General features: G+C 40.4%; 2 protein-coding genes across 10 annotated transcripts in view; both read left to right on the top strand.

Annotated features, from left to right (window-relative positions):
• The first annotated feature begins 40,893 nt into the window (after positions 1 to 40,893).
• CHN1 (chimerin 1) lies at positions 40,894 to 236,353 on the top strand. Of its 9 annotated transcripts, none has more exons than XM_072751978.1 (13): positions 40,894 to 41,405; positions 92,483 to 92,521; positions 97,242 to 97,297; positions 116,437 to 116,468; positions 118,757 to 118,870; positions 155,942 to 156,230; positions 187,670 to 187,747; positions 211,926 to 212,010; positions 222,696 to 222,869; positions 223,633 to 223,710; positions 227,009 to 227,146; positions 234,267 to 234,372; positions 235,566 to 236,353. In XM_072751978.1, exons 1-13 carry the CDS (start codon positions 41,387 to 41,389, stop codon positions 235,735 to 235,737), a joined length of 1,380 nt encoding a protein of 459 aa, XP_072608079.1. In that variant the 5' UTR covers positions 40,894 to 41,386; the 3' UTR covers positions 235,738 to 236,353. The 9 variants fall into 9 exon arrangements, with proteins under 9 accessions (XP_072608079.1, XP_072608078.1, XP_072608080.1 ...); XM_072751979.1 differs by having other exon boundaries at positions 41,303 to 41,415; XM_072751977.1 differs by lacking the exon at positions 187,670 to 187,747 and having other exon boundaries at positions 41,113 to 41,405.
• A 43,174-nt stretch (positions 236,354 to 279,527) lies between these two features.
• Positions 279,528 to 283,417, top strand: part of CHRNA1 (cholinergic receptor nicotinic alpha 1 subunit) — a 17,945-nt gene continuing 14,055 nt past the window's right edge. Inside the window, exon 1 of the mRNA XM_025994006.2 lies at positions 279,528 to 279,648. Within this exon, the coding sequence (XP_025849791.2) occupies positions 279,606 to 279,648 (43 nt within the window). The 5' untranslated portion in view covers positions 279,528 to 279,605. The remainder of the gene's footprint in view (positions 279,649 to 283,417) is intronic.

Here is a 283,417-nt window from a genome sequence, read left to right as displayed (position 1 = left end):
GTTATAAGTAGGGAGACTTAATTAGTAATCAATAACCTCACAACAAACAAAAGTCCAAAACCAAATTGGCAAATTCTACAAAACATTTAAAGACAATAACACTCCTCAAATTCTTCCAAAAAATAGAAGAGGGGGAACACTTCCCAACTCATTTTGCAAGGCCAGCATTATTCTGATGCCAAGACCAAACAAGGATGCCACGAGAAAATACAGTTCCAATATCCTTTATGAACATAGATTCAAAATCTTCAACAAAATATTAGCAAACCAAACTCAGCAAAACATTAAAAGAATCACACAGGGGCATTTGGGTGACTCAGTCAGTGAAGCATCTGACTCTTGATTTCAGCTCAGGTCATGATCTCAGGGTCCTAAGATCAAGTCCCACGTTGGGCCTCACATTCAGCTTGGGGTCTGCTTATCCCTCTCCCTCTGCTCCTTCCCCTGCTCTCACATTTGCTCTCTCTCTCTCATAAATAAAAATAAAATCTGAAAAAAAAAAAAAGAATCATACATCATGATCAAATGATATTTATACCAGGGATGCAAGTGTGGCTCACTGTCTGCAAACCAATCAGTGTGAGATACCACATTAACAAGATGAAGGCTAAAAATCCTATCACCATCTCAAAAGACACAGAAAAAGCATTTGACAAAATTAAACATCCATTTATGATAAAACCTCTCAACAAAGTGAATATATAGGAAACGTACCTTGACATGGTAAAAGTCATATATGACAAGGGCACAACTAACATCGTACTCAGGAGTGAAAAGCTACAAGCTTTTCCTGTAAGATCAAGAACAAGGTAAAGAGGCCTACTTTTGCTCTTTCATTCAACATAGTACTGGAAATCCTAGCCAGAGCAAGTAGGCAAGACAAAAAAAATGAATCCAAATTGCAAAGGAAGAAATAAAATTGTCACTATTTACAGGTGAGCCCTAGAAAACCCTAAAGACTCCACCAAAACAACAACAAAACTGTTAGAACTAATAATTGAAATCAGTAAAGTTGCAGTATATAAAATGAATACAGAAAGATCTGTTGCATTTCTATACACTAATAATGAAGAAAGAGAATGTAAGAAAGTTATCCCATTTATCATTGCATCAAAAAGAATAAAATACCTAGGAATAAATTTAACCAAGGAGGCAAAGAACCTATCTGAAAACTATACAATATTGATGAAAGAAATTGAAGAAGACACAGATAAATGGAAAGAGACTGAAATAATTAAATTGTTAAAATGTCCTGATATTGTTGAAATGTCCATACTGCCTAAAGTAATCTATAGACTCACTGCAATCCCTATCAAAATTCCACAGGAATAGAAAAAAAATAATTCTAAAATGTGTATGGAACCACAAAAGACCCCAATTAGCTAAAGCAATCCTGAGAAAGAAGAGCAAAGCTGGGGTATCATTCTCCTTGATTTCAAACTACATTATAAAGCTATAATAATCAAAACAGTATGATTGGCATAAAAACAGACACAGATCAATGGAAGAGAAGGGAGAGCCCAGAAATACAGTCACACAAATAAGGTCAATTAATTTACACAAGGGAGCCAAGAATATACAATGGGAAAAGGACAGTCTCTTCAAGAAATGGTGTGGGAAGAGCTGGAGAGCCACATGCGAAAGAATGAAACTGAACAATATCTTAAACCATTCACTAAAATTAATTCCTAAAACTCTTAGGAGAAAATATAGGCAGTAAGCTCTTTGACATCAGTCTTGGTGATGAGTGTTTGGATTTGACATCAAAGCAAAGGCAGCAAAAGCAAAAATAAACAAGTGGGCCTACATCAAACTGAAAGGTTTCTGTACAGCAACGTAAACCCTCAACAAAATGAGAAGGCAGGCTATGGAATGGGAAAGAATATTTGCAAATCATATGTCTGGTCGGGAGAAATAGCAAAAATATATCAAGAACTCATACCAAGCAAGTATAAGGTCTCCTACTCAATAGCAAAAACCCAAAATCTGATATAAAAATGGCAGAGGAAACATATTTTTTCAAAGAAGACCTACAGACGGCCAATATCACAAATCAGCAAGGAAATACAAATTAAAACCACAATGAGGTATCACTTTAGAATGGATATTATCAGAAAAATAAGTGTTGATGAGTACGTGGAGAAAAGGGAACCCTTGTGCACTGTTGGGAATGTACATTGGGGTGGCTATTGTGGAACAGTATAGAGGGTCCTCGAAACAACAACAAATAGAAATATATGGTGCACAATTCCACTTCTGAGTATTTATCCAAAGAAAATTAAAATACTAACTTGAAAAAATATATGCCCCCTCATGTTCATTACAGCATTGCTTAGAAGAGCCAATATATGGAAACTACTTAAGTGTTCACAGATGGATGAGTGTGTATGTATATCCAATGTACACACACACACACACACACACACACACACACCCAATGGAGTACTATTATAAAGAAGGAAATCTTGCCATTTGTGACAACATGGATGACCCTTGAGGGCATTATGCTAAATGACATAGGTCAGATAGACCTAGACAAATACTGTATGATCTCACTTTTATGTACAATCTTAAAAAATAAAGTCAAAACAGAAAAACCTCCTGAGAATAGATTGATGGTTGCCAGATTTGGGGCTGTGGGGAGGTGGGCAAAATGGGTGCAAGGGGTCAAAATGTATAAACTCCGTATCCAGTGAGGATAGAATGTACAGCATGGTGACTATAGTTAATAATATTGTACTGCGTATTTGAAAGTTGCTTAGAGGATAAATATTCAAAGTTCTTAGCCGAAGAAAAAATTTTTATAACCATGTGTGGTGATGGATGTTAACTAGACTTACTGTGGTGATCATTTTGCAATATATACAAATATTAAATCACTATGTTGTACAACTAAAACTAATATGTTAAATGTCAATGGTAACTCAATAAAACAGATCATTGAGTAAAAGATGCATTCATTTTTCTATTTGTACAACAAATTACCACCGACTTATCAGCTTACAACGATACTTATTTGTTATCTCAGTTTTTGTTTTTTTTTTTAGGCCAGAAGTCTGGGCATTGACAGAACTGGCTTCTCTGTTTTGAGTGTCACAGGCTGAAATCAAGGTGTTGGCTGGGCCGGTAATCTCAATCGAGGTTCTATATCCTCTCCCAAGCTCACTGCTTATTTACAGAATTCAGTCTCTCTCTCTCTCTCTTTTTTAAGGTTTTATTTATTTATTGGTGAGACAGAGAGAGAGAGGGGGGCAGAGACACAGGCAGAGGGAGAAGCAGGCTCCATGCAGGGAGCCCGACGTGGGACTCGATCCCGGGTCTCCAGGATCACACCCTAGGCTGAAGGCGGCGCTAAACCACTGAGCCAACCTGGGCTGCCCAGAATTCAGTTTCTTAGTTGTAGGACTGAGATCACTCAAACACCATGACCAAATTCCTGTTCCCTATGTTACTTCTCATGAGGCTGTTTGTAATCTTAAATAATTGCAAATCCTTACAGCAAGAGCACATTTACTTGACTAACATTTGAAAGAAATGGCCAGTGATTTGATGCCCTAAACTGCCACTGTGGAGATTTTCTCTTGTGTTCATCATGCTTCCGAGGTCCATTCTTTCATTTGAGTGAAATATAAATACTCCTTTGGACAGAGGAGGGATACCGACCCAGTACTACATCATCCTCCTTCAAGACAAACCAAAATAGCCCCAGTTTAAGCAACTCATCTCAAAATATAGAACTTCTTTCTAAAACTTAAAACAACTTTGTATCTTCCTAAAGGGAAAGTCTATTAGAAAAATTGTGTTTAGAAGGAAAGCCATAGTTAGGATTTTTTTTTGTAGGAATTTTTTTTTTAAGATTCTATTAATTTGAGAGAGAGAGACCGCGTGAGCGAGGAGAGGGGCAGACAGCAGAGGGAGAAGCAGACCCCCCCACTAAGCAGCAGTCCCGATGCTGGACTCGATCCCAAGATCCTGGGATCAGGACCTGAACCAAAGGCAGACGTCAACCGACTGAACAACCCAGGCACCCCCAGATTAGGAATTTTAAAAAATAATTTCAAGATTTTAAGATCAGGTGTATCTAACTCTAAATTAGATTATATTTATGTTCTACTTGAACAACAAGCAGAAGCCATTAAGAAATTCACTACAAAAGCATTGCATGAGAACCCAATGAATATTAAACAAGCATTAAAATCATGATTTATGTTCTAATTATAACCATGTAAAAAGATGCATAGGGTAAGATGAAATAAATATATTTTAAACGAAAATAAAACTAGTGCTTCTGCTTTCCTCATTAACTTTTTTGTTTTTAATATTGGAATTCTAGGTTTATTATCGTTGGGGAGAACTTCAGGATGGCAGATAGAGCTAATGTGGAATACAACTCTGTCTCTTCCCCATACATAAAAATAGGTATATAATATTTGTGTGTGTGTGTGTGTGTGTGTGTTTAATTTTAGAGAGCATGTGACGATGGGGAGGGCACAGGGAGGGGAGGGAGAGAAAGGATCCTAAGCAGGCTCCACACCCAGAGCAAGCCCAATATAGGGCTCAATCTCATAACCCTGAGATCCTGAGATCCTGACCTGAGCTGAAATCAAGAAATTTTTAAAAATAATTTCAAGGGATTCCTGGGTGGCGCAGCGGTTTAGCGCCTGCCTTTGGCCCAGGGCGCGATCCTGGAGACCCGGGATCAAATCCCACGTCAGGCTCCCGGTGCATGGAGCCTGCTTCTCCCTCTACCTATGTCTCTGCCTCTCTCTCTCTCTCTCTCTCTCTCTCTCTCTCTCTCTCTGTGACTATGATAAATAAATTTAAAAATTTTTTTAAATTTCAAGATCTTAAGATCAGGTCTATCTAACTCTATCAAGAGTTGGATGCTTAACTGACTGGGCCACCCAGGAGCCCCAATATTTGAAATATTTTATTTTTTATTTTTTGAAATATTTTAATACATAGCCAAGCTAGAGTGCAAAAAGAGTGTCACAGAAGAGTTGGATTTGCAGTTAGGTGTCCTTTGGAGCTCACCTGACATTATATAACAGACTTTTAATATACCTTGCCATCAGGAGGGCAGGTGTAGGGAGGGTGGCCAGTGACCATCCGAGAGTCCATGTGGCCTCTTAGCTCTCCCATCATCTTGAGCGCTCTTTGGACTCTATGCCGTTGCCATAGGCAGTTGGCTGGGCCCTCGTGCTCTGGGTCTGCAGTCACCTGCCATCACCCTTGCCAAAGAGGCTCCAGCCCAGGACCTCATCACCAGCCCGCCTCCTGCTACAAGAAGAGGAAGGGGCTCAGGCAAAGTGTGCGCAGCCCTGAGCCAGAGCTTCTCCTATAGCCAGATTTGCTCTGCTCATTTGGGCAGCAGGGGGGAGGGGGAGTGGGAGGTGTGGATTTGATCATTGATTTAGAAAGAGCTATTTAAACTGGGTAAGAGTAGGTTTGGGTACACTGGAGGGAAAGCCCCAAGTCCATCAGGCTGTGGGGTTTGGCGTAGAGTCCTGGGGTAAATGTTCAGTTCTCAAAGTCCTTTGTTTTGTTTCTTGCCAACTGCTTCCAAAGTGCGCACTCGTCCAGCGTCTGCTGTGGGATCATAGGGGCATCGTTGTCAGTGAGATAAATGTGGAATACATCGGGTGAGTCCCTCTGTTTGTTTCCCCAGGGGCCATAGGATCAGATGTTTTGTTTCGTGGAAGTCTAGAAGGGACTGGGGAAAGCAGACTGAGCTGTCATAGATGCTCCAACCTGAAAAAGAGTGAGGGGTGAGGGAGTTGGATGACATAAGATGACAGATAATGGGGCTCATTTGGGAGGGGGACAGGATTTGGGAGGCAGTAAAGATGCTTGGAGTCGGAGGGAAGCTATGAGGTCCCTGCCCTGTCACCCCTACTCCTCAGCAAAGTCAAAGAGCATCACAAAATGTGGAATGTTTGGAGTTCTTAGAACAACGGAGAAGGGATGGAGGAGCCTCACTGTGGGTCTAGTCTACACCTGAACCAAACAGAAGGGGAAAAGCAAACAAGAGAGCCTGCACAGCTGCGATATGTTATTTAGCATTTTCAAGCAAAGATATCAACGATTCTAAAAGAAAAAATGTAGGCCGCGTAGGTGGTTCAGTCAGTTAAGCGTCTGCCTTCAGCTTGGGTCATGAGGTCCTGGGATCGAGTCCCACGCCTAGCTCCCTGCTCAGTGGGGAGTCTGCTTCTCCCTCTGCCCCTGCTGCCCCCCCATCCTCTCTCTCTCTCTCTCTGAAATAAATAAAATCTTTAAAATAAAGAAAAAATGCACTCGTACTTAATTTCTGATTTTTATCAAGAAACTTGATACACTACATTAAAACAACATTACATTAAAAAAAAATCTGTTCAACCTGACAATCTTGGGAGACAGATACTGGCGTTAGGGGCAGAAGAGCCTCGGTTTAGAGGCTTGTCCAAGGTCGTGGGGCTGGTAAGTAGCAGAATTCAGGTTCCAACCCAGGTTGGACACAGAGAGAAAGGATGTCTTTGGGTTGATGCATAAAATCCTAGTTGCCATTTCTAGTGAGAGAAAAATGTTTTTATTTTACTTAAATAGTTCATTCTAGCTTGGAGTACTTTCATCGGAGATCCGTAATTTTGGTTTCTAATAAAGTTCGCCGAAACCAAGAGGCAGATGCTCCACCGACTAAGCCACCCAGACACCCCATTTTTAATGAAATAATGAAATTGCAGAAGACTTAGTATGTATACCTTAGGAGTGGTAGGCACTATTAAATAAGGAGGTAAAAAAAAAAAGCCAGTATTTTTTATGTAAAAGGGAATTTGATTTTTTAAGTACAAAATTTTCATTTTAAAAGGAAGATATAAAATTATAAACACAAAGTGATCTCTCCACCAGGCAACATTCATTCTTCTCATCCACATAGGGCTTGGCCCCCTGCATCATCCCACTCCCTGGATCCTTTCAAGGGCAGAAAAAAGAGAGACCTACTCATTTCCATTCCATTTAAAGACAAAGCGACAGTGTGCAACACTTTGGAAGCAGTTTCCATTTATACCATAGCTAGTCTAGAAAACTGGAGTTAGTGGGAAGGTAAATAGGGCTGAAATGCAGTTGGCAGCATGTTTACTTTCCAGTACATTTTCCTTCTGGAAGGAATCAAATGAAAATTTTACTTTTGAATTAATTGAACAAAACCCCACCTAGTGGTAGGTAGGTAGACATATTTTGAAAGTCCAGAGAACATAAGTTTCTTGTAGAAAATTTGGACTCCATTCACTATTGGTTTATTTTACCAGGTAACTTTAGTTTAATATTAAAACATTAAAGAGCTTACGTAGTTGGGGTTTGGGGCAGGCTTATGACTGTAAAAACCTGGACAGATGAAACCCTGTCGCACCAAGTATCATTGAATGCTCCTTGCTTTACGCATGGGTTCCAATAGCGTGTTCATAGCCAATGGGATAAACACAGTCTCCACTTTGAGGCTCCCCAAAATATCCTCCCCACATTTAAAATGTTGCATTTTCAAAGCGTGTGATGACAATTTGCCTTCTTGGGTGATCAAGGAGCCCTGCGGTGCCCCCTCTCTGTATGCACCCCAACCCCCATGTCACCGCCACCCCTTCCTCCTCCAGCCCTTTATCCATGTGCCATCTCTCTGAAGGCGATGGCCCTGCCCATGACCTCACAGATGAAAGGGAAGCCAGGGGCTGGGGAGGCACCCAACTCCCCACCCCTGAGTCTACACACTTAGGTACAGCTGGGCCCACTTGGTCTCCTCCCGTCCTGCTGTGGGAGCCCGGCCCGATGCTCGCATCTGCATCTGGGCATCTGTGCTCAGGCCACCCCAGGATGGCCCTCCCTCTGTGCTCCCCGCTTTCCCCCCCACTGACTCCCCAGGCTGCGGCCTGCGACGATGGGACGTCTCTCCCGTCCTAGAGACAGACAAACCTCACACTTCCTCAGTGACTGCCTCTGCTTTTAGCCCTATTCCCTTCCTTGCAGGTTGCTGGCCCTTCCCGCCTCCAGCCACGGCCTGCCTGCCTCAGTGGGCTGGAATCTGGGCTCCCAGGGCCCCCCTGCAGCATTTGCTCAAGCACTCGGTCCTTCCTTACTGGAGGGATTTCGTGCCTCCACTTCTCTAATGTCACACTCCCCTGCTTTCCCCCGTCCCTCTCACCCTTTACGCCTCGTCTGCTCCCCCTCGGAACACTGGCGTGCCTTGGAGACGGCCCTCGACTCTTCCAGACGTTCTCCTGGGAGTTTAACCCACCCCTGGCCTAATTTACTGGTGGACTGGAGTCTGCAACCTCTTAGTACCTCTCCCATATACAACCACCTCGTCGTTCCACATATCTAGAACATTCTTGTCATTGTCCATTGATACTCTGCCTTGTTGTAAAATGGAATTGAGGAGTCAGTGTGCGTGTGCAAAAGCCAGAACTGTGCCACATATTACACTGAGCACTTTACCCAAATTACCTCACTTGAAGGCCCCAAACAAATTCATGAGTAAACTTCTATTTATTTTCTCTATTTTGCTGATTATAAGCAAGGCTCGGGGCAGATAAATAATTTTCCCAGGGTCACACAGGAAGTGACAGAGCTAGGGTTCTGTACCGGGTAACGTGTAATATTAAGTGATAGGCTTTTCCTTTCTTGACCCTCACCCTCTCCCCCAACCATCAAGCAGAACAGTTTTCTCTTTTTTTTTTTTTTAAAGATTTATTTATTTATGATAGACAGAGAGAGAGAGAGAGGCAGAGACACAGGAGGAGGGAGAAGCAGGCCCCATGCCGGGAGCCCGATGTGGGACTCGATCCCGGGACTCCAGGATCGCGCCCTGGGCCGAAGGCAGGCGCTAAACCGCTGAGCCACCCAGGGATCCCCCGCAGAACAGTTTTCTAAGGGCATGAGCGACCGAGGACTGATGGATCCAGTTTTTTATTTATTTATTTATTTATTTATTTATTTATTTATTTATTTAATTTTGTTTTTTTTTTTTTTTTGATGGATCCAGTTTAGAACAAGGAAGTTACAGCTTGGTTTTAACTTTCAAAACTGGCCTTTTACAGCCACGTGTAGAAGAGCTAGTCACGGGTTTCTTTTTTTTTAAATTTTTTTAATTTATTTATGATAGTCACAGAGAGAGAGAAAGAGAGAGGCAGAGACACAGGCAGAGGGAGAAGCAGGCTCCATGCAGGGAGCCCGACGTGGGATTCGATCCCGGGACTCCAGGATTACGACCTGGGCCAAAGGCAGGCTCTAAACCACTGCGCCACCCAGGGATCCCTAGTCACGGGTTTCCACCGCAAGAATGAAGCACTTGAATGAGGCGAGGATTCTCGCGACGCGTCCAAACACTGAGAATTAAATTTGGAAACTGAATCACAGAGCATAGGAAGAGCTCCTGAGAAGACCACTGCAGAATGGGGCATAAAGGTCATGCTTTCTGGGTTAGGAAGGAACTTGGAGAGATTGGGACGGAGGGGGCGCGTACTCAACACATGTGAGGGTCTGTTCCTTGACCCCCACTTTGGGGCCAAAATTCTGATGCAAGGGGGTGATGATGGCCGGCAGATAGATTTGGAGAAACTCAAAGCAGATGGCCTTGTTTCCTGATTTCCAGGACATGGGGAAAAACAAAAAATGGTGCTAAGCCTCCTGGAGATGCCTTGTTTAGGATGGTGCCAGAACAATATGATCTCGGGAAGCGGGTTAGCAGTGGATGGCAGGACTGTCTGCAGGGCAGCTTCACCGGGGCCCAGACCCTCCAGAATAGGACAAGGAATCCAGCTGGGAGGACCTGGACTGCGAAGAAGGGGCCCGGAAGTGCTGAGAGACTTGAGAGCCTGGAAAAGTGGCAGGGTCACTCGGGCAGGACCCACCAATGGCACACGGCCAGGGGGCGCCAGGCCACACGGCAGACAAGACCTCAAAGGATACCGACCAAGACAGGATGACAGCTTAGGGACTGGGCCATCCTTCCTCGGTGCCATTATGAAATTTGAGCCTTGTCCTGAGCCCAAATGTCACTTGGGAAGAGCAAGGTGGAGGCAGGCAAACCCCCTGAAAGGTGGACACTCCCACCAAAGGAAGCTGGAAACTTAGCAGAGGCTGGTGCTCAGGAGAGAGGCATCTAGGCGAGAGCGGACGAAGAATTCTAGGCCCAGAACCGTCGGCCGCGAGAAAGTCCCCCAGGTCACGTGTCCTCTGGAGCTGTCCTTGTTTTTCTGCTTTGTCCTTGCAGTGACCATCACCGGAAGGCTGGTGGCCAACGGTCCTGGACATGGTTGGAGTGGGAGTCTCCCCACGGCTGCTCATATTAAATTAGCAAAGTTTTCCTCATTTTATTCTTTGGAAGACTGGAGATCAAGAATCCCTTTGGCGGTAGGAAGAAATAAAATTTAAAAGCTACTTAATTTGAAACGTGGATTGGGAGAGTGTGTCTTTGAGTGTTTCTGGCTGTAACCAAACAGCTCGGGGGAAGGTACGGGGAACTGGCTGCTCCTCTCAGCGTCCACTGAGTTCTTGCCTGAAACCCTACGTCCCTCTTCGAGCTTATGTTCTGGAGGATCCTTGCTCAATGCCTCATCACCGTGAGCGGCCTGTGTGTGGCTATTCCTCAAGACCCAAAGGCATGGGAGTGAGGAGAACACCACAAAACCAGTAGTAGGCTGAGCAAGTCCTGAGGACTGGACCTCAGGTGGTGAGCAGACACCAGGCCCGTCCTCCCACTTGCGTCCCCACCGTCTTCTTTGTCCAGTGAGTCCTGACTCTGCTCAGGACTCAGGCATCTGTGCACTTCAGGGAACTCTGCACACACAGACACACACACACACACACACACACACACACACACACACACCCCAGAGCCATCGCTGTAATCCCAGGCCCTTTGGCAGCAGCGGCCTAATTTCTATTCAGTAATGTAAATTAGGGGAGGCCCCGGGAGAGTTGGGGAGGGCATCTGTACTCACTGGCTGGGGCTGCTGGATGGCAGAAACGACATTTATCGTCTCATCGAAATCCAAAATCAAGGTGGTGGGCAGGGCTGGGTCCTTGTGAAGGATGTGAGGAGGCGTCGGGCCGCGCTTCTCTCCTCGCCTCAGAGGTGGCCGTCTTCATGTTCACATGTTCTCCCTGTGTCTTCACATGATCTTCCCTCAGCGCGTTTCTCCCTGTCCAGACTCCCCACCCCCTTCTACAAGGGGGGTCATATTGAATTAGGTCCCATTGTAACCTGATTACCTCTCAAGACTGAACCTCCAAATAAGGTCACAGTCTGAGGTCCTGGGGGTTAGGACTTCAACACGGGAACTTTGAAGGGACACAGTTCCACCCATAACAGCATTTCTTCCAGCCTTTGGACATCGTGGAGTCTATGTGCACCAGGCTGCCTTGTCGTTTTATTACGTCCCTTGGTAGGACCTGAAGCTTCTGTCCCTCTAACCCACAAGTGTGGGCTGATAACTGAGGGACGTCACCTTCATGCTGAGATCTCAGCTCAGCTTCCATGGCCCCACCGTGGGCCATCCTGACCCAAAACTGCCCCGCCCCCTTTGGAACTCCCTGCTCAAACATCCTTCTCTTTGACCTTAAGCTCTTATTCCTTCCTCCCTGCCTATTTCCCATCAGCCCCTCCTCCCCTGCCTCCACTGTCTCTTCTAAGATGCCATGCCTGTCATTTCAATCACACTCTTTCCAAGATTTTTAAGCTCATGTTCTTGAACTTCTGCTGCCCTGTGTGGCAAAGCCCCAACTCTGCATTCTGGTTGCCTGCTTGTCGCCCTGTGCTGACATCCAGCCTGGGGAGCACGACCAAGGACTTCAGGACCACCAGTGTTTGCTGACCACCCGATGACATCCTTAATCCTTCTTCCCATAATTATGTAAGTAATTCCAGTCCTCTCCTTTTGTGAACAAAAGCCTTCCCCTGACTTCGTGTCTCTACTGTCACCCTACTACACCTCCCCTTCTTAATCAGACAATTTTAAAGGGCTTCCTTCCATGCGCCCCTCCAGTCTGGCCTTAATCGATGCCCTTCCACTGATTCTGTATTGCCAAGATTTCCAGCTGCCCTCGTGGTGCCACATCTAATGAACATTTTCCACCCTTTATTACACTTGGCATATCAGGAGCATGCCATGCCACTGGCCATCACTTCTTCCTAAGATATAATCTCTTCTTTTGACTTCTAGATCACTGTACTCTCCTTGTTTTTCCTCCACCTCTCTTAGACTTCTTAATAGGTTTTTATTCTTATAATCCCCAAATGTCTCTTCCAGAACCTTTCTTCTTTTTCTACTCTAGACACTCTCCCTGGATGATCATTCCCACTCCTAATGGCTCCAGGTACATCTATACACTGATGATTCTGCATCTCCATCTCTAGCTCAGTCTCTGTCCTGAGCTCTAGACTCAGATTTTCAACTGCCCGATGAAGACCTCCACTTGGGCATTACCCAGGCGCTCTAGAATTTTGCTCATCAACTGAACCCATCGTCCTCTCTCATAAAGTCTGTTCTTCTCATTTCTCCTGTTTCAATAGATGGCACCCCCTTGGCGTAATGACTCTAAAAGCAGATCAGTTAGGTTTGCAGCACAACCCCACTACCTTCTAAGCTGGTAACCTTGGGCAAGTTACTTAACTTCTTTGTGTCTTGCTTCTCTAATTCCTAAAATATGAGTAATGATACTTCCTCCATGTGAAGATCGCGGTGAGTTTAAATGCACATAAAACACTACGAACCATTCCTGGCATATGCTGCATCCCAGGGAATTTTAGCTGTTGATGCAATTGCCCACATAAGAGGCCTGGGACTCAGTCTTCACGTCTACAGCTCATGCACTTGAATCTATTCATGAGGAGTGAAAGGGAGGGAGTTATCAATAAAAGTAAAAGTGACTGCATTTCCACGGCCACTACCTTCATTCAAGCAGGAATCACCAGGGAAGCCCAGCTCCTGCACCATCAGGCCCAGCAACCCCTTGGAAGGTTCGCAGTACTGCCCTGTGGATATTTGGTGTCCCTGGGATCTGGGGGGAAAGAGCCCAAGTCTGCCAGAAGGGAGGAGTGGATAGCGAGCTCTAAGGTGGCCAGAGGAGACCAAGAAGAGAAACTGGTCCTGACTAGCTAGCTGACGAGGTCACACATTAGCTCAGGGCCTTGCTGTCCCAGTGAATAATTTCTCAGTGGCCCCTTCATCCTTATGTTACTGCCCAAGAGTTCAAGTCGCAGGTGGCAGCATCTGGTTGTCTGGGCCCAGGGCCCCAGCGGCCTGTGCCAACTCCCAGGGCATGGAGTCCCCTTTGGGTTCTGGAGTGGGAAGGAGGAGACGCCAACCAACCAACGCTGGAGACATGGAAGACTCACCCAACATAGAAAGTTTGGGTGGTGGGTGGACAACGGAACTAACGAGCATCCGTAGCAGTGAAAGTGGTGCAATGGGAACATCAGAAACAAAACTGAGGGAGCCTGGGGGGCTCAGTGGTTGAGCGTCTGCCTTTGGCCCCGGTGGTGATCCTGAGGCCCAGGGATCGAGGCCCGCATCGAGGTCCGGGGGGAGCCGGCCTGGAGGGGGGCCTGCTTCTCCCCCTGTGTCTCGGCCTCCCTCTTAAAAGAAAGACAGAGGGATCCCTGGGTGGCGCAGCGGTTTGGCGCCTGCCTTTGGCCCAGGGCACGATCCTGGAGTCCCGGGATCGAATCCCAGTTCGCGCTCCCGGTGCATGGAGCCTGCTTCTCCCTCTGCCTGTGTCTCTGCCTCTCTCTCTCTGTGTGAGTATCATAAATTTAAAAAAAAAAAAAAAAAAGAAAGACAAAACGGAGTGATTCCCGGAGCCAGAACTGCCTGGGCTGCCTGCCTCCAGGCTGACCGGTCTGGGAAATGCAGGGACGTCACTGGCGGGGGTGGGAACGGGCTGCGGGGCTGCGGGCAGGTAACCTCAGGTAACCTCAGGTAACCTCGGGGGAGCTCGGGGGAGGGGGATCCGGGGCGGGGGGGGGGGGGTGGGGACCCGGGGGGTGGCCCGTGCTCCCCGCCGGCGCGCTCGGGGACTGGCGGGGGCAGCGGGGTCCACCGGCTCCTTCACCGCCTCCCGGGCGGCCCTTCTCCCCTCCTGCCCTGTCTGGGTCCAGCCCTGCCTCCTCCTGCCGCCGCTGCGCGAGTCACTGGGACAAGCCCAGCCCAACGCGCTTAGAAATAGTTTAATATGGTTTTTTAAAGATTTTATTTATTTACTTATTTATCATCTATCTATCCACTTATCTATTTATCTATTTATCCATCTACTCATCTATCTATCCATCTATTTATCTATTCATCTATCTATTTATTTATCTATCCATTTATCTATTTATCATCTATTTATCCATTTATCTATCCATTCATCTATTTATCCATCTATTCATCTATTTATTTATCCATCTATTTATCTATTTATTTATCCATCTATTTGTTTATTTATCCATCTATTTATCCATCTATCTATCTATCTACCTATCTATCTATCTATTTACTCATGAGAGACACAGAGAGAGAAGCAGAGACATAGACATGCAGGACTCAATCCCAGCACCCTGGGATTACACCCTGAGCTGAAAGCAGATGCTCAACCCCTGAACTGTCCAGTGCCCCTGACTGTGATCTTCAAAAAAAAAAAAAATTTTTTTTGAGGCTTGACTATATCAAGTAAAATAGATCTTAAGTGTAGAGCTTGGAGAGGTTTTATGGATTTACGTACTCAGGTAACCACCACCCAGGTCTAGATACACTGGTGATTGGACTTGAGTGTGTGAGTCAATTGGAGCAAATTCCTCCCGATGTGAGGCTGGGGGGTGGGGTGGGGAAGAGAAGCAGTGGTTCTCGAATGTTATCGAGCATCAGAATCAGCTGGAGGACTTGTTAAAACACGGATTGCTGGGCTTCACCCCAGAGTTTATGATTCAGTATGTCTGGGGTGGGCTGAGAATTTGCAGGCCTAACAAGTTCCCAGGTGATGCTGAGCTTTCGTTTAGGGCCGCACTTAGAGAACTCCTGGGCTCAGGAATTGCCAGGACAAGTTAGGTAAGCTGCTTGGTATTTATAACCATACAAAGAAGAAAAGCCCATTAGCAGAACAGTTTTAATTAAAATGTTTCAGCCAGGTATTTGGCTGATGGTCTTTAGACTCTGGCCTTCTATTGTCTGTCCCAGAACTCTGATGATCCAGTCTGTTTCTAGCAAAGGGATCAACAAAGTTACAAGCGTAGATTGGATCAGTACAAGCTCAGAGAGCTCAAAAGGATCAGTAGGCTTTTAAAAACGAGAAGATCCATTTTACTCTTTTAGAGTCAGAGGAGTGGTATTTATAAATTGTTTTGAGATCCTCAGAGGATTAACCAGTCAGCACCTATTGTTAGGACACTTTAAACATTTTTAAAAGGAGCACTGTGGCGTAATAAGAAATAGATATTTGGCTTTTGTCCCCACTTCCTGACACACAGCTCCTCAAACCCTCGGAATCTCTAGAGAGTTCCGAGTGTCTTTTGTATGCTCATGAGATGATTGGTATCTGGGGCAGAGTGGGGGCTAGATAGCTTCAGGATGGGTACTGGTTGACCAAGACATAATTGGAGGGTTGGGACTTTTTATCTCTACCAGTCCCCCTTGCCTCATCCCTGACCTCTGAGATGGGGAAGGGACTGGAGATTGAGTTTAATCACCAATGGCCAATGATTTCATCAATCATGCCTACATAATTAGACCTTCATAAAAAACCCTAAACCATGGAGTTCAGAGAGTTTGCAGGTTGGTGAACACGTCAGGGCACTGGGAGGGTGGCCCTCCAGAGAGGGCAGGAAGCCCCTTCCCACATCTTTCCCTGTGCATCTCTTCTAGTTGGCTGTCTTGAGTTGCATCCTTTATGATAAACCAGTAATAGTGAAGTGCTTTTCTAGGTTCTGTGAGCCACTCTACCAAATCATCAAACCTGAGGAGGGAATCATTGGAACCCCCAGCTGATAGCTGGTTGGTTGGTCAGAAGTACAGGTGACCATCTCAGACTTTTGGCTGGGCAGTCCTATAAGGTCTGTGCTAACTCCTGGTAGTTAGCATCAGAACTGAGTTGTAGAACATCTAGATGTTGTCTAGAGATTTAGAAGATCAATTGATGATATGGAAAAAAGACCCCCCACATTTGGTGTCAGAAGAGTTGCGAGTAAAAACAGCTCAAGCACATTTAATAAATGTAAAACTAACCACGTAAAATGTGCATTTTTCTTTTTATATTCAATTTCTGAATCTAGAAGGTTTTTTCATAACTTTCTTTCCAAATATTCCAGATTTTCCTTATAATGATTATATATTACTTTAATCAGAAAAATCAGAAAAAAACATGCGCCAAAACAAAAACAGAATTTCCAGGAAAAGCAACAATAGAGGCCTGAGAAGTTTCAATTGTTGCCTCTATTTGGGTAAACAGCTATATTTAATTAAGAATTTCTGTATTGCAAGATATTTATTTTTCATCTATCTAATATCTATTTATCTATCATCTATCTATCTATCTATCTATCATCTATCTATCTATCTCAAAGTGTCCATGGGCTGTTTTTTCACTGTTATTTAGTCTACAATGTATAAGAAATAGGTTCTTAAAAAAAATAGACTTTTAAACAATAGTCTTAATCTTCTACTTTCCTATTTTTTTCTCTTTTTAAAAAGCAGCATGAAGGGGCCCTGGGTGACTCAGTGGTTGGGCATCTGTCTGCCTTTGGCTCAGGTCATGATCCCAGGGCCCAGGGAGCTGCACTGGGCTCCCTGCTCAGTGGAGAATCTGCTTCTCCCTCTCCCTCTCCTCCTCCCCCTGCTCGTGCTCTCTCTCTCTCTCTCTCTGCCTCTCTTTCTCTCAGGTAAATAAAATCTCTAAAAAATAAAAAATAAAAAAGCAGCATGGAGAGGTTGGAGCAGTGTTTGGAAAGGATGGATGGGAAGGAAGGTGTTTTGTGTTTTTTTTTTAAAGAAAAAGTGAAAAAGTTCACTGTGGAATAAACATTCATTCAGGCCCCCCTGATTTATTTTAATTCCTTTGTGTTTACTTAGTGTAGGCTCTGCTGGCCAGTGATCGTCCTGTGAGCAAACATTCTGGAACCTCTTTGGAAAGAAATGTACTTGCAAGACAAGATTTGCCCATCAACCCTATCTTCCGTGCCTCCAGGGCTGAGAGGGAAGTGACCAAAATGAAAAAACCACAGGCAGATGGATCACAAGGCTTCATCTTAACACCACACCAGGACGCAACCAGTGCTGGACTCCGCGTTCTTCAGAGGCTGTGACCACAGGTAAAAAGCAATAGTGAACGTAGATTCAACACTAACCACCAGGGCACAATCCTGAAGATGGGATGGGCTGGAGGCAATCAGCCCCTGGGTGTGTGTGTGTGGCAACATGGCTCTTCATGGCTCTCAAAAGGCCCCATTGGGCAAAAGGTGACCAACATATGCAGCTCCTACTGTTTTTCAAAGTTGCAGTTCATGGATCAAGTATTTGGTTAACCCCCTTTAAATCTAAAAAAGCAAACAAAAAACTCAACAAGTAGAATCATGTATTTTTAGAGTCTGAAATGAAAAGGAGCAATCCTGGATGATCCATCCCTCCCACGATTCTTTGCTCATGCCCCTAAACTCGTGGTCACCCAGCTCCTCTCGGGGTCAGGGGCTTGCAGCTTTGCAAGGCAGCCCTCACTACCACCAGACAGCTCTCCTGGGAAGGAGCACATCCCCGTGCTGGGCTGGGTCTGCCCCCTGGGGCCTTCCACCCTGGGCTTCTGGAGCTTGTCGGATGGAGGCCGCCACAGGACGGTATCTGAGGATGGTCTTCTCTGGGTCTCCGGTCATTCAGAGCAAGCATTTTGAAGGCTCTCAACTGTTTTCAGATTACATGTTTGCTACCTCCCTGCCTTGCCTCTCCCGCCCCACGAGGCTCTCGAGCCTGCCCAAGTGCTGGGTGGGTCCTCTCCGTGATGAGCGGAGGGCCCAAGGGGTATAATCTTCTTTAATTGACATTACTGCTAGCAACTCGGTCTAATCTTTGGAAGCTTTATGATAGCCTTGCCATTCTACGACTTCTAGATGAACCTGTAGTCAGCTAACGTGCCTCTCCCCAAACTCAGAATCTTTATTAAGTGAACTTCTATTAAGCCACCTGATGTTCCACTATTTGAGCCAGAGTATGGGTCTTTATATGTGCCTGGTTAAAGAGTAAAAAACTGATTGTCAGGGAAAGTAGGCATTTCATCTAAGACCCCATGACTCGGGATCCCTGGGTGGCGCAGTGGTTTGGCGCTTGCCTTTGGCCCAGGGCGCGATCCTGGAGACCCGGGATCGAATCCCACATCAGGCTCCCGGTGCATGGAGCCTGCTTCTCCCTCTGCCTATGTCTCTGCCTCTCTCTCTCTCTCTCTGTGACTATCATAAATAAATAAAAATTTAAAAAAAATTAAAAAAAAAAAAAAAGACCCCATGACTCGTAAGTAAGGGTTTAGCACATCATCCCGTGATTGCATATCAAAGTCTTTTTCAGTCTTGACTCTCTCATCCAAAAAAGTATCCATATCACAAAACAAGAATTAAACACACACACACACACACACACATACACACACCCCAGCCTTGCATGCATCAGGCATTATTTAAGTGCTTTTTATAAATTAACTAAAGGAAGCCTCATAACTTTATGAGGTTGGTCCTATCATCATCCACATTTGAGGTTTACGAAGGTTTAAGACACAGAGAAATTAATGAATTTCCCAAGGTCACATTGCTGATAAGTGGCAGAGCTAAGATTCACACCCAGGCAGCCTGGCCTAGGAAGTGGTCTGCCTTGCAAAACAACCTTTCCAGTTTCCTGTTGTTTACAGCTTTATAAAAATGTCTCTGATTTTAAGATGTGGTAGTTGATTTACTCAGCATTGCTGATTTCCAGGCCTCATGTGTGGCTCTGGGTACCCATGTAGGACAGACAAGGGGAGGGTTGAGCATAGGGCGATTTTCAATCACTGATAACTGATTTATCAGTTTTAAGTGATAGAAACCTGATTCCCAACTAGATTAAGCTTAAAAGGGGAGGTTTATTGGCTCATGTATCCAAAATAGAAGAAGAACAGATCTTGGTTTAGAGGCAATAGGATCTAAAAGCAAAGATGCTGTAGTTAGGGTGTGGGTGGGGTTTGTTGCCTGAAGAGGTGAGGGAAATCCTGCCAGGCAGAGGTAAACAAGAACCACCTATAGAAGAGGGACCCTGGTCTCTGGTTACCAGCAACAGGCCTATTCTAGTACCTGGAGGATAAAAGAAATGTATTAGAAGGCATAGGGTGGCTTTTAGAATCATAAAATCAGCTAAAGAACCAGATTCATGGGGAACCTGGTGGTTCAGTGGTTGAGCCTCTGCCTTCAACTCAGGTCGTGATCCTGGGGTCCTGGGATCGAGTCCCACATTGGGCTTCTTGCAGGGGGCCTGCTTCTCCCTCTGCCTGTGTCTCTGCCTCTCTCGGTATCTCTGTTGAATTAATAAATAAAATCTTTAAAAAAAAAAAAAGAACCAAATTCACCAGGAACAATAAATAAGGCAGCTTGAGGGAACCCAAGTGGCATGAGATTAACCGATAGGCATCTTTCCTAAAATGAATGAGCACCAGTTTCCCCCCACCCCATGTATCTTCACTCAAAATTAGTGAGCTACCTCTGCACACCTATTAGAGGGGCTAAAATGAAAAAGACTGGTCATACCAAGTGTTGACGAGTGTGTGCAGAAATATGAGCTCTCACATGTTGTCAGTGGGAATGTAAAATTGCACAAACTCTTTCCAAAACAGTTTAGTTATTTCTCAAAAAGTTAAGTGTGCATTTATCATCTGACCCAAACATTCTACTTCTAGGTGTTTACCTAAGAGAAATAGAAGCATGTGTGTATACTAACACGCGTACATGAATGTCCACAGCACTTTGTTCATTATAGCCCCCCAGGGGAAACAACCCAAATGCGCATCAAAAGTCAATGAATAAACCGGTATATGCACATGTTGGGATACTACTCAGCAATAAAAAAGAATGAACTCTTGGGATTCCTGGGTGGCTCAGTGGTTTAGCACCTGCCTTCGGCCCAGAGCATGATCCTGGAGACTTGGGATCGAGTCCAACATCGGGCTCCCTGCATGGAGCCTGCTTCTCCCTCTGCCTGTGTCTCTGCCCCTCTCTCTCTCTCTCTGTGTGTGTGTCTGTGTCTCTCATGAATAAATAAAATCCTTAAAAAAAAAAAGAATGAACTCTTGATGCACACAATGCGATAAATGAATCTAAAATAATTATGCTGAGTGAAAGGAGCCAGTCAAGAGGTTACATAATGTATGATTCAATTTGTGTAAAATTCTAGGAAGTACAAACAAATCTATCAGGACAGAAAGGAGATGAGTAGTTTTCTGGGGAGAGCAGCTTAGAAGAAGAAATTAGGAGAACAAGAAAACTTTTCGAGGTGACAGATATGTTTATTATCTTGACTGTGATGATGGTTTCATGGCCATATGCCTATGTCTCATTGTTGCAGAGCATATAAATACATAGTTTGTCATATGTCAGTCATACCTCAAAAAAGCTGTTAAAAATGTTCTCTACAAAGTCTCCATTAAAGATTTAAAGAAAGAGATGATAATTTTCCTCTCCTGATCACCACTATTGGAGAAACTATTAAATGTATTTTAATTTCTTAACATGTCTTTGGTAGGTTAGTCTTTGGAGTATTGGCTCCAGTGGGTGTGGAATGTCCTGGGGGAAGACAGCATTTAGTTCATGGTTTCATACAGCCCCGCATACTTCCTTTTTTTTTTTTTAAGGTTTTATTTATTTATTCATGAGAGACACACAGAGAGAGGGAGAGACACAGGCAGAGGGAGAAGCAGACTCCCTGTGGGGAGCCCAATGCAGGACTCGATCCCAGGACCCTGGGATCACCCTGAGCTGAAGGCAGATGCTCAACCGCTGAGTCACCCAGGGATCCCAGGCCCACACACTTCTACACAGAAAACTTGTAAATTAGTAAATCAAAATTTTTATGTTTGTAGAAACATTAGAAATCATCTAGTTCAATTGTGATATTGAATAAGTGAAGAAAATTGAGAGTCAGAGAAATCATTTGCCTACAGTTATTTGGCCAGTTTAAAAAAATCGTGGTGTAGTTACTTAATTAAAAAATTGGGGCAGCCAGGGTGGCTCAGCAGTTTAGCGCCACCTTCAGCCCAGGGCATGAACCTGGAGACCCGGGATCGAGTCCCACGTCGGGCTCCCTGCATGGAGCCTGCTTCTATCTCTGCCTGTGTCTCTGTCTCTCTCTCTCTCTGTGTGTCTCTCATGAATAAATAAAATCTTTAAAAAAAATGATTACACTGGGCAAATGAAAAGCCCCCTCAAAATAATTACTAACAACAATCTGGACAGATTATTTTATTTTGTTTGGTTGGTTGGTTTCGGCCTCTTCAATAATGTCCGTGACGTATTCAGTCTGGAGACACTCCCTCCCCATAGGAAAGAGCTGGAAAGACGTGGAGTCCCTTGGCTGATAACACCTTTCTGAATTCAGCTGTTTCTCCACCAAGGTTTGGACACGGATTCCTCAAACACGGTGGCCTGGTGGTAGCTCCCATCTTCTTTGTGTCAATGAACCACTAGGGACAGTAATCATGTTTGTCTGATTCCACCATTTGGCCTTTAAATTATTTTTTCTTTATCTGAGTATAGTGGACACACATGGTTACTTTAGTTTAGGTGTACACCGTAGTGAGTCAGCTTCTCTGTAGGTTATGCTCTGCCCGTGGCAAGTGTAGCTACCACCTGTTACCATATGATACTTTCACAGTATCATCAACTATAATCCCTATGCTGTGCCTTTTGTTCTCACGACTTATTTATCCCATAACTAGAAGCCTATATCTCCCACTGCCCTTCACTCATTATACCCATCCCCACCCCCTTCTCCCTGGAAACCATGAATTTGCCCTCTGTATTTATAGGTCTGATTCTGCTTTTTGTTTGTTTATTCATTTTTTGGTTAGAGTCCACATTTAAGTGGAATAATATGGTATTTGTCTTTCTCAGTCTGACTTATTTCACTTAGTATAATGCCCTTTAGGTCCTTCCATATTGTCACAAATGGTAACATCCCATCCTTTCCTATGGCTAATATTCCATTGTGTCTTCTTTACCCATTCATCTATTGATGGACACTAGTTTGCTTCCATATTTTGGCCTTTGTAAACAACGCTGCAATAAACACAGGGATGCCTATATCTTTTCAAAATAGTGTCTTCATTTTCTGTGGGTAAACACCTAGTAGTAGGATTATGGGATCATATGGGGTAACTATTTTTAATTTTCTGAGGAAGCTCCATACTGTTTTCTGCAGTAGCTGCACCAGTTTGCATTCCCAGCAATAGTGCACGAGGGTTCCTTTTTCTCCACCTCCTTGCTAACACTTATTTCTAGTCTTTTTTTATTTTACCCAATCTGACAGGTGTGAGGTGATATCTCACTGTTGTTTTGATTTGTATTTCCCTGATGATCAGTGATATGGAACATCTTTTCCTGTGTCTGTTTGCCATATGCATGTCTTCTTTGGAAAAATGTCTGTTCAAAAAAAAAAAGAAAAGAAAAAAAAAGAAAAATGTCTGTTCAGGTCCCCTACTCATGTTTAAATCAGATTTTGTGTGTGTGTGTGTGTGTGTGTGTTCCTTTGGCATGTTTTTTTAATTTGTAAAGAACAACAATAACAACAAAACAAAACCAAGAGAAGTTTCCAACAATTAGATCAACATTATTTAAAAAGCGGTACTCATCGAAACTTTAAACAATATATCTAGTATATTTCAATAACAATTTTGGCACAACTTTAGCTTTTTTCCTAATTATGTTTTGCAGACAAGTGGCTAACCATTTGCAATATAAAATAAAATGATACTTCTGAAGCATACCCCACACAACACTTGTTTTCAGAAGTATGGAAAATGTAAAGTAGTAGTACATGGAAGTACTAGACTAAACAATGGAGGAATGTGAGTTATACCTCCTTTGTGGTATATGCTCAGTGCATGTTCTCTATGCCCTTTGAGAACTCCCCTTTCTCCACGTGCCCCCACCCCGCAAGATGAGCCCTTTAGAGTCTGTGATTCCAACACTCCCTGGACACAGCTTATGTTTTTGGATTAGAGGCAGGGGTGCAATAGGCCAATATATGGGTGGACTGTGTGAATGAGCTTCTCTTTCCCATGGGTTAAAATTGAGGTAAAGGGATGCTGGCCCACTCGTCAGTGGTGCCAGAACTGGGGTGGCCACAATGTGGATGAACAGTATATCAGAGAAGAAGAGGGAAGAGTGTAGTGGGTGCTCAGAGAGAAGCAGAGGGGAGAAGTGAAGAGAAGGAAGCAGGTGAGAATGAAGCAGCTCTGAGAAATGGGAAAGACACTTTGGCTCCAGGTAGGGTTTTATTTCTGGGTTCCAGAATCTCATGTGGCCTGGTTAAATCTCCTGCCTCCAGGTTCCACTTTAGATTTCAAGTATCATAATTAATTTCCCTTTCGTTCAACTAGCTTCTATGCCTGGCAAATTAAAAAACCCTGAACTGAAGCAATCATCCTGGCAAAATTCTCAGTAGGCTATCACAAGCAGAACCCCTAACAGAAAATTTCTCTGAAAAGAAAAAAAAAAGTCTGTCCTCATAAAAATTAAAGATTTCTCTAAGAAAATCACACACAGGATTAAATTAGAAGAAGATTTGGGGACAGAGAACTATCTCTACGACAGAGTAGGAGCTACATTGTTACTGTCATTGGAAATCCACTGCGACAGGTAAATATGCTAAGGGCAACATCAGCAAAGATCTCAAAATAGACCATTTCCAATAGAAGAAATACAAGCAACCGATTTATATATAAAATGTTCAAGTCCCAAAAAAAAAAACAAAACCTAATCCAACAATGATGAAATAGTGTTTTTGGTGTAGCAGGGTAGGCAGGCGGCCTCCTAACTGGGCCCCACTTCCAATGTTGCCTTCACTGTGGTTTTCTTTTCTTTTCTTTTTTTTTATTTTATTTACTTATGATAGTCATACAGAGAGAGAGAGGCAGAGACACAGGCAGAGGGAGAAGCAGGCTCCATGCACCAGGAGCCCGAAGTGGGATTCGATCCCGGGTCTTGAGGATCCCGCCCTGGGCCAAAGGCAGGTGCTAAACCGCTGCGCCACCCAGGGATCCCCACTGTGGTTTTCTTAAACACAGCGGCCAGAGGGTGCCTCTTGAATCCTGAGACCAAGTCACACCTTTATGCCACCCCTGCCTCTGGTTCCTGTCTTGGCTAGATAAGTCCATCCCCCCCAGGACCGCGAAGCAGCCCCCATCACCTCACCAACTGCATCTCCCACTCCAGCCGGCTGCCAGGCTGTGGCCCTTTGAACACACGAGGTGTGATTCAGGCTCTAGAACCTGCTCAAAATGCTCTTCCCCCAGATAGCCTCCTTCCTTTATCTCTTTCAAGTCTTTGCTGGCAAGTCACCATCTCAGGAAGGGGTTCCCGATCCCCTATGCTGACGGTGGGCCCCCCTCTCCCCCTGAGCGCCCACCTCCCTCCCTGCTGGACGTGGAGCCTTTACCACCTTCTGGTCCACAGGGGGCTTATTCACCTACTTCCCTCGTTGCCTGTCTCTTCATCCCGAGAACCCGGCTCCCCCAGGGCACGGATTTGCCCCTAGCCCTTGGCACGCAGCCCTGCATATAGCAGGCGCTCAGAACCCACTTGCTGAATGAATGAATGAACTTTAAAAAGCATACAATCAGGGGATCCCTGGGTGGCGCAGCGGTTTGGCGCCTGCCTTTGGCCCAGGGCGCGATCCTGGAGACCCGGGATCGAATCCCACATCGGGCTCCTGGTGCATGGAGCCTGCCTCTCCCTCTGCCTGTGTCTCTGCCTCTCTCTCTCTCTGTGTGACTATCATAAATAAATAAATAAAATTAAAAAAAAAAAAAGAATTGGACTGGTTAAGAAATTATTAAAAAAAAAAAAAAAAAGAGCATACAATCAGTGTTGGGCCAGGAGCGGGAAGTCGGCACTTTCACACACTGTCCCTGAGGATGTAAACCGGTGCAATGTTTCTGAAGGATGAGGTGGCAATAGGGGCCAAATGCTTAAAGATGTGTATCTCTTGTAGAACATTAATTTTACTTCTAGAAATTTATCATAAGGAGGGGCGCCTGGGAAAAAAAAGGAGGGGCGCCTGGGTGGCTCAGTGGTTGAGCATCTGCCTTTGGCTCAGGTCATGATCCTGGGGTCCTGGGATCGAGTCCTGCGCCGGGCTTCCTGCATGGAGCCTGCTTCTCCCTCTGCCTTTGTCTCTGCCTCTCTCTCTGGGTCTCCCATGAATAATGAATAAAATCTTAAAAAAAAAAAAAAAAAGCATAATAGGTGATCCCTGGGTGGCTCAGCGGTTTAGTACCTGCCTTCAGCCAGGATGTGATCCTGGAGACCCTGGATCGAGTCCCACATCGGGCTCCCTGCATGGAGCCTGCTTCTCCCTCTGCCTGTGTCTTTGCCTCTCTCTCCGTGTCTCTCATGAATAAAAGAAATTTGTCATAAGGAAATAATATATTAGTTAGAACCTTTTGCTTACAAAAAACAAGAAGCCACTTAGGCCAGTTTAAGTAATAATGGTGAAGTGATTTAATACAAAGGTACATTATAAGCCGCGTTACAAAGGAAGAAAGGGAGAATGCATTATGATTATGTGGGACGTTTAGACATCTCTGTCCCCCCCAGTGTCCCCAGGACACTGTCAGAGACAGAGTTTTGCACACAGAAGGCTTAGTGGCCAGTGCTCTTTGAACCAATACTGTAAGAGCATGAGGAAAGGAGGACTGGGAAGAAGGCAAAGCCGACCTGTGACACCAATGCCACAGTCAGTGGCACGGGGAGCTCCGGAGTTGTCCCATGTGGAGGAAAAGAGCCAGGCTTTTATACCCACATATCAAACAGTCTTCGGACTTAGGTTGCCCCTACAGAGGATGGGTGACCTTGGCCCAGGCAAGTCCTTCAGCCCAAGGGCAGGGCCTGGGAAGTGACCCAGCTGTGAGCCATCAGCAACACACATTCCTGGCATCTGGGAGAAGGGACCCCTCGTCCCCATGGGAGGACCTGGACAGTGCTCCACAGCATGTCCCCTACCTATGGAATTTAAAGAAAGCTTTGAAAAAAAATGTGAAAAAATAAAGAAAGCTTTGTTCTTCCAAGCCTTAGAATAATTGGAACCAGACACCTGGATGTCGACAGGCCCTCTCTCTCACCTTTACTGTTTTCTGTCTTTCTTTTCTTTTCTTTTTTTTTTTTTTTTTTTACCTTTACTGTTTTCGATGCACCTCCTTCACTCTGGACTGTTTTCCCTTTCTTGTTCCACGTGGTCAAAAGCTGTTTCCAGCATCCCCCAATTTAACCATTACGGCTCCATCCTCAGCAAGTAACCCAGGACGTCCCAGCTCGGTCCGTGTCTACTCACTGACCCACCAATGACTACGGGAGGGGGGAAATGCAGGATACAAACATGTTGTACCATTTCGATTCGAGGAGGCAGAAAAATGGACAAACCCAGGCCTGCATGTGCCATATCGATAGAGTCAGGAAAAAACCCTCAAAGAATATAAAGTGAAATGTTAACAGTGGTTCTTTTTTAATGGTGGTGGTAGAATTAACAACGGTTTCTCTCTCCTCTTTTTCTTTTTAAAGTTTTATTTACTTATTATTAAGACAGAGAGAGAGAGAGAGGCAGAGACACAGGCAGAGGGAGGAGCAGGCTCCATGCAGGGAGCCCGACGTGGGACTCGATCCCGGGTCTCCAGGATCACGCCTTGGGCGGAAGGGGGTGCTAAACCGCTGAGCCACCCGGGCTGCCCTCTCTCTGCTTTTTCTTTTTGCATGGGTGTCTTTGTAACCATCACGTGTAGAAAAATATTTTTGTAACTGAAAATAGTTTTTAGAGGCACCTGGGTGGCTCAGTTAAGCGTCTGACTCGCAAGTTTGGCTCAGGTCACTGTCTCAGGGTCCTGGGATCGAGCCCCACATAGGGCTCCAGGCTCAGTGCAGAGTCTGCTTGTCCCTCTCCCTCTGCCCTTCCTCACCTTGTTCTCTCTCTCTCTTCTTCTAAGATAGGTAGATGATAGATATATAGGAAAATATCTTTTTTTTAAAAAAGTAAACAGTTTTTAAAAGGAAGAAGTAGGCACCTGTCTCTGGCCCTTTACATAAAAAGGTATAGAAAGACTATTCATATAAAGTAGATTTTCCGGCAACTGGAGTGAAAAAAAAAAAAAAACTGACTTGGCTTTGCAAAGCTTATTCCACCAAGCTGCAAACAAACTAAACATGGAAAAACCACTACTCAGCAGTTACAATTAACCTTCTTACATCTCAGCACTCCTTAATCCTCTCAAGTCAAGTGATCACACTCTACGCACAAACTTGGAACAAAACCTTCTATTTGCTTTTGCCAAAATGTAAACCATTGATGAGAATGTTATCAATACTGGAGCATGCTACCCCCTAGGAGGTCCAGCACACAGTCTATTTGGGGTCACTCTATTGGCTTTTATATTTACATTAATATAGTCAGCTGGTGTTTACTGAGTAACTATGTGCTGCAAAATATAAAGAAATACATGGGGCGCCTGGGTGGCTCAGTGGGTTAAATATCCGACTCTTGGTTTCAGCTCAGGTCATGATCTCAGGGTGGTGAGATTGAGCCCTGTGTTGAGCTCTGTGCTTAGCAGAGTCAGCTCTCTCTAGATAGATAGATGATAGATGATAGATAGATAGATAGATAGAATCTTTAAAAAAAAAAAAAAAAGAAAAACACAACAGAACCCTACTCATAATCAGCTAAGGATCCAGTAGGTAGAAAGAGATAGAATGCATGTGTGTGTATGTGTTATTCACAAATATACATTCACAAGTATATATGTTATATATATGTGTGTGTACATACACACTCAAATAATTAATTATAATAAATTGTAAAATATATTTAGATCCATACCTGTACGTGAAGGGGACAGCATTCTCTGGGAATTAAAAGGATTGGTGACTTCTGGGTGGGCCGCTTAAAGGAGAATTTCAGTGTCAATGACTGGGGCTCTCAGCTGAACAAAACCATTATACATTCATTTGTTTGGATGGTTTTGTCTGTTTTAACCAAGCATCTGTATGAGCGTATCCCTATACTGCCATGGTCTCTGCACAGGCTTAAAAACTAAAAGGAGGCCAGAAAGAAGAATTGGTATTAAATATTTTCAATTAAATGAAACTCTAACTCCAGTTGTAGGGGAGGGAAAAGAAAGGTGAAGTTGTAAGACCCCTGGGGGGCACTGGGAGAGTGGAAAGGACTTTAGAATGTTGTATGGTGTCAAGCCTGACTTTCTCACTCAGAGATGCCTGGATCTGACCCTGATTACTAGAAGACAGGCAAGCACCAGTTCTTCCCTGAAGGAGATTTGTCTGCTTTAAAAAAAAAAAAAAAATGGCTGGAGAAATGAATTAGCTGTTTCATTCCATTAAGTAATGGGATAAAAATGCATGTTGAATGGTAGAAAGCCTAATGTTTCCCATCATAGTTGGAGAGGCAAAAAAAAAAAAAAAAAAAAAAAAAAAAAGGCTTTTAGGATTAAAAGGAGACTGCTTCAATTGCAGGGACGAACTAAATGCACTAATGTGCCTGGGATGAAAGGGGGGAGGGGGGGATGGGGGTGGGGGATACTGGGGAGGGGGTGGGGGGGAGGGGAGGACCTGGAAGAGGAACATTCACATTCTGAACGTTTTCTTCTTTTTGCTGGACCAGTGCTCTACTTCACCCCATCTGTCTCTGGGGGTTATCTTTCTCCAACTCACATTGTTCTCCAGAGGAAACACAGGAAACGCAGGAAGACAGACCCTGAGACAGCTGGTTTCCCTTCATAGCTCCAGAGGCACTAGGCGCCTACAACATTTTTAAAGCTGGGAATCAGAGTAACCCAGAAAATAGGGAGCATTGGGCAGCCTGGGTGGCTCAGTGGTTTGGCGCCTGCCTTGGGCTCAGGGCCTGATCCTTGGATCCTGGGTCCCAGGATCGAGTCCCACATGGGGCTCCCTGCATGGAGCCTGCTTCTCCCTCTGCCTGTGTCTCTGCCTCTCTCTCTGTGTCTCTCATGAATAAATAAATAAAATCTTAAAAAAAAAAAAAGAAAAGAAAAGAAGGAGCATTAATGAAGTCTCTCGTGGATAGAATAAACACTCAATAGGGAGTTACTTATTCTACCTCAGATGAAAAACTTTCAATCTTACTTGTAAATTGTAAAATACATTTCATCCTGACCCTCATCGGCTCCAGAACCTACCTCTTTTGACCACTTGTAATTCGGGTGAGCAACGTTTAGGTGTCCTGGTGGCACCGACAGTCGGGGCCAGGCAGGTTTTAAGGATTCTTCTTCTTATCTCTACTGCTTAGCGGGCTGCCTCCCCAAGGTCGCCCTCACCCAAGAGGTTTCAGGGCAGGCTGTCTCCAGGCACTTTAAAAAAATTTACCCCCCCCCCCCGTTCCTCCAATTATATGATGTTCCTTTCATTTGGTCTGCCCAAAACATATGAAAAACTTCTATCAAAGCACTTTGTAAAATCTTGAGTTCCTAATAGGTGTTTTGGATGTACACGCTGTTTGCTTTATTAATTGGACTCTGTGTTTTTGAGTATCTGAGCTCCTGGCACATCATCATCATCATCAATAAATGTTTTGCCAAATGAAAACATGTGTAATTTCTAAACTGGATTAAAATTGGAGCATCAGCTCTAAACTCAATTTTTTTTAATAGCAAAATATTTATTTATGGCATTAGGCTAACTTTTATCATAAAGGGTCCTCAACAAGCAAACTATACCAATGTGTATGAATATGTTAATGATAACAATTATCTCTGGGTAGACCTTTTTCTAGAGAATGGTGGTGTGCTCTAGTTAACCAACTGTTGGAGCTCTGAGGTGGAAGTCCTGAACTCTAAGATCCCCCTTGCCCCATAAGGTTGCTGTGAGGTTCAAATGACAAGATGTACGCAAAGCATATCACACAGTTGCCACACTCATTTTAAGCTGGGAGCAAAATTCACTAGAATTTTGTCTTGACCATCTTTGTCACCATCTTTCTTTCTTCTTTCTTTCTTTCTTTCTTTCTTTCTTTCTTTCTTTCTTTTTTCTTTCTTTCTTTTTAATTTATTTATTCATGGGAGACACAGAGAGAGAGCAGGGACACAGGCAGAGGGAGAGGCAGGCTCCATGTGGGGAGCCCAATATGGGACTCGATCCAGAAACTCTGGGATCAGGCCCTGAGCCACCCAGGCGTTACACCATCTCACTTTCTAATAAAAAGGCCAAATTGCTGTGTGTGTGTGTGTGTGTGTGTGTGTGTGTGTGTGTGTTTCAGAATCAAGGTTAATGGACAGAGACTAGAACTGAGAGGCAGGAGGATGGAGAGCAAGATTCTTGCCTGCTATACCAGTTCCTGAATCTTCCGAATAGTGAGGAATTTAGGTGCCAGGTGAAGGTTAAGGAGAGTAAACAGAAACAGAGAGACCAGTGTGCAACCCATAGGGAATAGGGTTGGGGGAGAGTGCAGGAAGCCCATATACTGAGGGCTGGGAGAGAATTTCGGAAGCTCCAGAGCGCTCTACTCCAAAACGGTTGTGGGATATGATAAGAAAAGGGGAAAGGGAGTTTCAAGAAGTGTTCCTGGGAGGGATGCAGTAGATACCCTATAATATTTTTCATGAAATGCGAATAGAGGCTATAGCTCTTTTTTAGTTACTTTGGCCAGATAGACTCTTGCTCAGAATGCAGCTGTAGGCCATTTGGGGTCTTGGAGTAGATATGTCTTAGGATTAACTCTATCATTTTTAGCCTGTTATTAACATAAGTGAATATTTACCCATCCCTGAATATTGTTTATATGAAAATAAACCCTACTGGTTCATCACATATGACCAGAATTAGAATCCCAGTTGAGGCTCAGCTGGAAATCCTAAAACATGCAGAAAATAATTTTCTTGATGTTGAATCCACTGTATATTTTGAAAGAGATTTGAATTATTTGAAACTGGAAAATTGATGACAAAACACGTGGCTAACTTAATGAAAAAAATCCAACTGTTTCGTTGGCACTACATAATAGTATAAGCACATTTTGCAAAATAGTCAATTACAATTTTTGTTTCCTACAGGTTGTGTCAGTGATGTCACCATGCCTGTAAGTAGTCTGGGAAGCAAATATATATGAAGTTCAAGAGTCGGGCATTGCTTTTATATATGGGAAAAGATAGACTAGTGAGGAGAGGACTTGTTGGCATAAGACTGGGTGCTTACTGTCAGAGAAAATCAGGCTTTTTACTGAATATTGAGGAAGGTAATCCTCATAGAGAGAGGAAGAAGTACCATATTTATTACATGTCCACTCTGTGCTTTATTTAATCCCCAGAGTGACCCTAAAAGGCAAACATGTGTGAGTTGCCTGCCCAGCCCCTTCTTTCCCCTCCAAGCTCTGTATTAGGTTTTCTTTAAGGAATTCACCTCAGCCAAGGGTTAATTCACTCAGTTTTGGGTAACCTGTGATTGACGTCTACTCACCCCTTCTCTCTGGCCACAGCAATGACTCATGGATGAGCATGTATTCCAACTCAGGCCAATGAGGGTGAGATACTCCAGGACTCCCACTTCCTTTGGATGGAGAGGTAAGACTGTATGATGTCTAGGACCCCTGAAGCCATTTTGCTACCACAAGGGGAGAGTCTGGAAGATGCCATGAATGGCGGGGATTCTGTGTTCTATAAAGACAGTGAGGGGCACCTGGGTGGCTCAGTGGTTGAGTATCTGCCTTCTGCTCAAAGTGTGATTCCCCAGGGTCCTGGGATCAAGTCCCACATCAGACTCCCTACAGGGAGCCTGCTTCTCTCTCTGCCCCCATCTGCCTCTCTCTGTGTGTCTCTCATGAAAAAATAAATAAAATCTTTTTAAAAAAGTGACATTGCATGGCTGAATCAGCCTTCCCTATAACTCACTTTGACTGTGGGTTTGTCCGTGTCAGGGCCAATAAATTTCCTTTGTTTGTTTGAGCTGATTGGAATTAAATTTTCTGTCAACTGCAATCAAAATGTTGTAAACCAAGTGATGCAGAGAGTACCTCTATTTTTCAGAGGAGGAAACTGAAGTCCTAAAAAATTTAAATCTGTCTCCAGTCACATAGATAGTGAGAGGTGAAGCCTACATTTGACGCCAGATCTTTCTTTCTCTCTCTTTAATTAATTAATTAATTAATTAATTAATTTATAATTTTACTTATTTGTTCAAAGAGACAGAGAGAGAGAGAGAGAGAGAGAGGCAGAGACACAGGCAGAGGGAGAAGCAGGCTCCGTGTAGGGAGCCCGGCGTGGGACTCGATCCGGGGTCTCCAAGATCAGGCCAACCGCTGAGCCACCCAGGGATCCCCCCCCACCCCGCTTTTTAAAGATTTTATTTATTTATTCATGAGAGACTGCTGAGCCACCTGGGCTGCTCCTCTCTCTCTTTTTTAAAAAGATTACTTATTTATTTGAGAAGAGAGAGTACACAAGGGTGGGGGGTGGGGTGGGGTGGGGGGTGCTGAGGGAGATGGAGAATCCCAAGCAGACTCTGCTGAGCATTGACCCCAATGTGGGCTGGATCTCAAGGTCCTGCAATCATGACCTGAACCTAAATTGAGGGTTGGACATTTAACCAGCTGAGCTACCCAGGGACCCCTGAAGCCAGATCTTTCTGACCAGCGTCTTTCAAGATGTACTGTGGCATTGGAGAAGTTCCAGGGAGGTAGCAGATGAAAACTTCCCACTCTCAAACCCAGATTCAGTCAAATCCAGTGTTTTATAAGCTATGTGTTTTATAGGCTATTGTTTCCACTCAATATTAAGAGGAAATGTTCAAAATGTTCAAAAACTTTTTCTATCATGCTTAGTTTCTAAGTTGTAGAAAGGTCCACTCTAGTGCTAGCCCTTTCTTCCCTTTATAGCTAGTATTCTTTTTTTTTTTTTTTTTTTTTTTTTTTGAGATTTTATTTAGAGAGAGAATGAGAGATAGCATGAACAGGGGAAGGAGCAGAGGGGAGAGAGAGAAGCAGACTCTCCACTGAGTGGGGCGCCTGCTTGGGACTCGATCCCAGGACCTCAGGAGCATCACCTGAGCCAAAGGCAGACGCTTGACCAACTCAGCCACCCACGTGCCCCTATAGGTAGTACTCTTTATTCCCAATTCTATAAAAGTTAGACTCATTTTCCCAGGATATCAGAGGTATTGAGTGACATTTCCTGGAACCGTTTAAAGATGAGGCTCTCTCAAAGTTCAGACCAGAATTCTTAGTACTTGATAACAATAGCAATAATAAGTATGCAGGGCTTGAAGTAAGAGCCACTTTAATTGTTTTTCTCCATTCAACCTATTTTACACACAGATAATCAGATTCATCTCTCTGAAGGTCGCCTTGACCATACCACTTCACAAATATTTGCCCTGGTTTCCTGTCCATACCAGCAACCTCCAAAGTAAATACCCCAAGACTTCCATCATCTTACGAAAAAGTAGAACTTCCATGTATAGTTATTAGTTATTTTTACAAATGGGGAGGATATTAAGCTTTATTAGTATTTTATGTATAGATTGACACAGACTCGCTTACTCAATTTGTATGTTGGAAAATCCCACATCCCATACATCACGTACAAGTTATCCTGGGGGAAGAGAGGGAATTCCACTATAGGGTGGGGTTGCCAGTACAACTGACTCATCTTTTCCCATTTGGCTCATTGCAACTTACTGCTATTTACATGGCCAAGTTAGTTGGATTTATGGGTTATATGCTTTTTAACCAAACTAAACTTTACCAAATGAACAGATGCCTTTAAAAGATTCTTTTAAAGAAATCATGTATCGAAAATCATAGTAATAATACAAGCACAAGTAAATCTAAAAGAAATAGCAGAACTTAAATGATTCCTACACTTGGTGCAAGCTCTTTGTCAGGTTGTAAAGTAAAATAATGATGATATAATAAGATCTGATTAGAAGTTGACCAGAAATTCAGAAATTATCAGAGAGACTTTAAAATATGGATTTATAGGGTGCCTGGGTGGCTCAGTTGGTTAAGGATCTGCCTTTAGCCCAGGTCATGATCACGGGGTCCTGGGATCAAGTCCTGCACTGGGTCTGCAGGGAGCCTGCTTCTCCCTCTGCCTATGTCTCTGCCTCTCTCTCTGTTTCTCTCATGAAAAAATAAATATTTAAAAAATTTTTAAATAAAATCTTTATTAAACTTCACCTTAAGAGTATATTGTGCCTTGAGTTATTAGCTTACAACAATAGTACATGTTTGTGCATGGGGGTATATTCATATATTTTCACATATTGGTGGGTAGTAAATAATTTGTTACTGGAAAATAGAGCATGAAAAAATTTGAGGCCAGACTTTTGCATAATGAATCCAAATATCCTGTTATCTTAAGTCCTTATAGAAAGCCTGCAGGGTTCAGATAACATAATAAGTATTGAGGCGACAGTTTGGCCTTCTCTATATGTCCCTGACCTACATGTCTAGCCTCTCACAAGTCCTTGCTACAGCCATATTGTCCTGTCCACAATTCTTCTCTGATTTCCCACCTCTTTCCCCAAGATTTTCGTCATGCTCTTCTCTCTTACCTAAACCCCACTTTTCCCTTTCTCTATTCTGTTTGCCTAATTTCTGTCCATACTTCAAAGCATAGCTTCAAACTTCATGAAGCCTTCATCCATTTTATCAGCTGGAAATAATTTTTCTCTGCTCTGAACTTCCACAATATTCAATCTCTATCCTCGTATGGCCTTGTCATTTCCCCATTTACAAGGATTCTCCTCAAGGACTGCAAATTTCTAAAGATCTGAACACATGTCTCGTTCATCGTTGACTCCTTTGATAGAATTCTAGCACAATGCCTTGTATATCATAGGTCCTTAGTAAATACTTGTTGACTGAATGAAGGATGGATGACCGAATTCCAATCGGTGCATTGTCTGATGTGTTCTATTTTACAACAGTATACAAAGGAGTTTTATGAAAAATCCATCATGGGAGTAGACAAGATTTGAGCCCAGATTGTGATTTTAATCATGGAAATACACTTCTCTTTTTAGCTCTGTTATTTAATTAGAGATTGTGTAATTCTCACCCAGAGTTCCAAGCTATTTAGCTGATTTATAACTCACAATGTAATCAACTTGAATAAGTCATCTTATTGTGGACACCCACATTAACCAGAAGAACCGTGGCCATATTAGGGAGATTTGATTTGCAGCCAAATCTCCTTATACCCTCTTGAAAACAAAACTGGCAGAAATCCAACTGCTCAAGTCAAATAGACATTTAGCTTACGCTGTGCATTAGATATGCCTGGTGACCTCAGAAAAATACACACAAATGGAAATGCTGGCTTAAAGTACTATAATATGATTATAGTTCAGACACAAACTTTTACTTGAGGGCAGCCATAATTGCTGTACTTTTAGCTAATGTGCACTTGAAAATGTACTTGCTTTTAAGCCTATAAAAAATTCCAAAGGATATGCTATACTATTTACCAGGAAATAAGTAGTCTCTTAAACATGTATTGAAAACAGACCTCTTTTACCCTTTCTTTTTCCTTGGCCACTCCAAACCAGTGGTCATTTTCGACATTTCAAAAAAATCCTAACACAAAGTTAAAAAACAATAGGACCTGTGGCATTTAGAAGATTCAGACCTAGGGCTCATAGTAATACCTATGGTCCCATCACGTATTGAACTAAAATTTCCTTTAAGCTGAGCAGTTAACAAGAAATCCATTATCTTGGGTCAGGGATAGAAGACCTTTACGGCCTGCTTTTGAGTTCCAATTTCCTTTCCCTTCATACCTACCCCCCCACACACACATCCTTTCTAAAAACACTTTCATTTCACTTTGGAAGTGATATAATAAGGGCTGAATATAAACACTGCTCAGTAATATACAATTCCAAATCTGTGCCTAGCCAGCCAAAAGCTACCTCCCCGTTTAGCATAATTTCGGTGGGATTATTTTCTGCTGCTTGATAAGAAACACTGCAGGCAAATTGAGAAAGTTTTCAATTCTTAAGGATTCTTATGTATTTCTTCAAATTTTACTTCATTTCTAAGATCCAGGATTGCTCCTGCGTATATAATTTAGGCACCCTCTGGTGGTCAGTAGAACACCACTAACTCTCCTAAACATTACTCTGAATTATTTAATCTTAAAGGCCAAATTTACAATTATGACATACATTTTTTTCCTGAATAGTTTTGTCATCTAAATCTTCTCAAATCAAATACTACTTCCATTTCCTGTATGTATATGCCTTTACCCTATGAAAGTGCTATATATATATATATATATATATATATATATTTATTTATTTATTTTTAAAGATTTATTTATTTATTAGAGACACACACAGAGAGAGAGAGAGAGAGAGAGGCAGAGACACAGGCAGAGGGAGAAGCAAGAGGGAGAAGCAGGCTCCATGCAGGGAGCCTGATGTGGGACTTGATCCTGGGTCTCCAGGATCAAGCCCTGGCCCGAAGGCAGCTCTAAACCGCTGAGCCACCGGGGCTGCCCCGAAAGTGCTATTTATAAAGTCGTGAAATGCCCTGCAAATATTAGGCAAGATACTAATTCAGAAATATAAAGATTGCTTTATCTTCAGAAAGGTAATAGTGGGGGACTTGTCTGAATTAGAGGAAACATTACTAAAACATTGTTAAATTATTAAATTATTAAGGAAAACCTTATTAAAAATAGACCCAAATCCACTCTAAGCACATTCACACCATAGAAATAAATACTCTAACTGGTAACATAGAGAGACAGTGTACATCAGTATAACTCAGGAATAAAAAAAGTGTTTCTATCACATTTGTAGACATATGCTCTGTGAGATTTTCTTCAACAGCAAACTTCTGCACTATTTTGGGAACAGTGCTAATAGCACTGGTATTCCTAGTGTTTAAAGCTGTGTTGACATGATAAAGTGCTATAATTTCAACTTGTTATCGTGAAGCAGAAACCGCCTCATTAATTTCTGCTTCATTCAAAACTGAGGAACAAATCAATGTTTACCAGTGGGAACAAAGCTAAATGAGTAACAAAAAAGAAAACCCCAAACACTTGCAATATGTCATTAGTTTAAAATGTAGAAAAGAATTTTAGAGCATTGCTTAAATTCTGTTTAGTCCACAAAACTTACATAAAAATGAGAAACTGTTTTAGTAAATCTGACATGGATTGCTCAGTGCACACTTTTATTTTAATCCTGTTAAACCTGAGAAAGGGCATATAATAAATATAACATTAGTGTCACATACTGTGGATGAAATCATAGTATCAATATTTTAATAAAATATGACTTTATTGTACCGTCTTTATGAAAATGTGACCTATGGCTTTAGACTCACCAGGCATCCCGCTCGTTAAATATACTGAATACATAAATGATATACTAAATATTCAAATAAAAATATCTTCTCTGTTTTATCCATAATCCAGTTAATTTAAATATTTTAAAATATTGCAGAATGACAGCTAAACCTAAAAAAAAGACATTAAAAAGACATTAGAGATAGCCCCGTCCCTTTATTTTACAAATAGGAAGAACCAGAAAGAGTAAAACATTGGTCTAAAAATCTGACAACAGATCTGGCCATTCTAGGTGTTAAACACAAAACTAAATCTTTGAATGAAAACATAAATGTTGTAAAAGTCAACTTACTCTTCGCCTTTTTAAATAAACAACCTAAGGTACCACCCACAATAATCATCTCCAAGTGGTTAACGCCCTTCCTTACACTGAATCTGTGGTTGAAAGCCTATTGCTTTACTTCCAGCTAGGTGAGAACAGCAACACTCTGTATTCCTCGTTAGAGAATACGACATAAAAATGAATCTTATTTTCAAGGCATGGCACTCTGATCAAGTAGAGAAAGCATTTTGTTATTAGGAAGTCAATTGAATCACTGTGGAAAGCTAGATGTTTAGGGAAAGAAACATAGTACATTGAGCTGTATTGCTTCAAACAGTATCCTAAAAACCTCTCTTGCAAGGGATGTGTGTGTGTGTGTGAGTGTGTGTGTGTGTTCTGGGTATAGGAGTGCCCAGACTTGTATAGAAAAGAGCAAGAGGAGGGAAGAATGTCCCCACCTGAATCTAAGCTGGGTCTATCACTAAGGTTCAGCTGTGTGCAGCCACAACGGGTGGGTGCAAGGCTGGTCCCGTAACCAAAGCTTGGCTGTATAATGGGAATGTGAGTGTGAACACAGGATTGCTAATTTCCCTCGGATGCGCCCCAGGATAACCCCCCAGGGGACAGAGAGAATTACCAGCCAACCCAGCTGTACCAGCCAAACACTGATGCTCTGGTACCTCTCTAAGAGAGTTTAACAAAGAGAAGAGAAAAAAGCACTTTTTCTCTCAACCTGATTGGACACATAGTTCTGAGTTGAAGAGCATGTGAATAAAGGCCCTTTGAGACAAAAATTCAACTTCCCAAATTACAAGAAGACCCACACATGCAAAATGACTGAAGACAAAATGGTCCCCTTGCCACTCTGCTTCTAATACTAAGCAGAGTTTTCTTTTTAAATTCAAACCATGTATCCTCTAAATTGGTGGGGGATGGAGGGTGGGGGAGGTGGTCAGGGAGAAACACCAGATGCCTCAGATTTTCCTCTTCGTTCTGCCACTAAAAGGTGAACACATTTGGGAAAATCTTTTGACTGCTGGGCCCTCAATATCCTTATCTTTAAATCAGGGGAGTTTGGTCCTTTCCTGTTCAAAGATCCATGCTTCCATGTGAAAGGTAAAAAATTCAAAGTATAAAAGTAAAACTGAGATTACAAAGGGTATCTGGGTCCCTGAATAGGCCATAATCCCTCTGAGATCGTGGGAAGCAATTCTGGTGAGTGTATAATATGTATGTAAGCATTTTCCAGGAAGAGGGACAGTATTTTCATCAGAGCCTTAAAGGGAAATTAAGTTCCAAAAAAGGTTGAAGATCACTGGTTGAGGCAGCAAATGCTGTCTTTCATTTCTGATTTATCTGATTTGCAGAGCAGATCAGCAGCAATCTTTACATGGTTATAAAATCTGTCCCACAAAGCCTTCTTAAGTATCTCATTTATCTTCACGAGCTGTGTGTTTATGATTTTTCATGAGCAGCAAGGCCGTTCAGAATCAAGAGCCCTTTTCATTAAAGACTTAAAATTGTGGGGATTTCAACGTTTATTTTGATATTAGTAGCTGAAGGAGAGCCATGTTAGTTCATCAGAAAATTTCAAGCATGCAGAATCTGATACCTTTGCATGTTCAGGTTGAATTATTTTACTATTTCTTTTTTCTAGAGTTAACTGACGTGAAACAAAAGGCTTGGCTCCTCCTCCCAACTGGCTTTTCTTTTTCTTCTGATGTGAGTCTGTTGTGAAATGATGATGAATTAACTGTGGTTCTGTTTGTAGTAGTAATTGTAATTTTTGTAAGGATTTGATCCTCAAGACACATTCAGTAGAAGATATATTTATATAATATTCTAATAAGAATTAGTTGAAAATCAGAGAGAAGCAGAAAATGACATTAGGGAATCTGAGGACCTGTTAAGAGGAAAGATGATTTAGGAAGACATGAGAACCAAAGAGAAAATCTACAGGATTAGATGCTGAAACAGTAACCAATCCCTAAGAGACACAAGAAACGGGTTTTTTTTTTTTTTTAACAGAGGGAACACACATAGCAAGTAGAGAATACTGAATTTTCGAATACATTAAATGAAAACGACACAAAAACCTCATAACCGAGCTTTTCAAGAGCATCTCTTGTGGCTGATCATCTCAAGGCGTTATATGGCTTTTCGGTAATTAAGGCAAAGACAGAGGCGAGCGGAAAATATCTTAGAAAGAAGGATGTTGCCAGTGATTATCAGATAAATGCAAAAAGCTCAGGGGAACAATCTTTTGTGGTATAGAAGTGCCAATCAGTGCGAAACGTCCATTTTTTTCCCCTGAGATAATATCAAAGAGGCATCAAGTAAAAGCAAGAAAATTAGATTTTAGCATTGGCCTTGTATCAAATTATTGCAGGTAATCCCTTGCTGCTTCTTAAACGACTCCCGTCCCCTCCGATCAGTGGCCCCCGAGGCTCCGAAGTCCCGGCGGGAAGGCCGGGCCCAGCCGAGGCCCGAGCCCCAGGTCACGCGCTGCAGACCCGCGCCCACCCCGAGGGTGATCCGTCCTCGCGCGAACCCGGCCCGGCATGACCCTCCCGGCTTGGGGACGGCAGTTCGCGGAGCATCCTCCTCTTTCGAGTAACAGCTCGGCCCTCGTCCTCTCCGCGCCTCCACAAATCCCATTCAAGAAAAATCGCAGGGATTTCGGCCCCCGCCCCCGCCCCGCCAGGCTCCCGGAGGCCGCCTCCCAGCGGGCGGCGGCGGCGGCTCCTCCCAGCCCCAGGGCAGGAGGGGCGCGCGCCCCCGAGCCGCGGCCCCCGGCGCGCGCCCGTTGCTATGGGAACGCAGCGGCCAGGCCCCCGGCGCGCGCACCCGTTGCTATGGGGACGCAGCGGCCCGGCTCCCGGCGCGCGCCTCCGAGCCGCGGCCCCCGGCGCGCGCACCCGTTGCTATGGGGACGCAGCGGCCGCGGCCCCCGGGCGCGCGCCCGTTGCTATGGAAACGTAGCGGCCCGGCCCCCGGCGCGCGCCTCCGAGCCGCGCCCCCCAGGCGCGCGCCCGTTGCCATGGGGACGCAGCGGCCCGGCCGCCCGCGGGGGTCGCGCGAGGAGGCGCAGGGGCAGATCCGGGGGGGGAGACGCTGTCGCAAGATGGCGCCGGCGAGGCCGCGGGCTGCGGAGTGAGCGCGCCCCGCCGGGGGCCCCGCGAGGCTGCTCCTCCTCCCCGCCGCCGCCGCCGCCGCCGCCGCGCCCCCCGCCTCGCAGGTACCGCCGCCCGCGCGCTCCGCGTGGCGCACAGATGGCCGCGACAAGTGCCGGCTCGCCTCGGGCTAGCGGGTCTGCCCCGGCGCGGGTGCGCCCGCCGCGAACGCACACATAACTTTTTGTGGCCGCGCGCCCCGGCCTGCAGCGTCCCCGCGCGCCCGCGCCCCACCACGCCCCTCCGGTCCCCGCGCCCTCCGCGCTGCGAGCGCTCCGGGCCGCGGCGCTCATCTCCGGGCGGCCGGGAGGAGCGCGTGCGCCGGCGGGAGGCGGCGGCGAGCGGCCGGGAGCGCCGTACGATGGCCCTGACCCTGTTCGGTGAGTGCAGGTGGGCCGCGCCCCGGGGAGGCGGGGGGCGCCGGGGGGCGCCGGGGGGCGGCGGGGCTCGCGGCCGGCCGGGCGGGGCGGGGCGGGGCGGGGGCGCGGGCCGGCTCCCTCGCGCCTCTCCATTGTCTCCTCCGCAGGCAGGGCCGCTGGGCGTGTGCTCCCCGGGCCGGCTCCGCGCCGCCAGCCTCCGTCCGCCCGCCCTGGCCGATGGGTGACCCGAGGCCGCTCTAACGTGCCGGCTTGGGAGCCAAGTGAGCGGGGGGGGCCTCCAGACCTAACGTGTCTCAAGTCAGTGAATGAAGATCCTGGAAAGTTTATTTATTTCCGAGCAGGATGTCTGTGCATCCCAGCCTCCCCGGAAAATTGCCAGAGGCAGGCGCGCTGAGCCTTGTTGGGTTTTGGGACGGCTTATTTATTTTTTATTTATTTATTTGGAGCCCGGGATAAGTGGTGAACCGAATATTTGTTACAATGGAAAATGTTTGCGCTGACAGATAACGAGAGCACGCAAGGAGAAAGTTGGTTTCTGGGTGATAAGTGATCTCGGGAGAATAACTTTGAGGGTATTAGGAAAGAAATGGGATTTCTGTGATGTAATTACTGCAACACTATTGTTTCAGTGGTTAAGACTTGAAGGTGGTGTCCCCCCCCCCCCCCGCCTGGAGTCTGTGATGACAATGGATGGGTTGGGAAGAAGGGCTGAAAAGATACAATGTTTCCAATTGCCGACGCAGACCGTGGAGGACACGCACCTCCCTTTAAGAAAACTCCGTATGTGGGAATTTAGATGTTCAAAGTAGTGTGTATGGTCTGTACTGATGGGACACTGCTGGCCACCGGGGCGGTGTAAGTAAGTGACTCACAAGATGAAGTTTCCAGTTACATTTTAATTGCATCATTTGATCAAGTTATAGGCATCACATACCACAAATGCTTTTTCATATAAATACTGAGAGTGAATCAATCTGCTAGAATCAAAGAGTTACCCTTATTTAGCCACCTTATTGTATACATTACATTTAGATGCAGGCAGGTTATATTTTCTAATGGCCCTTTTGTGGCAGAAGCGAGCCTAGAACACAGTTTGCCAGTCTGCAGTCTGGGGTATGTTTACTTTGCCGGAATACCCACAGTACTAGAAATGGCATTTTTTTTTTTTAAGATTTTGTTTATTTATTCATGAGAGACAGAGAGGCAGAGACACAGGCAGAGGGAGAAGCAGGCTCCATGCAGGGAGCCCGACGTGGGACTCGATCTTGGGTCCCCAGGATCACGCCCTGGGCCACCCAGGGATCCCCATCCCTAGGTGCTTTAAAAAATGTTTCTTCTTTCTCTGAAAGAAATAAAAATCTCACTGTTGTTTTTCTAATACTTTGTGTCTCATCTGCACCATCTAGTAGAGCATTTTTTTCCCTTAAGTGTGGACTTCTTTTTGTACAAAAGTTAAAAATGGTGGATGGCTTAAATCATAGTTGATATTTTCTTTTGAAGAAGCGTTTCTCTTATACTGTTGTAGCTGATACACAGCAGTAATATTTCCAGGAGTAAATTTCCCCTTAGACGAGAGGTTTCTTTGTTTTTGTTTTTTCACGAAATTCATTTTCCTTTTTAGTTTTTTATTTTTATTTTTAAGATTTACTTATTTATTCATAAGAGACAGAGAGAGAGAAAGAGAGAAAGAAAGAGAAAGAGAGAGAAAGAGAGAGAGGGAGGCAGGTTCCTTGTGGGGGGGGGGGGGCGGGAGCCCGATGTGGGACTGGATCTCCAGGCCTGGGATCACGCCCTGAGCCCCTGAGCCGAGGGCAGACGCTCAACCGCTGAGCCACCCAGGTGCCCCTCATTTTCCTTTTTAAAGAGTCTGCATTTTCAGGTGTGTTTTCAAAGGTAAGGTTTATGAATCAGCCACTTTTCTTCGAATGCTGACATTCTCAGTGAATAAACAAATTAGGGAGAAGCAGAGTAAGGGATAAGGTTCTAAGGATTCCTAAATTATTAAATCTTGAACTACGTAAGTAGGGATGGGGAAAGGAAGGGCATGGATTTGACCTCAAGAAGAAGCTAAAAGAAACAACTCCCACCGCTCAGAATGAATAAAGTGTCTTTAAGATTTTAAAGTCAGCTTGTGGAAAAATAGAATTTAATTTACAAAATCTAATTTGGTTGCAGGTTTTTAAGAATAATTTCCCTGTTATAAAGGAAACTACACCTGTGTGCAGAGGCTGTTTTTCAGTAATGAGAGATAGAGTAGTAGTTGTTGCACACTACTCATCAGTCATCTCTGTCCAAAATGTAGATTCCTGGGGTGCCCGGGTGGCTCAGTTGGTTAAGTTTGTCTTCAGCTCAGGTCATGGTCCCGGGTCCTGGGATCAAGCCCCATATCAGCTTCCCTGCTCAGTGAGGAGTCTGTTTTTCTCTCTCTCTCTAGCCCCCCCTCCCCGCTATTGTGCACATGTGCACTCCCTTTTTCTCTCTTTCTTTTTCTTTCTCAAATGAATAATTTAAAAAAATGTAGATTCCATTGCCCCTAGGTCCACAGAATCTGCATTTCTAGAAGAAGGGGATTTTAAAGGGACTCCCCTGTGATTCTGTTATCCTTAAATTTGAGAACCATTGTATTAAATACGGGATTGCTCCTATATGCCCAATTCAGAATAGCCTTTGTTTATATTAAGAGCAGTCCCCACCATTAGAAGAAATAGATTTTATTTTAGATATGACAGTTGATCCATTAACAACATGAGGATTAAGGGTGCTGATCCCCAACACAGTCCAAAATCTAAGCGTTAGCTTTTAACTCCCCAAAAACCTAATAGCCTGCTGTTGAGTGGAAGCCTTGCCAGTAACATAAGCAGTTGATTACCACATATTTTCTATGTTATACATATCATATGTTGTATTTTTACAATAAAGTCAGCTAATGAAAAGAAAATGTTATTAAGAAAATCAGAGGAAAGTACATTTATCAGTACTGTACTGGTTTTATGAAAAGTCTACATATAAGTAGTTCTGTTCAAGAGTCAGCTGTACTACTGTTTGTTTTTGTTTTTAAAGATTTTATTTATTTATTCATGAGAGACACAGGGAGAGAGAGAGAAGCAGAGGGAGAAGCAGGCTCCATGCAAGGAGCCCGACGTGGGATTCGATCCCAGGACTCCAGGATCACGCCCTGGGCCAAAGGCAGGCACTTAACCGCTGAGCCACCCGGGGATCCCCTGTACTACTGCTTTTAAAAAGATTTATTTGTTATTTTAGAGAGAGGGAGAGAGAACATGCACTCACATGGACGTAGGAGGAGGGTGTACGAGGGAGGGGTAAAGGGAGAAAGAATCTCAAGCAGACTCCCTGCTGAGCATGGAGCCCAACACGGGGCTCCATCTCATGACCCTGAGATCATAACCTGAGTCAAAACCAAAAGTCAGATGCTTACCCAACTGAGCCACCCAGGCGCCCCAACTGTACTACTTTTTAACTAGTCAGAAGTACCTCGTATCCCTTTATATTTCCTCTTAATAACCAACTTAGAGCAGAGGAGCAATGAGATAATAAAGTTTTGTGAGATAATAGTAAAGAGGAAATAGGGACCAGAAACTGGACACATGTAACTAAACAGTTATCAGCGTCAGAGCTCAATAGAGATCCTCCCAAAGCAACCACTGCCAGGACCCTATCTTGTCTATCATGGGTGTGTTAGTTGGTAAGGCCAGTGTCCTAAGTCCGCTTGGACTTCTGGAGTGAAATACCATAAAGTGAGTGGCTTACGTGACAGACATTTATTTCCTGAAGTTTTGGAGGCTGGGAATTCCAAGACCAGTGAGCAGCATATTCACTTCCTGATGAGGGCACTCTTTCTGGTTTACAGACATCCCTCTTTTTGCTGTGTCTTCCTGTGGTGGAGAGAGGGAAAGCAAGGTCTCCAGTCTCTTCTATGGGCACTGATCTCATCATGTGAACCCCACCCTCATGACATCATCTCACCTCATTTCTCCCCAGAGGCTCATCTCTGCAGATAACATCACATTGGGGTTAGGGCATCAACATAGGAATTTATTGGAGTACACAATTCAGTGCATAGCTGCCAGCAATAGAGCCTAGTTTGTTTTTTTAAGATTTATTTTATTTTCCTTAGAAAGTGCAGGTTGTGGTGGGGGGGATGGGGCAGAAAGAATCATGACCCTGAGATCATGACCCGAGTCAAAATCAAGAGGAGGGCACTCAACTGACCTAGCCACCCAGGTGCCCTTAGGTTGTTGGTTTTATTTTTCTTTATGTTTTCCATTCGCATCCAGGTTTTGTTTTTGTCATTGTAAAGAATGTTCTTTTATAGGATGTTAGTGAAAGCTTCATTTAAAAAAAATGAGAACCTCTAAAATTACCTAATACAATTTTACATCGATATATTTAACTTTCTTTTACCTAAGTACGTTGTAGCAACTCAGAAATACTTGACAAGTTAAGTTGAAGAGTGACAACTGTCTTACCTTTTGTCTTCACTATTAATCACCTTTGCAGCTTAAAAAGATATTTTTAATGCACATTTCTGTTTTATCTGTGATAGAAGAACTAGATCCCAATATTTCCTGATTTTACAGTCCCATTTGGGAGTTGAAAATATGCATTTTTGAAGGTTCAGGTATTTGCTGGCATTTTTCTCCACCTTGTAGATGAGTATGCCTCTGTTATCTGCTTCAATTCAAATAATTTTTAAATCCTCAAATCCTAAACATCATCCAAATGTAATTCATACTCTGCTCACTCACCTTGCTCGTCTGTTCAACATAAATCTACAACAATGTGCAAGAGACCTGGTCCCTGTCTTCTTGGAGCTTATATTCCAGAGCTATAGTGTATGCACCTAACTACCTATTTCCAATAGGATTTCTTTTTTTTTTTTTTTAGATCTTTCCTGATAGAGAAGCACATGTTCTCTAACAATTGCTGGACTAGAAACAAAGTCTCAGGTCATCTAATTTAGGACTTTATAGCTCGTTTACCTAACAAACGCCTTGACTGTCTATACCAATAAAGCCCTATTTGACAGAGCTGGGTGAAAAAGCATCCTGCCAGGTTATCCTTTGGCAGGTATGTCTGTCATTTATAGCTAAATGGGGCTGTGGTTTACAGCTCAGACAAATGCTGAGACTGGGAACTCGGTTAAAATCCAGCTGGGCTGGCTGGACCCTGAATAACTCTATCTGGGTAGAACTAGCTCAGGCGTTGCCCCCTCACCCCTTTTTTTTCTTTTTCCTTTCATACCAGTCACTATCATCACTGCCACAGATCCCTTCTGATACTTAAGAATTCACTGTGACCTCTGACCTCCTTTTTGCAGACTCTCATACTGCCATGGAAACCTTTTCATTTTGCTGCCTGCCGTACCTGCCTTTCGGCATCTTTCTGGAGATCCTTTGGAGCAGTTAAATGGTTAATGGTGCCTTCTTTGTGATAGGTGGAAAAATTTCTAATTTTCTATGACTGTCCTGACATTAATTTTTTTTTCTTTTCTAACGTAATCTCTACACTCAGTGTGGGGCTCGAACTCACAACCCCCAGATCACAAGTTGCATGCTCTACCCGCTGCGCCAGCCAGGTGTCCCTAAAACTTGTTTTTAAAAAGACAAATCAGCTGCATTTTCACTATGATTTATTTGCCCTAAAGCTAATTTTATGGGAAACTCTACTTGAATACAGTCTTTGCTCACATTTTTGTTTTTCATATGTTGCTCATCTAAGAACAGGAGAGGGACTTACCTAAGCAGCAGGGTGGTCTAGTGGTGAGAGCACAGCTACTTTTCTTAGAATGTTTCATCTTTTCAGCTGTCATTAAGATCACCATCCTTATGTAAATACTTGTGCATATTCTCTTACTGGTATCAAAAGCTTAATATTTTAGCTTTAAAATTTTCTTTTAATATGTGGAGATTTAATACTATGTAAGAGAGATAAAAGAATTATAGTTGCCATAACTCTGATAGTTACCATCTGTGTACAGTATAAAAGGAATATTGGTAATGTAGTCTTTTGAATGACATCTGTCCCTGCAGTAACAATCCTATTAGCATCCTGATCTTTGAAGATAGAGTGATATGTATAATTTATAAAAATGTGACATAATTTGTCAATAAGAGTTTCAATTTCTTTTAGATCAATATTTGTCTACCTTTAAAAAAAAATCCCACCCTTGTTAAGAAGATTTTTTGTCTTTTTGGGTTTAAAAATTTTTTTATTTATTCATTTGAGAAAGAGAGACACACAGAGAAGACAGAGCAGCAGGAGTGGGACAGAGGGAGAGAGGAAGCTGACTCTGCTGAGCGCAGCACCTGAGGTTATGACCTGAGCCAAAGTCAGGCTTAACCGATTGAGCCACCCAGACGGCTAGGCACTTTTTCTTAATTGTTTTTCTTCATGAGAATCTCTATAGTAATAGTAATATCCTTTGACATGAGTAATTGATGTTTTCTCAGTTTTATATAAAGTATCAGTAGTAGCACCTTTAAAAAAGTTTATTATTGGGCAGCCCAGGTAGCTCAGCAGTTTAGTGCCGCCTTCAGCCCAGGGTGTGATCCTGGAGACCCGGGATCGAGTTCCATGTCAGGCTCCCTGCATGGAGCCTGCTTCTCCCTCTGCCTGTGTCTATGCCTCTCTCTCTCTTTCTGTGTCTCTCATGAATAAATAAATAAAATCTTTAAAAAATATAAAAATAAAAAACGTTATTATTCGTTTGTAATATATAAACTAAATGAAGTCACTGAACTTTCTGCCCAAACCCAACTCAAGACAAATCGTTGAGCCTGGCTTTACCAGTCATAAGTTATTCCTACATAGTAAATGATTCCCATAACCTTTGATTTTTATTTATTAATATAATCTTACTATCCTTCAAAAGCATAGGGGTGCCTGGGTGGCTTACTTGGTTAAGTGTCTAACTCTTGATTTCAGCTCCGGTCATGACCTCAGAGTGATGGGATCAGCCCTGTGTCAGGAGTCTGCTTAAGATTCTCTCTCTTAAAAAAAACAAAAAAGAAAGAAAGAAACTAAGAAACAGAATGGTGTGAGTGTATTTTACACTGAAAAGTTATATTGAAAAAAAAACCCATATTTGATAGAAAAATAGTTATATTATACTTTCTTAGTTTGGCTCCTTATTTCTAAAAACCATAATGAACACTTTGTGAATATACTAAAAAAAACCATTTCCCTGTATATGTTAAAGACTGAATTTTATGGTGTGTGAATTCTGTTTCAATTGAAACATTATTAATTTAAAAATTACCTGGAGGGGGGAGGACCAGATGGAACAGAAGAAAGGTTTACTTCACTTAAACTTTAAAAAACAGAAATGACTATTTTAAAAATAATGGTTTTATATCCAGGAACCTTTTAGAACTTTTCACATTTTTAGAAAGTTTTTTTTCCTCTTTTATTCTCCAAGAAACTAAAACAAAACAAAAAATTGATAGTGTAGAAATGCTCATGCCTGTTTGAATAGTTGTTTTAAATTTAGAAAAGTAAGCATTTCTTGGAAAGAATTAATGCAGACAGTTGAGGAATTTGTGGGAAGGGAAGATGAGTCAGGCCCCGGTGTGGGCCCTCTGCTTAGTAGCCTGGCAGGGGGCCACCTCATTGTGTTTCCTCTAGCTGCTCCGAAGGTTGTCCTTTCCCTTTCCACTTGGACTTTTTAACCTTTGGATTTCATCGGGACCATGTATATCTCATGGTGTAAAACAAATAGAAGAAAAGATGTAGTCCAAGAATTGTATCTCTGCATGAATAGATTTTCGTGACCACAGACTTGACCTTTTCTTTAAATTGCTAATCTCTTTTTTTTTAGAGTTCTGTTTATTTGTTTGAGAGAGAGGGAGAGCGTGGGCAAGTGCACTCTGATGAGCAGGGGGAGGGACAGAGAGAGAGGAAGAGAGGAAATCAAGTGGACATGCACTGAGCACAGAGCCCCCTGCGGGGCTTGAACCCAGGTCCCTGAGATCAGGGCATGAGCCCGATAGGTAAGCGGCATAGGTATCCATTTGAGCAGTGTATAAATATCTGGCTGACTGAAGTATTTCCCCTGCAGACCTTCCGTAGTGAATGCATTTAATATCATGATACTACAATTATTTATTTATTTTTTTTAATTTTTAATTTTATTTATTTATGATAGTCATACAGAGAGAAAGAGAGAGAGGCAGAGACACAGGCAGAGGGAGAAGCAGGCTCCATGCGCCGGGAGCCTGATGTGGGATTCGATCCCGGGTCTCCAGGATCGCGCCCTGGGCCAAAGGCAGGAGCCAAACCGCTGCGCCACCCAGGGATCCCATGATACTACAATTAAAGCATGGATCCTTAGCATGTTACCTGTGAGGAATAACATGCTAGTTCTAGATACTTAACCTTCACATAGCATGAGGGAATGACTGTAATTTATGGACGGAGGATCTTAAAGTAGACAGGGCAAGCATTTTGATTGAGGGAGCTGTGCTATAAGAGAAAGTGCTGGTTTTTAGGTAGGGGGTACGGCATTACTAAGAAGGACCTGAGGTAGGTGGTGTAATAAGCAGAACAATGTAAGAGCCCAGGGCGTTTGGGATCAGGGGCAAGGAATGGATGTACCATAGAGTGAGAGAAGGAAGGAGGAACAGGAGGTATACTGTTTCCTAATTTTTCTGAAGATAGCTCTGAGGCTTGGGATGGGTCTTCTTATTTTGTGATTTGTTTACTCATCTATTGAAGAAATCGAGGACCTAAAATGTGCCAGGTATGTATTAGTTCCTGTCCTCAAGGAACTTATGTTTGCAGTGGAAGGAGACAGACAATAAAAAATGTATAGTGTGGGGGCGCCTGGGGGAGGGGTGCATAGTTGGTTAAGCGTTCGACTCTTGGCTTCGGCTTAGGTCCTGATCTCAGGGAGCCCTGGGTCAGCTCCACGCTCAGCAGAGTCTGCTTGAATTCCTCTCTCGTTCCCTCTGCCCCTCCCCATTGCATGCTTCCAGGTGTGCACTCCCTCTCTCTAAAATGAATAAATCTTTAAAAAAATGTTACTGTGCCAGGTGGTTTGTGCTATGAAGAAGTATAAAGCAGGATGAGGAGGTGGAGCTAGCTCTGTGCAGCATGGTCAGGGAAGGCCTCACAGCCAAGTGGATTTGGAGCAGAGATTCAAAGGATGTGAGGGAATGAGTCCCACATTCCTTGCCTCATGAAATGAACTTTGAGGTGGGAGTATGTGGGGGAAAGAAGGGCAACATGGCTGGAGCAGAGTAAGCCAGGGGGAGGTAATAGGAGATGAGACAGAGAGGTCCCTGGGGAATGGAGGAGTCTTGGGGTCACTATGTAGGGCCTTATAAACAAACCATGGTAAGGATCAGATTTTACTGTGTGGGATGGGGAGCTTGTGGAGGATACTTCTATAGTGTGCAGTGTAGAGGGAAGGGCTTGGATTTTGGTGTAAAGGGCTCTGTTTAATCTTTTTTCTGCCAAGTGTCAGCTCTATGTTCTAGTCTCATTTTCATTATATGTAAACCAGGTCTATTAATTCCCTTCTTCCTTCTGTGTGGAAATAAATGAGATCATGTGTGTAAGGTTCCTGATACAGTGGTGAAGACACATAGTAGCTAATATTGTTACTGATATTATTGTTGATATTAGCAAAGATCCAAGATAGCAGTTGTTTTCACAAGTCTGTTGACCTACTTGAGAAAATGGTTCTGCAATATTTCTGTTTATGTGTGTGGCTAAATATGTGCCACATGCCATTTTAGACTTTGGTAATGCTCTGGTAGAAACCTAGTCCAGGGACATACATTGAATACCAGATAGGGGCAGCCCCGGTGGCCCTGTGGTTTAGCGCCACCTTCGGCCTGGGGTGTGATCCTGGAGACCCGGGATTGAGTCTCACGTCAAGGTCCCTGTATGGAGCCCGCTTCTCCCTCTGCCTGTGTCTCTGCCTCTCTCTTTTTCTGTCATGAATAAATAAAATCTTAAAAAAAAAAAAAAGAATACCAGATAAACTTCTGATAGCTCTGAACAGTTGATATTTCCTGTTGTACTCTGAAATGTAAAGTACACTGACCAATCAGCAATGCTTCTCCTTTGGGTGATGATCTAGATTCTAATCAGATCTAGCCCCTGCCGCTTAGCCCTTAAAATATATCAAGGAGTATAAGCTCAATGTTTGCTATGTCCCAGGTATTCAGTCCAGGTTTACTGAGTGAATAAGTATAGTGATAGTGATGGACTATCATCTATATACTTATCATCTATATACTTATATACTTATCCTGTATACGAATATCTATATATTTATCCTGTATACGAATCAGTTTGTTTATATGTTTATTTTTTTAGAGAGAGAATGCACATGTGCCTGAAGGGGGGCCAGAGGGAAAGGGAGAGAGAATCTCAAGGAGACTTCCTGCAAGGTGCAAAGCCAGACTCGGGGCTCGATCCCATGACCCTGAGATCATGACCTGAGCCGAAATCAAGAGTTGGACACTTAACTAACTGAGCCACCCAGGCACCCCTCCTTGAGTCAGCTTAAACATTTGCTTTCATTTATCTTTTTTCTTCCTTTATTATTTTGGATTATTTTTGTGTCAGAGTCCATAATTGGAAATTATGCCTCTTAGAATTTGGTTAGTCTAACAGTGGGTCCCTGTCACCATTAAGATTAAGTCCAAATTTCCTAGTTTGAATATAAGGCTTTTTGAATAGGACCCCTGCTTACTTGTCTGGCCTCATCTCCTCTTCTTTCCTCCTCAGAGGTTGTGCTTCGGCTGTACTGGACTACTTGAAGTTTCCAGAAGGGATTGTAGTTAGTGTGCCTCTGGCACAGTCATTTCCCAAAGCTGTTCTTTGCACTTGCTTACCTCTACACACTTTGCAAAACTCAGCCTGAATAGTCTCCCTTTGTGAGTTAGTTACACCTTTGCTGCATCCATTGTGTCCCGTACACTTCTCTTTCCTACCACTTACCCTGTGGTGATAGGGTGGTCCGTAGATGGATTCTCTTGCCTTCCCTGTTAGATGAAGCTCCCTGACGTGAAAGCTGTAGATTTCTTCTGTGTATCCTTAACAACTGCGAGTGTCTGATGCATCCAAGCTACTCAATAAATGCTTGAATGAATGTTGCATATTACAGAAGTCTGCTGGATTTCTTAAATTTGGGAGTTAATTTTAAGGCCTCAATTCATGTACACACCTTCTACTGTTCACTTCTTTGTTCATTTGTTTTTTTTTTTTTTAATGCAGTAAATGTGCCATTCTCTCATCTGATGGTTCCATACTATAATACGGATTTCCCAAGTGGAAGCTCACAAGGGCTTGAGTAAAATGGAAATCTCTCTGGGAGCAGATTCTTTGAGGTTTTAACTGTAGTATTACTAACCATCGGCAGATGTTTCTAAATTATTTGGCATAATTAGATAACAAATTCCACTTCATTAAACTATTGTTCCTTTTCATTTCAACAGTACAAAGGAATTGCACATAAATTAGCTTGGTTTGTTCTCGTTTTACTCTCACGGTAGGGAACATAATCGAATAGGAATTCAGTATGAAAATGGCTAACTTAACCTTTTAGAGGTCTGAAAATGAAAACATACCATCTTTCTCTCATAATAATAAATCTGCATGCTACATAGACATTCCTGCTATTGTCATATGGGTATTAGAAGAGTAGATACAAACAGCAGTTTAAACATTCATATTTTTAAACGAATCAAAGAAAAAAAAAATTTTTTTTTTTCAAAGAAAAATTTTTGTTACTTCTTAATACCTCTCCTTGTTCCAGAAAGAATTGAAGTGGTCTACAAAAAAGCATAATGCAAGAGGACTGAAGACAATAAGCAGAGGAATTTGTTTTTCTCTGTCTTGTCTCATTAGTTTCCTCCTCTGCCCTGGACCACTTCCCTTACATTCCAGCCAAGCTTTCCTAGTCAACATGAGAAAGCCTTTCCTCAACTTTGGAACCCTCTGAAGTACCAGCGTGAGTTATTAGCGTTTTATGGGCCCTACCTCCTCTTCCTTGCATGGCTGCTTCCTCCTCCACCCTGTCTACCCTGTCTCCTCCCAGCCAGTGGGGGACTGTAATAGGTGCTTGGGAATATCATTAAGCACTAGAGAAAAAGAAAGGTGGGCAACTCTGATGAACAAAGGATTTCTGACACTGGTTTAAAGAACAAGGAAGACTCAGGACTACCGTGATAGGTGTCAAGACTAGAACAATAAGAGAAAGAGATGGGGCTTACCTCTGAGTATGAGAGCAGGGAGGATCTATAGTGGTGTGTGTGTGTGTGTGTGTGTGTGTCACAGGATGGAAAACGGCTAAGGGGAGACAGGGGAGGGGGAATTCTTGCTAAACTGACCCAACAGGATTTTTGGTGAGGACGGGCCAGAATGATGAGATATCAGGGCTCAGGGGTGAGGAATTTGATTGGATAGCGAAGGTAGGAGGATTCTCTCTAAACTGCCATAGCAGATTTCTTGCTCAAAGGACTTTGCAGGGCCTGGTGCAGCCTGGGGACAGGGCCGAGGCTGAAGAGAGTTTGGGATAGCCTGACTCAGGTTTGGTCAAGTAGTGCCTCCTGTCACAGCTACTACCTCATTTTCGGCTTCTGTTTCGCCTAAGTGCTTCATTAGTTAGTAGCCAGTAATCAGTGGCTTTCCTGCAGTCCTCATATTTGATCTTTCTGCACATTTCTGCACTCTCTGCCATTTTTGAAAGAATGTATTTATTTATTTTAGAGAGAGAGAGAGAATGCAGTGGGGAGGGGCAGAGGGAGAGGGAGGGAGTCTCAAGCAGACTCCACACACAGCATGGAGCCTGATGTGGGGCTTGATCTCATGATTCTGAGATCACAACCTGAGCTGAAACCAAGAGACGCTCAAACAACTGTGCCACCCAGGTGCCCCTCTTTGCTATTTTTGACTGCTGCTGCTTGCAACTTTTTTCTCTTGTCTTTCAAGACATTGTGTTCTGCTACTCCTTTTCTTCCCCTTTCACTATGCCTCAGTTTCTTCTTTTTGCTGCCCGAAATGTCTGCTTTTCAAGAACTGGCCTCCCTTCCTTACTCGGGAGTATTCAAACTTCCACAATGTATACTGTGTGGGTGATTCCTAAGTCTCTGTCTCCAGCCCTGCCCTGGCACCCCCTCTACATCTCAATCAGGATTTCTTTTTCTTTTTCTTTTTCTTTTTCTTTTTCTTTTTCTTTTTCTTTTTCTTTTTCTTTCTCTTCTTCTTTTTCTTTTTCTTTTTCTTTTCTTACCCGTGAGAGACACAGAAAGAAGCAGAGATCTAGGTAGAGGGAGAAGCACACTCCCCATGGGGAGCCTGATGTAGGACTTGATCCCAGGACCCGAGGATCATGAACTGAGCCAAAGGCAGGTGCACAACCACTGAGCTACCCAGGTGCCCCTCTGTCAGGATTTCTTGTGGACTCCAGGTGGCACATGTTCCCAGCACCAGATCCTTAGCTTGCCTTCTTCCATCCTCCCTCCCTTGCCTCTGTATCCTGTCAACTCCTGCCGATTCTTCTTTGCACAAGCTTCCCTATCAGTTCCCTTCTCTGTATTTGCAGCACTTGCTCTGTCCTTCCGTTCAGTACTGCAGTCTGTACCCCTTGCCCCCTGCCACCCATTCAAAATGAATCCCTTGTCTTCTGAATTCTTTATCATTTTATCTGCACATCTCCTGTGGTGTTTGCCAGGGTGTTCCTTTCACAGTAGTTATGTATCCTTCTGTCTTTCTAGGCTGATGATTTCTGTTAGGTAAGACTCATTCATTCTTACTTTGTCCTCAGTGCTTAGCATAGTGCTTCACATGTAGTAAGTGCTCAAAAAATATTCAAGTGAATAAATATTTCTTAAACCATGGTACTTAACTTCTTTAGTTTATTTTTAATTTTTTTAGAAGATTTTATTTTTAAGTAATCTCTATACCCAGTGTGGAGCTTCAAGTCATAACCTGGATATCAAGAGTCACGTGTTTTATCAATGGAGCCAGCCAGGCACCCTGGTACTTCCGTAGTTTAACAATTTTCAGGCTAGAGACCTAGAGCACTCATTAGTCTTTCCTATAGCTTTACAATGTGTTAATCAAGTTAGCAATAGCAAACATATCTCGAAATCTGTCTTAGATTGTTTTTGTTGTCTAATTATCTTCAGTCTTTAAAGGAGGCAACATATATATTATATGCAAAATAAGTTAAAAAATATATATTCCTGCAGTATTGTTGCATGTTAAGGGCAGGACATATTTACTTAGGGATTGGTTGATTTTGTCAACGTAACTTTTTTGAAAAGTTTTTGGTGAAATTCTCGTTGGATTTTCTTTAAAGATTTTATTTACTCAGGAGAGACACACAGGCAGAGACACAGGCAGAGGGAGAAGCAGGCTCCCTGTGGGGAGTCTGATGCAGGACTTGATTCCAGGACCCTGGGATTACAACCTGAGCTGAAGGCAGATGCTCAACCCCTGAGCCACCCAAGTACCCCTCTGGCTGGATTTATACTGCTTTATATTCTTTAAAGAAAAAGTCTCTTTATCCTTCTTCCAACTTTCAAAGCAGAGTTGAGAAAGAACACTAAACAGGATCTGCAAACACAGGACTTGTTCATCCAGGTTCATCAATTGGTCCTTTTAATGTTGCTAGGTGTCCCGTATTGAACTGGAAACCAAAACCTTCTGGACAGACCAAACTAAATGTAAGAGGAATGTTGGGTACTTCTGGTTTGATATCTCTTCTCCATTTTTTTGTTTTTTGTTTTCAATCTTTTCAGGATACTAGCAAGAAGATGGTGAGGGCATGCTGTTCTTTGTTTGAGCCTCCCTTGTAGATGGTGGTGGGTTAGCCAGGTTCATAGGACATTTGCATATTAGTCCTCCATTTAAAAAAATGGCTCGTTCAGTGTCTTTAAATTTACTGAGTAGAAGGCACAAAGCAGTGGACCAGAAAGCTTACGCTATTGATTGTTTTTCAGATGTGCTGAAACCAAAAAGAAAGAGGAAGTCAGTAGTCTATGGGACATTTCACATATTTCTAACAACAGTTTATTTAATTGTGAAAAAAAATATTGGTGAAATTGACTTTGCGACTCTTATAAGTTGCTTTTGGTGATGCAGCCTGTTTGAGTCTTTGGATGGCACTTGCTAGTATTCTTAGGCTTGGATGTTGTAAGGATGCTCATTATATATGTGTGCAAAATAAGTTAAATATGGGAGCCACAAAAATGTTGTTTTCTTTTTAATCCACCACAATATTTAGAAGTTGACTGGACACTTTCAGTTATTTTTTTTTTTTAAGATTTTATTTATCTGTGAGACACACACACACACACACACAGAGAGAGAGAGAGAGAGAGAGAGAGGCAGAGACACAGGCAGAGGGAGAAGCAGTCTCCCTGCGGGGAGCCCGACGTGGGACTCAATCCTGGAACTTTGGGATCACGCCCTTGGCCAAAGGCAGACACTCAACCACTGAGCCACCCAGGCACCCCTCAGTTATCTTTTTGAATGAGAAATGATCCTCAACTTTTGTCCGTTCACTCTTTTAGTCGAAATTAAAAGGATTAGTTATTTCAAAAGAACAAGAAAAAGGAACATTAATGATACAGTAATAAAAAGAAGGAAGGAAACAGACATGGCTATAGACTTGCAGAATACTTAAAGGCCTGTCATCCTCAATTTTTCAGACAGATGGCTCTGCAGTTCTCTGGAGGCACCCAGGCCTCTTTCTTGTGCCGCCCCCTTCCCTGCTGTTCTTGGTCTCTCCAGACAGGGGAGCTCTTGCTCTCTCTCTTTTAGATGTTTTCTGGGAGTCCCTAATCCCAGTGTCCCACCCTGGTCGGGAGGGAGGGAGCACTGACTGCCCACGGGTCTTAGGATTTACTCCTTTGGGGCGAGACCTCATTCAGCTCAAGGTGCCTTCTGATTTCACTCTTCTAATCAGTTTTTTTTTCCTTTCATCTGTTTTTCAAGTATCATAATTGACCTTAGGAAAACAAAGGCATTTGAAAATTGAAAAACAATTTTTGGAAATAATTTTCACTTAATCAAAAATTGATGAAGGTCTCCATAGAAAGCATCCAATATTTTCGGCTTATAATGAGCTATTTTCTGTTACCAGGAAAGAAGGAAAATTAGTATGTGTTAAGTGTATTAATATTAGTTTGCAAAAGAACTGTTCTGAGGTAGTTTTTTCACTAGTAAAATTACATTTAAAGTGAATGTGCAGTTTTAATATGTTGCTTACTATGTATTTTCAGCTGCTATAATTAGATGGCAAGGTATAAATTTGTTAAAGTTGACATTTATTTATTTTAAAATTTAAACAGAAAGCTTATGGAAGTATAATTAAGCTTCATTTAAGTAACAATACCTAGATTAAGAGACTAAGAATTTATCGTAGGTGAATTTCATCTAAATTTTTTATTGAGAATCTGCAACAATGTGTAGTAATAAACACCATCAAGTAGTGCTTTTTAAAAGCTTTATGATTTTAAGGCAGACTTAGAAGTGGTAATATAAACTGAAGTGAATGAAGTCTACCACTTTAAACTGTCATGTTCTGTATTTCAAACCTATTTCTGTGGGTTACATCTATTTCCAACTTTTCCTAATTACAAAAAAATCTCAAATTTTTCCTAATTACCAAAAATACAAAAAAAAAAAAAAAAAAAAAAAACCAAAAAACCAAAACCCACCAAACTTGGGTGAACTCTGGTATATTTAACAGTGTATTTATTATTGTTTTGTATACTTTCTCTTTTCTAAAGAACTCAAGAGGGGAAGTATAATAAGCTTCACATTTTATTTCCCAGTGAGTTATAAAAAGATTCACAGTCCTTGAGAAAGCCTCTATAGAGTATTATGTATCATATTGTCATAAGGCAGATAAATATATTATGGTAGTTATGTTGTAAATAATCACTTATAAAACTCAAATAAGAAAGAGAAATCATTAGCAATACTAGCAAAATGGAATGCTCTGGGAGAATTTTATTAAAACAGATGTGGGAAGCTATAGAAATTAAAAATGCTGTCAAATCTTAAATCAACCTAGATTTTACCAAAGTCATGTTCACCCCCAGTCTCCCCCAAGTATTTATTTAGTCTTTTCCCCCCTCCCATAAAGAAAATGTTGAACCGTAACACAGATCTCCCTAGTTCTTCCCACCAATAGTAGGCTTGGGTTTTCTTCACAAAGCAGAAAGCTCTCTCAAAGTTTTGTATCTCAGAACAGCATTAAAAAAAAGATGAATATTCTGCAAACCTCCAGGTGTGGCTGCATTGTCAACCAATGTAGCAGGAGTGGAATTAAGTACCTTTCAAATAGAAAATTGGGGAAGGGTCCTTAAGCAGATGGTGTTGTTCCCTAGCATGACCTTGGATGTCATTATGCCCTTACTACCCCTCCATCCCCCCCCCAAAAAAGATTACCAGGAAAAAGAATTAAGGAGGAAAATTAAGGAAGTTAGAAAAAATTGTAAACTGAGACCCACAACTCAGTGGGCAGATAGGTAGCAGACAATAGGAGATGTTGAGGAATTTCCAATTTTAATGTTGGGATTTAATTTGGGCCTTTAAAAAAAAAACACTCTGGGGGGCAAAGAAAACACATCTTTGGTCTAGTGGCAAGGCAACTCCAGGCTACTTGTTCATGTGGAATATTAATATTATTTCTTTAATATATGAAATAATACTATTTCTAAAGTCTAAAGAATCATGTAAACATGATTTTGGGGGCATTTTCTTTCCTTTTAGTCTTTCCTTTCTTTGGTTTGTTTTCGTTTTTTTCATATACTATGAACCTTAACTTATAACTTGCTTTGTATACTTTTACTTACAAGGCACACGGACATGCATGGCTCACATACACACACACACAAGGAATTTCTTAGTTCCACTGAATTGTAAAATTTCTTTTAAGATTTTATATATTTATTTGAGAAAGAGATTGAGAGAATGAGTGTGGGGAAGGGCAGAGAGAGAAACAGACTCCCTGACTCAATCCCGGGACCCTGGGATCATGACCTGAGCCAAAGGCAGGAGCTTAACCAATTGAGTCACCCAGGTGCCCTGAATTTTAGAATTCTTGCTAACTTTCTGATTTAACTTTTATAAACAACAAAAGGCCTCTATTTTGCAAGCCACTGTTCTATGACTTTGCTACCACACAAAATCAGAAAACTCATTCTGACTTCTCCATTGCCTAGATGCTTGTTTAATTCCTTTGGTATATATATTATCAAGCTTCCTTATTGTAAAATATATCTCTCCAGCCTTAATTCCTGAGGATGTTATAAAATGTGACAGTTAGGCTATAAATATATCAAGTGCTTTAGAAGAAAGATCTTACCCCATGTCCACAAGTGTACTTTATTACAGTTATTGGCATTTGGACCCTGGAAAATTAACCATTAGTGAATACTTTGATTTAAATTAAAAACACAAAAAAAATAAAAACATTTTGGATCTCAAAAATACTGTATTAAGTATAATAATTTGCTTCTGGAACTGAGTAAAAATATTTCCTAGGAACCCCACGAGATGGCGCTTGCCACCCTGTTTCCTCTGTTTTTCCTTACTCTAAGGAAATTCAGCAACAATGTAAGAAGGAACATCTAAATATTTATTTTAAATGTTAGAGTTTAGGTTTTCAGAAAGCTTGACTCTTTAAAATTGATGAGCTTCAGTTTAATATTTTGAAAAGTGTTCATTTTTATTACAGGAGTTAAGACTCTATTGAAGATTTTAAGGTTATTTTGGAAACACTGGGATCTGTGTAATATAAAAAAGGCTGCCTTCATTCCATTTGCCTTTAAACACTTATTTTTAAAGAATATATATGATTTATGAGATGTAGTTTATATGTGTAGCCTCTAAACATTTAAAATACTGACATTTATAAGGATCTGGTGATTAGTAATTATTCTAAAATAATTGTTCTGTTTGTTTAAAATCAGGAACGTATACTTGGAATATAGCTTAGTATTTCTAAGTAAGAATGAGATTTAATAAATGGAACGGTAATGAAGGGCAGCAGGAATTCACCCAATCATTATATGGATCCTTTTTACCCCTGTATATTTATTTATTTATTTATTTAATTTTTTTTTTAATTTTTATTTATTTATGATAGTCACAGAGAGAGAGAGAGAGAGGCAGAGACACAGGCAGAGGGAGAAGCAGGCTCCATGCACTGGGAGCCCGATGTGGGATTCGATCCCGGGTCTCCAGGATCGTGCCCTGGGCCAAAGGCAGGCGCCAAACCGCTGCGCCACCCAGGGATCCCTACCCCTGTATATTTAGTATGTAATTAACACTATTTTATTTTACACGGTTACTGTTTACATTATCATTGTTAGGGAAGGGAATTATATTGAAATCACGTTGAGGTTGCTAAGGGAAGTTTTATTTAAGATTTTCATTTATTCATGAGAGTCACAGAGAGAGGCAGAGACAGACATAGGCAGAGGGAGAAGCAGGCTCCCTGTGGGGAGCCCGATGTGGGACTGGATCCCAGGACGATGGGATCGCAACATGAGCCAAAGGCAGACGTTCAACCACTGAGTCACCCAGGTGTCCCAAGTTTTATTTATTTATTCTTGCTGAGGGAAGTTTTATATTTTTTTATTGTTTTCTGAAATCCCGATCATAATTTCAATGAAAACTATATCATAAAAGACTAAGGAAAGTGTATCCACTAAAATTTAGAGCTAATTAAGTTTAGGTCTGATTTTTTTTTTTCAGCCTCATCATAAAAGTGGTCAAGCATTAGAGTCAAAGGTATATTATGGAATAAGAACAGTAAAAGGAACCTACTGTTGAAAATGAAGTCAGACTTTTTGAAAAATTAAATTGAAGCTTATAACCAAATATTTTAGATGGTTGTGAAAGTAGTCATTTCTTTCACCATTCTTACAAAGGTCTGGGAAGAAGGAATCTATTATATATGAAGAAAGAATCACTCGTTTTCTTTTTTTAAACAATTATTGTATGTGCTGGCTGCTAAGCATACATAATATGTTCTGTGGGTAGGCTGCACGTTGAGGCTGTTCCTTTGTTAGCTTGCCCTTTTCTGTATCAAGGGTGCAGTGTTCAGTTTCATGTTGCCTTCATTCCCATCATACTGTTTGGTACAGGATCTATCTTAAATGGGCTTATAAAACACAGTCTCTTTAAAAGTCAATCATTTTCATTGAATGTATGCGAACATTGAATTTAAACTTAGTTTCTGAGCTAAGGAACTTTGTGAGAAACCTCGGTCAGAGAAATGTAATAGAGGAGCAGATGTAGCGGATGCACACATAGCACACAGTGCTGATTCATCCCCTGGCATCTTTGAATACTGAGATCTGAAGATTTTATTTTTAAAGTGCTATGATTTTCCATTGATGAAATGAAGATTGCACTTTCAAATGTGCCCATTTCCAGGGTTAAAAAAAACAAAATTTAACTGAGTACATATGAAGATCTAATTGTTTTTTTTCAAAGATTCATGAATCGATATCCCGTCTAGCAAATACAAAGGAGCTCCAAAGGGCTGCAGGAGAGGAAAGATTTTTAAAGGCAGAAAGAGTAGGACCAGGAGGGACCTGGGGGTGGGGGGGGAGGATTATTTCGGGCAAGGTTATCTCTCTTTGGGAGCCACAGGAGTTATCAGATGGATTACCTCACTAGTGCTGATCAGGAGATTCCAGACTGATAACCCATCAAGATTTCATTCTTGGGGAAGGTTGAAACTCCAGTTAGGAGTCTCAGTTTGGTGACAGTACTTAGTGCAAGTGACTTCATTTGGGGCCTGTAGGTTTTTTTTTAAGCATCAGGTTTTTTTCTATAATTAAATTTTTAAAAATCTGAAGATGAAAAAAAAAAGCAGTAGATTTCTTTTCTTCCATCTTTAGATTTATAGTACACATTTGAGAACAAAGGAAAATAGCTTAAACTAGAATGTGTTCTTTATGGGTCTTCTCCATCATATTTTTAGACATTGTAGATATGTAATTGTCAAGGAAAGGATTCACCTTGTCAGTTGGTCAGCTGATTGACTTGTTTTTTTTCTGAATGCATGAGTTCTGAAGTCTGATTCTAGACTTAGATATATTTATTTCTTCTATTCTCTATTCTCTAACTGTGGAATGCTCAATTTATATGTGGAACCTCCCTGAGATTTTTTGGCCTATAACAAACACTATTTGAGATAATTATTGCACCCTCCTCATACACGGTCAGTAGGACTACTGTTATTATACTAAGAACAGTGGAATTGTAAGGAGCTGTATTTATTTGTTCCTCAAGGAATTTTTTTTTGTTTTTATTTTTTATTTTTATTATTATATTTTTGCTGAAATTCTATTTTATTTTATTATTATTATTATTTTTAATAATAAATTTATTTTTTATTGGTGTTCAATTTACCAACATTCAGAATAACACCCAGTGCTCATCCTGTCAAGTGCCCCCCTCAGTGCCCGTCACCCATTCACCCCCACCCCCCGCCCTCCTCCCCTTCCATCACCCCTAGTTCGTTTCCCAGAGTTAGGAGTCTTTATGTTCTGTCTCCCTTTCTGATATTTCCCACACATTTCTTTTCCCTTCCCTTATATTCCCTTTCTATTATTTATATTCCCCAAATGAATGAGAACATACACTGTCCTTCTCCAATTGACTTACTTCACTCAGCATAATACCTTCCAGTTCCATCCACGTTGAAGCAAATGGTGAGTATTTGTCGTTTCTAATGGCTGAGTAATATTCCATTGTATACATAAACCACATCTTCTTTATCCATTCATCTTTCGATGGACACTGAGGCTTCTTTCACAGTTTGGCTATTGTGGCCATTGCTGCTAGAAACATCGGGGTGCAGGTGTCCCGGCGTTTCATTGCATCTGAATCTTTGGGGTAAATCCCCAACAGTGCAATTGCTAAGTCGTAGGGCAGGTCTATTTTTAACTCTTTGAGGAACCTCCACACAGTTTTCCAGAGCGGCTGCACCAGTTCACATTCCCACCAACAGTGCAGGAGGGTTCCCTTTTCTCCGCATCCTCTTCAACATTTGTGGTTTTCTGCCTTGTTAATTTTCCCCATTCTCACTGGTGTGAGGTGGTATCTCATTGTGGTTTTGATTTGTATTTCCCTGATGGCAAGTGATGCAGAGCATTTTCTCATGTGCATGTTGGCCATGTCCATGTCTTCCTCTGTGAGATTTCTCTTCATGTCTTTTGCCCATTTCATGATTGGATTGTTTGTTTCTTTGGTGTTGAGTTTAATAAGTTCTTTATAGATCTTGGAAACTAGCCCTTTATCTGATAGGTCATTTGCAAGTATCTTCTCCCATTCTGTAGGTTGCCTTTTAGTTTTGTTGACTGTATCCTTTGCTGTGCAAAAGCTTCTTATCTTGATGAAGTCCCAATAGTTCATTTTTGCTTTTGTTTCTTTTGCCTTCGTGGATGTATCTTGCAAAAAGTTACTGTGGCTGAGTTCAAAAAGGGTGTTGCCTGTGTTCTCCTCTAGGATTTTGATGGAATCTTGTCTTACATTTAGATCTTTCATCCATTTTGAGTTTATCTTTGTGTATGGTGAAAGAGAGTGGTCTAGTTTCATTCTTCTGCATGTGGATGTCCAATTTTCCCAGCACCATTTATTGAAGAGACTGTCTTTCTTCCAGTGGATAGTCTTTCCTCCTTTATCGAATATTAGTTGACCATAAAGTTCAGGGTCCACTTCTGGGTTCTCTATTCTGTTCCATTGATCTATGTGTCTGCGTTTGTGCCAGACCCACACTGTCTTGATGACCACAGCTTTGTAGTACAACCTGAAATTTGGCATTGTGATGCCCCCAGCTATGGTTTTCTTTTTTAAAATTCCCCTGGCTATTCGGGGTCTTTTCTGATTCCACACAAATCTTAAAATAATTTGTTCTAACTCTCTGAAGAAAGTCCATGGTATTTTGATAGGGATTGCATTAAATGTGTAAATTGCCCTGGGTACCATTGACATTTTCACAATATTAATTCTGCCAATCCATGAGCATGGAATATTTTTCCATCTCTTTGTGTCTTCCTCAATTTCTTTCAGAAGTGTTCTATAGTTTTTAGGGTATAGATCCTTTACCTCTTTGGTTAGGTTTATTCCTAGGTATCTTATGCTGTTGGGTGCAATTGTAAATGGGATTGACTCCTTAATTTCTCTTTCATCAGTCTCATTGTTAGTGTATAGAAATGCCATTGATTTCTGGGCATTGATTTTGTATCCTGCCACGCTACCAAATTGCTGTATGAGTTCTAGCAATCTTGGGGTGGAGGCTTTTGGGTTTTCTATGTAGAGTATCATGTCATCGGCAAAGAGTGTTTTTTTCATTTTAAAAGTGTAACATACAGAACGGAAAAATAGAAGATACACAGGCATGTTTAAGTAAAATACACAAATAAGTAAACAAATAAGTGAAATACAGGAGTCCTAAGCTTGGTAATTTACCACAAAATGAAGACACCTGTGTGACTAGTACTCTTATCAAGGAATGAACATTACTGAGCATCCTAGATAGACCCCTTTGGAGGGCCTTGGTCTGTCTCATCTGGCCTCCTCAGAGTTTATCACTATCCTTCCATTACTAGTGGCTAGCTTTACCCATTTTTTTTAACTTTTTTTTTTTTTGGTGTGTAAGAGAACATTATAAGAGAACATTGTATTTTTATTTTATTTTTCTAAAGATTTTATTTATTCATGATATATATAGAGAGAGGCAGAGACACAGGCAGAGGGAGAAGCAGGCTCCACACCGGGAGCCTGACGCAGGACTCGATCCCAGGACTCCAGGATCACACCCTGGGCTAAAGGCAGGCGCTGAACCACTGAGCCACCCAGGGATCCCCTGTATTTTTAAAATACATTCTTAAATGATAAGAACAGAATTTCATGGTATAAAACTGTTTTGAACTCATGAAAGATACTAGTACCAAGGCTATGTGCTGTTGCCTACAGGAAAAGTCTACAACAAACAACGTAACCTTACACATGTTTTCACACTTGTCACCAGTGGCAGAGGAGGATAAATGCGTGGGGTTAGAGATTGCTGGGGGACATTTCTGTGTCATAAACTGATACAACTAAAAGCATGATATTTCTTTGAACTAAATGTTATCTTAAAAATTAGGGAATTTTGATAGTCTCCATAATTTGTCCATTTTTCATATAATGTTTTTCCATATTAGAAAAGAAGCATCTACCAGTGCTTTCTTTAGTTAACGGAGAAAATGCTGATGAATTGAATCGTCACTTTTGAAGGGGAGGAGGATGGGGCCTTGGGGTAACTGGGTGATGGACACTGAGGAGGACGCTTGATGGGATGAGCACTGAGTGTTATACTGTGTGTTGGCAAATTGAATTTAAATGAAATATTTAAAAAAATGAATTGTCACTTTTGGAAAACTGCATTGAATTGAAGAGCGTTTAGATTCATATACGCATGTTCAAATGGGATGAATTTTTGTATTGCTTTGTGAGATGTGTTCGGGCAGGAAGGATGCTGAGGAGCTCAGATGTTGTTTTTGTGCTTCACTTACAGTTTCAATAAGTGTCATCTGAGAAGCTAAACTGCTTTTTGTATGGAAAACTGCAAGTCACTTATTCATAGGTTAACATCTTTTATTTTCTCAAAAATATTTGTTCAAGGAATACTTTCAGAGATGGAAGACAGTGGCTCTGTGAAAGATACAGTGGCTTCTGGGGTGCTCAGTGCCCTTGCTGCTGACAATCGTCCACAATGTTACCTGTCTTCTTTTTAGCCCAGTTTCTGGATATGTGCCCATGAATTTTTTAGTTGTTCTCAAAACTCTTGCTCTATCATCAAGCACTTTGCAAAATGACATGTCTACATAGATGTTATTATTATAAGTAAATGAACAAAGACCAACTTAATAAAATTCTCCAACTTGAAATTAAAGAGCCAGATTCTTCCTCAGCCAGCTGCGTAAGGAGGTATTTGAGCACATGAAAGGATGTCATTTGCTGATGGAAGCTTTCTCGAATTTGGTTCCCTCCTTTTGCCACATGTGGATTCGACTATAGTCAAAACACAAAATTTGACCAAATTTTACATTCAAGGTGATTCTTAAACTGACCTTTAGGGAAGTTTTAAACAGTTTTAAAATTGGCAAAATTAGCTTGTGGTCGAGCTTCTTACTTTATTGTTACTTGCTAAAATGTATTTATTGTTTAGTTGCAAAATATCTTTGGAATTTTGCCTTCCAAATTTATATGATTACAAACCACGACATGAGTGATAGCTGCATTGCGGCTATTTCTTATCCAGATCTTCCTTGCCTTACGATGAGATGATGTTCCCAATAAACCCATCACAAGTTGGGCAGCCTGGGTGGCTCAGTGGTTTAGCGCCGCCTTCAGCCCAGGGCCTGATCCTGGAGATCTGGGATCAAGTCCCATGTCGGGCTCCCACCGTGGAGCCTGCTTCTCCCTCTGCCTGTGTCTCTGCTTCTCTCTCTCTCTCTCTCTCTCTCTCTCTCTGTGTGTGTCTCTCATAAATAAGTAAATAAAATCTTAAAAATAAATAAATAAACCCATCACAAGTTGAAAATATCAGAGGTTGAAAATTCACTGAGTATACCTAACATACTTAATGTCATAGCTTTGCCTCGCTTACCTTAAGTGTGCTCCGAACACTTACGTTTGCTTGCAGTTGGATAGAATCCTCTAACACAAAGCCTATTTTATAATATTGACTATCTCATGTACTTTATTGAATACTGTACCGTAAATGAGAAACAGAATGGCTGTAAGCATATTGGTTCTTTGCCCGGCCTGATCGCTTGCTGACCGGGTGCTGTGGCTGCCACTGTGCAGCATCACAAGAGAGGGTCCTACACACCTGGCTGGCCCTGGAAAAGATCCAAATTCAAATCTGAAAGTTTGATTTTACTGAATGCAGATTGCTTTCTGCCACTGTGAAGTTGAAAAATCATTAAGGTGAACCATCTTATGTTGAAGAGTATCTGTATATTAAAAATATGAAGGTTTAGGTTCATTTGTTCACAACGATTTGACCATTTTAAAAATCATTTTTTAGGGACGCCTGGGTAGTTCAGCAGTTGAGTGTCTGCCCTTGGCTCAGGGCGTGATCCCGGGATCCTGGGATCGAGTCCCCCATTGGGCTCCCCTCAGGGAGCCTGCTTCTCCCTCTGCCTGTGTCTCTGCCTCTCTCTCTGTTATCTCTCATGAATAAATAAATCTTAAAAAAATTTTTTAAGTCATTTTTTAGTACATCTTATGCCTGTGAGATGATGAGTACAAATCATGACTGATTCATTAGTTGTGGTTGAGGAAAAACATAACATCCTAATCACCATTAGAAAACCAGGGATATACCTTATCTAAATTTTTTCTGATCATTTGTACTTCCAAATGCACAATAAGCTTAATTATGGATCCTCTTTAAAAAATCATGCCCCTATTTGAGAACAGCCTTTTTTAAAATTAAAATCATAATAAATACTGTAAAATTTCACCTGCAGAAATAGGACTTCAGGTACTTTTATGTTCTGGGAACTCAGAATGTCAGAGAAGTGGGGCTAAATGCAGTGTTTATAAACCTGATCAGTTGTAATTGTAGCAGCAGGAAATTGGACTGATGTGTGGGAGTTTGGGAGGGTTTTCATTTGTTTGTTTCAGGTAAATAAGCAAACAAAATGAACATGGATACTTAGGGTGAAAACTTTATTTTTCTTCTAAATCTTGCTGTTGGGTGCTCCTGCTCTCTTGATGGACTGAAGATAGCAGAGGTGGTGTTGGTCAGTGTTACCAGCCTGTCTTGTTTTCAGAGCACTAGCTTTTATTGTTCACTTACACGGGAGAGCAAGAATAATACCATCATAACATAAAAGTGCGAGTGGTCCCAGTTATGTTTTTATACAGAAGCATTTCTATCCTTAGGGCTTTCGAAACCTCCCTTTTCTCCAGGGAAGAGCTGGAATCTTCTGGGAATACAAACATTCCAAAATTAGAAATCTTGGCATAAAATTGCTCTAAAAAGAGGTGCCTTGCTAAACCTGTACAGCCTAACTATTGCTGTGTACCCTGTGGGATACAGGTGACCAGAACCTGTTAGCGGGCAGGTTTCCTGGGCTGACTGTAGAGAAAAAAGAGTGGAGAGGCCTGCGATTTTAGCTTGAGTGACATTATTAGGTTGTTCCTGCCTTCTATTAAAATAATATACTTAGCATATTATCCAGAATACCTCCCATTTAATCAAATTAAATAATTATTCTATTTATCAAGAACAAGTTATTATGGTTGATAATACCTCTCATTATTTTGTTTCCAGAGCTCGTCCTCTTTCATTGTAATCCCACCAAATCCTAAAATACACTGCACGTTCATGAAATTTAGTAAATGGCAAAGTTGGGATTGAAATTGGCTCACCTGGTATCCAGTAGCAACTCTGTGGTAACATATCTCAAACTACATTGTGATTATTTAATGTCTTTTTTCAGGCCTTGGCTATGGAATTCTCAAGTATAGGATTGTGTTCTATTCACATTCATTTCTAATTTAGCCCTAGCTCTCATCTGTAGTTGGTACTTGATACGTGTTTGATGAGTAGATGAATGGGATTTTATCTGTTTGAAAGTGATGAAGATTTTCTTCTCTTGAGTCACTAAAAGTTTGGCTATCATTTTGATTTCTAGACTATTTTAAAGCCATTTTATATTATATTTTATGAATTTATTAGTGTAGTCACTATGGAAAGGTAAGAGTATGCTGAGAACAATTTAAAATTATTGTATATCATTAGTTACATTTCACACTAGCTAGAATTTATTAAGATGTATTTGAAATCTAGAATCTTTATTGCATTTTGGTAAATGCCAGTGTAAGAAAAAGAACTAGAAGTAATGATAAACTAGAACTGATGAAAGATGGATTTGAAGCCTAGAATTAATATTTATCAAATGGCTACATCTCCTAATGTGATGCAGTGGTGAGTATAAATCATCTCTGCTGTAGTAGGCTTGCAGAAATGCTTTCCCTGAATACTGGCTGGCTTTGTGGATATTTGGACATGGCTCCTCCACACTCAGAAGAACCTTGCCTTTGGTTTAATGCTCTGCTGTTGCCATCTTGAAATTCTTAAATTTTGAACAAGGGACTTGAAAATTAGATAACAGGTTCTGATTTGAATCATGGTGAAATAATCACAGAAATATAGGATGAGGACATTCTACAAGATAAATGTTACAGATTTTTTTTTTTTTTTTTTTTTTTACAAATGTCATTGTCATGGAAGATTTTTTAAAAGGGTAGAGGAGCAAGAAGTGTTCTTGCCTAAAGACAAGGCAACCAAATGCGATGTGTGAACCTTAATTGGATCCTGTATCAAAAAACAAAAAAGGACATTTTTCATGTAATTGGGTATATTTGATGGTATGTTTAAATTTTGATTACCATCAGGGTCCCTTTTATTCAATATTAATTTTGGGGTTTCTTTTTTGAGAAGATCTGTTTGTTAGGGGTTTTCTAAAGAATGAAGGAAATTTTACCTTTTTAAAAAATAAAACAATATCTTGCAATTACCATATTGCAAGAAGAAACCATATGGGGTTTCTTTTTTTTTAAAAAAAAGATTTTATTTATTCATGAGAGACAGAGAGAGAGAGAGAGAGAGAGAGAGAGAGAGAGAGAGGCAGAGACACAGGCAGAGGGAGAAGCAGGCTCCATGCAGGGAGCCCGAGGTGGGACTGAATCCCGGGTCTCCAGGATCAGGCCCTGGGCTGAAGGCGGCGATAAACTACTGAGCCATTCAGGCTTCCACCATATAAATCTCAGATACATTAAGGGGTTTTTATGATTTTTTTTTTTGTATCTTAAAACATTTTGCCACTTTATCATTCTAGGAATTATTTCATCATTACTTTTCCTTTATTCCCAATTATGCTAAAAAAAACCTCTAATAAGAAAACAGAAGAACACTGTAGTTGTGGCATACATGCTCACTACTTTGTTTTTGTCCAGTTTCCTTACTTTGCTACCCAAAGTATTGTGTTGTCTTTTAAGAAGGTACAAAAGAAGGTATGGAGACGCTATCTTTGTAGTTGTGTTGTTTTAAAATTTCATTGAATACACTTCATTGAACACACATCATTGAACATAATTAGAAATGTAGACTTTTCTATTTCCTGCACATAATGGCAGAGCAAAACATTGTGACAGAGGAAGACATTTTGCAATAGATAAATCAGAAAGAAGATGAGCTCTGTCTGTGAGCTCTGCCACAGCTCATCTACAGCTCATCTACAGTATTCTAGACTGTAATGGTGATGGTTAAATTTATCATACAGAAGAAATCTCAGATTGTGAATTATCAAGTGATGATATCCAAGATCCGGGGTCAGCAAGTCAGCTTACTACCTGTTTTCTTTTTTTTTTTTTTTTAAGATTTTATTTATTTATTCACAAGAGACGCAGAGAGAGAGAGAGAGAGAGAGAGAGAGAGAGAGAGGCAGAGACACAGGCAGAGGGGAAGCAGGCTCCATGCAGGGAGCCCGACATGGGACTTGATCCTGGGTCTCCAAGATCACACTCTGGCTGAAGGCGGTGCTAAACCGCTGAGCCACCTGGGCTGCCCCTTACTACCTGTTTTCATAAGTAAAGTTTTATTGTGAAATACATGCCCATTTGTTCATATATTGTCTAGGGCTACTTTCCCACTCTGCAGGCAGAGTTACATAGTTGAGAGAGGTGGTTTGGCCGGCAAAGCTGAAAATATCTGGCTCCTTATGGAAAAAAATTACCAACTAAAGTGTTAGGTGCATTTTCTCAAACTCAAGAATTGGTGATGAACAGTATGTATCTAAAGAAAAAGGAAATAGCGTATTCATATCCAGTTAGTCATTCAATAGGAAGAATTTCATTGCTTCATTTTGTAGCAAGAATCTGGCCCATCCCATTCTGCTAATAGGACAATGGACATTATTTTTTCATTTTCCCTGAGGCTTATGCACAAAAATATACCTGATACAGTTTTTACATGGACATATGCCTGTGGTAGGTGTGTGTACAGAAGTGACAGGAAGGAAATAGATGGTGTAGGAATGATCAGTTTATTGGACTGGTCACTTTAATTAGTTTTTATGAATCTAAAAAGTTTTGCAGTTATGGAGCAAAGAAGATTACTCTCTTCAGCAAAATTATGAGCCATCTGATTTTTCAAAAGTGCTATGTTTTGAAGATGTAGGTGCAAGAGGAAAAACCAGAAATAGTTATAAACTAGAACATTAAGAAAATGTTTTTAAAATATGAAATACTGCATTTTGACAATTCAAGTGCCAGAAAAAGAACCAGTACAATGATAAGACAAATTCTTTTAGAGATGTACTTGAGACCTGGACTCTGTATTTATTAACATGGATATGTACGTGCATGTATGACTGCCAGTGAGCAATTGGTTGTATTCAAAGAATGATGTCTGCTTAAGGTATATTCAAAACAGAAAAATGCAGAATAAAATTTGGGTTTGCATGTTAAATTTTCATTAAATTTCTAATATGTTGTTTTTCACTGTCATTTCAGTCTTGAATTGGTAAATTATTCATAAAATGACCTAAATATACAAAAATTAAAAAGTTTCATGGACCCAGATAGTAAATTGGGTCCTGGTTTTTGGTTGATTTGGTTGTTTGTTGTGATGGTTGTTTTTCCTAGCTTACAAAGGGTTACTTTCTTGGGTATGATAACAGCATTATTTGTGTGTAGGAGGATGTTTTTATTTTCAGGATATACATGCTGAACTATTTATGAGTGAAATTTTATCTGAAATTGTTTTAGGGATATATAGGGAGAAGAGTATAGAAGTAAAATTTTTTTTTTTTTTTTAGAAGTAAAATTTTATCTGAAATTGTTTTAGGGATATATAGGGAGAAGAGTATAGAAGTAACAAATGGGCAAATGGGTTAACAATCAGTGAATTTAGATGAAAGATGCAGTAAAGAATGTACTATTCTTTCAATTTTTTATAGATTTGGATATTTTCAAAATAAAAAAAAATGAGAAAGGGTGGCTTAGTGGTTTAGTGCCTGCCTTTGGCCCAGGGCATGATCCTGGAGACCCAGGATCCAGTCCCACATCGGGCTCCCTGCATGGAGCCTGCTTCTCCCTCTGCCTGTGTCTCTGCCTCTCTCTGTGTGTGTATGTCTCTCATGAATAAATAAATAAAATCTTAAAAAAAAATGAGAAAAAAAATCCACGGAAATGAAAATTGGGTTCTCCAATAGATGAAAAAAGAACTCTTTCCCCTGCTTCCCTACCCTTTTCTTTTAGAGGAAAGACTTGTATTTATATTATAAATATATATAAAACCTATTTATTTATTTGTTTAACTTGATCTGATCGCATCAGCATTTTACTGCTGAGTAGTAGAGGAATAAAATGGTAAGGTGAATAATATGCATTTGTTTGCCACCAGGGGTTTTCTTAGAAATTCTTGTGCTTTCAAAAAATATTACATTTACCAGTAAAATGCAGAAATTTTCTTCCTTATCTATGAGGCAAGTTTGTTACAACAGTTAATGCGCAGTGGACAGGTTAGCTTGTGTCAATATGTTACCTGTCATTTTTATCATTTTTTTTATGGCTTGTTTACATAGAAAATATAGAGAATTTTCTTTAAAATTATAAGCACATGTTTTATATCAAGAACTCAGATTTTCTGAAATTGTTTTTTATGTATAAAACATGCATGAAAGAATCCAGTCTCACATATGTGTATGTATTAATGATATGAATGAAATTATATTACTTTGCCTTTATTTTTGAGCATTTCATTATTGTTGGAAAAATATTTACTATCAGCATATTTGCTTTGACTTTCAAAAGTATACCAAATATTTGAAAATTTATGAGAAAACAATTTGATCTGTCATTTGTGAGCTGTAAAAAAAACCATTTATTTTTGTTATGATATATCACAAGAATTTTAAGTCTTATTAGAGATAAATAATTCTCGCATACAGACTGATAAAGGCACATGCTTTTCCATTGCTGTCATTTCTCTGTGCTTGATGTTGCTTTGAATCAGATAAGTCTTTTTTCATTTTCCAGTGACAATGACCTTTTGTTTTCCAATCCGTAGTATTCAGGATCCTTGAGGGCATTCTAACAATGTTAGTGCAGTAAAGCATGCAGACGGTATTTCAAACAAAATGCTTGTTCACAGCTGTATGACATAAATCATTCAGTCTGCTTTTTCAGTAACAAATAATATTGCTTATTAGAAAGCTGCATCAAGTCTGGAGTTAAAAGAAGACTCTGTTTAGATATTTTAAAATAAACTGATTATCTGGCTTCCATTTTGGTAAAACTATTGGACTGTCACATTTCATGTGTGAAGTGTGGTGAGCCTTGGCTCAGTATTCTTTCTGAATCCTGAAGGAGAATTGAGGAGAAAAAAGACATGATATTTTTTTTTACTTAAGGACATTTAAAGGATGGTACCTTGAGAAATTTCTAGGTTTTGTGTTTACATGATAGGAGTCCTCACTTCCCATCGGAGCTGGTAGGAATTCACTGAGTTCTAGCTGTGTCTGTGTGCTGCTTTAACTCAAACATTTCTCCATACAGCTTTGATCAATACCTGGTTTTCCACTGGGCCCCATGCTTGATTTTATGTACTTGGATATTATCGTCATTGTGTATACATATAGTGGCATATATTTTCTATATTGTTAAATATATGATTGTCATGGGCATGGGGATTGATATCTTATCAGATAAATGTTGGCTGGAATGGAATTAGACAACTTTGACTCCAAATCAGATAGTCACTTTTTGTTAAACTGTTAGCCACTTATGCTGTAGAAGATGCTCAGTAGCTTCAGAAATGCTCATTGCAGAGTGACGGAAAGGAGTGTTATGTAGTGACTTCGATTATGGCATCTTATGTGTTCTGAAGATTATCTATGAAAATCTTACTGTGACATCCACATTTCTTTTCCTAGAAATTTCCTTAATGTCAGATACTTCAGGAATCAGGTTAAAAGTTTATTGCTAATAATGACAGCTAGTATTCATTTGCCGGGGGTGAGACTCACAATTAGTAAGTACTAGTAGAAGAGGCAGGTTTCCAAGCACCCAGAGCCCACACTTGTAACCAACCAGTACTGCCAAAGCTAGTAGCACAATGAGGCAGGTTCTCATTGTCCCTTCAGAAACTTAGGTGCCTGGCAGACAATGTATCATTCCTCTTCTTCCTGAGTACCCAAGGGTGAAGCATCCAGCCATCCTTGTTCTTTTGAGTGTTTGAGAGACTCATAAAGAAATATCCAGCAACTTTGTTTCTAGTCATTAATTTTCCAGACTCTGGTGGGTATATTGTCAGCTTCTGTTCTTGGTTTCTGCTCTAAGAAAATTGTATTTTGCGATCTGGCTTTGAGCAGCATCAGTTGGTCCATTGCTGTCATGCAGCAAGTCCGCCGTGCTCTGTGGAATCTAAAATACTAATAACTGTGTTTCATATACATGTTTTCTGTTTCATGATCCAGTAAAATGTTGAATCACTACAGTTCTATATACCATATGTTGAAGCATAGGCTGTGGTGGAAGGAGGCGTGATCATTGGACAGCATCCCACTCAGCTTTGGAAAATACCACTGAGCATAATCACTGTTATTCAGTATTTTCTTTCTGACCTTAGACTTTTAGTTTGATGGTCCCATGTAGAAGAATTTGTGATTGAGGAACTGAAGGATTCTAGTTTTAGGATAATCCTAGATCACTAGTGAAGCTATGAAAGCCCACTTAATTTTCTTTTTATAGTCAACTGAAATAAAATGAAGGTAGAAGACTAGAGAAAGAGAATATCAGTTAATTTTACATTCTTACATCCTAGGAACTTTTCAGGATCTCCTCAAATTTTGAGAATATGCTTGTAAATTTATTTTTTCCCATGTTGTTCATATTGTAAACATATTTTTAAACCTTCTCTCTGATAGTGCTGTCTAGTTTAATTCTTCATGGTCTCAGCACTGAACACATTAATACATAGGCGAACACTCTAACCTGACTTTATGACCTCCCTCCCAATAGAGCGAGGAGAACAGTTCTAAGACTTCACTGTTTTCTTTGTCCTAACCTCTGCTATTGTCTGAATGTTGCATTGCTGAACCATGACTACTGCTCAAGCACCACCCACTTCATCTTCTGTTTTCCTGCCTAGTCTTAGATCACTCATTTTTTAAATCATCCCTAGCAAAAGTGATTAATGGTTTAAATATTACAGAAGTAGAAATTTTAAGATGGTAGAAAGTATATCTGCATGTTCTTGCAGGAATTTTTAGCTTAGGAAAACTCAAAGCTGGGAAAGAATTACTGTTCTTGACCTTACAGGACTCCTTCGTAAAATACAGATATTAAATGCCCTTTTTGTCAGTAATCCAATCAAGATGACAGAACTTTAAGAAATCACCCTACTGTAGGACTGAGAGGGGAGGCACTTCTTGGAGTTGATAGATTTAACTTAAAAAAAAATTTGTTTTTCAGTAATCAACACCTAACATGGGGCTTGACCCTGGAACCCTGAGATCAAGAGTCCCATGCTCTACCAACTGAGCCAGCCAATTTAGCTCACTTTGATAGGTAGCAGCAACCAAAGTTGATAAATGGAAACTCTATTTGGATGTGACAACCAAAGAACATCCTTAACATTTAACTGAAAGTTGTACTCAAGGGATCCCTGGGTGGCTCAGTGGTTTAGCGCCTGCCTTTGGCCCAGGGTGTCATCCTGGAGTCTTGGGATCGAGTCCCACATCAGGCTCCCTGCATGGAGCCTGCTTCTCCCTCTGTTTGGGTCTCTGCTTCTCTCTCTCTCTGTATTTCTCATGAATAAATAAATAAAATCTTAAAAAAAAGAAAAAAGAAAGTTGTACTCAAGCTTGAGCTACAGGGAAACCAATAGCAGTCAGAGGACTTTAATAGTGTCAGGAATGAATCTGACCATAAGGGATTTATTAGCCTTAGAAGCTGGTCTTGAAGCTAAATATACATCTCAGGGTTTTATTGTTCAACAGCTTGTGATAGCTGTTGACCCTTGTAGGCTACCCTTGAAATATTTCCTGAAACATTTGCCTTCTGCCTCTGAGAAGTTGTCTTAGCTTTTTTCTTCACATGAACCTCCTTAGATTGTCTCCCTTCAATCCCCAATGCATTTATCCCCCCCCCTTTTTTTTGCTCCTTCTTAGTGCCTTCATATTTTTAAGTGCAGTCACTTGGCTTTGCATTGTTGGTCTTGTTTCTAACCTAGCATACCTTTATAATAGTATCAGTAGTGGCTAGGAGCATACGATCTAGAGTCAAAGTCTCAGCTCAAGTGCAGATTCTACTGCTTGTGACTTTAAGCAAATGCCTTCATCTCTCTTAAGTACTGGTTTTCTTACCTATAAAACAGTGATAGTAACAGCACTTTATAAAGTTGTTTTTGAGGCATAAATGAAATAAGTATCAAAACATTTAACAAGAACTGAGCACATTGTAAAGTGTTCATGCAACAGAATTTATGCTATCTACTAGTTATTGTCTTAGGCCAGTAGTTCTCAAACTTTTTAATCTCAGAACCTGTTTATACTCTTAAACATTATGTAGGAACCTAAGGACAAACCCACATTTGTTTATGTGGGTTATATGTATTACTGTTTACTGTATTTGAAAATAAAATGGAGAAGCTAAAAAAATTATCATTTGATTTAAAAATAATAATAAACCTATTACATGTTAGCATAAATAACATATTTTATGAAAATAGTTATTTTTAAAGTAGAAGAGTGGCATTCTTTTACATTTTTTCAAAGTCTTGGTGTTTGGCTAAAAAGAAGAAAACTTGTATCTGCAATCATTTGTTGTAATGTGTTGTTTATTTTTTTTAATTTTTAATTTTTGTAATGTGTTTTGATTAGAGTTTATGAAGAAAGTGACGTTATACAAGGATGTAGTTGGAAAAGAGGGAAGTATTTTAGTAATCTTTTGAAATAGTTGTGATTATTCTTTGATACTACACTAAAACTTGACAAGTGGTATTTTCTTCAAGGTCAGTTGCAATGTAGACTCTGACACCATATCACTGAAAATTTCATGCTGTTATATTGGGATTCCTGGGTGGATCAGCGGTTTAGCGCCTGCCTTTGGCCCAGGGCATGATCCTGGAGTCCCGGGATCGAGTCCCGTGTCAGGCTTCCCGCATGGAGCCTGCTTTTCCCTCCTCCTGTGTCTCTGCGCCTCTCTCTTTCTCTCTCTGTCTATCATAAATAAATAAATAAATCCTTTTAAAAAAAGAAAATTTCATGCTGTTATATTAAAACCCATTGGTCTATCTTGTACTTTGACTGGATCTTTAACCTATGCATGATAATGCCTTTGTAATTTCTTAAATATTAGCTCAATGAGCTGTGCAGATCTTACAGATGTTAGCACATTTCACCATACAACATATTAAAAAATCACATTCTTTAATATCACTATCCATTTTATCAGAAAAGTCTTTAAATATTAAAGTGTCAAGCTCACGGTAGTGATACAATTTTCTCCAATTTTTTTTTTAAAGATTTTATTTATTTATTCATGAGAGACACAGAGAGACAGGCAGAGACACAGGCCAAGGGAGAAGCAAGCTCCATGCAGGATGCCCGACACGGGACTCAATCCCAAGACTTTCGGATCACGCCCTGGGCTGAAGGCAGCGCCAAACCACTGGGCCACCGGGGCTGCCCAGTTTTCTCCAAAATTCTTTTTTGATGTGTTTATTTATTCATGAAAGACACACACACACACAGAGGCAGAGACACAGGCAGAGGGAGAAGCAAGCTCCATGCAGGATGCCCCATGTGGGACTCAATCCCAGGACTTCGGGATCACGAAAGGCAGATGCTCAACCGCTGAGCCACCCAGGCTTCCCATTTTCTCCAACATTTAATGTTCACTTGAAAGCTTGGATTTTATGGCTGGTAATAAATATTGTCAGTTACTGTCCTTGAAGTGACAAGGTAACTTTGTTTATTTTCGGGAAAATATCTACCAGATATCCAGGTCTGAATAGACATAGTATGTCAGTCATTCTTTCCAGTGAAATTGTGTTTTTGAAAATTGCAGCTAGTCCAGTTCACAACTTAAATGATCTCACATATTTTTTCCCAAGATGACATCATACTGTAGATATGCCTTATACACGCTTCCTGTTTTATCACACAATATTAAAAAAGGCACATACTCAAGGGTCAAGATATAGTACAATTAATGCACTTTAAACTGCTTTATCAAGGATATTTTTAAATGAAACTAAATTTGTTTTTAAGCCATGAGTATGTGTGGCAGTGAAGAATACAGTGACAGCTATTGTAGTTTGGTGCTCCTGCATTGTTTTGTGCCAAAGCTCAGCAGTTTTACCCTCCACAGCTTTTGCACTGATAGTGAGAAAAGCAAATAGCTTCTTAGTATACTTATGAAAATAGTTTTGATCTTGTGTATCCCCCTGAAAGAGTCTGACTGATCCACAGGAGTCCACAGACCACACTGAGAATCGCTGTTCCAGGCAATGTGAAAAATAGACAAGAATCTTTGCCCTCATGAAGCTTACATTCTAATGGGAAGAGATGAACAAAAGCCAACATAATTTGGTAAAATGTTCATATTTTGGATAGTGATAGGTACTAAAGAGAAAAAGTATGACAACTAATGAAAACAGAAGAATATGAATTGCCAGGGGATTTTGAACATTTTAGATAGAGTGAAGAGAAGGCCTCATTTAGAAGATGACTTTTGAGTAAAGAACTGAAATAGGTGAGGGAGCAAGTCAGGAGAACATTCCAGTCTGAGGGAGCAGTTAGCTGGAAGTGTTTCTTGAATGTTTAATAAATGGCAAGGAAACCAGAGACTGGAGAGGAGGAGTGGAGTGTGCAGTGAGGGGAGAAAAGTAGGAGGTGGACCTTGCAAGGTAAGGACAGGTCTTCTAGTATCTTGGGGGTCAGTGCTTTTGAATCATGGGCGTGCACATCAGCTAGGGGGCTTTTGACAATGCAGTATCTGATTTATAGAAGGGAATTGGGTCTTGTGGTTCTGCATTTGTAACAAATTACCAGCTGATGTCAATGTTGTGTTTCACTTTGAGTAGCAGTCTTGTAGGCAGTAGTAAAGAGTTTGGCTTTTAGTCTGAGTGACACAGGAAGCCATTGGGGAGAATCTATCAGAACAGTGTCATGTTCTGATGTGTGATTTAACATGGTCAGTTATAAATATTAATAAAGGTAGTGCATCTCTAAGCCCTTATCCAAAACCTCTGGTAACAGATATGCAGTAGAATTCAGAATTTTTCAGATTTTAGGAAGGTAATAGATTTTGTGTATATATATTTTCCAACCCCCCAGCATTGTCTGATATTAGCACTCTGTAATCACCCATTGATATTTCTGCAATGAAACAAATGAACAGTCACACTCAATGGAGTAAGTAAGGACTGCAAATATTCTTATATCCATTCAGGTGAGGTTTTTGCCATTGAATGCATTATAAAGAATTATGAAAATGCTTTTAGGTTCAGGTCAGACAAGTGTGTGTTGCCAAATGAGTTATAAAAATACTTTTACTTTTCAAAGCATATGGGTTTTAGAATTGAGAAAAGGTGGGCCTTTGTTATTATACTTTCAGGTAGTGCTCTTCATATCTTCACACTGCAGGAACTTTTAAGACAAATAAGTCTATTACATGTTCATTTTAGGCCTTGTTGGATGCAGCTGTCGACAAGAGAGAGCTTTCATACCCTGGGTCCTGCTCTCAAAGGAGGAAAAATAGGTACCTATAAATTCAGAGCACAAAGTCTCATTTCCAAAAAGTGTGTTTGCTTCTTGGCAGCTTCTACTGTCATGTGTGCAGTCAAAGCACATTTAATTGAAACATGCTGAGCATTTTATTATACCTTGGGACAGTTAGCATGTGCTTAGAATGATCCAACTCTGCTCATTTGTGGTTAACACAATATTGCTTCCATATCTGATTCTGCTTCCTTTCCTACAGCTTTGAGCTGCCTTATTCTACATTTGGCTCCACATCTTGAAATCTAAAGCAAATTTCTCTGTGTTCTTCACAATCCACTGTTCATTTGTTTTTTGTTTTGTTTGTTTTAAATGACTGGTTTTCTAAGAGAAGTCCAGTTTAAAAGAAGTATATTAAGAAATTATCAGTGATGAGATATGTTGTGATCTTTTCCCATCTCAGTTATCTGTCATGTTAAAGTATTAATAATGGAAGTATTATCTCTCTTTTCCATATAGGGTTTCATTTAAGGGTTAGTATATCCTCTGTTCTGACTACCTGTCCTCTTGATGAAGCTTGAAAACATTGACATAAGGCAAGACTTGAAAGGTTTCTGTTTCAATGCTTGCCGGCAAAATGACATGTTGACTCTCATCATTGGGAAATCCTAACTCTTACATGAATCTGTGTCCAAAAATAATGCACATTCTAATAAACACATTCTAGTGCAACTCCTAAGCCAGAGAATATGGCAATAGATTCCTTTTGCTGCAAAACTGTGTTGGTTTATGGGAAATATGTGAGTTAGGAATAATTGTCTCAAAGGATGCATAATAGCAAAGGGAAAAACATCGTTTGCAACTTTTCCTGTAAGGAAAGAACAAGGAGGATATACAGTGGACTCTTAGACATTGAGGAGATGGGGGTGCCCACCTCCCCCACCTCCAAACAGTTGGAAATCCAAGTGTAACTTTTGACTCCCCCAAAACTTAACTATAAAGCTTTACTAATAACATAGTTGATTAACAAATATTTTGTATATTATATGTATTATATATTGTATTTTTACAAGAAAGTAAGCTAAAGAAGATAAATTGTTAGTGAGAAAATCATAAGGAGGAGAAAATACATTTACAGTAATATACTGTATTGATCCCCTAAAAATCCACATGTGGTTGGACGTGTGCAGTTCAAACCCAGGTTGTTCAGGGGTCAACTGTATACTGTTTTGACTGAAGGAAATGAGGGCATTTGAGACAAGAGTTATGGTTCATAGATGACTGTCTAGGAAGCTCCCCACTAAAAGTGTAGTTTCAGTTGGTTATTTTCCAGAACTTCTATTTATAAAAAGCAAAAATTCTGAAAATTGAAAACACAAGAGTTTTCATGTGATTACATTTTTAATATCTGTAACTTCAAGTGCTCTGAAAAATTCTGAAAATTGAAAACACAAGAGTTTTCATGTGATTACATTTTTAATATCTGTAACTTCAAGTGCTCTGGATGGTTAAGTCTCCATTGTTGAATTTGGAAAAGTGTTAATCAGGTATATTCTTTTTATATGTGTGGTTCAATGTTTATACCACATGGTATATTCTTTTAAGGATGAATTACAAGGACTTCATAAAGAGTTAACTCATTGCAGTCTGATTTTAGAAGTGAGAGGTATAGAGAGACAAGTAGAAGGATATACTTTTTTGGTATTGTTGAATATTGTGTATTCTTGTTTTTGTGGTAGAGAACTTTAGGAAATGTGTCCTGTTATTAAAGGTGAATTTATTTTGCTTACCTAACAAAATCCAAATGAGAGCCATTTGAGAATGTTGAGATGTTATTGGGAGGCTTGGCAGGAGTTAAATCTTCTCTTGAAGTTCTCTGTCAGAAACCATGTGGTTTAGTGGGCCTGTCTGAGGACTTACTGTGCCAACATGCTAGGATAAACAGTATTAGAAATTATCAGATTCGTTAAAGAGAAAACCTCAGAGAGATATAACTTGCTGTTTAGAACAAAAAAATAGTAGGTTGGAAAAAGATGGTCCTTACCTTTGAATTGAGTTGAGTGACCCAGTTCCTGTGTATAGCTTTTTGTTTCCCAGTGTAGAGTGAAAAGTTTGAGTAAGCAGAAAGACTTTGTTTGTGCAGTCTGTTTGCTAGGTCTGCCAAATTGGTTAGAGGAAACATCGCTTAGGTCTTTAATAAGAGGCCAAACTTGAGTTATAAAAAGGAGGGGTTTCCAAGTTTGGTTCACATTTCATTCAGGAACCTTGGTTGGGCCAAGCTCTGGGTCCATGGTGAAGCGATGAACACTGTATTTACAAAATGTTTGTTTTTGGAGATCTTTGGTGAAGCTACATGTGGGCACTGTAGTTGTAGCCAGAAATTTTCTTCCATATAGTAGTGGTTCTGGGTCATTATTCTCTAAGGAATTAAAAACAATTATCTTTGGTTTTAAAAATAGTTTATTTCTGTCAGAATTGTATCATGACACATCAGTTTTCAACTTGGAACAGTTCTAAATGACTTTGTTTCTTCTAAGGGTAAATTTAACTGACCTGATTTGGCCATGACTTTGCAGAGTGAATTTTAATTAGCTTTGTTGAAATGCTTACTTCCCATGTTTGGAAACATTTTCTAGGAAAGAAGTTTAGTCAGGATATGAGACACCTAGAAATGTAGTGAAGCACTTTTTTTTATTTGTATCCTCATTAGTTTAAAATTGTATGTGTTATTATGAGCCTTTTAGTTTTTACCCTGAATTTTTGTATTCCAAGAGATTTATTTATATTTCTCCCCTTCCCCCAAAATATATTTCTTTTAGAGTAAGAGGTTTCATTCTTTTTTTCCGTGACTCTCTCAAATATTATCAATAGTAATTATTTGTTATTTATTGTGAATCTTTTTAAAAAGATCACTTTATAGTAACATAGGATTTGTGATCACAAGCATCTCATTATTTTAGTATGCCAAAATTTGGTACAGAAACAGAATAGCAACATGTCATTAATGCCTTTCGTTTTCTGATTAAAGCAGGACAGGGAATCTCTTGCCAGTTGGTTGAAAGGTGAATCTTCATTTAAAGGGAAGAAAAGCTTTTTTTCTTGTCAGTAAATGTCCTTCTTTTTACAGAAATTAAAATTGTTAATTTTCAAAATGAAGGCAGTTTGAAACAAATGTGCTTTAAAACATTAATCACAGTTTTTGAGTGTTCATGCCTCATTAGTCTAAACTTCATTTCAAAATGCAACATTTTTTTCTTTTTGAGAAAAATCCATCATATTGTTAAAAAGTTGCGAAAGCCTTTTTGGTTTGAGCTTAAAAAAATAAACAGCTTAAATTTAACATTCTAGTCTGTTCTTTAATGAACTATTTCTTTTTTAAAATAAAAAGTTAAGCAGATTTAAACTTAACCAGAAGAATATTGTTCCAAACTAAAGGATTCATATAACATAACTATAAAATGATATACAAACCATGTAATAAAAAGAATGAAATTTTTTTGTTGTTTTCTAAAGTCAGTCATTTTCAACAACACCCATAGATATGCTGGATGTAAATAGGATCCAACTGGAGAAAGCACAAAGATTTTACTCATTCTTTTACAATAAAACATTTTACAGTGTTTTAGGTTCAATCTAAAAATGCAGAATATTAGGATATTTATAAATAAATTTAATCTTGGGGGATCCCTGGGTGGCTCAGCGCTTTAGCGCCTGCCTTTGGCCCAGGGCGCGGTCCTGGAGTCCCGGGATCGGGTCCCACGTCGGGCTCCTGGCATGGAGCCTGCTTCTCCCTCCTCCTGTGTCTCTGTCTCTCTCTCTCTCTATGTCTGTCATAAATAAATAAGTAAATCTTAAAAAAAATAAATTTAATCTTGTCAATCAATAAATGAACACTTTGAGTACTTCCCAAATAGTCCTAATTATTGTGAGTTATGATATATCCTATCAAATATATTATCCCAGGTATATTTTACTAAGATTTTTAAATCATTGCTTAAAGATACAGATGAACATTTTGAAAATTTTAATATTAAAGGAAAAAATGAATGTCCTGAAAATAGAGAAAAAGGCATCACAGAAAAAAATTATAGGTAAAAGCAAATTTAACACTAGAGCTTGCTTAAAATCTGAATCTTTGAGTTTTGAAAAGGGAGAAAAAAATTGAATAACTTTCATAGACATGATAAAATAGGTAAAAGTAAGATCTCTTTGACTTCCAATTCTAGCAATTAACCAAAAGTAAAAGAAAATTTCATTATGAAACTGTTCTCTTTTCCTTAATGAATGTCTGCCGTTCAGCTGATTCAATTAGAACAGGAAAAAGAGGTAAATGAAGACCTGCGTTAGAGGTCCTGAAGGGCATTCAAAGACTATACAGGAGGATGGTGCCTTATAATGTATAAATTTGCCACAAAGCTTGTATCTGATTTCCAGGCCTCTCGGACTGGGAATAGGATTTCTCAGGTAGTGTATTCATTTCAAGAGATGACTCAAAAAATTAGCCTGTGGAGTTTGTTAAATTGGACTTTTTTCTATCTGAATCAGATTTCCCGGTTTTTTGTTCTTACAGATAGTTAATCTATATTTTTTGTTTTTTAAATAGTTTTTTTCCTCCTTAGTACATATGTAACATATTCATTAAATAATTTTTTTAAACCATGTAGACATATAAGACAAGTAAAAATCACCATCTAGAGAAGCCTTATTCCTCCTGGTTCTGGGAACAAATAACACCCAGTGGCTTAGGGGTTCCATTGTAAGTTAACTTCTCTCCTGTGATTCTAGAGAGACACCCATACACGGAGACATAGTCACTCACAACATTTTCTGTACTTGGTGGGTTGGATGAGGAACCTGGATGAGAAAGGCTGATCTAGAGATCACAACTGTTACTTAAATGATGTATGTTATTCTAGATCTTTCATATTTTCTCTCCCTGGCCTTCTGCCCCATATGTACACACACATCTTTGTTTTCATTTGTAAAAGTGCAGTCAGACTGAACATCCTGATCAACTTTGTCTCTTTTTTTCCTTTGTTTTCCTGTACTTGTTTGTATTTTGCTTATAGTCACAGAGAAGAACATCCCCAACAGAACTTGTCTTTTTACTTTGCTACTTGCTTAGACACAGTGCCATCCATCTGCCTTCTCAGACCTTGCCCACCACCTGTGACTTCTGAGCTCCTTACCACCACTACCGCCGCCACCACCACCTCCTCTGAGTCTTTGCTCCATCTGTTTTTCTGGCTGTTTTCTCCTACCTTTGGCCTTCCTGACGGTTGGCTTATTTTCTCTGACTCATGAGCATCGGTCTGGGCCTGACTACCCTTCTCCCTGCGGACATCAGAGTGTTTAGTGAGAAGTAAGTACCAAGCAGAAGAGAACACATTTCATTACTTTTAGATGCTTCCTGAACAACTCAGCCCTGGATCCCTGCAGTGCCCCATCTCTAGCTTTCCTCAACTTGTCTTTGATTTCACCCAGTCTACATTACTTGTGGTTCCTCAGATGCTCCTTTAACTCTGTTATGTCTGTGCTCTTATTCACTGTGTTCCTCTCTTTGGAATTCTGTTTTTCCTCTTACTTCCAGTCTCCTTCCCTTAGCCCCTTGACTTTAAAAATCATCTGTCTTGGGCAGCCCTGGTGGCTGGCTCAATGGTTTAGCACTGCCTTCAGCCCAGGGCCTGATCCTGGAGACGCGGGATCAAGTCCCATGTCGGGTTCCCTGCATGGAGCCTGCTTCTCCCTCTGCCTATCTCTGCCTCTCTCTCTCTCTCTCTCTCTGTCTCTCATGAATAAATAAATTTTAAAAATCTTAAAAAAAAAAATCATCTGTCTTTCAAAGCCCTCATCAGAGGATGCTGCCTCTGTTTTTTTCTTTTTTGGCAGTCTGGCTGAAAGTGGTTCCTTCTTTCCTTCTATTCTTTCATCAGTTCAGCAAATACTGTTCTTGCCAGGCATTTTGACAAAATGATAATGTGTAAAACTCTTATTATGTTTAAGGGTATTATGTATTATTCTTATTATGCTCATATATTATTTTTATTATATTACCTTGTTTGTATAATTATATCCATTTTATTTTCCTTACTTCCCTTGAAGACATAAATTACATATGGACCTACCTTGTAGCCAACATTTTTACACATAGAAGGTGTTTAATACGTATTTATTGAATGAATGAAACTTTCTGATTATATCAGCATTGTGTACGCCAGCATGACTTTGGGTTTTTTAACAAAATTACCTTTTGCATAGACAGAAAAGTATTACCTACACTTAAAGGCAAGGGAGAAAATCTTTTAATGGATTTTGTAGGTAGGTACTTAATTTAAACACTCATCCATATCATGCTAAGGTTATTTTAAGCAGCTGTCCCTGAGTTTGTAAAGATGGTTTATAAGGGGAGCTGTCCATGGATCATAGATTGTCTGGCTGTCATTCTCAGTTGTGCTCTAGTGATGGAAGTCTGTCACGTTTATGTGCTTGGTGTGGGTGGTTTTTCTGACCATCAAAACGAGGTGAGGGGAGCCCTTGAAACCTCCACCTGAAGGCAGATTACAGACATTTGGTGCTTATTGGCCTCAACTTCCTTTGAACAAGCTGAAAGGACTTTTAACTGCTAAAAGACCACATAATTTCCTCTCTTTTCTTCATTAATGTTTGTATTTCTTCTATCAGATGAAATGTATCTTAGCCTACCATACCCAGTATCCTAGATAAGGCAAGGAAACCATTGTTTAAAACAGTTGTTCTCGAAGTATGGTTTGGGGACCTTGGGGTCCCCAAGTTTTTTCTGGGTTCCCACAAAGTCAAAACAGAATAAGAGGACGTTATTTGCCTTTTTCACTTTCATTCTCTCACAAGTGTGTAGTTGAATCTTTTGGAAGATACATGGCAAGTGATATCACAATAGATTAAATACAGAGGCAGGTATGAAAATCTGTCTTCAATTAGAGCAGACATCAAAGAGATTTGCAAAATGTAAAACAAATTTTTTGATTTGAAAAATAAAGTAACCTTTTATAAAAGTGTTAAAATATAGTGGCCTTGTTATCCAGCAAATTAACTAAAATTTGTCAAATGAAAACAAAATTTGTCAGTTTAAATCTCTAATGTGGTTAATATCAGTAGATATTAGAAGCTCTTTAGAATCCATATTTTTTTAAAACAGAAGTTTGAGAATCACTGGTTTAAAAGATGTAAAATATTTAAAAGGGGATAGACTTTTTTTATTTTTTAAGGATTTTATTTATTTATTCATGAGAGACACAGAGAGAGAGAGAGAGGCAGAGACACAGGCAGAGGGAGAAGCAGACTCCATGTAGGGAGCATGATGCGGAACTTGATCCCGGGACTCCACGATCATGACCTGGGCTAAAGGCAGGCACTAATTACTGAGCTACCCAGGGATCCCCAAGGGGACAGACTTTTAAAAGATTATAAGATAAAGTCCATTTGATGTAGTCAAGGTGTCTTCAGACTGGAATATAATAATTGATCACACTGGGGGGGGCACCTGGATGGCTTAGTCTGTTAAGCATGTGCCTTCGGCCCAGGGTCCTGGGATCAAGCCCCAGTCGGGCTCACTGCTCAGCAGGGAGTCTGCTTCTGTCTCTCCTTCTCCCTCTGTGCCTGCTCGTACTCATACTCTCTCATTCTCTCTCTCTCTCAAATAAATAAAATCTTAAAAAAAATTATTGGTCATTTTGGTTTCTAGTTATTGGGCAGTTAGGTTGAATCCAGTTTTTTAGTCTTTTTTTTTTTTTTTAAGTTGGCTTATTTATTTTGAGAGAGAGACCAAGAGAGTGAGAGTAGTGCAGGAGGGGCAAAGGGAGAAGAAAAGAGACTCTCAAGTAGAGTCCGCATCAAGTGGCCTGATGTGGGGCTCAGTCTCATGACCCTGAGATCACAACCTGAGCTGAAACCAGGAGTTTGAGGCTTAACAGACTATACCACCCAGGCATACCCTAGTTTTTTAGTTTTTTATTATTTATTTATTTATTTATTTATTTATTTATTTATTTATTTTTTAAAGATTTTATTTATTTATTCATAGAGACACAGCTAGAGAGAGAGAGAGAGGCAGAGACACAGGCAGAGGGAGAAGCAGGCACCACACAGGGAGCCCGATGCGGGACTCGATCCCGGGTCTCCAGGATCACGCCCTGTGCTGCAGGCGGTGCTAAACCGCTGCACCACCAGGGCTGCCCATAGTTTTTTAGTTTTAAAAGTAATATTTCAGGGGCACCTGGGTGGCTTAGTCGGTTATAACACATCCAACTCTTTTTTTTTTTTTTTTAACACGTCCAACTCTTAATTTCGACCCAGGTCATGAGCTCTGAGTCATGAGATCGAGCCCTGTGTCAGACTCTGTCCTTAGCATGGGGTCTGCTTGGGATTCTCTCTCTGCCTCTCCCTCTGCCTCTCTTTCTCAATCTCTTTCTAAAGAATAAATAAAATCTTTTTAAAAAGTAATATTGCAGTGATATTCTTGTATACTGCTGTTTTCCAAACACCCTTAGTTGTTCTGCAGCCAGTTCCTGGGAAGAGAGCAGAACTGCTGGGTCACGAGGTATGCAGAAGGAGCCGGCATGACTGGTTACATAAATTCAGAGGCCATACGTGCTCCTCTGCTTGCTGTTGTTAATCAGTGTCCCAGTTAGCAGGAAGTCCAGGATCTTCCTCTGTAGACAGCCTCTTCCTGTGCGTCTGAACCCCAGGAGCTTACTCAGTCCCACGGTGGCCCCATCCTCTCCCAAATGCTGGAAAGAGAGAGAGAGCTGCACTATAATAATACACTGGCTGTCTTATCCTATCACTTTCTGTGAGTGTTAGAGACCAGCCCTGTATTGTTTGTTGAGAGTTGCTTGTCTGTTGCTGCTAGGATGCAGTTCATTAGTTCTTCTTATACTCAGTGATTCAGTGCCAGGGAGGTTGAGGACACTTCTCACATCAGTCCTGTGCTGGGTCAGTCTGTTCTCCCTAATAAACCCGTCAGCCCTTGTGTGGCCCTACATCACCAGTTTCAGTTAGTCCATTTTCAATGTCATTCTGTTTCAGGAGTGTCTCTGCCTTTTCTTGCCAGTGGAACTTGGTTTGGGCTATGAGTTTCATCTATAACAGAACTCCTTAACTTTGAATCTGGGGAATCAAAGATTTGGGGTAACGTTTCTTCTCTTCCACAAGGACCTAGGGTCCTGGCAAATCAGTCTCCCCAATTCTAGCAATGAATTCTGCTCACCAAGAGGCAGGGGGATTGTTTTTCTAAACCATCTAACTATGCTTCCTCCATGGGCTTCTTTCCCCTGAGTTCTGAGGACAGTGGTGCTTACCCATTGCCTAACTTGGTCAACAAAAAGACCAAGGTGACTTAAGGTCTCAACCTTTAAACATAAGAAAAATTGTCATAATTTTTAAGTGTTTTCTTCAAAGAGCAGCTTATTTGAGCTCTTCTGTTACAGATGCCCATCAAATACTTGTAAACATTTAGGATATGTATTGCTCATTGCGCTCCAGAGAGGTTGTGCCGGTTTATACTCCCATCAGCAAAAAAAATACATTACTAGGAAAAGACGTTTACAGCCCAAACTTCACTCTTAAAAGTCACTAATCATTAGAATTGTTTTAATATTAAAGGAAACTCAAACTTTTCTCCCACTATTTCTTATTTGCTAAATGATCATTTTATTTGGCCACAAAATTGTGATCTGTAGCATCTTGAATAATGGCCTTCTCTAATACAGTAGGTATATGAAGGAAGAACAAATAAGAGAATGCAGAGCTGAAATCATTGACAATGGCCTGAGGCTAATATGGCAACATCATTGTGTTTTTAAGTTCACTTTTGGCGAGGGCAGGAGAGGGTATTATTCACAAGGTCTCCTAAGTGCAGGGTGTTTTATGTAACAACACCTAATTTGCTCCTCATAACAGACCTGTGTTGTTACATTTTAGATGATGTTACTTTGTTTTATAAAGAATAAGATTCAAAGAGGTAGTAAATTTCCTAAAGTCACACAGATTTAAATAAAAGTTGATGTTTCCCTTAGAAAGCCCTATTTAGGATTAGATACACAATTCCCCAGAGGCAAGATTTTGGGATTTAGCCTCTTTCTCACCTTCTCCAAAGTCAAAGCAATCTACGGAAGGCTCTCACTGCTTCAGTACAGACTTTGCACAGGATTTGTGAGGAATTAGGGCCAACTGCAGAGTTTGAGGGCACGGTCCCAAAGGCTTCTCTTAATTCTGTCACCAACTGCAAGTTGGAAGGCATTCCCTCAAACCCCTCACAGGCTTGATAATTCACTGGGAGGACCCAGAGAACTCACTAAACACCGGTAATACCCGTAGTCATGACTTCTTACAGGGAAAGGTACTATAAAAATCAGCCAAGGGAAGAAGCACGTAAGGCAGGGGCCAGAAGTATAAAATGTGGAGCTTCCCTTATTGTCTCTGTTTAAAATGGCCCCACATGGAATCCCTGGGTGGCTTAGGGGTTAAGCGCCTGTGTTTGGCCCAGGGCGTGGTCCTGGAGTCCCCGGATCGAGTCCCCGGATCGAGTCCCACGTCGGGCTCACTGCGTGGAGCCTGCTTCTCCCTCAGCCTGTGTCTCTGCCTCTCTCTTTCTCTCTGTGTCTCTCATGAATAAATAAATAAAAATTAAAAAAAAAATAAAATGGCCCCATACATGGTGATGAAGTGCTGTCTGGGGTTCCTAAGCTCAGGAAGGCTGTGATGTATCTTATGGAGAAGACAAATAGGTTATAGTGCTGTTGGTTGTGAGTTCAGTGTTAATGAATCACAATATTTATGAAATCAGATGTCTTTAAACAGAAACACAAATAAAGCAAGGTTATATATTGATGGACCAATGAGAATGTTGTGACCAGAGACTTGCAGGAACCTAATCTTGTGTTGTCCCTTAGGAGCACAGTTCAGTATTCACTAATTCAGTGTTCAAGGTGACTGTATAGAGTATAACTACGATAAATAATGAGGGTGAACTCTATTTGCTGCATTACTTCATCACTCATTTATTCATGTAATCATTTATTCATTAAAAAAAGTATTTGAACACTCCTACTGAGTGCCAAGCAATTTCTACATGATTTAGAATTTCCTTTTTGTGTTCTTCTGCCTATCATTAGTAGTCTTGCTGTAGCCCTCTGACTCTAAATATTTGTGTGGTTTTTAAGTGAAGTGTTAGCATTTTAAAGGTTGAAGGGAAGGTTTTGAGTCTATTATCATTTTTAGTTAGCCTTACACATGCTAGATTCAGCCTTCTCAAGAAACTTACCAGAAATTTTCTTGCCTCCTTGGAGACAAAGATTTTTTAGACCAGATTCCTTAATGAGTTCGTGTTGGGTGCCAGCAGAACCAGGCGATGTCTCTGGCCACATATTCCCACGCCAAGATGCCATGTCTGCCAATTTAGCTACATGGTCTTGTATGCAGGGCCTTTGACCAGCAAAATTATTACTTAGCTGCACTTTACTGATGAGATGCCAGACCACACTGGTGCCTCTGCTTTTTCGAATTCCCCCATCTCCCTCATATGTTTGTATATTTGTCTCTTTCCATCCCCTCTTTCCACTGTCTCCTAAGTCCTCATTCAAGCAGAGTGAGGGGGAAATGGATGTGAAGAGCGGATGTTCCCCTCGGGTTTTTTGTGGTTCCCTGGATGCACGGTCTTCCAGTGGAATGCTTCTCATTTCTTGGTTTTGATTGTCCATGATGTATGAAGAAGTACCTTGCTGCTCTTCTCTCCTGATGTTAATAAAACCAGTTACACTGGAATCCTCCTAATTTCATTAGGAGGATGATGGGGGAGGTACATTTCCGATGGTTAAAAGTTTTATCTGGTCCATATTACTGAAAAAGAAAAATACCAGTGATTTCAGGAATCTTTTAGTGAAAAAGTCATAGAATTATGCCCAAAGATACAAAGACTTTATTGACTATAAGTGACTGTGAGAAATAGGTGCCTGCTATAAAAAATTAACCCTGGTGTTTTTAATGTGATAACCAGTTGAGTAAATATAATAACTTTCTTTGAACATCTTTGTGAAACTGTACTCCCAAGAAAGTAAGGACCAATACTAAAAAAATCTCTGAATGACCTTTAGAGTTTAACACAATGCCTAGGACACATAGACTTCAACAAATGTATGTTAAATATGTGATTAAATATATATTAACATAATTTAATGTATATGAAATATATGATTAAAGTAGACATATTCAGTAATGTTAATTCGGTGTTTATTCTTCCAGATACAGATGAATATAGACCTCCTGTTTGGAAATCTTACTGTAAGTATACAAATAATTTTAAATTGGGTGGGTTATAGTGCTTTATGAGTGATATGGAAATAAGATCATTAGATATGAATATTCATTTCATTTTATTCCCATTATTGAAAAATTAATTTACAGCAAGATTTGAGAATAGCATAGAAGAAGTAATTATGGGAAAACAGGAGTGTTTCCATAAGGTCTGTCTATGGTTTGCGTGTCTGGAATGCATCTCATCCATCTGCGTTAGCATGGAATTCCATATTGAACTTGAGGCCACTTGTTGACGTTGACTGATGAAAACTAATGCGAGGAGAAGCTCGCTAAGAATTCAAGCAATGTAATTATTCTTAGATCCTAATTCTTTGTATGAAAAAGGTCTGTGTAAATGATAAGTCAGGAGGCTATCTTGATAGAATAAGTGCGTGAAAAGAGGCAAAAGAAAAGTGGGTTTTTGTGCATGTTTAGTTTTTTAGGAATTGCTTCCCAAATATAAAAGAGAGGCATCTGAATTCTCTATTGCTCTTTAAACTTTGCATTAGCATAAAAATCTTTTCAGAAGAGTCTAGGTTCCTAGTCCTTTATTTTCCCTTCCTTGTTTCCTAGAGAATATTATTTCTTCAAGTAAAAGATATTTCAGATTTTTAAAAAGGGGAAGTAGGATTAATATAATCAAAGTAGCTTTAAAAAGAAATCCATGAATGCACTCCTGTAGATACCAGTACTGTAAGTTTTTGTTATCTGTGGAGTTGAATAAGCAACCTAAGAAACTTTTACTTTAAATATACATTATTAACATGTAAATGTTGAGTTATCCTGAATTTTGTTATTTATAAGTTGCTGGCTCGGATTCTTAGTTTTATGTTCCCAGAACAACAGGTAGTTTTATTTTAATAGGTTGCTACTTTGAGCTAATTATAGTAAGCAAAATATGAACAGTCTCTAAAAGTATTGCCATAGAGGCTGCTGGTACCTTCTGGGGAGTATAGTTCAAAGAATGTATAAAAATGACTAATGTTCTTTACTTCTTAAAGATTTTGTCTCATAATCCCATTGGCTAGAAGCCTATTTAAAGTTCTTGTCTGCATTTTCTGGTTTTTGATTCATCTTTGTTCCCTTTGCTCTGACTTGTACCTTGCACATTTTTTTGTGTATGAGCATCTAGGAAGCCTCCTACTGTTACTGAGTCATGGTGGTGGCTCTTTCCCCTTGAAGAATATTGGGGACTAAATGTATAGGCAATTTGTATTTTCTATGTCTCTGAATGTCTTATAGTAGCTATCATGTTTTTAAAATGGCTTCTTTTTTTGGGTGCTAGTTCTGCTTCTGAGTTTTATAGTTTCTTTTAGTAACCTCAGTGCTTGAGCTCCACATTATTCTAAAGCTCAACATATTCTGAGCTCAACATAATTCTAAAAACTTACATATATGAACCAGTAGGAAAATAGAACTAACAAGATGTTGAAGTTGAGGACTCTTTTTAAATATAGTTTTATTGCCTTTGTAAAAAAAAGATTTTATTTATCTATTTAGAGCGAGCAGGGGGCAGGGCAGAGAAAGAGAGAAAATCTTCAGACAGACTCCCTGCTGAGTGAAGACCCTGATGTGGAGCTCCATCTCACAGCCCTGAGATCGTGAACTGAGTCAAAATCAAAAGTTCAGTGCTTAACCGGCTGAGCCACCTGGGCACTCCAAGTTTTGTAGCTTTTTGATACAAATTACTTGACTTAAACCAGGGGCCTAACCAGTAATAAATGAGGCAAGTGAGCCAAGTGGTAATCAAGGGAAAACAGAGCAGGGATGCTCTGTTTGCAGGGCATAACACATAAGTAGCTCCCCTTTATAGAGTGCTTTGATGTTGTCAGATCTGATTTTTCAGAAGCGGAATTCTCTTTTGCCTTTGTTGATGTTAAATCACTTTTTAAATGTTTGAAAACACACTTAAGTTTAGAAAACAGCAAACCAAACACATGAGCTGATTTTGACCTCAAGATACCTACTTGTGATCTCTGAACTTATTAACAATGTTTTGTTACTATCTCCGGCTACCAAGAAATTCATTAATAAGTATATAAGCATTGACACTTAAAAGGTGATTGAAAAATTTAAGTACTTTGATCATATATCTTTTCATCTTGAATTTAGCAATTAATTTTTGGTAAATCATTTAATGATTGTGCAGTTTAAATTTCAGCTGAGGTCCAGTTTAAATACCAAGAATTTTAAATTAAGAGCCTGAATTAGTCTTTATTGCAGTGGTCTTTTTAATGATCTTTTTGATAAGTATTCCTTGAATTCATATGTTACATTCAGTTATACAATATCTGAAGGCCCCCCTTTATATATTATTTGTTAAATATAAGTCTTAAAGGTAGCAAACAAGGAAGCATTTGTGTAAAAATTATTCCTCTCCATGAAGCACAACTGTACCCTTTGAAATGTTGATTACAACAAAGGGTAAAATTTTCAAGTGATGATATCATCACTCCTTTTTTCAAAATCACTTATCTTATTGTTTGCTTAGTGAATAGGTAAATCCATTATTAGTGATAACCATATCACTATTATTTGTGCTTTGAATCAAAATCAATGTTTTATATTCTCTTGTAACTTTTAATGTTCTTCTTGACTACCATTCAGTTCTCATAATTGAGTTTCCATAGGTGACGATACTTTCCCAAGCATTTTCTTCACAAAGGAAAACAACTGATCTTTGAAGATTACTGATCAAAGCAGAATTGTGAACTGAATTTTCACATGGAATAGGTAGCAATATGGAGGAGTGGATCTGAAGAATCCTCCCTTTGTGCAAATCATGTGTTGGCTTCTCTTAGGAGGATAGAGACTTATCTGGGTGTATGTGGGTGCTACACGTGTTTAATCACTCTCAGGGCTGGAGTGCTCTTTCTCTGTGCTCTTTCTTCCCTTCTCTGAGGTCTCAGAACTACTCCCTCTATATCATCTCTTTAATCTATAACAACATATTCACAGGAATATTTTTGAAAAACTGACTTTCACAATAAAAAATGGATATCTAAAACTATTTATAATTTATGGCATCTCTCTTAGGCATTTTTGCAACCAGAAGGAAAAGGCAAAGGAATTAATTTCTATCAATAGAATTTCAAACATTGGTAAATGAGGGAGTGACCTTTATTTTTTGATTTTTAAGTAGGAAAGCTGTGTCTTCTTGGTATCTTTTAAATTATAACATTCCCCTGGTGTTATATTTTGATGATGAATTCAGGATGCATCCTAGTAACCAAATATTAATATTAATGTAAGAAATTATATGTATTAATATCAGTCATCTATATATAATAATAGCTGATCTTTATTGAGTGTTTTCTAGGTGTTAGCAACTATTTTATGTCACCTACATATAATGACTTATTCATCTTTTTCAGTAATCTGTGAAGTAAAAACTATTATTATCTCCACTTTACAAATGAGGGAAACTGAGGCACAGTATGTGGGGTTAGTGGCAGAGCCCCAGTGTTCAAATCCCAGGTGATCTGTTTCAAGAGTTCAGATTCCTAACTGCCATGGTACATCTTCCCTTTGCAAAGCAATACAGAACAGTAAAGTGTGTCTGCATATGTGCTCAGTGTGCATTTTGTATATATTCATGCATATAGTCTAATTATATGTGTGTGTATGTATAGTCTAATTGTGTGTATTTACATGTCCCTATGATATATACGAATGAATATGATCAGAGGTGGAGTCTATATAATGATGTCTAGTTGAAATTTAAGTCTTTCGTTATCTGACAGTGGCAGAAGTCTGGTTAGTTTGATGTTGACAAAATGTCTAAATATTTAAACATATTATTAACTTACATTCAGGTATATGTGATTATATATGTAGAAATAGAAGAAAAGTTCCCTCCAAGAGATAAACTTAGATATAAATAAGGAGAACCTCTCTAATGACTACCATTTTCTGTTCAGTCTTTTTTCATTACAGATCAGAAGGGCTGAAGTGGAGCTAGAATGTCATAGTATTGGTGTTATTTTCATGGGTTCATTTTCAGATACCCTAAAAATTACCCTTTCCTTGGCAAGAGGAATACCCGAATTCTTCCTTGTGCTGCATTTGCTCTAGTTGAAGAAGTGGAGGGTTACTTTGGCCCAGAAATTTTGTTTTTAGGGGAGATTATCTTTGAAGATAGATGTTTGCAATATAAATGGGGAGAAAAGCAGCACATCTGTTACTTCTAACATAAATCCTAATTTTAGTTTCAAGTTTGACATGTAATAATGTGCTTTCAGAATGTATAACCATTATTGGCTTAAATGAGAGACATGCTTTATGCAATACATCCACCAGGAATTGGGGAAAATAAAAGACCAGATTATGGAGAACATAGCCAAATACCCAGTACTGATTTGTTACAAGGTAAAAAGACATTTGTATGGATTTTGATTTTTCTATTTATGCTTGCTTTTGGGCTTTTACTAAATTTAGTTTACTTTCTTTGCATCGCTCTTAACAAATTTTAATTTAATAACAAATAGTACTATACCACATTTTTCTTGCGAATGTAAAAAAGCAGGCAGTTTGTGATTCCTAATATATTCCAACTTTCTGCAAAAGGGTAATTTAGGATTATTGTGATAGCAGAATATTAGAAAAAACCTAAATGATTGTCCATAGGAGACTAATTGAATAAACTATAACACTTAATAAGGAAGATTTCTATGAACTGATATGGAATGATTTACTGTCTTCACAGTGTATCAGTTGCAACAGGAAGCCCCTCATCCTCGAAGAATCACCTGTACTAATGAGGTGGGTGTGATGAAACTGTTACAACAAAATGTCTCTCAGTCATCTGTTTCCTAAACTTTGACCTTCCTCAGTAGCATGGTTATTTTTGGGGTTAACAAGGTATGTTAGTTATCATCGTGAAATTGTACTTGAATGCATTTTTCTTAACATTTTCCTCAATTGAAATAACTGCCATTTGGTTTTTAAAGATTTTATTTATTCATGAGAGACACAGAAGAGAGAGAGAGAGAGAGAGAGAGAGAGAGAGGCAGAGACACAGGCAAAGGGAGAAGCAGGCTCCATGCAGGAAGCCCGATGCAGGACTCAATCCCGGGACTCCAGAATGCCCTGAGCCAAAGGCAGATGCTTAGCCGCTGAGCCACCCAGGGATCCCCTAACTGCCACTTTTACTGGACTATTCAGAATATAGTATAGAATGTGATAGTATAGTTTTAAGTGATATTAGTATTCTCAGTTAAGTCATATTTTCTTCTTCCAATTTTTATTTTTTGTTCTTTTTGAAAACAAAATTTGAAGGCAGTACTGAAATAACTTTTCCATTAAGAAAATATTTAAATTTTGGTTTTAAAAATGAGCAGAAAACCTGAGCAGTTCACCAAAAAAGATATGACTTATCAAAATATATGAAATGATGTTCAGATTCATGAGCAATGAGGGGAAATACAAATTAAGATACACCAAGAAACCATTGTCACCTTTTCAAATTGGCAAAAATTCCAAAGATTAGAATATGTTTAGTTGGTAAGTCTGAAAAAACAAACACTCTCATACATTGCTTGATAGGAATGTGAAGTGCTACAATTTTATGAGAGTTTTGTAACACCTAATAAAACGTTGCCTGCATTTACCTTCCAGTCCAGGTTCAGTGATCTACCCTTATGGATTACCTGTACAAATAGGGAATTACATATGCCCAAAGTTGTTTACTATTGGATTGTTTATAATAGCACAAGATTAGGAAAAAACCTAAATATCTGTCCATAGGAGACTGAATAAACTGTGATATTAAAAAGAATAAGGAAGATTTCTATGAGTTGGTATGGAATGATTTCCAGATAGAAAAACATACATGTACAGACATTGGAGATGCTATGACTTCGGTTAGACCCACTGCAATAAAGAGAGTCGAATGAGTTTCTTTGTCTTCTAGTGCATATAAAAGTTATGTTTACCCTATACTGTAGTTTTTTAAGCATGCAGTAGCATTATGTCTGGAAACACAATGTATACAGCTTAATTTTTTTTTAAAGATGTTATTTATTTATTTATTCATGAGAAACACAAAGAGGCAGACATAGGCAGAGGGAGGAGCAGACTCCCTGTGGGGAGCCCCATGTGAGACTCGATCCTGGGACTCCGGGATCATGCCCTGAGCCAAAGGCAGATGCTCAACCCCTGAGCCACCCAGGCATTCCTACACACCTTCATTTAAAGATACTTTAAAATTGCTATAAATGCTGTCACTGAGCTTACAGTGAGTTCTAATCTCTTTGCTGGTGGAGGTCTATGCCTCTGTGCTAATGGCTGAGATCGATCAGGGTTGTGATTGCTGAAGGTGGAGTGGTGGTAGCAATGTCTTAAAACAAGGTAACAATGAATTTTCCCACATTGACAGACTGTTCTTTGATGAATGTTTCTCTGCAGCATGTGATGCTGCTCAATAGCATTTTATGCACAGGAGAACTTCTTTCAAGTCGAAGTCAGTACTCTCAAACCCTGCTGCCTCTTTGTCAACTAAGTTTATGTAATATTCTAAATCCTTTGCTGTCATTTTGATAGTCTTTGCAGCATCTTTATCAGGAGTAGATTCCATCTCAAGAAACCACTTTTCTTTGTTCATTCATAAAAAAGCAACTCCTCATTTGTTCAAGTTTTGTCATGAGATTGCAGCAGTTCAGTCACATGTTTGGGCTCTACTTCTAGTTCTCGTGCTATATCCACCACATCTGTAGTCACCTATAATGGGTCAGATCTGAGGAGTAGCAGGGGGATTGGGGAATGTCCTGTTGGTGGAGAAGTCAGAACATATCCCATGTAGCGATTAAGTTTTCTGTCTTCTATGGGTGCAGTTTGTGGCGCTCCAAAACAATTACAGTAGTGACACTGGAAATCACTGATTACTCCACTGAAGTCTTGAGCCGTCCTCAGGGTCATCCATGAGGGTGGGAATCGACTTCTCCCAAGCTCCTGTTCATGTTGATATTTTGACTTCTTTTCATGAATCATTAATGTACTTAATGACATCTAGATGGTGAGTCCTTTCCTGAAGGTTTTCAGTTTTCCATCAGAGGATTCACTATCTGTGGTAGCTATTGCCATATGAAATGCTGTTTCTTAAATGATGAGATTTGATAGTTAAAATGATTTCTTGTCCCATGGGCTGCAGAACGGATGTTACATTCGCAAGCATGAAAACATCAGTGTTAGACTTATTGTACATCTCCATCAGAGCTCTTGGATGACCAAGTACATTGTCATTACTGCTCATTGAAAGGAATCTTTTTCTGGGCAGTAGGTCTCAACAGTGGGTTTAAAATATTCAATAATCCAAGTTGTAAACAGATGTGCTGTCATCCAGACTTTATGGTTCCATTTATAGAGTATTGGCAGAGCAATTTGAGAGCATAATTCTTAAGGGCCCTAGGATTTTCAGTGGTAAGTGAGCATTGGCTTCAACTTAAAATCACCAGCTGCATTAGCCCCAAAGAAGAATCAGCTTGTTTTTTGAAGCTTTGAAACCAGGCATTGACTTCTTTCTAGCCATGAAAGTCCAGATGGCATCTTTTTTAAAATACAAGGCTGTTTCATCTACATTAAAAATCTATTGTTTGGTGTAGCCACCTTCATTAATGACCCTAGCTAGATCCTTCTGGAGAATTTACTACAGCTTTCACGTCAGCACTTACTGCTTTACCTTGCATTTTTATGCTGTGGAGATGACTCTTTCCTTAAACCTCACAAACCAACTCGGCTTGCTTCCAACTTTTCTTCTGAAGCCTCCTCACCTCCCTCAGCCTTCAGAGAATTGAGAGCTAGAGCCTTGTTCTGGATCAGGCAGGCTTGTTCTGATCAGATCAGGCTTTAGCTTAAGGGAATGTAGTTGGTTTGATCTTCTGTCCAGACCACTAAAACTTTCTCCATTATGAGCAATAAGGTTGTTTTGCTTTCTTACAATTCATGTGTTCACTAGAGTAACACTTTTAATTTCCTTCAAGAATTTTTCCTTTGCATTCACAGCTTGGTTAACTGGCACAAGAGGCCTAGCTTTTGGCTTGTCTTGGCTTTCGACATGCCTTCTTCACTAAGCTTAATCATTTCTAGCTTTTGCTTTAAAGTGAGAGATGTGTGACTTTTTCCCTTGAACTTAAGAGGTCACTGTAGGGTTATTAATTGGCCTAATTTCAATAGCATCAAGTTTCAGGGAATAGATCTGAGGAGTAGGAGGAAGATAGGGGAATGTCCTGTTGGTGGAGAAGTCAGAACACATCACATGTAACGATTAAGTTTGCTCTCTTCTATGGGTGCAATTTGTGGTGCTCCAAAACACTGAAAATCACTGATCACAGATCACCATAATAGATATGATAATAATAATGAAAAAGTTTGAAATATTGTGAGAATTGTGACACAGAGACACAGAGTAAGAAAATGCTGTTGGAAAATGAGCAAATAACCTTGTTTGATGCAGGTTTCCAGAAACCTTCAACTTGTAAAAAACACAGTATCTGTGAAGTGCAGTACAGTGAAGCACAATAAAATGAGGTATGCCTGTATGGTAATTGTACCTTTTTTAGAATTAAAAAGGGGGAAAATAAAAAAAAATCTGATTTTTGCAGAAGAGAAACACAGGAATAATTAACCCAGAGACCAGTGAAATAGTTATCTGTAAGGAGTGAGTAGGGGGCAGTGTGGGGAGGATAAGAATGGAAGTTAGACCCCTCTACAGATAAGTCTTTATAAAGTTGTGACTTTTAAGCTATGCAAATATTTCACATATTCACACAACAAAATTAAGTAAAAAGTGATTAAAAAGCAAACCTTAAGTTTGAATACAAATAGAAGCAAATGAACCTAACAAATTCATAACATACCCCCAAATTAATTTAAGTAACTTATAAATATTCTGATGGTATAGACTTGGGAGGAAATATTCTAAGAATCTTAACCTATGAACAGGTAATTTATTGTTGTTAGTGGTACTTATGTAGTAGTTGTAAAATTATTTTGTGTGTAGTATAGGACAGAGCAATGAGTAACTATATTGGATTTTGGGGAACCATTGTTTTGAGGAGATAAAAATATGGAGTAGTGGGAATTGAGAAGTACAGCATGGTTTTGAGTTTGAATTGGAGGTATTAATATGAACTCACAGATTTTAAAAAATATGTGTTCTATTTCAGTCCATGGAAAGGCATTAAAGGCAATGATGCCCTAGTAAGAATGAACATACTCAGTGCCAAAGTTTGGTTTCCAAAAAGTATTTTCTACTAAAGGTTGCCAGTGTTCCTTGGAGGAGTTCCTGATTCCAGAACATGGGGCAGTGAGATCCTAGAACATTTTATATCAGAAAGCAGGAAGAACTCAGAAATGGTTGGGGATATGTCAAAAGACCTAGCAGCCCACTTGAATGAAGGGTTCTCACAGGCCAAATTTGTGTGTAATTTGATATCAAAAAGAAAAATGATAGTAATGAACTATAACATACCAAGTGAAAAAATATGTTAGTCCATAATGATGCCCAAAAAAACTACCCCAATACAAAGAAAAAATGGGGGAGAGGGGCAGAATGTAGAGTTGTCCTTTACAGCAGAAGGGCGGCTAAGCATGTAGAGTGGTAATAATTCGTGCTAATCATTGAGTCCGGCAAAGATCAGTATTGGACATTAAAACCACTGAGTGAAAGATTGTAGGTGAAGAGGATATTTACATGATCTCAAGGTGTCACTCCACCAATTATTTATGAATTGCAAAGAGAAAGATACATTTTCATAGTGGAGAGGTCTGGCATCACACTCTCATTCGTGTGATCACATTTAGTATTACCTGTAATGGGTCAGATTGACAAGTGTGTCCTGAAGTGATGTAATGAGACATGTACAAAACCATCTATATAGTATTTCTGCCAAAATGCTTAACTTCTGTGTTTTAATGAAATGTGAATCAGACACATCCAAAATGTGTACATTCTATAAGACATCTGTCCCGCAAATGTCACATTCATAAAATAAATAACCCTGTTGGGATTATTCTAAAATGAAGGAGATGAAATGCCAACCAAATGTGGTACAGGTACCTTGATAGGGTCCTGAGATAGAGATCTCTCTCTCTTTCTATTTACAGCTGCATATTTTGGGTATAATTAGAGAAATTTGAATAAGAACTATATATTAGGTAATATGGAATCATAATAACTTTCTTAGATGATATACTATTAAAATAATTGCTTCTGTTTTAAAAAAAAAGTTGAAATGGATTTTGTTATTGTGAAGACTGGTTAAAAAATACTGAATAGCTTCGAAAGTATAATGTCATAACGTCATAAAAACAATTTATCAAATTAGGCAGGGTTTCATGAGATTATCTTTTAAAATGTCCTGTTGCAATTTAAATATTTGTAGATGTCCAGCCTGCATGTAGTGTTTAAAGATTGCATTTAATTGCTACTGTGCCATGATCAAGGATGATGAAATAATTTTATGTGTAGTGAGAATTTTTTAAAATGCTGTTTAATAAAACATTTCATTTTGTTTCCTTCTCTGACCAGACACAACCTTTTAAACTTTTAACAGAAAGTGAGACATTGGCAGTAGTTCAGTGAAAAGTCTAAAAGTATTAGTAACACAATTATCTTTATTGAGAAATATCTGTACCTTGCCTTTCTTGAAAGAATTTGATGACACACAAATGAAGACATAATAAAAGGAATAAAAAAAGAAAAGTTGAGGAAAAAAACCCAACAAATAAGCTAAGTGATTGCAGTGCTCACTGAGGATCAATAACATAGGGTGAAAAGGGAATCACAGTAATAAAGTATGTAACTCTTAAGGATCAGAAAGGCTAATAATAAGATCCAGTTTTTACCTGAGCTAAATTATTTTCAAAAAATCATGTGGTTGGGATGCCTGGGTGGCTCAGTGATTGAGCATCTGCTTTTGGCTTTGGGCCTGATCCTGCAGTCCCGGGATTGAGTCCCACATTGGGCTCCCTGCATGGAGCCTGCTTCTCCCTCGGCCCCTGTCTCTGCCTCTCTCTGTGTGTCTCGCATGGATAAATAAGTAAAATTTTTTAAAAAAAATAATCACGTGGCTTATTATGTGAAGTATGTTTATTGATGTTACATTGACCAACTGTAGTTTCATAGCCCATGTAAAAGTAGACTTACGATCATTTCTCATAGCAGCTGGTATAACATTAAGGAACAACAAATCACTGACACTAATTTTTAAAGGGCTAAACTGTTGTGGTCTAAGTATATAGGCTTCTGGTGATCTACTCTGATGTGAAGAGACCACATGAAATACTAGGAGATTGGCTGACTCATAGAGTCTCTGAAAATAATTTTTCTTGATTTAGTTTTGTGATGTGGTTGACCAAATACTGCCATCCATTGAAAAACAAGAGTGTCATGTTCTATACTGTTGGTTCAAGGAAGGCATATAAGCACTACGAAATGAAGGGTACAATTGAGATTTTCTTATTTAAATTGTTTTCACTCTGGTTAGTTTTCTTTCACAAGAAATTAGTAATCATGTTCTAAGGGCAAATTGGTGGGCAAGGAATGTTGCTCTGTGGGCAGAAGTGTTTGCTGTGGACTAGCTCTCTTATCACATTGTAACCACACTTGCATGTTGTTCAAAACTGATAATCTGTTAGCTATTCAACTTTGACAGCTTAATAAAGATTAATTATGCATGCATAATTAGTTAGCAAATTGGTAGTGATAACAACTTGTTTCTATATTTGACCAATCTCTTATGTTACCTAATGTCTTTCTGTTTTTACCAGGTGACAACTAAATCGCAATTAATAAAGATTGAGAAATGATCTCATTTTAAAGAAGTGACATTCCTACTCAACATTGCTCTAATGATTAAATTTATAAATGTAGATAATGAGTGTTTATGTCACTAATGCTGTTAATCTACTTATTTTGAGCAATATTTGGTCTCATTAAATTCCTGTAAAACAGTCAAATAACTTAGGTATCTATTTAAAATGAAAGTAAAGCATTAATCAGTGAAATGGAGCTAACATAAAAATACTTAAATAAAGGAAGTTTCAGTCTTAGTCTTGATTAAATGATAAATAGCTGGTTTGGGAGAATCATCTTGGGAGTGATGAGCACTAAAAGTAAAACTGTACTGAGCAACCAGTTGCTGTTCAATCTCAAATATTTAACTGAGGAATTGGATTTGGGACATTAAGCGCTAAGTGGCCACTGTGTTTTAAGGGGGAAAATGCAACAGGATTTAATTGCCACTGAAATGTGGAGAGAAAAAGAGAGAAGTTAATGCAGTAGATAAACTGACGGTTCTTTTAAATAAAAGTTATTAAATTATGTGGGTGCTAATTATAATCATATAAAAATGGTCCAGTGACACTGTCTTTAAGGAGATTTCTCTACTACAGTCGTAAGAAAGGGAGAGCTGACCCTGTTTGTGTGGACGTGCACATTGCCATTCCTTTTTTTTTTCTAATCCCATAGCATTGTATCACGGATTATAAATGCAGAGGCTGGGGAATTATGCATACCTAAAGGGAATATGTATTTAGTTACCAGCCATGTCTCGTGACCTTCTCTCGTGATCTAAGCCCTGAGCTCCAGTGATGACCACCGTATCCTGCTCTTCCTCAGCTAAATTTCTGTTAGCATTCATGAGACCAAGGTGTGTAGCACCTTATTTTAAAACCTGAATCCTTCAACTGTTAAATCATAAATTACTGAAGACAGAACTCGAAAAACACAATATATCTAATAGTGAGAAGTAACATAATTTGACAGAAAATAAAATTACATCTAATACACTTTTTTTAATTTCAGAAGATCTTACCAATTGCCATTGTGAATGTTAAAATATAGAACTTTTTTATTAAAGGCTATTGTTAGCAGAAAATTTTGAAATTTAAATACAAATAAATCTTTTTAAAGGGAAAAATGTGCAGGTCCATAACTGAGTGTTTTAAGCATGCTTTAGAGACTAAGCAAATACTTAAAAGCTTGAAAATGATTCTTAATATTGTTACAATGTAGTTTTATCTTATGGTAGAGTTAATTCTGAATTTATCACCTGAAGTGAAAGTCTTAAATACTCAGAATTACCCTGGAGATCCCTTATCACCTGTAAAGTAATGGTACATATGTTTGTGTATATAACTCTGGGTCAATATAGAAATGTATAAATAATATAATTCAATGATATAGCTTTCGATAATTTAAAAATATATACTTACGTGATTTTTAGTTATGTAAAAAGTGATTTTGTTATTTTATGTCAAGTAAGTGGTTGGATTCAAATAAATGTGTGTGTGTGCATGTGTGTGTGTGTAAAGAGATAAACACAGGTACAAATTATATAAGTATACAATATGTATATTTAAGTAGAGATATCAAAGAACTTTCATCTTTAGTTGATTCGTGCTAATATGGTATAAATCAAACTAGTTTGGTATTTGGGCATCCTTAAACATGGAGCCTTAATATGCATATGCTTTTTATTTTTTCTAGCAGTCCAATAGTGAGAATGTAGTTACGATTTTTAAATGCATAAACCAAATCTTTCTGTGACATATTTTTGGAGCTGGTGTTGTAGGGAGCTGGAAAGCATTCTTGAGGAAGCTTCTTAATATTATAACAACCACAGTTGTGTTTTACTAGGGTAAATGGGTAAAACAGACTGAGGCTGGACAGTATGCATCAAACAAGTTCAGTGCTGTTAGTGTAATGAGAAATATAGAGGAAGTTACATATGTTCTAATCTAGGCACAATACCGGTTAGATGTATATTTGTTATACGTTTGCTAGCACATGTTTTAAAAAGTCTCTCTCCAAATCTGATTATAGAAGTAGGATTGACTATAATCATTTCTTTACTGACTATCTCACTCCAGTAGATTATATTTGGCACCTGGCTGCCAATGACTTGTATGTAATAAAGACCCTAAATGTTTATTGAATGAATGAATGAATATTGTTGTGCAATATTTATTTTGCAACATAATGCTCTTGTATGGTTTACAAAAACGTATCTGTAGCTCTTAGGCTCCAGTCCTTTTTTGTGGCATGTGTGTATTCATGGAACCGTTATTCTCTGAGGGGCTTCTATCTGCTAAATCCTCAGGATTCAAGTCAAGTAAAGCAGGTCCCCTGTCCTCAAAGATCTTCCTGTCTAGGTGGAGGATGGGGCCGTGTATCCAGCATTACAGCTGATTTTGGTGGCAGTTCCCTTATTGTATGTGTGCAAGCGCAGAGTACTTGTGGGAGCATTGTGGATGCAACCACAGAGCCTGGGCAGGCATCACTAATAAAAACTTCTGTGTTCTAAGTGCAGACATTTGGAGTTTATCCTGATAGTTATGGGAAGATTTAGATTTAGGCATAGAAAGCACATTCTGTCTGTAATGTGGAAGATGGGCATTTTAGAGACAAAGATGGGGTTAAAAGGGATTACAGTAATCCTAGTGAAAAGTGATAAGGGCGTATCAAGTGTTTCTAGAGTAACAGAGAGGGTAGGAAATGGGAATACGTAAAGCAGTAGAATTCACAGGACTTTGGTGAGTAGATAGTCATGAGGTTGAATGAGAGAGAGAGAAGTCTCATAGATGTCGCTGAACCAGTCAGCTTCCTTCTCGTGATCTTCTCTGAAGTCAGACTTGCTTGACAAAACCACAACCCTGCTCCTGCCTACTTTGCATGTACTGTACTCCCAAGAGACTGAATATGGCTGGAGAAAAATGAAGTGCTCAACAGGCTTCACATTGAATTTATGAACCTCAACTTGATACTTACTGTTCCCTGGTAGGTATACTGTGCTTTCCCCTCAAACCTGTAATACCTTATTCCTCCCCTACTTCTCAGCTCATAATCTATATCCTACTTTATTCCTGATTGAAACAGTAGAGAACTCCCACGAATTTAGAATGCCACATCTACTCAGCCATTATCATTTGGATCCACTGTTCTGCATTCTTGCCTGTTATCATAGATGATGGGTAGCTCTCCACCACACCAGACCCCATTTCCTCTCATCTACTTAAGGACCTAATCCTAGAAATTACCTCTCTCCTTCATCATCAACAGTTTTTCTCTTTTTACATTAGGCCATGAACATTCCATTTTAATTATTTCACCCATCTTAAAAATTGTCTTGACCCTACTTTGTCCATCTGCTCTGCCCAATTCCTTAGTTCCCCTTTGTAGAAAACACTTGAAAGTACTGTCAATACTTGCTGTTTCCAATCCTGCTCCTCCTATTTTCTCTTAAACCCACTTTAGTCAGGCTGTTACCCACCACCACTCCATCAGAACTGTATAGCAAGGTCACCAATGACTTCCACCTTGCTCAGTCTAATGGTCTGTTCTTGTGCTTAACCTGTCAGCAGCATGAGGTGCAGAGGATGACTCTCAACTTGATACACTTTCCTCACTTCCTTTCTAAGACATTATCGACTTTTGGGTTTTCTCTTGCCTTCACAGTCACCTTTGCTGCTTCCTCTTCTCCCTGACCTGGATGTTCAGATGCTCCAGGACTCAGTGCTTGATCTTCATTTCTTTTCTGCTTGTATTTATTCCCTGATGTTGTTGCCAGTTTCAGGCTTTAATACAACTGACATTTCCAGTCCAGCCTCTTTCCCCAAGTTCCAGACCACGTTATCAGTTGCTTACTCTACATCCTTTCTCCCTTGATGTCATTTCAAATAACACATCCAGAACAGAACTGACATTTATCTTCCTCCCCAAACCTGCTTTTAGCAAAAAAGATTTCCACATGTTGGTTAATGGCAGTTCTTTCCAGTTGCCTAGATAAAAAACCATGTATCATCCTTGAGGGTTTTTTCTTTTTTTTCCTCTCACCATCCCATGATTAATTCATCAGGAAATCATACAGGGTCTATTTTCAGAATATGTGCACAATATGTTAAGAATCCTACCACTTCTTACTATTTCCATGGCTACCATTTGGGTATGAATTGTGGGAACTGCTAAGAGACCCACCAAAATCCATTCTTCCTTTCTTGAGAAACCTAGTTGGACTAAATTTCCCCATCTTCGTTTATATAGTTCTGTCCGTATGACAGTTTTCTCTTGTGGAATAGAAGTGAACTTAAGTGCAGGACCCATTAAAACTTCCCATTCTAATTTCCTCCATATTATGTTCCTTTCTGCTTGTATTTAGATAAAAACAGGGGACTTTCAAAAAGATGGTGTAGAGCTAAAAGAAAAGATGGAAGCTGTCTAGATGTAGAACAGTTGTCTTCCTGACCTGAATTACTTATCCAGGGATATTACACAAACAAAGAATAAACTTTTGTTGTGTCTAGTTAGTATGTATTTAAGTCATTTTGACATAGTAAATTATTCTGCCCCAAAGTACAGTCACCTCTCAATCGTGTAACTGAAATAGTTCTTACTGAACTTTCCCCTTTTGGTCTGTTCTCATCACAGAGTGTTCCCTTTAAAATTTCAGTCAGAGCTTGTCTCTTATCTACTCAGAACTGTGCATTGCTTCCAAGGCCCTACATGATCTCCTTATCATTTTATTTTTCTATGCTCATCTCCTACTGTCCTTTTCTCCCCCTGTCGTGCTTTGACCAAACCAGCTTTCTTGTTTTTCACATATGTTAGCTGTGCTCCTCTCTCCAAGCCCTTGCACCAACTCCTCTTTCTGGAATGTTCTTCTCTCTAATATCCAAATGGCTACTTCTTCATATGCTTCAAGTCTTGTCAAGTCTTCTCTTCTCAATGAGGCCCATCCTGACCACTGTATTTAAAATTATATTTTATCACACCCCCCAGCATTTACAAATCTTACTTATTCTACTTTGTTTTTATAACACTTTTCATTTTGTAATATAATATATAGTTTACTTATTATGTTTATTGTAATCTTCTCTTCCTTGAATATAAGCTCCATAGGATAGGATCTTGGTCTGGTTTGTTCTTCAGTATGTCCCAGGTTCCTTGAACATTCAGTGCTTGACACATAAGTAAAATGCTTAAATAAAGACTAAGTGACTTATTATTTCACTAATAAGTGAAAGAATGGGAGGTTTTATGTTTACTGTTTTATTTATTTTTTATTTTTAAAATCATTATTATTATTATTATTATTTGTTTACGCTGTTTTAGGGGACATACTTTGCTAGGTGGGAACACAAGAGTTTGTTTCAGAAGTGAGAGGAACGCACCATAATTGAAATTGTTAGCTTCACCACTGATTGCCACTATATGCTGACAGCCTATAGCTTAATTTTGATTCTATAAAAATAAAGATTATCATGCTCATAGATCTCTTAGATATTGTGACAGTCTGTTACCACTTACAATATACTTTGCAGCTGGAAAACATTTTTCAGTGAATGCGGAATAGTAATATTGAATTATTAAAACCAACTATTTTAAAATCATCCTATCACTCAAAAGCCTGTTTTCACCTTATTTTACTTTTGAAAAGCTCCCCACCATGGGCAGCCCTGGTGGCTCAGCGGTTTAGCGCTGCTTCAGCCCAGGGCCTAATCCTGGAGACCCGGGATTGAGTCCCATGTCAGGCTCCTTGTGTAGAACCTGCTTCTCCTCCCTCTGCCTGTGTCTCTGCCTCTCTCTCTCTCTGTGTCTCTCATGAATAAATAAAATATAAAAAAAAAAAAAAATGAAAAGCCCCCCCACCTTTTTGTCATCTTTTCCGATGACAAAGTTCTTTCCAGTTTAAAATTCATTGTTCAATAGGCACTTGGTTAGTAAGGTATGCTTTGATATCAAAATCTGTACCTTAAGGTAGAAGTATATTTATAAAATTGGGGATCACAAATACAATTCCAAATAGAATCCCTTTACCAGTTAACTGTTACATAAGCAGATTGGTGGTTTCCACCTCTTTACTCCTATAACCTAGAAGTGACTTGTATCCAAAGTAGGTAAATAGTGAATACAAATAATTTTTAAAAAATTTATCTGATACATTTTTTCATGTAGTCTACTGATAAAAAATATAATATCAGGAAACTGAACTGATTTTCAGCAAGTCACTAGTCATTAAAGAGCTTTTAAAAAAACCTCCATAAATATATATTCTTTACTGAATTTGTGAAATCTGGCAGTAAATAGAGAACTAACTGATAAGGTATGCTGAAGGTTAATGGTTTTCTTGGATAAGTCTAAAATACAGTGGGAAACAAGCTGTGTTCTTAGCACTTGTAACTTTGGTCTGAATATCATAAAAAATGTGACAGAATTGAGGAGGAAAGCAGGTACCTAGAAGTTTATTTTACTATTAATGGGGGATAAGAAGTTAAACAATCTTTGTAAGTTCCATAATATCTCTGATCTCATTTTTGTCACCTCTTCCCTACAAGTCATTTCCAGCTATGTAGCTCTTTGATGAGTACTTACTCTTCCACTATGTTGGCTCTGCTCTTTTTTTTTTTTAATTTTTGTAAGTATAATTTTTTTGTCTTGTTGAGGCTTAACTATTATCCACGTTGATATTTTCTATGGTGTAAAATGCAGTGAGAAAAAAACCCAGTATTTAGAAAATGTAGTGAAATAATTTGTACTTCACTGGCAAACTGCATTGTCTACATGTAGCACATCCTTCTGGGTTATTCAATTCCCATCTCCCATTATCTTTGAGTGGTTGTAAAACTCCTCCTCCTCTCTCTTCTTTCTTTTCTCCCTTTCCTCCTCCCTGACTTTAATATGGGAAACTAAAATAGATCCAAAGCTAGAGTTGACTTACTAGTTTTTAATTCAGAACCTACTACTGTATGAAGCAAATACCAAATGTACACTTTTCTCCCTTTCCCCCCTTCCATGCCTCCAAACTGAGGCATTTTGAAAAACCGTGCAAAACAATATCTTGATACTTGGAAAATTGTGCTTTTATGTGTAGCCTTTATATACATACTCTAGAAATACGTATTATTTCTTAAAATTTCATGTATGTATATCCTAACTTTTATAAGCATCGTAAAGACTTCCAGGCTAGGTTTAAATACTTGCCTCCAAGTACTTACTGCTGTTACAATGGGAACGAGGAGGAGATAATGATTTCCTGTGATGTCTGAGTAGGTTAATAGCCTTGTTATAAAAGAGCAGTACTAAACATTTTAGAAATTTTCTCAATGTTCTGCTTCATTGTTCAAGTGGTATTGCCTCCAGAAATATATATTCTTTAAATCTGAATTTATTTATTTATTTATTTATTTATTTTGTTAAAGCTTTTTTAAAAATTTTTTTATTTATTTATGATAGTCACACAGAGAGAGAGAGGCAGAGACATAGGCAGAGGGAGAAGCAGGCTCCATGCACCGGGAGCCCAACGTGGGACTCGATCCCGGGTCTCCAGGATCACGCCCTGGGCCAAAGGCAGGCGCTAAACTGCTACGCCACCCAGGGATCCCTAAATCTGAATTTAAATTGGAAAAATTTGGTGGGGGGATACAACTGTTCTAAACTATAGCCATGGGACAGAAGAAAAAAAAATAATCTGAGAAAAAAAATAATCTATAACATAGTGTGGGAGGAGGGAAGGGAATTAACATTTATAACATTTATAATACTTTTATTGTTTATTCCTCCTGTTTTCAGATTTCCTTTGGAGAGCAAGAAACATATATATTAAACAAGATCTTGTTTGTATAGACAATAAGATAATATTTGAAAGCGTGTAGTTGCTGAATTTGATTAAACTATTTTATATATGAAGAAAATAGTTCATAACACTGTTAAAAAAACAGTAAATGAAAAAATAATTCATTAGTCACAAAACTACAGTAAATGTTAATTTAACAAATACCATTGATACTTAAAATATTGTAAAATGATATCTACTACTTAGCTCTTGTATATACTGTGCACTTTATGTCATATTCAGTAATGGTAGATTAATTTACAGTTTTCTTTCTCTGGTGGCATGATCTACATCATAGCAACCAAGCTACAGCACCTTTTATTTCTAGTTGGGATCTGTTTTGTTTTTCCTCATTTCCCATTTTTCCTACCCATGATATGGTATATTAACTAGTAAACATAGAAAATTAGAGAAAGCAAAGCATATAATTCAACATAGGTGCTAATTTAAGATCCTTTTTCACTTAGTCACATTGACTTCAGCTACTTTTAATCTGTAAAGTCGACTATTATTGTGAACTTTATTTTTATTTTTTGAAACTTAGAAACAAGCATACAAATATTTGTATAAACATAAATATATTTTTATTATTGCATATAACATTTAAATTCCCAGTTGGATGTATTTGCAAGTAGATTAATTGGGATCATTAATAATCATTATTTATATTACTAACCCTTTTTTATTTGATTATCAGAATAATGCTATCATATCCGTGAATTTGAAAAGATTATTCTAGATCACAACTTAAGTAATGACATCTTACACATCAGCAAAAATCTAAATGCTGTTGTAAAGAAGGAAAACCTCTTCTCTCCTCTTAGGTTCAGTGTCTGGGGCCTACACATTGAACTGACAGAAGAGAGATTAATTGTGGAAGAGGTTTATTTCCTCTGCACACAGGAGAAGAGGGGCTCATAGCTGATAAATGAAAACCCCAAATGGCAATTTCAACTGGTGGCTTATATACCACTTTAACAAAGGGTGATAAGGTGTGGTGAAGAGACCAGGCAAAGCAAAAGGGGTTTGGGCCTCAGAGGGGTTAGGATGAGTTGTGGAATGGTGATTAGGAACTGTTTAGTAAGTAAGGGTATTTTGGTAAGGTTTCTTATGCAGACTCCAGTCATCTCAGTGGATAAGAGTTGTCCCTGGAATCATTGTGTTCTTCTCTCCCTGTTATGGGAGGGGGCACCTTTACAAAGGGAAATTTATGTCCTACTTTGAGGTGAAAGGGGGAGGGCCATTGTTCTTTCTTTATTTGTGGTTTCTTAATTGCCTTCAGCTCAAAATAATCCTTATGCTGAAGTGGCATATTCTGATATCCTTCACTATATAGATAGAAGAGAAAAAAAAGTCAGTTTAAACTTGTTTTATTTGATACTTCCATTATAGAAAAGCAGAAAATAGGCGATTGTTTTGTCAATTTATTTTGGACTTACTGCTTATTTTGACAGTATTGTATTAATCATCCAATGTTTACCTAATTTCCTTTTTTTAATTTTTAATTTTTTTAATTTAAAAAAATTTAAATTTTCCTAATTTCCTTTAGTTCAAAATTCTCTGGGCAAAGCAAAGTAATTATTCAACAGTGTAAGACCTAATCAATTGTTTTATGAAGATGAGTAGTTAGGTAATCAGTGGAAGCATTTTTGTGTACCTAATGTAGGAATATCAGATAATCAGTATTTGTCTTGGGTTGTAACACCATTGGACTGCTACACCATTTAAGGCCACCAGTACCTCAGCTACACCACTTCTTTGTACTGTCCAGAATGTCCATCATTGAATACAGTGTATTCAAGAACTTTCCTTTCTTTTTACTTCATTCCCATAGGCCTGATAAGCTTCTTTTACCTTCAGCCACCTGCAAAGATGTTAAGATTTGAGGGACCCTATTGAGGGAATATATCTTAATATGTCCAAGACTCTAAAATTACACAAAAATTAATCTTGATTTCTATTTTTAAAGGTGTTATCAGATAATATTAGCAATGCATAAATGCATTCTTTACTAAAAATTATGTTACAGATAATACTAAAGTCTTTCTTTTGCCTTCCCAATGGGCCCATCAGTTCAGTTCTCCCCAACCTTCCTGGAAGGAAACCATTTGAATTTGGTATATATTTTTCCAGATATCTCTCAATTTTGTAAATGTATATTAAAGTATAGTGTACTTGGGCTTTTCCTAAATGGTGCCATACTGTATAATTACTCCATGACTTACATTTATATTCAATGGTTTGTCTTGGTGACTTCTTCATGTTACTCCCTGTAGATCCACATCATTCTTCCAAACTGCATTTACTATAAATCAGCTTACTAATTCCCCTCTTGGTGTATATTACTGTAAATATATTTATTTTCATTTTAAAATTCTTTATTAAAATATTTTTAATCTGTTAAGTCTATTTTTATATCTTAAATTATTGAAACATAAATGACATACCATGCTGCATTAGTTTCAGGTATACAACATATTAATTCAAGTTTATAGATTACTCAGTGCTCACCACAACCAGTGTAGTCATCATCTGTCACCGTACAATGTTATTACAACATTATTGACTATATTCCCTATGCTGTACTTTCTATCTCCATCATTTATTTATTTTATAACTGGAAATTTGCACCTCTTAATCCTCTTTATTTCACCTGTCACCTCCCTCTTGCTCCCCTCTGGTGACCATGATTTTGTTCTCTGTATTTAAGAGTCTGTTCATTTTGTTTTTTTAAGATTCCACTTAAAAGTGAAATCATATGGTATTTATCTTTCTGTGTTCAACTTATTTCATTTTGCATAATATCTTCATGTTATTGCAAATGGCAAAATCTCATTCATTTTTATGGCTGTGTAATCATTGTGTGTGTGTGTGTGTGTGTGTGTGTGTGTACTACATTGTCTTTATCCATTCATCCATCACTGGACACTTGGGCTGCTTCCATAATTTGGTTATTGTAAATAACACTACAGTAAACATAGGGGTGCATATATCTTTTCATTGGGTAAATATCTGGTAGTGAATTATTGAATCTTATGATATATCTATTTTTAATTTTTTTTAAAGTAAGCTCTACACCTAATGTGGGACTTGAACTCATGACTCTAAGATCAAATGTCATACCCTCTACTGACTGGGCCAGCCAAGGTGCCCCTCTTTTTAAAATTTTTTAGGAACCTCCATACTGTTTTCCACAGCGGCTGCACCAGTTTGCGTTACCATGAACAGTGCATGAGGGTTCCTTTTTCTCCACATCCTCACCAAAACTTGTTTCTTGTGTTTCTTAGTCTATCCATCCTGACGGGTGTAAGGTGATAAATCTTATTGTGGTTCTGGTTTGCATTTCCCTGATAATTAGTGATGTCAGGCATCTTTTTATGTGTCTGTTTGTTATCTGTATATCTTCTTGGAAAAAGACATTCAGGACATCAGAACCCAGTTGAAATGTCACCTTCTCGGGGAGGCCTTTCCTGCCCACCCAATTTAAATACCTCATTAGCCCTCCCTTTCACATTATACGGACTTATTTTTTATTATAGCACTTATTACTACTTTCTATTTTACTGTTTGTTTTCTCGAAACTTCTTGTATGTCTCTAAGTTTCAAAAAGTAATGACAGTTTTTGTCTTATTACAGTAATATGTCCTCTTCTGGGTAGGACAGCACCTATCACACAATGAGCATACAGTAAATGTTTCTTGAATGTATGGGCCAGATACTCCCTTTCACTTTACTCCAGTACAAATTCTTTAGAATCCTTTCTGTGGAGTCTTTCTTTAGCCACAGCCAGCATACCTGCCATGCACTGCTGCGGGGAGGAGAGGGATAAAGTCTGGTGAAGGAAGAGCTGATGGAAGGAGAAAAGGGCAAGATTATATTGAGGTGTGAACAGAATGGAAAAGATGGAGTAACAGGAGAGAGAGGAAGGGAGAAAAAGCTACAATCTGTTCTGACACAATTGTGGCATTAAGTTTTATTTTACTTTTTTTGGATAAAATGATGTAAATATTTTTCAGATTCATAAAATCCTAGAAATGAAAGGTTAGATTTAATCCAACTCTTTTTACATACATAGCCCTTTTTAGATGAGAAATAGACCTGAGAGATGAAATGACAAGTCCGAATGGCACAGTTAACCTGCTGATAGAACTGGGACTCCAGTCTCTGATATTTTGAATCTTATTCTAATTCCTTTTCTTAATGTATGTTTTAATTTACCACATATACAAAATGTTGATTTAGGTTCTGAACATTTGCATCTTCACAAATATCTTTCTTTTCCTTCCCAAATAGGTGGAAAACAGACCAAAGTACTATGGAAGAGAGTAAGTATGGATTATGAGAAAACATTTTATAGATTGGAATATTTAAGAGAGACAGGTAAATGGATGCTTGTAGTAAAAATAAAAGCAAGATGGGAAAAAAAAGCAAGATGAAGGAAGTATTCAAGTTTGAATGAGTTAAGTTATTTTCTGTTTACAAATTATTCTAACTGGTGAAAATACGAAAAGTAAAGAGAATAGTGTAGAGAAGCAAATAACATGGAAAAATGTGTATATGGAATTATAAAATAAAGATGCAATTCATATAAATAATTAATCCTTGATGTGTATGAAGGAAAATGTATATATTTGTGTGTATATGTATTAAGCATGTCAATGTATATTTATGTAGGTACATACAGTGAGGGTAGGGTGGTTTATTGTATATTTATACTTTTATTTTCCAGATTTTCTATAAGTAAATTTATGCTATGCAGAAGTAACTAGTGTTAACAATCCAAAGTATTACCTTCTGAGGATCTATTTTCCTAATGGTCTTACAAAATTGAGATATTATAGATTTAATTTTATAGCCTGATTTTTCCACTTAATGAACATTTTTCTATTTTATGAAAAATGTTGTAGTAATTTTTTAAATGCTTAATTTTTCTGATTATAACGAAAAGAAATACAGCCCTTTGGAACAAAGAATAAAAATCACCTATAACCCAATCATTCCTCGAATAAGCCTTTTTCAAGACTTAAGATTATATCAGATAAACAATGACGTGTGTAGCAAGTATTTTAAATTTTTAAAAATTCTGTTTAAGTTTTCATAACTTTTGTGAATAGAACATAGAACATAGGCACTTATGAGTTGGGGAGAGCCACTGATGGTACTTATGGTTGTAATTTAGTCACTGCTGCTTTTGGCACTTAGTTTGCTTCTAAACTATATTATAAAATGATATTATCAGAAACATCTTAGTGCATAAAGTTTTTTCTGGGGTGGAAATTTCGGTTCAAATGGTATGAAGAGTTTTACAGATCTTTAAATAGCTTTGTCAGGTTCTGTTCCAAAGTCTGTATCCTTCATTGTGATTTTCTTTTAAAATAATTGAGTTTTTAAAAACAAATAAATATTAAATTTTACCAACTTTATTAACTGATGTCATGTAAACTTAAAACAATATGCCAATATGCTAATCTATGGTATGTGTTACTACCAGGCATAGGTTACCAGTAGTCTTCCTGCCTCTGGCAGAGTCTGATGGATCTGGTTCTGAATGATTGAGAGATATATGAAGATAAGAAATTCCCAGGGTCCACTTTTAAACCTAGCTGCTCTGATTATCATGAATTGAACATATGTACCATGAACTGTTTTAAGACCAAAATTGAGAAAGACTGAACCATTTCCATTATAAAAACTCCAAAAATTTGCCACTTGTCCACTAGTAAAGTCCCTACATTTTCAAGGTGCCATTTCATTCCAAAATCAAGTGACTGTTGTATTTTTCATACTAGTGAAAACCACACGGTATCACTTGAGCAGTCCCTCAATTCAGTTATTCTTGAATTACTGAAAGGACATAATATATGTGTAAGTTCTTTGTAAATTTTAATTTTAAATCACCATACAAATATATAAGATTTTTTTCCTTTTAATAGTAATCATTAGTCACCACTGACATTTTTTTTCAGTGTTTTATGTCAGAATGCTGTAGATGAATCTACTGTCTTTGTGTAAAGACTGTGTTATTTATGTTTTTTCTTCTTCCTGCTTTTTTCCCTGTTAATCAAAAATAGGATTTTAGCAGGGAGTGAAAGCAAGTATTACTGTTGTTTGCTTTTGGCCTGAGTATCCAGTGATGCAGATTATGCACATTATTGGGCAATCATGCCAATTAAGGGCAACCCAGGGTCCTGGGAAATTGCCAACTTAGACTGTGAGCCAGAATTCTGGAGCAGTGCCACTAGTGTGCAGGAAGGAAATGGGACACATTGCTGGATATTTGTTAGTATGTCCATATGGTCAGACAGCTACATGAGAAGGGAACGTCCTCTCGAGAGAGAGGTGGTTGATCTTCCCTTAGATGGATGTGAATTTTGATTTCAAAATTGTTAAATGAATTGGAGAGCTACTTTGGTATGGTTCTTGTTACCACAGGGAAGCTGGCCAGGGGCCAGGCCCAGAGAAACACAAGCAGAGTTAAACTCAACTGCTCCCCTTCGACTATATGGCAGTACTTTGTCTAGAAAATAACAGGAGAGCATGGAGGGGTTTATTTTATTTTGCTTTACTAAAAAAGGTAGAAAGCATTCAGTTTCTGAATTGACTTTTTTCTTAGATTTCACGGCATGATCTCCCGAGAAGAAGCAGACCAGCTCTTGAGTGTGGCAGAGGGGAGTTACCTTATTCGTGAGAGCCAGCGTCAGCCGGGAACCTACACTTTGGCTTTAAGGTTGGTCATGGACCTGTAATTATAACTGTGCTTCATTTAAAACCCTCTTAATAGAGGGCTTTAAATTTTAAAAGCATCCAGCATGTAATTGAATTGGTTCTTGTTTTCTTGGGACCTAATTACCATTTTAATAGCTTTGAGACCCTTAAAAAATTCCTCATGAATGGTAGCACTCAGTAATTAAGAATTGAAAAACTTTTAAAGCATTTTTATTGTAGCTGCTTTCTTCTATTTCATCTTACCCTTTCTGTCCCATCTGTCCTGCTGTGTCAATTCCCATCGATTTCTTGAATAAGGAAAGGAACTGAGAGAAAAGATCTTTGTACCTCATAAAATTAAAGCCAATATCATTTCTCTTACGTTGGCTTTTGGTTGAAGCAGCTTTTCTTGGGAGTTCTTGGCTCTTTCCTCTCAACTGAACTTTGCCTAGTATTTTGGCTCTTCTTAGCTTATAGTATAGTGCACAGAAACAGATATTTCCATGCCCTGCAGTAATAACAGAACAGTAATACAATAGCATGCTTACCCACTGGGCTTACTTCCTGCCAGGCCTTGGACCTCATTTAATCTTCTCAGCAACTCTAGGATGTGTGTACTGTTACTATCCTCACTTCACAGAGAAGGGAACCGAGGATGTAGAAGTGGAGTAACTTGGCCAGGGGGATACGTTTAGGAATTTGGGTAGCTGATATTTGAAGCCAGCTAATCTGGCTTCAGAGTCTAGGCTCTTAGTCACTCTCCATTGCTGCCTCTCCAAAGGCTTGGAATAATTATCCATTGTCTTTGTGCGTTCATTCATCCATTCTTTGGAAAAGACTTAAAAGTAGAGACTTCCTCAGAAGGGGGTCAGAGACATGGCAATTATTTGGGTAGCCACAATGAGAGAACAGGGAAGATGATGTTGTTGTTCTAATATGACCATGTTGAACTCCTTCTCTGATCACTCATGCCTGTTTGAGTTAGCAGGGACTGCTCTTAATCCCATCCACGAGACTTAATCTTTCTGTCAAAAATCTAGTATTGTTTTCTACCAAATTCTGAATCAGTTGTGCACTTGGAGAATAAAGCTTGTTTGCAGGTGCAGAAATTTGATTTTAATGGCAGATTATAAAATGTGAATCTTCCTTCAATTATTTAATTATGTTGTTTTTTGGTTTAAATTATGGTATATGGGGAAAAATTCTGGGCTGGAAATTCAAATACTTATTCATTTTACCACCAAATGAACTAAAGACCGATTCAGGTAAATCACAGAATTCCCTGAAGTCAGTTTTTTCTTCTTTTTATGGCAAGCATTCTGTAATTCTAAGATTCCATAACACTCCATTTCCCAATAGTCTGACTGTGTGTCTGGGGTAAGCGAGTGTACACATGAAGACATATGGACCAGAATAACGAAGAAGGACGTAGGATGAGGGAAATATAGATAGATATCTGCACAACACTGTCCTTTCCTTTTATTGCTATCTGCCCTAAATCGCTCCAAGGTCACATAGGGAGTTACAGAACTGAACTGGAGCTCAGTGTTGCCTCATTGCAAAGTTCAGGTACTTCATTATATCATATTGCCACTCACCGTCTAGCGTGGCTGTCCCTTACTTTTCACTGAAGGACATCAGTGAACATCCTAGGGCCAGGGGTTTAGTGTAGAGAAAAGTGGCACCTCAAGCTCCAAGGCTCTTCCTCCTTCCTACCTGTAGGAACTGTAGGAATACAGTAACTGTGTTTTTATAATATAATACAATATAATATAATCCTGTAATTTTATAATTACTTCCATCCAGTTGAGCCTAGGAAATCTGAGATAGAAATTGGAGAATAGATGAGCATGAGATGGATGGGAATGTTTTTAGTTCTTATATCTGGAGGAAACATACAGCCTTTCTTTTGTTATTGAAAATAACCATAAAACTATACATAGAAAAGAAATAGTAATGAGTAAAAGGGTCTGTAGTTGGAGTAGGGAATTTGTGAATATACACTGTAATTTACATGCTGAAATATGATCTTCCTGGATTTGAACTAGATGTTTAGCAGGAAAGTGTTAAGGAGAATATGAAAATAAGTTGTATTGATATATTGGATATTCCCCATTTGGACTGATGATTCTTCCAAGTCACATCAGTTTATTTTGTTTTCAACATTATGCATGATCTGTTTAGGGGAGGCAGTTTCATAATTTATAAACATCAATGTTCATTATGCATTTATTGTGTTAGCCATCAGCCCTAAAGTTAGCAACAACTGGGGCACCTGGGTGGCTCAGTGGTTAAGCGTCTGTCTTTGGCTCAAGTCATGATCCTGGGGTCCTGGGATCAAGTCCCACATCAGGCTCCTCATGGGGGTCCTGTTTCTCCCTCTGCCTATGTCTCTGCCTCTCTGTGTCGCTCATGAATAAATAAATAAAATCTTAAAAACAAGTCCTTGAATTCAAGTTGCTGCATTGGTACCTTAACTTTGTTGTGTCCAAAACTGAACTTGTCCATTTTCCTCCTAAGTACGCTGTAACATCTGTATTCCCTTTATTAGCTGGTGACACTATTATTTAGTCAGTCCACAAGACTGAAACCAAGACCTCACTTTTCTTTTTTTTCTTAGCTATATTAAGATGTTTGTGGGCCCTGGTAGTACTGCATTTAGAAGCCTTCATCTCACATTGTCTTAGACACCATATCCCATATCAAACATTTTTTTGGTGTTTATAAGTTTTTTAAAAAATACATAAGTTGCTTTTAAAATTAACTTTAGTTTTGAGTTTTCCTTTTGTATTTGGGGCGCACCTTTTCTTCTCTTTATATTCCATACTTTCTCATAGAATGGAAAGCCCATGGTACTGTGCCTATATTATCTCACGGTTAAGAGGACTTTGTCTTCTTGCTCATATCACACAGCCAAACCCAACAGCCTTTTATTTTTTCAGGATTTCTCAATTTTACCCTTCTTTTTGATTTCAAGACTAGTTCAGTAATTGCTTGGAAATCTCACTCTACCCAGCCTTGTACCCTCAAATGTATCTTACACAGTATCATTAATGACCAATCTTAAAATCAGATGCAGTGATCAGCAAAGTTGTGGTGTTGAGTGGGGCACAAGGTTTCAAAGATCATACCTCCCTCTATCATTGGCATCTCCCCAGTACTTGTGGGGCCTAATCCTTCAATGATGATCTTTATATATAATGTGAGGGTTTATGTAGGGGGGTATGTGTTGTATGTGTGCTGTCATGGTACCAATTTTCTGTAATCAGAAAAGAGATTCTCGTTGTACAGCTTGGGAGGTTGTCTGTATGTAATGTCTTACTTTTCTCTTGTGCAGCGTCTTCTCCTGTACCAGATCTCAGCCTGAATTTCAGGTCATGTTTTTCTGGCTTTTCTGCCTTTGCTCATGTTGACCACTTGGTTCAAGAAAAATGATTGTTGATCAGTGAAAGTTTTTTATACAATGGAAGCATATAGACAGGCATTCACATGGTTGGAATGTGTAGTTGAAGACAGAGTGCTAGCCCAAGCACTGGATTATATGTCACAAAGCATGAAGTATTTCAGTGACTTTGGGATTTTCTGTGTATTGATTTTGACAACATTTGGATTAGTTACAGTTGGATATATTGCAAATATCAAATAAAAAACCTAAGATAATTTAAGGAATTTGGTTTTGAAAACATTTTTTTATGATTTTCATAGTTTAGAACTAATTCTTTAAAAATATTTAAATGTCATTATATAATTTTTCTCACTAGAAGAAAAAATTAGGTTCAGTGTTATACATACAGAATGACAAGTGAAGAGAGATAGGACTAGTGCATGTTTTGTATTGTCCTTTTTGTTAAATGTTAAGAATATTTCATATTTTGTGTTACTTAGGTGCAAATTTTCATTTTTTTAAAATTCTAATTCTCTGATTAAATTCTCCATCTTTTCCTGTATTTTCTTAAACAATGACCTATCAAAACTGTTGTTTACTGCAAATAACTGATAGAGTTAAACAAACAGTGCACCATGAATTCTTGGAAATAGTGAAATAAGAAGATGTAAAGATCAGTGAAGAGCTAATATAAGTGATCATATGAAATGATCTTTTAAATATTCAGTATCTATTTTCTCTTGCCACTCCTATACCTGATAAGGTCTAAACAATTTCTGTATGTAGATCTAATGACAACACATTCAAAACTGGCTTTTTCACTATATTTACCTAAGATTTTCATATTTTTATGGAATTAATGTGAATGCAAAAAGGCCTTTACTATCTCAATAAATTTATAAATAACATTGTGATCCTCAATAGCTGTTTACCTTTCCTGCCTTAGCTTAAGTGTGCTAATGGGTGAATCACATAGCTTGCCTCTAGGATCTCACTGTTATTCTTCCTAAGCCATTCATTTAACGTAGGGCTAACTTGCTTGGATTCCATCCAAGAATTTTCTTGGAAATATTAAAATGCCTCTTTATATCAATGTTGCACATTTACTATGATATCAGGACTAAAGTTATGCATTACTTTGATTTATTATACTCTTTCATAACATTGGTTCTCTTGGATATACAAATATCCCTTTTTCTCAGTGGCCTGATCTGCTAAATTTATTCATTTTTACTGGCAAGAAAAATGTAATCTTAAGTATGTATTTTACTAAAACTAGAAAAGAAAGCTGGAAGAAGAAACATTTTTTAAAAGATTGAAAAAAATAAAAATAAATAAAAGTTTGATTGATTTGAGAGAGAGAGTGAGCGCAAGCGCACACGCCTGCATGAGCAAGCAGGGGGAGGGCCAGAGGGAGAATCCCAAGCAGATTCCTTGCTGAGTATGGAGGGCCACACTGGGCTTGATCTGAGATCAGGATCCTAGCTGAAACCAAGAGTCGGATGCTTAACTGACTGCACCACCTAGGTACCCTTGGAAGAACATTTAATGACCTAAACAGGAAAACTTCTGATTAACATACAGGTTGGAAGAGAAGAAGGTCAGAGGAAATAAGAAATTGAGATTTTAAAACATCTGTCACAAAATATAATTGCAATTACTGCTCTCACTGTTGGAACTTTGAAAATAGTTGTAGTAACTTAGAGCCTGACAAACATGAGTTCTAGTTCCCTGACCTTATTATATATATTTACCTCTCTGAGCTTTAGTTTACTATATGTAGAGTGGGGATTATAATCCCATTAGTTTGCAAAAGAGAACTTTTAAAAATCTGTAATTAGCACCATTTTAAGAATCAAATTCTCTATCAATTGAGACTTGCTCAGGTCCAAGTATTATCTGATTATCTGACATTCAAAATAAGCAAACTCTATTGCCTCAAACAATAAATTACTTAAGGAAATACCTCACATAATGAGAAATCCGGAAATGCAATAACATGGATGATCAGTACTCTATTGATGTTATCAAGGACTTGTTATCTTATTTCTATTCATGGCCACTCACAGCATCAGCTCCAGTCTAAGCCTGGCTTTTCTTATAGTCAAAAAGTGGCTGCCAGGGGCGATCAGAGTTGTATGCTTCCTTGTTTATGCCTAGCCACAGAGTACAGCAGAACCCCTCCCTTCTCATGCAGTAGGCATCCTTCCCTTCAAATTGACCAGGCCTTCTCAGGACTCCTTTTCCCACCCCTGAGCCAGTTGAAAAATCTGCAGGGAAATGCATGTGCTGATGCTTGCCTAACCGGCACATGCTTCTAGAGCTGGGAGATGGGCTCAGTTTCTTTTGGAAGATAAGGCTTGAGAGGAAGTCTGGATGACCAGACAAAATCTGGTTTTCTTTTCATGTTTTAAAGAAGGAAGGAAGGAAGGAAGGAAGGAAGGAAGGAAGGAAGGAAGAGAAAGAAAGAAAGAAAGAAAGAAAGAAAGAAAGAAAGAAAGAAAGAGAAAGAAAGAAAAAGAAAGAGAAGGAAGGAAAGAAAGAAAAGAAAGAGAGAGAAAGAAAGAAAGAAAGAAAAAAAGAAAGAAAAGAGAGAAAGAAAGAAAGAAAGAAAGAAAGAAAAAAAGAAAGAAAAGGAAGAAAGAAGGAAGGAAGTAGGTTGAATGAGGAGAGAAGATGGATAGCAGTTACATACTATAAATAACATCATGGGTAGTCATCAAAGTAGTTTCCTTGTTCTACAGTGAGGATCCATCTCTGCCATAATTCTTCAAATCTTTTAGTCCTGATCAATCTCTTATTAAAGTGGTATATCCAATTTTTAGCTTTGGTAAATAGTAAGAAAATCTGGTATTAGCTCCAAAGAAAGTTTTACATGAGGTGAGACACCAGAGTTTTGTAAATTCTGGGTTTTGATGTTCTTTTGCCTATAATGTTTTTCAAAACTTGATTTAAAATATTTTCCAAACTGACTTTAAAATAATTCAGTATTTTTTAAAAGATTTTTTAATTTATGTATTCATGAGAGACACAGAGCGAGAGAGAGGTAGAGACACAGGCAGAGGAAGAAGCAGGCTCTATGGTGGGACCCCGATGTGGGACTCGATCCCGGGTCTCCAGGATCACAACCCAGGCTGAAGGCGGTGCTAAACCACTGAGCCACCCAGGCTCCCTAATTCAGTATTTTAAAGGTGATTGGGAAACCTGATTATGTTAATAATTTTAGCACAGTGAAACCCATTGTACGTTGACTAATATATACCTTAAAATATTCCTGGTGTGTCATAAATATGTCAAGGCCTTTTGTTTGGAGACAGGAGCTTGGTTTTCACTGTTAAATTGGGTAATTAAAATAATCCCTCAGTCAACTGCCTCATCAAAAATAGTAGCATTTATTGAGCTTCTGTATCCTGTTGGTATTATCTACATGGGTCAAGAAAGACGACGTTTAAAGGTAGACTAGAGGTTTGCCAGGTTTGGCTCTTAAAGGTAGACTAGAGGTTTGCCAGGTAGAAGAATAGGATGTGATGAAAAACAAGCATTTAGGTAAGAAACAGCCAAGAAGGGAATATATAGAACAGCATGGAACATTTGGTGTATGGCAGGCTGCTGGGGTTTGGGGGTGCAGGAAGTTTTAGCAGTAAGTGTGCCAGGGAAGCCTGGTATTTCATCCTTAAGAATTTGGATTTTATCTGTAGAAAATGGGAGTCACTGAAGACTTTTAATAGAAGGTGATGGTTATGTTTGTAATTTGGAAGGATCATTGTGGGAAAGCAGTAAGAATAATTAGTGGAAAGGATAGTGGGAGCTAAGTTTTACCAGCATTATTTAGGTAATTAATTTGGCTACAGAAAAATAATGTTTAAAAGGGTTTCTAGATATCTTAATGGATTTTGAAGGGCTCCTGTTGAGGAGAAATGTTAGCTACAGATTTGGCAACACCAAAGACATTTCTTTTGAGTCTGACTCATTTTAGCTTCTCTAAATTGGAAGAAGAGCAAGATGACGTATGTGCAAGAGTCTTGATAATCCCTAAATTCTGTATCTGGATATTCCAGAGAATGCTTTATACCCACATTGTTTGGCACTTTCCTGTTAGTTTTGAGCTGACCACTAAGATAAGAGTTTTTGGAAAATTTTAGATAATGAAGAACAAACGAGAATTTAAAAACTGAGAAAGCATATTGTTAATATGTTTGAACATATTTATTATATATTTTATTGGGGCACCTGGCTGACTTAATTCAAAGAGCATGCAGCTCTTGATCTTGGGGTCATGAGTTTGAGCCCCATGTTGGGTATAGAGATTACTTAAATAAATTTTTTAATTAAAAAATATGTATATCTTATTTCTTATTCAATAAATTTTGAAATATGTATTGGTCTATGACAGTCTGAAAAATAAAATTCATTATATAGGACAGTGTATGGTATTATGCTACTTAGGTAAAATTATGTATCTGTTTGGTGTGTGTATATATATATGTAGAGAGAAGTCTAAAAGAATCTGAGTTGCCTGATATTTCTTTACAATGCATGTGTATCATTTTTATAGTCACACACAAAAAATACAATAGTGTGATTTTTATTTTGGGAAGAATCAAAGATGCTACTTGCAACCTTGGGTCAAAATGGAAGGTAATAAAAAAATGGAAGATAATAACTCCCAAATCTCTGAAGATTTAATTCTAAATGCAACGTATCAATTTATTTTAATAGTTGATTAGGAGAAGAATTGGTCAGTGTTGGGAGCAATAGAACGGAAGTCACAGAAGACAGTGTTCTAGAGTCCAGGGTCTATGGAACAGGGGAATCTTGGCCAACATTTGGTAGCACTATCTCTAGTATAGAGGTGAATTTGAGGAACCACGTGAGTGTCCCACTATTAAATATAATCAGTTCTTTCCAACTTTGGTTGTCAGAGTCTGTGAGTATTGTTTAAAGACTCTACTGCATTTCCCAAACTCAAGTGATTCTGAGACCCTATTCATGAAATCCCTCTGTGGAGCATACTTTGAGAGATTTTCCATTAAACAATTTGATTTACTCACATTCTATTGTTCTGGACTTCATGTTCACCAAGCACTCTGATTAATGGCTTTTCAAGTTATCTGTCTACAGGGAGAGGAAATTTTAAATATGTAGGTTGAGTATGAAGAGCCTGTGATATATTTCTCATTTTCAGTCAACAAATTAGAATTAATTGCTGGCAGCTGGGGTGGAGTGAACAAGAAAAAAAATCTACCAGGTTTCTTTTATTTGGTGAGTTCAGATAGATACCCTCCCCACTTTTTTTTTCTCTTTTTCACACGCCTTTTTGATAAATGAACCTAAAAGACTTTTTCTAAAATATTAGAGAAAAAAAAGTTAAGGGCTAATTGACTGATTTGTTTTATTCCCATTTTCTGGGTTTTTAAATTTTTTTTTCCTGGCCTGAAAAAAGATTTACCTCCTGTCCAAAGAGTATTCTGAAACTTCTACCTATATCAACCACTTAGTTTCCATATATTACAAAATTGCAACTCCCCCCCCCCGCTTTAACTTTATTCACAAGTCTTGGCTTTCCCATGTTATTGTATCTTACTCTTTAAAGAAAAGTTTTTAAAATTGTAATTAACATAGGAATTCACCCATTTAAAGTGTACAATTCAATGGGTTTTGATGCATTCACAAAATTATGTAATCAATTTTAGAACATTTAATTCATACCCATTTCTTTAAAAAGAAACTCCATACCCATTTGCAGTCACTTCTCACCATTGGCCTACTTTTGTCTCTATAGATTTATATATCCTGGACATTTCATATAAATGGAATCACATATAATATGTGGGTTTTTTGTGACTGACTTCTTTTCCTTAGCATGTTTTCAGGGTTCATCTGTGTTGTCACATATATCACTATAGTATTCTTTTTTATTAATGTATAACATTTGAATAATATTCCGATGTATGGATATAGACTACATTTTGTTTCTCCACTCATCAGTTGATGAACATTTGAGTTGTTTCCACTTTGGGGCTATTATGAATAACATTGCTATAAATATGTGAGTATGAATAATGTGTACAAGTTTTTGTGTAGACATACGTTTTCATTTCTCTTGAGTCGATACCTAGGAGTGAAATTGCTAGATCATATTGTGGCTCTATGTTTAACATTTTGAGGAACTGCTAAATTTTTCTCCAAAATGATTTTAGAATTTTATAATCCCACCTGTGATATATGAGGGTTCCAATTTCTTCATTCCTTGCCAACACTTGTTAGGATGTCTTTGACTTAAACAGCAGATATGGCATCCTCATGGGTGGAAGGTGGTACTGCATTGTGGTTTTGATGTGCACCTTACTCTGGAATGGTACTTCATTTGTCATGTTTTTTTTATGCTCAATATGGTTTTTATTCACTAGTATACTGTCTATTTAAGCTTCAGTTTCATCTCAAAAGTTATGCATACATTGCAGTGGATTTAAAACAGAAGGTAGAGAAATCAAAAAAGCTATTTCAAGATATTTTTGGTCTTTGTGTTCTTGAGGCACAACATAAGGCAAATTCCCCTGAGCATTTCATTGAGGGTGGAGTTGAATTTCAAGTATATTTTGGGGCTTGTTGACAGGAACTTTGATATGAGAGAGGTAACTGACTCTGATCATCTGCTTTGTAAAGGGAAACTGGAATCTGACTTATGTATCTACTTTAAGGTACAGAAGAAAACCTACCTGGTTCTCAATTTAAGATCTGTTCCTTGGTAACCAGATACTGCCCCAGAATGTGTTGCTAACATGCCTCCTTTCCTATGAATGACTTGGCATGTATAAGTGTCTTATTGATGGACTGAACGGTTTTATAAATATAAGAGTTAACATTTACTGAATATTTCCTGAGTCAGGCAGGCACTATGGTAAATACTTTATGTGCATTATCTTTCAGTATTTTCTGATACTTTTTCGTATTTTGGCACCCATTGAAAATTGTGATGTTCTATATGGCACGCTAAGGTAAAAGTACCATATTTACGTTAATGTGGGCTGATGTAACCAGCCCAAGGACTTCAGCTGCATCATACCTTCCCAGTCTCTAACATTTTTGATATCTTTTAACCTGCAACCTCCATTCAGGGCATACAGGTTGGAGAACCCGGTTTTATCTACAAAATAAGCCCATGTGGTAATAACTGTATTTTCTGCATTTTACAGATAAGGAAAACAAGGCTTAACTTGCTAAAAAACAAAAAGCTAAGAAATAGAAGATATAACGTTAAAAACAACATCCAAAGTAATGATTAACCATGCAGCACTTTTTATAAGTTGACAGGGGATTTGGCACGAAAGTAAACTCTTAGCTTTTAAATTAATGATTTTTTAAATAAAGATGTTTACGTTAACACATTATCATTTTTATAAAGCCTATCAACCCTGTTTCAGGCATTTTGGGATAAGATTACTTACACTAATCCTCAAGGGCTAACTTTTCACCATCACATGTTCCCTCTACACACAAAGAGAAAAGCAAAATCAAATATATATAAAGTTTAATTATTTAAGCTAAAATTTCATTATCAAATCATTTGGTGGTCATTTGTGCTTATAAAAATAATTTTATCCAAGCTTAGTGAGCTTGGATAAAGAAAAACAGCAGTAGTCATCTATAAAAATAATAGCATATTTGCATTTATGTAATTTACATCTATTACAATTATGAAACCAACACATGGATGTGGTTATATATTTTTTTCAAATAAGAGTTTATAAAAAAAAAAGAGTTTATATAATGCCAAATTACCTTACTTTCACACCACATACTTCTAGTTCCACTCCTTAGAAATGATGTCATTCTCAATTAGGTGTCATTCCAGAAATTTGTCATGCATAAAATAGACATATTTTTATGGCATGTATACATTATATTTTATGGCATGTTACATATGCATATATTTTTATGTAAAATAAAGTATTTTAAGTGATCACTCTTAGTGACTAACCATAGCAGTAAAGGTCATCTCTAGTCTTTTTTTTTTTTTTTTTAAGATTTTATTCATTTATTCATGAGAGACACAAGAGAGAGAGGCAGAGACATAGGCAGGCTCCATGCAAGGAGCCCAGTGTGGGACTTGATCCTGGAATTCTAGGATCATGCCCTGGGCCGAAGGGAGGCGCTCAACTGCTGAGCCACCCAGGTGTCCCCATCTCTAGTCTTTACAGAGACTTGCCCTCTTGTCTGTCTGGCAAAATAGTTAAGTAATAAATAGCCAATGCCTAACAAAAGCCATCAATACCTTGTTTGTTAGTTTTGATGGTTGGTAGTTTAAGAATGTTGAGCTAGATTCTGTGAATTTAGCTTCAGTTCCTATGATGGTGTTTGATGATTGGTGATGGAATGGAGGATGACAAAATGGGGCTCTTCTGTATCAGGTGCAGTTGTGATTTAATTTTTTGTGGCTTTGAGTTTGGAAAGCTGGTAAGCTTCTATTAAGAAAGAAATTCCTGTGAGAATGTGTTTTTATATGTATAGTGCTGAAGATTTAGTGTGAAGAAACTATTGTTACTGTATTTAAAAAATGATAAAAAAATCATTGAAGTAAAAAATGTAATTTGCTAATGATTGGAAAAAAAAACAGTAATTCTTAATTGAATCTCAGAGCATTGGGTTGACTCTTAAAGGTAAAATCAGCTAGAGTTCCTGGGTAAAGTCAGAGAATTACAGTACATACTGATAAGAGGTTTTCATATTTTTAAAAGATAAAAATTGGTTGAAAGCTTTTTTCATGTATAGGAAGAAGAATCAAAAAGAACTGGAGAAAGATTATGCTGCTGGTAGGCGTTGACGTGTAATGTACTATGAGTTCTTTTGATCTGATAGCTCATGATAGGTTTAGTTGGTTACCATGGTTTCGTTTCATTTCCTGCAAACCTTGTGCTATTTGGAATAAGTGGAAAATAATGTTCTACAGAATAATTTTTCAAAAATGTTTTTCTGCTTCTCTTAGTTAAGATTATGATCACTTTTGGGGAAGTTGTCTGGATGTAAGGGTAGGTGGTAACTCACATGACAATAGAATCTAGAAGCCTTGCAATATCAGAAAATTGATAAATGATAAAAAGGCTAGCATAGGGGATCCCTGGGTGGCTCAGCGGTTTCGTGCCTGCCTTTGGCCCAGGGCGTGATCCTGGAGTCCCGGGATCGAGTCCCACGTCGGGCTCCCGGCATGGAGCCTGCTTCTCCCTCTCTGCCTGTGTCTTTGCCTCTCTCTCTCTCTCTCTATCATAAATAAATAAAAATAAATCTTAAAAAAAAAAAGGCTAGCATAATTTACTTAAACATGTAATCACTTAACCATGTTATTAGTGCCATGAGCTTTTAAAAAATATTGGTATAATGATTCAGTTTATATGAAATACCTTCAGGTCAAGTATGCTTTAATAAAACAAACTATAGAAAATAATTGATACGACACAGTAAGAAGTAGATAGCATAAGGCATTCCCTACTTGAAAAAAGTAGATATATTCCTAAAAATGGGCTGCAAATTGAACCATATTGTAAATGTAGAAGCAGCTGTTTAAAGAGATGACTTTTTTCCTATTATGTATACAAAAAACATTTAAAAACATAGAAAAACAAAAAATAAACTTTTAATTTCACTACCCAGAGATAATCACAATTAAAGGTTGTAGTTTATGAAATTCTAGCACTTGCTAGGGTTTCATAAATCATAGAACCATCATAGGATGATTATATGGCTTACATAACCATAAAATGGTTTCAATCAGGTATACTATTTTATGGTATATTTTTTTCAGTTAGCTGTACATCAGGAACATTTTCCTTGTCAATAAAATGTGTTTTCTATTTGAATTAATTCTTCATAAGGCCAAGTTTCACCTCCTTCAATTTTTTAAAACCCTGATTTTCACTTACTATACTTATTTAAATGTGAGTCCATCATAAACCTTTTTTTTGTTAATGTGCACTATAGAAAATATGTAAAACGCAGAAAAGTAAGACAAGAAAAATATTACCTATAGTCTCACTGTCCCAAAAATAAATAGTATTTTTATCTTTTTTTGAAGTATTTTTTATTGTTCCTTTGTTGTTGTTGTTATTTAAATGTTGACCTGAAGATATTCTCCTGGGTGCTGGGGATACAAGGATGAACAAGACAGTCAAGATCCCTGGCCTTGTGGGGTTTACCAGGTAGTGAGACGGTTCAAATTTAACGCAGTTGTCCCAACACGTACAGTTAAAACTGGAAGTGAGCCCTATGGAGGGAAAGTGTAAGGTGCTAAGACTATTTTAAGGAGAATCTGATCTAAGACCACAGAATTAGAGTCGAAGAAGGCTCTTCTGAGAAGGTGAAGTCGGACATGAGAACTAAAGGCTGCGTGCAAGTGAACTAAGATAAAAGAATGGGAGGGTGGGGAGAGAATGACTGGACAGAGGAGCGTCCTGTGTGGTGGCTCTGTGCCTGAGGGGCGGACAGGAAGCTGGAGAGTGAAGGCGTGAGGCTTCCTGTCCACCATGTTAAAGGAGTTTGCTCTTCATCCTAAGAGCCATGGGCAACTGGGCCACGTTTTAAGCCAGGCTGTCATGTGACCGAAGTTTGAAATTTTTGTTGGCTTCAGTAGGAAAAACAGCCAGAGGAGGAATCACTAGCGTGGGCACAGAAGCTGATTATATTTCTTCTTAGCGACCTGATCATGTCCATTGTCCTATAAATTCCTTAATGTATTATGTGCGCATCCATTTATTACATTTACTGAGCATGTTTTCTCTAGTTTTGTTGGTTTTGACCTAAAAAATATTTTAATTTTTCACGTTCATAAAATCAGTGAATCTTTTTCTTAATGACTGTCTCCATTTTCCCTTAGCCGAGAGAATACTAATTCCATAAGAGATTTCAGAGCTAAATTTTAGGTTCTCTTCTGGGTTTTATGATGTATCTTACACATTTAACTTTTTAATCTCCCACTAATTTATTTTGGCATCATATGAGGTAAATATTTCCTAAACTGTATTCCATCTGTACTTTCTTCAAGATATTAATAGATGTCAGAGAAGTAAGGTAAGATAAATTTGGGAACTGGTGTATGCTATTTCCCTGTCTAGGAGATATTTTTAAGGCTCTGAGAAGTCTTACAGTAAAGCAAAATGAACACACATATACACCTACAAAACAATAATTGTTTCAACTTTCTGTAAGTATTTTCCTAATGTTTTACCACAAATAGCACTTATTAATATGTCACAGAATACCATAAAAGACATAATTCTAAGTAAATTTATTTGCTAATTGCTAATCAGTGGTTCAAGTTCTAAGGAGTCCTTTCTTTACCAACTGTGGAGATTATTTTTTTTTTCAAGACTTATTTATTATTTACCTGAGAAAGAAAGCATGCAAGTGAGGAGAATGGGAGAGGGTGAGAGAAACTCCAGCAGACTCCCCACCGAGCATGGAGCCCCAATGCGGGACTCTATCCCACAACCCTTGATATCATGACCTGAGCTGAAATATCATGTTGGATGCTTAACTAAGCCACCCAGGCGCCCCTGTGGGGGTTATTCTTTTTTTTTTTTTAATAGGTATTTTTTTTAAATTTATTTATTCAGAGAGAGAGAGAGACTGAGAGGCAGAGACACAGGCAGAGGGAGAAGCGGGCTCCATGCAGGGAGCCCGACGGAGGACTCGATCCTGGGTCTCCAGGATCAGACCCCGGGCTGCAGGCGGCACTAAACCGCTGCGCCACCGGGGGTGCCCTGTGGAGGTTATTCTTAACATCATACTGACAGTAGTACTGTGGACCTTCATAAGCTTTTCAAAATTGAATTTTTTTTTTCCTTTCCTTAAATCTTAGGGAGATGTAATCAGTCACGTAGACCAAGTATTGGTAATCTTTTTTCTGTAAAAGATCCAGCAGTAAATATTAAGGGCTTTGCAGGCCAGTGAGAGTATTTTGTTATGTAGGTAGTTATATAGCCCCTTAAAATGTAATCATTTAATTAGCCATACGAAAACAGATAGTTGCCTGGATTTGGCCAGTGAGCTATATTGCTGGACCCTGTGTAGACTATTCTCTGTGTCTATTACATTTGGCAAATTTTTGACCTCCTTATGCATTCTGTAGTTGATACATACATTGGGTCATGGCCACTAGAAGATATTTATGGGATGTTAATACTTTTACTTTCACTTTGCTTTTGTTGTTCAAATATAATTTCTATTTATCAGTTATTTTATTTTATTTATTTTATTTTATTTTATTTTATTTATTTATTTATTCATGAGAGACAGAGAGAGAGGCAGAGAGGGAGAAGCAGAGGGAAAAGCAGGCTCCATGCAGGGAGCCCCATGTGGGACTCAATCCCAGGACCCCAGGATCACGCGCCCTGGGCTGAAGGTGGCGCTAAACCGCTGAGCCGCCAGGGCTGCCCCTTATCAGTGATTTTAAAACCAATTATCAGTGATCTGAAAACTTATTCATACCATGACTCAAATTTGTCTAATTTGTATGTACCATGTCTTTTCTCTCCTGTGGGTCTACCTTTTTAGTTACCAATTTTTTTCTAATGTTGGCCTCCTATAACACTTTTTCATTCAGAAAGATCCAGGGCACCAGGGTGGCACAGTTGGTTAAGCACCTGACCCTTGATCTCAGCTCAGGTCTTGATCTCAAGGTTATGAGTTCAAGCCCTCCCTGCCAAAAGATCCTACCAGCTTAAAATGCACATTTAGAAGGAAAGAGAAAGGTGGCAACCACAGTAGGGGAGCCTATGAGACAAAGGAGCCTCTCCCACTGGCAAGCCAAGAAGCTTAAACCTGTGACTTCTCTGGAATTTTTTTGGGAATTGAATAAGTAAGTTCAATCCCCAGCAAAATAAATTATCATACTGTTGATTTTTACCATATTATTATAACAGATAAACGAAAGCATAATTTGGGGTGGTAGTATCCAGGTAGTGGAAAATATTTTAAGGACTTGCTGTTTGCATGTTATTTTAGCTCTTCATAGTATGAGTTCATAGAATGAATTTTTTTAAAAAAATGTATACTCTGGAGGGGCAGCCCAGGTGGCCCAGCGGTTTAGCGCTGCCTTCAGCCCAGGGTGTGATCCTGGGGTCCTGGGATTGAGTCCCACATGGGACTGGAGCCTGCTTCTCCCTCTGCCTGTGTCTCTGTCCCTCTCACACACTCTCTCTCTGTGTCTCTCATGAATAAATAAATAAAATCTTTAAAAAAAAAAAGTATGCTCTGGAAAACAGGACCTCAAATGAGAGGATCACCAAATAACAGAAATAAACGTAGACTATCTGTACAGTGAGGAATGAGAATTGGGATCAGGTTTGAGTATAAGTAACTGAATAAGAAGTTACACTTCCTTATTCAAAAATAGAATGTATTCTATATTCTAATTTTTCTCCTGCATTCAAGAAATCTTTTGAGGCTAGTGTGGCCTTTTTTTAACAAGGTAAGAGATCCAGACTAGTTCTGTCCTCCTGTTGCTTTCCTGTATGTGGCTTCCAAGTTTATCTCATGGTGACACCAGACTTCATATCCACATTCCAGCTGATAAAGCAGAAGTGGTTAAGATTCATACCACTTCCAGTTAATTCTCATTGGCTGCTCCTAAAAGCAAGGCAAAAGAAGCTGAGAAATGCGGTCTGCAGTTTAGGGAGCTAGGTTCACACCTGACGGGCAAAAGGGCCTATTATGGTGGAAGATGTTGAAAGACCATCTGTCTCTGGTGCAGACGGGTAAGATGAGTTTTTGTCAGATTGTATCTTATTTAGAGGCAGGTTGTTCATTTTGAGAAATAGTAAAAGCTGGATTTCCTTTCCTTCTGCCCCTCCCCCCTGCCCTTTCCGCCACATATCTCCTTTTATTGAAAGTCTCAGAAGAGAATAGTTTGTCATCAGTTCAGAGGAGCCTGTTCTCTCTAGGTTGCCCAAGCTATCTCGTCTAGTAAGCTTTCAGTTCCACTGTAGTTATTTGTGTGTGTGTGTGTGTGTTTTTTTTATCAAGTTATGTGGGTTTTTTTCTTTCCAAAATAGAAGTACATAACATCTCTAGATAGCCACTGGATAGTATGGGAGAGGAGGAATATTTTTTATTCTATGGAGCTGAACTTTGGAGTGTTTTAATTTTTTTTTATTCTCCTACCAATCAAACTAATGTATCTTAGAAATGTCTGGAAAAAAAATTCAGATATAGATACATGTATATCTCTCATATACACACTCTTACCCCACCACACATAGATTTCTTTCTCTAAAGATAATTTTGTTAGGATCCTAAGACAATATTGATCTTCCATCATTTATCCTGACAGTTGTTCAACAATATGCTTCCGTCCTGCCAAAATACAGAATGAATGCAGATTACAAGTACAAAATAATAATAATTCTTATTGAATAATAATTCAATAAGTATACAAAGTGATTAAGGTATTTATTTCAAGAGCTATCTTTCCATTCTCCAATTTCAGTGGATTTCAGAAACTGGAACATCCATTTTGAGTAAAAAAGATTCTTTGAATTAAGCACAAAGTTCCAAATAATTATCCAACTTTTTGTAGTCAGATTTTGCCAAAACACAGATTTCAGAATTTCATAACATACCAATTTTAGAATTTGCCAGATTATATCAGTGGAAAATGGGAAAAGAAAGTATCTTTCTTTGCTTTTCTCTTCCCTCTTCTATATTTTCATATTTATTTATAAATCATTTTACTAGAGTATATCTGTGATTTGAATGTTGATGTGACATTTATAATGTAGATAAAATATGATTTATACCATTATATATGGTAGATGATATACATTAAAATATAACTAGTTGAGCCTGACAGTTGACCAACAAATACAAGTTTTAAAGATTTATTGATGAGTAGAATTAAGTACAGTGATGTTAAAAGCAGATATATATTAAATTTCTCCACTTACCTAATTAAACTGCAGTCCCTGTGCCAGCCAAATGACACTTTCCAACAAAGTTTAGAAAGAGATGTTAAGTAGGTGACAATATGTCTTGAAAACAGATGAAATCAAGTATGTACTTATGATTGGGAAGAAGGAAGAGGACACAGATGAAGATGTGAAGGAAAGAGGTGTGTGGTTTTTTTCTTTTACCAACTTAATTTTTGTTAATATAGAGGGAAGTTAGTGAGTTACATAGCAGTATCCAGTTCTATCTCAGGAATGTAAACCGGGTTCTTTATACCCTACTGGGGTGGGCATGCAAAAATGAATGAATTAATGAATGATTTTGTCTCAATGGGTTGTCTTTTTGGTATTCCTAATCTACACCACATTTTCCTGAACTACTTGTATGTACACATACGTGTATTTTTTTTAACTCTCCTAACTTTCCAGTGTTGATTAAGTAATTGCTTACTTTGTGTATCTTGTTGTTTATCAGATTTCTAGAACTCTTTCATATTGCATGACAAAACTCTACCCATTTAAGGATGACTCTCCCCACCCCACTATTTGCCACCCCCCAGCTGCTGGCAACCACCAATCTCCTTTCTGTTTCTCTGAGTTTGCTTACTTTAGTTAACTCATGTAAGTAGAATTGTGCAGCATTTGCCTTTTTGTATTTGGCTCAGATTTTAATCCTTCCATCCTTTGATGGACATTGAAGTTGCTTTCACAGCTTGCCTATTGTGAATAATGCTGTAGTGTTCATGGATGTGCAAATATCTCTTGGAAGTCTGTTTTTAGTTCTTTTGGACATATACCCAAAAGTGGGATTGCTAGGTCATGTGGTAGTTCTATTTTTAATTTCTTGGGGAACTCCATACCATTTTCCATAGTGGTTGCATCATTTACAATCCTACCAACATTGCACAAGGGTTCCAATTTATCCACATACTCACCAACCCTTGTCATTTTGTTTTATTGATAGTGCCATCCTAACAGGTATAAGGTGATACCTCATTGTGTTTTTGATTTGTGTCTCTCTCTGATTAGTAAAGTTGAACATCTTTTCATATGCTTGTTGGCTATTTGTTTATCTTCCTTGGAAAACTGTTCAAGTCCTTTGTTTAATCAGGTCATTTTAAAATTACACTGCATGGGTTCTTTTTATATTCTGGATATTAACCCCTTATTTGATATGCAGTTTGCAAGTATTTTTCTCCCCTTCCATAAGGCTACCTTTTCACTCTATTGATTGCTTCCTTTTCTGTGCAGAAGTTTTTAAGTTTGATGTAGCCCCCTTTGTTTATTTTTGTTTTTGTTACTTTTGATGTTAAAGGCGAGAAATTGTGGCCTGTTCCACTGTCATGAAGCTTTCCCCTATGTTTTCTTATAGAGGCTATATAGTTTCAGGTCTTACATTTAGGTCTTTAATCCATTTTGGGTATATTGTATAAAATAAAGGTTCATTTTCATTCTTTTGTATGTGGATATCCAGTTTTCCCAGCACCATTTATTTGTTGAAAAGACTATCTTTGCCCCATTGTTTGACAAAGATTGTTTGACATAGATGAGGGTTTATTTCCGGGCTCTTTATTCTCTTGCTTTTGCCTGTATGTCTGTCTTTAGTGTGACTAAGTGCTTATTTATTTTGTTGATATTTTTTGACAAACTGACATTTAATTTCATTGATTTTCAGTCATTTTTATTTCTTTATTTTAATCTTTGTTCTGGTCTTTATTTCCTTCCTTTTATTAACTTTGAATTTAGGTTTTTTTTTTTCCTAATTCTTTGAGATGTAAAGTCAGGTTGTTGATTTCTTTTTTAATTTAGGTGTCTTCTACTATAAACTTTCCTCTTAGTACTTGGTGTTTTAGTTGTTATTTGTCTCAAAATATTTTCTGATTTCCCTTGTGATTTCTTCTTTGACCCATTGGTTATTTGTATGTTGTTCCATTTCCAAATACTTGTGAATTGTCCTATTTTCCTACTGCTGTTGACTTATAGTTTCATTCCATTGTGATTGGAAAAAATACTTAGTATGATTCCATCTTCTTAAATTTGTCAAGATTTCTTTTGTGCCCTAGCATGTAATATATCCTGGAGAATATTCTCTGTGTGCTTGAGAAGAACATGTATTCTCCTTTTGTTGAGTAGGTGTTCTGTGTGTGTGTGTTAGGTCCTGTCAGTCTGTAGTGCTGTTCAGGTCCTCCCTTGCCTTATTACTGTCTGGTTGTTCTGTCCATTATTGAAATCTTTACTAACACAGTGTTACTGTTTATTTCTCCCTTCAATTCTGTGAATGTTTGCTTCATACATTTGGGTGCCCTTGTGTTAGGAACATATATACTTAAAAAAAAAGATTTTATTTATTTATTCATGAGAGACACACACACAGAGAGAGAGAGAGAGAGAGAGAGGGCGAGAGAGGCAGAGACACAGGCAGAGGGAGAAGCAGGCTCCCTAAAGGGAGCCGGAGGTGGGACTGAATCTGGGTCTCCAGGATCACGCCCTGGGCTGAAGGCGGCGCTAAACAGCTGAGCCACCCGGACTGCCCATGTATGCTTTTTATAGACACTCATTATCTTTTGATTGGGGAGTTCAACCCATTTACATTTCAAGCAATTACTGATTGGGAAGAACTTACTCTTGCCACATTGTTAATTGTTTTCTCTGTCTTACAACTATTTTGTTTCTGTTTTTCTCTCTTGCTGCCTTCCTTCATGTTTCATTAATGTTTTTGGTCAGACATGCTTTGGTTCCTTTTTCATTTTCTTCTGTGTGTTTTGGTATTTGTGGTTACCATGAGGCTTATATGAAACATCTTATAAGGCTGATAAAACTTAACTTCAGGTGTATGCAAAAGCTCTTTTATATCTCATCACCTCCATTTATGTTACTGATTTCACAAACTACATCTTTACATATTGTGTGTCTGTTAACATAGTGTTATAATTATTTTTATGCTTTTGTCTTTTAAATTCATATCAAAATTAATAGTGCTTTATGCATCACTGTTACAGTATTACAGCATTCTGTATTTGTATAGTTACATTTACAGCAAGCTTCATATTTTCATATGCTTTCATGTTACTGTCTAGTGTCCTTTAGTTTCAACTTGAGGTCTTTAACATTTATTATAAAGCAGGTCTAGTGATTGTGAACTCCTTCAGCTTTTGTTTATCTGGGAAAGTATTTATTTCTCCTTCATTTTTGAAGGACATTTTTACCAGAAGTAGTATTCTCAGTGGCAGTATTTTTTTTTTTCTTTCAGCGATTTGAATATATCACCCCATTCTCACTGACCTGTAGAGTTTCTCTGAGAAAGCCACTGAGAGTATCATGGAAGCTCTCCTGTACATGATGAGCTGTTTTTCTTATGCTGCTCTTAATATTCTGTCTTTGTCTTTGACTTTTGACACTCTGATTATGATGTATCTTGGTATGAACCTCTTTTAGGTTCATCCTGGTTGGAGGTCTTTGAATTTCTTGAATTTGAGTGTTCATTTCCTTTCTCTGATATGGAACATTTTCAGTAATAAGTTCAAATAAGTTCTCTGTCCCTTTCTCTTCTGATTTGTGTAATGTATTTAGTGGTCCATTTGATGATCTACCATTAGTCTCTTAGGAGCTTTACTTCATTCTTTTTGTCTCTTTGTTCATGTTTCAGTAATTTAAAATGACTTGTCTTCAATTTTACTGATTCTTTTGCTTATTCAAATCTGATGCTGAACCTTTTTTAAAATCGAATAAATTTGACATGTAATGTATAAATTTGAAGTGTATTATTTTGATACATTTATATATTGTGATATAATTGCCATGGTAGTGATATTTATCACATTATATCAGTACAGTACAGCGCAGTAGATCTCTATGGCTTTATTTAGTACTCATTACAGATTTGTGGGGTTTTTAAAAAGATTTTATTTTATTATTTATTTGTGAGAGACACAGAGAGAGAGGCAGAGACAGGCAGAGGGAGAAGCAGGCTCCATGCAGGGAGCCCGACATGGGACTTGATCCCCAGTCTCCAGGATCAGGCCCTGGGCTGAAGGTGGGGCTAAACTGCTGAGCTACCTGGGCTGCCCTCATTACAGATTTGTACCTTTAAACACTGTGGGTCTTATCCCCTGCTTTTTATCCCTTGGTAACCACTATTTGACTATGTTTTTACAGGTTTGAATTTTTTAAATTCCATATGTAGGTGATATCATACATTTGTCTAACTTATCTCACTTAGTGCAATGTGCTCAAGGTTCATCCAGGTTGTCACAAATGGCAGGATATCCTTCTTTATTGTGGCTGGATAATATTCTACTGTGTATATGTACCACATCTTTCTTATCCATGTATCCATTGATGGATATTTGGGTTGTTTCTGTATTTTGGCTGTTGTGAATAATGTGATCAATGTGAAAGTGCATATATCTCATTAAGATCCTGTTTTTATTTCTCTGGGGTATATATCACGAAGTAGAATTGCTGCATTGTACAGTAGATCTATTTTTAATTTTTAAAAACAGATTTTATTTATTCGTGAGAGACACAGAGAGGTGAGACATAGGTAGAGGGAGAAACAGCCACCCAGGGGCCCCTCTATTTTTAATTTTGAGGACCCTCCATGTTTTTATAGTGGTTGGACCAATTTACATTCTCCCCACATTCTTGCCAGCACTTGGTCTTGTCTTCTTGATAGCAACCATCCTACAAGGTGTGGTTTTTTTATTTGCATTTCTTTGATGGTTAGTGATATTGAACATCTTTTCATCTGCCTATTGGCCATTTTCATGTCCTCTTTGGAAAAATTAGTTTAGTTCTTCTGCCCATTTTTAAGTTGTATTATTTGGGTTTTGTGGGGATTTGTTGTTGTTAAGTTTTATGAATTCTTTATATATTTTGAATATTAACCCCTTATTCAGTAGGTGGTTTGCAGAAATTTTCTCCTGTTCTGTAGGTTGTCTTTTCATTTTGTTAATTATTTCTTTTGCTGTATAAAGCTTTTGAAATTGATGTAGTCCCTTTTGTTTTGCTTTGGTGGTTTAGGCATTTGGTGTCATGTCCAAAAAGTCATTGCCAAGACCAATATCAATGAGCTTCTTCCCTATGTTTTTTTCCTAGAAGTGTATAGTATCAGTTTTTATGTTTAAGTCTCTGGTCCATTTTGAGTTAATTTTTGTTAGTCATGTGAATTAGAGGTCTAATCTCATTGTTCTGTATGTATTTCTCCAGTTTTCTCAGCATCATTTTTGTTACGGAGACTGCCCTTTCCCCGATTGATTATTCATGGATCCCTTGTTGAATATTAGTTGACCAAATTTTTATAATTATTCTGTAGCTCCAGAATTTCTGTTTGGTTCTCTTTAAAAGGTATATGTCTCTCCTATTGATATTCTCATTTTGTTCATGCATCATTTTCCTGACTTTATTTCATTTAATTGTCGTGCTCCCTTTAGATCATTGAGCTTCTTTAAGAAAATTATTTTTAATTCTTTGTTGTGTAATTAACAGATCTGTGTTTTTTGGGGGTTGGTTTCTGGGAATTTATTTTGTTTCATTGATTGGAACATGTTTCCCAGGTTCTTCCTGTGGTTTGTGGGTTTTTTCCCTGAGTTTTTTTGCATTTGTAAATATAGCCACTTCTGATCTTTACAGACAGGATTCATATGAAAGAAGACCTTCACTGATCAGCACAGGTATAGATTTTGGAGGCCTCTGACACCTCTTGGGAATTGTGACTTCTCAGAGCTATATGTACATGATTTCTCAATTAAAGAGGTTTGCCAGTTTCTTTTTCAGGATCTTGTAATCTTTTGTACCAGCTGGTATCTGTCTATGGTACCGCAGGGTCTTGGGCGCTACAGGAGCAAGCTGCCCTGTTTCTCCTGTTCTCATTAGCCTCCAGGCATCTGAAGTATACTAGCTTCCTGCAAGCTTCCCAAACCAGGCAAGACAAATACCATTCCCTTGGGAACTCCCTGAAAAGCCAGAACGTTAGATATATGCCCCACCCCTCTCCCTCCCTCCCAAGGGAGAAGCAACAAGTTGGGCACCTTCTCCCAATTGCACCAAGCCATGCCAGCCCATCTGTGACAACGGCAGGCTCTCTGATGCTACAGCAAGCTGCTCCCATTTTCCCTTGCCTTCAGAATCCCCCGGGCATCCAAACTATGCCAATTACCTTAGCATTCCGAATCAGGTGAGCTTAGTAACCAGTCCCTCAGGCAGCCCTCCAAAATGCCAGAATGTTGGACACATGTTCCACTCTTTTTCCTCCTCCCACCCTTAGGGGAGAAGCCACAAGCCAAACTGAACTATGTTGTCTTGGGGGGGGGGGGCAGTCATAGATAAAATGAAATAGCCCTTCTTATCTGTTCCAGTGAGGCTTTTCTTGGCTTTGCGCTTGCCTGGTGGTACTGCAGTTTCTTAAATGGGTTCTGGAGTTTTCATAAAAGAATTTTATTCCATGTGTCTTTCATAAAAGAATTTTATTCCATGTGTCTTTAATTCAATGGTTCTGTGGAGGAAAAAGGGCTGGAACTTCCTATTCATCCACCTTGCTCTTAGGTATCTTTTATATACATTACCTTTATCTTATTAAGTATACTGAATATACTGAGTGTTTCTTCTGGTGTATCCTTCCATTCTTCCATCCCTACCCCCTTGACTTGTCCTGTCTTTCCTGAGGCTAGTAGAACAGATCTCCTATGAATGTCTCATGATGTTCTGAGGCTAAAATAGCTGCCCTATGGCTCTTGTCATTGTTCTGAGTGCATGTTTCTTCCTCCTCCCGCTCCTCATCTGCTCATTTCAGACAATTGTGTTAGGTTTTGGCCCTGCTTCTGTTCTCAGTTGTAGTCATTTTCCAAGCTACAGATTGAATCATTCTGCTAGGTCTTTCAAAATTTTTCTTCAGAGTTCCATTAGATATTTGCTGCCAGGTTTTTAGGATCACTTAGAAATCTATTCATGACTCAGGTGTTTTTATTTTTAGGGATGGTACCTAATGTGCAAGATGATATCTGAGTTTCTATTGAATACATTTGTGCCTGGTACTGTTGATCACATGGTTATTCATTTATTTTGGAAAAAGATCTTCACATGTTCTCAGAGTATACGTAAGAACAAGTGACCACCTCCAGTCGTCTTTCTCCAGTGGACATCTGCTTACATGTCGGTCTTTACAAATGAATTGAAGTCCTCCAGGGCAGGAACTAAGTCTTGGTTTCTGTGAACCTTGTGCACTACTTGGTATATACTGGGATTATTTAATAAAATTGCATTGGAGAATTACCAAAGAATGCCTCCCTGTAACATCCTACTACACAGTTCTTTGTGTAAGTAGAAACTAAAGAACCATTTTTCATTCTATTTATTGATCTTATCTAAGAATCTCTTAAGTGGTCAGGTATTCATGATTCTTTTGCCATGTTCCTCTAAAAGATACATATCCAATTATTGGGCTTCTGATGATGATCTTTTTGACCCTGTGGTTTTAAATCAGCAAATATGGTTAGTGATTCAGAATGTGGCTTTGCAGTCAGACAGATATATTCATACTAGATATATTCATACTCTGGTACCAGCATTTTCTGTAAAACTTTGGGCAAATTACTTACCTCTCTTAAGTATCAGTTTCCTTATCAATAAAATGAGGATGTAATAACACTTCATACTATTAGAAGCGAAGGCATGCATAGTGGCTAGCATAGAACACTCAAAAATATTAAATAGTATTATAAAAATAAACACACATGGGGTGCTTGAGTGGCACAGTAAAGTGTTTGACTCTCAGTTTCTGCTCAGAGTCATGAGATTGAGTCCCACACAGAGCTTTGTGCTCAGCGCGGAGTCTGCTTAAGACTCCTCTCTCTCAGGGCAACCCTGGTGGCTCAGAGGTTTGGTGCTGCCTTCCGCCCAGGGTGTGATTCTGGGGACCTGGGACCAAGTCCCACATTGGGCTCCCTGCGTGGGGCCTACTTCTCCCTCTGCCTGTGTCTCTGTCTCTCTCTCTGTGTCTCATGAATAAATAAATAAAATCTTTTTTTTTAAATAAATAAAATCTTAAAAAAAAAAAAGACTCCTCTCTCTCTCTCTCTCTCTCTCTCTCTCTCACTCTCTCTGCCCTTTCCCCCAGCTTATGCATGCATGCATGCTGTGCTCTCTCAAATGAACAGATTTTCATTCATTTCATTCATTCATTTAAAAGTGAACAGAATGAATAGATATGTTGTGTATTACATTTTAAGCTTTTTGCTTATTAGCCATTAAAAGTCAGTGATTTGCAACCATGGCTATGTTGATAATTCTTTGTTTCCAACTAACAGGTTGATTATATTTGGTGGTTACATCTTAATTAGATGTAATTAGCTATTTAAGAACAACTCCAGAAACAAAAAAGCAATTACAAATTTCATTTATTGCTTTTCTACAGCCCTAATTCTTGATCTAGTTGCAGTTAAAATCCAATGAGAGCAGTATCTATCAGTTTAAAAGTGATGGTTTATATAATCTGAGACATCCAAACACAAAAAGAATATATGCTGTATGATTCCATTTACATAAAGTATAGAAAATTATGGTTCCAGAAAGAAGATAAGTGGTTGAATAGAATAAGGGACAAAAGGATAGGCTACAAAAGAACATGAGGATACTTTGGGGGTGTTGGAAATGTTCTGAATCTTGACTGTGATAGTATCTGTCAAAACTCATTAAATTATGCACTTCAAATGGATGCAAGTTTGTTGAATATAAATTATACATTAAGAAATTGATTTTTTAAGTGATACATTTTATTTAGTAATTTCTGATTGTTAATGACCACTAGATCATAAACGTAAAGATATATATTTAATCAAATTTAGGCTTACCTCCACTCATCTACAGTAACATCCTACTTATCTGAAAATCAGATTATTGGCAGCTTCAGCTCTTAGAAATATAGCTAGGAAGCTGGAAATCAGGGGAAATGCCTTTGAGTGGCTACATAGCTGCCACGGAGCCCATGTGTTGATTGCAAAGGAATAATAGTCAGTAATCCCCATTAGAGTATTTAATATATTTTGATATAAAATATTAATAAAGCCTTATATCTTTTCCCCAAGCTTACAGCCAATAAAGAGTAGCAAATTAGAAGGTGAACACAGTGGTACCCTGCAAAGAGGTTTTAAAAATATAAAACTAGATTCAAGAACTAAAAGTTCAATGATTGGGGGCAATGTAGATCCAGGAAAAGGCTAACTCAGTGCAAGCCTGTGGGATATTTCTGTATTCAAACACTAAGATTTTAGTCATATATTCATGATAATGAACCTTAATATTTAAGAAAATATTAAATCGTATTAATTAATAACTTTAATATTTAAAATGTTAAATCATAGTCCATGTGTGATACTTAGAATTGTATAATTTATACAGAAATAATTAAATAAAACATTTTGTGGTTTAAGAGAATTAATAGTAGGAATCTGAAAAGCATATATATAGAATGTGTGGGTATGTTTATGCACTTATGTATATATGTATACTGTTCTACAAACACACACATATGTAGCTCTGTGCTCTTGTAAACTTCTATTGTAGTGTGACTATTTATCCTGAAGTAGTAGAGTGATGGAAATAAGATTTTAATGAGCTGTTAGTGGGACTGATTACTAGCTCTTGAATAAGCCATATCCTTTTTTTTTTTTTTTTTTTTTTGGAGGTTTTATTTGAATTTAGAAATAGTGAAAGGGACTATAAGAGAAAGGAGGGAAACTGAGTGGTAATTAAGCCAAATCTGTTGTTAATTGTACAAATGTGCTGATTGGTTTTGGACCTATCCTTATTTTAAAAAGATTAAAATGTGTGTATAATACTCTTCTGTGTAAGCACATCCATTTATTTATTGGCTGGACATACTATTGTTTCTTTGATTTGCTGGTATAATGAAACAAGGTATGAAAAATGATTATAATTGGTTCACTGCATTAGAAGGGTTGGTTTTTATTTATTCCCAGTTATCAATATGGAAAACATTACAGTTCTATACATGACAAACACTATATCATGATAATTATCACATCTTTTTTAGTTATGCCCAACAAAATTAGTAATCTGCTTATATGTTGGTAATTCTACGTTACTCACATGTATTTTTTCGAGTTTTGTTGTTGTTACATTCAGCTGGCCAACTTAGGGGAAAGTATTAACGGACCCTTTATTAATTCTATTCAACAGCCACTTAGGGTCTAATATGTCCCAAGTACTATGCCAATCTCCTTTGCTTTCAAAGTAAAACTAATAACTGATTCTCAAGAGCTCAGGACTTGATAAAGTATTTGAACTATTTCTTATGGACAGTAATGAACCATTAACAATTTTCAAAAGGAAAAGTAGTGTGATAAGATCTCTCCTGGAACAAACTCAGGGCTGTAGGCAGAATGGGTGGAGTTTGTGTAGATTCAGAAAGATCATTCAATAAAGAAAAGTTTAAATGTAGAGGGAGATTGAAGAATTTCAGATAAATGAAAGAGTAGGCAGGGTTGCCTACGTGGGTGATGGGTCCATTAAGGGAAGTTGGAGAAGGAATGGTTTTCATTTCTTTTTCTTTTTTTTTTTTAAGATTTTATTTATTTATCCCTGAGAGATACAGAGAGAGAGAGAGAGAGGCAGAGACAAAGGCAGAGGGAGAAGCAGGCTCCATGCAGGGAGCCTGATGTGGGACTCGATCCTGGGACTCCAGGATCACACCCTGAGCCGAAGGCAGGTGCTCAACAGCTGAGCCACTCAGGCGTCTCAGGAATGGTTTTCTAAAGAGGGAGAAGAGATGACAGGATGGATTAGTTTGGTTGGGGACCTGCTGATATGGCAATGCGTAGAAATACTGGGGAGCACAGTACAGTTGGGCTAGGAGGCTTTCCAGAAAGACACTATAAAGCAGCTGATGCTAATGGAGAAAAAGAACCATTTTACTTTAAACAGTGGGTTGAATTTTTTTAAAATTTTGTATTGTTTGGAGCTTCAGCGTTGTTTTTATTAGCCTATTTTACTGTTTTGAAATTTGAATGTCTTTGTTATTGCATTGATAACATGAGGGAGTTGAATTAGACTAGTGTTTCCTAGACTTCAAGCCATATAGGAATTACCTCAGGATCTTGTTATCAATGCAGATTTTGAATCTGATGGTCTGGGGTAGAGACTGGGGGCCTGGGTTTCCAACAGTAGTAACAAAGAATTAGATAATCACAAAGGTCTCTTGTCTCTTCAGAGTCTCATTTTTCAGACTTAAGATTTTTGTAAAATAAGACAGAATTCTTATAATTTACTCATTCAACATACACTTTTATTTCATGATTGGTAGATGAGCCATAGTTATAGGTAAAGTTTACCAAAGCATAGAATTAATTAATAGCTCTGCCAGGCATTATATTTCCAGAAAATCAAGTTATCCTCTCTTCTTCCATATAGGTATGATTGGGCCATATGCGTTTTATTGTCTTTCTTTTTTTTAAAGGTTTTATTTATGTATTCATGAGAGACACAGAGAGAGGCAGACACTGGCAGAGGGAGAAGCAGGCTCCCTGTAGGGAGCCCGATAGGGGATTCGATCCCAGGACTCTGAGACCATGCCCTGAGCTGAAGGCAGACTCAACCACTAAGCCACCCAGGCATCGCTGCCTTTTATTATCTTAACATATCCTCATTTAAAAAATCTTTATTATAATTCAGTTAGCTATCAAATTGAACAGTACATTGAAATATGAGTTATGTTTTTTGATGATACAAAACTTCTACTTTGGAATGACATTAACATATACTTGCTCAAATAAATGATCTTTTCTAACCTCACTGAATCACTAGTCAGATAAAACAGTATCAGTGACTGTGTTACAAGTACAATGTACCAGTGAGTTTTTATTTGTTCTTGTTTTGACTGAGACATCCACTAACTTATCCTTGACATTCTGTATAACAATTGTTGTTTAAGAGATTATGATAGAAGGGAGAAAGGCTGTGAGTTGCAGGTTGGCAGGAATGAGTAGGTATGGAAAGAAGACAAGAGAGATTTTATAAATTTCAAGATGCAAGGTCCTCTCACTAAAATTACTAACAAAAGAGATTTTACCGGTGAATAAGCTGTTCCCTGAATTTAAGATACTTTTAAGGCTTGATCCTTTGGGCTCTATGAAGACCATTTAGTGTAATGGAACAGGTCATCAAGACTGGTTCCACTTTCCAGGCTTTCACTCGAATTGGGTTTCATTACAACAGTTCTGTTAATTGTTTCCTAAAGATATAGGAAGCTCATTCATCAGTGCATGATTAAGAAAGAGTCCCTGCATTTCATGGAAGTGAAATTCTGATAACTATAGTTCTTGTGTAAGAATGGTCACTTATTAATTTAAGTAAAATTCTAGGCATTTTTTTTTTTTAAGATTTTATTTGTTTATTCATGAGAGACACTGAGAGAGAGGCAGCAACATAGGCAGAAGGAGAAGCAGGCTCCTCCCAGGGAGCCTGATGTGAGGCTTGATCTCCGGACCAGGATCACGCCCTGAGCCAAAGGCAGACGCTCAACCACTGAGCCACCCAGGCGTCCCAAAATTATAGGCATTTCTTAAAGGCATCAATATTCTAAAAAGTTAAATTGCTGCTACATGCAGTATTATTTTTAAAAAGAGGCACCAAAAATCTGACATTAGTATTCACTGGCTTCTAAAGACTTTAGGGAAGCTATAACTTTATAACAAGACTCTCTCTGTTGTTTAAACGACAGCTTGTTTAGATAGAATATCCTCAGTGTATTTTCTCTTACCCTCGGTATTTCATAGTAATCCACTGTTTCTTGACATTTATTGTTAGTGTAGAAAAGTCTGAGAACAATCTTGCTCTCAATCCCTTATATGAAAGTGACACTGTTTCCTGCCTGGTTATCTGAAAAATTCTTTGTTTACTCTTCAAATTTAGTAATTTAAACCAGGATTTGTTTTAGTGTTGATAGTATTTTTATAAACTCATCCATGAAACAGAGTGTTCCTTCAGTCTTGAGATTCAGTTCCTTTTTCCTTTCCTGGAGTATTTCCCGAATTCTATTTCTGAATAATTTTTCTGTTCCGTGTGTTGGCATCTGAATTTGAGGTACAATTTTTATGTTGGATTCCTAGTCATCTGCATTTATCATGTACACTGCAATTGATTTACCCTTTTATTTTTTCTTAGCTATCCATTTAGTTGTTTAAGTCTTTTTTTTGTTGTTGTTAGTTGTTTAAGTCTTATCTCTATGCCATCGATTTGCTTTTCAATCCTGTTGATGCTATTTTCTGTCATTTCTAGTTATTTATTAGTTGTAGTAATTATATTGGTACTTGTTTTTTTTCTTAGCTCTATTATCTCACCTCATTCTCTTTAAAAACTCATCATTAAATTCTATTATTAAATTTATATTCTTAATGGGTGCCTGGATGGTTCAGTCGATGAGCATCCCAACTCCTGGTTTTGGTTCAGTTTTTCTATGTGTCCTATATTTGTTACTTTTTTATGGCATCCTAGTGTTTCTCCTTCAACTTTCTTTCATTTTGTTTATCTCTGTTCTTCGTGAGAGAGTCTTCCCTCAGACGTCAGGTGGGCCTTGGCTAACTGTTCATATTTGAGTTTATTTGGCACTAAAAAGCTGACTTGTAGTTCTGAGAGCTTGAAAGAAACCAGCCAAGTAGAGGATGATGTTTCTATTCTTAAGTCTTTTCAGTTGGGCGGATGCGATTTGCCAGAGCAAAATTTTCCAGTCTCCTATCGTGAAAAAGTGCAAGCCTTTTGAGAATCTGGCAGCAAAGAAAGATGGGGGATTCAATCTTCAATATGTAAAACTTTCACTTAATTTTCAGGGTAGCACCTCTCCCTTCAACACTGTCTAGTGTCCCCCAGTTCACAGTGTCCTTGTTTTATCCTATCCCAGAAAATAAGGTTTAGGTCTTCCACGAGAGTGGGGGAAGGGGTGGCACTGGAGAGAGAGGACCAGAAAAAATCGGTGGGGATGGTGGTGGATATCTTACCATTTCTTACGCAGACCTTCATCCAATTCTTCCATGTCAGTTCCACCTTCCAGAGCTTACCTCATGTCACCTTTGGAGGTTTAGTTAGGTGCGTTGGCTTGCTTCGTTCACTGAAGGTGATTTACTGTGCCAAGGGAATATCATCACGAGTTCACACATTTTAATACTGTTGCCTCATTTCACCCCCAAAATTACATGGCCAGATAGACAAATGTAGCATCCTAACAAAGGTTTCCGATGGAGAAAATATTTTTAAATTGCATATAGCTCCGTTCTCTCTTCCTAAGCCTTTCCTTTTTTTGGTATTTAACTGAATGCCTTGTCATATTCTTGTCTCTGTTCTAAACTTTCTTTCAAGAGTGTACTGACAATTAAATTTGTGAGATACTTGTATTTCATCATTTGATTAGCTTCTTTGACTTTGGTAAGCAATACACAAGTATGTATTTATGACAAATAAAACTGTTCTTGCATGTTGGTTTCTGGAAATAGTTCTAACATTTTATTGTTGACTTACACAAGTGTGTTGTATATGTTTCTTTGGTAAGAGAAAACATCTGTTAGCTTGGAGCTTTCCTTTGAAGAGATATTTTCAAATACTTTGACCTCAAATCAGAACTAATTTTTGGTTTTAGAAGAAGTAAAGCAAAATCCCAAAGGCTATTCCTTATACATATTTTCATCACTTTGTACCTCTAGACTGAGTTTTTTTTAGTACAATTTACTTCTAAAAAACAGGGTGGTATTAAGGGTTTTGTTCACTTTTTAAAGCTGTATGTTAGGATTATGTATTTTGAAATTCATCTGAATGCAGCTGGGTGCATTAAACAGTTCTTTAAAACATGAAGACCAAAACCTGAAATCACTGGAGAAAAATACATTTCTAGAAAGTGGTAATTATGTATTACAACAGTAGCAGTTCAAAGCAGATTATCCCAGTCTCTCTTCTCTATTTGTTAACTACAGTACCACTTTGAAGAAAATGAATTTTGTTGAACTCTCTAGGGGAGAGTTGGCCCTGTACAGCTTCAGATATGTTCACCAAAGAGTGAACAGCTATAAAAAAGCAAAGGCAAATGTAGATAATAAATATAAGAAAAAAATGAAAAGAAAAATTTTCCTATAGAAATGGAGGAAAATTGTTTAGCCTTAGCAGTTTTTACAAATCAGTGCTCTGTAGTGTGAAATTCAACTCTCGTCACCAGATCCATTTAATATGCCCCGCGTTTAGTATGACTACATTGGCTGACCTTTCGCCTTTGAATTCCAATACCTGACTCACAAGCCACAGTGCAAAGATACATTGCTTCTCTTTTCCTCCCCTCTTTGCATTCTGCTGTAGTTCCACTCTGTTACGACAGTAGTATAAACTTATTCAGGGACATCCGAAAAAATTCACAAAGAGGTCATCTTTGCCATGTGTTGACTATAAAACCAGCCAGTGCGGAGATGTTCCTATACAAGCTATTTGGATTACCAGTTATTTATTTAGCCTCCTACAATGCATATTTATTTTTTCTGTTTTACTTTATTGTTTGATACATGTTCTGTCATTCTCTGCAGAGGCCTAACAGTAGGAGAAAGGGAACTACAATTCATTGAACCTAGTATATGTATTTAGCTTTGACTTAAATATGTTTATGTAATCCTCACAACCAGGTAGAGAAAGATGATGTGATTCCTGTTCTCTAGATGCAGAATCTGAAGAAGGATTTTCTCAAATCACTCAGCTTAAAAAGTGGCCATTCCAGGATTTAAACTTATTTTGTCTGGTCCCAAAACCTAAGGTTTTCTGTTAAACACACAGGACCCACATTTTGCCTTTCTTTCCCTGGTCAAATCTAATTTCAAGGCTGCAAGGGTGCTTTTGTACTTGGGACATAAGCAGTAGTTCTGAGACCTTATTTAAGCAGGGAGTTCCTTGCTTTTCATATTGTGACAGAGACTTTGGATTGACTTGCTTTCACGAATCACTGCAAAGAAATGTACCTTTTCCATTTAAGATCAAGGCTATACACATTTTTATAATAATTTTTTAGAAATCAAACTGAAGATAAATTCTTTAAAATTCAGCATTTTGGAGCACCTGGCAGGCTCATTTGGTAGAACATATGACTCTTGACCTTGGGATCATGAGTTAGAACTCTCCATATTGAGGGCAGAGTTTACTTAAAAAAAAAAAAAAAACATAAAACAGACCTTTAAAAATAAAGAAATAAAATTCCTTGTTTCATCTTGTGTTTCTATTGGCTTGTTTTTATGTATATCTATTTCCTATTGAGGTAATCAAGGGAACAGGAACCTTATTCTGAACTATCTGGGTGTGTTGTTAAATGTTGCATAAATCGGGATCCCTGGGTGGCGCAGCGGTTTGGCGCCTGCCTTTGGCCCAGGGCGCGATCCTGGAGACCCGGGATCGAATCCCACGTCGGGCTCCCGGTGCATGGAGCCTGCTTCTCCCTCTGCCTGTGTCTCTGCCTCTCTCTCTCTCTCTCTCTCTGTGACTATCATAAATAAATAAAAAATTAAAAAAAAAAATGTTGCATAAATGACAGTCTGTAAGTGGCAAACTTTTGCAAGGAAGAATTCTTTCTTCGCCCTTTAGATTTGGCATCTCTCTTTTTATGGCTCTTATTTGTAGACGAGACACATCCATTCCCCACCCTCCTCAAAGATTTTCTGTCATGCCTTTCAAATCACAGAAGAGAAGACAAACTCTGCCGGTCTCTGCTGTGATGCTGTTCTTTATGTAACCTCCAAAGTGAAAGAGAGGGCGGTACAGGGTAGGCAAAGAAAGCATACAGTTCCTGTAGTGAAAATAATGCAGCTTTCTTAGAAAAAAATCAATCCTAATTCCAAAATGGAAATTCATTTTCTTGTCCTTTGAGGTTAAGTTTTAAATCAACCCATATTATGAATTACTTTAGTTATCTGATCACCTTCCTTAAGACTTGAAGTTTGATTGTACCTTAAGCCCAAAGCTGAAGTGCCAGCTGAGGAGGAATTGGGAATTGTATGTAGGGTCTCTTGAAGTTGCTGTGATAAAGAGAAAAGGACAAACTTACTTAGTCTTTTTTGCCCAATACCTAGAGGTGGCCAGGAAATCCTCTCCTTGGTTGGCTTAGGAATAGACCCATTGTGAAGAGGGACCCATTGTGAGATCTGCTTTTTCAGTCTAACCATCCCAACCCACATGAGGCTATTCCAGCCATCTTTTCTTCTGCCCAACATTCCCATACTGCTCAGATTTTAGAAGAAATTCAAGAGACAAATGCCTTCCACCACTGCTTGGATAGTCTTAAGTTTAAGTGTTATATGCACTGTAAAAATATAAGGCTCTGAAGGAGTAAAATGGACTAATCCTTCATTGAAATGCCTCTGAATATAATTGAAATATAAAGGGACTTCATGTTAAACAGTGTTATGAGTGATTATTTTAAGAATCTTATAAAAATTATAAAATGGCTCTCCATGTTTATTTCTCAAAAGCAGATATATATTAGCAAAAAGGAAATTATAAAAGCAGCATATTAAACTGAAAAAAACTTTTATATTTAATTTTGGTGTAGAAATTTTACCTTCCAGTTTTTTAGACTTTCATTATAATGAAAATTTACTCAGGAGAAATTTATAACATTACACGAAAGTAGAGAATGGGAAATTGGAATTATATGGATCATTCACTTGAGTATAAGTCAAAATATAATTGCTATTAAAGAACCAAAATGTGGATAAATTTTATTTTAGTAGAAGGGCCATCATGGTCATAATGCCAGGTTGGTTCTAGATTATCTGTTCTGGTTTGTTGTTGTTGTTCTGTGTGTTTTTAACAACAAAAAATAAATACACTATTTCTAATTTGTTTAGTTTTTAATTAGGCTCACTTGAGACCACCTTTGGGAAACCATGATACTGGCTGTTGGTGCCTGTTGGCATCAGCTTTCATAAAGTCAGGAAGCAAAATACTGAAATTATAAAACTAAAACCATTATTCTCCAGTTTTTAAAGTATGTCACCAAAGCATGACCCAAAAGTGAGAACAGGGAAAAAAAAAGTGAGAACCGAATATCTATAGTCTAGTAGTATATGACTTCTATGCCCTATATATATTGTAGATATTTCTTGTTTAGACTCAACAAGGAGACACAGAAAAATGACTCTGTAATAGGGAAGAGCAAGTCATTGACCCATGGCTAGAATTCACAAAAATATGTGTCTGTTGCTCTCTTGCCCTACTCTATGGCTCAGGTTCTGGAATCAGCTCTACTTTAAATGGGTTGCTGGCATCATACTTAGGTGAGCCCTAAAGGGAGCTTTCCCATTAAAAGACATGAATCATGGGGTCCGTAGTATGTTGAATATTTTTATTGATGAACTTGAAGAGAACATGTTAATATAGAAATTTCATCCATGATGGAGTTGACCAATTGAATATAGAATGTGTTCTAATAGGATATGGGCTTTGTTTTCCTTGTTTTTCCTACAGGATAATGAAGTGGTTTAAAAAGACAAACAAGAACATTTTTTTCCTTCTAGAGGAGACATGCTTTTGGCTAGTTATCCCTAGTTGTTGCAAATTCATTCTTTGTGTTAAAAAGTTTTATTTTCTATATTCCAGACGATTCATAGAAATTAGCCACAGTTTATTTAACAAAGAAGACACACACAAACAAAGCAATAGTTTTTTTTTTGTTCTTTTTTTCTTTTCAGAAAGAATTCAGTTGCTTACTTTTCTTAAAAACATCTTTCCCATTTCATTGAGGCAGATTTGGAAGTCAAACCAGAAACTTCAGGCTGTACTACGATGGAAAGCACTTCGTTGGGGAGAAGCGCTTTGAGTCCATCCACGATCTGGTGACTGATGGATTGATTACTCTCTATATTGAAACCAAGGCAGCAGAATACATTGCCAAGATGACGATAAACCCAATTTATGAGCACATAGGATACACAACCTTAAACAGAGAGCCAGCATACCAAAAACATATGCCAGTCCTGAAAGAGACACATGATGAGAGAGATTCTACAGGCCAGGATGGGGTGTCAGAGAAAAGGGTAAGCTACCATGAAACCACACTTGATCTTCTTCTGTTCGGGGTCTGTATGAAAAAGCCATGACTGCCAGAAGAGGCTGGCTTCACAGAGCTTTGAAAAAGATGTGCATTTTCCTTGATGTCTGGTTTCGTTGGTGCTGAGCTTTGCATATATCTAAACCTGGTTCAGTTATGTCAGGTAAATGCTTGTGTTCCCTATTATTTCCTATTTCATCAGTTTCATGGTTTAAAACTATGCTGAAAAAAATGCCCCCTAATTAAAAAAAAAAGTTCAGGGTTTTGGGTTAGAACCATAACTGTGGTCAAGAAAATATAGCTATATCCCATCAGAAATTGAGGGGGTCATGTAATCTATCAAAACTGCCTTTTCATTCCCTTTATAAATAGTTCTCTTCTTTAGCAAAATGATAGATATCCACACTTTAAAATACATAGGATTAAATTTAGTTTATCAATAACTATTACACTATTTTGAGAATCAGTCAGTCCTGAGTAGCAGGAGCGTTTGTCTCCTGCTGGACTCTTACGAAGTAATTGAATCAGAAGATTTATTTTAATTATAAAAGACAATTTAAGTTTTTCATTTGGCATATTTTATATTTAGTTAACATTAGAAGTTTCAAATCCTTAGCATTGATATTATTTTACTTTGAAAATTGTCCCTACTTGCCTCCTTATCCCCAAGAAAATGAGTCAAAGAATTTCCTGATGTTTTATTGTGTAGGATGTAGGTAGGAGAATTTTATGTATTCTAACTAGAATTATGTTGATCCATTCTTATATTTTTGAAACTCTCCAGTTGCCATGTTAAAGAAATGCAGTATTACATAGTGCTTTGAGCTTGGATTGTGTCACCAAATAGATTTGTGTGCAAATGCTGCCATTTTACCTGTTGTGTGAGCTTACTTCACGTCACTTAATTTATCTGTGCTTTGATGTTCTTATTTGCAAAATTGTAGTAATAATCAAGTTGTGAGAATTGATTTAAGGAGATAGTACGTGTTAGATAATCGAACAGTGATTGGCACATAGTAAGCACTCGAGTTTGGTGGTAATGTTACTTTAACAGCCATATTACCTCCAGGTAGTATCCTAAAATACTTCTAGTTGTCTTAAAGTATTTAGGTACAGAATGGAAACCTAAGATGTTCATTGTCTAGCCTGAATTTTAGTTTTTGGCAAATCTAACTCAATGTGGCACTTTGTGGGTACAGAGAAACCAACTTTTGAAATTATAGATTACAGAAAATGGTTTTCATATTTGTTAGGAACTCAGATCTTTTTTGGAAGTAACTAGAATTTAGAATCCTAAAAGCATGCTATATTTAATATTGTTCTTTTCACTCTCTAATTCCCATTTTCTCACTTTTGGTTATTTTCCATTCATGGCATCTTTCAATAATGCTTGCATTTAAGTATCTCTAATACTGAAAATATGTTTTATGCAACTATGATAAACTGTTCTAAGTTAACATTTGTGAAATATTTTTATAGTGTGTGCATGTGGGTTTTTTAGAGTTTATCAGCCTAATGATAACCTTTGTTAATGTGTTCTGGATATCCTTTTCAACATCAAGAGACTTCCGCTAACAACACTTAGCTATTTCTCATTGGACTGGTCGTTTAAACTCATAGGATCTTGGTTGTCCGTCCTACAAAGTGAAAATAGTATTCACAAAGGAAAGACACTGAGGTAGATAATGCCTAAAGGACCCTTTTAGCTCTAGGATCCACGATTCCCCGTGTATTCTGGCAACATTACATGTTAGATTGCCCGGATTGTCTTGTGCTGATGGCCAGTGATAGCCACATAGAGTGAAATAGCTGGCACTGGGAACTAGTTCTCTCCAGCAGTACATAATTAAGAATCATTTAAAAAATTACTCTTTGCTTTAAACTGCATGCATCTTAAATCTAGTTGGCTTAAAATCTACTCACTCAAAAATAGATTTATTTTATTTATAGGTGTCATCCAACAGGACAGGGATGATGACCTGTTCAAGAGCTTGAAACATTGATTCCCTGTCACAGTTGATGACATTTGTAAGTAAAGACAATCGTGTTTAATTGATTTAAAATATCTCTTGCCACTAGTATGATTTAGTAAATATTTTACTGGGTCCTGAATAGCTAAAGCCCATTTGTCCGTGAGGGGCTTGCCTTTTCTTCAGAGGCAAAAAGTGTTGATTTTGCAGGAGTTAGTACACTGTCATAGAAAGGTTTCTGGTATTGGAATTAAGAGCTAGATTCCAGTTTCTACAACAGGAATTGATTTTATGTGTCACTTTGGGCGAATTGCTTTACTTTTCTGAGACTGTATTTCCCCACTTTTAGCAAGAGAGCTTTAGACTAGATGATCTCCAAGATGTGGTTCTTGTTCTAGTCTGTGATCCTTCAAGGAGTGTAGGTGTACAAGAAAGAGAGAACACAGTACTAGAAATAGCACCATACTTGGGCCTTGAAAGGGGAGATCTATTTTTAGCGTATCTACCAATTGATTGTATCACTTTGGGACAATCTCCTAACCAGTCTGGACGGCAGATTCTTCATAGATAAGGGGTTTTCTATAAGACAGTACTTTTACAAGATTTTCATTATAAATACTTGCTGCAAAAAGGGCTTTGTGCTCAATCAAATAGGTTTGATTAAAAATAAAGTTTTTTTTTTTTTTTAACTTACCTGTTCCTTTTCTGTGGGCTTCTCAGTTTTGCTAATAACCTAGTATGTATTATGACTCCTAGAGTGTTCCCAAACTCATCTGGATCGCCCTGCCACTGTTCAGAAAATTATTTAGGAAAATAGTGTTTCATGAAATCCACTTGGGGAAATTCTGAACCAGATGATCTCTTAAGATCTTTTCTTGTTCTAAAAATCGTAGGATAAAAATTCTGGGTGGATTTTTTTTTTTTTTTCAGTACTTAAGGTGTAAGTTGAGCATCTGAGCTTTGTGGATCGTTGTCAGGATTGTTTTATGGCCAGGAAGTTTTTTGCCAAAGGAAATGAGACCTGAAGGTTCTTAGCTGTCTCTAGGAAATTTTGTGGCCTGCTGTGAGGGGAAAAAATTTTTTTGAGAGACATCTATGTCATTTTTTTCATTAACTGTTTAAGTTGCTTCTCCAGCTTGAAATATCAGAAATTTAAAATTATTTTTAAAAAACATTGAGAGAAATTTAATCATGAAGTTGTAGCATGTTGAAAAGCTGGACTTCCTTCTCTTGTAAAATGGCTTAACTTTAGCATCCAGACTGGCCATAAGCCCAGCTTTTATTAGTGGCTTTTTCAAAATTTATCTTGGAACTGTATTTGAATAGTTTCTTTTTCCAAGTTGTAAGTATAGTATGCTCGCTTCAACAGATACTGGACCAATGGCTGAATGCAACAGTTTTTATGATGATTTTATACTTATTAATAATATAATTTTAAATTCTCCAAAGCCATGCTTTTAAAAATGGCTCATAACTGTTAATAATATAAACTGTCAAATATGTAATTTGCATTTCAGAAACTATGCTATGAGTCAGAACTCTGAATCTGGCAAGAACTTCTTTACTTTTAGATTTAGTCTTTTAAGCCCAAAACTTTCTCCCATATAACAATGACCTGTGATGACAAGGGTGTGAAAAATCCATTTATTGGTTTTATGGAACTTTAGTAGGCCAAATAAACTTTATGTGTCTGTGTGTGTATATATGTATTTTTCTTCTCCTGGAAGTTTGAGATGGTTGCAGTGTTTTGCATACTGTCATAATAATTTATTCTTAAGGAATTTCTTTTATGTTTAAATTCCACTTTTTAAAGACTTCTTTGGAGAACACCAGACTGCATATGTATTGAAAGGCCTTGTAAAATATGAGGTTGAAATGTAATCAGGGCCTTGCCAAAAAACTGCCATACCTACTGGAATTCTCTGGGTACCTCTATGAAGTGACTATGAAGTCTATGTCCCTGGGAATGGTGAAAGGAGCACAGGAGGTCCTGTCTGCTAATTTTCTTAATTCTCCCACAAAGCAACCTTTCTAAAAGTTTTTACTTTGCTTTATGTTTGTAAAATATAAATATATACATTATTTATGTATTATTTGTATCCATATAATCCTAATGTAGAAATCAGCAGGAGAACCATACTTCAATTTCATCATTACAAAAGTAACAATATAAAAAACTGTTTGAATTCTTGATTCTGTGCTTTCCCACTTTGTAAGACCCATCTTTTCCCCCTTCCTTAATCCTCCCTAACCTGTGCTCCTCTTGTTCATCTCCTTTCTAACCCTACCTTATCAACATCCATCGCTCTCTTCCTAGTCAAATTTACATGCTCATGTTTCCCCTGTGGCTTGTTAAGGTTTGGATTGGTCATTCCAGGGGTGAACAGGCCCTTGGAGAACTGCCAGATGTGCCCAGGGTCATCTATTTATATTAAAAAGCCAGTTTAATAATTTATGAGGGAGACTACAGTTACTGTGCAGAACTTTCATAGTGGGTTTGTCCTCTGTTAATATCCTTCTTAAGACTCAAGTAGAGTAATGGGGTTCCTGGATGGCACAGGCAGTTGAGAATCCAAGTCTTGGTTTTGCCTCAGGTCATGAGTGCAAGGTCACTGGATTGAGCTCAGCATGCAGTCTGCTTGGGTTTCTCTTGCCCTCTCCCTCTACCCCAACCCCCTGTGCATGCACTTTCTCAAATAAATAAATCTTAAAAATAAAAACAAAAACAAAAAAAAGAAAGAAATCAAGTAGAGTTTTTTAAAAATCCTACATAGTCAGTATATAAGTATATATTAGTCTGTGTGGTCTTGAGCAAATCCTAAATCTCTCTGGGTCTCAGTTCACCTCAGTGTCTAAAAGTGCTTCCATATAATGCCACCACTTGGCTGGCATTATATGACTGTTGTCCTCTACTTTGCACACATAATGAACTTAAAAAGAAAACAATTTAAAATAAAATTTACAAAATAAGAATCATGTAGATGTTATATTGTACCTAATCAAAAATAAAATTAAATGCCTATATTTTGTATTTAGCCTATGGTTAAATAACATAAGGATATTTTTTTAAATAAATAGTTTTATATCACTGTTTTAAAAAAAAAAAAATGGATGTTTACATTGCTTGAAGTGTCCTCCAGGTCCACAAGATAACATCAGACGGTTCTTAATCCCTTCATCTGATAGTGGAGTTTCTCTTGTAGTAATGCTGTGATACCTCTAATTGTGTCTAATCTGGAGGCCTATGTCCTCATTTCTTTTCATCTCCATGAACTAACTCCTCTCCCATCAAAATTAATTGTGTTTAATTCAACATTTATTGCGTGCCACCTGTTTGTAAGGAAACAACCTAGGCTCTGGAAGGGATGAAAGATGTACAACATATAAGCCCTGTCTCAAAGAACTTACATGTTAATGTGTTCATTGTTTCTACCTTATTTAATTAGCACTTAGGTATATTGATAGCAAGAAGCAACCTGCCTATATAATCTGTATAGTATTACAGTTCAGTAGGTATTAAGTTGGATTTACTCTGATTTGAGTTTGCTTCTCTAAAAGCCCAGCAGATCACAGAAAACACTTTTATAGACAAACACTAGTTTTTCAGAATTATGAATCAGAAATCAATATGACATTCCATCATTTCACTACAGTTTCAAGTCTGAAGTCCCTCAGTATTGTTTCACTTCTGTTTCAGCACCTTGGATTTTATATACACAGTTGTTGATTAAACAAAGGAACAAACTAGTATATTTTATGAATTCAGCCAAATCCAAGGCCCTGATAGAATCAGTCCTGAGACAGGAAAGAAGGTAATTCAAGTTGATTTCCTACTTTATATTTTTTCTTTTAGGAACTCGGAATGCTTAGAATATTCCTAATTCCACAGATAAAGCATCTGAGGTACAAAAAAATTGTTTTTATGACATGAAATAGTTTGTGAAAGGTGGTGGCTAGATGCACCTTTTCAGGAATATGTACAAAGAAGCCAAGATGGTAGAGTGGCATCTCCCCATAGTTATCAGTCATGGGTTGGGGACAATCTAGACCCCACCAGAGAATCTAATAATGATTAAAGAAAACTGACATGGGGCCCAGAAAATTTTTTGTATGAATCTCATCTATTCTTCCATTTTATCACTCACAGAAAGGATTAGTAACTCAAGCCATTAGGGAAAACCAGATGGAAAGATGAAAACGGAAGATAAACATCAATTCCTCAGCTCCAAAAACCAGGCCAACAGAAGACCAAATTGTAGTTTACCAAGCCAGCTGCAGTTTTGGAAGATTTGTATATATGAGCCAATTAAACAAATAAAATCTTAAATTACTGGCTTGAGGGTTGGAAGAGGAAGCTATTAGAAATTCTTTCACAATTGCTATTTCAGAGTCTAGCGTTTTGGTAGGGGAATAGTCATTGATGGCTCATCCAGTTAACTTTGTGAAACAGAAATCAGCTCTGGTGGCTTTAGCAATCTGGGGTCCAAAATAAGTTGAGACTATCAAGCAATAATCTGGGTTTCCCGTGTTGCCCACAAACCAGTTCTATGGGCAATTCTTAAATTAAACTTTCTAATTTTAATAAATCCTTACATTATACCTCATGCTAAATGATTTGGATCTGTAGTGTTCATCTTCTGCTTTTTGCTCCATCATATTTCCCTTTATATTTGGAGTCCTTTTTTCTTTCTCTGATATTTAGACCTCTGGGAGACTGGCAAATCATAGCTATGCCCTGAACCTTTCCTTAGTCAAGTTATGAGAACGTAAGTGTTCTTATATGGCTTTATAAGTTAGTCCTTAACTCTTCTTGGGTCTCCTCTGAGTTACCACACATGCTCAAAAATTCCCAAACCTGGGCATTATATTGCAAAAATAGATGCTTTCAGTAAGAAATTCTAGGCATCAATAATGGCAACTGATCATGCTCTTGTTTATATGTCTTTTTAAGTGTGCTGTTAACATTAGTTCTTTGTTTCGTTCAGTAATTCAGATGAATCAGCTGTTATCCTCTATTTCCTTAGCTTCTAAAACCATTCCATGAAAATTCACTAAATGCTGTAGGTTTGCTGATGACCTAAACTTTACAGCTTAAACATTATCTTTGATAATTTCTTTTTTATTTGTTTTAGGAAGCTTTTTCTTTTTCTTTTTTTAAATTTTAATTCCGGTATAGTTAACATACAGTGTTACATTAGTTTCAGGTGTACAATGTAGTGTTCAACAATTCTATACATTACTCAGTGCTCAAATTAGTGTGCCCTTGGGACTCCTGGGTAGCTCAGTCCGTTAAGCGTCAGACTCTTTGATTTCTGCTCAGGTCATGATCCAGGGTCGTGAGATCAAGCTCTGAGTTGGGCTTTGTGCTATGCATGGAGCCTGCTTAAGAGTATCTCTCTCCCTCTTCCTCTGCCCCTCCCCACTCACATGTTCTCGCTTGCATGCTCTCTCTCTCTCTCTCTCAAAAAATATCATTAAGTTAAAAAAAATAAATGTACCCTTAATCCTCTTCAGCTATTTCACCACCCACCCATGCCTCCCCTCTGGTAAATATCTGTTTGTTCTCTATAGTTAAGGGATAGTTCCTCTGTCGTTTTTTTTGGTTTGTGTGTGTGTGTGTGTGTGTGTGTGTGTTTGTGTGTGTGTGTTTTTATTCATTTGGGTTTTTTCCTTCAATTCAACATTAGTGAAATCATGTGGTATTTATCTTTCTCTGACTGATTTAATTCACTTAGCATTTTTCCCGTTAGCTCCATTCATGTTGTTGCAAATGGCAAGATTTCATTCTTTTTTATGGTGGAGTAATATTCCATTGTGTGGTGTGTGTGTGTGTGTGTGTGTGTGTGTGTATACATTTTCTTTATCCATTCATTTATCAATGGACACTTGGGCTGTTCTCATAATTTGGCTATTGTTAATAATGCTGCAGTGAACATAGGGGTGCATATCTTTTCAAACTGGTGTTCTTGTATTGTTTGGGTAAATACCTAGTAGTTCAATTACTGGATCATAAGGTAATTCTATTACTAATTTAAAAAAATTATTACTAATTTTTTGAGGAACCTCCATACTGTTTTCCACAGTGGCTATACCAGTTTGCATCCCATCAACAGTGCATGAGGTTATCTTTCATAATTTCTAAGACACTGCATAAGCTTGTACTTACCAGCAGCATTTGATAAAAAGTTACCATTAGTATAAAGTTTCTCTCCAAAAGCAGAAGCTTTTATGCAAGCTGGAGATTATGTAGCACTATCTTAAAAGAGATTTACACTTTCTTCCACCCACTCAACAGAAGGAGATCCTGTTGTGGTTATAGTTTGCTTAATAACTTTAGAATGACTTTGGGCCACTGCCCAAGTTCATAGAAAAAAAAAGTATATTAACCTTATCCCTTGAGAAAGTCCTGTTTTCCCCTGTAACAGGGAAACTCTGCAAAAGAGCAAGCCATATCTCTTTATACTCTCATTTTCCAACAATGTTTTATAAGTCAACTTTATTGAGGTATAATTTATATACAGTAAAATGAGTTTGATGAGCTTTGACAAATAAACATACCTGTGTAACCACTGCTGCAGTCAAACAAAGAACATTTCATTACTCCATAAAGTTCCTAGTGCTTCTGTAAAAAATTGCACCCCTACCCCCGATCCAAGGGCAACCACTGATTAAATTTCTGTCATGACAAGAAATTGTTTTTAACTGTTGCTATGACAGGTGGCATCTATTTAATGTTTTATTTTTTCACACTTATAGCACTTTTTACCTTCATTTTGTCACTTTATTATAAATACATCATCTTAAATATCGTTCTTAATTTTAGATGTAAAATTTCCCATCATGTTCTTTTAGGGAAATATGGACAACAAAAGAATTATTGATGTGTTGTACCGATTGCAAGGCACTATAACTTGTTGACATTTTCAATCCTATCATGGACTTTTCACCTTTTATTCTACAATAAAGACTGAAATAAGTGTGGGTACACAATAAGAGGATTCTTAGGAAAGAAGCTCTGCTCTGCTCCATCTTGGACCTGAGCCAGAAGCGCTCAGCCAGCCCTCCTTTAATCACTAGCTGTCTCTTGGCCATTCCTCTCTGGAATAGGTCCCATGGCAGATGTTAGTCACAATCACAGTTGACAGGAAATACAGTGTCCCCAACTCTCTGAATGTGAACTGTACCATGTGGAACCAAGTATCACAATGAGAAAAACTGCCATTTCTGCTTTCCTCCTTTTAGTCTACTCAAAAGGGAAAAGGCATTGTTTGTGGCATTGGTATGACTTCAGAATTCCCTATGGCATACCACTAAAGCATTTTTTTTTTTTTTTTTTTGCTTTATTGAGACCAGTAAAGCATTTAGATGTCTTTCCCTATGATCTGTTAAGAACTAGCAGGTCCAACCCACTCAAGAATCCTGTAGACTAGAGTTCACCTCTGCCTGGTGCCAGGTGAAGCCTGTATAACAGGCTCCCATGTATGGGCTGTGGGTTGTAAAAAATTCCTGGAGAAATGTTTTTAAGTTTTCTCCTGTCTCTTAGAACTATTGGAATATGAGTGAATGAAGAAAATGCTGATATATACAGAACCTTGATTTCACTCTACTTTCTTAAAATAGATTTAATCATTTGCATATTAATTTTAGTAATCAATTTCAATGCAGTTTGATTAGAGTAGGCTCTCCAGTGATCTGGAACTGTTTTCTAAGCAAGTGGGTCTCAGGAGCTCAAAAACCTCTTCTTGTGACTCTTGGAATTCTACATGTTTTTTTGGCCACCTTTTGGGGGTCTAATGTTTCTTAAGACTGGGAAGACTGGGCATAACGGGAGAGAAAAGAGAGTACCAGAGTGTGAAAACAGTAGAGAATTGTAGAAAAGTTTTATTTACACTGACTAGTTCATGTCTGTCTGTATGTGTATATATATGTGTATATATATTTGTGAACAAGTCCAGTCATGTTATACCTCAAACTATTTTTTTTTAAGATTTTAGTTATTTATTTGAAGGAGACTGCGAGTGAGAGACAGCATGAGAGGGGGCAAATGGAGAGAGGGAAGCAGGCTTTCTGCTGAGGAGGGAGCCTGATGTGGGGCTTGATCCCAGGATCCTGGTCATGATCTGAGTTGAAGGTAGATGCTTACCTGACTGAGCCACCCAGGAACCCCCTAAAACTATTTTTAAATTTAAAAAAGGAACCATGTGCTGATATATCTAATTATTCAATTTAAGAGAATTTTCCCCCTAGTTTTAAAGGAATTTTCCCCCCTAGTCTTAAAGGAATGCATGTTCTTTATAAAACTTTTGAAAACTAGGAACTAAAAAAAAAAAAAATTCTTATAGCCCCACAAATATATGTTAACATTTTAGTGGATTTCCTTGTAGTCTTCCTATGCACAGATTATTATAAGCTTTTATGTTTTTTATTATATAAGTAATCCCTATTTATTTTCTACAAAATAATAAAATATTGAAAAAATAGCATTAAAATCACACCAAGTCCCACTATTGATGGATAATATAACCAGTAATACTCTGCTATTTATCCTTCTAGTTTGTGGGTATGTATGTGTGCCTGTGTGTGTCTGTGAGAGTGAAAAAGAGAGAGAAAACATGTTTCTTCTATATGAACTACTTTGTGATTTGCTTTACTATTAGGTTATGGTTTCATGTGGATGATATTTCTGCTCTATCATTTTAAATATCAGCATAACATTCCATTGTGTTTATATACAATATTTAGCCAATCTCTTAATATATTTTTTCATTCATTCATTTTATGAATATTTATTGAGTAGGTGATTTGGGCTCCTGTGGCCAATACCAAACAAGACAACCATGGATCTTCTCTAATTGTCTGTCATGTACACCAAGAATATTAAAAAGAAATTTAAAGACTATCGTCATGATTTTAAATGATGATGAGATGGGGGTACAGAGAGAAAAACTCTTTTACCAGGGAATTTTGTTCATAAATTATTGGTAACCAGTGCTTTTTTCCTGCAGGCTGTCTATGTTTTTATGATAAATCTTTCTTAAGTAATCTTTTTTCAAAAGCATTCAGTAAAAAGGTTTCCTTTGCTTACTCAGATTAGCATGATTTAGATTATACTAGTCATTTTAGTAGACTTTCTAAATTTCAAGTTTTTATTCCTGTTAACTGGCTTTATCCTTTCAAATAAAAGAGTTTTTCCAGAATATTCAGTGCTCCAAAAATCAGTATTTCTTCAGGATAATGATAACTAACCCCCAAAAATCTAAATTTATAAGTCAGTTAATATGAGGGATAATTTAAAAGCATTTACAGGGATCCCTGGGTGGCGCAGCGGTTTGGCGCCTGCCTTTGACCCAGGGCGCGATCCTGGAGACCCGGGATCGAATCCCACGTCAGGCTCCCGGTGCATGGAGCCTGTTTCTCCCTCTGCCTGTGTCTCTGCCTCTCTCTCTCTCTCTCTCTGTGACTATCATAAATAAATAAAAATTAAAAAAAAAATTTAAAAAAAAAAAAAAATAAAAGCATTTACAGTTGTTTTTCTTGGAATAGTCCATATCTTTTTTTTTTTTTTGGAATAGTCTGTATTTTTAAAATGTATAGGACTTTCATGTGAGAGAAACCTATTTCTAGATTTGTTGAATATAGAGTTGCACTTTAGCTTCATATATGATCACAGCCAAAGCTTCTCTACTCTTTAGAGCTCCCTAGTTATAAAATAATGAAACATTTTGAGGGTAAAGGACTTCCATAATTTATATCTGCGGTGTGCACTGGTATGGGGTGGAGGAGGGTGACCTTAGCTAAAACTATTATTTAAGCCAGAACTCTGTTGATATCTTGTTTACATAACATTCTATTTACCACTTATTTCAGTATGAATAGTGAATTTCCTTTGTTCCTTATAGATTAAGCCCCCCAAAATGCCTTTGCCTAATTAGTGATATGACAAATGCTTTTATTTGGAAGCAGTGTTTATTGTTACTGAGGAGGGGATAATTTTTTTTCGTATTTTTATTTTTTAGTTCATAGTGATAATGGATTCTAAACAAGTGTTTTTAATATTTTACTTTTGGTTTCATACAGAACTATTCTAAACTTTTAAGGTAAAAAAAATTTTTTTAAACAGAACTTAAATAGTAATGGATCTTTAACATTTGATCTGGTGTTAAGACTCATAAAAGATTTTCTGTAGCCATATATGCTAGTGTTTGATCTTAGCTTTGGAGCAGTCCACAGCATCTGGTTCATATGTTCTCTTTATGCTATTTCTTTCTTTATTTTTTCCTTATTTTTTGAGATTTATTTTTCAGAAAGATCTACCTTTGCTCCTCAAATAGAGGTATTTCAAAGGGAGCTTTGATTATCATGTTATCTCTTATTTATCCAGCCATTCCAACACACATGCAAAACAATTTTTTATTGGGCATCCCCTTGGGACAGGATGTCTGCCTGTCTTATGACTTTAATGATGTCACTTTGAGCACATCATTGACCTCTTCAGGCCTGAGTTGAAGAACCCAGCTTCGTAGATGACACTCAGGTCCCTTCTAGCTGTCGTGATTCGTCACACATAAGTTCTCTTTGTTAACCTTCAAGAGATTTTTCAGACTTAAGATTTTATACTTCTGAGAACTTACTATTCTAGGAGGAAGACAGGCTGAAAACATGCAGATTTAACTACAGGCTTGGCTCTCATACTAACAAGAACTGTAAATCTTTGAGCCAGTGACATAATTTCCTGTGACCTCAGGAAATTGAAGGTCTCTTCTAGCTCCCCAATAAACATGTCTAAAGGTTGTAAAACTAAAAATAATAATAGAAATAACTAACATTTATTGAGCCTCTATACATCAGAAAGTGTACTGAGTATTTCACCAGATTATCTGTTTTACTCTCTATAGCAGTCCTTTTGAAGGTGGGTATTATAACATGGGTATCTGAGATGATAGGGTTTATGGAGTATTATCAAGGGATTCTAGGGTGTGTTTTAATAGTGCATACTTTATTTTTAAGAATGAAATCACAAAGGACGACCAGACCCTTCCACCAAATAAATGCCCCTTGGTAGGTGTCATCATAGAGATTAAACATTGGACTGTGTGTTTAAACTAAGTAGGTAATTATATTTTAAGTAATTGGATTACTCAAAAAGGAAGAAGTTAAAACACCCTGGAGCCTGCCCAAAGGAAGTTGAAGCATGGTTTAAAATGGGTCCTTCACCAACTGAGGCTTGTCATGCTAGAACTGCAATGCTTAGGTTCAGCTTTTCTTTCTTTCTTTCTTTTTTTTTTTTTAAATAAACTCTTATCAAATGTTAAAAGAATAAAAAGCTTCCGATCTACAGAATAAGAAAACCTGTAACTTGAGTTTTTTAGTATAAAAAAATGAAACAAAGTGTTTCTCGCTACATTGTAGCTTGGTTCTCTAATGACTGCTTGTGTCAAATGCTGCCCTTCTTTATCTTTACCACAAAAATCCAAATAGTCTTGTTCCTTTCATAGGAACAACAAAAATAAGTAAGAAAGGATTTTATACTTAGGATAGCATAAATTATACATAAATTTGCAAAGCTGTCAATAATTTAACATGAATTTCAAATCAGTATATTTAATAGAACAGAATCTGTATAAATTTCATTAAACTTTTTCTGACTGAACCATATTAAATGATTAACATAGCTTATTTGTGTATTAATGAAATATACTTGCAACTAAGATTTTTGATATGCATGTTGCATTTATTATATTTAAGGAAAGTCAACACACTTTTTTACGTTTTCAGCAGTTGACTTAAATTCACGTTGACATCTTCAGGTTTTCATCATTCCACTCTTCAAAGTGCATATTAGCATTTCCTTGTCAAAGTTGAAGCTTACTTAGCTCTTTGAAACTGACAAAAGACCTCTGAGGTGACAGTCACCTCCTAAATAAATAAGATTGTGAGGGCAGTTGAAGTGTTTTTCAAATCAATACTCTAGAGACTGTATGTAAAACTGTAGAGAGTTTATTATAATTTAGAAGCAAAAATAAAAAGAAAAATGAAACAAAAATCCTCCCGTCTTTTTAACAGTTTGACAGTGGTATCGTTTTCCGTGGTATCTCTCAGAAGCAGGGAAACCAGTAACAATGAATAAGGATTAACGTTCATAACTGTAACAGAAAAAAATTATAGATATTATTACTAATGATAATACTTTTAAGAAATAAAGTAATGAAGAAAGTGAAAAAAAAAATAACTTTAATGTAAAATAAACTTTTGGGAAGTCCTAAAATATGCGGTCATAAATAGTTTTTGATCAAGTCAAATCAGATCAAGGTTCTCCCCAATGCGGGCAGCCCGGGTGGCTCAGCGGTTTAGTGCCGCCTTTGGCCCAGGGCATGATCCTAGAGTCCCGGGATCGAGTCCCATGTCAGGCTCCCAGCATGGAGCCTGCTTCTCCCTCTGCCTGTGTCTCTGCCTCTCTCTCCCTGTGTGTGTCTCTCATGAATAAATAAATGAAATCTTTAAAAAAAAAAAAAAGTTCTCACCAATGAAACTTTACATGTAATAGAGATGGCTACAGAAATTTTGATATAGCAGATTCAGTATGGGGTCCAGACACCCATTAATGTATGTGTTTTTTTTAAAATATTTTTTTGAGAGCGCACATCAGCTAGGGGTTGGGGTAGGGGGAAGACATGGGGGAGGGAGAGGGACAAGCGAGCAGACTCCCCATTGAGCACGGAGCCCACTCAGGGCTCCATCTCACGACTCTGAGATCATGACCTGAGCCAAAATCAAGAGTCAGATGCTTAACTGACTGAGCCACCCAAGCACCCCAATATATGTGTCTTTCTATATGAGAGAGAGAGGGATCCCTGGGTGGCGCATCGGTTTGGCGCCTGCCTTTGGCCCAGGGCCCGATCCTGGAAACCCGGGATCGAATCCCACATCGGGCTCCCGGTGCATGGAGCCTGCTTCTCCCTCTGCCTATGTCTCTGCCTCTCTCTCTCTCTGTGACTATCATAAATAAATTTAAAAAAAAAATTTATATGAGAGAGAGAGAGCAAGAGAGAGACTGAGACTGTGGGTATATATAGTGTGTGATATCCTGTTGCACAATAAAGATTATAAGTAATGGATTAAAATAGTGGTTCTCAAACATTTTGTACTGAGGAGTTCTTTACACTTTGAAAATTGTTGAAGACTTCAACAATTTGGGGTCATATCTATTGATATTTACTATATTGGAAATGAAAACAGATGTTTTAAATGTCTGTTAATTCATTTAAAAAACAATAAGCCCATTACATATTAATGTAATAGCATTATTATTAACATAATCATAGTTTATTAAACAAATTTAGTTAGAAGAGTGGCATTTTTTACATTTCTGTTAATCTCTTTAATGTCTTAATACTAAGGAAACTACTGGATTCTTATAAATGCTTCTGCATTCAGTCTGTGGTGATACGTTACTTTTTTTAAAAGAAAAGATTTATTCATTCATTTTGAAAGAAAGCAAGAGAGAGTGTGTGGGGGCAGTGGCAGAGGAACAGGGACAGGGAAACTTAAGCAAATTATGTGCAGAGCATGGAGCCCAATGTGGGGCTCAGTCCCACAGCCCTGAGATCACTACCTAAGCCAAAACCAAGAGTCAACATTTAACCAACTTGCACTTCCCTGGTGCTCCATATAATGTGTCCAAGCATGTGAAGAGACTCTGATCTCATACAAATAATATGCATTTGGAAAAGTAAGGAGTATTTGAATAGCCTTTTCAGATATTTGTGGATATTTGCCTTTGATATCTCACCAAAACTACATAAATGGTAATGTGTTTTTTAAATTAAAATATAGTGAACATACAATAATAATTCATTTCAAGTGTACAACATAGTGATTCAACATTTATTTACCTTACAAAATAATTGCCCTGAAAAGTCTGGTCACCATCTTTCATTATACAAAGTTATTGCAATATTACTGATTATATTCCCAGTGTTATACTTTGACTTATATATTTTATAACTGGAAATTTGTACATCTTAAATCCTCTCACCTTTTTTGTCCATCTCTCGACCCCACTCCCCTCTGACAACCACTGATTTCTTCTCTGTATTTATGAATCTGTTTCTGTTTTGTTAGCTTTTTAAGATTCCAGACACACACACACACGCACACGCACGCACACACACACACACACACACACACAAAAGATTCCAGATACAAGCGAAATTGTCCTTCTCTAACTTATTCCACTTAGCATAATACCTTCTAGGTCCATCCATGTTATTATAATAGCAAGATTTCATTCTTTTTTATGGCTGAGTAATATTCCATTGTGTATGTGTATATTTATGTGCCTGTGTGTCTGTGTGTGAGAGAGAGAGAACCTGAATAAGTGGCAATTTCTTAAAAGTTAACTTGCAGTGGTGTTAGCTGAAACCTTCATAATAAGCATATCTTCTTATTCTATTACACTAAAATCCATTGATCTATTTTGAACTCTGAATGGATCTTCCAACTATGCATAATTCTATAGTATCATGCATTGTTCATTTGGAAAATATTGGTTCACTGAGTTCTATAGGTCTCCTAAACATTGATAACATTTCTTTTTACTATGTCAAAAAATCATTTGTTAATATCATCATTGATCTCATCAAATAAGTCATTTGAGTAGTGGGAAGCAGGTGGTATGTTCAGGATGACAGATACAACATTTCCAAATTTCTTTTTTTTTTTTCACTTCAGTGTTCAAATGTTATCATTGAGAGTTGTTTTCTTTGAGGCAGCTGGCTCACTTTTCCTTTTTTGAGAAAATACCAAGTCTGAATAGCTAATATTTATGTTAATCACTCTTCCAAGTAAAAAAAGTGGTATTCCATGGGAAAAAACAGCTACCTTAGCTTACAACTCAAACAATACTTTTCTTTCTTTTTTTTTGATAAAGATCTTTTATTTGTTTATTTTTTAAAGATTTTATTTATTTATTCATGAGAGACACAGAGAGAGAGAAAGAGAGAGAGAGAGAGAGAGAGAGAGAGAGGCAGAGACACAGGCAGAGGGAGAAGCAGGCTCCATGCAGGTAGCCTGACGTGGGACTCGATCCTGGATCTCCAGGATCATGCCCTGGGCTGAAGGCGGCGCTGAACTGCTGGGCCACCAGGGCTGCCCCTAAACAATACTTTTCTTAAGAAAACCATCCCTAAAAGGAACTCACATACCTTTGACATCATTTTGAATGACGCTCTCTTTTCGAGAGTTTTTTTTAAATGTGGACATATAAAACTGTAAACTTAATGTAATCTACAGCAGAAACAACAGAGGAGACAGAGTTAAGAGGAAAAGTCTAAATATGTGACCCACAATAACTTAACATGCTATTCATTAAAAGCAGTACCATTGGTATAAAATAATGCATTAAATGCTATACTTAGTATTTCAAAGACTGGGTTCTTTTAAAAATGGAAACAACAAGGAAACATTATTCAACTGATGACATGGTTTGATATTTCTAACAGTGAAAAATGTAACAAAAGCATCCAAAGGAAAAAAATCTACAGCTGATCCTGCAGGAGGAGATATTTTAGGCAAGTTATTTTTTTAAGCATCGTACTTCTTATTTTAATGTCTTCCTTATTAAGACATGCAATTCAAAAATAGTTTCATCTTGCAGTTTTATAACAAGTTGTGAGTTTGAGTTCTTGGGAAGAAAATAATCGAACTTCAAACTAAGCTTACTAATGGTAGATACTTCCAAATTCCCTTTTCTTTCTAACATCATTACAGAGGGGGGTTTATTCATCCATAAATTTTCATTGCACTTTGCACTCTTCCTCGAGTAATAGTTGTTTTGGTCCTCCACATTAATTTAAGCACAGTGCTTCAACCACCTATGGAATTGAAAACTGCAGTTCATGCATCCTGACCATTTTTTATGTTTCAGGTGGCACCTGTTCTCTTAACACAACACATGTTTTTAATTCAGTCTCATTCTTGAGTCAGCTATGTTGCTAAGATACCTATGTTGTCACAAATTTCCAAATATGTTTTCAGTTCGTATTTGCATACATTTTGGCCGCCAAATGAGGAAACAGTATTTAAATTGCCCTTTTTTGCACCCCTGGCCAACGGTTACTTTTTTAAAACCCATGATAGGAGATATTTTAAGGAATGATCATTATGAGAAAATAGCCATTTTCTTTGTATCAAATATATTCTGACAGTATCATAAGCTTTGGAGGCTAGAATCATTCAGACAGGCATTCATTTAGGAGTCTGAAGAATTCAGTGAGTCTTACAACTGTGCCATGAACTTTGCTCATTCTTTCATCATTTATTTATTTTCATTCTTTCAACATTTAGCACCTACTTTGTTCCAAGCATTGTGTTAGGTGGTAAGACTGATGCCGATGAAAAATGGCAGTTTCAGTATCATTACTGAACCAACACCTAGTCTTGGAGAGCTCTCTGCATGTTAGGTACTGAAAATACATGCTTTACATACATTCCGTATATTCTATGTACATTATCTCATCTCATCCTCCAAACAATGCTATGAGGTAGGTATTCTTATTTCAATTTTACACATAAAGGACCTGAAGCTCCTCCCAAGATCCCATATCTACAATAAGTGGAGTGGAGATCTTTTACAGATTGTCTTTACTCAAGAGCCATGCTTTTAACTATTTAACTGTAGATAACACTGAATAGTTTTATTTTATTTTTTTTTATTTTTTTACTGAATAGTTTTAAAAAAATTTTTTATGGGTGCTTCCATGGCTCAGTTGGTTGGGTGTGCGACTCTTGAGTTTGGCTCAGGTCATGGGATTGAGCCCTGTGTCTGGTTCATGCTCAGCGTGCAGTCTGCTTGTCCCTCTCCCGCCCCTTCTGCCGCCCCTCTGCTTGTTGGCACGTGCTCTCTCTCCACCCCCCATGCATATATATGCATATATATATAAATATTAAAATTTTTAAAAAATTTCTTTCTTTATGAAAGGAGTTAGTTATTAGGCATATTGAGGAGGAAGGTCTTTTTGTTTTGTTTTGGTTTTGTTTGTTTTTTTTTTGTTTTTGTTTTTGTTTTGTTTTGTTTTGTTTTTGTTTTGAGGAGGAAAGTTTATAAACAGCAGCTCCCAGCTTGTCATTATTTCTGATCAAAGGGCTTGTGAGAGATGGTCAGCAAACAGCCCTGTGGTTTTGGTGTTGGAGGCTGCTGAAAGCATTCCCAGATTGGGAGAGAAAAGAGATCTGAGATGGAGAGATGTGTAGAAGTCACATGAAAGAGTCTCAGAAGGATTCTAAAAGGAGGAAACAGCTTGGAAAGAGGATATGGACATAGATTTCATAAGTAAATCCAACTTTTGTTAGAAAATGTGGTCATCAAGATTAAAATAGGATGGAATAAATCCATTACCCATCCAATACTTATCCCAATTATAATTGATTCATTATGTATTTATTTGTTTAATATCAGGTCCTTGTGAAAATAGCTCGGGCTCTATTCCCTAGTATTCACCAGTTTCATTAATGCCTAGAATATAGTAGATATTCAGTAAAATATTTTTTGAATGAAAGCTACTTAGGAGAACTTTGTATTGTACATATATGCTTTGGCCATTTCTATAATTTCTTTTAATGAACTAGTGGGCTCTGTGAAGTATTTATATTTTCTCAGGCCACATGTCCAGAACCCCAGATTCTTAATTTTCTTTTAAAGATTTTATTTATTATTTCATGAGAGACAAAGGCAGAGAGACAGAGAGGGCAAAGAGGCAGAGACACAGGCAGAGGGAGAAGGAGGCTCCCTGTGGGGGTCCCAATACAAGACTCCATCCCAGGATCCCAGGATCATGACCCGAGCCAAAGGCAGACACTCAACCACTGAACCACCCAGTCATCCCAGATTCTTAATTTTTTATACTATACTCTTTTACAGATAAAATACATCTAATCATGGAATCACTGCATTGGCCAGTTTGGAATCTCTGTTATCAATATAAGACTTAGTTAATTGTTTACCCCTGAGATTGAAATGGCTTTCCACCTTGTAAATTATGTATGTTTGGTAAATTTTAATGGAAAGCTTAATTACTTCTTTCTAAAGACAGCCTAATTAAGTTGCTCAGGAGACTACTCTTCAAATTCATTGGTTTGGAGGGTGTTTTTGTTGATTTGTTTTTATTTAAGGAACATGAAAAGCCAATGCAAAAACAAAAATAAAAATAAAAAGCAAGCTGCTCTATAACTCTTCTCGAAGCTCCAATAGACATTTGTCAAAGGGTCTGCGTGTATTTAATTAAGAACAACATATAACCTTACTCACCACCCTCCAAATAATGAAAAAGGCTTTTAATTGCCAGAAATTAATCACTGAGGCTGACCATATGTCTCTGTCAACCATTTGTCAGGTTTAGAACTGAATTGGGGGTGGTCATTTTCAGCTGCAAATATTTCTACTTGCTGTTGGTTCTGGGTCTTTGTAAGCCTGGGCCTTCCTAAGAGGAGAGTCAGTCTCATCCCATGTTAAGGGATCATAACCCTGGTCCCAGGGAAGCATAATGGGGCGAGAATACAGTACGAAGTCAGGCCTGAGTCTCCATCATGGCTCCTTTGCTTACTGATTATCTGCAAATGCCTTAACATCACAGAATTTTTCTTCTGAAGAGCAGGACTCTGAGGATGCAGGGCAGTAGTCTATGTGACAGAGCACTTTGTAGAATCTAAAGCTCTGTGTGTTACTGAGCTGGGAACAGCTAAAGAGCCAGACTTGGATTTTATTTTATTTTATTTTTAACCAAAATACGCAGAATACTCCCTCAGGTTCATTGAGGGAGAAAAATTGAGAATTTCCCATGGAGGCCAGTTTCAGCTTTTCATTAGGAAGAACCAAGAGTATTGTTATGATCATCACCATCCAGCCAATCATTGCCAGTGGCCGAATATTGGAGAGTGTTAGACTAGAATGTTTTATTGGGTAATTTTACGTATATTACATGTATATATTACTTTGTAATACATAACTCAGGATAAGAAAACATCTTTCATTTATTTTATCTTCCCCAGCACCTATTATATAAATTGTTATCAATACATCAGGGCTACGATCTAGTATTCTTTAAGAACTTGCAAGTGGAGACATAGGACTGTGTCTTAAGAACTAACTTTAAAATCACCATTTATATTTGAACAGAAATATGCAAAACCATCATAAAGAGACACCTGGAAAAAAACTAAGAGGTGGAAGTTGCTTAGGTCCATCTAAGCACTGATTTCAGACGAGGGGGGCCCCTCACCAACTGGACATTGAATGTTATCTGTTAGCAGGGCCATCCTAATTATATAGGATTAAACAAATGGCTTGACTGCATTCAGTACCACTTCAACTAACCCACTCCGCTTGTTCTGGTTCCTTTCTCATCAGCATCCTAATTATTTTTTTGTTTCCAGTATAGATATGTTATCAGAAAAGAGAATACTGGTGACTTGCTTTATGATAATTTTATCTCCTACCTTACTATAAACTAGACTACTGTCATTCTGCTTTTACCTTATCAGTTTTATGAGCTTGATGTTATAATGTCACTCTCTTGAGACATAGATGTGATCACCTTGAGTTTCTGAGCCTACATGGCTGGGTACCAGACAAAAGCCTGTAGCAAATTAGCCAGAGCTGCCTTGTGGGCACTGACTGAAGGGTATTTCCCAGTAGACACACCCAAGTCTTTATACCCCTGTGTGCTGAATGAGTATGAATCTTCCTTTTTCCTTTGACTTTCTATTACAAATATAGAGAACACCATGGAGTTCATTTAGTCGAGAAAAGTTCAGTGAGTTGGCTGGCATCCGTCAGAGCCAGTCTTGGAAACCGGGCTGTGTGCCATCCACCCCCCCACCTCCGCCCAGGGCCTGGTGTTCTTCGTGCAGAGTGCAAAACACTCCCTCAAAACCATTGCTTGGACAATTTGATCATTTCTGTTGTTTCTTGAAAGAATAAGGCAGGCAAGGCTGATCTTTTTTGTTTGCATTATGTTTTCAAATGTCCTATGTTTAAAATTAGTGAATATGAGTCTGTCAGGGAGCATGTTAGAGTATACAGAGTTTGGTGGTGTCAATGTTAGTATAACTTAAATTTATTATACACTGACATGAATGCAGTGATGTGCTTTATTATATGTTTAGATGGATATTATGTTAATGCTAGAGGAGCTATGTAATGAAGACCCAGTTAGGAATTATGATGTGACTCATGCCAGTAGCATAAAAATTTAGAGCCCTACCAGAATGTAAGAGTTTCCTGTGCAACATAAAAAGTTATTTATCCCAACATAACTAAAGGAATTTATAGAGTTCTGTATAGATGTCTTTACTGTTAGACTTAAAATGCTTTTGAAAATTTTGATTGATGAATATGGTAGGTACTATAAATTCAGATATAAGCAGTACGAAATAACTAGTGATCTGAAGGGTACCAGAATTTAAATGATCTAGAAATTTATTCAAATGATAGCCTTTCAGAATTGCATGTTAACAATAGGTAATATGAGAAGCAGGACAGTCTAGAGGAAAGACACAGAATTTGAAGTCACATAGGCCTGAGTTCAAATCCTATTCCTCCCACATATTGAATGACCTTGGGCAAGGTACTTAACCTCTCTAAACTGGTCTCATCATCTACAAAGTGAGAATTATAATGTCTGCCTTATTGATTGTTTTAACAAGCATCATCCATGTGAAGCATTTCCCAGTATAGTAACCTGCAGTTATCAGTTAACAAATGTAAGGAGACATGTTGTCACTAAGTACCTTGGAATATATTCCATTCTTGGATCTAATGGAAAGAATTTAGGTTATAAATTATAAATCAGGGGGAAAGGTATGAATAATCTGTATTTAGGGTGAGCCTTGCTTAAATCCACTAATCATGATATAACTTGATATTGGAGGTTTTGGGAAAGCTGTTTTTTTTTTAAATTGAATTATAGTTACCCACAATGTTACATTAGTTTCAGGGGTACAGCATAGTGATTCTACAACTCTATACATTATGCTGTGCTCACCACAAGTGTAGCTACCATCTGTCACTGTACTACTGTATTACAGTACCATTGACTCTATTCCCTGTGCTATACATTTCATCCCTGTGACTTAGTCATTCCTTAACTGGAGGCCTGTAGCTCCCACTTCCCTTCACACATTTTGCCCATCCCCTCCCTTTCTGGCAACCATCAGTTTGTTCTCTGTATTTATGGTCTATTTCTACTTTCATTTGTTTATTTTGTTTTGTTTTTTAGATTCCACATATAAGTGTAATTATATGGTATTTGTCTTTAACTCATTTTACCTAGCATAATTCCCTCTAGGTCCATCCATGTTGTTGCAAATGGCAAGATCTCGTTCTTTTTTATGGCTGAGTCGTAATACTTCATTGTATATGTGTGTGTATCTCACATCTTTTTCTCTATTCATCTATGGACAGACACTTGGTTACTTCCACATCTTGGTTATTGTAAACAATGCTACAGTAAACATAGGGGTACACGTATCTTTAAAAATTAGTGTTTTCATCTTTGGGGGGTTAATACCCAGTAGTGGAATTTCTGGATCATATGGTATTTTTAAGTTTTTGAGGAATCTCCATACTATTTTTCACAGTGATTGTACCATTTTATATTCCCACCAACAGAGCAGGAGGGTTCCTTTTCCTCCACATCCTCACCATTTGTTGTTTATCTTTTTTGACTCTAGTTATTCTAACAGGTGTGAGGTGATATCTCAATTTGGGTTTGATTTGCATTTCCCTGATGAGGAGTGATGTTGAACATCTTTTCATGTGTCTCTGGCCATCTATCTATCTTCTTTGGAAGAATGTCTGTTTAGATCCTCCACCCATTTTTAATCAGATTATTTGGCTTTTTGGTGTTGAGTTGTTGTATCAGTTCTTTATATATTTTGGATACTAACCTTTTATCAGATATGTCAATTGCAACTATCTTCCCTTCAGTAGGTTGCCTTTTCATTTTGTTGATGGGTTCCTTTGCTATGCAAAAGCTTTTTGTTTTGGTGTAATCCTAATAGTTAATTTTTCTTTTGTTTCACTGCCTGAGGAGACACATCTTAAAAATGTTGCTGAGGCCAATGTCAAAGAGATTATTCCCTATATCTTCTTTTAGTTTTGTTCTTTCAGATCTCACATTTAGGTCTTTACTCCATTTTGAGTTTATTTTTGTTTATGGTGTGCGAAAGGGCACCAGTTTCATTCTTTTACATGTAGCTGTCCAGTTTTCCCAACACCATTTATTAAAGAGGCTGTCTTTTCCCCATTGTAGATTCTTGTTTCCTTTGTCATGGATTAATGAACGATCCAAGCATGGCTTTATTTCTGGACTGTCCTGTTCCATTGATTTATGTCTGTTTTTGTGCCAGTCCCATACTCTCTTGATTACTTACTACAGATTTTTAGTATATTTTGAAATCTAGGGCTGTGATACCTCCAGCACTATTGTTCTTTCTCAAGATTGCTTTGGCTTTTCGGGGTGTTTTGTGGTTCCATACAAATTTTAGGACTATTTTTTCTACTTCTATGAACAATGCTATTGGTATTTTGATAGAGATTGCATTGAATCTATAGATTGCTTTGGGAAGTATAGATATTTTGACAATATTAATTCTTCCAGTTCATGCATGGAATGTTGTTCCATTTGTTTCTGTCATCCTCAGTTTCTTTCATCAGTGTTTTACAGTTTTTAGAGTATAGGTTTTCACCTCCTTGGTTAAGTTTATTCCTAGTTATTTTATTCTTTTTGGTACAGTTTTAAACAAAATTGTTTCCTTATTTCTCTTTCTAGGGCTGAATCTTTTTATATTGTAGTTTTTAATTTTTATTTTTTATTAGTTTCAGGGATAGAGTTTAGTGATTCATCAGTTGTGTTCTTTACATCAAGTGACGTCCGTAATGCCCATCACCCAGTTACCTCATCCCCCTACCTACCTCTGTTGTTTAAATTGTGGCCTGCTCACACTCCCTCAGTACTATCCCTTCCCACTACGGTTTGCAGTTTCAGGAGTAGCAGTTTTCTTCTTCCCATTCTCTGTGTAGTCTGTCCTTTGTTGTACAGAAGCTGTCCAGTCAACCCTCAGTTCTTGAGGAGGAGTTACACTACAAATAGGTGTAGATGTGGTATGTCCCTGGAGGAGGTGAGTGTAGGATCTTCCTATGTTACTATCCTTGACCCCAAAAATCAAAGTTGTGTTCTTAATATTTGAATGTTATTATTTTATAGAAATTGCAGAATTTTGCTAAAACTGAACCAGGTTTATCCAGTCGTTAATCCAGTTACTCTTCATCTCTCCAAGCCTCTGTGCCATGCCAACTAGAACTTTCCTTCATAGTGCTTTTCTGATGGAATGTTGACTATACTTAGTTAACTGGAACACTGTGTTCATGAGTCTGTGGCATCATGATGATATTCAAAGGAGGTGACTGTGTGAGGTCCTTCCAGTTTCCTAGAGAATACTCTTCTATTAATGAGTTCTGATGTTGAAAATTAGACTTATTCTTTTGGTTTAAATCTTGGTCCTGTATTAAAAACCAGGTATGGGGGATCCCTGGGTGGCTCAGCGGTTTAGAGCCTGCCTTCAGGCCAGGGTGTGATCCTGGAGACCCGGGATCGGGTCCCACGTCGGGCTCCCTGCATGGAGCCTGCTTCTCCCTCTGCCTGTGTCTCTGCCTCTCTATGTCTCTCATAAATAAATAAAATCTTAAAATAAATAAATAAATGAATGAATAAAAACCAGGTATCTGTGGAAAAGGAAGTATAATCAGTTATTTGTACTTTAGCATGAATAAGTTGATAAGACCCTTCCCTGTAAGCAGGTTTTAGTGGGAAAGTGGACAGAACGTGGATTCTCAGTTTGAGCCTGGGAGGTCAGATTGCCAGGGCAGGATAAAGTAAGGTTTGCAGAAGAGTGATGCTTGTGATGTGTCCTTAAAGCACCTGGTTACAACTTAACCTGAAGCTCACACTGCTTAGGCCAGTGTGCCTTGGGCCTCTTAACTATCTCAGAGTCCCACTAAATTAACCCTGATCTTGGAATTAGAAATCCTTAGATACAAGGAAAGGAGAGAAACTTCTACTTATTGATTATTGTCTGTCAGGAATAATGCAAAATGCTTCCCATATATTATCTCATATAATTCTATAATGTAAGTATTTTAAATCAGTTTTACACGTAAGGAAACAAGACTAAAAGAAATTAGTAACTTGACCAGGATATGTCACAGCCAGTAGATGACAGGGTTAAGATCAGCATTTTTGTCTGTCTCCACAACCTCTGATCCTATTATACTACACTTGGTAAAAATGAGAGATGAGTTTCACACAAATTATTTTTATTATTATTATTTTTTAAAGATTTATTTATTTATTTATTTATTTATTTATTTATTTATTTATTTATTTATGATAGACATATGGAGAGAGAAAGAGAGGCAGAGACACAGGAGGAGGGAGAAGCAGGCTCCATGCCAGGAGCCCGATGTGGGACTCGATCCCGGGACTCCAGGATCGCACCCTGGGCCAAAGGCGGGTGCTAAACTGCTGAGCCACCCAGGGATCCCCCAAATTATTTTTATTAGACAAACAACAGGTAATAGGGTTAGTGGTAGAAATTTCTTTATTTGAAAAACAGCAAATGTGTTCCCTCCCAAGGTCACTTATTTCCCCCTTCTGTTCCTTATTCCTCACACAACTGCCTCCTGCTACCCACACACCATTTCGTAGTCCATTTCTCTGTATTTTAGATGGTATGGATGGAGGTAGAAACAGAGGGTTGTGAACTGCCTGTTCTCCATTGCCTTCTCGAGGCTCATCACCCTCATACAGGAGAATGTACAAAAGTGCTATCAGTATCAGGGGTGGCCAGGGTTAGGTCTAGGGCAGGCCCAAGAGTTAGTCGAAATGAAAAAGTAGATACTGCTGCTATTTCCAGCAGGAATGACCTTGTGGGAGATGTGCCCTGTCAGTTTAGATCCCCACCCCACCCTCTTTCCTATCTTTCATGGAACCAGAATGTGAGGGGGCTATATCCCTAACACCTGGGTTCCTGGGTTTATTTCCTATTCCCATTATACGGTAGCAGAAAGAGATTCCAGACTTTAGAGACAAAACACAGGGATTCAGATCACAAACTTTTAACTTATTGACTGTGACCTTGAGCAAGCTACTCTATGAGCATTTCTTCCTCTGTAGAATGTTCATTATACAACATAATCCCAGGATTGGTGTGGCCAATAAATAATATCAAACATTGCTCTGACTTCTTACCAAATGCTGGTAATCTTTCCTTTCACACTTTCCACACCCCTCCCACTCCTGCTCCCTCAGCTAATATGCATGTCATCATATGCCTTATAAAAGATAGAATTAGAGTTTGAATTTGGGAGATTTGGTAAAGACCATAATCCAAAGGAAAGGGCAGGAGTTTCCAGGCATGTTTGTATGGTATAAACCAAAAGCAGATTGATCTATCAACTCCTTGAGAGCCGGAACCTATGTTTTACATTATACAGCATAACCTGCAGCTAAGGGTGCAGGGCACCCTTGTAATACTATCAATTAGTGAGTGTTTACTAGTAGGCAGTCTGTTCCTCTTTTATATGTCATCTCTTTTAAACTGCCCTGTTCATGTATGTAAATGAGGTAAGCAAGGCACCAAGCAAATCTCCCAAGATTAGGATTCAAACTTTAGTGTCTCTGATTTCAGATCCCATCTTTTTTTTTATTATAATACACTGCCCCTCAATAAAAATAGGTGCCTTCATTTGGTATTTTTTTTAACTACATACTTAATGGACCTTTATTTGTGTAAGCTACTATGCTAAATTCAAGGTATATACTAAGATGTGCAAGACCCAGCCTATATGAACAGCTACACAGGAATTGTGATATTAGATGGAGTGTGCTACATCTCACAATTAATGAGCAAGGGAAGGGTGCAGAAGTTCACAGATGGGTAAAGTCACACCTTATTGGTGCAGATCCTCAAAGGCCCCAGGAAGGAGGGCGTGTCTGAACAGCACCTCTAAGGCTGCGTTGCCTGTTGTGTGTACTGTGCGCTGAACTTGAAATCTAGGGATGTTAGCTAGCATTACTTTTTCTCTCCATCCGTTGTTGGATCCATACTCGAAAGGAGGAAATAACTAGGGAAACCACCTTCCAGAGAATCAGAGAGAAAAACAACTACCCTCAGTCTTCAAAATTTTCTTCTCATTTTTGGATTTGGGTGGATATAGCATAATGTTTAAGAGGCCAACTCTTAACTACAACCAACTAGCTGTGCAGAACGTTAACTTCTGTCGGCCTCTGTTCTTTCAACTATGAAGTGAGGATAATATATACCTCATGGGCATCTTTCTGTGGATTTAATGGGAATCTGTATGTAAAATGCTTAGCTTAGCTAGGGGCCTGGAATATGGATACTTAATAAAATAAATGATAGCTATCTAAATATGGCCAGAAAGGGATGCCTGGGTGGCTCAGTGGTTGAGCAACCTTCAGCTCAGGGTGTGATCCTGGACACAGGATCGAGTCTTACATCAGCCTCCCTGCAAGAAGCCTACTTCTCCCTCTGCCTGTGTTCTCTATCTCTCTCTCTGTGTCTTATGAATAAGTAAATACACTTTTTAAAAAATAAATAAATAAATAAATAAATATGGCCAGATAAGTATAAGGATGAGTAGTATATATTTGCCTAGAATATCAGAACATTGATAATAGTTCTAAATTTTAGAATTAGCAGTTCTTATGACTTGAGAGCTCCTGCAGCAAAATTAATGCAGAAGTTGCATTATTGCAAGTTACTGAAGGCATGATGTGGCCAGAAAACCCCTAGCCCTTTCAGGGTCACTAAGAACCTCATCCTTGACTATTGTTTTTCTATCTCCTGTTGCCCTAGGTAGCTGCCCAAATTGCAATTAATCCAGTATGTCTCGATTAGATACAAAAATTATTTGGGAAGAAAAGTGACTATGGAGTCTATGGTATACTTGTCTCTCAAAGACAAAATAAGCACTTTTGCCCAGGCGTGAATTTTCTCTGCTATCCATCTTTTTGTGCTTTGGTTGAATTTTAGTTACTAAACTGAATATCGGGATGGTCTATAACAAAGGATCTTGATCAGAAATAGGGAGGAAAAAAGGCTGCTTTGGATTCCGTGGGTGATTGTTTTCTTTAACATAGTAATGTAAACATTAAACATTATATAGAGAAAAAAATTTACTGTTAAACTTGCCTTTGGAATATTTTTCTAGTGTCTACTGAGAATCAGATAAATTTCACCTTAGGTTGTACATGACTAAAGGGTTGGTTGGCGTTTATATTTTTAGTCATCACATGACAAACTAGGTCTAAGCTGAAAAGTAATTTAGGTTAGGCAAGCAAAGTTCTTTCCATTGTATTTTCTCCTGGAACAGGAAGATTTTTTTGTTTTATTTAGTTACATAAGGGTATAAATTTGTGGAAATAAATACCTGTAGATGTAAATATTAAGTTCTGCCTTTTATTAGAAAATACTTCAAAAACTGTGTGTTTTTTTCCTTAATTTTTTTTTTAAGTAATCTCTACACCCAGCATGGGGCTCAAACTCACAACCCTGAGAACAAGAGTTGCATGCTCTCCCAACTGAACCAGCCAGATGTCCTTAGAAAGTTTTATTCTTTTAAAAAAACTTTCTAAGAAAAAAAATAAAAAATAAAGTATTTGGGGATGTTTAGAAAATCAGTCATCAGTATTCCTAATAGCTAGCATGGTTTAAGAATAACTTTATGTCCTAATTAAACTAGAATCTGCATTGGGCACATAGTCCCCAGTAGATTATGAAGTCTGAGATAAATTGTGGTAAGCAAATGGACTGAATTCATTAAAATATAGTTTTTGATTCTTTAAGCACAGTACAACAATTATTAGAATCATAATGGGTTAAACTTAATTACTATAACATGAGGAAAGAAATGGGAGATGTTTAGGGAACCAGTATGGGAAAACTTAGCTTCTTATAGCAGGTTAGCAAAAAGTATAGGTATTCCTCTTAAATGAAGCTGGGTTTAAGTCTCTTACCCAGCACCCTTCTCACTTTTTATATCAGCAAACAAATATCTAACTCAGACCTGTGTGCATGAGAAACTTTCCCTAGCTGGCTCCATGATCTGGCCTCAAGCTGTTTGAATTAAGAATGTTGAGACTAAATTAAAATAGAGATTGGATCATTTATGTATAGATTCACAACAAATTTCCTCCTTATAGGGAAACAAAAACTGACCACTTCCAGGTGTTAGCAGTATTATATGCACCCTCCTTATTCTACATGAAAATAGAGTGCTCCCATGTTAAAAGCCTTTTCTTTTTCATCAAAATACTTTCCAGTTTTTGTTCATCCTAAATAAAATTAGGTCCTTGTTAGCCAGTCTCAGTCTATAATGCACAAAGGAAGATATGGATTAACCTTTCATTAATTTACTAGGCAGTGATGGTAAATTCTTTTGAAATCTGGTGCTGTATGTTAATCTTCTTTTGCTTTTAATAGGTAAAAGAAATATTCCATTTTGTAATAATGCATGACTCATTCATGGCTCATTGTCTTCCCACTGATTTATTTTTTTCTTTTTTTTTTTTTTGCCTTGAGCCAGCAAGAAAATCTTACATGAGAGGGAGGAAAAGAGACAGAGTTGAGGAATACAATACTTAAATACTGTTGCTTGATGCTCATTGGTTCTCTCCTTTCTTACGGTGGCCAGTCTAATCCTGCCTTCCTTGTCAAATCCTTTCCCTCCCCACCCTCCCTGCTAGGGGCTCCACAGGGTGTCTGCTGCTAGAAGCTGACTGCAGGCAGTATGTAGGCATCTTTCATCCAGAATGGACAGTAATATATTGAATAGAGAAGGAAGCTTTTAGAAATGTATCATTTGTCAAAATTGCATGGCTTTTGAAAGGGGATAGAGAGATGCTGAATGTTCTGTGTGTCAGCATCGACTCTTTATTTCTGTTCAGACTCTTAAGTTTTCAGAAGCTTAAATATAGAGCCCTTTAAAAAAAAAAAAAAGAAGAAAGAAGAATTTTTCTGGTTAGTCGACCTCTTTTTAAGAAGTGCTTCATCATCCTCCTCCACCTCTCCGCGATGTTTCTCTGCAGCTCTCTGTAGATTAGGGTTCTGTGCCGGCTGCCAGAATGCTCATTTGTTAACTGAATAGAGTTCACCGACAGACACAGATCAATATAGGTTTTATTTCTTTCCTGTGAATTCCAAAATGCCATCCAAAGAGTCTTGGTCGGGTAGGAAAACTAATAGAGCTGCAGTTCACAAATCAAAACAAGAGGGCCGTCAGCAAGATTTATTGATAGCAGCCTTGGGAATGAAACTGGGTTCTCAAAAGTCGTCTGTGACAATCTGGCAACCTCTGAAACTCTTTGCTTATTCACAGTTGACATCACTTGTTAGAAGAGCAACTCTGAAAGAAAACGAGCAAATTCCAAAATATGAAAAGGTTCACAATTTCAAGGTAAGAATGTTTGTTTTTAACCTTTTCTTAGAAGAGAGAAAATGCACACTGCTTGCAGTATACAGTATTAGAGGAGTACCTTTGATGTCTTTTTAAAACTACGACGACTGGACTAACATGTTCTTGCTGTTTAAGGAATGAAGATGTTTTAAGCATGATTTTATTTAAGGAATAGCTGAGTAAAGCTCATAGAATCCAACTCCATTTTCTCTCATGCTGATTTAGTCTTCTACTTAATCAATGTACTCTCAATGGTACATGTCTGGACTGACCTTTAGAGGTCTCATTTAGTAATGATTTGGGCATTATTTTTATTTGTGATGCAAATATGTCTAACTACCTTTGTCAGATATTTCACGAAAGGATTAGATCTTATCTCCATTCCTTTCTGGTAAAAAGCTTTGGATATAAGAGGCGTGTGTTGTTGCATCTGGATTGAGCAGATGGTCTGCATTTCCCACAGTTTCTGTCTTTTCTCCTCTGTTAATGAACTGACCATGATGAAAGGAGGATGGCTACCACGGGACTGTTACTGCTGATACGAGCAGCCTCTCTTTACTTTTTGAGTATTGCTTTCCGTGTGTGTGTGTAATTATTGTGTTAATGTGTTTTACCAATTATACTTTGAATCCTCTTTCGTCAAGATGATATGTGTGTGGATTCAAGTTGCCTGGATGCATGGCATGATATAAGGCCTTGAAGTTGGGTCCTTTGCAGCCTACCTGGGAAAACATACCATGTGAGGCTGTGCATAAGAACACGCAGTTCCAGTTCGTGGGTAGATGCACCAGCATTTCTGCAGTCACTTTACAGTAGTTACACAACTTTATGATAAAGTTTTCTGTCATTAGTTCTAATGTTAGAGGGTATATGGTTTCATTTTATAGGCCATTATGGTTTCAAAAGATGATAGGCTGGAAACCTGGATAGCAGATATATTCATTCAGAATGTCTTCTCTGTAGCAGAAGATCTCATTTCAAATTTACAATTCATCCTGATTTTTAACACTAGCAATTATTTATTTTACTCAGCTGCTAAATCCCACACCCCAGTATGCTCTACTTTTTTTAGTGAGGAATAGATTCTTATGATCTTCAGATCATTTTGTGATAAAGAATAAATTCTAAACTGTTTAGGCTGTATAAAGATTGCTAATATTTGTAAACCAAATAGCTTTTTCTTCTCCCCCTTAAACATATTGTTAAGGACCCTACTTTTCAACTAGTATCTTTGATTTTAAATGAAATTGAGGCTATTCAGTATGTACATCCAGTCTCCACCACCTTGTCCATTTATGAAACTAAAACAGTACATGTGAGGTAGTAGGCCTCACTTTCTTCTTGCATGACAAATTGGTAAATTGAGTAAATTCTTTTGCAAATATAAAGTAATATGCATGTTAGTAAAAGAGCCATTGAGGTTTCTAAGCAAGAAACTATGCATACTGTTAAGAAATGGCTGAGATTTGAAAACATATCCCCAAAGATGTCCCCTGTAGTGTGTTTAGCAGGAACAGACTGACCTATTAATGATGCCATTTTAGTGCTAAGTCAAGTTCATTGATTGAAAGCAAATAGTAAGTCCGTTCAGGGATTTGCATAAACAAGCACATTCACTCTCTCTTTTCTGTGGTTTGGGGGTAGGGGGACTTGGCTGAATCTTCAAGTAATTTCTCAATTTTAATTTAACACATGGCTTTAATGAGCAAATTTTGAACAGCTAGAAAGTGCTGGCTTGGGGACCAGTTGTGACCCTTAGGTTGGTACCCAAACTGTTAGAAAGATACTGTGTGTTTTTTTTTTTAAAGTGTGTGGGGGGAGGGGTACATTAAAAAGAAGTCTGCTTCCTTCACTGGAGTTAAAAAATTGAAATCAGGTGGGCTGTTTTTTAAGAAGTATTAATGTTCAGGAAAGAGCTCATATTAGTGAAGTTCAATAACATATTTTTTACAGTTGCTAATAAGGTCAGAAGTCTCAATTTGACTCTTTCCATTGAAATTACTCCTTGTTATTTAAAAAATGTTTCTGTGGGGTGGCATTATAAAAAAGAGAAAAGAAAGGGGGGGGGTAGTCATACTTGACTTCCGAGAACATCCTCCCTCAAAGAATTCAGGCTCTGTGGCAGGAGCACTTCTCTCCCACACAAATGTTCACTTAGAAGGTCACGGCTTGAAATATGTAAGTATGTACAGTTCAGAGATTTATAGTAGGAAGAACCCTGAGCATTTATATGATGATAATCATTCATATGGCCTTACCCCCATTTTCTATGTTGGCAAAAGTGGATTCTGCTCTCCATGAGCCCACTCTCCAAAGCCTCCTTTCAATGTGGTTTTTTTTTGTGTCTTGAACTGCCTTGTTATGTAACATTGCTCCGTGATGTTGGACAGCAGCCAGATCTCATTTGAAAAGGTAAAGCCAAAAAGGCTTTATACCTTTGGTTGAAAGCACTCACCAAGCTGAGATCCAAAAGAAAAAAAAATCAACCAGGCCCTAACTCCAGACAGGTGTTTTAGGTTTTTTTTGTTGTTGTTGTTTTTAAAAAGAAAAAAATGAAACAAAGCAGGAAGGCTTCCCATTTACTGTTATGTAACACGGCCTTTTTAATTTTTTCTATTGTTATTTATAAGGATTTAATAAAGAATCTATCCCAAGAAACATAGTTGTCTCTCTCAGGGAGGTCATCATTTAAAAAATAAATGTACCACATCCTTTAAAGCTGATCATAATTTGTCAACATACCTTGGAGCAAAAATAATTTTAACTCTTTCCTGGATCAACGTCTCATTTTAAGAACTGCTCGTGTCCTAACACAACAGAGAGAACAAGTGTTAATTTCTTGAGCAAACTTAAAAACTAAACAAATAACCTCTGACATAAGACAGAGGCACTCCAGCAGCAGTGATTCTGTCCTTATATCCTACATCTGAGGTTCTGTGGATAGAATGATAACTGAGACCCGGCCCTGGCCCTCAGGAGCTTGCTTATCATTTCTATGACCTTGAGCAGACTGCTTTATCTTTAAATCCCGTGATTCTACATCAGAATTGAGTTCTAGTAGGTGTTGTGATTCTACATCAGAATTGAGTTCTAGTATGTGTTAGGTACTTGGTAGCTACTATTTTTGTTACCACAAATTACCCCTAAATGGATATTTTTTCTGAATCCATACCAAGACTTTTTCTTGCCCAGGTACAGAGGTCATGATGCAGTTGAGAACCCTGGCATGATTGTTGGGGCTAAAGAAAGCTCTTGCTTTTTTCTTAGCTCCCAGGCAGAGTTAGATGTTATGTAAGAGCAGTTGCATTTTCATGCACCACAGAGTACAGTGAAATCCTCTTGATGTCTCTTACTCCTTCCAGATTTAACTATTTGGTGTTTCATTTATAAAATAAAGTTAAGATTCCCTATAATGAGAACAGTCACAGGAAACCTGGCTACTTAGGCAAAGTAAGTAATTAAAAGAACATTATTACAATGAGAGAGTACTTTAAAATATGAGTTTAGTCCCTTTTTTTAAGGTAGTCTTGAAGTGGCGACTGGTTCATTTTAGAGTCTGATACTTGCATTCTGAATATAAATGAAAGATGTGACATATTAATAGATCTAATGTTTCCAAGATAATATGCAAGCAATGAATCCTGAAATGTGAATTGATACTGTAATTAAATGAGACTATAACATGAACCTTATAATATTTACTAAAATTACTGATTCAAAGTGATAATAGTGATCCTGGCAAAACAGTCATGCTGCTGTTCGATTAACTGAAGGATAGAAGTGGCCAGCTTGGCTGAAAGTGGACTTTCCTTCAAAGGACACGAACAGATTCAAGCCCCGTGGTCCTCATTTGATTCCCATTTGAGAATAAACACAAAATAAACCAACAAATTAAACATAGAGTTAGTATGAAATGTAGAATTAACTACTACATGATCTATAAGTTCTGTTATAGCTCTGAGATTCTCTTGGGGCAGTAGACTGGGTTAGTCAGTAGAACATGCAACTCTTGATCTCAGGGTTGTGCGTTCAAGCCCCAAAATGGGTGTAGAGATTGCTTAAAAATAAAAAGATCTTTAAAATTCAGATTAAATTATGTTGAGAAGCATTAGATTTGTTAATATAATTACTGTTTTCCACTTTTAAAACTTCATTAAGGCCCATATGAGGACAATATATTAATGTTCATTTTTAGAAAGAATTAAAATAACCTATATATGAAGGAATATTTTTAAAAACTGGTTATATCAACAGTCAGTGAACTACCATATTCACCGACTGGGCTACCTTTGTATTATCCCCACCAACCATCACACCACTACCATCCCCCGCTTTGCTCATTTTCACTCTTTTTTCCCCTTCCCTACATTTAGTAAAATGCAAATGTTCAAGACACATCAGCTGAATGACTAAATGACCATACAGTGCGACAGGAGGGACCTTGGTGGTGGTGGTGAGGGTTGTTGTTATTTTGAAATCACTTCTCGTGCAACAGGAAATTTCAACCTAAATATAGGTTCTTCTAATGATTTTAAGACCTATAATGTTGCAATTTTTTAAACGCAATAAAACTCAAAATATCGCGTTGTCTTATATTTGACTGGAGAATCTGTGTTCACATTGTAATTGCTCAGAAATTTGAGAATTGTTTTGAATTAATAGCATTATAAAAGAAGTTAAATGCAACATGAGTAATGGAAAAGGCAACCTAAAATGTCTCATTATTAAACATCATTGCCCTTCCTGTGGGTATAAACATGGAGTGTCTTTAAAGGAATAAGTGATTTCCTTCAAATATTTATTTCTTTATTTCTAGATTATACAAGTATATTTATATATTTCTGTGTATATACACACAGACAAAATTCCCAAGTCTTAATGTGGGTCACTTGCAAGAGGAGATAAAAATAACAAAGCTCAGTGCAGAGCGGGGGTTTCTCTCTCCTTAGGGCAGTCATGGAGGAAAGGTAGGAGATTGGACATGACCATCTGTAAGATCCCTGTAGGCATTGTTTCTGTTGCTGTTTGGTATGGTACTTAGCAGATGCTACAGAAGCCAAAAATGATAAACACACGTTAGCTACTTTGCTTTTTATCTCTGTCCCTAGTGGTGATGAGCAGGACCACAAAGACTCATCATGTATTTCCATCCAGGCCTCTCCATTGCCCCTCAGCAGCTTCAGCTTCATCTATCCTTTTTATGGTTTGTGTAATGCCAGCTGAGGAGCTGGTTATGACGCCTCAAGTACAAAACTAGATCATAAGGTCATTGGAAGGGCGACTGCCTGCCATTAATAATCCAAAAAGAAACATTTCACAAGCTTTGTACATAGTTGCTTATACTGCTTCGTGGCCATTTTATGAGGCTAGAGAGTTTAAAATGTTATACTTAAGAGAAACTCATGTTTTTTGGATTGGAAGAATATTGCTTAACCATACATACTACCCAAAGTGACCTTCAGAGCCAGTGCAATTCCTGTCATAATCTCCATGGCATTCTTTACAGAACTAGAAAAAGCCATCCTAAGAGTGGCATGGAACCAAAGCAATCTTGAGCAAGAACAAAGCTGGAGGCAACAGTGCTTTCTGATTTAAAAATCTATTACAAAACTATAGTAATCAAAACAGTATAGCACCGGCATAGAAACAGACATGTAAGGACACCTGGATGGCTCAGCGATTGAGCCTTTGGCTCAGGGCATGATCCCAGGGTCTTGGGATTGAGTCCTGCATCAGGCTCCCCGTAGGGAACCTGCTTTTCCTTCTGTGTGTCTCATGAATAAATAAATAAAATCTTAAAAAAACCCAGACATATAAACCAATGAAACAGCCCAGAAATAAATCCATGTATCTTCAGCCAACTGATTTTCAACCAGGGTGCCAAGTACACTAAATAATGACAGGATAATTTCTTCAGTAAATGATGTTGGGGAAACTGGATGTCCATATACCAAAAAAAAAAAAAAAAAAAAAAAAAGATGAAGAAGAAATTGGTCCCTTATTTCACACCATATACAATAATTCAACTCAAAATGGATTAAAGACTTAAATATTTAAGACCTGAAACTATAAAACTACTAGTAGAAAACATAGGAAAAAAGCTTGACATTGGTGTGGGCAGTGATTTTTTTGGATAGGACACTAAAAGCAAAGACAACAAAAACAAAAACGGACAAGTGGGATTACAGCAAACTTAAAAGCTTCTGCAGGGAAGCTGGTGGCTCAGTGGTTGAGCGTCTGTCTTCAGCTCAGGGCATGATCTGGGGTCCTGGGATCGAGTCCTGTATCGGGCTCCCTGCATGGAGCCTGCTTCTCCCTCTGACTGTGTCTCTGCCCCTCCCTCTCATTCTCTTTCTCTCATAAATAAATAAATAATATTTAAAATAAAAAATAAGTAAAAAGCTTCTGCACAGCAGAGGAAATAAATAATTGGTGGAATGAAAATGCAACCTATGGAATGGGAGAAAATATTTGCAAACTATATATCTGGTAAGAGGTTAGTATCCAAAATATATAAGGAATTCCTACCACTCAACAGCAAAAAGCAATCTGATTTCTCAAAAGATACACATGTGGCAAATAGATATGTTGAAGGATGCTCAGCATCACAAATCATCAGGGAAATACAAATCAAAGCCAAAGATGGCCAGTATTGGTGAGGATGTGGAGAAAGAGGAACCTTTGTACGTTGTTCATATGAATGTAAATTGATAGTCATTATGAAAAACAGCATGAAGCTTCCTCAAAAAATTAAAAATAAAACTACCTTATGATCCAGCAATAGGTTGCCTTTTCACCCTGGTTTCCTTTGCTATGCAGATTTATTATTAGATATAGTCCCAATTGTCTATTTTTGCTTATGCTACTTTAAAATTTGGAGAGATTTGGAAGTTTGTCTTTCTCACTAGGAGATTTTGGTAAAACTTATTAAGTGTACTATTTATTTTATGTAATTAAAAAGCAAATTTAAAAAAAGAGAACCTCAGGCCAGCCTTGAAATTAAAATATAGAGTTGTCACCCTTTTTTTTTTTTTTTTTTTTTAGAGAGAGGGAGAGAAAGAGTGTGCATGCGTGTCAGTAGGGGGAGGGGCAGAAGGAGGAGAGAAAGAATTCTAAGCTAAGCGTCCAGCCTGACATGGGGCTCTATCTCATGAGGCTGTGATCATGACCCAAGCCAAAATCAAGAGTCAGACACCCAAATGAATGAGCCACTCAGGCACCCCTAGGGTTATTACTTTTAAACATCTTAAGAGAGCCTGGCTCTTTTAACAGAACAAATTCTGATTCTTACTCCCAACCAATATCTTAATGTGAGATCCTCTGACAAACAAGTACACCTAACATTGTATTGATTATTTTTAGCATGTCTATCCTGCTGATAAGTTTAAGAAGATTTGGTATCTCTATGCAAATCAAAATCACAAGGAGATGAGCTATCACCTCATACCTGTCAGAATGGCTAAAATCAATAAGACAAACAAGTGTTGGCAAGGATATGGAAAAAAAGGAACCCTGGTGCACTGCTGGTGGAAATGTAAATTGGTGCAACCACTTTGGACAATGGCATGGAATTTCCTCAAAAGATTAAAAATAGAACTACCCTATAACACAGTATTTCCACTTCTAGGTACTTATCTGAGGAAAATGAAAACACTAATTCAGAGAGACATATTCATCCCTGTGTTCCTTGCAGCATTTTTTACAATAGGAAAGATATGGAAACAACCTAAATGTCTATCAGTAGATGAATGGCTAAAGAAGATGTGAGGTGTGTGTGTGTGTGTATGTGTAAAGTAGAATATTAGCCATAAAAAAATGAAATCTTGCCATTAGCAACAACATGGATGAACCTAGAGGATGTTACACTAAGACACAGAAATGCACACTATATTACTTTATTATATGCGGAATTTAAAATCAAAACGTCTCTTTTCCATGGCAACTCAGAGGTATAGGCTGCTTTAGGATGAAGCTGAACATTTCTCTTCCATTTATTGGCTGCCGGAAACTCAATGAAGTGGATGATGAACGCAAATTTCGTACCTTTTATGAGAAGCATATGGCCACAGATATTGGTCCTGATGCTCTGGGTGAACAGTGGAAAGGTTACATAGTCCACATCAGTGGTGGCAATGACAAGGCTTCCCCATGAATGGTGTCTTGATCCATGGCCATGTCCATCTGCTGCTGAGTAAGAGCCATTCCTACTACAAACCAAGGAGGACTGGAGAAAGAAAGTGCAAATCTGTTTGGGGTTGCATTGTGGACCCCAATCTCTGTGTTCTCAACCTGGTCATTGTTTAAAAAAAAAAGGAGAGGAGACAAAGGGATATTCCTGGACTCACTGAGATTATTGTGCCTCATTGCCCACGGTCCAGGAGAAAATCCAGCAGAATCCAGACTTTTCGTTCTGTCTGAAGAAGATGATGTCCATCGGTGTGTTATAAGAAAGCCCCTAAACAAAGTAGGTAAGAAACCTAGAACCAAAACACCAGTGATTCCATGTCATGTGACTCCACATGTCCTACAACACAAACATCTGCTTATTGCTCTAAAGATACAGCTTACTAAGAAAAATAGGGAAGAGGCTACAGAACATGCCAAATTTTTGACCAAGAGAATGAAGGAGGACAAAGAAAAACTGAACAGATTGCCAAGTTACAAAGGCTGTCCTCTCTGAGGTAGAAACCTCTAGATCTGAAGCCACTCAAAAGTGAGATTTTCTAAAATAAAAAAATTAAATGAACAAACAAAACTGAAACAAACTCAGATACAGAGAATAAACTGATGATTACTACAGGGTAGAGCAGTGGCAGGGATGAACAAAATAGGTGAAGGCAGTTAAGAGGTACAGTCTACCAGTTGTAAAATAAGAGATGGAGATGAAACGTGCAACGTAGCAAATCTAGCTGATAATATTGTCACAATTTTGTATGGTGGCAGATAGTACTAGACTGACTTAATGTGGTGACCATTTTGTAATATATACAAATATTGAAGCACTTTTTTGTATACCTAAAGCTAATACAACATTGTATGTCAGTTATTCTTCAATTTAGAAAAAAAATTGGGGGATCCCTGGGTGGCTCAGCAGTTTACTGCCACCTTCGGCCCAGGGCATGATCCTGGAGTCTCGGGATTGAGTCCCACGTCGGGCTCTCTGCACAGAGCCTGCTTCTCCCTCTTCCTATGTCTCTGCCCCTCTCTCTCTGTCTCTCATGAATAAATAAAATCTTTTTAAAAAATAAATAAAAATTTTTAAAAATTGGCATCTCCAAAATTTCTCTCAAAGTAGAGAACCAGCCTGGCATAGGACTCTCATTGCAATAATAAGATAAGGATATAGACCCATAGGAAGAACACACAATAATAAGTCACCTCTACAACAGTTCTGTTCTCTTAATACTTTATGTGGACACATAATAATCTAACCTTCAAGGATCAGTTTTTCACACGCTTGGGACACTTCGGTATGTTAAAGGCAACATTTTGTAGTCACTTGTTTCATAAATCCCTTCTTACCTTCCAGATTTAACTGAGGATTGAGTCTTAATTGTATTCTGGGTATTTTGTAATCTAATAGGATATATATATGTAATATTTTATATCTCTAATTTTTAAACCTTGTTTAATTTACAGTATAATTCATATTATACTGTCATACTTCATCTTCTTTGTGACCCACTATGTCAACATTCCTCAGAGGAAAGTCATCCTTAGGAGTGAAGTTTACCACGGCTTTAATAAGGTGGTGAAAGCATATGACTGAAGAATATGTACATGTCATAACGCCTTACCCAGTTACTGTCTATAGTGCCAAGTTCCCTAGATCTCCGTATACTTACTGTCATCATTAGGCAGCTTGCAGCTTTCATTATTCTTATGTAATAGTACATAATACAAAAATATAATTGGGCTCTTTGATGAAGGCAAAGGACAGAAGAGATACATGTGTGGAAGATAGGCCTACGAAAGATTTTTTTTTTTTTTAAGTGAAGAGAATACACAAAAACATAATTTTTCTTTCTTAAATATTTTATCAAGTACTGGTGGTATATGAGAAACCAGTACAAATTCTTTTTCCAACAAACATCATACCGGTAGTGTTTTTGTTTTTTTCAGGTTTCTTAACCCCTCTTCTTAAATTACCTTAAGATTCTTCTGGTTGCAAAATAGGAAGGCTAGAAAGAAAAAGGGAAATAGCCCAGTGATGTTACACTTCTAAGGAACATCTTCAACTGCTCACTTCAAAATTATTTTTATATTCTTTGGGGAGCAAAAATAGAGCTGGGTGTGTTTTTTAAGTTATGCAGCCATAAAAATTAGAACAAAATATATTCATTTTTAGGTCATGGATATCTGAGGATTCTTGTTGTATTAGGTGATATCCTTAAGTCTGTTGTATTAGAAATGACATACTTTGGCTAGTGATGTGAATGGATTTGCCCCAATCAGGCCTAAAATATTATGTTGACTCTTTCTGTTTTATAGAAATCCTTTTTGGAGCCCCAGCCCCTAATGTGCCACACCCAGATAACTGCTTATGGTTCTGCCTAATGAGCTTATAGAGTGCCCTTGCTCATAAAGAAAAGGTCCATCTCTAGGAAGCATGTGTTTTGTTTTGATGGTTGCTAGTATAGCTCATTATTCCACAGTTGGCTGACATTGTTTCAGTGTGCTTTTCAAAAATCTATTTGATTGATATTTACCATTTGATGGAACAGTTGAAGATTCTCCATTGCAAGTGTCAGAAAAACCAACTCATGCTTGCTAAGGCAAAAAAGGAATTTAATGGTTCACATAGTAGGAAAGGTCTGGTGGTGGTTGGTATCCTTTGACTTGGGGGCTTAAAATGGCACCAGAACCCTTTCTTCTGGCTCTGTCTTCATTGGCAGCCTTCCTGTGGTAACAAGACAGCCTGCAGAGGCTCCATTTAAATATTCTCTGATTCTAGTCAGCTCAAAATGAGACTGAAAGCAAAAGGTCTGGGCCTGGCAGGCATTTGCCCATTTATCTTATATGCCCATCTCTGAACCAGTAACTCTAGGCAGGAGAATGGAATGTGCTGATTGGCTTAGATCAAAGTCACATACTTTCTCCTGGATGGGGACAGTTTCATACAATTCATATGGGTTGAGAACTAGTACCCAGAGAGAAGACATTTATTCTTTGCAGCTAAAATAAGTGAATGAATGCATGCATGCATGCATGCCCACCCACAACACATTCAATGACAAGATGAAGTCACTAATTCTAAGACCCTAGTATACAACCTACTGAATACAAGTGTCAGTGTAACACTTTGCTGGAAGAGACATGTTCATAGAGCATGCTGACAAAAGAATCCTGAAGAAGTTCAGCCTTTATAAGGGACACTTGAGAATTACTAAATAATTTTGTATGTGTGGAAACTGAAGCCCAGAGAAATCCCAGGTTCAAGCTCACATGAAAGATAGATTTTAGAAATAAGAACATCTGAACTTCCACTTTTTATAACTTTTTAAATAACCAGAAAAGAAATATATAACACTACACTAGGATATTGAACAGGTAGTACAGTACTGTGATACTTCAAAAAAGGAACACAATAAGAGGAGTCTTAAGATTATTGTCATTTTCTGGTTGGAGGCAGTTTCTTGGCCACAACATACAGAGGGAGAATCTGAAGAGAACCCATTGGTCTAGCCAAGTTGAAGACAGAGATCAGAATTTGGTAAGGCAAAGCAGCTAAAATTTCTGGGGGATTGTCCCTGGGGGCACAGAGCTGTACACAGAGCTCTGGGGATCTACATAGGGGTCTTCTTGACTCTTAGAGCAAGTACTTATCTACATGATTATGAAAGGAGCCCATTTAAAAAGAAAAACTACCAGAAGGCAGTCGGCCAAACAATTACCGAAATTCACTAATTTCACTAATTTGGCAGAGGGCTGAGAATAGTTTTGCCCTCCTCCAGGAGGAGTAGAAAAAACGTGATATAATATATGAGGCATTGTTTAAAAGTCCTCAAAAGGATATTATCTCAGTAGCAGGACTAAATTAGCAATAAAGGCTGCAGTAAGGAAACTGAAGCTATTTAAAGAATCCAAGTGGAATCTCTAGAGATTAAAAATACATCTGAAATGGGGACAACTGGCTGGCTTAATCAGTGGAGCATGCGACTCTTGATCTCAGGGTTGTGAGCTCAAGCCCCATGTTGGGTGTAGAGATTACTTATAAAGATTTTATATTTATTTTATGATATGAAAAATACATTGGACAACATTAATGGCATATTAGGCATCAAAGAAGAAAATATTAGTGAACCAGAAGACACAGCAATATGGGTTGAGAAAATATCCAAAATGAAAGATTAAAAAATATATATAAGGAATTAACATAACATAGTGACTAGTGGAACAGTATCAGCATCTTACTTAAAAGTGTAATTGGAGTGCAACGGAGCAGTGGTGAGGGGCCAGGGAACAGTACAATTATTTGAAGATCTGATGATCAAAAAATTTATAATTCTGATGAAAACCTACAGATCCAAGAAGTATAGTGAACTAAAACCAGAAAAAATTATGAAGAAAACACCACCATGGCATATTATAATCAAATTGCTAAAAGCCAGTACTAAAGAGGAAATTATAAAAGCAGCTAGAAAGGAGAAAACCAGGTTATGGGAAAGAAAAATTTTATTCCTAAAATTTAGGACTTAGTACTTTTACTTCAGCCTGGAAGGAAATTGTTCATCCTTCACATAGGATATCAAAATGTGAAGAGGACATCGCTAAGATCTAGAAATTAAACGTGTATTCAGTTTCTCTTTAATTTTATTTTCATATTTCAGCTGCATGTTTATAATTTTATGGCTTTATATGATCTTAAATGTTCACACTCATACTCATACACAGAAATACAATGTACATTTTTTAAAAGAAAATTTGTATACTATTTTCTTTCTTAACTTTTTAAAAAAATTTTTAATTTTATGATAGTCACAGAGAGAGAGAGAGAGAGAGAGAGGCAGAGACATAGGCAGAGGGAGAAGCAGGCTCCATGCACCGGGAGCCCGATGTGGGATTCGATCCCGGGTCTCCAGGATCGCGCCCTGAGCCAAAGGCAGGTGCCAAACCGCTGCGCCACCCAGGGATCCCTCTTTATTAACTTCTTTAAAGGTTATTTCAGTGTAAGGAAAATACATCAAGGAAGAAACAAATTTTTTTTGTCACTGATATGCTTACATATTTTAGAAAGTTTTTTAAAAGGCGAGGGGTGGAGGGAAAGAATACATTTTACATAGAGATGAAAAATAATGACAATAGAGTTCTCATCAGAAACTATGCAAGACAACAGAGTGACATCTTCAAAGTACTCAACAAGAACTAAAAAAAACCCTACCAACCTAGAATTCTATACCCAGCAAAATGCCTTTCATAAATGAAGACAAAATATTTTCTTTTTAAACAAAGAAAAGCTGAGTGAATTCATCACCAGGAGATCTATTCTACAAGAATGTTAAAGAAGTTCTTCAGATAAAAGGAAAATAATACCAGATGGAAATTTAGATCTATACAAAAGAATAGAGAATGCCAGAAATGGTAAACATGTGGGTAAGTGTAAAAGATATTTTTTCTTTCATTTTAATGAATATTTATGATAATTGACTATTTAAAGCAAAAAATACCAATATTACATGGGTTATACAAGCATATGACCACAATAGCATTACCTACAGGATGAGGGAAGCATACTGTCCTAAGATTCTTACACTATACATGAAATGGTATAATATATATTTTTAAGATTTTATTTATTTATTCATGAGAGATACAGAGGGGGGGGGGGGGGGCGGAGAAACAGGCTCCATGCAGGGAGCCCAATGTGGGAGTTGATCCAGGGTCTCCAGGATCACACCCTGGGCTGAAGGGGGTGCTAAACCGCTGAGCACTGGGGCTGCCCCTGAAGTGGTATAATATTCTTTGAAGATAGACTGATGAGCTAAAGATATCCTATAGACCTTAGAGCAAACTCTAAAAAACTAAACAGTTATAAGCTATTTGTAGAGACAAAAGGGATCCATAAAATATGCAATTTATTAAAAAATATGGAAGAGAAAAAGGAACAAAAGAACAAAGTATGTAGAAAACAAAACGAAGATGGCAATTTTAAACCCAGTCATATTGATAGTTACCTCAAATAGAAATGGCCCAAATACTCCACTAAAAGGCAGAGGTGGTCAGATTGGATTAAAAAAAAACAAGATCCAACTATATACTATCCACAGAAACTCACTCTAAATATAGAGACCCAGAGAGATCAAAAGAAAACGATATACCATGGAGACAATAATTCAAAGAAAATTAGAGTGGTTATATAAAATACAGTGATTTTCAGAATAAAGAATATTAGTGGGAGAAGAGAGGGTAAAATTTATCAAGAGAACCTAATTTAAAATGTATATTCAGGGACGCCTGGGTGGCTCAGTGGTTGAGCGTCTGCCTTTGGCCCAGGGCGTGACCCTGGAGTCCCAGGATCAAGTCTGACATCGGGCTCCTTGCATGGAGCCTGCTTCTGCTTATGTCTCTGCCTCTCTCTCTCTGTCTCTCGTGAATGAATAAAATCTTTAAGATAAATAAATAAATAGAATGTATATTCAGCAAAAACAGAGGTTAAAAATACATAAAGAGCTAAAAAGTGAAATAGACAAATCTGCAATTGTAGATAGAGATCCCCACACTTGTTTCTCAGATAAACATTCTCAGTGATAGAACAGACAAACAGAACATTAGTAAAGAGAATTCTTGAACGACAGTGTCAACCAGTTTGGCCTGATTGATGTTCATAGAAGTATTCTACTCAGCAACAGAATGCATACACTATTCAAGTAAACATGGTACATTCACCAAGACCGTATTCTAGCCATAAAACAAGTCAATAAATGTAAATGGATTGAAATAATGCAAAAGCATATCGTTATACCACAAAAGAATTAAATTCAAAATGACACATATCTGAAAAATTTCCCACACATTTAGAAATTAAACAGCTTACTGCTCAATAATTCATGGATTAAAGGAGAAATCCCAAGAGACATTACAGATACTTTGAATAAAAAGAAAAATACAACATACCATGAATTTGTGAAATACAGCTAAAATAGTATTTATGGTGAAATTTTTACCACTAAATGCTTATTTTAGGAAAGAAAGTCTTAAGTCAATGAGTTAAGCTTCTACCTCAAACTAGAGAAAGACCTAATTAAACCAAATAATGGAAGGAAATATTAAAGGTAAGAGCAGCAATCAATGAAATAGAAGTAAAACTGTAGAGAAAATCTGAATCTCTTCCACTAGCCCTTTTTTTTCCACTGGAACTTTAAAAAGGGTTTTAACCACTAGTTTAATAGTTTCTTATGCATTTTATTCTAACCTTTTTCCTGGTTTATTCTAGAAATACTTCCGTTCATAATGTATGAACTTCAGATGACAACTGAAGCCAAAAAGAAACGGAAACCTGTTTGTGTGGAACTATTAATATTAGCACAATCTTGGCTTTAAGGAATTGTGGATCATAAGATAATGTGGATTGGTCTGAGGGTTCTGTTTCTTGGTATTCAGTTTACCTGTCTATACTATGTGTATAGATCATCTGTCAGTCAGCTGTGGATTGTACAGTGGTTTTTATTGCATAACCAAGTAGGATTCATTCACTTTCCTATCATATCTTCATAATACAACTTTATATTGATTGATTCATTGTGTTGATTTTTTAAAGTATTTTTTAAGTATCTTTAAATATTTTTACTGATACTTGAATGCAAACTTATTCATCCAAGCAATGAATCTAAACTTTCAAAGTAAAGTGTTTGAGATCATGGCATTTGACAGTTTTAAACTTTACCCATGATTCAGTTTAGACGTAAAGTTCTCATTAAAGCTCCTTGTGTAGGGCGGGGGGCGGGGGGGTGGCTGAAAGAAATTTGCTTCTAATCTTAAGCATTAAAATCAAGGGTTTTCTAATACTTGAAACACTCATATTTTGAAACAAAATATTTTTAAATTACTGATTATATTTTTTCGTATCCATTTTTATGTCATATATTCTACAGTCTGTACCTTGTAACACAATAAAAGTGAATAAATAAATGGAATCCCTAGAAACTTTTGATGGTTCTAAGTTCTGATCTGAACTTTGAAACTACTGCCTGATTCCTAGGTTTCAAATTGATGGCTCTGTGTCAAGAGCCATTCTGGCAGCTGAGAACAGAACACAGACACAAGAAACTGTTTGTGTTCTAGCATAAATATGGTTATGCGTGAGTCGAAGCTAGTTCACTTGGTCTACACAATTATTAACTCAGCTGCAATCTTTTTTTTTTAAAGGTTTTTTTAAATTTATTTATTCATAGAGACACAGCTAGAGAGAGAGGCAGAGACACAGGCAGAGGGAGAAGCAGGCACCATGCAGGGAGCCCAACATAGGACTTGATCCCGGGTCTCCAGGATCACGCCCTGGGCTGCAGGCGGCGCTAAACCACTGCGCCACCGGGGCTGCCCAACTCAGCTGCAATCTTAGAGAGATTTTTCCCTCGCTGAGATAGCGTTTATTTGGGAGGTGGGATGGGGAAAGGTGGATTATGAAGCAAACCATAAAGAAATTTAAACTCTGTAAATAAGGCCTGCATAGAATTAGGGGAAATGGATCGTATGAATGGAAAGAATCCCTTCCTTGTGCCTGTTTTCTTAGGGTGTCATTTTACATACCAATCAATAAAAACAATAAAACAAAATAAAAACAATAAATAAAATAAAAACAATTTTTATAGTATTTTGTATGTGGAAGAAGAACCCTATGCTACTGCCCTAATAACGGCCCTACTAGTTAAGTAAGACTAGTGTTACAGTGTACCAGTATGCCAGCTTTTTCCTACTGTTATTTCTCATATTCAAGGGGACATCCTTTATTTATGGTCTGGCCAGTGTCTGTCTAGCAGACTTTTATGGCATCTCCCTCAATTTTGAACAAATTTTTTTCATTCCTAGAACATTAGGTCACGATTTTCCGTCATCTGGCCCCCTCTCTGGAAGGATACTTCTGCTGTGTTAACTGTTGCGAGGTCAGTGTACACCTCCCAGAGCCCCTGCGCGCTTTCCCTTGGACGGTCCTCCTCTCGAGCTGCTGGTGGGGATGCTCCTCCACACAGTGCACCCATTCTGCCTGCTGGTGGCCGGGGTGTGCCCCCCCCACCCCGCACTCAGTTCCAGGCCCTGTGTCAGGGAGAGTTCAGTGCACTCCTTCCACCTTCCCTGCCCTTGGAACTACATTACACATCCTTGCTTCAGGACACGAAGAGTGGGCAGGGCCAACATGAGGTCAGTGCACCCAAACCGCACTGTTAGAGATTTTTGCACAAGAATTTTGAAGCCAGGGCGCCTGGGTGGCTCAGTCAGTTAAGTGTCAGCCTTTGGCTCAGGTCATGGTCCCAGGGTCCTGGGATCAACTTCTGCATCAGGCTCCCTGCTCAGCCAGGAGCCTGCTTCTCCCTCTGCCATTCCCTCTGCTTGTGCTCTTTCTCTTTCAAATAAATAAAATCCTTAAAAAAGAAAAATTTTGAGGCCACTAATAATTTTAATGAGATTCAACTAGATAATAAAAAGATATTGCCTTGATTCTAAAGATACTCCTACTTTGAAGAGCTGCTCCTCATTGTTTTGTTACATTTTTGCAGGAAACCCCTACAGTTTTATGTATTTGTTGCTAATGATCATAGCCAGTGTTATACATTCTCTCTGCCCATGACTTAACAGTATAAATCAAAATATTTTAACTGTAGTGGCAGAACCAGGACTAAAAGTCTAAATTTCAAATATTTTGGATCAAAATTAAGCCATCTTGGTGAGACTAAAATTGGTTCCAGAAAAGAGTACATTCTGGTTGCCCTAAAGATAAAAATTAGGGGGGAAAGGAGAAAAAGCCTTTCCTGCCCAGCTGCCTATCTACCTACGTTGCTTTTCATTTTGATTTTGATCATCTGTTCTCTTCCTTCATCACCCAGTACTAGGCTGCAGAACTGACTCACCAGAGCCTCTCAAATGTCAACCGCCTTCCCCCAAAGCAAAATTTCATTTCCCCAAATGTTTTTTGGGGGATTTTTGTTTGTTTGTTTGTTTGTTTGTTTGTTTTTAAAAGTAGGATCCACACCAGGTGTGGAGCCCAACACAGGGCTCAAACTCCTAGCCCTGAGATCAAGACCGGAGCTAAGATCAAGAGTCAAATGCTTAACCGACTGAGCCACCAGGCGCCCCTCCCTGAATGTCTTTATCGCCTCCAACATAGGTTCCATTTGCAGCAGGCTTTGCAGGCATGCTCCTTGGCTGTTGCGTGCACGCTTATTTCTAGAGGGTGTATTACGGCTTGGAAGGGATAATGAAGGTAGGCTGAAATTTTCTTTCTCTTCCCATAGCATAGATTTCTTTTCCTGTCCTTTTATTACTGACATTCAAACTGGAGATGCGAATGTCAGAAACATGAGAAGCTATGCTGGTTTTCCTGCAGAAGCTGGGGTTTGGGGCAGTGTAACAATAGGCCCAGGTGAGAAGAGTTCCGGTGTTCACATAACTCCAGCGCCCAGGAGACACGTGACCCTCAGCCTGTGCCATGGGGGCCCTCAGTGGCCCCCTCACCTCTTTCCTATGTGTCCTCAGTCTGGTTCTGACCAGTGCCTTCTCTGTGACGGACTTTTGGGATCCATTAATTAACACAGTCTTTCATCTCTGTTTCTAAGTGACATCAGGGATGTTAACATGAAGGGAGTTGTTGACAGGTGAAAAGCAACCTCAGATGTCATGGTAATAAAGTTGTCTTCATTCCAGTTGCAGAAGAGAAAAGGATTTTCAGACTAGTTGCAGTGCCCTTTGTTCATGAAGGTATAATTCATGCCATGTACTCTGTCACTTTCATTTGTCAAGATGTGCCAGAGGTTTGGAGGTGGCCTAGAAAAAAAATCTGTGGCCAACTTACAAAGTTGCTTTTCTCAGGACCATCCTTGACCTCCCCAATAACATCATACACTGAAGCTGATTGCTCTCTTGGATTATTTTACCAAAACACCCCCCCCAAAGAAATCTTTTTTTTTTTTTTTTTGGTAAATTGATCAAGTCATTTGTTCAAAGAGCTCTAAGGAAGAAATAGTGCTGGTCAGTTTCCCACTTTGTCACTAAGGTCACACAGAAACAGACTCTAAGAAACAGTAAAGATCAGTGGAGGTTATAGAATAAAGTAAGATACTACTAACATCTCATTCATCCTAAGACCACTGCCCATCAGCCTCAACTATAAGAAACACAGATAAGAAGCCAGAAGTTTGTTTTTCTTTTAAAAGGCCTTCAAAAGGAATATAGATGACCTGTGTTCTTGATTTACATCCAGTGCTCGCAGAGTTCTCGTACCAGATTACCTCATCTGCATCCAGGAATCAGTGAATGGGGGGAAAAAAGACAAGGCGGTAAGGAAGGAGGAGAAAGAGCTGACATGACAGCCTTGGAGAATAAGAAGAAACAGGAAAACTAAAACACAAACTTTTGAAAAACAAAAATCTAGAGCCATTTAGAATCGAAATCCAAGGAAAATGTCACTTAATGACTGTCTGCTAGTTATTTCTGTTATAGACATCGGTAATTCTGAACCCCCGAGTGCTGACCCCTGAGAAGGTACCTACTGTATTATAGGGCATTTCAGGCAAAAGTTGCCATCTATATGATGCCCCTTGAGAACCGCCCCAAGCCTTTCTTCCAGATTGCACCCCAGTTCTTTCTTAGCATCCTCCTAAGCAGAAAAAAATCCCCAAGATGCACCTTTTGACCTTTTACTTATTACAGTTTGAAGGCCTGTTACATTCCGATTTAATCACTTTTAAGACAGGTAATCAGAATTACCTAACCATATCTACTAAAACTATCTGCAGGTGTCCATGCCCTAGAGCCTTGTGTGCAGGCGCCGCACCCTATTTCCATTGTAGGGAGGAATAGCTCTTCAGTTGTCCTGCTCGAAGTTACACGGTTTGTGCAATTAATTTTTTTAAGGTATATTTTTCTGAATTGGTAAAATATCAGATATAAACATCACTGATTCTGTAAACCTGCATATAAAATAGAACATTTAGGTAAAGCACTTTTAAAAGTATTTATCACTTTTTCTTTAATATGCTTGGCATATTTATTGGATGACTTTAGTGTCATCCAGGAAAGAAGCTTGCTTTCAAGTCCAGCAGCCCTTCCCTGAGCTTCTGGGAAGCTCCAGTTGCTAGCCCTCCTTTTCACAGACTCCTCACCTGCTTAGTAAGTGAACCTCCATCATAATGCAGAGACCCTAGACAGCGACTCCCTTAGCCTTCTGGCCTCCAGGCCCTGTGACTCCTGCACAGCCATCTGCTTCCCTCCTTCCCTTTTCCCAATTTGGGGAATGGGGAAATAATTCCCTTATTCACAATTAACCCCTCCGCCCTAGATCCGATTTCCATTTGCCACCTTCAGGAACCTCACTCCGTGAGCTCCCTCCTTTCTCAGACATCTTCAGTCCTCCGTTGCCCTCTCTTCACCTCCAGACCTGTTCTGCTCTTGTCCCCCTGTTGATGCCCCTTCCCCACTCCTGTGCCTCTGATTCAGCTGCTTCCCAAGGCCTGGTGATTCCACCTCCTGCATAACTGCTTGTCCCCTTTCTCAGTCAGCGCTGCCAGAGTCCCAACCCACTCCGTCTGTACCTGGATTCCTGCCATACCTAGCCTCCTACCTACCTCCTGCCCCGCCAGCCTCGCCTGCCTGCGTCACTCACCTTCAGAATCTTCAGCGGCCCTGCGTTGCTCACTGGGCAGAGCATGAATCTGTAGGCATGGGAAAGGCCCCATCTCTCTTGACTCCTGCCACGTGCTCATCCCCACCTGGGCCCATGCTGAACTTTCTTATAAATCTCTAAGCATCCTGTTGCTTGGCTCAAGCCACGGACCCTTGGTTTCCTGGAACAGCCGTTCCTAATGCACCCCCTCCAACACGCACACTGCAGTCCTGCCCTGCAGGCCCCTCAGCTGGCCCATCTCTTGGGGTGCATCTTAAGCCTGCACGGTGCCCTTCCCCCAGCTCCCCATGCACTTTACCGGCACTTTCTCTGGAGCATTTCCACTAGTGAGAGAAACCTATGGTGAATTCCTTCAACCAGTATCCTTTTTATCTTTGTGTATGTCGTTACTTTAAAAATATTCACAAATAAATAAAAAGGACTACTGAATGAACTGTTTTGATGACCTCTAGGGGAATTAAAAAGGACAAAAAGGGGCAGCCCCGGTGGCGCAGCAGTTTAGTGCCACCTGCAGCCCAGGGTGTGATCCTGGAGACCCGGGATCGAGTCCCACGTCGGGCTCCCTGCAAGGAGCCTGCTTCTCCCTCTGCCTGTGTCTCTGCCTCTCTCTGTCTCTCTCATGAATAAAAAATAAATAAATAAAAAATAAAAAAGACAAAAAGGCTACAACATTCAGTTTTTACAAATACCGTCCATTGTGGAGTCACAAAACAAAATTTAAGAAATATGAATTTTAAGTATCAAGATTCAAAAGGGAATCCAGTGAAGTAGTTTAGTAAGCTTCTGGTGCTTTGGTGCCTCTTTCTAGAACCGTTTCCTGGAGAGCCGTATAATCTACCTTCCGACACCAGCAGCCCCACATGGCTCAGGATGCCTTTATAAAACGCCATCCAAGAAGGAAACATATGAGTAACAATTTCTTAATGATTGCTCTCTGAAATACACATGTGATCCTTTAGTCGGAGAGCCAGCCTGTCGCACCAAACTTTTCCATCAATACATGCCACATGAAGAAGTGTCCCAAGACTTTCCAGATGCCACGTTCACTGCTGCCGTTTTGAAGGCGAGGAAGGGAATCGGTTCTGTCATAACTTCTCAATACTCAGAGCTCTTTGCCATGAGCCCGGTTTTAAGTTCTTTCACATCATCTACTCTTGTCTTCACTCTCCCAAATGTAACTTTAAGACCCTTTATCATGAGATAACTGGCAGGTACAAGACTGGGACTTTCCTCCTCTATATTTCCAGCCCATTTCTGGTAACCTCATCAAGTGATACTGGAATATCCAAGATCTAGCAACATCTAAGCCAGTATGTATCCCAAAGACTTTCCCTAAAACTAACGTCATGATTCTATAGCTATTTCATGATTATGCAACTGTTTCTATACAAGTCAGTGCTTTTTCACTCATTCCCCTCAAAGCAAAGTAAGACTGCTACTTGATCCAGTTTTATTTCACTCAGAGAAATACAGACAGACACAAAGACATCACAGACTATCTGAATGTTGGTCTCGGGCTCTGCCTCAGAAACTCAAGGAAATGCTCTGAGTTTACAGGCACTGAGCATCATTACCAATCAGGAAGCAACTGCGTCTGCATTCCTGATGCTTTTCCATAAAAGAGATCATGGCCCGCTTTTCAAAAATCAACACATTTTGTACTCAAGCTCACTTGGAAGTGACCAGAGTCACAAGCGCATACCTACTTGGGAGGAACCAACACCAGGTTATTCATGAGAGCCATATTTGGCTATTTGGCTAGCATAAGTATTCTGAATCATGATACACCTTTTCTCATTGATTCTAATATGTGCTTCCCTGCCCCCCCCCCATTTTTTTTTAAAGTTAATTTTTTTTTTTTTTTTTTTTTTTTTTTTTTATGATAGAGAGAGAGAGAGAGAGAGAGAGAGAGGCAGAGACACAGGCAGAGGGAGAAGCAGGCTCCATGCACCGGGAGCCTGACGTGGGATTCGATCCCGGGTCTCCAGGATCGCGCCCTGGGCCAAAGGCAGGCGCCAAACCGCTGCGCCACCCAGGGATCCCCCCCCCCCCATTTTAACATGTCTGGAATTGGGATTTATCTTACAATCAGTGGCTTGTCATAATTTACTTGGCTTGGTTTTTCTAAATGGCATATATGCATCTTACATTCATACGAAGTCTTGTGTCCAATTGCATCTTAAGTTGGAAAAAATAAGTTATATTATCTTAAAAATCATTTACCTGTTTGACACATAAAAAGAACAGTAGCAAAAATGACAATCGTAGCAGTGAATTCTATTATTTGCCATATCTGTTTTAGCAGATATTTATGTTGGAGCCAAATTTTCACACTTTGTGATTTTTCACTCTTTTTATTTTTTTGAGGAAGTCATGCATAAATTATTTCAAGTACATGCACTTTGATACACATATCAGTGACTTCCTTACTCCCTTCTCCCTTTTTCTTTTATTTCTTGGGTGCATTTTCAGCCAATATTTACTCAGGAACTTTTTTTCCCTCCAAAATCTTAAGTGTTACTGATAAAGTTCCAATTTTTTTTTCTTTTATTCTTTAATACTTGGGGTTTAGATTCTTTGTTTCTCTTTTCTACCAATACTTTTTCATCTGAGTTAAGCTGGAATGGCTTCTCTTTCGTAAACATGGAAGTCTAGAAGTATCTTAGCATTTGAATCCTTTGGGGATTCCTTTCTTAGGGATAAAGGAATCAATGTTTTTGAGGCTGGAATGGTTTGTGCATAATTACTACACTCAGATAGGGTTTCTGATTAACTGTAGCTTCTGCAGTTTCTAAAAATATGTTCATTCCCTTAACTAACACAGTAAGTATCAAATGGTTTTGAATAGAAATTGGCCCTTTTTGATGATTCAGTTGTGACCAGTCACTGAGTATCACCTTAACCATCTGTGGCCCTAACTGTAGTCACAGATGATGGAAGATAGGTCATCTGACCAAATGCTTCTGGGACCCAGATACACACTCTACTTCACTCCTTCTCCTCCATGCCATAGCACTTGGAAAATGCCAGTATTTGTGTAACACATAGATGAGGCCTACGGCTGGAGGGGGCCCGTTGGAAAGCTACTGTAGAAATTGTTTTGCCAAGTAAATCACAGAATATTGGTTTGATTTATCATCATTTCTAAAACAAAGAGGAAACCAAGCTCTGAAAGAAACTTTAACTGCTTGTCGGTTCCACTCAACCAGAATTTTTCTAAATGTAACCATACCTCGCCCTTCGGTACTAACTGTGGTTTGCATTATAGTGCTTTGACGGAAAACAGGCTCATCGGCCACGTGTTCTCCCCTCTGGCCACTCTGTCACTCACTCCTCTTTTTTCAGGTCCATACATTCCGAGGGCCACACTGGTGTGAATACTGTGCTAACTTCATGTGGGGTCTCATTGCTCAGGGAGTGAAATGTGCAGGTAAGAGCTTTTCCCTTTCTGCTTTACTAGTTACAGTAAAAGAAGTAGAAGGAATAAGTTGTAAGGCGATTTGCTGGTATGCATATACAATAGGCTGGATCCTGGTTGCTCTTAACACACATGCAGTAGGCTAGATTTGCAAACAGCCACTTCGGAAATTGGCAGTTTATCTCCCCTTAACCTTCTTGACCTTAGTAGGCAGCAGGCTAGGGATCCAGTATTAGTCCATTAAAAAGTCAGAAGTTGTCCTGTTCAAAAAGTCTGATAAAAGGAGATAAAAGTAAGGCAGTTATATTTAACTCTTGCCTTTGATGTTACAGTAACTAAATTTATAAAAATGATTTTTTTAAGCAATGTACAGGGACCTATGATTGTTGCCTTGGAAACTGAATTTTAAAGATAACTTGTTAAGCTGAATTGTCCTTACTACATTTTTGCAAAATCAAATTGAAGCTTTAAAAAAAAAGAAAATCTATGACTATCTTCAAAGATGGGTACCAAATTCTGAAAAACCACTTAGTCAATAATCTTTTGTTTGTGACATTTTGAAATCTTGACTATGCCAAATCCTTTTTATAAAATATGACCATAGTAGTTTTAGATATAAATTTAGAAACTTTGAAGATTTACACATAAAGAACTAACAAACTCTGGGATTTATTGAAATGCTTTATGAAAATAAGTTGTTCACATCCTGTGAAATTCATTTGTATAGAACGATTATACCAAAAATTGGCCATTTATTCAAACTTCTTTAAATTCTGACATTGGCTTAAAAATAAACATTTAAATTATAGTGTTTGGTCATAGACATTTCTTTCCTGCCATTTAAATTGTAAAACTAAAAAATATATTCTTACATGTCTTTTAGCATGAGCTTAACACTTAAAAACATATACTAAGAGTAAAGTTTTTCAAAATGGTAACTGTCAAGCTTATCACTAAAAAATCTACATTTTCTTTGTGACATGATTTTTTTTATCTTAATTCCAGTATAATTAGCATACACGTATTGTTTTAGTTTCAGGTGCACAATATAGTGATTCGGCAATTCTGTACATTACTCAGTTCATCACTGTAAGAGTACTAGGATCCTCCTATTCTGCTGTCTTCCCCAGAGGTCCCCTGCGGCGTGTTTTGTTTTTTCTTTTTAAGATTTATTTGAGAGGATCCCTGGATGGCTCAGCAGTTTAGTGTCTGCCTTTGGCCCAGGGCATGATGCTGGAGTCCCGGGATCGAGTCGTATATACAGCTCCCTGCATGGAGCCTGCTTCTCCCTCTGCCTGTGTCACTGCCTCTCTCTCTCTGTCTCTCATGAAATGTATAAAAAAGATTTATTTGTGAGAAGGTGGCGGGGGAGGGACAGAAGAAGAGGGAGAGAGAATCTCAAGCAGACACCACACTTGCCAAGCACAGAGCCCGACACAGGACTTGATCTAGCGACCCTGAGATCATGACCTGAGTTGAAATCAAGAGTCAGATCCTCAACTGGCTGAGCCACCCAGGGGCTTCCCTTATGGCCTGATTTTTAATGGAATATTTTTATTGCCCATTATGTGCAGAAATTTTTAGGGTCTTATTTTTCTTCTAATTTGTTTTTTTTATTAGCAAGATACAATATGTATTGCATATTAATGTTCCAAGTCCTTCTTCTTCAGTTATTATTTCCTTAGTGTCACTAAGGCATGTTAAGGTTCTAGGCATACATCATTAGCCAGATTTATTCAAGGACCTCCCTGCCACACATGTGGATAAGAATTCCTCATGTGTTGACTTTAAACTGTGCAGAAGTCTCCATCGAAGAGAGCCTCAGCTCAGATGCAGTGATTCTTCCATCATCCTAGAGGGTTGGCAACCCCATTTGCAAGTCTCTGCTCAGAGAATAAATGAGGACAACCTTGTGTCATCCTTCTGACTAGTGGATACCGAGTCAGGATGAGATATCCTGATTAGGAAGGCTGAGGGGAAGCCTTTGAACTGAAGGGCAGAGCACATTGGAACCTAAAATGTTGATAGAGTAGTATTAAGACCATCCACACTGTGGGTTTTCAAAGGTAAATGGAATACTCTTTCCAGAGCACAAATCACCTGCTTAAGGAATGTGGGTCTTTTTTTTTTTTTTTTTGAATGTGGGTCTTAATAAGCATATTTTGCCTTTATGACACAGCCAGACCAGCCAGAACTTTGCAACAGTTTCTTAAACATTTTGTGACTGTCACTAACTTTAAAGCTTTTCTTTTACTGAAGTAATGATGTGTATCACTTATGTTTTGAAATATGAAGCCCATCTCCATAAGAATTCTGAGTTTGCTATGTTAGCAGAGAACTGGTACGTGGATGGATAATCTTTGACAATATGCTACAATCCCAAATCATGTTTGAAAGAAATGTTTTGGAACCTTTACAATATGTGATAATATGAACGAAAAGGAAAGAGAAAGTGATTCACCCCCCCACCCCAACACACAGCTGCCCACATTAGTAGCCTCCATAGCTTGTTGCATAATTGTGCAGGAATTGAAAGAAAAGCCTTAAGGAGATTTTTTATTTTTATGCCTTGTCTATAAAAGCATTATAGTCTATGTGATTTGAACCATATTAATTTGTATTTGAACAAGTCTTTTTTTTTTTTTTAATGCAGTGGTTGGCATTTGAATTAGTTCTGTTTTCTATGACAAATAATTCTTAGATCTGAAGTGGCTCATCTTGACCTTTGAGCCATCCACTTTAAAACAGAATGCAAAGAGTATAAAGAGAACTAACTATGTTGGCTTGAACAATGACTCCCTAAAGTCTACTTCCTAATCCCTGGAACCAGTGACTATGTTCCCTTTGATGGTAAAAAGGAGCATGGGATTAAAGGTCAGGGTTTGAGGTGAGGAGATTGCCCCAGATTGTTGGGATGGGCCCAGTATAACCACAGTCATGGGGGTCCTTACAAGAGGAGGCAGTCCCAGAACAAAGGACAGAAGCAGAGTGGAAAGAGGGAGAAGATGCTATGCTGCTAGCCTTGCAGATGGAGGAAGAGGGCCCAGGCCAAGGAATGTGGGCGGCCTGTAGAAGTGGAAAGGGAAGGAGCAAACACATTCTACCCTGGAGCCTCCACAAGGGGCACAGGCCTGCAAACTGGACTTCCAAGTACCAGAACTAGGACAAAGTCCTGTTGTGAGCCGCTGAGTTTGTGGTCATTTGTTACAGCAGCAACAGGAATGTACACTAGCCACTAAACACTCAAGATACTATTTCCAAATGAGAAGGGCAGGCTAACTGCCTATAGAAAAGGAATGTACTTATCTGCTTTTGAGCCCAAGACAGCTTGCTTTGTTCTGGTTTCTTTTTTCAAAATCCACCAAGGCAGAAGCGAGCTAGTCCAATTTTTCAGGGAGCATTCGCCAGAAGCATCAGTTTTGTATCCCACCCCCACCCCCTCGTTTTATTTTTTCTAAACATCATGTGAAATATTGAGTGGTGTTCCAGTCAGCAGGCTGGCAGTCACCGTAGGGATCGGGCTGGCCCCAGCTCCTAGCAGGCAAGCTGTCCCTTCCGAACCGTGAGCTCCAGGCCCACCACCCGGCCCGCCACCCCTGCCAGCCGGATTCCCCCAGCGGCTTGAATGTCCTCTTCCTCTACTTCCTCTACCCACGTCCCCTCCTGAGCCTTCTTTAAAGACTAAAAGGATGTCGCAGGGGAATATGGAACTACAGGTTGGGAGTGGTGCTCCTACTAAAATATTTATGAGCACAATAGGTGGGTTTGACAGTAAAATTCAAAGGATCATCGTTCAGACAGAATGTTTCCCCAAGCCATTTCCCCTTTCTCTCAGAAATGTAAGTTTATGGGTTAATATAATCTGTTGTTACATAATCATTGAGACTGCCAAACACCACCGCCCCCCCCCCCCCAAAAGACCATTATTCCACCAGCATTCCCGAATTGTCTTCACCTTAGCCTTGCCAGAGTAGTCAGAGAACTAAGCCAGATAACAATTGTAAATCACACATCAGCTTAGTGTTGGTTATCTATTCAAGTGACTCTTTTTCTCCAAGTGTCTCATTAGCATCGCTGTCACCTTCCCCCCTACCCCCCCCCCACCCTTGCAACAGGGAATGGGAGCAGTTCCTTCCTAGTAATAAGAGTGCATTCATTGCTTAAAATATACAAGCACTTAGGTTGAAGGAAAGGAGTGGAAGTATTTTAATTACTGCTTTGATTGATTGTACCTAAAAAGTTATGTTTATCTTTTATCTTTTTTAAGATCATATTTACTCATTTATTTGAGAGAGAGAGAGAGCACACATGGGGGTGGATGCAGAGGGGGAAGGAGAGGGAGAAAGAATCTTGAGCAGATTCGGTGCTGAGCACAGAGCCCCACACAGGGCTCAGTCTTACTACCCTGAGATCATGACCTGAGCCGAAACCAAGAATTGGACGCTTAACCAGCTGAGCCACCCAGATGCCCCTAGGTTTGTCCTTTTAAACCAGTGAGAAATTGATAAGACTTGCTTAGAAGTTTCATGCAGCAATATTTTCACAAATATCCAAAAGAACAAATTCTTCTTTTTAATTTTGCTTATGAAACTAATGACTTCTGATACATATTTGAATTGGGCTATTCCCACTTTCCCTGGATAGGGATTCAGAGGAGGGGACATCTAAGAGATAGGTTTTGAAATAAAAGTTTCATTTGCAATTACTTAAAATACAAAACACTCATGGAGCACCTGGGTGGCTTGGTCAGTAAGAGCATACAGCTCGATCTCTGGGTTGTGAGTTCAAGCCCATGTTGGATAGAGTACTTAAAAAAAAAATCTTTTTAAAAATTAAGTAAAGAGGCACACCTTGGTGGCTCAGTCGTTTAAGTGTCTGCCTTCAGCTCGGGTCATGATTCTGGAGTTCCATGATCAAGCCCAGCTCCTGCTCAGCAGGGAGCCTGCTTCTCCCTCTCCTGCCTGCTGCTCCACCTGCTTATGCCCTCTCTGTCACACCTTTTTTCTCTCTCAAATAAATAAAATCTTTAAAAACAAATAAAATGAACATTCGAAGAATGAATAATTATCTTTCCTTTCAAAACACACTATTAACATTACCCTTAATTCTATCAATTTAATGTAAATAATATCAGCTATTTTTTTTTCAAAAGATAGATGTTTGTGCTTTGTAGACATAAAATATATGTTTTGTAGAGAAATCGAGCCCCAGGAAATCTAAAATCTACGAGTTGCCTAAGTTAGTAGTCTAAGTAATAGAAACATTAATAAAGGACAGAATAAAATGCTATTTGGGTTTTTTCATTTTTCCTTTCATATGGTTTAGTCCATGCTTATTAACTTGAAGGATTAGGAGGGGAAAATGTGGTTTAATTATAGCATAAAAATAACCTACTAAACCAAGAAATGCAACAAATGAAATGACCTTTTATGGACTTTTGTTGTTTATACTGTTGAGCTTCCTTGGGAGAAATGGAACGATATAGGAGTTATATGGCTTTAATAAATAAGTATGAAAACCAAATAAAGTCTTAATGGCAAACTGAAATATTGATGTACTGCTAGTCCCTGCAGGAGCGATTTTCAGAGCAAGCTCAGAGCTGGTATATTGCACCGTGAACATAAGGGTATAAAGATGCTTTATTTTCATGACTTTGCCCTATCCTTTGGGCATCTGAAGGACTTCATATCCAATCCTGCCAAAAATTTGGCCTTTGAAATTTATTTCTAAAATTGAACAGAATATGTTGGTTGTTCCACAGTTTAATCTTACTCAAATGAAAGAAAGAATATCAACTTAGAAACGTTTCCCTCTTCCTTAATTCGTAAATCTGAGCTCAGTCATCACTTTACCCACTTTTCACAGAGTCACAAATAATCATAGGAACCTGCTGATGTTTAAGGTGGTAGATAACTCCAGTTATTCAAAGGAAAAAAGTTGGTATTAATATCAGGCCATTCGTGCCATTCACATGTTTTGATGTTGTGTCAAAATTTTACAGTTTCGCTTGCTGGTGAGTTTCCATTGGGAGTTTATACATAAGGAAAGATATGACAAAAACAAGACTATAATGGGTAGGTTTTATCACTGCTTTTTAAAGGATATCACTACTTTTTAAAAGTCTTGCCAATGATTTCACTCATATGTGGAATTTAAGAAATAAATGAAAAAAAAAAAGAAAGAAATGAGCAAAGGGAAAGGAGAGGCAAACCAAGAAACAGACTCTTAACTATAAAGAACATAGTGATGCTTACCAGAGGGGAGGTGGCAGAGGGGATGGGTAAAGTAGGTGATGGGGAGTGAGGGGGACGGGAGTGTTGTATGGAAGTGCTGAATCACTATATTGTACACCTGAAACTCGTATTATACTGTAAGTTAACTGTAATTAAAAACTTAAAAAAAATCAAAGTACACTGATATAAAAAAAATTCCTTGCCAAATCATATATATACAACAGTAAAATATAATAATGTCTTTTAAGCTCAAGTATATACAACTTGGGTACAATAAAAATTACTGAATAAGAGGTTGAAACTAGCAAATTCATCTTCAGGGCTAAAAACCATAACTCAGAGTGTGAGATGTACTGCTGGTAGCATGCCTCACTCAGGGGAAGAGCACAGGCTGGAAATCAGGGGGCCAAGGCTACATCTCAGTCCTACCACTTTCTGGCTGAGTAATCTGAACAAGTCATTTAGCCTCTTGGAGCTTTATTGCATTTGTAAGGTAAAGACCCTGGGCTAGGTGGTTACCAACAGCCCTTTCCAACTGGAGCTATCACTTCTCTATACACAAAGTATGAGGCACATCAACATTAATATTAAATTATAAAGCTTTGCTGACTTTTATACACTTAAAATACTATGTAAGGGTTCTTCTGGTTCTGGACGAGATGAATAAATAGATTTCATTTTGTTCCTCACAATAATAATAAAAAAAACTCCATACAAAATATTTAATTCAACTGTCAGAAAACTCTGAAAGTGGAGAAAGGCAGGCAGGCCAAACCAAGGAAGCCAGCAGCAAGTCGCCTGGTGGTTTGGGGTTGGTTTTTTCCCCCCTCCCATGAATCCCAGCCTGGGCAGTGGAGAAGCCCACAACCCATGAATGCCAACAGGCACAGACAAAAAATAACCCACGGCCTGTTCTTCCCAGCCAAAGCCCTGGAAAAAGGTAGCACAGCCAGCCAGACCTTCTCACCCTTCTTGCCATCCCGCAGGTGAACATCATGAACAAGCAGCAGTGCTGCTGCTGCCGTGGTCTGTGGGCAGAACCCTCTATCACCCCGCCCTGCAATCCCAAGGGTGTGCCTCTCCCCTGGGAATGAGTGGAGGCCTGTCATTCATCACTGCCTTGTAGGAAGAAAGCAATACCCCTCCTGGCTGAGCCTGTGGTGGCACCTAGACTTTCATCCCCACCATGTAGTAGGAGCAGCCCTGTCTTCATCCTGACCTGCAGTCATGAGGCAGCTGAGACCACGGTCAGAACTTGTCTTCCATGTGTACCCTAGAGTTCCATGTGGCACGGCATTCCTTCTCAACCAGGTCTCAGGGCAATGCCACCCTGGTTTCCGACTCCCCCCTGCAATAACTAAGAGGTGCCCCCCCTCCCGAATGTGGGGTACCATTCTGCCATTTAGGTAACATACAAGTAGGGTGGGCAAATTAGCACTGCAGTAGCATTACAAAGGCTTTGTAAATAAGTTGATACTTGAACCATGGCCTACAAATTGAGCCAGGACATGCATTCTAAATCCCAACAGGTTTAACTCTCTGCTAAAATGGTAATTTTCAATAGGAACCAGAGGCTTCTTATAACACTCATAATATCCAGGATTCAGTTCAAAACTAGACTTCATACTAAGAACCAGGAAAATTTCCACTCACGTGAGAAAAGACAAGCAACAGATGTCGATACTGAAATGACACAATTATCAGACACAGAAAGCGGCTACCATAATAATGCTCCAGCAAGCAATTAGAAACTCTTGAAACAATGAAAAATAGGAAATAGAAAATAAAGATAAGAGATAACTAAATGGAAATTTTAGAACTGAAAATTTTATTAATAAGCTCACCAGATTGATGGGCTCAGTAGCAGAATGGAGGTGACAGAGGAAGGAAGTGGTGAACCTAAAGATAGATCAGTAGAAATCCTCCAACTCAAACAAGAGAAAGAAAACAGTTTGAAAAGTGAACTGAGCCTCAGAGACCCGTAGCACAGAATAGCAAAGGATTTAACATTTACGTTGTTGGAGTCCCAGAAGAGGATGCGGGCTGAAAAAATATTTGAAAAATTAGTGACTGTGAAAACTCCCCAGATTTGGTAAAAGCAGAAGAATCAAGTACTGATTTGGAGACACTTTTAGGTAAATGAGATGTATTAGAACAGTAAATATGAGGAAGCAGCTGTAACCCCAGTCATCCAGGTCCTGCATTCACATGTGACAAACAGAACCGGCCCAGAATTCCACTTAGCTTCTGACCATAGCTGAGTAGGACAATACCATGTAACAAACCCTGGGATGCTACGTAGAACAGGCCTCTCAACTTCTTGATAATGACAATAACATAGTCCAGGTAAACACTTCTACTACACGTAAGAAATTGCATATATTAATATTGAAGCCTCACATGAACCTAATAATGGATAGACAATAGAGCTAATAATAAATATTATTCCTATTTTACATAACTGAAACACAGGAAAGGTAACTCGAAATTGCACAGCTAATGGATCATAGGGTAAAATCTAACTTATAAAAGTTATACAAAACATTAAAATGTTCAGGGGAAACAAAGTCTTCTAACTGGACATTTTGCCATTGATTTGCCTTATGATGGAATCCAAAATCTTACTGTATCTAATAGAGATACAAAGAGGAATTGGGGTTTTGGGTTAGGTTAGTCATTTGGACATTGTCTAACTATTACAGAATGTTGTTGGGTCATTTCCTCAGATAATATAGATCAAGCTCCATGCTCAGGAAGCCCATCTCCGTATTCAAAGAAGCAGCTATTATTCTTTCCTGATGAAAACATTTAGGTATTTGTTGGTACCGGCCCTGCCAAGCGAGTGCTGTTCTCTTACACGCACATGTGCAGAGACTGAGTGTCCCTCTACACCTAGCTTGTCTTTGCACATGGGAGGTGCTTGGCACTCAGGAATTCCTCCCTTTGAGTCACCACAGGCCTTATGTACTCATTGCAAGTTGGCAGTGTCTACATATTTAATGAAAGGATGATTCCATTTATAAATTTTGGCAAATGTTCCTTATCTCTGTATTATTACTTCCATCTATAACTAGATTGCACTATTACAATGATAATCACCAGCATTTGCTGGAAGAGCAAGCAAAACTAAAGTCTGCCCAGTGACCACAGGCAGTGGTCATGGCCTTGTAGGATTTTCAAATTGGCTTCATTAAGACCTGGATAGAATTGAATCAGATTTACAAGGGGTCAGCATCAAGTTCTTATGAAAAGCATCAAATATTTTTAAAAGCATAAAGATTATATTTATTTTAGTTAAATTACTCAGTGATGGTTTATCACTCTTCACTCTAATTGAGCTAAATAGTTGAATTCCTCTCTGTTTCTTCTAAAATTTTGTTGCTGGAAGTGCCTGGGTGGCTCAGTTGGTTGCACGTCTGCCTTCGGCTCAGATCATGATCCCAGGGTCCTGGGATCGAGCCCCACATCAGGCTCTCTGCTCAGTGGGGATCCTGTTTCTCCCCTGGCTTAAGCTCTCTCTGGCAAATAAATAAAGTATTAGAAAAAATAAAATTCCATTGTTGTCTTCTTGTTGGAAATCAAGTATCTCAAAATATTAACTAGAAGATGTTTGAGTTCTGGCATCTTAGAAGTTATAACTCAGTAAAATTACAAAGCAAAGGACAAGCTTCAGTAGAGGCAAGAAGGTATAGGTATGAAAACCATGGACCCTAGAATCATTCATTCGTAGGCTTGAATTTCAGCTCCACTACATACTACTACATGCATGACCTTGGGTATATTACCTAACACATGCTTGGTTTCATTGGATTTATAAAATGAGAAGGAAAATAGTACCTACTTCATAGAGTTTTGTGAGCCTAATGGAAATAATGTAAAGCACTTGAACTAGTGCTCAGCATCAGTAAGCTGGTGCTAATAGTAACAAATAATAACTATGGCTATTTTTAGCCACTAAATTTATTACATTATATCAAGGATTATGAATAGATACTTATGAGCAGCATGATTTTAAGAGGGTCCTAGGATGCTCTTACTTTTGGAGGTCTGATTCCTCTTCAAAGCAAATATATTAAAATGCAATTATATGTCCCACATCAAATACAATTTTTATGTAACTTTGTGGAAATGGATAATTTTAAGTTGCCTTATTGGCATAATATTACATTTTATAGATCTTTAACACATTAAGTTTGTTTTATTCAGGTTGGATCTCTCCTGAGATCATGTAACAAGTAAATGATGAAGGATGAGCTAGAGTGCTCATCTTCTGACTTAAAACCAAGATTTTTCCAAGAGAAAAGATGGGAGGAATGTTTTTCCACATTGCAGAAACTGCTGGAAGCTCATCCCCTTTTAAGCCTAATTCAAGCTGGATGGAGTGTCTTTTGCTAAAATAAACACTCCAGCATGCTCAAAATTCTGAAAACATTGATGAATTTTTCCTTTCTATATCTTTTTTAGATTGTGGTTTGAATGTTCATAAGCAGTGTTCCAAGATGGTCCCAAATGACTGTAAGCCAGACTTGAAACATGTCAAGAAGGTATACAGTTGTGACCTTACAACACTCGTGAAAGCCCATATCACTAAGCGACCAATGGTGGTGGACATGTGCATCAGGGAAATTGAATCTAGAGGTGAGGCCTTTCCAGTGTGGTTCAACAGTTGTAATGCACCGTGAATACAAGTCCTAACACCCTTCTGGGTGCCTCATGGCATAACCCAGTTGTCTACTCTAAGTTTAGGGGGGAGTGATTTCAGATGCCAAATGATCTGAAAGTCTGAAAGGAGTTAATTTAGCAAATAATGAACCAGCTTGATTTTAAAGGTACATTTTACTAGTTATAGGAAATATGCTTAAATATTTTTATGAATGACAATGCTTCTAGTCTATAAAGGTTGACACACAGAAAAAATGTAAAAAAAAAAAAAAAAAAGTAAAGAAAGAAAGAAAAAGAAAAAATGCTATGTCCAAGAAGCAAAGGTATAAATGCTCTATTAAAACTATCCTAGCCAAAAAACAGAGCTACATCCTAATTATTCTTTCCCATTTGGGAAACACTGATATGGGCCTATTAATGTGTATCTTAGTCTTTTGTTATATAAAAGAATTTATGATATAATTGGGGCGATTGATGAATTATTTCCCTTAAGACTCAATATATTTGATCTAATTAGACAAAGTGATGAGCCAAATTACAAATACTTAATTAACAGTAGGTCAGAGTTTAAAAACTGAGTGCAGTGGTTTTATTTTAGGAGAAAATGTGAAGAAGTTTCTAAACAAGTACATTTAATCATTCTTTCTCACACATTACTTCTCCAGCCTGAAGTATGGGAAGAAGTATGAAGAAAAGGCATAATTCCAAAGAAACTAATTAGTTCCCTTAATTTTTACAGGTCTTAATTCTGAAGGACTGTATCGAGTATCAGGATTTAGTGACTTAATTGAAGATGTCAAGATGGCTTTTGACAGAGGTATGTTCTTCAGCGTGTTCATCGACTTAGGGCGAGAGTGCTGTCTGCCAAGAAGGCACAATTCCTTATGTTATTCTTTGCATTATTTATCCAAGTCATTTATTATTATACCAAATAAAAAGTTAACTTATAATTTTACTTTTTTATTAGTATATTAAACCATTACATTTTGAGGTGAGAAAGAAAAATAAAATTTAACTATATAATCAGTATCTGAGCACACAAAGCTGGGCCATTTTCATAAAAGTATATGCAGAACAATTAAATTTACTAGAAATTATGGAGAAAATCAGGCAGGATGGTTGGGGGAATCTAAGTCATCACAGACCTCAGATTCCCAGGTTGGAGTTGGCCTCCCTAACTGCCTGTCATCCATGCATCCCTTCACCATGTTTGACTGAGTTAGAGACCCAGTGTAATGACTTAGGTTCCCCCACCACAGAAGCATTATTGATTTTAATAAATGTTACAAAGGAAAATATTAATAACTGTGGAAATTAACCTATTCCTTTGGGGTTTTGAGGGGGATGCTGGAGATCAGAAGAGACTTTTCCAGAGAAGAATAGAGGTTGGCCATATAATGGTTCAGTAGCAAAGAAAGGAGGTATGTAAAGACCCTGGCAAGAGAAGAGTCTGTGCAAAGGCCCTGAAGCTGTCTTTGTCAAGGCCCTGAAAAATGCTGTGGCTTAGAGAGTAAGAAGTGAAAGGAGAGTGGACTAAGATACAATGAATAGAATATCTTACTATAAAAAGAATTAGGGCAGCCCAGGTGGCTCAGCAGTTTAGTGCCACTTTCAGCCCAGGGCCTGATCCTGGAGACCCAGGATGGAGTTCCATGTCAGGCTTCCTGCATGGAGCCTGCATCTCCCTCTGCCCCTCTCCCTCTCTCTCTCATGAAAATAAATAAATAAGAAAAAGAAAGAAAAGAAAAGAAAGAGAGAGAGAGAGAGAGAGAGAGAGAGAGAGAGAAAGAAAGAGAAAGAAAGAGAAAGAAAGAAAGAAAGAAAAAGAAAGAAAGAAAGAAAGAAAGAAAGAAAGAAAGAAAGAAAGAAGAAAGAAAAAGGGAAAGGAAGGAAAGAAAGAAAGAAAAGAAAGAATTAGCTGAATGGTAGAAGGGTTCTCAGATTGACCTCCAAATTCGGTTTAACCTATCATGTAACTGAACTAGAAGATTGGGGACTCTATTGTCCAAACAGAAATTGGATGTGTGCCCTATAATGAGATAGAACATTTGAAATTTGGATTCTCATAAAAAAATAACTTCTAGTTGGTGGAAACAGGAACCATGTCTCAGGAGAGAATATACCCGTATTCTTTCTTCTTTCCTGAGTAAAAATTTTGATAGAGGTGATATCTGCCTTCATAATTCTTCTACTTTGCTTTTGTGCCCGCCCATCCCACATGGTCTTTGGGCCCCCACACCTACACATTTGCCTAAGGTCCTCCACTGAAGCCTTCTCCATTGCCTTTTCCTCTCAGAAAGTAGTCTATCCCAATGTGTATTGCCACTGCCTCTGATTTCAACCCTAGTGTGAAAGACATCAGTGATCTAATTCACACTTGAATGTGAACGTCTGATAGGCTGTGGTATTTTGCATTTAAAAGAGGCTTCTTAAAAAAAAAAAAAAAAAGAGGCTTCTTTAAAGAAAAACAGACTTCATTAGAGTAGTTTTAGGTTTACAGTTTTAGGTTAATGGTAGTATTAGCTTACAAAATTTCACCACAAGTACAGAGATTTCCCATATAACCTCTCCTCTCATGCCCCCCAACCCAGTTTCCCGTTATTATCATCTTGCATTAGTATAGAGTACATTTGTTACAACTGATGAACAGACACTGATACATGATGAATAACTAAAGTCAGCAGCTTACACTGAAGTTCACTTTTCATGTTGTGACAGTTCTGCGGGTTTGGCAAATGCACATGTCACACATCCACCGTTACAGTGGCACAAAGAACTTTGACCACCATAAAAATCTCCTCTGCATTACCTGTTCTTCCTTTCCTTTCTCCCCCTGAACCCCTGGCAACCACGGTTCTTTCTATTGACCTCCATAGTTTTACCTTTTCCAAAATGTCATATAGCTGGAATCAAGGAGTATGTAACTGTTTTTTGGACTAGTTTCCTTTACTCACTAGTATGCACTTAAAACTTTCCCATGCCTTTCATGGCTTGATAGCTCTTTTTTTGCTCTTGCTCAATAATATTCCTTTGTCTAGATATATCAGTTTATTCGCCTATTGAAGGACATCTGATTGCTTCCATTTTTTTTTTTTAGCAATCATGAATGAACATGGCTGTAAATATTTTGTGAGCACATTTTTGTGTGGACATAAGTAGTTTTCAGCTCTTCTGGGTAAATACCCAGGAGTGTGATTGCTGGATTATATGGTAAGAGTCTGTTTAGCTTTGTAAGAAACTGTCTATCCCCCAACGTGGCTGTACCATCTTGTGTTCCACCAGCAATAATTTACAGTTCCTCTAGCTCCTCATCCTGTCCAGCATTTGTCGTCAGGGTTCTGGATTTTAGCCACTCTAATATCTGTATAGGGAAGAGGCTGCTTTTTAAAATCAAGAGAAATTGTTCATAAGCCAAACGGAATAAAAGAAACCTAGCAATAATAAGATCAGTTCAGAGGAGGCATTAATTAAGTCTTTTGTAGATCAAAATCTCAGGTACTTTAACCAGTTACTAAATGCAGGGGAGTAAAGGAAGGCCCCACACCTCTAAAATACTCCTGTTTTATAACTTTTCTTTTTATTTCAACACTCTAAAGTCTTGTTCCATTTCACTCCTGCTTCTCACTCTCTGCCCACCCCCAGGGCACAGACAACATCCACACTTCACATTGGAGCCTGGGGGTGAGTCAGAGGTGGCCTCTTGTAAGTTAGGAGTGCCTTTCTTGTTATTTTTCACATTCTCTAGGTTTATTTTAAAAAGAAAGAAAAATAAAAATAAAAAAGAGAAAAAGCAATGCCACATTTACTCCCCTAGGAATTCTCAAATACTCCTGGAATCTATAAATATTGCCGTTGACCTCCGTCCTCTCATACTCCATCCCCCGCCTCCCTCCATTAAACCTGGGAAAAATAAGTAACCAGAATAGAAAATTAAAAAAAAAAAAAAAACAGATTTTGCTTTTCACAGAAAATTGATCATTTATATATATCCGCACACTGAATCTGATGTTAGAAACTGATGCATTGTTAATCTCTAAAGACTGTATAACAAAAATATATTAAAGAGGTACCCTGCGTCCAGATACTTACTCTTCTTTTTTTAACATCCTTCAAAGATGGCGAGAAAGCAGATATTTCCGTGAACATGTATGAAGATATCAACATTATCACCGGCGCGCTGAAACTGTACTTCAGGGATCTACCAATTCCACTCATCACGTATGACGCCTACCCCAAGTTTATAGAGTCCGCCAGTAAGTATGAGGGCAGCGACCCAAATCACCTGACAGCTGCCTCCTCATGCTGATCGCTACTCCTGTGTCCCTTGCCGAGTTTCTTGAATGCGTATTAGGTGTTTCCCCCCTCGCCTCTGTCCTCAGTTAATATGCTCATAAGAATTCTGAGCTCATCTCTAACATATGCTATTTAGGACTTCTTCCATCAGAAACTTCTTTGTCATGTGCTAATCCTCATTTTCCAAAGTAAGGTTTATACCAGGGCTCCTTAGATCCGGCCAACGCATCTACGAAATAAAAGTGAGCAACTAGAAAAAAGAAGATTGAAAAACAGGACCAAACTGTTTTGTTATTAGGTTCAGCTAAGCATAAAAGTTACTGTCAGCTCCCATAAAAGCTTCTAAATCCTTAACTTTCAATCTCTGTACTTATCCCATGACAGACCATTAACAAACAGTTTGGTAAACTGGCGCTGGTCCGTAGATCGTACTTTAAGGAGCACGGTTTTAGATCAAGAAGGGATTTTTTTAAGTTTTAGTTGAGATGCAAATGAGAAAAAGCAGAGGCTCCAATGCCAAATTTTATTTATGGCGTAAAGCTCATACCTGTAATTCACACTTCATTTTTTTTTTTTTAAAGAAGGGAATTTTTAACAGATTTTAAGTGTTGGCATTGCCATTTTTTAGAAAAGATAGGCTATTTCTGACATTTGCTTTTCTCTCTTAAAAACCATATGTTGTCTTGATCTTTAAATAATAACATCACTTTCTTAGTAACACTGATTTGCTTTTTGACTTGGAAATTTTGTGAAGTACAGACTTGCTTTGTTCTAATTTTTAGTTTCCCCTTCAGTGCTCTTGTTGAGAATTTCTGTGGTTAGTTCCCTGGAGCCCTCGTTTCTTGTGGGTCAGCCTAGCTCTCAGGTCGAGAACAGCCGGGAGAATCACACTGATTTGTACAAATTTCCATGTTAGGAGCCTGAACGACTCTAGATCTCGTCCACAGGAATTTAACTCCTCTCGTGTTGGGAGGGATTCAGTGCTGATCATGAAAATGGTCTGAGGGAACATGTGCGTTCTTGTTTCATGGTACAGATGTTTCCTCCCCAGAGAGATACGTCTGATCACCACAAACGTGGACAGCACCTGACACACTTGTATCACGAAGGGTGCCCGGTCGACAATGGCCCTGATCCCCAGGACAACACTGAGAGCTCAAGTGAACAATGTTCCTGTTCCTATGTCGCTCTTGAGTACAACTGAAGCTTGGCTTCTGTGCCTAAGCCAGGGGCACCCCATTAGCAGAGGACAAAGCCCATAATTCAAATCCAGGGCCTGAACTCTACACAACTGCCTTATCTTCGTAGAAAAATCTAAGCCTTCCGTATTGGGTTTCAAGGCCTCTTTCCCCACCGCCCTCCCAAGTTATTTCGCCTTGTTTCCCCACACCCACCTTGGTTTACCCTCTAGACCATCTGTCCGTGTTCTGGGGTTTCTATCTAAAACAGCCCTCCCTTTTGACATCAGCAAACCCCCTATTCTACCTCAAAGAGCTCTTCAAAGCACATCATGAGATAGAAACTTTCCTAAATCAAGGTAAATGCCCTCTTATAAATTCAACTCTTAGGATACATACAGTATCAATGTTTATTGTACGTGTTTGCTATTGATCTAATTGTTTAGGGAACATTGCATCCTTGTCCGTGTGGCTTCTAGTAGTAGAGTCTGCTTCATTCTTTGGACCCACAGATACAGCCTTTCTCTCATCTTTGTAGGCAGATAAAGGAGACAAGAGAAGTTTGGAGTCATAGAGCACATACTAGGTACCAGGAATCATGTCAGGCACTTTACAGCCACGATATCATTTTAGTTTAGTTTTATACCCAATGTGGGGCTCAAAGTCATGACCCTGAGATCAAGAGTTGCACGCTCTGGGATGCCTGGGTGGCTCAGCAGTTGGGCATCTGCCTTCAGCTCAGGGCGTGATCCTGAAGACCTGGGATCGAGTCCCGCATTGTACTCCCTACATGGAGCCTGCTTCTCCCTCTGCCTCTGTCTCTGCCCCTCTCTCTGTGTGTCTCTTGTGAATAAATAAGTCTTTAGAAAAAAAAAGTTGCACACTTTCTGAGTGAGTTAGCCAGGCACCTGCCAGGGTATCATTTTAGGAAGGACGTGTTATAGGGTATAAGTGAATTGTCCGAGGTCCGATCACTAGGAGTAGGTGGCCCTGTCATTCGGACCCACATCTGTCTGATGTCACAGCCCTCGCTCTCTCCACTCAGCCCACTGTCTGGCTTCCCCTGTGGAACAGGAACAGAAGATTACCCAGAGGAGGGAGGCAGGAGGGCAGGAACCCCTCCCAAATGATGGTCAGGGTTAGCTGGCCTTTACTTTCCTTTACTTTTTTAAGATTTTATTTACTTGAGAGAGAGAGAGATCACAAGCAAGGGGCAGAGGCAGAGTCTCCAGGGAGCAGGGAGCCCAATGCGGGACTCGATCCCAGGACCCCAGGATCATGACCTGAGCTGAAGGCAGATGCTTAGCCCCTGAGCCACACTGGCACCCTAGCGCTGGCCCTTCCTGACGCAGGCCCTCTTGAACCTTTTTATCACTCAGCCCCTAGGAAACATGGGCCCTGTCCTATAGGTCTCAGGTTTCTCTGGCATTTTTAGCATTTCTTGCCAACAAAAACTCGGGAGCTCACATTACAGCTCTCTCCGGCAGAGGCTGTCCGAGCTCTGCTGTTGCAGCCTCCCCCGGACAACCTGCAGCTGGAAGCTAGAGTGGCTGCAGGAAACAATAAAGGGACACAAGGGTGGTGGAGGCCAGGGTGCCCCATCTGAGAGCTTGAAGATCTTCAGGATCCCCTGGAACCAGCTGGAAGCCTCGCACTACCAAGCCCTTTTCCCCTCACTGCCTCTCCCCACCAGCTAAGACCTTGCTGCCCATCCAGAGGCCCGGGGACAGGTGCGCCTCACAGCCTGCTCAGGACGCCAGCGTTCAGGGACACTTCCTGGCCACGGCGGAAATGGCATCACGGGGACTCTGGCCAAGAACCTAAGAGCTCTGTTCCCAGAAGATCGTAGGAAATATGACTCAGTCAGTGTGTAACCTTGAGGGAGTCAGGTACTCTCAGAACTAAAACCCAGGGCTCTTTGTCCCACGCTACTTAAAACGTCCTGAAGGGAAACCTGGGGTGAGAAGTTGCAGAGTCCCCCTCAGCTCTGCCACTCACCCCGTCTGCTCGGCTGAGTCACCCTTCTTACCTTTGACCTCCCTAAAAGAACCAACGGGACTTGGGATCCCTGGGTGGCGCAGCGGTTCGGCGCGTGCCTTTGGCCCAGGGCGCGATCTTGGAGACCCGGGATCGAATCCCACATCGGGCTCCCGGTGCATGGAGCCTGCTTCTCCCTCTGCCTGTGTCTCTGCCTCTCTCTCTCTCTGTGACTATCATAAATAAATAATAATTTTAAGAAAAAAATTTAAAAAAAAAAAAGAACCAACGGGAAATACTTTAAAAAGAGCTTTTAACTAGATGTTGATGCAGTTTCTTATTTCCTGCCACGTTTCCAAATCCTTGCAGACCTTCCTCAGGTGCCACGTCGTCCTCTTCTCTGTTCCACTCAGCCCCTGAGCCACCTTTCTCCTCTGTGTTCCCGTCACTCCTCGCCTGGACCTCTTCCCTTCAGCCTGGTAGGCTGTATTCAGGTCTTGTCTTCCTGACGACACTGACCCGTTTGGAGCAGGGGTTCTCTCGCGCATGATTATTTTCCCATAGCACCTGTGACAGTCACTCGTTCACGTAATAGGTGCTAAGTATGTGTTGGATGTAAACATAACTTTACATTGAGAACCCCAGAACCTTCGAGTTTTTAGATATTCTAAAGGGCCATGTTAACAAGACTCCCTTGTGTATCACATTCTTTCTAAAATACCTGGTAACTGTAAGATCACTGCTTCTCTCGGCATGTGGCTGCTGGCGGACAGATGTGACAGTCGTAAAGCCCGACGTGTGCACAACAGAAATCCGCCCACTCTCAACTCCCTCCTGTTGGCAGTGGTCCTAATATCGCCCTCATCCACTCGCAGGCCTTTCACATATTTGAAACGACTAATGCTGGTTGTTATCTCTAAATACATTCCATTTTGTCTTTGTCTTAAGTTATGCTGTGGTCTTCTCGGGGCAAAGGATTTGTGTCCTCTGAAAAAAAGTTATTGGTACTACTACTTTAAGTAGGGGGAAAAGAAAGAAAAAGAAAATTCCAGGGAAGAACCTCTGTCAATTTGATGTCAGCATATTCAAATGCAGTTTATCATATGTCCCCAAATTTATATCTCCAGTCTGGACCTCTCCCTGGGCAGCAGATTAATCATTTGGATGTCTGAAGGATATCTCCAACAGAACCCTGAGCTTCCCCACAAAACCTCTCCCCCCCATAATCTTAACGGAGACTCCATCCTCCCAGGTGCCTAAGCCCAAAACTTAGCTCAGTCTTGATTCTTCTCCTTCTCATACAACCCTCACCTGGAAATCCCACGGACGTTCCCTTTAAAATATACCCAGAACCCAGCAACTTATCACCTTCACTGTCACCACCTGGTCTAAGCTAGAGTCATTCCTCACCTGGAATTTTTTTTTTTTTTTTTTTTTTTTTAAACTTCAGAGCAAGAGAGCGTGCGTAAGCGTGGAGGGCAGGGCAGAAGGAGAGGGGAGGCTCTCAGGGAGACTCCCGCTGCACACAGAGCCATCTCGGGGCTCAGTCCCACGACCCTGAGACCAGGACCTGAGCCAAGACCAAGAGTCAGACGGTTAACCAGCTGAGACCCCCTGTCGCCCCCCCACCTAGATTTTTGTAATAGTTACTAGAATGGTCTCTTCTTACTCTGGCCTTTCCGTGGCCCGTTTCCCACACGCAGACAGTGGAGGTCTGTCCCAGCCGTTTGCACTTCTCCTGGTAAATGCTGGGCCCCAGGACAGCCTCCAGCACCTGACACGACAGTGTCCTGTTACCTTACCGACCGCACTCCCCTCCACTCCCTCTTGCTCATCCAGCGCGCTCCCAGGTGGCTTTCCGCCCCTGCCCTCACCCTCGGACCTGCTCGGCTGCTCCCCTGCCCAGGCCCCCAGGTCTCTGCGTGCTTCCTTCCCCCAAGGCCATGCCGCCAGGTCTTCACTCAAGACCTTCTCTCCCACGGAGGTCCCTCCGACCACCCCATTTAAAATAGAACCCCCCCACACTCGCAGTGTTCCTCACCCGTGAGGAACGTTCCTCACCTGTTTTTCCCCGTAGCGCTGGCCTCAGTCTAATCTAGCATAACCTGGAAGCTACGTGCTCTTTGGTTATCATCAGTCACCACCACCTCCCCCCCCACCCCACCCCCCGCCAGAGAGAAAATAAGCTGCGGGGAGGGAATTTTGTTTATCTGCTAGCCCACCAACACTGTTCTCCTTAATTTCACACCATCTCAAGATTCTCCTTGCAAAAGATTATAAATGCGAAAATTAAAAGGAAATTAGGTTACTCTTTTTTCATTTTCCAAAACAGTATAGTGTCAAAATAATTAGTCCTACAGTAAAAACTAGAAGCAAATACTAAGTAATCTTTTTCTGTAGTAAATGGAATTTTCTTAATTCCAGAAGTTAAATGATTGAATTTCAGCATCCGAGATGGTATTGCTGTTATGAATTGACGTTCTTTAAAGACCTGAAGCTTCAAAGACCATGCCTCAGTTATCGTGGCAAATAACACTTTATTACTGAGAGACGAACTGGGAACCCTGGGTAGACTTTGGGCAGAAATTCTAAAATGGCCAAACTTTCTTTGAATTAAAAAGCTTCACTCTACATTCTGACATTTATCACATCTGCGCTGCCAGTGCCTTGAACTTTTCACGTTCGTTTTTATAGCTGTTGTAACCGGACTCCAGTGCACTGCCGTTGAGTCGGTTTGTCTTAGACGTTAGAAAACTCGGATTCTTAGTCTGTGTTGAACGCTGCCTTGTGCTCAGCTGTGGCCTTCCGGGTCTCAGGCTGCCATCCTAATTACGACTCAGCACTTCGGGGTCCTCTGCAGTTGCCCTGCAGGCTAACGTTAAAGGCACCCCATCTTCCTGCATGGGAGTAGAAGCAGGAACGTGCTAGGGTGCTGTTTTTGAGAGCACAGACGTCCAAAGATGTCTGTTGTTTCTGATTATGGAAATAATGGAACTAAATGTAATCTGTGACCTCAAGAGCGTGCTGGGTTTTTGGCCAACACAGCAGAACTAAAATGAAGATGATTCCCTTTGAAGTTTACACCTTTGGAAGAGCCACAGTTATTTCAGGGATCCTGCTGTCACTCCAAACATTTAGAATCGCCTTCAGAGCGTCATTGCGTTCTCCAGAATGTCCTAAGTAGTAGAATATTTTTGTGCTGTGAGGGTAGATTTGACTTTTTTATATAACAAAAAAGAATTTTTTTTTTCAAAAAAGGAAATTAAAATGAAGGAAGTAATGGGGCACCTGGGTGGCTCAGCGCTTGACGTCTGCCTTCAGCTCAGGGCATGATCCCGGGATCCTGGGATCAAGTTCCCCATCGGGCTCCCTGCACGGAGCCTGCTTCTCCCTCTGCCTGGGTCTCTGCCTCTCTCTCTCTGTATCTTAAAAAAAATAAAGTAGTAAATATTGGATGATACCTTTCTTAGCTTAAAAAAGAAAATAGCATGAATATCAATTAAGACTTTGGCAGGGGTTACCAGGGGCATAGCTTGTGTGTGGTCGCTGGGCTGTGGTGGAATATTCTGAACAAATTAATATCCCTTAGGTGTGTCTGTAATGTTGTAAGGTGACCTCATTGAACGTCCCAGTGTCATCTGCGCGTGCCTGTCTGATTTCTCTGTGGCAGCATCCCACCCGGCCAGTGGCAGGTCCCACGTCGCCGGCCTCGGAGGCACTCACTCGAGTGGACAAGTGGGCGCTGCCCCCAGAAGTCCTCTGAAGGCTGCGGCCTCGGAAGCGTGACCCTCGGTCCTTCAGAGGATTTCCGAGGAGGCCGCGGGCAAGGCCCCGCCGAGGGTCTCCTGAGGCCGCGGACAGACGGGAACTGGGGAGCCGGGCGGAGGGTTAAGGGTCTCCCCCGGGGTTCACCTTGCTGTTTTAGAAATTCTGGATCCTGATGAGCAGTTGGAAACCCTTCACGAGGCACTGAAGCTGCTGCCCCCCGCTCACTGCGAGACGCTGCGGTACCTCATGGCGCACCTCAAGAGGCAAGTCACCGGCCCCGGCTGACGCTGGCTCGGAGCCGTGTTAAGAACCAAACGAGACCAACAGGTGAAAGGGCGGGCAGGTCTGGAGTGAATAGACGGAGGCCCAGGTGAGGAGCGGCCTCAGGCCGGCCGCCTGCTGCCGAGGCCCCGGCGGCGCCCGCCCGGCTGCTGCTGGTTCTGGGGCGGGGGGACCCCGGGGGCACGGGGGGCACAGCCGCTCCGGGCTGCCCTTCCTCGCTCCAGAGCGGGGCTCCACACGTGGTGACGGGACTTCAGGTTCTCGCACGGACGTCGCCAGCGCTGAAAGCTGCTATTAAAAGAAAAAAATGGAGCAAAATAAAGGGCAAAGGGAGGAATAGAAAATAAAATACTTGGGCTCCCTCTGGTTTAAGGGCCTAATGGGGGATGCTGGTCGGCGTCGGCCCCCCGCCCGGCCACGCCTGCTCCCTCTACCGTCCAGGCGACTGAAATTACGTGACCGAGTTTTAGCGGTTTTCGAGTTTCAAAATATAAAGCGAATGAGAATCAAAAAAGCCCTTGCCAGCCGTTCCGTATGCCCCTCGGCAGGAGTTACTCAGAAATGACTATTTAACGGAGGCGCCTCTACCATTCCCGCGCCCTCCCTCCTTTCAAAGCTTGTGATTAACATGCTCGCACCCGGCCCCGCGCCCCCCACCCCCCCATTCTCAAACTGTTCAGCTCCCAGAGAGCCAGGGAGCAGGACGCCGGTGTGGCAGGAGGCTGATGGGATAAGCAGCCCACGCAGCCCCTTGTCCACTATGTGCACAGGCCCACGCAGCCCGCCGGGGAGCTCGGCCTTCAGCCTCAGTGGTCACCAGAAGTTCGACGTATTAATACAATTTACTTTAAAGCTAAGAGGGGGGGGCAGCCCCTGTGGCCCAGCGGTTTAGCGCCACCTTCGGCCCAGGGTGTGATCCTGGGGTCCCGGGATCGAGTCCCACGTCGGGCTCCCTGCGTGGAGCCTGCTCCTCCCTCTGCCTGGGTCTCTGCCTCTCTCTCTGGGTCTCATGAATAAATAAAATCTTTTAAAAAAAATGCTAAGAGGGGGACGGAGAAGTCACTCAGGCGGGGGTTGCCGAGTGGACAGGAACCTTGATCGGGAACCTGGCCCTGCTTTCGTGCAGAACCCCGGGGCTCACACGGAGGCGTGCTCCTTTGCTTCTGTTTTTCAGAGTGACCCTCCACGAGAAGGAGAACCTTATGAACGCAGAGAACCTCGGCATCGTGTTCGGCCCGACCCTTATGAGATCTCCAGAGCTGGACGCGATGGCCGCGTTGAACGATATACGATACCAGAGACTGGTGGTGGAGCTGCTTATCAAAAATGAAGACATTTTATTTTAAATTTTAGTTTGCCGGAAAAAAAAATGTTTTACAGATGAAGGAATGTTTTATAGTAATTTAATTGGCTCTTATAGCTGAATTCTTTCTTGGTTAGAAGTGTGGGCAGATAGCCAGATTAAAATGAAGGAACTTTCCATTGTCTTAGTAGCACCGCTCAGCTGTCCTTGTAAAACAGTGAACACACGCTCTCCAGTTCTAGTAACCCTGGGTGTTTATCATGGTAAGAGAAACTCAAGCTATTGCATGATTAGCCTCCTCTTTGGCAAGGGAACCCCACACAAAGGAGACAACAAGCCTGCACCGCCTCTTTTTCCCGGGTAGTCTGTGGTTGTAATTCAGCATGTTTCACAGAGTAAATCTGTCGTGACTTCGCTTTTGGGTTCTGTGTCATTGGTTTCTGACGCTTCTATAAACATGCACACAAGTGGATGAAACGGCACCTCTGGCTGCTGCATTGCCATAGACTATAACATATGCCTACTTTTCTCAAATGCTTTATTTCTAGTTTCTCTTAGTTCTGCTCTAACCTAGTCCTTTCTTTCCAGCAAAAGCAAAATGTGTTTTCAGATTTGTTACTTTAGTAAATTATCCACCAATAAAAAAGTACAATGCGGAACGTTTTCTGTTATTATTGGTTTTTAGTTGCAGTTTTGTGTTTTTATCTGGCATGCATATGTTAATGTATTAACTTTGGCTTTTAGAAACCAAATATATTGACAGCTTTCTTTTCCCCCTCATGATTGAGAATAGTTAGGAAAATGTGTTTTGCCATTTATTTAATACTAAAGTTTTGTGTTAAGCCCCTAAAATAATTTAAAACTGCTTAGAATTAAAATATCCATTCATTGGATTTTTCTTCTTGCGTACTCTAGGAGAAAGGTAGACCATTTTCTCAACTTTTGGTGGGGGGCTGGGGGGCAGGCGGACAAGAGTTCCTTCTCAAGCATTCTGAAGAAGACAGCTATAAAGAGACTTCTTAAACGTTTGATTGGCTGGAAATGCTGACTGTCTGCCAGGAGATGGGTCAGTTTGCCTGTACATCTAGATGCCAGGAAACCTGCAGTGGGTCTGATTTGTGCTATCACTAGCCCCCCCATGTGCCTTTGCACTAATGACCTTGAGGGTCAAATGAGCATCCTTCCAGAACTAAAGCTCTATCCTGCTTTAAAATGTAAAAAAAAAAGGGGGGGGGCGCGGGGAACGCCTGGGTGGCTCAGCAATTGAACCTTTGGCTCAGGGCATGATCCTGGGGTCCCAGGTTCAAGTCCCGTGTTGGGCTCCCTGCATGGAGTCTGCTTCTCCCTCTGTCTGTGTGTCTGCCTCTCTCTCTCTCTCTGTGTCTCTCATGAATGAATACATAAAATATTTTTTTAAAAATAAGATAAAAAATAAAAAGTAAAAAAAAAAAAACACACAAAAAAAGACATTTTTGCATTTTTGCCACATCACTCCCTGATAGTATGAAGACTATCTCAGAGGGAATGGTAACTGACAGAAATGAGGAGCTGTTCCTATGTTTGCCCCTGGGCTAGAGTAGGAAGTTGGTAGTCTAAGTACTAATGTATGTGTTCGAAACCTCACAGCTGCCTTCTCAGCCACAGTCGCTCATGGAAAATGTCATCACCCTGAACATCGGATACACAGATTAAGAGGGAACGGAGATTTGTTTTGAATAACATAGAAACTGCCTTTAAAATGGAGGCCACGAAAAGGCCCTATACGCTTAAGTCAATGCTCTTGACTCATGAATTACGTTTGCCAGAGAAATCTGATCACAGAAATTTGTCCCGGGTTAGGTAAGGCTATAGAACTGCTACATGTTCATGGCTAATGGTCATTTTATACAAAGTCTTTTTAAAGGAGAAATTCAGTTGTCAAGAAATATGCTTTATTAGAATATAATCATCCTTTTCCTACAAGGAACAGATATGGTTGACTTTTAAGTAGCTACTTTTTTTTTTTTTAGCTACTTTTTTTTTTTTTTAAGAGCAAATTTATTGTTCTGATTTACTGAAACTTAAAATATTCCATAAAATTACTCAGGAAAATCCAGGTAGCAGAAATATGTCCACTGTGCCTTCCATCAAGAGGTCTCAAGTTATAAAAGGCCACAGAGTTCGGCAGCCCGGGTGCCCTAGCGGTTTGGTGCCTGCCTTCAGCCCAGGGCGTGATGCTGGGGACCCGGGATCGAGTCCCACGTCGGGCTCGCTGTGTGGAGCTTGCTTCTCCCTCTGCCTGTGTCTTTACCCTCCCCCCCCCCTCTCTCTCTCTCTCATGAATAAATAAATAAAATCTTAAAAAATAGCAGAATTGTATGTATATAATTTGTGGTATATAAGTTATATGATTACAAGTTATAAAATTACATAACCTATTATAAATACACACACTCTCTGCTACTGAAGTCACGTCTGTCTGCCACAAGCGCAGGAGCTAGCGCTGAGGTAACCTGAGCCTTCCCGCAGCAGGACTGCGGAGGTGATCAGGGTTAGGTGGCACCATTCCCGTGAGATTCCACATCACCTGGCGAATCGGTCCCGTCTCGGTGTTAGACCGAAGCCGCCTATCAGGCCTGCACCCGAAGGGAGCATCTGGGGTGCGCGTGCAGGGGACGGGCCGTGCCCAGGAGCCGAGCAGCCACTTCCTAGATGGAGAGGTCAGCCGGGAGCAGGAGCCGTGCCCGGCCACAGCAGATAGTAGGCGGGTGCGCAGGTGGACCTCCAAGTCCCCAGACAAGGTCATGGTTTACCAGGCCCGTGAACAAGCACATAGCTGGCTACGTTTTTATTTTTTATTTTTTTAAAGATTTTTTATTTATCTATTCATGAGAGAGAGAGAGGCAGAGACCCAGGCAGAGGGAGAAGCAGGCTCCCTGCAGGGAGCCCGATGCAGGACTCGATCCTGGGACTCCAGGATCAGGCCCTGGAAGGAAGGCGGCGCCAAACCACGGGGCTGCCCTGGGTAGGGTTTTAAAGACGCGGATGCGCAGCTCATCCTCTCAGGACGTGCAGATTCCACCTACAGCTCCGGCTCCGTCCTCCCTGAGCATCCGGGGACCGCTGGGTGACACTCCTTGAAATGAAGAAATAATCCCCCGTTGGCTCAGGAGGCTCGTAATAATCACCAGGAGCTTTAACCCGTAGCTTTCTGTGACGAATGGGAGATTCCTTAAATCATGACCTTCTACGATGCACCAGTTCCTGTTGCTCCCCCCGCAGGAGTGAGGCAGCGGCCAGTAAGTGGCCCGCAGATTGGGCAGCACTGGACATTCTCTGCCCTGAGTGTCCGGTCCGTTTCTTCTCCGTTTTCTCTATACAGGTTTAAAGAAATTATTGAGAACTCAATCTCCCTTCTCTACGTTTTCTGTTAGTTTTTAATGCCGGTTAGTCATACCAGCTAGCCAGGGGAAGGGATTCTTCACCGAATTGAGATTTAAAATGTTTGTAAGTGGAAGAACGGATGTTTATCAAAATGTTTCTGGTTACTTGATGAGCTCAAATGGAATGCCTCTGACTAAATTAGGCTCAGGGATCCAACGCTATTCATTTTCAACAAAATATTTTAGAGTTTATAGCCCCAACGCTCACTAGGTATTATTGGTAACTCCACTTAAAGAGCAAAAAGGAGGGTTTTTGTTTTTTTAATGCACATTGGACGAACAGGATACCCAAAACTCTTGTCCCAGTTGGAGGTTTTACTCGTCGGGAGGAGAACTTCTTATAGAACTCTCTTGGCCTCTTTACGACCTGACCTGATTTGCCTCTGTGCGGTACTCACACTGGTCTATTAGTGTTAAGTGAGCAGCACTTCCTTTTAGGAGCTGAAGTAGTAGTGATCTTCATATACATCATTACCCCACATCACACCCCCACTGAATGTCGGGGTGGTTTTGACCTTTGATTGGCTCACACTATGGTGGAAAAGTAGGAGAAGGCAACGAAGCAACAGCATTGTCAGGGCTCTGGCAGCTGCTTGGATTTTTAGAGATCTAGTGTTTATTTGCACACTTTCTCCAAACGCAGCCCAGGCCTGCATCCCCTGATCTATCCGGACTCCCCCGCGTTCCACGCCCACTTCCCGCCTGCTCCCAGCGGGCCAGGCACTGTGCTAGGCCTGGGAACGAGATCGGTTTCAGTTCTCAAGACATGTAACGGGTCGGTGTGGCCTAGTCAAAACTCGGGTTTTGTCCTTTTTCTCACCGAGTATCAGATTTCCTCTGGGCCTCAGCAGTAGAGGTCAACGGAAAGCTACAACAAGACAGCAGGGATGCAGCTGCCTTTCTTGGGGGAAAGTGTGAGCTCACAAGCCACGCTCTTACAATTCCACTGATACTTTCAAGTTGACTGCAAACATTCATTTGACCAATAAGAAAAGAAAATATGAAAAGGACTTCACACATTCTCAGCATGAGCTTATTTGGAAGCATCAAGGGCATAAGGTCTTGGCTGCCTGCCCCTGCGGGCGAGGGTGTTTTGGGGAATGGGACAACAGAGCGTGAAGGAGCCCCCTCAGGTCCCCTGCCATGGGCCCACTCGCCCGTGACTTCCCTGCATCCCAAGTCCAGGCAGCGCTGCTAGCAGTCCTTTGCAGCCAGGTGCATTTATTTTGGCCAATTCTGTGCCTAGTTGGTGGTGGTCATTCTGGAACAAGAGATGGTCTCAAGCTGACAGCTCAGAGCCACCATTCATCTAAAACAGGCTGACAGGGGCGCCTGGGTGGCTCTGCGGTTGAGCGCCTGCCTGCGGCTCAGGGCGTGATCCCGGGTTCTGGGATCGAGCCCCTCATCAGGCTCCTGCAGGGAGCCTCCTTCTTCCTCTGCCTGTGTCTCTGCCTCTCTCTGTGTGTCTCATGAATAAAAAGATAAAATCTTAAAAAAAAAAAAAAAAAAAGTTGACCATCTTCACATTTACTGAATTGTAGTGAAGGGAAAAACTGAAGTTCTTTTCCCTTGGTTCCGATCGGGTCAAGGAATTAAGGTCATAACACGTACACCAAATCCTACGTAAGACCAACTAGCAATTTTATTAATAAAGGTTATGTTAGTACTTTTATCATAGTTCCAAACATTTGTTTCAACACATTCTCCTACCTTCTTAAAGTCACCAGGGCCTCTCAGCAAATGCTTAAAATTTTTTTCAAATAAAGTTATAGCACTAGTCCTGCATCTCACACAAGGACCTCACATCAATTGACATTTCACATATTAGAATAAAAAAAAAAAATCAAGGAAAAGTTAAGCTAAAAATTATGATTTACTCACTACCATATAAGTGGAAGGAAAAACCCTGATTTATGAGTCACATTTCTCTGCTGACTAGCTATTTTAATAACCTTTCAGTTGTAATATATTTCATAATGGCAACATTTTCCTTTTTTGTTTATCCCACTCAATAGCACTAAACAACACAAAGTAGTGTAAGTTCCATGTTGCTGACCTAGTTTTTGGAGTTCTCATGAACACTTGGAAGTGTTGGGGTTTTACTGTTGTTCACATACAATCACAATCAGTATTGAAGCAGGTGACATCAGCGGGCGAAGCTACAAATCCTAGGATTGTCTTTTCTAGTTCTGAAACAACTACTTAGCTGCCCATGTCACTATGGTAACACAAAAAGGCAGAGGAGGTAAACATATTAGAATATGTTTAATTATATGTTTAAGATTAAAATGATTCACTGAAGAGGGATCCCTGGGTGGTGCAGCGGTTTAGCGCCTGCCTTTGGCCCAGGGCACGATCCTGGAGACCCGGGATCGAGTCCCACGTCAGGAGCCTGCTTCTCCCTCTGCCTGTGTCTCTGCCTCTCTCTCTCTCTCTGTGACTATCATAAATAAATAAAAATTAAAAAAAAAATGATTCACTGAAGGATATTAGCAAAAAGGATCTTCTAGAGGTAGAATGTTGTACACTTGGAATGTTCTAAAAACAAGTCTTTTGGTTTTCATTGTGTCAATCTTAGACCAATGAATTTCCTTCGATATTGTCTATAAGGACAACTTGGGCCCAAGGCAAGGTTTGTACCAAAAACCAACCAACCAAGGCCTAGGCTGATTATTTGGATGCCTCTTCCTATGACTGGACATTTTCCGAAGACAGTTTTTATTTCTGCCAAAGAAAATTCATCATACTGAGCAATAACTTACTGTTTCTTTTTAAGAACCATACCCAAACTGTGAGAAAGGAGAGGATTCAGGCACACAAAGGTTAAGTTCAAGTACATCAGCTCTCGGTCTCCAGATTCTAGAAACACTGGGGCCTCAAAATGTGGCAGAAGGGGGAGTAAAAATGTAGAGCTCTGGAATGCATTCGAATTAAGTAGTTACCCTCTTAAAATAGGCTGTTATAAGTAGAAGTTGTTTTATGTAAGCCTCAGGGTAAGGACGAAGCAAAAAACCTACAGTAGATACACAAAAGATAAGGATTAAGGACTCCAAACACACCATCCTAAGGGAAGAAGAGCAAAAGAAAGGAACAGAGAGGAATTAAAACAGAAACCAATTAACAAGATGGCAATAAGGGTCACCTGGGTGGCTCAGCGGGTGAGCATCTGCCTTTGGCTCAGGGCGTGATCCCGAGGTTCCCTCTGAGGAGCCTGCTTCTCCCTCTACCTGTGTCTTTGCCTGTCTCTCACAAATAAATAAATAAAATCTAAAAAAAAAAAAAAAAAAACCAAGATGGCAAGACGGCAATAAGCACATGCCTATCAGTAATTACTTTAAATGTAAATGGACTGAATGCTCCAGTCAAAAGACACAGAGCGGCTGAATGGATAAAGAACAAGAGCCATCCCTGTGCTGCCTGCAAGAGACTCCCCTCACACGTAAGGACACGCACGGACTGGAAACGCAGCGATGGAAAAAGATACTCTGTGCAGATGGAAGCACAAAGAAAGCTGGGGTAGCTATATTTACATCAAATAAAATAGACCTTAAAGCAACTGTGATAAGGGACAAGAGCATTACATAATGATAAAGGGTCAATGCAACAAAGGCTATAACATTTGTGAATAGTTATGCGTCCACCTAGGAACACGCACAATATTTGTGTAAAGCAAATATTAACAAAGGTGGAGGGAGGGAATCCCTGGGTGGCACAGCGGTTTAGTGCCTGCCTTCGGCCCAGGGCCTGATCCTGGAGACCCGGGATCGAGTCCCACATCAGGCTCCCTGCATGGGGCCTGCTTCTCCCTCTGCCTGTGTCTCTGCCTGTGTGTGTGTGTGTGTGTGTCATTAATAAATAAAATCTTGAAAAATAAAAAAGGTAGAGGGAGAAATAGCCCCACCTTCACCAACAGATATGCCACCCAGACCACAAGTCAACAAGGAAACCTCGGACGATAGGCAACCAGAGGGACTTAGATAGTGAACACGTTGCTCCGAAAGCAACGGCAACACACCGCTCACCGCTCTTCTCCAGCACGAATGGGACCTGCGCCGGGGAAGGCGATCCCAGGCCACGAAACAACTTTTAATAAACGTCAGAAGATCGAGACCCTATCAGGCATCTTTCTTGACCACAATGGTATGAGACTGGAAGTCAACTAGAAGAAAACTAGAGCCTCCGTGAACACGTAGACAATAGCACGCCACTGAACAACCAACGGATCAGCAAAGAAATCAAAACCGCAGCCCCTCTAGGAGCATTTCTAACCGGCTCCCAGGTGCTGCTGCTGCTGCCGGTGCGGGGATCACACCTTGGGAACCACTGGCTCAGGCTTCCCAGGCCCGGCTGCCCAGGAGGCTCACCTGAGGCCCTGCTGCAAGCCAAATCAGCCGACCACGGGGCGAGGCCCGGGAAGGCGGCCCCCAGGTGACCGTCATGAGTCCCTGCGGTGCAACGTGAACCCGCCTCCTTTTTTTTTTTTAAGATGTTATTTATTTATTCATTAGAGAGAGAGAGAGAGAGGCAGAGACACAGGCAGAGGGAGAAGCAGGCTCCACGCAGGGAGCCCAACATGGGACTCGATCCAGGGTCACACCCTGGGCCAAAGGCAGGTGCTTAACCCCTGAGCCACCCGGGCTGCCCCCGCCTCCTTTTTCTGTTAGCCTGTTACGTCCCCAGGATTTGTCGTAACCAGGTGCGGTGAGGCCCGCACACATGGAAATGACCATCACAAAGTAGAAACAATACCTGTTCCTAGAGGCCTGCGGGTATAGACCTCTAGGAACAGGAGTCGGGACACGTGGGGACAGGCCGGGGTCAGGGAGAGGGGAGAGCAAGGCCTGGAAACGTCACTGGGCTTCTCTTGGGAAGGCGTGGGGAGACAGGGAGGGCCCGGAGTCGGCTTAGTTCGGAGAGTTTGAAGAATCCCGGCAGGCTCTGGACTACAAGGGGTGGTTCCCTGCTGTCTGGGACCTGGTCCTGGGGTGAGCAGGGGGGGGGGATTCTGGCTTCGTGGGTGAGAGTTTGATGAAGCAGGTTACTGGGGACGTGGGCATTTTGGGGCGGTTGGCTTGTATATGGCAGGTGCACCTGGAGGGGAGTCCTTCGCCCTCTCTAGGAATTAGCCACCCCTGAGCGGGGCGGTCTCCCCAGGTTCAACACCCCAAGTGCCAGAGCATCGAGGACACCGACAATAAGAAAATAGGGTCAATAAGGTGGCTACCTCTGCCTCCCTGCAGAGTCCCGCCCCCTTAGTTTATCACCTAAGCCTGTGTCCTCGATACATCCTTGCTGCTCAGATCTTACTCTAGATTGCAAAGCTTAACCTAAATCAGATGTTAATGAGAAAGAGGAGAGGGGTTCTAACATGAACCATGTTGAAGCGCTTCGAGGATTTCGATTTCTTGGGTTGCGCTGGATGAGACCAGCCTGGCACAAGACGTGAGAAAGGGAAATTGTTCTGAGAACATCGACATAACCCGCATCGACCTAACCCAGCCGGAAGGTCTGAGAGGTGGGACCACTGGTGTGAAGCCGGGTCAGCTGTTGGGTGCAGGAGGCCTCTGCCAAGGACGCTGCGACTGCGGGGGATCCCTGGGGGGCTCAGTGGTTGAGCGCCGCCTTCAGCCCAGGGCGTGATCCTGGGGTCCTGGGATCGAGTCCCACGTCGGGCTCCCTGCGTGGAGCCTGCTTCTCCCTCTGCCTGTGTTTCTGCCTCTCTCTCTCTCTTTCTCTCTCTCTCTCATGAATAAATAAATAAAATTAAAAAAAAAAAAGAAGAAGCTCCTGCGGATCAATTTACCTGAGACCAAGGGCTGCTCAGCTGGGCAGAGAGCCGGCTTGGCAATCAGGAGTTTACATCGAGACCCCGACAAGGCCCTCGCTGTGCCCACCAGCCTTGCACCACCATATCCCCCACCTTGACCCCGAGCCCCCAAACCCTACAAAGTCCTCCTCCGACTCCCCCTCCCTGCGGGCCTGCTACGGCGCCCTGAGCTCCGATGACCTTAGTTTTGCTTTAGCTGCGGGCGGTCAGATGATGTATCGGGAAGCTCAGCTGTGGTTTCCCGAGCCACTGTAGTCAGGTGACTGGGGACCATCCTCTATGCCAGCGGCACCTCTGTGACGACGGCAATCGTGTGAGCATAATAAAGCTTCTGAAAATTCTGCATCAAAAAAGTAAAACTCTCAGATTTTTTAGAAAAGATCTTACTAATCGGAGGGAGACGGAGAAAGCAGGAGCAGGGAGGAAGGGCGGAGGCGCCCCCGAGGCACCTGCAAGCAGGGGGCCCGCTCGCTGGTCAGGGCCCCTGGGCCTCGGCTCCCCAAGCCGCTGCAGCAGGTGCCTCGGCGAATGTTCTCGAGGCGGACGGCTCCTGTTCCTGGTGGTGCCTCTGAAGGCTCAGAGGGAACCCCAGCTGGGGCCTTCACAGCCCTCTCAGGGGTGGAGGAGACATCCGTTGGGACCCCAACTTCCTTGCTGTTTCCTCTCTGGAAAAACCCTGCTTTCTGTCCCAGATCGGGGGAGGAGAAACTAAGGAGTTCCCGAGAATTCCAGGACCCAGAGCAGCGTCCGGGAAACAGGTGGCCGAGCAGAGAGGGCGACCCGCCTCACAGAATCAAGGTTATTCGAATTACCAGTGAACGTTTTGCCGGCGCGCTCCTTGGTGTGTCCTCATTAAAAATTAATCACACTAATAATATTACAGTGATTAAGAGGAAACAGCTGAGGGCAGACGCTGAGGCTCTGGCTGGGTGAAGCGAGGTACCAGAGCTGCTCCAGCCAAGAAGCGTCATCATCTTACTTAAAAAAATAAGGGAAGGGGGGGCCCCTGGGGGCCTCAGCGGTTGGGCCTCTGCCTTCAGCCCAGGGCGTGACCCCGGGGTCCCGGGATCGGGTCCCGCGTCGGGCTCCCTGCATGGGGCCTGCTCCCCCTGTGCCTGTGTCTCGGCCTCTGTGTGTGTCTCATGAATAAACAAATAAAATCTTTAAAAAAAAAGAAGAAGAAGAAGAAGAAGAAGGAAGAGAAACTCGGGTCAGACCCGACCTAAGGACATGTGGGCTGGGGCCTGGGCGCCGGGACCCTGCTTCTCCCCCCCTGGGTGTCTCCCGGCACCCAGTCGCCTCCTCAGGGCCTGCAGCAGCCGCCTGCGGGGAGTCAGAGGCGCCCCCCAGCATGGCCCATCCCACTCCGTCTGTGGGGCTGAATTTGGATTATGCCAAGGGGGTTTTTTTGGTTTTGTCTTTTTCCTTGTCTACGCCCCCGGGAACCACTGTTCTTTCTTCTTTTTCCAACTGTATGATGGGGGGGCAGAGGGCTCGGTGGAAGCCGGTTCCGGGGGGAGCCGGGGGTTGCTCACAAGGAATGAAAGGCCAAGGCCCTGCCGGGCTGGACAGGCCGCGCACCCCGGAGGCACGTCCCCCCCCATCAACCACCTCAAAGGCAAGGAGAAGCGGTGAAGGGCAAAAGCCCCCAAGCGGCCACTGACACGGAGGCTGGTCCTTCGGGTGTCCTCCTGGTGCCCGAGCCGGGCCCCGCCCAAAGAAGCCACAGGACAGACGTCCTAGCCCGGCGCTCCGAGCGCCCCCAGCTTTCTAGTGCTGTGGGGACAGAAGACTCCAGGCCTGTTATTTAAAAACACAACCTGCTGATTATAAAAACTGTATCACAGGGGAGAGGGGACTGCGGGCAGCCGGGGCCGGGGCCCTGAACCGCCAAAATTGCGGGCTTTCTTCTCTACCCCACCCCCGGCAGGGCCGGCCTCGAGGCCGCGGGCGGGAAACACTGAGCGGGCGTGGGAAGGGGCCCCAAAGGGGCGACGAAACCCCATGCTCAGGGGGACACGGCGGGAAGGAGCGAGTCGTCACCCGAGTTTTGTTTTGAAGATTTTATTTATTTATTCATGAGAGACACAGAGAGAGAGAGAGAGAGAGAGAGGCAGAGACACAGGCAGAGGGAGAAGCAGGCTCCATGCCGGGAGCCCAACGCGGGACTCGATCCCGGGACTCCAGGATCAGGCCCTGGGCCAAAGGCAGGCGCCAAACCTCTGAGCCACCCAGGAATCCCTTTAAATTTAAAAAAAAAAAAAAAAAAAAAAAAAAACATTTTATTAGGCATCCCCGGTGGCGCAGCGGTTTAGCGCCGCCTGCAGCCTGGGGTGTGATCCTGGAGTCCCGGGATGGAGTCCCGAGTCGGGCTCCCTGCATGGAGCCTGCTTCTCCCTCTGCCTGTGTCTCTGCCTCTCTCTCTCTCTCTGAATAAATAAATAAGTAAATCTTAAAAAAAAAAAAAAAAAAAAACATTTATTTATTCATGGGAGACATAGAGGGGCAGAGACACAGGCAGAGGCAGAAGCAGGCTCCCTGCGGGGAGTCCGACGCAGGACTCGAACCTGGGACCCGGGGTCACGGCCTGGGTGGAGGCAGCTGCTCCACCCCTGGGCCCCCCCCGCCGGGCGTCTGTCGCCTGCACTCTCCCCCCGGAGGCCCCAGGCTCGCCTTTGCACAGGGTGCCAGCTGGCCCCGGGCCCCGCTCACCCCGGTAGGAGGGTGGCAGGAGGGTGGCAGGAGGGTGACAGCGCATGGCCTCCGCCACAGGCCCGGGGCCGCCGTGGGCTGGGGCTGCCGCGGGGCAGCAGGTTCTGGGCGAGCAGGTTTCCCGGGTGTGCGTGTAAACGTGCGGCGCTGAGGCTGCCCTTCTGCGGTGGCAGCTTCGTGGCCCCCCAGGGCTCCAGGCCGGGGACGCCAGGGCAGCCGAGGGCAGGACGTGACCTCCTGTGACCTTCGGGGAGGGGGCGCCCTCCTGCTCCGCTGCTGCTCGGGGGTGGAGCGCCCAGGAGCAAGGTGCCAGCGGATCCGGGCCCTGGTCACCGCCTGCCCCCCGGCTCACAGGTGACGGTCTTCGGGTGTCTTCCCAGGGGAGACAGAGGCTTCTTGCCGCCCCTTATCGCAGCGCTTCCCCCACCCAGAAAGGCGGCCTTCTCAGGACCCAGTTGTCTTCCACAGGTCCTACCTCGCAAGGCCATCACAGCGGGGGCTAGGGTTCAACATGAGTTTGGGGGGACACCTTCAGCCCATAAGAGCCCTGTGAACGTTCTCCTGGTGTGTGGTAAGACACACACACACAGAAAAGCTCATCACTGTCACCACCTGCACCGTACAATTCCGTGGCATCGACTCCATCCACAAGGTTGTCCAACCATCACCATTATTTCCACAGCTTTTCCATCTGCCAGACACCCGCACCCACTCACCCATGACGCCCCATCACTCCCCGTCCCCGTGCCAGGCAGCCACTACCCCCCCCCCCCCCCATGAACTTGCAGCGCTAGGTGCTTCCGGTGAGTGGAATCGTGCAACAGTCGTCCCTTCATGACTGGCTTATCTCACTGTCATGTGCCCCGGGGTCATGCGTGTTGTAGCATGGACCAGCGCTCCGTCCCCTTCTAAGGCCGGATAATATTCCTTTTATGTACATTCCACATTTTCTGTGTCCATCACCTGCTGACGGACACGTGGGTTGTTTCCACCTCTGACTCCTGTGGTAGGGCTGCTCTGAACACGGGTGTACAGAGATGTTTGGGGTCGCTGTTCTCAGTTCTGGAGGGCTATACCCAGACGTGGACTTGTGGGAATATATGGCAATTCTATGTGCGGCATTTGGAGTTGGTGTCATGCTATTTTCCACAGTGAGCTTTTATGGACTCATGATCAGTGGGTTTTCTGGAGCAGCTGAGGGGTGTTGTTGTTGTTTTTTAATGACACTTTTTTTTTTTAAAGATTTTACTTATGCATTCTTGAGAGACACAGAGAGAGAGACATGGGCAGAGGGAGAAGCAGGCTCCCCACAGGGAGCCGGATGTGGGACTTGCTCCCCAGGCCTGGGATCACGCCCTGAGCGGAAGGCAGATGCTCAACCGTTGAGCCACCCAGGTGTCCCCGAGGATTGTTTTTCCAGCGAGCTTCGCGTTGAGCACCATTGTGTTTGTTAATTCTCTTACATTCACTCACCTATTTTTCTACAAGGGTCTCTGCAGGTCTTCTTCAATTCTCTTCTGTTGACTGCTTAATGCGTCTGGGGGGCAGCAGACTCTCAGTAGGACTTGATAGCATGGAATCGTACACTTAAAATGGTGAAAATGATCAATTTTGTATGTATTTTACCAAATACACCAATACCAACACCAAAACTGATCTACTGATTGATAGACTAGCTACAAGGTAGGGGTGGCGGGGGGGTAACCTCATCTTCCTGGTCTTCCAAACCCTCCTGAGCCGCCCGACAATCCCACAATACTTGGCTTCCACTACTCACCCATGGGGCTTGGTGTGTGGGCTGCCGGCAGGCCTCTTCCCTGATGCTCCATGATTTCCTGCCACCTTCACAATGTCCTTTCCTTCATATCGACACCCTGCTCGGCTCCCCCGCCCCCACCTCTGTGTCCACCCATGCCTTTGCAGAGCTCCTTATCCTAAGGACTTCCTTGGCACTGTAAGTCCCTATAGCCCGCTCTAGTTTTTTTCACTCTTATTTCCAATGATGTGTCCTCTCAGGGGCAGCACATTTCCTACCCTGACCCTCATCAGGATCCGGTATAAAACTAAGCTCATAGGAGAACCTGGTAAGTAAGGGCACATTGATTTATGACCTTGATCAGAGATTTGAACAAAGAGGCTGCTTTGGGTCCCTGAAATTAAGGAAGCCTAAGGGTAACAGAAGAGGCCATTTCGGGGATCCCTGGGTGGCTCAGCGGTTTAGCACCTGCCTTCAGGCCAGAGCATGATCCTGAAGTCCTAGATTGAGTCCCGCATTGGGCTCCCTGCATGGAGCCTGCTTCTCCCTCTGTGTCTCTGCCTCTCTCTCTCTCTCTCTCTCTCTCTCTCTCTCATGAATATATAAATAAATCTTAAAAAAAAAAAAAAGAGGCCATTTCTAGACATGGAGGCTGGAAGATCCCTTTGCTACATTTTGCATTTTGTCTTTTTTTTTTAAGATTTTACTTATTCATGAGAGACAGAGTGGGGCGGTTGGGCAGAGACACAGACAGAGGGAGAAGCAGGCTCCAGGCAGGGAGCCCGACACAGGACTCGATCCCAGGACTCCAGGATCATGCCCTGGGCTGAAGGCAGGGATCAACCCCTGAGCCACCCAGGCATCCCTCTTTTTGTCTTTTTAACACTTTTGCTGTGAAAGATAACAAAGAAGCACATGAAATGATGAAATGTGAGTGAACAGTTTAATAAATAACTCTAAGGCCACATCCTTGTCAACACCACCTAGGAGGGAAAACACTGAATTGCATCCCAGAACCCCTGGTACTCTGCAATCCCAGCCAGGTCTGACCCCTCCCCTTCCCCCTGGAATCCCTCCTATCCTGAATTTCATAATAGGTTTTTTTCTTGATTTTTCCCCCATATTTTTATTACTTCTACCCACATCCCTAAGAAACATGATTTGGTTTTTCTTGTTTTTGCACTTTGCATGAGCGAAATAGTGCTGTACATATATTCTTTAAGGCTTGTTTCACTTGACTTTGTGTGTGTGAGTGGCATCCACATCCTGGCACCGAGCTGGCGTTGGTTCCTCTTACAGACCCTAACATTCCATTGTAGAGCACAGCTCCATTTATCGAGAGCCTGCATGCTGTAAATGTTGCGGACAGGGTGTTGTTTCCGTTTGGGAACTGTGAGAAGTCTCCTATGCTCGTTCCTCTACATCTCCAAAAGCAGAGCCTGTGCCTAGGAGCAGGACTGCTAGGTCGTGGTGTCTGTATATCTTCACCGCTACTGCATGATGGATGCTGACCTATTTTTCTTTTTTCTCTCTCTTTTTTTTTTTGTATATTTTTTTTATTGGAGTTTGATTCCTATTTTTCTGAGTGGTTGTATCATTCTCACTTTCACCCCAGGTGCAAAACTGTCTCTGCATCCCAACTTACCAACACTCAACAAATGCTCTGCAGATTCACACGCAAGGAGGGCCTGCCTGTACTCCGTTACCGGAGCTAAAACCATTCAGCAGACATCCTTGAACTTAGCAAACCCAGGAACCCTTGGAGATGCTTCCACAGGCGCCCTACCCCAGTTTGGGGGCACCAGGGGTAGGAGTGACATGGTGCAAGAATAAGAATCTCAGGGGTGGGGGGACTCAACGGGCTTGTTGTTGTCACCCTGCAGCTGTGAACCACAGAGCCCTAGCCAGCTACAGACCCAGCCAGCCGGTCATAAAACATACATCAAAGGCTCAGGATGCCACTGCCTGTGGGTTTAAAAGAGCCCAGGTGTCACCTGCAAGCTCCCTCTCTGCTCCCTGCTGAGCTGTACACCTGCCCCGACCAGGGCTTCAACAGGCAGGTTCCACGTGGCTGGGGGAGCCAGGACATAAGGTCAGGATCTTGCTTGGCCTTACCAGCTGGGAGCACTCACTTGAGCTCTGTAACTGGGGCTCACCCCAGGAATAGAGCAGAGATGCTGCACTACTCTTTTTAAAAAGCACCTCATCATTACAAGCTTTAAGCAATAGAGATAAGTGCAAAGAATATAAACAAAGGCCTTGGAAATCTCACTAACCAGAAATAAGTATCACGAACATTTGAGCAACATCGTTCTCGGTATTTTTCTGTACAAACATGCAGATGGAAGGATGGGTGGGTAGATGAGTGGAGGCGTGGACAGGTAGATGGGCACATAAGTTATACATATAATTCTAGGGGGAAAAATCCTACTGTGCATGTTATTTGAAAATAGAAACTTGTTCGTTCTCTTTACAAAGTAATATTTGTTGCCTTCTTCCTTTAACTGTAAGAGTAGATCTTCTCACTGCAGGCACCTAGAAATCACAGAACATAAAGGGGAAAAAAACCATCTGCATTCATTCCACCACCAGATTACTATGAACATATCTGCAGATGTGTCTATAGATACAATGTAATATTCATTCCTTTATGTCTTTCTCAAAATAGCATGGCAAAAAAAAAAAAACCAGCCCAGCAATGCACTGCTTTCACCCCCCTTTCTCGCCCCCTCCCATAGCTCCTTTTGAAGTTTTCAGACTGCCCTGTCGCCCCGTGGCCACGCTGGCCTCTGGGGCTGGGGCTGGGCCTCCTGAAAAGGACCCTCGCATCCACTCAGGACTCCGTAATCAGGTCTCCCCTTCCCATCAAGGAGACTAAAGGGCCCGCCCTCATTTGTCAAATGGTCGGTGGCTGATTTTGTTTCTCCGCTTAGCCACAAACAGGAGCATGCAGAGGAAACAGAACAAAGCCAAACCTGCCTTTATGTATAGTGACAAGCCTATGAGCTCCAGCCACAGAAAAGACCAATGGCGACTATTTTTTAACAGTAACTAAAAAAAAAAAAAAAAAAAAAAAAGGGCAGCCCCCAGTGGTGCAGCGGTTTAGCGCCTCCTGTAGCCCAGGGTGTGATCCTGGAGACCCCGGGATCGAGTCCCACATCGGGCTCCCTGCTTCTCCCTCTGCCTGCGTCTCTGCCTCTCTCTCTGTGTGTCTCTCATGAATAAATAAATAAAATATTAAAAAAAAAAACAGTAACTAACGCTGTAACTAGAATTTTACCATCAGGGCAATAAATCGCATTAATGCTCTCGGAGCACAGACGCTGCAGCTCAAAGCGACGGTCTCCAAAGCAAGCCCGGGTGACTGTCCGCCCAGCCAGTTGTGACAGCCCCTGGTATGGCTCCTAAAAAGCACAGGACAAAACCCAAGTGGAGACAGAGTATCTCGTCTCCATAGCTACCAGGCCTTGAAGCAGATCTTAAAACAAACCATTGAGGAAATGGAAACAATAAATACGGTTCTGCTCAACTGTCCCTGGAGCCAGCCGACAAAGTGAGCTGGCCTCTGTGCTGCCATCAGCTTGGTCTCCGCGGCCAACACAAAGCCCAGGAGGCATCTGGGCCTGTTGTCCAGACCCAGGCTCCGGCGAGAGGCTTTCGCAGGGCTTTGGGGAGCCCGACCCGAGGCCTTCTGCCTCCCTGCAGCAGGGGGCTGGGGCAGGAGGCCTGCGGCTGACTCTCCCAGCGGCCCGACCCTCCCTCATCACCCTGGTGGCCCAGGAGCCCCGGGTGACCCCTGCACGCGGAGCACCCACCCCTGCACGCCCTCCGCACACCCGCTCACTAGCTGCGGAGTCTGTCGGGCTCCCCGTCCTGGGAGCCGCCCCACAGCCCACCCCTCGGCGACTGACGGTGACCAGCCCTGGGAGAAGCCGGGGCAACACGGCTGCCTTTCCGCGGGGCCTTTCTGAAAGCAACCCCGCTCCCCACCCCCCAGGGGCTGCCTGCCCGGCCGGGTGGACGGGGCTCTGCTGGGGGGCAGGGGGGCAGGCGGGCTGCGGGGACCCTCGGGTCATAGGGTGCAGGGAGGCTCCCTGTGCCCCCCACACCGACACTACCCCGATTCCCAAGGCGCTGGGGACAAGGATGGAAGCGAGAGGGCCCCAGTGTGGGGGCGCAGAGCAAGCTCACTGCGCTGAGCCCCGCCGCAGCACCAGCTGGCGAGCAGGCCAGCTCTTTCTCTATCCCCCATGCCACCTCCTCCTCTCACCTAAAATGGGAGGAGAGAGGGGGAGGAAAGGCTGCCTTTTCCTCCTGTGCTGAATTTATCCTAACTGCAGACGGCCGCAGAGCCGGGGAGAAGGCAGAGAGGCCTCCGTACACAATCCCCGGTGTCCGCGGCCCACCCGTGTCCTTCCTGCTCGCTGGAGGACGAGCTCGGCGTGGCCTCCTGAGGCGCCGGCTCCCGCTCCTGGGGGACGCTCTCGCACGCTGGGCCCCAGGCTTCCACAGGGCTTCGCATTTTCTAACCAGTCCTCGCCGTGGCCTCGGCCACTTGGCTAACGTCCCCCCTGTCCCCTCTGAGCTTTCTTCAGAGCAGTGGCGCATCTGATGTTGCCCCACACCCCCCCTTCCCCCCCACGAGGAGCCTAAGGGGGAGCCCCTAAAGGGCAACAGCCTGGACGCCCACCAAGGAGACGATCGAGCTCGGACCGAAGCCAGCGGGGTACCAGACAGGAGGGGAGCACCTCCGAGGGCCAGGACATTGTCTCCCTTCCTCTTCACCACAGTCCATGGACGATAAAAGAGCTGTCAGTAGTCTCCCTTCTGGAAACTGGAAGGATCCGCGTGGAGCTCAGGCACGTGGCCGAGGGTCACCCTGCATGGGGCAGCCCTGCGCTGGAGGCAGGGGCCGAGCTGTGAGGAGGCCGGACCATGCAGGGGTGCTCTGGGGGCGGGGGGAGCCCTGGGCCTGGTCTAGGCCCCGGGGGCGGGTGCAGCCCCAGGCCTCTGGGGCTCTGATTCCAGAAACTTCCATCCTGCTTCTTTCCAAATGCTCTCTACCTGGCCCCGGCCACAGTGGGCCCGTTCCACTAGACAAACCGAGCACACCCCGTGGCAGAGGGGAAGGAGAAAAGCCTCCAAATCTAGCACCAGCCTGGGCCATCCGACCCCGAGAGCCAGGCTTCTTCTGCCCACGGGGCCTTTTCCCAGCAACCAGCCGCGCGGCCTGAGGAGTGGCGGGTCCTAGGGGCTGCTGAGCAGCATGACATCCTGAGGAGCACCCCCCCCCCCCAACACTTCATACAGCCCCCTGCATGGCTTCGACTGGTGGATTCAAACTCAGCTGCTTCAGTCACAAGTTACTCCTAAATGGGATTTTTATTACTAAAAAGCAAAATGCCTAGAGCCTAGGGTCACGATCCAGTATTACAGTCTACCCTGCCACGTTAGTAATCACCGTAGTCCCATTATAACAGCAATTAGAAAACCAAGCAAGTGTTTCTTTTGGTGCTTGCTCTTTGGCATTGTTGTTTTTCCCTCTGCCCACGCTTTAAACCCCTGCCCGACAACGTTACTTATTTACACTGAGGCAGGGGTGGGCCCGAGCATCTCTCCGTGCCTCGAAAGGACGCGTTTGCTTTATGCTCAGTGGAGTCGGGATGCAGGATTCCTTAGCCCTTGGGAGAGGTTTCAAACAACAAGAAACAAAGGGCTTCCTAAATCCATCAGAGATGTGGAGGGGGTCATGGGTGGTACTTGAATTAAGACCTGGATGGTGGGGGATCCCTGAGTGGCCTGAGTATCCCTGGGTAGCGCTTGCCTTCAGCCCGGGGTGTGGTCCTGGAGTCCTGGGATCGAGTCCCGCATCGGGCTCCCTGCATGGGGCCTGCTTTTCCCTCTGCCTGTGTCTCTGCCTCCCCCGCCCCCATGAATAAATAAATTAAAAATCTTAAAAAAAAAAAAAAGAGAGAGAGAGAGACCTGACTGACTTCTTTTGAATACCTCTGGCCTCAGAATAAAGCTGTGATGTTCCTCCCCCACAGACCCCTCGAGCCAACGGAAGCCAGGCTCTGGTTGGTCATCCCTGAAGCCGTGGATCTCATCCAGCAAGGGAGGCTGTGCCCCCAGCGGAACGTGTGGGCTCTGCAAGCGTCCGGCCCCCTGGGGTCCCCGGGGTCCCACCTTCCTAGCAACATCCAGATGTGTCATCATTCCAGGAGTCTGATTAGCTGTAGGACGTGCTATTTCCTTGTTCCCAGGATTCATCTGTGTTAACTCCGCTGCTAATTGGCTTTGTATCTGGCAGCGGTGACATCGAAAAAAAGGTTTTGTAGTCAATTATGTTCTCCCGGAACACACAGGAAGGGTGTCCTGTCAACGCTGAGGGGGTCCCTACCTTAATGAGCCGCCCCAGACAAAGGCACAAAAGGACATTATGGTCCCTGAGCACCTGTCCTTAGTGGCTTCTGTAGAACAAGAAACTGAAGCTCTATCTGGGCCCTGCGTGCACGGGCTTTGCTGCACTTTCAAACGGCCCGTTTCCCGTGCCGCGCATCCCGTGGCGTGTGATCAGAGTGTGATCAGGTGTGTCAGGGCCACTTGGAAAAATCGTCCCCGAGGAAATGAAATGTGCAAAGGCCCTTCCTGCAGCCTGAGGATGGCAGGTTGGGTTTTACTGCACCGAAGCCGGGGAAACGGACACTTAGGGTCCCCGCCGCCCCCAGAACAGCCGCACGCACGGCCCACACCTGGAGGAAGAGAAATGGAATTCTTCCCGCAAGTTCTTTTTCGGGCCCAGAACAAATCATTCTTCCACTGTTTTAACATCCTGAGTGTGGGTGGAAGCAATGCTTACTTACGTCTTATGGAAAAGATGGGGTGTTTATAGAAGCAGCATCTAGCCAACCGGGGTGATCGCCGGGAGGCCCAGTGCTCACGCCCGGAAACAGCAAGGCCTCGGCTTTTTTTTTTTTTCCTCCTCTTGCTTTGGGTCTTAGTGGGTCAATTTCTGCTAGTTTTTTTTTTTTTAATTCTTTTTTTTTTTTTTTTTTTATTTATGATAGTCACAGAGAGAGAGAGAGAGAGAGAGGCAGAGACACAGGCAGAGGGAGAAGCAGGCTCCATGCACCGGGAGCCCGATGCGGGATTCGATCCCGGGTCTCCAGGATCGCGCCCTGGGCCAAAGGCACGCGCCGAACCGCTGCGCCACCCAGGGATCCCAATTTCTGCTAGTTTTTTAGAACGCGGGGGGTTGCCAGTCCTCTGCCTGGAAGACCCGGAGGCGCCTCCCGGCCGCAGGGGAACCGAAAAGCAGGGAAAGCTCCACAGGAACTGCTCAGACCGCCCGGGGCCTGGAGCGCCTGCGAGGGGGCGGCGGGCTCTGGGTAGGGCCACCCCTGAGCCGGTGCCTGAGGCCGGGCCCCTGCAGGTGACACGGTGCCCCTCCGTGTCCCCCTCCCGCCGTGGGACCTGGGCCGCACTCGTCCTGCCTCGCAGCCTGCACGTTGGGGAGGAGCTGAGGGGCGAGGGGCAGGCGGGGGCTCTGGGGCCGCAGGGCCCGAGGGGTGCGGGGGGTGCGCAGCGGCGGGGAAGGGCTGCGGGGCCAGGCTGCCGACCGCAGGTTCCTTCTGGGTGATGCTCCGAGCGCTTCGCCTCCGAATTGCCCCATCAGCGGGGAGCACCCCCCCCCCCATCTCCTGCCTAAGTGGATTCTGGAGAGGAGCCCGGCTCTGAGAAGGCACCTCTGGGAGCTCAAAGGCACAGCAGGAGCGCACCGAGCACCGCGGACCTGGGGCGGGGAGGAAACTGAGTCTTAGACACCAAACAGGAGACTTTAGGCCTCCAGATCAACTGTCCTGGCCTCCTCTCCCGGGGGGGGGGGGGGGGGGGGGGGCAGGAGGGCGGAGAGGGCCCCCACGCATGCACCTCGTTCTCTGGGTGGGAGGGTTAAACTTTACTCAAGTGTGAGAAATTGCAGGGCAGGTAAACACGGAGGGTGGGGCAGCCCGGTGGCCCAGCGGTTAGCGCCGCCTGCAGCCCAGGGCCTGACCCTGGAGACCCGGGATCAAGTCCCGCATCGGGCTCCCTGCATGGAGCCTGCTTCTCCCTCTGCCTGTGTCTCTGCCTCTCTCTCTCTCTCTCTCTCTCTGTGTCCCTCATGAATAAATAAATAAAATCTTAAAAAAAACAAAAACACGGAGGGCCACGGGTCCTTGTTGAGCCAGCGCTGCCTGGCGTGCTGAGTTTTTGCTTCAGTCCCAGTCTGCTCTGTCTCTCCAGCTCCCCACCCTCACCCCACATCTTCAGCCCCCACACCACCCCCATCCCCACCTCCAGGCCGCCAGGTTTTGCCCTCAGCCTCTCCTCCTTGAAGACATGGATTATTTTTCCCCCATACCAAGTCCCATCTGGTGATTCAGGCCATACTCCCAGGAAGCTGCCTGGTGTGTCCCTTAGAATGAACCCGGTTAGACTCCCACATTCTCACTTTCTTAGCTTACTTCCTCTGAATCTTTCTTTGCCCTTCCTAAGCCATCTGCGAGGTAGCAGATGATGAATCTGCTTCATCTCAGGGATGAATTTCTGTCTGCAAGGTATCAGTGCTCATGCGTCTAGTGCAAAAGAAGGCTCCAGTTTGGGGCAAAAGGGACACATCAGCCTGTGCAACTAGGGTGGACAGGGGTGTCTGTCCCAGAGCCAGGACCCTGCCAACACGCTCTAGGGTGACAGCTCTAATACACACACAAGAGCCTCCTAACCAACACGCTAATGAGCTGCCAAAATAGAAACAGATACAGAATGGAAACAGAGTCCTCCAAATTGGCCAGTTATTCTTCTCAAGGAAACATAAGCCGAAGACCCGTCTCTGGGAAATTATATTTTTAAGAGGCAGAGCTTGAGGGGCTGCCTGGGAAGGGTCAGATCCTTCAAACTTAGTCCAGAATTAATTGAATTAGACCAAGAACTGTCCTGGCTGGAATGAGACTATAGCAATCAGATCTCAAACTAGAGACCCCTGGTGGTGCATTTCTTCCCACCTAAGATGTGTCCTGAAAGCCCCCAGGGCAGGAGAAAGGGGAAGAGGCCAGGGACTGGGCCTGTCTGTCTAGACAGGAGGCTGTTGTTCGTCTGGGACAGGAGACGCCCTCCCTGTCATCCTCAGCCCCCTGCATAGTGAGGGCCTCACACTCAGAGGGGGCTTCCAGCGCCTGCACGGCCCAGGAGGAGGGTGGAGGCGAGCGCAGGTGCGCCACACTGCGAGCAGCGTGTCCAAGCCGGGAAGTCCCCGGACCCCCATCCCGTGCTCTGGGAGCGAGCTCAGGGTCCCCAGCAGCAGCCAAAGCTGCCTTTATCTTTCTTGAAACGAAAAACAGGCAACAGAAAGTTGAATTTCACAAACAACTTTAAATGCTTCTGAAAACAATTTTACAGAAAAATAGATAAAAGCAGTCTGTACAAAATTGGCACATTTTACGAGCCCATTAAGAACCCAAACTGGCTTTATTCCTGTGACATTTTGTGCGAATTAGAAAGGGGGAATAAAGCATTGCCTCACGTTGGGTTAGGAGGCCAAGTATCTGGAACTGTAAGGAATTTCCACATGCCCTCTGAGGAGCACGGCCTCCGACTCTGAGGGAGGACTTCCCATGTGGGCTCTCTCCTTCACCTCGCAGTCTCCCAGAGCTGGGCTTTTCCAACCGGTCTGCGGGTGACACGCTGGGGGTGGAGGAGGAGGAAGGTATGCCCAAGGGGCTGAGGAACAGTTCATAGGGACCAGGAACGGCACCCATCATTTGAGGTCTTGTATCTTAGACATCCACGTGAATTTTGCATCTGTATTTATTTTCACAGAAAAATCAGGCTTTAAGTTCTTCATTGGTTGGGCCCAGTCTGCAGTCCTACGAGTGGGCCACCTGGAGACAGGAACTAGAAGCCTGGACCAGGGTCAAGGGCGGAGGCTCTTCTCACAGGCAAGAACTGGACCCAAGCAAAGCTGCGTTGCCCCCAGTAGGCAGGCTGGTGGGGAGCAGAGGTACAGTGATGGGGTGCCAAAGGGTGGTCTTCATTAACGGTAGAGAGACTCAGGCACCAGGAGTCGGGAGGTGCCATGCCAGCTCAGGGAGAGCACTGGGGACAGTCTTGGAGGATGCCCTTATACCTCAGAGAGCTCCTGCCCAGGTGCAGTCTTTGCTGAGGTAGGAGGGAACTTCCTTAGTGGCTCCGCCCACATTCAGCTGGTCCAGGTTTTTCAAAATCTCGCCTAACAGGATGAGTCCCGTTCCCTTGGATTAGAGGTTTCCTTTTCCTTCTTCCAATAGTTCTTAGAGTTCCTGTCCAACCACAGAGGACGCAGACAGGAGACGAGAGCAGCAGGCTTTGTCCAGCCTCACCTGGTGGCCGGGTGGGGTCATGTCTCATCACTCTCCGAGGACCAGTGTCATCCTGCTTCTTCCTCAGCATCACCAGTTGGCTTCTGGCTGGAATTCTGACAGCTAAACAGACACACTTCTTGGTTTACAAGTTGTTATTCTATCACTGTAAGTATTAGTCAACATTTGGGTTTTAGTCATAACACTGCTAATGCATAATTTTGTTTGCTTCGCAGCAAATTAAATAAAGAACTGGCAGCACATTAAATAAATGGTTAAACTGATTAATTTTTTTCTCCAGGTCTTCAAGTAAAATCAAAGCTCCAGACAGATGCACATCTCTGTCCAGGAGCTCCAGGTACCCCTGAGGCCCACCAACCTGCCAGAGTCATGTCCACACTAAGCTCCTACCACCAACACACCGAGACGGCCCGCAGCCCACAGCAAGAACACACAGATGTTGGCAATCGAACCGGTCATGGCCATAGCACAGGCTGTTGTCCTTAAAATTAATATGACAGGGCAGCCCGGGTGGCTCAGCGGTTTAGCGCCGCCTTCAGCACGGGGCGCGATCCTGGAGATCCGGGATCGAGTCCTGCGTCAGGCTCCCTAATGGAGCCTGCTTCTCCCTCTGCCTGTGTCTCTGCCTCTCTCTGTGTCTCTCATTAATAAATAAAATCTTTTTAAAAAATTAATATGACAGATAAAATAGTACTTGCATAAAAGTCAGTCTCAGCTAGATAGGAGTCTAGCTAGGTAACACCTGAAGCCGACAAATGTCTTCATTTGTTGTAAGGCCTCTAACACAGAAATAAGGTGAAACCCCCTGAAGAGTCACGTGCGTCCAGATTCTCTGTCGCTGAGGTCCAGAACACTAAATAATTCTGTCAGTTGTGCAGAAGGCTCATCCTGTTCACCTGTAATTAGCTAAGTGCTCCCCAAACCAATTATTTGGGGAGAAGATGAGGCAAATGTGTCTGTAAACAGGATTACAGTGGGTCACTACGCTTGGGGATTTCGCTGACACGTCGCAGGCTTGCTTCTGCTCAAGAACCCGCTCGTACATTTATGTCTCTGTGGTTTTTGAACTAAACTGGAGCATGCTTAGATCAGTGCCATGTGCAGCATCCTCATGGGGTATTTCACTGACGTATCAGAAATTCTCTTTGACTTTTGCCAGATTTTTACCCCGCAGGATTCAGAAGGTTCCACCCACTTAGGAAAAGATAAAGGGCTGACCCCGAGATCACTAGCTCTCTGAGAGTTGGTCACTTTTTAGCCAAAGGGATGTTTGAGGCTTTGTGAGAATCAGGTCCGAATGGTTAGGAGTCAACTGAGGGGAAAGGGGGGCATTTGATTGAAAGACTCCAACAGTATTTTTGAATTCCTTGTATTGTCTGCTTTATGATATTCTGAGAGGCATGACAAACTTCTCTCTTTTTTTTTTTTAAGATTTTATTTATTTATTCATGAGAGGCACAGAGAGGGAGGCAGAGACATAGGCCGAGGGAGAAGCAGGCTCCATGCAGGGAGCCCAATGTGGGATCCTCATGACCCCAGGGTCACCACTTGAGCTGAAGGGAGACCTCAACCTTCAACCCAGGTGCCCCACAAACTTTTCCTTGGTAATTTCTGTTATTTTATTTTATTTAAAAAGATGTGTTTAAGAAAGTGTGTATGTGCAGTGGGGGGGGGGTGGCTAGAGAGAGAATCTGGAGCAGACACCCTGCTGAGCATGGAACCTGCATGGAACCTGTGATGGGGCTCGATCTCATGGCCCTGGGGTCACCACCTGAGCCAAACCCAAGCGTCGGCACTTGATCGACTGCACCACCCAGGCACCCCTTCTTTGGCAATTTTTAAGGTGAAAGTATTACTGTGCCTCTTATTTCAATAAATACAGTCACTCTCCAGCAAAATACAACATTTCAAAGGCTACATAGTTACTGATTTGGTTACATTTTTTTTTTTTGCCCCAGTGCATTAATCCCACTGTAAAATAACAGAAAAGTTCCACTGTGAAAAATGCATGCAAGGTGAAAAACAATGTTTAAGTAACCTTTATCCCAATGCGATTATTGCTTTGAGGAAAATCACCAAAAAACAGAATTTAAAATTTTAAATTCCCTGTGTCTCTGCTGAGACAGACATTAGAAAATGCTGTAATATTAGTGCAAGCCTTTTCTGAAGTGAGTTCTTTATTAATTTTATTTTTGATAATTCCTGTCACTGTGTCAACACTAGAACATTCTTGGTCCAAATTAAAACTAATTAAAAGTTATTTAGGGAACACAAGTGAATAACAATGTTTAACAGTTAGCACCTCTCAGAATAGAAACTCAAGCAGCTGACAAGATGGAAGCTGAAAAACACTCATGATTTTGACTCCTTCAGAGCACAGCAAAAACTGGTTTGCTTATGTAACCGATGTAAACCCAGGCTCCTACCCGGTCTGGTCTTGGCACTGGTTCAGACCTGCAGAAAAACAGAAATGAAAACAATTCGAATCTTTCTGCCTCCTGAGAAGATGCCAAAGGTAGGAGGTGTGTTTTAAATATCCAGCAAACTCCTAAAGAGACTGTTGGCACTTGTCTCTCAGTCTCTGGTTCTCTGACCAGCTCTCCCCCTTCTGTGTCCCCTCCTGCTCCAGAGACCCAGCCTGAGGCTTCCTCCCACTCCCTCTTTTCTCCTTTTTTTTTTTTTATAGATTTTTATGTATTTATTCATGAGAGACACACAGAGAGGCAGAGACACAGGCAGAGGGAGGAGCAGGCTCCACGCAGGAGCCCGATGTGGGACTCGATCCCGGGACTCCAGGGTCACACCCTGAGCCGAAGGCTGACACTCACCCACTGAGCCACCCAGGTGTCCCCCACTCCCTCTTTTCATGTGTCCTTTACCCTGGCGTCCCAGGCCTCCGTTTTCCCTCCGATTGCTAGTTCCCGGGATCTGGGTGACAAAATTGAAAACACACCCTCGTTAGAGGCGGAGGGTAGGGATAGAGCACATTCGCTTTGGCATCCCACCCATTTATTTGTGTCCATCCCAGAGAATATGAAAAGCCGACTGCAGAAGAATTTGGCCACCCAAGCATTTCCTGAATTAGTCAGGGGGCTAGACCCCGGAGCTGCAGGGGGCCAAGGCCCTGCGAGCTCTGCTTTGTCTCGCAGCCACAGCTCACACTTGGCGGTGACTCCGCTGTGTCAGAAACGTACCAAGACGACATATACCGTGATTGGGTTCTCAGATGTTTCTTCTTCTTATACTTTACATATTTATCAAATCTTTCACTCAAGCTTTCTTTTTTTTATTTTTTTAAGCTTTTCTTTTAGAAGGACAGTACACACACACACACACACACACACACACGGTTTTTTTCTTTTAAGTCACAGTGCAGTTCTAGATGAAGCAAGGCTGGGGAACAAGAAGCTCCACCCTTAGGGCACGTGGTCCCCTTCCACCTTCTCCCCCCTGCCCTGCTCTCGTGGCCGCCTCCCAGGGGCTTCTTGGAGCACAGTCAGGACTATGAGTGTACAGATGGAGCAACATACTTAGAATCCGAAATAGCAGACTCCTGCCCTGGTAAGCTCTGCTACTTACAACCTAAGTGGCCTTGGCCACCGTGACCCCACCACCCACCGGGCTGCTGTGACACTGAACTGGTACACATCAGGTTCTCACCAAACGGTGACTTCCTCCCTATCTTTAGTCTCAAGGGAACAAAGAAGAGACTAAAGGTAGGGGGACAAGGGCAAATCCATCCCCGCCACTGGAAAAAAGCGGCACCAAGATGGGGTGACCCATGGTAGGTGGGCTGCAATCTGTTTGGTAGGTCCCAAGAGGCATTTCCGTAATCCGATGATTACAGATCCAGTACAGCTGTACGAACCTACCAGCCTGGGGGCGCCCGGGTGGCTGGTTAAGCATCTCCTTCAGCTCAGGTCATGACCCCAGGATCCTGGGATCGAGCCCCACGGCAGGCTCCCTACTCAATGGGGAGCCTACTTCTCCCTCTCCCTCTGCTGCTCCCCCTACTTGTCCTCTCTTTGTCAAATAAAAAATAAAATCTTTTTTTTAAAAAAAAAGCATCAGCCTGTCTGCATAGCGCTGAGCTGGGCTGAAAAAAAAAAAAAAAGAATTCACAGAAATGGATTATTTCAGACACACTGAGACTGTGACAGGCAGGTCACTTGATGTGAACTGGATAAAATCTCCGAGACTGAAGAAGTCCGGATTTTCAAATGAAGGTTTTTGGCTCTTGAGCTGCCCAGTGGAGAGTTCCTTGGAAATGTAAATACTGGAACATGAAAAGGCACAGTTGGACTCTCTTAGGGGCTGAGACCTGACCCCTCTTTCTTGACACTTGTTGGGGGAGACCCCCGCTCCAGGAGTCCCCGAGAATGCACCTGAGCAGCCTGCCTCCCCGGAAAGAGCCTGCCAGGCGGGCCTGCAGGGCATTTTCGGGGGAACGGCCAGACCGAGCCCAGGGAGACAGCCCAGGGCAACAGGCGGGGCCCAGCCCAGCTGTCCCTCCGCTGGGCTCCGCTGTCACTTCAGTAACCGACTGTTGCCACCTGCTGGCCGCTGGAGCAAGGTGCCCGGCGCCGGAGAAGGCAGGGTTTGTTGGGCGAAGGGGTGGCCGGGCTGCAGCGGGGAGCTGCACCAAAATGTAGAGGCGGACTGAGTGTTTCCCCCAAACACGGGACCTGGGGAGGATGGATGGCCATTCCACGCGTTAGGCCACACGAGGAGGTGGACTTTTATAAAAGGCATAACCTCACGCATGCATTAGTCAACCACAGACACTTTTATAGCTGAATACCTGGTACCCCGCAAGGCACTCGGGGTGACTGAGAGTCCGGCTCATTCTGCCCCCACATTAGTCATTCACTCGCCAACCCTGCTCTAAGGGCAGGCCTGGGCCAGGAGCTGGGCTGGAAGTGGAGAGCGAAACAGGTGCTGTCCCCCACCCCCCCACACACACACACTGGTCTGCTGCCTGGTGGCAGAGACAGACAGTAAGCAGATAGTCCCACAGATACACGTAACAGTATGCAACAGGCATACAATAAAAATATATCTGTGATCAAGGATTAGCCTAAATGACTTTGATCGATTCTACAATGGACATTTGGGCTATTTGATATGCATTAAAATTATTTAAAATGTGTCACCCTTTGACCCAGCAATTCCACTTTTAGGAGCTTAACCTAAGGCAACAATCAGAAAATCAGACTGATATATAAAGATGTTCCCTGCATGATTGTTTAAAGAAGTGAAAAAGAAAGAGGCCCCTGGGTGGCTCAGCGGGTGGGCGTCTGCCTTCAGCCCAGGGTGTGATCCCGGGGTCCCGGGATCGAGTCCCACATCGGGCTCTCCGAACAGGGAGCCTGCTTCTCCCTCTGCCTGGGTCTCTGCCTCTCTCTCTGTGTCTCTGGTGAATATGTAAAAGTGAAAAAGTAAAAATAAAAAAAGGAAACCATCCAAAGAGCCAATGATAAGGGGCTGGTTAAACCAATTATGGTACCCTCAAAACCCAGAATATTCTGGAGCCATTAAAAATGACAATGTAAAAAAAAATGACAACGTAGAGCCACACTATTTATTATAAACGTTGTAAGTTCTAGAGAGGGATGTATAGTAAACTCCACTTTTGAAAACATTTTTATGGGTGTTTTCTTCTAGCGCCCTATGGCAAAATCAATTTATTTGATTGTTACTGTTGGGTCATTATGATTATCATGCATCTATGCTGTTATTTTTCCCATCCCTCCCCTCCATGGCGCACAACAGAAAAACTTCTGTCGGCTGTATTCCCCCCCCCCCACCCTATTTCTTTGCTCTAATTCCTCCCCTCTTAAACCTACTCCAGTCAGGTTTTGTATGTGTCAAGGTCACCAGGGGCTACTCTACTGCTAAAACGGAGTCATTTCTGTCCTCCTGTCATGAACTCCTTCAGCAACAGCGGCAGCTCCCTCCTCCTCGTATGAGTTCTTCTTCCTCTGGCTTCTAGAACTCCACCCTCTGGGATCTCCTGCCTCATGGCTTCTGCTTTCTCAGGCTTTCCTGCATTCCTCCTCTTCCTCCCAGGTTTGTTTTTTTTTTTTTTTACTGTGTGTATTTGACAGAGAGAGCATGAGCAGGGGGTGAGGAGGAACAGAGGGAGAGGAAGAAGCAGGCTCCCCATTGAGCAGGGAGCCCAACGTGGGTTCTATCCCAGGACCCCGGGACCATGACCCGAGCTATTGGCAGATGTTTAACCCCCTGAGCCACCCAGGCACCCCTATCTCTTCTCTTCCTGGCCCATACTTACTCCTTTGACCATACCCAGTCATAGTTTCAAGCACCATCTGCCCTAGCCGAGACCTCTCCCCTAAACTCCTGGCTCATAAATCCAGCTGCCTACTCAGGTTTCTCATCGCCATTCCAAACTCAGCGTGTCCCTAGCAGAACTTATGACCCTCCTCCCCATTTAACCCACTCCAGCCAGAGCCTGCCCTAATCCACTTGTTGCACCTACATCCTTCCCAGTGCTCAAGCCAGAACCCTGCAATTCATCTGCAATCACCCTCCTCTCTTTCTTTGGCATCCAGATCCAATCCTTCAGGAAATCCTTTTAGCCTTGTACTAAAATACATTTCCCCAATCCAACGACTTCTTGTCACCCTCACTGCAAGTTTCGCGGTCCCGTCTGCCACCAGCCTAGCACCAGGATTACTGCGGTGGCACCTCACATGTCTCCCCTACAGTCTCTTGCCGCCCCCGGAGCCAGAGTGGTTCCTTAATGATGTTCGTCAGATCACGTCACTCCTGGTCCAAACCCTGCAGAGGCCCCCAGTCTTGCACACAGTAGAAGTCTGTAAGACATGCAGGGTCCCCTCATTCCCAGCTGCTCTCAGACATCATCTCCCCGTGGCACACACACATATATATGTAAAACTGTTCATTTTCTGAACTAGAATACATTTTTCTTGAGGAACAGAAGAAATTTTGTCTGTTTACTGATGCATCTCAAATGCCTAGGATTGTGCTTAGTACACAGCAATGCCCAAGAAAAAAAATATTTATTTATTTATTTACTTACTTATTTATTTATTTGAGAGAGGAAGAGAGGGAGAACACAAGCAGGGTAGGGACAGAGCAGAGGGAGAAGCACACTCCCCACCGAGCCGGGAGCCCAACATGGGGCTTGATCTCAGGACCCTGGGATCATGACCTGAGCCAAAGGCTGACACTCACCAGACTGAGCCACCCAGGTGTTTCCAACTTTTTTCAAAAAAAAGTAATCCCCATGCCCAATTCAGGACTTGAACTCATGAACCCAAGATCAAAAGTCGCACATTCCACTACTGGGGCAAGCCAGGTGTCCCAGAAAGAAAAATTTTAATAAATGAATTTCATAAAGTATAGCAAAACCATCACATTGTATATTTTAAATATCTTACAATTTTGTCAATTGTACAGCCTCAATGAAGCTGAAAAAAGATTTTTATTCTCCTGAAGGTAGCATTTCCTTAACAGTCGTTAATCCATGAAAGCCTATAAATTAAAGAAATTCTTGACTTTAAGTAACACAAAGTAAGGATTAGGGATAGTGAAAAATGGGTGAATAAATAAATGAATGCGTGGAAAGGGTCTGAGCAGATTAAAACTAATCCTCTAACCATGAAAATTTCTAGGTAGAAGAATAATGGATAAACATTTTTCTTGTCATTCATCTGTTTTTAATTTTTCTATAATAAATTTGAATTACTTAAATAAACATTTTGAAAAAATAGGTTTACTATTGAGGATAACAAGTTTTAACATACATTTATCTATCTATCTATCATCTATCTATCTCCAGTTTCAACTGTTCATCTATAGAAGAGGATTGGTAAGATGGTAGAAATGTGGGAAAGGCACCCATAAACATTACTGTGCAGCCATTACGAGGCCCCTGCCCAGACAGTGGGAGAAAGTCTATCTTGAGTCTCCAGAAGCCGACCCCAGAAGGGGTTTATTTGCGGGGTACGCAGTGAACAAGTGAGGCAGAGAAAAGAAGGAAGCCAAGGTAGGGAGGGCTGTCCAGCCATTTCCCCCACGGGCAGTGGGGACTCAATCCCACGGATGAACTCTGAGCTACAGCATAGAGCATGCCTCAGTTTCCTCATCTGAAGGGTGAGAAAACTGGGGTATTTGTCCACCTACAGCAGTTGAGGGCTGTTTCTGGAGCCATTACTGCCCTTGCACTTCCAATGTGTCCCCTGAATTCCTATAACCAGAGAAAACAATCCCTTGAGTAGGTGTTGGCAGTAGGCAGAGTTTTCAGAGTAGAAGTGAAAGACAAGGGGATAGAGGGCAGGGGAGGGAAGGCCCTGAGAAGGTCGGCTACATGCTTCCTTGATTAGACGCTGACTTTGCTCTCTGGGAGGAGCTCCCCTTGTCTTTTGTTTTCTGTGGCACCTCACTAGGCTCCTGTGAGGTTCTTGCTCATTCATTCACCTCCATGGCCACATCTGAAGTGGTCAGTGGGGAGAGTGCCCTCTCCTGGGAGTCTGTGCAGCTGTTGTAGCATGTTTGGGTGTCCAAGGACTGTTTTAAGGCCTGAACAACCTAAGTTTTCTAGTCTGGGTTCAAGAACTCTTTGGCAATACAATCCCTTCCAACACTTATTAAACTTCTGAAATATTTGTTTTCCATGATTTCCGTGTGCCAGTACGCACAAACAGGGTTCTTCACTAGACCTAACTCTCAAGCCTGATTTCCTTCTTTGCATCCTAACCCCCAACTTAATGGGGGTTCCTCTCCTTCAACGTAATGGCAACCACCTTGAAACTACCTGGAGAAAAAACAGTTTTGAGTGTGAAGAAAGCATCCTTGAACTGCAGTGGTGAAACTACCTGCTTAAGAACTCCTAATGGGCTTTTGGTGCTCAAAGTTCTATGTTAGCACTTATATTTTGGGGTTCAAAGCAGAAGACTCCAAATTTCTGGACTCATTCTATTCCCTTTCATTTCTCCTCTTAAGGCAGCCGATTTTCGCCTGAGCTTGACTCATACTGATACACTAAGCAAAGCAAAAAGAACCAGTGTGCACTATCTTTGGGTTTTCCAACCTCTTTTAGGGCAGTGGCTCAGTAGACATTTTGCTCACAAAGCAACAGAGGACAATGGTTTTATTAAATAATTTGGGTTTTCATCTTTTCAGCCTCCAATACCAATCTTCTTGCCTTCCTCTGCAGTGCTATGTATTTTAGGGGTTTTTTGTTTTGTTTTGTTTTTGTTTTTGTTTTGTTTTTTGTATTTTAGGTTTTATTCTTAACCCCAAGATCCCAGTTGAAGAGAGTAAATTTTGTAATACTAATAACACTAGCTACTGTATAAATGAACCCAAGAATTTCAATGGCTTCAACCAATGAAAATTTTGTTCTCACTCATGAAAAAGAGCTGGGTGGTGACAAGTCAAAGGGTACCCTCCTCCACGAAGTCATTCAAGGATCCAGGATGTCGACAGTCCCATCCAACATGTGGTTTCCAATGGGGTCATGTCCATTCTAGCTGGTCAGAAGACTAAAGAGCACAAGCTTAAAGATGGCAGAGAAGGAGGAGCCTGAGCTTATCTCATCCCATGGACACAATTAGATAACATCCACATTGCTGTAAATAAACCAGAAAATGATCCAAAGACCAACAGAACAGACTCTCCACAGTTAAATGTAGAGAAGAGGCCACATCAAAGAAGATAGGAAGGGCAGAGATGTGTTGGGAGCCAAAAGAACCCTTGTAATTGCCCATAGGAGGGAGAGATGCTGCTAGCATGGAGAGAGGAGAGAGACAGACCCTTACCCCAGGCACCCCAGGTATGGCTTGTGGAAGACAAATACCCATAACATTTGGCTTTGAAGGCCAATGGGGCCTGGTTTCATGAGTGTTTTTTTTATAATCAGTGGAACTTAACACCTGGAACTTTAAAAAATCAGTGGGCTTCGTTCTGGCAGAGCTAGTAAAGTGACAGGAAACTGAGTCCCCTCCCTTAAAGAGGCAGCAAAACAAACATCCCTGTGGAAACACAGCGTAGAAGCAGCAGTTGGAAAATGCCTGGGGTATATAGGAGGGAGACTGGTTTACTAATCTCAGAGCGTGCGCTAGAGGGGCAGGGACTTTAGGAGACTTCTCCAAGAACAAAAGAGCTGATGGACACCATTTCCCTCCCCTACAGCCCAAGCTAACTAGATACACAGACACCTGTGGGAACCAATACAATGCCAACCCTTTCCACTTAGCTTCCTAATAGTACACCCTGCCCCTATGCTCTCCTGCAGACTTGCCCCCTCCACCCCAGCCTGGGCAGTTCTCCCAGGCAGATGCAGCTCCCCTCCCACAGCAGACCAGTGCAGACCTTCTGGCACTGTATGCCCTGCCCCCAGGTTCTCCTCTGGACCTGTATCCTCTGATATGCCTTTGGCCAAAGCCTTCTGGCACTGTATGCCCTGCCCCCAGGTTCTCCTCTGGACCTGTATCCTCTGATATGCCTTTGGCCAAAGCCTATCCAAAGCAGTTCCACAAGCCTGGCAATGTGCAAGCAGCCCCAGCAGGGGCCAACACCACTCCAGAATAGGCAGGGGGGTGGGTAATCACACATACCAGTCAGATTGCAACCCCAGCAGTGGGTTGAGGGCAAACAGTCGGTCTAACTGTAGGCCTGGCCCACCAACAAAAGCTTCTCAGGAGCCAACACAGGGAAAGTTCCTTGCATTTTGGGGCTACCACATCTCTGGCAAATACCTAGTCTGACTTAACTCAAGCCCAAGGTGGCCCCAGACTGGCCAACTAACACAGAGACCACACTTTATCCAAAATGGGCAGAGAGTCATCGCAGATGGCTGGACTGAAGGCAAATATAGCTCAGCCACAACAGTGGGGTGCACATAACACTCATGTGAGAAACCCCCAAAGTACCAGGTTCTGGTGAACATGGGACACTGAACTGCAGGACACTACAGGATCTTTTTGTAAGGCCACTATTTTCTTTTCTTTTTTTTTAAGATTTTATTTATTTATTCACAAGAGGCACAGGGAGAAGCAGGGTCCATGCAGGGAGCCCCATGTGGGACTCCATCCTGGGTCTCCAGGATCACGCCCTGGACTGAAGGTGGCGCTAAACCGCTGAGCCACCCGGGCTGCTCAAAGGGCACTATTTTCAAGAGCAGGAAACACAGCTGACTTTCCTAACACATAGAAACAGGCACAGAGAATTAGATAAAATGAGGAAACAGAGGAATATGTCCCAAATGAAAGAACAGGGCAAAATCACAGCAAGAGAACTAAATGAAATGGAGACAGATAATAGTCTTGATAATTTCTTTTTTAAGATTTTATTTTTAAGTAATTTCTACACCCAACATGGGGCTCAAACTCATAACCCCGAGATCAAGAGTCACATGTTCTTCCAACTGATCCAGTCAGGTGTCCCAGATAGATCATTTAAATTAATGGTCATAAAGATACTCACTGGACTTGAGAAAAGAGTGGAGGACCTCAGTGAGACCTTCAACAAAGAGACAGAAAACATAAAAAAGAACCAATCAGAGATAAAGAACTCAATAACTGAAATAAAAAATACACTAGAGGGAATAGCAGATGAGAGGCAGCAGAAGAATGAATCAACAACCTGGAGGACAGGTAATAGAAAACAATCAAGCTGAACAGGAGACAGAAAAGTGAATAAAAATAAAAATAGGGACACCTGGGTGGCTCAGTGGTTGAGCGTCTGCCTTCGGCTCAGGTCGTGATCCAGGGATTCAGGATCAAGTCCCACGTGGGGCTCCTGTGAAGAGCCTGCTTCTCCCTCTGCTTGTCTCTGCCTCTCTGCCTCTCTGCCTCTCTCTCTCTCTGTATCTCTAATGAATAAATAAATAAATCTTTAAAAAAAATAAAAATAGATTAAGAGAACTCGGTGACACCATCAAGCATAATAATATTTGCATTACAGGGATCCTTGACGAAGAGAGAGAAAGGGGGACAGAAAATTTATTTGAAGAAATAATAGTTGAATTCTCAAATCTGGGGAAGGAAAAAGAACTCCATAACTAAGAGGCACAGCGAGTCCCAACAAAATCAATCCAAGAAGGTCCACACCAAAACAAATATCAATTAAAATGGCAAAAAGTACTAATAAAGAGAGAATTCTAAAATCAGTAGGAGAAAAGAAAACAGTTACATAAGGGAAAACCCAATAATGGTATTGGCTGATTTTTCAGCAGAAATTTTGCAGGTCAGAAGAGAGCAGAATGATATATTCAAAGTGCTAAACAAATACCAAAAAACCCTGAAGCCAAGAATACTCTATCCAGCAAGGCTATCATTCAGAATAGAGGTAGAGATAAAGAGTTTCCCAGATAATAAGCAAAAGTTAAAGGAATTCATGAATACTATACCAGCCCCACAAAAAATGTTAAAGAGAACTCTGTGAGTAGAAAGGAAAGACCATAAGCAAGAGTAAGAAAAGTAGGAAGCACAAAAGTGGTAAATTAAGTATATCCATAAAAATATGGATATTTTTATTTCACAAAATAAAAGAGCATAAAATATGACACCATATGCCTGAAACATGGCGGGGAGAGGAATAAAAACTTAGTGCTTTTAGAATGGGTGCAAACTTAAGCAACCATCAACTTAATATAGACTGCTATAGGCATAAGATGTTATATATAAACCTAATGGTAACCACAAATCAAAAAACAGTTAAAAATATGCAAAAAAATAGAAAGGAAACCAAATATATATCACTAATGAAAGCCAGCAAACTGTGAGAGAAGAAAGCAAGAGACAAAACAGAGAAGACCTATAAAAACAACCATAAAACAAGTAACACAATGGCAATAAGTACATACCTATCAATAATTACTCTGAATGTAAATGGACTAACTCTGAATGTGAATGTAATGTAAATGGGCTCCAATCAAAAGACATAGGAATGGATAAAAAAGCATAGGATAAAAAAGCTGCCTATAAAGACTCATTTCAGACCTAAAGATACATGCAGATTGAAAGTGAAGGAATAGGCTAAATGGGTGACAGGTATTAAGGAGAGCACTTGTGTTGAGCACTGGGTGTTATTTTTTTTTTTTTTTTAAGATTTTATGTACTTATTCATGAGAGACCCAGAGAGAGGCAGAGACACAGGCAGAAGGAGAAGCAGGCTTCCTGCAGGGACTCCGGGATCATGCCCTGAGGCAAAGGCAGCCGCTGAGCCACCCAGGCATCTCAAGCACTGGGTGTTAAACATAAGTGATGAATCACTAAATTCTACTCCTGAAAGCAATATTACAGTATGTCAACTAACTAAAATTTAAATAAAAAATTGGGGGGGGGCACCTGGGTGGCTCAGTGGTTGAGCGCCTGCATTTGGCTCAGGTCACATCCAGGGTCCTAGGATCAAGTCCCACATTGGGCTCCCTGTAGGGAGCCTGCTTCTCCCTCTGCCTATGTCTCTGCCTCTCTCTGTCTCTCTCATGAACAAATAAATAAAATCTTTAGAAAAATAAATAAATAAATAGGAAGAATAAATAAATGGAAAGGAAAAAAGTGAAGGAATGAAGGAATGGAAAAGCATTTATCATGCAAATGGAAGTGAAAAGGAAGCCGAGTAGGAATACTTACATTGGACAAAATAGACTTTAGGGACACCTGGGTGGCTCAGTGGTTGAGCATCTGCCTTCAGCTCAGGGTGTGATCCTGGAGTACCAGGATCAAGTCCTGCATCAGGCTCCTTGCATGGAGCCTGCTTCTCCTATCTCTGCCTTTCTCTCTGCCTCTCTGTGTCTCTCATGAATAAATAAATAAAATCTTAAAAAAAAAGAAATTTAAAAAATGGACTTTAAAACAAAGACTAACAAGAGACAAAGAAGGACACTACATAATCATAAAAGGAACAATCCAATAAGAAGATTTAACAATTGTAAATATTTAGGCACCCAACATGGGAGCACCCAAATACATATAGCAGCTAATAAAAAATGTAAAGGAAGTGAGTGATGGTATCAGAATAATAGTACAGGACCTTAACACCTTCCCTTACATCAATCGATATATCATCTGGAGACAAAATGGATTAAAAAAACTGTAGCTTTGGACCAGGTATATTTAACAGATATATTCAGAACATTTCATCCTAAAACAGTGGGACACACATTCTTTTCAAGCATACATGGAATATTCTCCAGAATAGATCCTATCTTAGGCCACAAAACCAGTGTCAACAAGTTCAAAAAGATTGAAGTCATACCATGCATCTTTTCTGACCACAACACTATGAAACTAGAAATCAACCACAAGAAAAAAAATCTACAAAGAACACAAATATATGGAGGTTAAATAACATGTTACTAAACAACGAGTGGGTCAACTAAGAAATAAAAGAAGAAATCAAGAAATATGTGGAGATAAATAAAAATGAAAACACAACAGTCCAAAATCTTTGGGATGCAGTAAAAGCTGTTCTAAAGGGGAAGTTTACCACAATACAAACCTATCTACCCTGAGGAGCAAGAAAAATCTGAAATAAACAATCTAATCTTAAACCTAAAGGAGCTAGAGAAAGAAGAACAAACAAAACTCTGAACCAGTAGAAGGAAAGAAATAATATTCGAGCAAAAATAAATGAAACAGAAACTAAAAAAAAGAAAAAAAAAAGGAAAAAGAAAGAAAAAGATTGATGACACCTGGAGCTGGTTCTTTGAAAAGATCAACAAAATTGATAAACCTGTATACAGACTCATCAGAAAGAGAGAAAGAATGAATGAATGAACGAACGAGCAAGCCAGCCCAAGTAAACAAAATCAGAAATGAAAACGGAGAAATAACTGATACCAGAGAGATACAAGGATTATAAAAAAAATATGAAAGATTACCTATCAACAAATTGGAAAACCTAGAAGAAATGGATAAATTCCTAGAAACATGTAAGCTCCCAAAACTGAATCAAGATAAATAGAAAATTTGAACAGATTACTAGCAATGAAATTGAATCAGTAATCAAAACTCCCAAGAAACAAAAGTCCAGGACCAAATGGCTTCACAAACAGATATTTATTTATTTGCTTATATGGGGGAGGTGGGTTGAGGCAGAGGGAGAGAGAGAAAGAGAATCTCAAGCAGGCTCCACCCCCCCAGTGCAGACCCTGATGTAGGGCTCCATCTCATGACCCTGAGATCATGAACTGAGCTGAAATCAAGAGTTGGATGCTTAACCGACTGAGCCACCCAGGTGCCCCTGGATACAAATATTTGCAAACAATCAATATGATACACCATATCAACAAGAGAAATGATAGAGGCACATGGATGACTCAGTCGGTAGGGCATGTGACTCTTGATCTCAAGGTTTTAAGTTCAAGCCCTATGTTAAGTGTAGAGATCATGTAAAAATAAAACCTAAAAAAAAAAAAAAAAAGACAAGACAAAGAATTAAAACAACATGATCATTTCAATAGATGCAGACAAAGCATCTGGCAAAGTACAATATTCATTCCTGATAAAAACCCTTAACAAGGGCACCTGTGTGGCTCAGTTGGTTAAGTGTCTGCCTTCTGCTCAGGTCATGATCCTGGGGTCCTGGGATCAAGTCCTGCATCAGGCTCCTGCTCAGTGGGGAGTCTGCTTCTCCCTCTCTCTCTGCCCTTCCCGCTGCCTATCCTTGTGCTCTGTCCCTCTCTCAAAAAGATAAATAAAAACCCTTAACAAAGTTAGTTTAGAGGGAGCATACCTCAACATAATAAAGGCCATTTATAAAAAGCCATAGCTAACGTCATACTTAATGGTGAAAAACTGAGAGCTTTTCCCCTGAGATCAGGAATTAGACAAGGATATCCACTCACCACTCTTTTTTTTTTTTTTTCAAGTAGGCTCCATGCTCAGAGCCCAACAAAGGGCTTGAACTTAAAACCCTGAGATCCAGACCTGAGCTGACATCAAGAGTCAGACACTTAACTGACTGAGCCATCCAGGTGCCCCCATTCTCACCTCTTTTATTCAACATTGTAACAGACATCCTAGCCACAGCAATGAGACAAGAAAAATAATAAAAGGCATCCAAATTGGTAAGGAAGAGGTAAAACTTTCACTATTTGCAGATGACACGATATTATGTATAAAAAACCCTAAAGGCTCAACCAAAACACTACTGGAACTGATAAAGGAGGGGTGGCTCCCTCTGCCTTCAGCTCAGGTCATGATTTCAGGGATCCTGGGATTGAGCCCTGCATCAAGCTCTCTGCTCAGTGGTGAGTCTGTTTCTCCCTCTCCCTCTGTGATCTCTCTGGCTCTCACTCTCTCTCAAATGAATACATTAAAAAAAAAAAAAAAGAACTGATAAAGAAATTCAGTAAGGTTGCAGGATACAAAATCAATATACAGAAATCCATTGCATTTCCATACACTAATAATAAAATAGCAGAAAGAGAAATTAAGAAAACAATCTCATTTATAATTGCACCAAAATATTAAAATACCTAGTAACAAAATTAATCAAGGAGGTACAGATCTGTACTCTGAAAACTATAAAATATTGATGAAAAGAAATTGAAGATGACCCGAACAAATGGAAAGATATTCCATGCTCATGGATTAGAAGAACAAATATTGTTAAAATGTCCATACTACCCAAAGGAATCTCAATACAATCCCTATCAAAAGTACTAACAGAATTGTTGACAGAACAAATAATACTAAAACTTGTAGAAACCACAAAAGATCCTGAATAGCCAAAGCGTCTTGAAAAAGAAGAACAAAACTGGAGGTATCACAATCCCAGGTATCAAGATCTACTACAATGCTATAGTAATCAAAACAGAATGGTACTGGCACAAAAAGAGACACCTAGAGCAGGAGAAAAGAATAGAGAGCCCAGAAAGAAAACCATGATTATATGGTCAATTAATCTTCAACAAAGGAGATAAAAATATGTAGTGGGAAAAAGACAGTCTTCAACAACTGGTGTTGGAAAACCTGGGACTGCTACTTGCAAAAGAATGAAACTGGACCACTTCCTTACACCGTACACAAAAAATAAACTCAAAATGGATTAAAGACCTAAATGTAAGACCCGAAACCATGCAAATACTAGAAGAGATTGCAGGATTTTGACATTGGCCATAGCAACAATTTTCTGAATATGTCTCCTGAGGCAAGGGACACAAAAGCAAAAATAAACTATTGAGACTACATCAAAATAGAAAATTTCTGCACAGCAAAGGAAACTAATAAAACTAAAAGACAACCCACTGAATGGGGGAAGATATTTGTAGGTGACATATCTAAAGAGTTAGTATCCAGGGTCATCTGAGGGGCTCAGTAGTTGAGCATTTGCCTTTGGCTCAGGTCATGATCCTGGGGTCCTAGGATGGAGTCCCGCAACAGGTTCCCCATAGGGAGCCTGCTTCTCCCTCTGCCTGTGTCTCTGCCTCTCTGTCTGTGTCTCTCATGAATAAATAAATAAAATCTTTAAAAAAAGAGTATCCAGAATATATCAAGAACTTATACAACACCAAAAAAACAAAAAACAAATAACCCAACGAAAAAGTGGGCAGAAGACGTGAACAGACATTTCTCCACAGAAGACATCCAGATGGCCATCAGATACATGAAAAGATGCTCAACATCAATCATCATCAGGGAAATGCAAATCAAAACCACAGCGAGATATCAACCCATACCTGTCATAATGGCTAAAATAAAAAAACAAACATAGGAACAATAGATGCTGGTGAGGATGTGGAGAAAGGGGGAACCTTCTTTCACTGTTGGTGGGAATGCAAACTGGGTGCAGCCACTGTGGAAAATAGTAAGGAGGTTCCTCAAAAAGTTAAAAATAGAGCTACCCCATGATCCAATAATTCCACTACTGGGTATTTACCCAAAGAATACAAAAACACTAACTCAAAAAGATACATGCACCCCTATGATTATTGCAGCATTATTTACAATAGACAAATTATGGGAAGAACCCAAATGTCCTCTGATTGATGAATGGATAAAAAAGACACAGTAAATACACACAGGGAATGACATCTTACCATTTGCAATAACATGGATGGATCTAGAGGGCATAATGCTAACTGAAATAAATCAGTAAGAGAAAGATAAATAACATACGATTTCACCTATATGTGGAATTAAAGAAACAAACAAACAAACAAACAAAAAACGAACAAAGGGGGGAAAGAGACAAATCTCCGAAATGGACTCTTAAACGGACTCTTAACTGTAGAGAGCAGATGGTTACCTGAGGGGAGGTGAGTCGGGGGATGGGTGAAAAAGGTGAAGAAAAGAATACACTCACCGGGAGCACTGGGTAAAGCATAGAGCTGTTGAATCACAATATTGTATCCTTGAAACTAATGCTAACACTCTATGTTAATGGTTAAAATTTAAAAAGAAAAGACTAGAAGAGCACGGATGCGCTCTGCTGAGAGTTTTGTGAGTCTCAAAATTTCTCTTCACATTTCTTCTAGAACTCAATCACACGGCCCCATCTATAAGCAAAGAGCCAGGTGGAAGGATGGATTTTCTGGCTAGACAGTCCAAGTGCAATACTTTGGAAAGGAGAGAACTAAATTTTAGTGGATAGTGAGCTGTTCTCCCACAATTTAAACAGAAAAAAACCCCACAAATAATGTCCATTTGCAGCTCTCTCCTGCAACCTTCCAAGCCTTTTCTCTAATGCTCCATGTGGACTCACCAGAATGGGCGGACTTGTCAGGACGCTGTCCTTGGACTTGAGATGAGGGACCTGATTCAATCTGGGAAAAAGGAAGGAACAGGCAGGGTCTCCTCAAATAAGTGCTTCCTTCCCTGTTTTGGTAAAAATACTTCTCAGGCTGAGCAATCAATCACTAACTGCTGGCTTTCAGAGTGGTGGTTGTTTTTTTTAACAAAGAAATTGAAGAGCTGAACCACTCTACTCTTTGCTTCCCTGAGAGAGAGGAGGCAGAGAATGGATGGAAGAGAGTAGAAGCCTGGAACTAATGCTTATTCAATGGGACACTTTGCCGCTAATTACGCTTCACTTGAATAACAGTACGTGGGAGGTGGGCAGTTTGCTCCAGCTAATGGTGCACCATGGGACAGGTATTGCCTGATGCGGGGAGGGAGGCTGGAACAGCCACCCCAGGGGCCCATAAAACCAGTTTTATGGAAGAAGCCACCTTTGTTAAAAACCAACCCCAACCACATGTGGAATTCTCCGATGGTAGATTCGGCACCCACCACACTCTTCTCAAATTCATTCAGTACAAAAGGCCCATGGGCTCCGAGTCTAGAATGAACATTCGTCCTATCCTATATGTAGAATGTAGACTTCTGTGATTTAGGATGATCAGTGTTTTACACAAACAGCTGAGTATCTACTGAGACCTAGAGACCCTGATCCAAATCATTCCACATAGATGAGGGTCTGGTTTATACAAAAACAGAGGGGGTTGCTCACTATTTAAAGCAATCCATTCCCTACTATAGGTTTGGTTTTTTTTTTTTTTTTTTATTATTAAATCTAACTCATGGTGCATTTAAAACACAATGCGGTTCACACTCAACGCGTCAAGGGTATAGCAATCATGTAAAGTGAGGCACCCTGTAACACTGTTAGCCCTCAGCAACTCCCCGGGCTCCAAGGCCCTGGGCAGCCCAGCTGTCACTGCCACAAACAGGTGGTGTAAAACAATAGCTCCACTGAGTCGACTCACTTTCCAAACCCTCCAGCAGCCAAGCTTCCAGCCAGAGAGTGCCTGCGAGCAGCACAAGCCACCGCTCTGACCCCAGTCCACACCGGCGTCCACGGCCCATGGAGCCCTGGCCGCTTCTCCTGCTCCTTGGGCTCTGCTCAGGTAAGTGCCAGGGCTGAGGGGCTCTCCAGTGAAGCATCAGAAGTCCCCAGGCCAGTTTCTTGCTTCTTTGATGGGAACACAGAATGGCAGGGCTGTATCAGCCCGAGGCTCCTCTGTCAGTTTTTCACTCCTGCTGGCTTGATTCAGTTTGTGGATAAAGATTGCTAGTTGGTGTTATCCCGTTAAAATAGGAGCTGCCAGGTCAAAGTCTATAAAGTGGACATGAAGATCTCTCCCTCCATCAGTGTCTGGCATCGACTCACCCAGCTGATCAGACTCAGCACCCCTTCCACCCTCCCAGAGCGGTTTTCATATTTGAACAACTATAGGGACTCAGAGTGGCATCTTTTAATTACAGACAATATGGTGAACAAGTCCTTTTGCTGCTCTGGGAGATTTCTGATCATGAAGAGGACTGATTGACAGCTACATGTGCCAGAGAGAGAAACCTATGAATAATTGCAACTAAACTCTTTCCATAAGAGATTAAATATTTGGTCTTTTTTTTTTTTTTTAACTTCTGAAGCTTAAAAAAAAAGTTCGTATGAATGCACTTCTGCCTACTGTTTTACTCCATGTGGGTTTGGGTTTGAATTGAAACTATAAAACCTTGCACAGCCCTTGACCTGCATTCCCCTCTGGAATGTGTCACAACACAGCAGCTGAAATGCAATCCTTAATCCCAAACTTCCGGTAGGGGGAAGTAGGAGATGTTTGCTGATTGCTTCATATAAAAGTTTACTGGTGATATCATCCCACCTGAGAAACAAGGCGGCTGACATTCTGTGATTTCTCTTCTCTAATATTGCTCTGACACAAACACAGGCCTTCTGGGCGAAAAAGGTAAAGAGCTTTATTATTGATGTTTTTCAAGGGTAGAGTTCAGGGAAATAATCTAAGCTCAGATAAATTACAGCTTGTGGGATTTGGACTTGAGCCAACCCAAACTGGCCTGATGGTGGTAGTGTGTGTGCAAGAATGCGTGTGTGTCTACGTGTGTGTATGCATGCGTGTGTGAGCACATGCACGTGTGTGTCTACATACACATGCACCTGCAGACATTACACTCAATGAGAATTCTTCAGCGATATGCTTGCACATAAAAATCCTTAAGCAATCTCTTAGGACACCAAAGACTTCTGGAAAATGCATATTTACCTATCTAAATAGGTGTGTGAGATATATCTAGATCAAACCTAGAGTTTCCTGGAATCAATTCACATAGAGGATCACAGAAATTTTGAGCTAGATGAGGCAGTCGCACAACTTTGTTATTACAGAGAAACCGAGGCTGAAAGACATGACCTGCCCGAGGTTACTTAGTTTATAAATGGTGGAATGTGATCAGTGGGAGACTCGGTTTATTACGTGCCTAGTCAGAAAACAGCCTGGAATTGCCAAAAGTAGCAAGAGATACAGCACCAGGTTGAGGTAAGAATGACCCAAAGTGACTGGTAAACATTTCAGAATTCCTTTTGCCCAATCCAGCAGGCTGTTCCTCCATAAAAGTGCAAATCGAACCAGTATGGTACAGAAAGAACACTGTGAAACTGTGGCTGGGTTCCCCTAGTTAGAATCAGTTCTTTGTGGTCAAAATTCTCATTCACATCAAGGACACTTTTTCTTATGCTAGCTTACCATATAATGACCTCTGTTCTACTCACACACCACCTTTCATTACAACCTTTTCTTCTCTTCCATCTCTGGAATCCTAAAGATCGCACTGCCATATTACTTTCCAGCTTGTTCCTAGCTATTTATGTAAATGACAAATGTCAATTTCCATGGGGTAGAAAGACAGGATCCATATCAGATTCACCTCTGAATATCTCAAAGCTCTTAAAGCAATGCTTTGTATACAGTAAAAGCTCAATAAATGCTCGATGAGTGAATTAACGTTACCACCAACTGAATCAAGATTACCCATATGATCTCGCTGAAAAGAAAGACTTTGACATTATTTATTTGTTTGTACGTTTATCAGTTTACACCCTGTCTTTAAGAAGGTATTTACTGTGATTCATTAACTCCACGGAGAACTGGTCCAACTTTCCAGACCACATTGGAGCTGAGGACAGAATCAAAGAATTCTGACTTCAAGTCCTGTATGTTTTCTCTCAGTCTGCCCTTTTTCCTTTTTCCTCCCACAAAGAGGAAGAAAACAAAAACAAAGCAAAAAAAAAAACCCAAACACCACCAATGAATCCAATCTAAGAAATGGAGACTGGAGACTTCTCCAGAAATTCCTTAGAAATGCCTTAAGGAAGGAGGAAGGTTCCTTGCTATTAGTGAGCCTGAGAGAGAAGACGTGAATGTCGTTAGAATGCTGGCCAGGCCTGTCTCCCCAGTCCTCCCCTTCTCCCTGGTGGACCAGAGTTGGCCTGCACAGTTTCCCTGCTTCATAGTGTGGGCCATCTGCTCTATCTGATGCTCTCTAGTATGTTCTTCCTGTTAACAGGAAATAAACAGTTACTTAAAAATAAGCAGCCCAGGCAGTGTCAAAGCAATAGTTTCAAACTCAGTGGCCAAGGCACTTGGTGACCCAGGCCAGTACCCTGCCCCCCACCCTGTGCCAGGAAGGGCCTAGGGCGGACAGGTGTGGAGGACAGAGGATTGCCCTGTCTCAGGGGCTCAATAGGGTGACAGCAAAAACTGGATCTTTGAACAACATGGCCCCTTGAAGTATCATCAAATGCAGGTGGTTTGGGCGAGATGTTATGAGTGAGTGCTGCACGTGGATGCTTTTGGGTTCAAAAGGTTTGGGAAACTAGAAATGAGGTAGGTTAGGTCAGGGATTCCATACATAGAGTCCCAGAAGGTCATAATGGAGACATCTAAATACTGAAAGCCTCAAAAATCCAGATGGAAATGATACATTTATCTTGAGGGAGGTAGGAAAGAGCACAGACCTGGGGTCAGACTGCCCGCATTTAGAGTCCCACCTCCAAATAGCTGGGAACCATGAACACAAGCAACTGTCCAAATATCAGTTTTCTCACTTGAAAACTAGCGGTAAAGACTTATCTTGTAGAATTATTATAAGGATTCCATAGAATAATACACATACAGGGCCATCAGTGAAGCTCGACCAACAAAATACACAGTTCTTTGTGAGTATGAAAATGTTTCAACTCATTGCACAAAACTGGTAACTTCAAGATGATCCAAAGTTCTGGATGAGAAATAGCGGCTGAGAGCAAGGGCTCTGGGCTTGAATCCTGGCTCCACCATTTATGAAATCTGGACAACTCACTCAACCTCTCTATGGGCCAATTTCCTCCTCTGCAAAGTGAGGACAAGAACAGTACCTACCCCACCCAGTTATGAGGATTGAAAATAGTACATATAAAGCACACAGAAGAGCGTCTGCTACGTTAAGTTGGATATGCTAATTATTTTCCTTAATTAATAAAAACAGGAAAAGTAAATACTTTTTACTTATTTTGTTGACCAACTCTCACACTTAGGATTCAAGGAGAAAAATAATAACCTGTCTTAGAGGCAACAGACTCACACTACAGGGGAAAAAAGGAAAGCATCTCACTCATTCCATTTTTAAAGTTGTCTTGGCTGGAGGAGAAGGTATGGTGGCTTCAGCAATAACCTGCGGAAAGGGGAGATCTGGTTACATGCATTAGGGCAACTGGATCGTGTGTCTGCTTCCTCTCCTAACCCCGAACAGGCAATCCCCAATCCGCGTAAGGCTTGAGTTACAAAGATCCTTCATAAGGCATTTGTTGGAATTTGGAACGCTTTTTCTCATGGGAAT

Source organism: Vulpes vulpes, chromosome 3, assembly GCF_048418805.1.
Source record: "Vulpes vulpes isolate BD-2025 chromosome 3, VulVul3, whole genome shotgun sequence".
NCBI lineage: Eukaryota > Metazoa > Chordata > Mammalia > Carnivora > Canidae > Vulpes > Vulpes vulpes.
This window is presented reverse-complemented; position numbering and strand designations above follow the sequence as displayed.

Coding starts and splice junctions, on each gene's coding strand:
- CHN1 (XM_025993999.2), top strand. CDS start 96,802: ATGAGAGACATGCTTTATGCAATACATCCACCAGGAATTGGGGAAAAT. Junction 116,469..118,756: donor CCAAAGTACTATGGAAGAGA/GTAAGTATGGAT, acceptor CTTTTTTCTTAG/ATTTCACGGCATGATCTCCC. Junction 234,373..235,565: donor CTCATGGCGCACCTCAAGAG/GCAAGTCACCGG, acceptor TCTGTTTTTCAG/AGTGACCCTCCACGAGAAGG.